Below are 288,358 nucleotides of genomic sequence, written 5' to 3'. Positions count from 1 at the left end.
GTAAGTTCTTTCAGCTATTTGTTGTACATTGGAAGGGAGGATGTAGTTCTCCGACTGGTTTTGAGGGCTGAATATTTTTGAGTTGCGAAATGCTCCAACAACACTACAGTGACTGTAGTTACATCGGAACGCATGTGGAAACTTATTCCGCATTTCATCTGTGATGGCCATGCTAGTGAAACCACTGAAGCCTGAGGGTAAACTAAAAGAGAAACTTTCTGAGCCTTAAAACCAAAACAATGAGCTGAAAGAAGCTAAAACGATGATGAGATGAGAGCTGAGGCAAAATTCAATGGAAAGCAAAATGTAAAAATGTTGATTGCAGCCACTTAAAAGTCATTCTGGGATATTTTAGTAGCTGCTGTGTAGTTAAGGGTTTGCAGCTCTGTAAACTATAGCCTTAGTTTATTCCTTATTGAGCAGATGAGCAGTGAAAGGTGTCTGACTTTTCTAAGATGTGTTGATTTGAAAGGGAGAGAAAGGATGGCTCATAATTAATGAAACAACAAGCACAGATGTTTGGATTATAGTTTTATTTAAAGAGGAAATTTAAGGAAGAAGAAGGTGAAAGCAGGTAAAAAGCCACACCTTAGAAAAGATGACATAAAGGAAGACTGAGTAATCCTGAAACATGCCTCGCAGCTGTTCTTAGAACGTGGGTCTTTTAAAATCCAAAGAACCTGAAAAATATAGCCATAAATACACAACTGGGAAACTGGTGCACAACATGTTTTTCAAAAACACAGAACTCATGACGTGCTTTGCTGTAAACAACATAACCAGTGGGCATGTTGTTGTGTATTAATGTAGCAACAGAGCAAATTCTTTGGTATGATGAGAAAGAGGCAGTGCACAAGTCCATTAATCACACTGAACTGCTGAGGATCTCTTCGTGTGTGTGTGTGTGTGTGTGTGTGTGTGTGTGTGTGTGTGTGTGTGTGTGTGTGTGTGTGTGTGTGTGTGTGTGTGTGTGTGTGTGTGTGTAAAGCAAGTCCAAATGATGCAAATCATTACGTAGAGACTTGTTTTAAGGTTAGGCCCAGGCAAGTTGTGGCTTTGTGGCTGGGCGGTAAGGAAAGTATATCTCTGCAGGAAATGACTTTAAGTCAGTCTGTCTTCCTGTAAAAACAAAATTTAAAAGAAAGAAACTGTGTGTGTTTTTTTGGTATACATAATGTATACATAATATACATTATGTATATAATGTATATTTTGTATAGCATGTAGGGGATGGGGTGGGCTGAAGTCATCGCAGTCATGGTACACCCGGAAAGGTCACAACTCCATCACGTGGCTAGTGTCATTGGACCTGTTTTAAATGTGGGTTAGAAATAAACTCTGGCTTGAATTGGAGTAATTCAGTGAGGAGTCATCACTGTGTGATTGTTCCAGTTTCACAGACAGAAGGCAGGTCACAGTTAAGGTCATAATGAAAGTACATTTAAGATAACGCTTCATTCATCTTGGTGAAGTTCTCTTTAGAAAGAAGAGCTGTATTAAAAGTCCAAATATCCCAACCTTCCAGAGGATGACCAAAAATCGGTTTACCCCCCCACACACACACACACACACAAAGAAAAACCAAACAAAAAATAACAGAAACAAGCCAAGCCATCTGATGCCTTATTCCAAGATTCCTTCCCAGCTGTGACAGATTTCTTCCCCCTTGCATTCTTGAACTCTCTGAATCATTCATTCACTTGGCTTTTAATTATGTCTTCAGACCCTAATCTTCCTAAAGTCTGGGCTTATATTTCTGAAAACAATTATTCTTCAAAGACATGCCCTATTGTCAGAGATTGATGGTGTTCCCTCTTGGATTTAAGTCAGGAATGTGTTATTTCTTATGTGTAGTACCATATATTTGGCAGTATATCTCTGTTCTTGAAGAGCAGCAATAACATCTCCATGCAGAATAGTTTGTTGTCAGTTGGCTGTCAGCTGATGTGATCTGGAAATAAGATCATGTGATCTGCTAGGAATGCTGGCTAAGCTTGACTTCTTAACCTGCACCAAACAGACTAAAGCTGCTTTCAGCTCATCCCTTTCCAAACGGGGTTGCCACAGCAGGTAGCTCCACATGTTTGATGAGGTAGAATTTTATGCACGAATTGAGCCAGCAACCTTTCACTTCCTAAGCAAACATGTTTAGCACCGCACCAATGGAGGTACAAACTAGAGTAGATGGGCAAAAGCACTGCAAGAGCTGCTTGGCCATGGAAGCAAGAGCTGGTGCACAGTTTTTGTGCTGATGTTAATGCCAGAGGAGTTTTCAAGCTCAGCAGTTATTGAGTCAGCATCGGCCCCTTTTTACGTACAGTGTGCATCAGAACTCTGCAACCTGCTCTGCATCCTATCATAGTACCATGCTTGAATTCGGTGGTCTCTTTAGAATGAGCGATGCTTTCACAAATGTGTATAAAGGTAAACTGCATGGCTAGGTGCTTGATTTTATACGCCTGTAGCAATAGGATTGAAAAGACCTGAATTCAAAGATCAGCACGTTTAGTGTTAGAAGGTGGATGTTGTTTCTTTTTATTTAATATTTATTTGGGGGTTTTTTTTAGTCATTCATTTTTTCTGATAATACAATTTTGTTTGAAGTCTTTTTCTCTTTAGTCAACATTAGCACCCCATTTAATGTTACAGGAAACTATGGATGCACCTTGCTGGCTTCCGAGCTCTATCCTTACTGCAGCCTTCACAGTTGCTATGTCCATGTTTCATACTAAGCCCATGAATTTTGCTTGTCCTGTGATCGCTTTGAACAAGGTCTACTTTGGTATTTTGTTAAATTCAAGGTTAAATAAGCTGTAGACTTGTGAAGAAGTTCTTGTAACTACTTAACTGTATTTAAAGTACAAAAAATATCTCGGCTTCACTTAACAACCAGTAAAATGGTGCGACCACGCTTAAAAATTTGATAACGTCATAAATCAGTCATGGGTGTAGAACAGGTGCTGTTTGTTTTTGCAAGTTCACATAAGCATAAAACTGCTCTGAACACCAGCGCAAGGTAAACAATGTCAACGAGATTTGTTTACAGGAACTTCTATCTCAGGCCTGATGACTCAGGCGCTGTCAAGCGATGTCTTGACACATTAATCCCCAGCAACACAGCTTAAAACGGAAACTAACCCCAAAATGCCTCAGAATAACCAGTGGCATTTTGTGGTTAGCTAAATATGTCAAGTGACAGCAACATAAAACCAGTCGTGCAAGGTTACAGCTGTTTGAAGTTATGCACGTTTACCTGGCTGTGTTTGTTTCCAATGAATCTACTTCTCAAGAACACACAAACACAGTTCCTGCTGGGGTTGTCTTCCCTGAAGAAGAAGAATGAACAAAATGTAACACAACTCCAATGAGAAACACAAAGCAGCAGCCCCAGCGCCGCATGAGGATGCTTTATTTATTTCAGCCGTGTCACAAACTGTGGCGCTCGCGTTCACTCCCATGAGTCTCACGATCAAGATTCCTCGGCAGACACAAAGAAGCTGATTACACAAAGACTGGCTTGTCTTCCTCCTTAACACCCTGTTTGTATAAAAACAGAAGGACTGAAAAGGTCAGGAGGTGTTCAGGATCTGTTCCAGCAAGTAATACCAAACCGTTCCTTCTCCTCCTTCTCCTCATCAGCTGAATAGAAACACTTTTTTTGCAATTATATCCAATAATTGATCTAAATAGTTTACTATAAGCAAACACTGCTCCCGAGCCATGAGCCACAGTGATTTAATCCTTTTGCTTGAACTGGTAAAACATATGTTTTGGACTTCTTTTAAAAATTAAATGGCTTCATATTAGAAATGCACTTTATCACTGAATGAGACATGATACAATATGTTTACAGACAGGATTTAAAACTAGCTTTTGTGCTTTACAGCTTGTAACAGATCTAAGGAAACATGATAAATGTGTTTTTCTAAAATATGGTAGTGTTTTTAAATGTAGACTACTTTTTACTTCTAGCTTTGGTTCACTGGAGACCCCATGAGTTACAGCAATGCAACATCCATTTTCCCCTTTATCGACTAAATTTCTCTTTTGGTCTTTTGTCGGAACAATCCAGAGGTGCACTGATTTACATATTCTTTGTTTTTATGTTAGGTATAGTTTGGGTCTTATGGAAACTTTTAGATTGCACTTTGTACATTTCATGGCAAATATTAACATTTTTTTAACCCACAGGTCTTATTCTGTTATTGCTCTAAAATTAGTTCAGTACCTAATTTGTATTTTACACCTGCTTGTACAGCAGCTAAACCTTGGTCTCTTTTTGTTTCCCTTCCTGTTAAGCTGCATGTCAAGTTATAATGTAAAGTGTGAGAGTGATTCGTGACAAGCCCACAGACAATCACCATTTAACTCATCACTTTCAGCAGCACTGGTTTCAGGCGTTTTGGGAAAACCCAGTGTACTTTGTCTCTCAAACACCAAACAGCAAATAGACAAGTTAGTAAGCCGCAGCTTATGAACGCAACATAAAGTGAAGCCATAATATGTGCAGTCTAAGCATCTCACTTCAATTTAGGTCCTTTAGGATAAACTGGGACACAATCAGAGTTCTTCCAAAATGAAGAAATGGTTTAAAGAAAGCAGGAATTTCTCCCACAAAACTACCCGTTTGTACATGTAGACACAACGGCCATTTCAACAAGTCCTGGAAACATTTCTCTGAGATTTTGGTCCATAAATGATAGCATCAGGCGGTTGCAGCAGATTTGTCGACTGCACATCAGTGAAGTGAATCCTGCATTTCAAAGGTGCTTGATTTGATTGAGATCTCTTAACTGTGGAGGCCATCAGAGAAACCAGTTTGAGAGTTTTGATTTTAACTGAAAGTGCTTAAAATTATCCAGATAACCATGACCAACAGGAGTGTGTGGTCTCCAGCACACTGAATGTACATATAGGATCAGTGAGTCAGCTTGTTGCTTTCTGCCTTAGGGAACTAGATGTATGTGGGACATTGGCTGCCTCTGGGTCTGGTTGGAAAAACCTCTCACCCTCAAGACCTTTCCACAGTGCTCTCCACTGCCAAATACATACACACACACACACACACACACACACACACACACACACACACACACACACACACACACACACACACACACACACACGATTGCACTGAATTCTATCTAAAGCATCCCCAAGCACGTGGTTGTGCTTGTGTGTGTGTCCATCTGTGTCAGCCTGACCACACAACGATGCAGTGAGTCGTGTGGCTGGCGTCATTCTGTGGTAAATTAGTAGTCATGTTATAAACAGATGATTTTAGTCTCTGATTACGAGCGCACCAAATGATGGCTTAGCCTAAACACCCCGAGACTCTGCCTAAAAGTTCCCTCTTTGATTACACAGAAGAGTTTTTGACAATAATTATTGTACTAAAGATAGTTGGAGAAAATTATTACTAAAGGGGAAAACTTACACCACTGGATCGCCTCAGAATACAATGGAAAGACTCGTCATGAGGCTGGAGGAGGGTGTTACATCTGCGATTGATGGACAGTCATTGAAATAAAAGCCATGTCAGTCAACTGGATTTAGTCCATTAACACAATATAATATCTGAGTCATAACATGCTTGAGATGTGATAGTTTCATAATAATTTCATTGCAGAAACCCTTTTATCTTCTGTTTGACTGTCAAAAACACACTTGATCTGGACCAGTTCTTAAACACGCAATAATACATTACTTATAATATATTCTAGTATACACACTATATCTGTGAAATGGGGCATTTGCTTGCCGAGTTACAATTTTCAGCACAATTTATGGACTGTTGGTTGTAGATGTATTAGTACTTTTACTTTTTATTGAAGGATCTGACTGCTTAAACAGTGTAGCTAAGTCTTTCTCAATTTTCCTTCTCTTTCTCCCTCCGGATGTAGCCGTTCCATCTGCATACAGCCAGGAAGTGAAGTGAAGTGAAGAGAAGATAATGCTCCTATCTTCCATACCATGCAGCAACAGAATAACAGACCGTCCACTTTAGCTTTTGTTTCTTTTCTAGCTTGTCCACCAGCACAATTCACCGCTGCATTCATCACAGGGAAAAGAGTGGAGAGTGAACTACAACCTCCTCTCTATCATAAACGTGCACATGCACAATTTTCTCTCTGCGGCCAGATTAAACCATATCATTTCAGGAAAACCAACCAAGCTGGGTGTTGTCTCTTCTAGTTAAAAAAAAAACATGCCACACAGCTGGTTAGAGAGGTGGGTGGAGAAATGGGTTAACAGAAACTATGACTATTTGTGTTAGTCAGATAGAATTAAGTAGGAAAAGGCCTCTCCTAAATCTGCATGTATGTGTATGTGTGTGTCTGTGTGTTTGGTTATCCACACCCACTCTTGCAGGTTTGTCTAAAAAAAAAAAAAAATTAAAAAAAAAATCAAATTTTGATAATAAATAAAAGAGTGAAAGCAAAAGCAGACATGAAAGAGGCTGCGACATTAGGCAGGCCAGGACTCTCATGCTGACCTCTAACACTGACCTTTAACTTGTTCAACAGATGATCCACAACACTGCACTAGAGGAATGTAAGCCATGTTGTTCTCGTGACAGACAGATCCTTAAAGTAATCCCAGTGAATTTAGGATAACCTTAAGGATAACTATTTAAGGATAAAATTGTCCTAAATGGTCTAGAAAGTATCAATTTTCATGCCAGCTAATGTACTGTCCACAAAGGATGCAGTTAATTGTAAAAACATGTCTTTTTGTCAAAGCTTCATTCTTGTTTGCTGACAGAATAAAGGAAAACAGGATTAGCAGACTGCACACTGAAGTTTTCTTAAATACATTTTTAACCACAAGTTTAATTTTCAGTCCCTTTCAGGTATTTTTAAACATCAATAAGAGCCAGTTACTGGATACAGTTGTCATAATTAACTTTGACTTATCTTTAGTCACTGCTGGTTAGCAGGTAGTGTTAATGATATGTAATGAAATGAACTATTTTATAAATAGAATATTATCTCAATCTGAGTCTGTGGTTTGTTTTAAACAACCACTGAAAATGTATTTCTATAGGTTAGCTTTCCTTAACCTTTTGTCCATTATTTGTCACCTTGTAATTTTACAGTTACTCACAAAACAAGAAGTCAAAACACTAACAACTGCAATTAATGGCATTTAACAGTGAGATGCACTGTCTTGGTTGCCTCGAGGCCATCTCTCTGGCAGGATGATATGTTTATACTAGTCTCAGTGTCTCTTTTCCATTGCCCTGTCTGCCAAGCTCAACAGTTGATCAGCTCTCAGTGCAACACATACACAACATGACTTAGCTACTAAGGCCAAATGGGAATGTAAATTATATTTGGGGAAAATTAGAAATAAGATGTTCAAGCACTCTGATTTAAGGAAAGGCCTTAAATACAAAAAACTAAGTCAAACAATCTCAAAGTCCGAGTTATCTCCACACTTTTTTTTAGAGCTAGAACTTTTTTAGAGTAGTCAAATATAACTACATTAATTCTTGTGTTTGTCAAGGCACTGTCCTATCTGAAGCAAATCTAGTGGCCAAATTTCATGATAACAAAGATTTCCTGGAACTCTAGTAACAGCAATTCATTGTCACAACCATCACTCTTTGAGGGATGCATGCCATAATCCAGTAATCAGTGTTCCCTTTCACTTCAGCAACCAGCTTTTATCAGACCAAAGATGACCTCAAACAGCTTTAACTACGCTGCTTTTGTGTCAGTGTGTGCGAGGATGCGCTGTGGGAAAATCACCAATCTTTTACACCTAGTGAAAAAATATGGCCCTCGGTGTTAAAATCACAGCCAAGTCCCAACAGAAGCACTCAAAAGCTGGCAGTCAAGGGCACTCTGAATTCATTTCCGCACTTCCTCAGCTCAGTCTTGATTGACACAAACATGTTTATGATAAGCCCTTGATTGTAATCCTGCCTTAAAAAAAGAAAAAAAACATGCACCAATATTTCTCAACATAATTAAAACTTAGCTGTGTAATCAGCTTCATTTCAAGTTACATCTTTTAAGAGTAACTTAATTTCCTTTTTCCCATACACTCTAATTTCCTGTGCTGCTTCAGACAGACACTTAGATTAATCAAGCCTGACTTGAGCGGTCGTCGTGCTGAGGGGGAAAGCTCCTCTTGACTCTGTTCGTGTTTGAGGATAATTGGTACTGATTACCACCTCTTAGTGTGTGTGCTCACTGCTCACCGAAGAGGAATGGCTTAAACACAAATATGTGCATATTACACAAAGCGTGTTTGCGAGCCAAAAGGCGTGCATGCAGATATGCCGAGTTTCACCCATTATCTCCCACAGTACATACCTGCAAGCAGAGGAAGTTTGTTTATTTGAGCCATTTTTACCTCTTAAAGACATTCCAGAGGGGTTTTCCCACGCTGTGGGTAGTGCTGGTAGCTGTTAAGGCTGGAGTTTGATGGGCTTAGGGCCTTAGACCTTTTGGACTGTGTGTTGTCGAACTGCTGAAAATATCTTTTCTATCTGCTGTGAGACATAACGCACATTCCTCTGAGATATGTCCAGACATGTTATTAAAGACCATGGCGGGACGGACACACGTACTCACACACTCTCTCACAGATTGGGTTGTTTAGAAAGGAAATGGGTTTTGTGTGAGTGAGTGTGTGAGAGAAAGGATATTTGGATGAGAGGATTTAATGGTGCACTGTTACCACTGTATTTTTATTGTTGTGTCTAAACTCAACATGCTGCCGCTCGATACAAAGGCTAAAAGAGTGGCGGCAGTTTTACAAAGAGGGCAGCAACATGCGTTAAAAAAGGGGGCTGGATAAATGGCTATCATTAGAGACGCCATTTAAACCAAAATCACAAGCGTGGAGCGCTGCCCTGAACTGTGTGGCTGCAAAATAGATGTTATCAATGTGGCTCCTGTTGCCAGACGAGTAGTGACGGAAGACAACGGTTTGCTCTGTGTGTTGATGCGTAACACACACACATGCACAGGCACCGTTCGGCCCTCTGCCGCATCTCCAATGCTCCCACTGTCAGCTTATATCAGAAGTGTTTTTTCTGAGGGGTGGGGGGGCTGAAACCAGACACCCCAGACATTGGAGTGCCAAAGAAGCAGAGCAGGAGAAGAAGGACCCATCCCCTCCCTTTCTTTCTCAGCACCAGCTGCCAGAGAGGGGCAGCTCTGTGCCCTGGGAAACTGATTTATACCCTGCAGGTGTCTGGCATATTCACGTGCATGCATGCATGCAAGTCCATGCACGTGTAATGTCAGCGCAAACTTCTTCAGTGTATTTAGCATCGAGTTTAGACTGTGGAGTGAAAAACACTGAGATGAATGCATCACACTTTGAGCCCAGCCAATTAATTCTGCACTGTAAAAGAGCCTCTTTCTGTGCCGTAACAGCATTTTGATTTAGTATGTGCCCGGTGACTCTTTACAGAGCACGTGATAAATTTTGTTAGAGGCCACACAGCAGTAGACATCTATGGTCGTATTTCAAAATAAAGGACTTTATTATATTTTCTCATAAAAAGATATAAATATACAGTCCACAGCCACAGAGTTTATGATTGTAGTATCAGTAACAATTGACTCTGAAGTCTATAAATGACAACTGCAGACACTTATTTTTAAAGTGCAGAGGCATCTGCCTATCCAAGCACAGTACCAGCATAATTTCAAGGTAAAACGTGAAATTGTTTAAAAAAATAAAAACAAAATAGGCTTCCTAACACAGTATGTTAAGACGTGTGGCCACAAAGACTCCTCTGTAGGGCTGAGACAACCAAGAAAACAGAGCCTTGATAATCCTTGAAACCCATTTTGATCTTAAGTGTACTGGACTGGTGAAACTGTGCTTTCTGTAAGTGAAAGCATATTAATTTAATTAATTGCACATTTAGCCCCAGAGATGTCTAAATATAAGAAAAATGTGCCCAAAATGTGCCATTCTAATAAGAGATGCAGAATAAATGCATGTACAGACTATTACATAACAAGAGTATACCCAGCCATCAAGTTTTTAATGAAAAAAACAAAACCCTTGAAATACTCGATTTGAAAAAAGCACAATCTCCTGTGCATCAGTTGCTCATTTCAGTTCCAAAAATGTTGCAATCATCAGTAAAACTTTCACACATCAGCGAGTCATACTATTGCTCTAGGTGACGTGTCCCTTTTATATTTTTATGACCCACTTTCCAACATTCAGTAATGGACTAATGTGTTTACAGACGGGAAATATTGGCGCGCGAGCCTGCCGTCGGCTCTGGCCTGTTATTGATGTGAAAATGCCAGGAAGTGTTTTAAAGTGCCACAAAAGCATTTCGGTCAGACAGCTCACATTTGAAATAATCGATTTGTTACAGCAACACCACATGGGTTTGGGTTTAGCGCTCGTAACCTCAATACATACTGAAATTTGCAGTGATGAGTAAAGATTCCCCTGGAGCCTACAGGTGGATGTTGGAGAGGGTTGCAGGGATATCTGGGAAGTTAGCGTGCATGAATAGTTTACACTGCATACATTCCTTTATTGTCCAAAACTGCAGCAATAGGATGCAGCCAGAACAAACTAAAACAGAGAATGTTTTGCCAGCATGTCTGTGAGGTTCACAGGATGCACAGATTGCATGCTGTGGGTCTGCTGATATGCATGTGTGGATAGATGCACACAAACTTTTCCCTGGAAGGCAGATTATGATCAAATTCAGATAACACAGTAAGCGATGAGGCAGTTTTTGCACTTCTGTAAATATACAGGAAAGATTTTATTAATTTTATTATTTTCTTGTGTTTTGGGGCTTTTTTTTTTCTTTTTGTAGTTGTAGTTTTTGTAGTTTTCTTCTGGTCTCTATCAATCTCTGTTCCTGCGTAACCCCCCATCTCACGCCACACCACCACCGAGCCCTACTCTTGTTTCATGTTCCCAGACTGATAGGCTCGATAAAGGGAATACTATTAGACGAGATAGTGGGAAAAAGGATGGGATGATAAGAAAGAATGGCGGTGGAGTGTGTAGCAGGGTATTGAGGGTGGTCAGGTCACTTGCAGTGTGCTGAATCAGCTCTTACCAGAAAGATCTATTCCAGAGTTTCCCCAGGGAGCAGTTATGTTCTCATGGCTGCACTCTTTATATAACGGCAATATTCATAGGACTGTACAGCACTTAGTGACAGGGATCACATTACTAGAATGGTACAGAGGCTCCACATAACTGCACACATGTCCAACAATGAATCGAAATTTAAAAACAAAGCTAATTTGATTAGAAATGTAAACATAGGGCCTCAGGTGTTGTTTTTAGCTGTGTCACCATGTGGCGTTTTTTTCTGTCCAAAGAGGATATACATAAAGTCAAATAGACTTAGAAAAAAAGTCTTTCCACATCTGTCAAAACAGTACTGTTTGTCCTCGATTCGCTCTTCCTCACACTACTTCCCACATTCAGCCAACTCAGTGCATCTAAACAATAGAGAGAAGCATAGAGTAGGTCAAGGTTGTCAACCGTGTCACTTAAAAAGCAGCTGGACCAGACCGGCCAGAAACTTAGACGTACGCTTCTAATTGGCTGTCAGGAAGGAAGTCAATGAATACCAGGAAGTGAGGTTCATTGAAAAGACCCAATATGGCCTTGCTTGCTAGCTGTGCGAACCATGAAAAATTTCCTGAGTTTGCTCAAGTCTGGGTGCTGTTGCTTAGCAACACTGATTAAGTGTAATTACAGAGGGACTTTTATCTGTTTATCTATTTTATCTGTTTGTGACAGTAAAGTGTGTCCTGCCCTTCAGAGAGGTCACCCCAGATAATCCGAGTGTATCTGAGCATCGCCAAACCAATTAACTATTCGGCTCTGGCATTTCTAATCAGTGAGCCAGTTTATTGGAGAAAATCTTTCAAGTTGGAGTGCTGGAAGGAGTCCAGAGGTGCACAAGGTAACAGCCTTCAAGGTGGTAGTAAGCAAATTTGAAATAGGTTCCCGCGTGGCTCCTCAGCATATTCATCATTCGGTTGTATATACAGTTTCAGTTTTGGTTTTTGATTTTAACTCTTAACTTCATAACTGTATCTTTTAAAAAGGCTTTTAGGGTAAGTATGCATAACCTCTGCTTGGCCACTATATGTGTTAGTGTTTATATAATCCATTCATTACTATTGTATTTTTTACTTTGGAAAAATTACAAAAGGGTCAACAACATTAAAATTCTTTAATCTTACTGCAGCTCCATAAACAACTCTTTATTGTGATCGAAAATGTAACTAGCTGGAGGGGTTATGCTTGCTAGCCAGTGGCTCACTTATACTAGTAGAGTAAAAAATAGGAAGGCAACCTTCTTGTGGCTAGAAAATTTGGTGATCACACTGAATTTTTATTTATTTATTTTGCAGTCACAAAAAGTAGAAAAGTCGATTACAGAGCGCGTATGTCATTCTAGAGTCAAATCATCATCCTGCAGCAACTATGTCACTCTTTATATTTGTGAACTATTTCAAATCTCGGAGGTTCTGAATGAAAGTGATCCCAATTAATCATTGTAGTACCACATCCATCCATCCATCCATCCATTTTCTTCCACTTATCCGGAGCTGGGTCGCAGGGGCAGCAGCCCAAGCAGAGAAGCCCAGACCTCCCTCTCCCCAGCCACCTTCTCCAGCTTATCCGGGGGAACACCAAGACGTTCCCAGGCCAGCCGAGAGATATAATCTCTCTAGCGTGTCCTGGGTCTTCCCCGTGGCCTCCTCCCAGTGAGACATGCCCGGAAAACCTCACCCAGGAGGCGCCCAGGAGGCATCCTTGTCAGATGCGCGAACCACCTCAAATGGCTCCTTTCGATGTGGAGGAGCAGCGGCTCTACTCTGAGCCCCTCCCAAATGGCCGAACTCCTCACCCTGTCTCTAAGGGAGAGGCCAGCCACCCTTCGGAGGAAACCCATTTCCGCCACTTGTATTCACGATCTCGTTCTTTCGGTCACTACCCACAGCTCGTGACCATAGGTGAGGGTAGGGGTGTAGATCGACCGGTAAATTGAGAGCTTCGCTTTTACGCTCAGCTCTCTCTTCACCACAACAGACCGGTACAGCGTCCGCATCGCTGCAGCCGCTGCACCAATCCGTCTGTCAATCTCCCGCTCCCTTCTCCCATCACTCGTGAACAAGACCCCGAGATACTTAAACTCCTACCACAAACATATTGCATGTAATTGCCAACTCGACTCCATTCGATTGCAGACTGACAGCAGATAGCGGCCTGACTCCATCTTATTGCCATTTTATTGCAGTCATGATGCACCAAAGTCACTTTGAAGATGGGGACTGACTGCAGGGTCTTCATCCTCAAAGCAACCAAAGGCAATGAGATTGCAAGTTCATTGCCCACATCGGCAATAATTTTAGTCACGTGGCAGTCTCCAACTGCTGTTTTCCCTAATAGGACTCTGGTATAATCTTTGTTAACTATTTCTCCATTCACAGAGGTATTATAGAAATAGAGAGATCCAGTTTTGTGCAGATTTGCAGTTCCCAAAGAATATCAATAGACCAATCCACTGTTAAAGTTGGTGCACAGAGCATATGAAGTCAGTGCAGAAAAGTACACTGACTGCTTCTGCCCCTGTTGGTGATGTTTTCATTATCCATTTATCAAAAACACAATTATTTAGACTGTCTGTTTCTCCACAGCACATTCCACACGATCAGCACTCTACCTTCTTTTATTCCCCACTCTGCCTTTATCTGCACACTTTCCTCTCGATCTCCTATTCTGTCTGCTCTTTCTCTGCATCTCCTTGAACATTCCTCTCTCACTTCTCTGCCTCTGTCTGTGCTTGAATGGAAACAACAGGTAAACCTCTCTCCTTCAATATTTGCTGGCTTTGCAAGGTCAAAGACAGGAGGGAGCGGGAGCGGGCTGTGTTGTTATTTCAGATGCAATAAATAATTTAGTCTAGACATGAAATCTGATCATTTTGTATTTCTGTATCGATTTCTCTGGGGTCGATGCAAAAGTGAAGCAACAAAAAACATGTAGGGAATAAAAAACAATCAACAAATCTAAAAAATAAATAAATAAAAAAATCGCCAAATCATTTTTACTTGATGAGATTGGTGACATGAGTATGTTATTCCATATTCTGATGTTGAATCTCAGTAGTGTCAAAGCACTCTGTAACACCAAGCACATCTTCATCTTCTTTCAGCTCTATGCCATCTAAAAGATGTTTTCTTATCTAGCAGCACCTTAAAGCAACACAACAACATGTGGCAGTAGGACTTCCTGTTTCTTTGTTGACAACACAGACAGCACGCACAGATGTATGTAAGCACTTTGTGCCACAGGACAGAAAGAGGCAGCTAACAAAACCACAGAGGTTATTAATCAAACCACTGATATGAGGAGACAGATGGCAGGATGTGTGTGTCTAAGACAGCTGTGGCTGTCATACTGGTTTGACGTAAACTTTTACCAGGTGTTGCCTCCTGGGCTTTGCTGAGGACGGCTCAGTGGGCGCTGCATTTTTCTGTGCATGTTTGTGTAGATGTGCGCTTGTCTCAGGGGAAACCATTGCTTTCATGAGTGCGTGTATGGGGTTTTTTCACTCGGGTTTCAGTGGTGGTTTACTGCACAAGTATACGTGTCAAGTCATGCCTTCATCCAGGAGAGTGTTAGCTGTAAATCTCATGCTGTGCCTTAAAGTCGCTGGTATGAAGAAAGACAAAAGTGATTTTCCTCACGTGTGCATTCTTCTCCTGTCAAAGCCCAGCCAACACCTAGATTAAATAAAGTAAAAATATATTTTAGTTACTGCACAGTGGTTCACAAAGTTACAATTAGAAGAGAGGTAGATAAGCTTACTGCTATATATTCAACATTCAAAGAATACCAACCAAGCAAAGGGCTGAAAGCCACCTTATTACACTATCAAGTGCAATCCACGTTATTCTTTTACCATTTATCATGCAATTTACCACAATTTGAAATCATTCATACATATTGAAACCAATCATATGGCCACTATGAATGCTGGTGGGTGCAGTGTGGAACACTGGGAAGAACTACAACCATGAGCATGCTTGTAGTTCTTCTTATCTTGCTTGGTCTTCTTCTTCTTACGTGCACAACATAACTTCAAGAGAGTATATCCACTCAGCCAAAATAAATAAAAGTTTACCATTTTTATATATTGATCCAGTGCTAATTACACCTACTAATGTGAACTTAGATGTGCGTCTGTTAAAACTGATGGGTAGAATGAAGCACTATTAAGTGGTACCATTAAGATCCCAATATACTTTTATACCAACCACTTGGGTGGCCTCAGAATCTCATCTCTGCTTTTCACGGATGATGTGGTTCTGTTGGCTTCATCAAGTGATGGCCTCCAGTTTACTTTGGAACAGTTTGCAGCTGAGTGTGAAGCGGTGGGAATGAGAATCAGCACCTCCAAATCTGAGGCCATGGTCCTCAGCCGGAAAAGGATGGAGTGCCGACTCCGGGTCAGGGATGAGTTCTTTCCCCAAGCGGAGGAGTTTAAGTATCTCGGGGTCTTGCTCATGACTGATGGGAGAAGGCAGTGGGAGATCGACAGACAGATTGGTGCTGCAGTTGCAGGATGCTGTACCGGTCTGTTGTGGTGAAGAGAGAGATGAGTGTGAAAGCGAAGCTCTCAATTTACCGGCCGATCTACGTCCCTACCCTCACCTATGGTCACGAACTGTAGGTAGTGACCGAAAGAACGAGATTGCGAATACAAGCTGCAGAAATGGGCTTCCTCCGAAGGGTGGCTGGCCTCGCCCTTAGAGATAGGGTGAGAAGTTCGGCCATCCAGGAGGGGCTCAGAGTAGAGCCGCTGCTCCTCCACATCGAAAGGAGCCAGTTGAGCTTGTTCGGGCATCTGACAAGGATGCCTCCTGGGTGAGGTTTTCCGGGCATGTCCCACCGGGAGAAGGCCACGCTGGAGAGATTATATCTCTCAGCTGGCCTGGGAACGCCTTAGTGTTCCCCCGGATAAGCTGGAAGAGGTGGCTGGGGAGAGGGAGGTCTGGGCTTCTCTGCTTGGGCTACTGTTCCCGTGACCCGGCCCCAGATAAGCGGAAGAAGATGGGTGGATGGATATATTTTTATATAACCACTAAAACAAAAAAATTAACCAAAGTAATCAGGAATAAATTGACGAAATCATTAACATTGTAGTGACAGAATAAGGAGATATACTGTAGATCATAGGTGTCAAACTCTGGCCCGCGGGCCAAATTTGGCCCACAGCCTAATTACATTTGGCCCGCCAAGCCATACCAAATTACTATTAGAGCTGGCCTACTGGTATTATACAGCTAATATATATATTGTTTAGTATTAAGCTTTGCTTGTTCCATATTCAGTTTTCCAGCAAAACTTATTTGAGTCAATAAGAAAAGATTCATTCTTATATCTGGAGGAAGATTTTTTTTTTCAATAAATATTAATGTTAGCCCGCGACTTTGTTCCAGTTTTGAATTTTGGTCCACTGTGTATTTGAGTTTGACACCCCTGCCATAAGTCATTGTTGATTTTGTCTTCACTCTCCATCCCCTGCAAAGCTGCACCTGTGATTCTGCGGCTGCTCGCTGATGAGCTGACAGATAAGATCTTTTCTTATCCTCTGCATCCTTACCCTATCACCTCTGCCTCCCACAGGGCGCCAGCCTGCCCTGTTGAAACACTATTTTTTTTCAGTGTTTCAGCTGAAAAAATAGAATGCCATTGATCCAAAGTAGAATGCCTTTGATCCCTTGTGATGTCATCATCTTGCTGAGAGAAAAAATCCTTAAGTAGGAGCTTTGCTCTGTTAAACTTTGCTGCTCAACGGACCTTGACCTGACAGTAAGCAAACCCTTTTGGAGAGTTTTGAGAGAATTTTGCGTTACTTAGCAATTCACTGACCAAGCCGACACATTTCACCATGTCAGCTAACCCATCCTTCCGCTCAAATGAGCTTGGAATAGTTAAAGGGAGCATTTTGGGAAACCACTACAAGGTAGAGGCTTTCCTTGGAGAAGGGGGCTTTGGTATTGTAGCCAAATGCCGCGATACCAAAACCAACCAAGCTGTGGCTATTAAGGTGAACAAGAGCCGCCCTGATATTCTGCAACAGGCAAAACTGGAAATTTTCATCCTGGAGCAGCTGAGAAGGTTGGATCCAGATGCCGCCAACATTGTTAAATGGAACGGCTTTTTACACGACGGAGAGCGGGTTTGCTTAAAGTTCGAACTCCTTGATCAATCCCTGTGGGACTATATAGGGGACCTGAAAAACCAGGGTCTCCCCATAAGCGAAGTCAGGCCGATTTTAGGTCAGCTCACAAATGCTCTGTCCCACCTGGGTTCTGTGGGAATAGTGCACGCTGACCTCAAACCTGGAAACATCATGGTTGTAAACCGCCATGAGTCTCCCATCAAAGTCAAACTTATAGACTTTGGCCTCGCATGTCCTGCATCTGCAGTGATGCCTGGTGACCGTGTGGGGACGGTTGGTTATAGTGCACCTGAAGTTATGCTTGGCCTTCCTTACAATGAAGCAAGTGACATGTGGTCTCTGGGGCTGGTAGCTGTGGAGCTTGTTACAGGGGTGCCACTCTACCCTGGAAATGAAGACTATGATGTTTTGAAATACATCATAGAGACTCAGGGTCAGCCACCAGATTATGTTCTAGACTCTGGCGTGTACACTGAAGACTATTTCATTGAAGACAACGACAACCAACAGCGCTGGACATTTAAGACTGACCAACAATTTCAGTACGAGACAGGATATGAGTCCCTGGAGACAAGATACATAAAACTGACGCGTCTCGATGACCTCGAACAAGTAATGATGTTTAGAAGAGGACCTGAAAATGGCCAACGTTTGTTTGTAAGCTTAATTAAACAGATGTTGGCCTTGGATGCAAACCAGCGCATAACACCGTCAGAGGTTCTCCGGCATCCCTTTTTCAACCCTAAGAGTTCCCCTTGCATTGACATGAGTGCTGAAAGACCACAAAACCCTGTGGTCTTTCAGCACCCTTCAAACTTGAAATGCAAGAGATCCGAGAAAATCAAATGCAGTTTTCAAAACTCGGTTGAATTTTCTCAGCAAGTATTCGTCCACACGTCAGCCAGCCCATCCTTCCGCTCAGATGAGCTTGAAATAGTTGAAGGGAGCATTTTGGGGAACCACTACAAGGTAGAGGCTTTCCTCGGAGAAGGGGGCTTTGGTATTGTAGCCAAATGCCGCGATACCAAAACCAACCAAGCTGTGGCTATTAAGGTGAACAAGAGCCGCCCTGATATTCTGCAACAGGCAAAACTGGAAATTTTCATCCTGGAGCAGCTGCGAAGATTGGATCCAGATGCCACCAACATTGTTCAATGGAACGGCTTTTTCCTTGACAGAGAGCGGGTTTGCCTGAAATTTGAACTCCTAGATCAATGCCTGTGGGACTACATACGGGACCCGAATAACCGGCGTCTCCCCATAAGCGAAGTCAGGCCAATTTTAGGTCAACTCACAAATGCTCTGTCCCACCTGGGTTCTTTGGGAATAGTGCACGCTGACCTCAAACCTGGAAACATCATGGTTGTAAATCGCTATGAGTCTCCAGTCAAAGTCAGACTTATAGACTTTGGCCTCGCATGTCCTGCGTCTGCAGTGATGCCTGGTGACCGTGTGGGGACAGTTGGTTATAGTGCACCTGAGGTTATGCTTGGCCTTCCTTATAACGAAGCATGTGACATGTGGTCTCTGGGGCTGGTGGCTGTGGAGCTTGTTACAGGGGTGCCACTCTACCCTGGAAAAAAATATTATGATATTTTGAAATTCATCATAGAGGCTCAGGGTCAGCCACCAGATCATGTTCTCAATCCTGGCGTGTACACTGAAGACTATTTCACAAAAGACAACTACAACTACAACCAACAACGCTGGACATTTAAGACCGCCCAACGATTTAAATACGAGACAGGATATGAATCTTTGGAGACAAGATACATAAAACTTAAACGTCTGGATGACCTCGAACAAATAATGATGTTTAGACGAGGACCAGAAGATGGCCAACGCTTATTTGTCAGCCTAATTAAAGAGATGTTGGCCTTGGATGCACACCAGCGGATAACACCCTCTCAGGTTCTACGGCATCCCTTTTTCAACCCTGGCCTCTCCAACAGGTTCCCAAGTATCAACATTGAAAAACCATACAGAGTCAATCTCCAGCATGGCATCTTCCACCCTGGACAAAAGTGATAAAAACACAAACTGGGGTTGGAAAGGATATTAACAGCAAATTACACTGGAAATATTAATTAAGCTGCTCCAATAATTATCACTTTGGCTTTTTTTTTTTTTTTTTTTAATTTTCACTCCCCCCACCCCAACCAGTCGCGGCAGATGACTGTCCCTTCCTGAGCCTGGTTCTGTCGAAGGTTTCTTCCTTTTTAAAGGGAGTTTTTCCTTCCCACTGTCGCTAAATGCTTGCTCATAGGGAATCTTCTGATTGCTGGGGTGGCCAAAACTCTAGGGGAACTAGCAATTCTTGTGAAAATTTAAAAAAAAAAAAAAAAGAGCCTACCAATATTCAAAGCAGAGCAGCGGACACCTTACCATCACATCAGTCCTTTAATCCGACCTAAAACACCATGTTTACAGAAATAAATTCCATACAAATTAGAAATAAATTGTTGTTTTTGATTGTTTATAAATATATAGTGCTACCCTTCAGCCTCCTAGTAGACATACCTGTGTTATAAATGTGAAACTCCTCCAATTTTCAGAAAAGTTGACCTCTGACCTTGAAGTCAAGGTCACTGAGATTTAAGCTTCACAGAGATTTTCAGTAGATACAACATTGGTATTGATTTGAAAAATCTACACAATCACAAACTTGGATGTCCACAGCGCCTTGCCATATACCAAAGATTAAGAGGTGGTTTTTTCTAGGTTTTAATAAAGATTACAAAACACAAATAACAAAAATGCCAACGCTATTGTCATGTTTGACAATGCTATTTTGATGTTGTCTAATGTAGTGCAAAAAAACAAAACAAACTCAAAATTTAATAAATAAAGTAAATAAGGTATATACTACATAGTATACAAAATTTTAGTGGTCCACAATGGGGTCAATGAACAGAATGAAGGAAGTAAATCTTTTATATGACAATGGTGTGAAAAAGCATTTTAATAATAATAATAATAATAATACATTTTATTTGAGGGCGCCTTTCAGAAACCCAAGGTCACCTTACAAAAAACACAATTAATAAAAGGAACAGTAGTCATAAAATACATAAAATAAGTTAAAATTACAAAACAGAGCGTGACAACAGATAAAATCAGCATTAAAGCGAATAAGCCAGTCTAAACAGGTGTGTTTTGAGCTGTGTCTTAAATACGGAAAGGGTGTCAATATTTCTTAGTGCAGGAGGAAGAGAATTCCAGAGCCGGGGAGCAGAGCGACTGAAAGCTCTGTTCCCCATAGTGATAAGGTGTGAGGACGGAACGGTAAGATGAGTAGCAGATGATGATCGGAGAGGGCGGGAAACAGTGGTGATATGGAGCAGGTCACACAAATATGAAGGAGCAGATTTATGGATACATTTGAACGTGAGAAGTAAGATTTTAAAGTTTATCCTGGCTTCTATGGGCAACCAGTGAAGCTGCTGAAGAACTGGGGTAATATGAGCACTTAACGGAGTACGGGTTATGATCCGAGCTGCAGAATTTTGAAGAAGTTGGAGTTTATGAAGGGACTTTTTAGGGAGACCAAATAGGAGGGAATTACAGTAATCAATACGGGATGTAATAAGACTATGGACAAGGATGGCAGCAGCATGGGGAGTAAGGAAGGGACGTAGTCGGTTAATATTACATAAGTGGAAGTAAGCAGACCGGGTTATGTAATTAATGTGAGACTGGAATGAGAGAGTATTATCAAGTATGACACCCAAACTCTTAACCTGAGGGGAGGGAAGGGTGGGAGAATTTTCAATGTTAATGGAAAAGCTGTAGGATTTGGTTAAGATAGATGGTGTGCCAACAAGTAAAACTTCAGTTTTATTACTGTTGAGTTTGAGGAAATTGGAGGAGAACCAGGATCTAATCTCAATAAGACAGTCTGAGAGGGAGGTAGGTGGGAGGGATGAATTGGGTTTAGAAGAAAGGTAGAGCTGGGTGTCATCGGCATAACAGTGAAAGTTTATATTATATTTTCGGAATATATAACCAAGAGGAAGCATATAAATAATGAATAAAAGAGGCCCCAATACTGAACCCTGGGGCACACCAGCAGAAACAGGATAGAGAGTTGAAGAATGGGATTTAAGTTGGATAAACTGAGTGCGGTCTGAGAGATAGGAGGTAAACCAGGCAAGGGGGGTGTGATTAATACCAATGGAAGCTAACCGGTTCAGGAGAATATTGTGAGAAATCGTATCAAACGCCGCACTAAGATCAAGAAGGATGAGGATGGATAGGAGACCAGAATCAGCTGCCATCAGAAGGTCATTGGTAATTCTTAACAGAGCAGTTTCTGTGCTATGATTGGGACAGAAACCAGATTGAAATTGTTCATAGAGATTATGGTCATTGAGATGTAAATGAAGCTGGGCGGCGACAACTTTTTCAAGAATTTTTGAAATAAAGGGGAGATTTGATATAGGGCGAAGATTATCAAAGTTATTGGGGTCTGCACCAGGCTTTTTGAGAATTGGGATAACAGAAGCCTTTTTCAGTGCTTCAGGAACAATTCCAGTGTTCAGGGAGGAATGAATAATATTGGTTATGAGAGGTGCTAACGAGGGAAGACAGGCTTTAACTCACACAGTGGGGAGAGGGTCAAGTTGACAGGGTTTTTTTTCCTATTTATTTGTATGTTTGTCACACTTAAACATTTCAGATCATCAAACATCATATTTTTTCTGTAAAAAGAAAAATCCTTTAACTGTCCAGTTTTCTTGATGTTATGATGCTTCTACCACTGGTTTGTCATTAATAAATCAGACTTTGGCTGCTGCAGCAGAAAAAGACAAAGAGAAAATGTAATCACACAAATCAGAGGTGCAGATTTACACTTTACCTGAAACAGAGCCAAAGTGCTTTTTAAATAGGTTAATGAATATTAAGTAATATAGGCTAGATGCCTGGACATTACTAGTTTCATTTGGGCCTTCTGGGCCATTAGTCCTCTGGCTTATTGCCAGTTACCAGCCAAATAGCTTGTGTATTTTATTATCTTAGTGTGTTAAAGATTCTAGTTCTTATTCTGGTCAAACTGTGCTTCATTATTTGTTTACAGCACAGCTACAGTTCCAGGTGACTTCAAGTCAAAAGGATACTACATGTCAATGGCCAGCAGCCTGTATTCAGTTTGAATATTGCAGTAAATGTACCTGGATCTGTTTCTATTGGGTTGTGAATTTGGTCTCACTGTTACATCCAACTTTTAGAGTGGGATAAAGACAAAAAGAAACAAGAGAGAATGGATTTGTAGTTAGAAATCGAAAGTTGCTTCTGTTTTGCCCACACACATTGATGATGATTTCACATCAATTCAATTCAATTCAATTCAATTCAATTTTATTTATATAGCGCCAAATCACAACAAATGTCGCCTCAAGGCGGTTATCAAATGTGGACAGAATATTAGCAGAATCTTATAATTCTCATAAGATTCTGTTTTTGTGTCATTCAATACAATGTGTTTATGTGTGACATACTGATATGAATCATAGTATCTTATGGAATTCCAAAAATGGCTGCCAGGACAGCTGCCACCGCACTGATGTGACACACTACAAATCAACTCTTTGATGCTCTGTGCTGAGTCTGCACAATAACCTGCACTTAAACATTCATTCAATATCACATACACATATATACATACTGTCCCTCAAGAAGACACTGAGAAAAAATAAAGAATAACATTGAGACTGTAACTTTGCCAGATGGTCACCAAACATGCTGTATTGCAAAAATGACTTTTTGTTCATTTGACTTTAGCTGATCTGACTTCGATTACACCATCGGGCCGGAGTCTTTCTGTCTGGAGTTTGTGTGTTCTTCCCGTGTTTGCGTGGGTTATCTCCTGGCACTCTGGCGCCTTCCCATAGTCCAAAGACATGCAGTTAGTGAGGTTCGGTTAACTGATTATTCCAAATTGCCCATAGCTGTGAATGTCAGTGCAAATGGTTGTCTGTCTCCATGTGTTAGCCCTGCAACAGACTGGTGACCTGTTCAGGGTGTACAAGGCCTCTCACCCAAAGACAGCTGGGATAGGCTCCAGCTCCCATGTGACCCTGAACTGTATAAGCGGAAGAGGATGGATGGACTTTTGCTGACATTGCATTAGCTCAAAATGCATCATTTTTTTTTCATCTGACCTCTTAATCATTGTCTGTGCATCTTTCTGCTGACTCTGAGTCTTGCAACAATCTCCTTTTAATCGCTAGATTTACAGATTCTTTTCTGACTGCATTCATTTGAGTGCATAAATTGACAATCAACATACTAAGTGACATTTTTTTTTATTTTAGGGTGTTTTCCTTCTGAGATTAATGTACCTGGGAATATTTTTCACAGTAATTTGCTGTAAATGTGATTACTCATATACAGTATAAGTCATGAGTAACACTGAAGAAAAAAGTCAGTATTCATGTGAATCAGCTCATACACAATAGACTTTTATGGCTTTATGTCTTGCGGTGAGTCTGCTTTGTCAGTCATTTGCCTTCTTATCACTTCCACATTCCTGTAAAGCATTGATCACTGGCACCACATCACTGGTAAACTCTTAAACAGTGAGGGAAGTGTGTGACTTCAGATCGTGATGTGGCTCGACCTGAGAGAGAAGTAGCTGTCACCTGCCGGAGTCACATGGACAGGAAGTTGGTCACTTACTGATTTTGTTTCACTTCCCACTGCCAACTCAAAAGCAGGAAGTCAGACCGATAAGCAAGAGTGACCACAGACAAGGACCAACTGTAAAATACAATACCACAAAATTAGTGCATGGTCACAGGCCTATATGCATCAGTTGACTGACCTGAGAGTGAGTTGATGATTGCGAAACATGATTCATGACCAAAGAAGTGCTTGCTTTGTTTCCCTTTGTGTGCACCACTCTAAATGAGCTTATTGTTTCACTATCTGCAGAAAAAGACTTGGCAGTTTCCCCCCGCTATGACCAAAATTCATCACATTTCCCACAAAAAGTTTTTTCATCAAAAAAAAGAAAAAGGCCTGATGGAAACAAAGGACTGCGCTCTGAGCTCGCAAATGGAATCAGCAAGTGCAGCGTCGCAGTTTGGAAATAATAATGCACACAGGCACACATTCAGATAATTCAAAGATTAATCAGTACCAGGAAAAGTGCTACACTGTGTGTCTGTGTGAATTAGAGAAAGAATTAATCACATGCGGCAGGCTGGCTGCTGTCCAAGCAATGAGAAACTCTGCGTGTTTCGGTTCTGTGAGTTCATCAGTGAAGGGACCTGCAGACTCGCAGTTAAGGATGTCCTGCTGGTAGTGATGCTTCCTTAAGGAAAAGAGACGGAAAGGCTGTCACACAGTGGTATTTTTGTCATCCGGACATGAGGATTTGTGTGTGTGTGGGTGTGTGTGTGAGAGATGTTCTAGATGCCACGCTGAATGAGGTTAAAAGTAACTGATGATTAGCATAACCCTTTTTTTCTACACAGTAATTATACACTCACTACAGCAGCAAACAGAACCTGAAGTAGCAGATCTGTCATGCTCAAGTTTGCGTGTAGAGTTAAACAAATGCACATTTCAACATTTACTGTGTTAGGACTTAGACACACGAGGATAGTTAGGGGTATAGTAGCAGTAGGTTTTTAAACTGTCTATTTTTTTTTACTGTCTATTTTTACATCCACAGCATTACCCTCAAGAGCATATGATTATATATCCTGGGTTACATGTTGTTGTTTTTTTGTGTGCTGTTTAACATAAAAAAAAAGTCATTTTTCATAACTAGCACGTCCACTGTGTAGTCTTACAATTAGAGATAGAATAGTGTGTAACGTCACCAGTTCTGTATTTGTTTGAAGCATTAAGGCAGAGAAACCTCAGCCAGTGTAGTTTGCAAAACTGTTCTTCATCACTTTTCCTAATCATGATTATGCATAGAGCTAACCTCAGCTGATTTTTTATTTGCATGTTGTTTACACAGAGTATACAATGATGATGTTGACTCTTTCACTGGAATATCGTTCAGCACATTAGGCCTCAATCACACAGGCCTTGAGATTGATCATTGACCCACTGGTAAAATCCACTCACGAGGGAGAAATGCTTTGGTGAATAGTTGCTGGAGGTTCCTGGGTCTCACCAGATGGTTCTCCTAAAAACCTTATTGTGAGTTGTTAGGTTGCTAGCAGATGCTGGCCAGAGTACCCATGCGGACATAAGGAGAACATGCAAACACAGAAAGGCCTCAGACTGGATACGAATCCAGGACCTTCTTGCTGTGAGTCAGCGGTGGCAGCCACTGCACCACTGTGCCGTACATTACCCCAAATTTTGATGGTAAAATCCACATTAATGTTTGAATAATTTGTTTGTGAAGACATTTGTGTGCAAAAAGTTGTCTGCTCCTGAATAAAGGACATCTTGGTTGTTAAAATATTCCTGACCAGCATACAGCATTGTTTACATGTCTAATCTCTAATCCGATGCACATCCTTTACCCCCATTCAAACACACAGACACACACACAGACACATTTCCCTCAATACCACAAACAGAGCATAGCCAATTAAGTAAGATGACCAGCAAAGCTTGGGGTTACTGGAAGCACACAAAAGGCTTTTGTATAGCTGCCTCAAAGTGACACACACTGGTTGAATGTATGGGAAAAGATTAACCATGCGTGCTTTACAATGTGGCCAGCAAGCATCAACAAGTGTGATTCACACGCATTGCACTTTTCTATATCTTCACAATACATCACATTAAAATCTATTTGGAGAACTGTTTGGAGAACTGCAGCTTGTAAAAAGACATTCATCATACATCCTGAAGGTTTTCATGTGTATTCGAGCAATGCTTTAGACAAATCTGACATTTCTATCATTTAAAACAAAGGGAAAAATGGAAACATTGAAAACTGTGGCCAGAAATGGAGGAAAATACACTGTAGTGGGGAGAAAGCCGATCGTGAAAGAGAAAAAGAGAGAAAAAATGCAGGAGATTGAGTGGCGTGGGGGGAAACTGGTGGGACAAAGACTGACCCTTCAGCAAAAAAGAAGAGAAAAATAATCATTGTTCAGGCACAAAAAGAATCACTACGAAATGAGACAAAGAAAAGGAAAACAGTAAGAAAAGAGAGCCGGGACAGAGAAGTGGGCACGTCTTGGCTCATTTAGACAGACAATAGTTGAATGATACAGTGTCTACACTGATAATAATTTGCCATATTTTGCACTGTTGTTAAGGAAACACAGAAAAGACAAGCGTGAAGTGCATAGCTTTATAAATTCATATCTTGTGGGAGTTCTTGTATATAAAGTATAGCACAGGAATTATCTTCTGAGTATAGCAGCAGCAGAAATTGTAGCAAATGTACATTTACTGCATTATAGGGCATTTCACCTTTTCCTTTTTCCTTTCCCTTTTTATGTTTGATTTCTAAGTTATGTTGGCCCAGAGATGTCAGTGTGCCTCAGCAAAAACAAAGCACCACTGAATAAAGAGCACACCTTCACTAATCTGACAACGCAGATGGCACTTAGACAAAATGCTGCAAATACAGAATTAAGCTGAAAACAGATGCAGTGTGCAGAGCCCTAAGAGCCACTCGGTGAACACCTGCCAGCTCACAAAATCCATACATAGAAGACAGCACGCATGCAAACAGAGACACTGACAAGCATACAAATGAAGACACTTGTTTTGATTCCATTACACCCACTGCTCCAAAATGATCTATACATGTCCTCATAGAACTGAATAATTCATCTTCACACACACAGGCACAAACACACACAACTAGTACATTCACCGGTGTTGCCCTCCAAAAGCATTCAGGGTCAAACCTGTGAGATTTAAAAGTCTGAACTGCATGACTATATAAGAGCTGTGAGATGGTTCAGAAGGTTGTTCGTCTTTCAAGCAATAAAGATGTTATTTTTTCTGGATATTAGCAAAGCTCATACAACTATCTGTTAAAAAGGGAAACAAAAATCTTGGCTTAGCAAACCAGAATTTCTGCTCACCCTTTCTGACCTTTGAGATATGCTAAGCTAACCATATTTTGCCTCTTGTGGTCATCTTCTCTCTCATGTGACTCTACAAAGTGAATAAAAACATCTGGCAAATGCTGAGGCGTGCGTTTGTTCAAGCGATCACATGATCATGTTATGTGGATCGCATGTAAAGCTCAAAAACCGGAGATGTCCTGATTCTTGTTTTTCATGCGAGATGGACGGGGGTGGGGGGGGGGGGGGGGGTGGTGATGCATCTGTTTCCTCCCTGTTCAGAGCAGGATCAAGGAACAAAGGTTACAACCCTTAAGGACTCGCTGGATTGATGTGTCTCTCCTCTTTGATGGTGACGGCATCAATAAGGAATGTGGGTCTCATCGTTCCCACTGAAGGAAATGGTCCACGACAAAGTAGTCATTACACTTTCCATTTAGACACAGAGAAAGGGAGAGTGTGCTGCCCCACCGTCTGACAGATAGCTTGCTACACAGAGCTATCTGCAAAGAAAAGGGTAGTTTATGGCATGTGTCTTACAAGGTGTTTTTGCATGTGTAGGATAACTCCACTTGCCAGAATTCAATACCTGATGAGCTAGTAAACAGTGACGACGACGTTTGATAGGTGCTCTCCATGTAATATAGCCTCCGGCAACTGGGCAAACACTGATCTGTGGGTGATTAGATGAATGCCAGATTTCAGCATTTGAAATAAGCTATGCAATCACTGGACCTGTCTTTAATAGCTTGCATTGCATCATGTTGAATGGCCTTTAATTGCACAAAGGAGTGTAGTCTTTATACCAGTGAGGACTGGGTGATCAGAATGTAAATTAATACTACCAGAAAGGATTGCACAACAGGTTCTGTGCACACATCCCATTAAGTATTTCATCCTGAAAATCTGTCCATAAAAGAAAAAAATAGCAGTCAGCGACGGTCACTGCTAAATCAACAGCTCTGAACTCCTTCTTGTCACATTATAACTTTATCTCTTCAGCATATTTTTCCAGTATGTGAGGTACTTCCAAGTAAAATTTGTGAATTTGATGGAAAACAACAAGAGTCAGGGTGTGAACTGTGTGATATGACTTCTATGAACTACTTTGTTAAGTTTAGAAACTACATCCTTGGAGTTTGGGGGTTACAAAGCTAACATTTCCCATCTGCAACAAAGCTTCTCTTCCATTTCCTTGGTTGCCATAATAATGTGTCCCACAACATTGACAACACAAAAATGGCACATTTTTTAAGGGATACACTGTGACGCCTAAGGGTCCGAATCAAGCATGTGAAAAATCGGAACTGAAAACATGTCGAGGCAGGCGATTGTGACGCTAATGATGGATTTGTGAGTGAGACCATACAGCTTGTGTGAGTGGCAGGCTTCCTCTCAAAGCTTGCTAAAGTCCAAATTGTATTTATTTATTTTACATTTTTATGCTTCCTAAAACTTTTTTAGGAATTTATAGATTAATATGCAAAAACACATTGTATGATATGCCTTTTTTTCTACCTTAAGATATCAAACTGTGTCCATTGTAAACACCAGAACATTTGCCAATGTGAATTTCTACTATAACTGATTGCTTAAAATTCTTTTTAGTACAAAGTCCCATTAATATACCTAAGCACCTTGTCTCTAAATTTGGGGAAACCAGCAGGGATAATTCAGCATGCAAACTAATGTAGCAGGGGCTCAAACTTCTGGCTCTCTAATTGGTAGTCGACCTGCTCTACCGCCTTAGCTACAGCCACCCTGTTTCTTAATTTAATTTAATGTAGCAACCATGAAAATAGATAAAGATATAATTTTCTAATTAAAAACTGCATTAAGCTGACAAGAAACCAGCAACCAATCACAATCCACATACCAAAGACAGAAAAGCCGCCAACATCACTAAGCCTCGATTATCCTCTGTTATGGACACGGACAGCTGGAGACACCATGGCCGAGTAGTCATTCCTGTTATACTTCTTTGTTGTGCAGTACTTGAACGATGTAACAACCCTTTTGGGTTATAGCACCACTAGGGGGGGTTGCCCTATTATTGTAGTAGTTGTGGGAGTCTCCTAGTGGGTGTTGTTGTTGTTAGCAGCGGCCATTTCATGCTGTACATGTTCAATTCTACGAGGAAGTACCTTAATGTTGTAACGACCTGGCACCGGCGACTACCGAACCCCGGACATGTATGTACGGACAGAGTAGAGCCGTGGAGACCTGGCTCGTATGGTCTTACGTTGCTGATAAGAAATAAAGGTCTGTTGTTTAACTTAACCGACTGGCTTCGAGTTATCCGGCTAACCTCCACACCACATGCCCACTGGACCTGCTAGCCGCTCCTTCCTCGCCAGACTGCTGTTACAAAGTGGCGCCCGAACATTGTTCTCTGGATCTTCATCGTCATCCGGACCGACAGACGGTGGGCTCGGATATATTTCCCATGTTTTTCAACGATCGACACTTCGGCTGAGGTGGCGTGTTTTTTTTTTCTCTTCGTTTGGCTGTATTGGCCGGGCCGATAGGACCCCGTGAAGGAGCTGACTCCCCGCGATTTCAACGATATTTGCAGGCGTGGAAGACCACCGACCCATCGCTTGACACGCTCGCCTGCCGAGGGAGAGTACTCCGTGAGTAACTGTGCGGTCCGTCGGACCACTAACTCAGTGCTATTGGACCGTTACGACATCGGCGGTGCTAAAGCTAAGGCTAACGCTACAGTGACTTTGACTCAGTGTTCATTCAGAGGGACGTGTTGTTTTGTGTGAAGCATCGAAGCATCAGAGTGTGCACGGACGCTTTCTGTCTGACGGATATTAACGCTTAGGTACTGTGTGTGAACGCTCTTTCACTTTGCCATAACTTTTGTGGGAGAGGGTGGTTTCGGCCATACTTTTGAAATGGCGTCCCACCCAGACACAGGGAGCGAGGGAGACGGCTGCGACTCGGATGCTGAAGCTCCCAGCCTGACAAAGTACATCATCCCTCCCGCTACCCCTCATGACCTCAATCTTAAGGTGGAAAGCTTGCAGGAAGAGGTGGAGAAACTGCGAGTCTGCTTGCACGATTCGCTGGAGCTACAAAAGAGCCTTCTGAAACACTTGGATGGTGGCGCGAGAGGGGAACCAGGGGAGCAAACATCTCCTCAGAGAACCCCCAACCCAGTGGCTTTCTCCACACCATTCACACAGAAAGGGATTAATGCAGAGCCCCCTTCGCTTCTCCAGCGTCAGTCGGCAGAACTCTGCAATACATCGAGGATGATCGCCGCAGCGCTGCACCAGGCCAAGCTGGAGCCGCCAGTGTTCGCTGGTGACAGCAGAGTGTCACCGGAGGAATGGCTCCAATCAGTGGACAGCTACAGATCGTCGCTGCGCCTAACCGACTCGCAGGTTCTGAGTGAGCTCCCTCACTTCCTCAAGGGAGAACCCAGTAAATGGTTTAGGGCCCTCAGCTCTCACATTACTACATGGGCACATTTTTACCAACTTTTTGAATCAGTGTTTGTGTCAGCTGATAACCAAGAGCACGTTTGGCGGGGCATCCTTGATCGCGTCCAATCATCGGAGGAGCCCCTCCCAACGTTTGTAGCTCACATGCTCGGCGAGTTTAATAAGCTAAGATGCCCGCCGCCGGAGCATGAACAGATCGTGCTCATATGTAAACATTCATTGGAGAAGTATCGGGTTGCGTTGTACGGTACGCCGGTCCCATCGGTTATGGACCTACTGCTTCGCGCGCACGAGCTCCACACAGCCTTAGGGCCAGTTGACCGCTCAACCCCTACTTCATCCCCTAGTGTTGCAAGCGCGAGAGAACCACATTGTTTTAAATGCTCCCGCCCAGGGTTTACCACACGCACGTGCCCAAGTTGCACCTGGGTTGCCCCAAAAGAACGAGGTGCTACCAGACCCAGGGCAACCTCCCACCGACCTCTCCCAGGCCCACCGCCGGGCCTGGAACTGGTCGATGATGAGGGGCTGGATTCACTGCCGACAGCTCGTGCGGCCAGTCAGCAGTCGGGAAACCCCCGGGGGGGGAGGACATTTCAATGAGGCAGCCCTCCCCCCATTCGCAAAGTATGCCTCGCCCGCATGATGCCCACCAGATTGTGCAAGGCATTGTGGGGCACATGGAAGATGTAGAGTCTGGAGCACACTGGAATACTCCACTGAAAGCCAAAATTAACTTCAACTCGGTGGCAGTAGACGCTACGCTAGATACGGGGGCATCCCTGTCTGCTGTGCGGGCTGAACTCATTTTGGAGAACAACTTGTCTCCCAACAGAACCCACCAGTGGATGGGTCCACCGGTGAGCCTAGTAGACGGTGCTCGCTGTCTCCCGGAGAGTGTTACATGGCTGCCCATAGGGTTCCTGAACAAAAGGTTTTACCACCGGTTTGCTGTCATCCGCAACTTGTCGTCCCCCTTTGTCTTAGGGATGGACTTTATGAGCAGGGCCTCTTTGACAATCCACATCCCCTCAAGAACCGTAGTTATGGGCGACATTCCATGCCCAGGCGCGGATGAAGAGGAGGGTTGCTCAGTTGATATGTTGAGCGATGATAATGTCATTATGACGCTTGACATGGTAGAGCCCTCGCTGGAGACCAAAGCTCTGGAGGCAAACCTAACAGATAGTCAGAGAGAACTATTAGTTGTCCTCCTTGAACAATTTAGCAGTATGTTTGATGGACATTTGGGTCGCACGTCTTTAACTGAACATGTGATCGACACGGGAGACGCGAGGCCTATTAACCTCCCCCCGTACCGCACCTCCCCTGCAAAGAAACAACTCATTGAAGATCAGGTCCAGAAAATGCTGGAAGATGGCATAATTGAACCGTCCATGAGCCCATGGGCCGCACCTGTCGTGATTGTTAACAGGTTGGGCGCTGACCCACGGTTCTGTGTGGACTTTAGGGGGCTGAACCAGGTGACTCAGAAGGACTCGTACCCCTTACCGCGGGTCGATGAGTCTCTCGACTTCCTAGCGAGAGGTCGATTCATTTCAACATTGGACCTAGCGAGGGGTTACTGGCAGGTGCCGGTCTCAGGGGACTCACGCCCTAAAACAGCCTTTGTTTCCCATTGTGGGCTGTTTCAGTTTCGCGTGCTCCCTTTCGGACTCTGCAACGCACCAGCCACCTTTCAGAGGCTGATGCACAACGTCCTCAGCGGCCTTGTTTACAAGACATGTGCTGTATACTTGGACGACATCGTGATTGTGTCCCCTACCCTCGAACAGCATTTGTCGGACCTGCGGGAGGTCCTCGAGAGACTTAGGTCTGCGGGCCTCTCGTTGAAGCTCAAGAAATGCCAGTTCTGCCTGAAGGAGCTCACCTTCCTAGGCTACCGGGTTACCCCGGATGGCATTAAACCGGACAGTGACAAAATCAAGGCTGTGATGCAGTTCAGAACTCCATCCTCAATGAAACAGGTGCGGCAGTTTCTCGGTCTGACGGGGTACTACCGCAGATTCGTAAAGGAATATGCTCGCCATGCAGAACCTCTGCACGCCCTGACAAGGAAGGATGTTACCTTCCAGTGGGAGGACAGGTGTCAGGAGTCCATGGACTTCCTGAAACAGAGCATTGCAACAGCGCCTGTCCTGTCACTCCCCGACTTTTCCCGGCCTTTCTTCATCCATACAGATGCATGTGACCTGGGCTTGGGGGCGGCCTTAATGCAGAAGGATGCAGAGGGTAGGGAAGTAGCGGTCGCTTACGCGAGTCGAGCTCTTCACAAGGCAGAGAAACCATACTCTACGCCAGAAAAGGAGTGTCTGGCTGTGATTTGGGCTTTAGAACACTTTCGTCCCTATGTGGAAGGGCTTCACGTGACGGTCTTGACTGACCACAACAGCCTTAAGTGGCTGATGTCACGTCCAAACCCCACCGGCCGGTTGGCGCGGTGGTCCCTGCGCTTGCAGGACTTTGACTTTACCATCGTACATAAGGCGGGGGTGCACAACAGGGTGCCAGACGCTCTGTCTCGCAACCCACTACCTGCACCAGAGGGTCCTCCTATTGAAATCTTGCCAGAGCATGCTGTCATCTGGGGCATGGATCTTCGTGCCCAGCCTCCCCTTTTGTTAGAGGACCGAACTCAACTAAGGCAGCTGCAGTTGGATGACCCAGGTGCAGGTCCAAAGCTCCGAGACCTGGAGTGTTCCCCCGATCTGGGTTCGGACGTCAGTCCTTCACCGTCCTTGGTGGTCAATGACGGCCTACTCTATTACCGAGGCCCGAAACATAAGCGCAATCTTCGGCCCCAGGAGGAGCTGAAGCTGTATGCTCCTACGGCTCTCCGGGGTACCCTGTGCGGTTATTATCATGACCACCCTACAGCAGGTCACCTGGGGATTGCTAAGACACTAGCAAGAATTCAGTCTAGGTTTTATTGGCCCAAGTTGGCATCTGAAGTTAAACGCTACGTCTTGTCGTGCCCAGTATGTCAACTCACAAAACCCAGTCAAAGAAAGCCAGCGGGCTTCATGGTCCCCATTACGCCCCAGCGACCCTGGGAATACGCAGGGGTCGATTTTGTTGGACCACTACCTCGCACCGCTTCGGGGAACTCGTACATACTGGTCTTCGTGGACTACTTCTCCAAGTGGATCGAAGTGTGTGCGGTTCGGGATGCGACCGCTCGAGTGGCGGCCAGTAAGTTCATTAACGAGGTGTTTGCTAGGCATGGGGCCCCTAGATACCTTATTTCGGACAGGGGCTCACCTTTTGTCAGTGAGCTGTTTGATTCTGTTCTCTCCACTCTTGGGTCCACCCACCGCCTCACGACGGCGTATCATCCGCAAACTAATGCGACCGAAAGAGTGAACAGAACTCTCAAAACAGCCATCCGCGCCTACGTGGGCGATAAGCACGCGTCATGGGATAAGTTCATGTCCCAAATCTGTTTCGCGCTGCGCTCAGCCCCCCATGAGAGTACAGGACTCAGCCCTGCTATGATGTTGTATGGTAGGGAGCTGGAGACTCCCCTTGACTTGCTTACTAAGCCGTCTGGAGAGAGCGAGGAGTCATCCATGCCCTATCCGGAGACCCTTAAAGCGTCGCTTCAGGAGGCCCACGATCGTGCCAGGGAGACACTGGCTCGCAGCCACGCTAGGCAGAAACGCTACTACGACCTGAGACGCCGACCGATGACCTATGCAGTCGGAGACTTGGTGAAAGTCAAAGCTCATCATCGATCGGACGCTCAATCTTCCTTCGCAGCCAAGCTGGCACCCTTGTTTACAGGCCCCCTCCAGGTTACTCAGAAGCTTGGGGAGGTCAACTACAGATTAGCCAAGATTGACACTGGTGAAGACGCAGGAGTCTTCCATGTCGTGAACGTTCAGCCATTTTACTCCTGGGACTCCACATCTCCTTCAGGGCACCGGACTTCGGCTCAGGAGAGCCTGGATGAGACTGAAACGTGGGAACAGCCCTCATCCCCGAGTTCAGGGGGTATCGAAGCAGGCGGGCACCCCGCTGAGGGCGCCGCTGAGTCGCCACCGGCTGAGGGGGAACACTATCGTTTGAGACCCCGCCGGTGCCCCAGAATCACTGAGGGTTGGACTGCTACCAGGTGGACTAACCGTCATCATACGGACAGACTCAATGTTGGCTGAGGATTGGTTTCATACATGTGCAGGCTGTAATTGTTCTGTTCATAAGGGGTGATTACTTGTTCTGTTCCACTGAGCCCTCGTCATCGTGGCCCGTGAGAGCCTTTGTTTGGTTTTCTGTTGTACCGATTTGAGTGACCGGTTGTGTTGTATGTCTGACTGTTTCCCTTGTCTATGACCATCTCTGGAAGATGGATTGGCAGTAATACTGCATGTTCTGTATTGTTTGCTTCAAACACTAAGTTTGTTTATTGACTGTACCCATGCTGTAAGGTAAGGATGTCTAACAATTCCTCCACAACCTGCTTACTACCTAATGTAACTATGTATAGTGAAAAAGGGTAGCGGGAGGAGGGTTACCTGGGTCCGGCTGAGGACAGCCTGCTAATTGCCGGGGGGGTGATGTAACAACCCTTTTGGGTTATAGCACCACTAGGGGGGGTTGCCCTATTATTGTAGTAGTTGTGGGAGTCTCCTAGTGGGTGTTGTTGTTGTTAGCAGCGGCCATTTCATGCTGTACATGTTCAATTCTACGAGGAAGTACCTTAATGTTGTAACGACCTGGCACCGGCGACTACCGAACCCCGGACATGTATGTACGGACAGAGTAGAGCCGTGGAGACCTGGCTCGTATGGTCTTACGTTGCTGATAAGAAATAAAGGTCTGTTGTTTAACTTAACCGACTGGCTTCGAGTTATCCGGCTAACCTCCACACCACATGCCCACTGGACCTGCTAGCCGCTCCTTCCTCGCCAGACTGCTGTTACAAAGGGTCACAAAAAGTGAGCGGGAGTGTTTTCCCTCATAAGCCCCGAGGTTTGCTGGAAGAGGATCCAGAGCAAAGTAGTGCGTTTTTCTCTGCTGTTTCGCATATCAGAAAATGATCAGTAAACTAAATTTTTGGCAACAGTTTTGAGTGATATTGCAGACAATAAAGCTCAGATAGCAATACTGCATTCGACTGCATGATTGCTTGGGTGCTTTACTGAGCTGTCAGGACTCTTTGTCTGTTTCTGTGGATTGCTTTCCCCATGCTGTGTCACAAATACTAAAAAGCAGCTTTAAGTTATGTTTTTGCCAAACTCACGAATGCTAGCGTTAGCTTACCCTTCCATCTGAGTGTTTAGTCTGAGGTGCACTGTGCATATGTCAAGCCTTTCGCTGCCAAGGATTCTGAACTTGGTGTTAATCAAGTTTATTACTTTGTAATGCATCAAAATGTTTATGATACAAAGTCCACGCTGCTCTGAGACTGAATTTTTAAGCAATTAAAACACTCTTGGCCTCGTGTGCATTAGAGGAAACTTTGCTTTACTGCAGCCCATTAAGTTGCTGCTCTAAAGTGTGAAGATGAGGTTGTCAAGTATAAAAGAGGACTGCAGACCAAACAGAACAACCCCAGAAGGGCTGAATGAAATAATAATAAACACTGACACAGATGCAGCATGCAGTGCTGGCATCAAGATCGCACTTTTCAGCAGAACCTCAGACTTAAGTGCTGAAATTCAAAGCATTTGTTTAATATAATTAATTATAAATAAACAAAGAACAAGGATCACATCTGTTCAGCCATTTAGAGGGTCATTCACATGCTGCTACTAAATAAAGTAAAGCCTTGTTTAGAAATAAATAGTGACAACATCAGCGTATTTCCTTATCCACGACGTGTAAAATCAACTAAGGAGATATTTTTTGCTCCTCTCTTCCCAGTGGCAGAGTCAGTCTCTGAGTCTTCATATCATCTATTACTGCTGGAGGCCAGCGTAATTGCACAGAGCCCATTTTCTGATTCAGCGTTTCTCCGGTTTTAGAACAGCAATCAGAACTGTCCCACGGCGATCCAGTTTATCGCTGCGCTCACTTCGTCTTATTTCAGATGATGTGAAGTGAAACACGGAACGATGGGCGGTTATGCTCCAAGGCCGCATCAGGGACAAGTTTTTCTCCATCTTGCCTAATCATGCTGTCTGCAGCCCACGGGGGTCATCTTCCTCCTCCTCATCCGCTGCTGAGGTTTGCACAATAGGAAGATTTTGTCTCTTGTCTCATCACTCAGGATCGTCTCTTATTTGAAACAATAAAGATCCCATTAATCACCCTCAACCGGATTTTTTGCATTTATTAGAATGGAATTGGACATGTATTCCATCATATTTGCATCTTATATCTTATATCATGGTTTCTTTACTTTTTAAAAAATAATAATCATTTCTAAAACATTAGCACACATGCGGCCATTTGCCCATTTATTTATTTTAAGTCCAAAGCCAAAGCAGATTGATTGGAAGGTTTTGCATAAAGGCCCATTTGTAATGGCTCTGTGGGCGAGCTGATGAACCGCTGTAGCATTTCGATTAACTTCTAACACACCACAGTCGCATCGCTTGATTAAAACTACTTTCTCAATTTGGGAAATGGACTTTGATCTTGTAAGACGGAGAATAAATGCATTCAAACATATAAATGTAAGTTTACTCTCTGTTTTTAATTTTCTAACGTTTGAAGATGGAAATGCTAATCATCCAGTGATGAATGAGCATAACTCCAAACCAGTAACCACCAGTGGTGGGCTCGTTGTGCAGAATATCAGCCCAATTATGACCCAGTCCTGTGTAATATAAAAGAAAACCAACAGTGCATCTGGGATGCCTCACAAAATCCCCACAGAAAGATTGCTGTGTTTCTTCAACATGACGCTGCCAAACCCAAAGTTGCCATTTGTCCATATATTAAATTCCTGAATCATCCCACAAATGAGTGTGAGGAAATGAGCTGAAGACTGAAGACAGAAAGAGATGACTTGACTGCAGTCACTGGTTAGACTCAAGGTCCAAATCCTCTGAAAAGAGCCCCCTCTGAAAAGAGTAATAGAGCAGGAAAAACCTGCACCTGTGGCTGTTACATCAACAAATGACAAGTAATCAGTGATCCCTGTTGTGACGGGGCTTACCAGACACACAAAAACCAGACAGGAATTTCTGGTCTCTCTAAGACAGGTGCTTAGCAAGACAGCAAAGCCCTTCTTTCTTATCCTTTTCGTGGCCTACTTAACTGAGGTCAAGAGCCTGAATGTGAGAAAAAATGCAACACAGAGAGTGAGATGGAGATATTATCCAGGCCACCCACCGTCCTCAGGACCGATGCCTTGTTTTTCGTTCTTCCGAGTAACTAAAAGTGGGACAATGTGCCAAATTCCCCTCCACAGTTTGTCAGCTGTTTGTTCTGTGTTCTGAGCTCTGTTTAGGATAAATAAGCAACGATTTTCTATTTACTAGATTAATGCAGATAAAACCTGGGCTTTGTCAGTTTCCTGGGAACCTGTTTTGGAATTCCCAGACAGACAGGAAATCCATATAATTAATAAAGCTATTGAAAACAGATTAGAGACTTGTTTTGTTACTATGTGCCCTCTCTCTCCTTATTTATAAGGCGTTATAAAACCTCTGTTTTGTCACTGTTTTGTTTTTCATGAGCGGGCGTCTCCCATTCTCGGTGATAGTGACTCTGGACGATCGTCAGTTCTGCTGAGCGTGGCACTCTGAAGCGAGCTCTGCTTTTAATATTCTCGCGCTTGTTGTGGTTTTTCTAACCCTGCTCTTAATCTGGAAGTTGTTTGATATGTGATGCCAAAGCGCTCCAGGGTTTCTTGTGGTGAGTATGGATGTAGAGTGGTATGTTCTTTATGAATCAAGGATCGGCTAGATGGTGTGGGAGCTGGGACAGCATTTCCTGTGTGGGTTGATGGGAACTTTGTGGTCAAGCTGTTTTGTTTTTTTCCATCTCTTTATATGAGCAGCAGACATTGGTGCAGTGATGGATCGGACATGACAGCTGCCCAAACTGTAGACCACTTTTTGCATTTTTCATGTGTCTGTTGCATTACTTGTGGGCGGGCACTACTTTATGACTCTCCTTCAGAAGAAAGTTTGAGTGACTTTAAAGACCTCATTAAGCTTGGTTGGATGGTTACTGTAACTCATTAATTCCTACTTTGGCATGGGTCAGTGCATGTGTATGGAATCAGAAAACTAGTGTGAAAGCTATGAACACGATTAAGGAAGTGAGTAAAGTTTACAGTGTCAAGTATAACTGTATGACAGGCAAGGCTGGACCCGAACGCAGGACTCAGACACAAAAGGATAAAGTGAAAGAAACAGTGTTATTTTTGTGACTACTTAAACATAAAAGCACTAACAAACCAAAACTCAGAAACAAGAAACTAGGAGCAAAAAACTTGAAATAAACAGGAATTTACCACTAGGACTTAACAAGGGAGACGAGGGAAACACGAAAACACAGGAAACGGGGACAACACGCAGAGGGAGACTGAGGACTTACTCACACAGGATAACAAGAGGATGGGCAGCAGGAGGAACAAATCAGGCATAACGAGACTAGCGAAGCAAAACTGAACACAATGCACGTGAGACACAGACTACCAAAATAAAACAGGAAACACAACACAGAGACACAAAGCTATGGAAAACACAGACAAGACCAAGAATGCCGGGATACGAAAGGGAACCGACTAAATGAACAAGTAACTAAGAGCTAGAAATACAAATGAATAAACTAGGAAGCTAGAAAAGCTAGATACACGCAACTAGAAAGAAAATACATAATAAACCTAGAAAAAAACCCAAATCACAAAGACCAAACAACAGATCGACCTTCAAAAGAAAAAAAATAGTTAATGAACAGGAATTGTAGCATTCCTTGTACAATGGTAATGTTAACATGCAAACGAATGGTGTGTAGTGTTAGTATCTCAGTTTCTGTCCTCACAAATGCGGCAGAAACAAAGTGCAGCAGCTACAAATATACATCCTGATAGTTCCATAACAAAATTCAGAGTTAGTATAGTATAGAGTTAATATAATTCACCCTATAAGCACTACGAACATTATCAAATGTTATAGCATGCAGTTATTTTCACATCACTATATTCTGTAGCATCATATTTAACACACATGAGAATAATATCCCTCCCAGCTCTCAGCAGGAATGCAAAAGCACTCCTAACAAACATATACTTACACCATGGAGGGTTCACTCACTCATCATTACAAGGGGAGAAAATTGATGCTGTTTTGGTAGCTGCAGTCATTAGAGAATGTAAGACTGTAATGATTTATATCCTCCAATCTGCTGTCAGAGCTTCATCTCACTCTCTTCCTCCATCAGCACACGTAATTATTAATCATCACATTTTAATTTAGCATCATAAACACTGACCTCCACTCAGTGTCTGATAATAGCTATAAAGGGGAGCAGGTGCTCTCATCGTCTTAATGCAGTAATGCGATCTCTCGGAGAGACAGGTTTTAAGCGAGCGGTTTCCCACTGTCATCTCTTCAAATCCCACGGGGCAAAAGTTACGCTCAGCTGAATTATTAAAATGGACATAAGTCTGAATGATTTATCATCAGGGGATTTTTTGTATTTGTCACCTTAGATCACATGTCTTGCGTTTTGTTTTCCTAGGTGTTGTTTGCAGAATTCGTCTTCCTGATGTTTTGCATTTCTAACGTGCTATGTAAAACCACAGTGTAAAAGACCTGCTCTGTTTCTCGAGGCTGAGATAGAACGTGGCATACGTGACAGGGAAGTGTCTTGTCAGTTAGTCCCCAAGTGTGCAAAGTCATCCGTGTGGTCAACCATCAGCCATATAGCCCTGAGTGCCAGATGTGGCCTGATACATTATAGATGACAACAGTGTCAGAAAACATGATTGTCTGCTGCACATTGTCCCTTCTTTGCCCAACTCTAAAATCATTTAGCACCTTATTTTGTTTGGTTTTTAAAGTATTACCAAGTATTTACTGATGTTTTGTAGTTTCAGTCTAGAGTTTGGCAACTCTTGGGAAAACACATTTTTAATTTAATAAGAGCTTCAACAGATCTTTGCTTTGGCATGGCTCTCAGTTAGTGGTTTCTATTTTTAAATCATATTTTCCCCAACTAACAGAGCTGACATAACTTCTGGTCTCTCTCATTTCTTGTAGAGAACATTTGTAGAGGCCTATTTAAGGGTAAGTTACAAATAGATCACTCCATATTAAATCAAACGATTTCTAGAATAGTTTCTGCTGGATCATCTCCAATTTGTGTAAAGACTTTATGGCACAAAGTTTGAACATATATAAGGAGTGCTGTGATATTTTAGCTTCATATATCAAATGCTTTTCGAGATTTTTTAATAGTTCAGAGGATTTTTTTTGCACATTGAAATCTGAAAAACTGATAAAGATGAAAGTCTGACATTTTCACAGGTCTGTGGCAGGACCTGGATCTGTAATGCACTCCCAAAAATGGCATGAACGCGTGTCAATAGAAGGTTATTCCAAAAAATGTATCTGGAAAACTTTTTGGTATATGAAGGTAAAATTTCACAGCAATCATTATATATGTTCAAACTTTGTGCCATAGCATTTTTATGCAAATTGGAGATGGTCAAGCAGAAGGTCAGTGTGGATTTGAGACAGAATGATCCAAATACGATATGGAGGCAGTGTGATCTGAAGCAACACTCTTTTTCTTCTTTTCTGTGTCTGAAAACAAGTGCTAAAGGGAGTAAGGCATACATAAAACAGATCAGAACATTCTCAAAATAAATAAATAAACACAAAATGAACGCAAGTTGTCTATATATGTTGCAGCTTTGTCTGAGTGTGTCTTAAACTCCTAAGACTATTCGTTCTTCCCCCTTTTTCTTCTCTTTCAGCTTGTAATTGGTGGGCAGGTGTTTGGGTGCAGCAAAAGCTAATGCATCATTCTCCCATCTCCTCTGAGACCTGTGCACACAGTCATGTTTAATGCCATTAAAGAGTAATTGTGATTAATGCATACACACACTCACCGGCATCATGTTCATTTAATTAAAGCAGGACTGTATATCTTCTCTCAGAGCGCCTCATATGGCTTTCAAAGTATGGTCTTATTATATTATACATTTTAAATCACAATATAACCAAGTAATTACTCCGTCCCTTTTATTCCGAGATCACACTGGCTCATCGGCATAATGCTAACGTCCACACTTTACTTCGCATAGCTTCCATTTTTCTTCCTGCTTAGAAGATGGGAGATTTAATCAAGACTGTTGTGTCATATAAAGAGACCCTATTAGTCATTACTACAAGCAGTTTATTATAGCCGATAGTTACGTTTGATTAAAGGGTGACTGGGGGTGTATGTGTTCAGAGAGCTGGGCTGTATTCAGCCCCCAACAGAACCTAAGAAAACATTTACTTAAAAGTGCAGAAGACAACACATTCAAAATGTCAAAAAAAAGTATATACTTGCACTTTCACAGCCATCCTTCTTTATCAGTAGATCTGCACATTCTTATAGGCATTTATTAACTGTTTTATGTCAATATGATGATAAAGGAGTAGTTCTGGGGGGGTTTTTCTGTCGTTTATTGTAATTTTATAATTGTCACAAAACAGGTCTGAAGTAAAAGGTGGTGAAGGTGATTAGCAGATTTTAGAGGAAGTCATTGGATGCAGCAGAAGAAAAATAACAGAATCAGAGAGAATATTAGATAAAAAGTGAGACTGTAATGAAGGACTGGATAGGAGGGATAAAGACAGGAGCTTCCACTTTATATATATATATATATATATATATATATATATATATATATATATATTGTTGGCCAACAATATGAGAACAGCACCACCAAGGCTGGAGACGGAACAATACTGGAAGAGCATATGGGAGAAGGACGCAACCTATAACGGCAATGCTCAGTGGCTTGTGGATCTGAGGGCAGACCACAGCGACCTCCCCGAACAGGGTCCAGTAACCATCACAGTGGCAGATATCCAAGAAAGGGTCTATCACACCAGGCAAGACCCCAGGTGCAGGCTGTGTAAAGATGCTCCAGAGACAATCCAGCACATAACAGCAGGGTGCAAGATGCTAGCAGGCAAGGCATACATGGAACGCCATAACCAAGTGGCCGGCATAGTGTACAGAAACATCTGTGCCAAATATGGCCTGGAAGTCCCGAGGTCAAAATGGGAAAAACCCCCAAGGGTGGTGGAGAATGACCGAGCTAAGATCCTGTGGGACTTCCAGATACAGACGGACAAAATGGTGGTGGCTAACCAACCGGACATGGTGGTGGTAGACAAACAGAAGAAGACGGCCGTAGTGATCGATGTAGCGGTCCTGAATGACAGCAACATCAGAAAGAAGGAACACGAGAAGCTCGAGAAATACCAAGGGCTCAGAGAAGAGCTCGAGAGGATGTGGAGGATGAAGGTGACGGTGGTCCCAGTGGTAATCGGAGCACTAGGTGCGGTGACTCCCAAACTAGGCGAGTGGCTCCAGCAGATCCCGGGAACAACATCGGAGATCTCTGTCCAGCTAAGATACTGCACAGGACCCCCAAGCTCCCAGGCCTCTGGTAGAGGACCCGAGCTTGAAGGATAAACCGCCCGCAGGGGCGAGTGGGGAATTTATATATATATGTGTGTGTGTGTGTGTGTGTGTGTGTGTGTGTGTGTGTGTGTGTGTGTGTGTGTGTGTGTGTGTGTGTGTGTGTAATGAAAGATGTGTGAGGAAAAAGTGGTAAAAAGTGGGATAAAATGTGGAGAGAAAAGTGTTGGAAAAGGAGTATAGAAGAGAGAATATTCCTCTTCCTCTGTTCTTCCCCTCAATCTCGTCTTCTTTTCAGCTTTCCTTTTTGCCTTTTGTTCCTTGCCTTTTTCATTCTTGTAAAGTCGGGCAAAAACCTGACACCCCCCCCCCCCCCCCCCCCCAAAAACAAAAAAACAAAGAGCAAACATGCACTGATTAATTAGTCTGTCTGTGACACAAGAACAAGCTGTTAATTCACCGAGTCGCCTCCCCAGTAAATTGCAAAGTCTGTATGTGTCTGTGTCCATCTGCTCTTTCTCTTTCTCTGTGACCATTCATCCAATCGGCTTCAAACTTGGCAGGTGTACTGCTGCGGTGCCAAATTTGAGGCTGTTTGGATGAAGGCTAATGACCAATGGCGGCACAGAATTAGAAGTGGGGCAGTTAGCGGAGCGATCAAGAAGGTCAAGATCAATGAACAGAACAGAACTGCCTGAGAAAGTACGATTTTACAATCAGGACAGCGACTGTAGTGTTTTACTGCATGAGTCGGCAAACTGATGAGCTGAAGGATGGACCTGAATTCTCCTGTTTTCTTGTGTCAGGAGCCTCATTTCTTCCTCCATTTTTTTTTTTGCTACAGCAGTTCCTGTGCTCTCTGCCAGCTTTTTAATGCACCCATGATAGAGCCACCATGTCTGCATGAGGAGGACCTGGAAAGGTTAATCATAACATGAATAACAAACGATGACAAATATCTTGTATTTGCTACAGTAATTTGACCTCTCTCTACTTCTGTATAACGTGTTTTGTGCCTTTTGGGCCAAAGTACACCTGTCCACCCGTCACAGGTAAAATGCTTCATGGACAAAGGACCTACATGGTTGCTGCAGGACATTTAAGCAAACCCTTGGGAAATATAAACATCTGCCAGAAGTATGATTACTACCTGGGTGTTGTCAGTCAGTATGGTGATTGGGGTAAATTGTTGTGTGGCTAAAAGCTTCCCATGACCGCCACAGCTTACCACACTGCTTAAACACTGATTTGATATCTGACTCACTGTGTTTATGAAGGGTAGAGGACGGACAATATTTAAAGGAAATTGGTGTTTTTTGCAGAGTGCAGTATATACATTCCAGAGATCTAGTTAATTTCAAATAAAAGCGTTATATTCAGTGTTGACAGTTTCTCTTAAGGTGGTATGATTACCATTGCATTCATGATTCGGTGTATCACAGCTGCTGACATGCACAATGCAAGAAGAGGCACTGACTGTTGCGAATGCAGATGAGGCATCCTACCGAGGGAGAAGGAATGTTTATAGATGCCTCTCTCTGTGTGAAACTTGGAAATGTAAAACAGGTTTATCTTCAGGGGCTTACCAGGAGGAAACACACTGCACATTTCTTTCATCTGACACCATATTCTGCGTTACACTGCGGAAATGTTTGTTTTGTTTTGTCACTGCTCAAAAATATTTATTGTGACACGTTTCTGTACTCTAATAACCCTCACACAACTAGCTCTGAATTCAGCTGGTGTGTTTCCCTTTTGCTTTTAGTAGTCATTAACAAGCTGGCTGGATATTTGACCACCCTTTTTTGGCAGAATTGGCTAATTTCCCAGCACTGATCTGGCTTTTAAGCTTAAACCACAGATTTTCAATAGCTTTAAGGCCGGGGCTTTGAAAAGGCCATTTTAGAGGCTTAATTATAGCCTGCTATATCCATTCCAAAACCAGTTTTGAGTTGTGTTTGGGATCATTGTCCTGTTGGTGCACCCAACTGTGTCTAAGTTTTAACCATCTAACTGTAAAATGGTGGGAGGTTGAATTTGACTCGAGTTATTCCATCCACACAGTGGATGGAATAACCAGCATCACAGGCAGCAAAAACAGCCCCAGAGCATGATGTTACCACCACCATGCTTTACAGCATATACAGTGTCCAGTCATACCACTCGTAGCTCAATCTTTGTCTCATCTGACAATAAAACCTTTCTCCAGAAAGCATTTGGCTCTGACATGTGGGCAGATAAAAAATTTCAGTAAAGCTTGAAGGTGTTGATTTTGAGACAGTCGTCTTTCTGGGTGAGCGCCCTCTCACCCCATGGCGATGTAAAGCTTATGGACAATGATGCTGGTGTTTCAACATACTCAGCAGGAGCACACGTTTTACTCACATTTTAAGAATTCTATCTTTAGCAGAACCGACTCTTGAGAATCTGCAAATTGTTTCCTGTGAAACTGCACCTAGTTTCCCGGTTTCAACACTAATGTCAAGCAACATGTAAACAAATAATCATGGAGCCTTATGCAGTCTCTGTTAGGGTACCTAGGTTTATTTATTAGGTGCTCTGTGTATTTTATATTTCCTAATCCAGTATGCTTGTACACGTGGGTTTATTCTGGATTTCTAGTCTTGGTCTCGCCTCTGTGCATCCTCCCCTGTTAGGTCAGTCTTGTCTTCATGCGCATCTGTCTGTTCCACTAGTCAGTCTGCGTCTCGGTGTACTTCCTGTTTTACTTTGATAGTCTCCCGTCAGTGTTCGTCATGTTCTGTTTTGCTCTCCCCCGTCTCGTCTGTCTTTCCCAGGTGTTTCCTCTTTGCCCTGTTCCCCTTTTGTATTTAGTTTCTGCGTCTTCCTCTGCTCATCATCACATTCCCCCTCATACCTCACTGTGTGTTCTGTCTGCAAGCCTCCCTGTTTGTTTAGTTTATTTGTGTTCCCAGTTTAGTTAGCGACAGTCTTCCAGGTGTTCAGCAATAAAGCTGTTTTTTGAGATTACCTTTTGCCTGCATTTTGGGTCCTCCATTCCTGCCTGCCGCACACAGCCCGTGACTGTCACGGTTTGCCAGGGCAAGCCGTGGGGAATGTTGGAGAAAGGACCCAAACGCTGGACTTAGTGCAATGAACAGTGCATTTATTTACAGTGGGGGTAAATATACACCACACGATAAGTCTCCCGAGTGCTCCCTCAACTCCTGTGTCGTGCCTTCTCCCAAGTGCTGGTATTCCGTGCTCTCTGCTCCTGTGCCTACGCACACCCCGTGCGTCCTGCAGTCCCGTGTTCCGCTCTCCTGAGGAAAAACCAACAGACGCAGCCGTTATGGCACCACTCCAGCAGGCATACACTTAACAGAACTTGCGACACTGACATGGAGTCTAACTCAACGATCCTGCGCCGGAGGAAGCTCCATCGCTCTGTTAAGTAGCTCCCCCGACGAGCCTGATCAGAAGCAGGTGTGTGGGAACCTAGGCGTGACCAGCAGCTGGCAGGGCCACACCCATCAGGCCTGCAGGTGGCTGTCCTTCATCCTCCAGCCACACCCGCAGACACACGTACACACACACACACACACACACACACACACCAGCATGGAACACAAGAGCACAGTGCAGCAAACATACACGCAATAATAATGATAACAATAACAATAAAAGGTTCACACCGTTCACGGACCCCGAGTCCCAGGAACCGGGTCCGTGACAGTACCCCCCCTCTAAGGGTCGACTCCCGACGACCCCAAAACAAAAACACCAAAACCAAAAACCACAGTACAACCAACCCAGGGCGGGCGGTGGGGGGCCCAGGACGGAGGGCCCCAAAACCTCTCCGCCAAACAGCCACCACAAAGCAACAAAAGAAAAACACAGTTCAACAGTCCAATCCCCCGGTCCGGTGGCAGCAAACACAGTTCTGGCGGCCGACCCGTAGGACGGCAAAACAAGCGGGACCTGCTGTGGGTTAGGCAGTGGCGGCAAAACAGTTCAGGTGGCCTACCTCTAACCCCTTGATGGAAACGCAGCAGCTCCGGCGGCCTGCCACAGGTCCGGTGGCGGCGGCGAAACGGTTCTGGTGGCCTGCCATGGATTTGGCAGGGGCGACGCCGCAACTCCGACGGGCGGCCACGGATCTGGCGGCGGTGTGACAGCTCCGGCGGCCTGCCCCGGGTCCGGTGGCGGCAACGGCGCCGCTCCTCCGGCGGCCTGCCCCGGGTCCGGTGGCGGCAACGGCGCCGCTCCTCCGGCGGCCTGCCCCGGGTCCGGTGGCGGCAACGGCGCCGCTCCTCCGGCGGCCTGCCCCGGGTCCGGTGGCGGCAACGGCGCCGCTCCTCCGGCGGCCTGCCCCGGGTCCGGTGGCGGCAACGGCGCCGCTCCTCCGGCGGCCTGCCCCGGGTCCGGTGGCGGCAACGGCGCCGCTCCTCCGGCGGCCTGCCCCGGGTCCGGTGGCGGCAGCGTGGCAGCTGCGACGGGCGGCCACGGGTCCGGTAGCGGCGGCGTGGCAGCAGCGGCGGGCGGCCACGGGTCCGGTAGCGGCGGCGTAGCTCCGACGAGCAACCGCGAGGTGTGGCACCTGATCTACGACGTGCTGGTTGCGGTCGTGCGGGTCGCGGACGTGCTGAGCCCTCCGGCTCTCCAAGGTCTTGCGTGGGCAGCACGGGTTCCTCCTGCCCGCTGAGCTCCTCCGGTGGCGGCGCGGGCTCCACAGGCTTGCTGAGCTCCAGCTCAGGCTGCGGCGCGGGTTGCTCCGGCTCGTCCCACTCCCTCCGCTCGCTGAGCTCCAGCTCGGCCCCCTCCGGCTTGCCGCGCTCCTCAGCTAGCGGCGCTGGCACCACCGGCTCGCTGAGCTGCTCCTCCGGCGGCTTGCCCCGGGCCCGGTGGCGCTGCTCCGGTGAGCAACAGCGAGATGTGGTACATGGCTGATGACGCGCTGGTCGCTGACGTGGACGCGCTGGATGTGGACGGCGGGGAGGGCGCGCTAGACGTGGAGGTCCCTCCGGCAGCGGCGCTGGCTCCACCGGCTCGCTGAGCTGCACCTCGGCTGGCAGCACGAGCTCCTCCGGCTCCTGCCCGCTGAGCTGCTCCTCGGCTGGCAGCACGAGCTCCTCCGGCTCCTGCCCGCTGAGCTGCTCCTCGGCTGGCAGCACGAGCTCCTCCGGCTCCTGCCCGCTGAGCTGCTCCTCGGCTGGCAGCACGAGCTCCTCCGGCTCCTGCCCGCTGAGCTGCTCCTCGGCTGGCAGCACGAGCACCTCCGGCTCCTGCCCGCTGAGCTGCTCCTCGGCTGGCAGCACGAGCTCCTCCGGCTCGGGCCGAGCAGGTCCGGGTGGCGTCGTAGCAGGTGGCACTGCTACAGATGGTGAAGAGCTGAGCGGTGTGGAGATCGCTGAACGAGGAGACGCTAGCTGCACTGTTGGCTGGCTTACAGCAGCGTCGGCGGTGTCACCATCCACTAAAAACAAAGAAGCAACCGGCTCCTCCCGCTCGCTGAGCTCCAGCGGCTGCGGCGCGGGCTCCTCCCGCTCGCTGAGCTCCAGCGGCTGCGCTGCAGCTACAGATGGTTGATCCGGAGGCGAAGATGGTGATACAGCAGCTGCAGGCGGTGGAGACGATGGTAGATCAGGTGATGTGGATGGTGAAGCCGAGAGTGCTGTGATGGTTGCAGACTGATGGGACGCTGGTGGAGTGGGTGCAGCCGGTGAATCGACCTCCGACTGAGGATGTAGATGAGAGTCTGATGCGGCTCTTTGTGCGGCTAGTCCAGAGTCAGCTGGTTCTTCTGAAACCACAGGAGTGAGGTGAGCTTCGGTTTGGCGAAGATGACGCCGGCGCCGTCTCTTTCGTGATGGCGGGGCAAAGGACTCTGTCCCCTGTTCATCTGTGACTGGATTAATTGAAATGACAGGGTCCGGTTTACTCACTGTGGTGACCAGCACTGCCGACACAGAGGCCATTGAAGGAGTGAGAGGACTTGGAGTAGGGCGCAGTCTTCCTTGCGGTGGAGGGTCCAATAGGTGAGCAGCAAGCGGCGGTGGGAAAACTCTCCGCCTATTAAGAAAAAACCAGGCAGCAAGGGCTGCCAGGGAGGCAGCCGCATCATCCTTGCCCGGACAGCCCAAACCAAACAGTTCAAAACTAGAGCTTGCCCTCAGCACGGTTACAATCTGAATTAGTTTTGCAATGTCCGGAAAGCTAATAGAGAAGGTAGTGGAGGAGAGGTAATTGTCAAAAAACACTACCTGTATGTGTCTTTTGTGTGGATCAACAGCCTGGATTACGCTTCGGCAGTAACCCCAGAGCTGTGTGAGCGATCCCTCCTCCATGGCGACTCCCGAGTCCGCTGGGTCCATGGTGGTTGGTGGGATTATTCTGTCACCTCCCTCCTGAACCTCTCCGAAAAGTCCGCTGGGTCCATCTGGCAGGATCGTTCTGTCACGGTTTGCCAGGGCAAGCCGTGGGGAATGTTGGAGAAAGGACCCAAACGCTGGACTTAGTGCAATGAACAGTGCATTTATTTACAGTGGGGGTAAATATACACCACACGATAAGTCTCCCGAGTGCTCCCTCAACTCCTGTGTCGTGCCTTCTCCCAAGTGCTGGTATTCCGTGCTCTCTGCTCCTGTGCCTACGCACACCCCGTGCGTCCTGCAGTCCCGTGTTCCGCTCTCCTGAGGAAAAACCAACAGACGCAGCCGTTATGGCACCACTCCAGCAGGCATACACTTAACAGAACTTGCGACACTGACATGGAGTCTAACTCAACGATCCTGCGCCGGAGGAAGCTCCATTGCTCTGTTAAGTAGCTCCCCCGACGAGCCTGATCAGAAGCAGGTGTGTGGGAACCTAGGCGTGACCAGCAGCTGGCAGGGCCACACCCATCAGGCCTGCAGGTGGCTGTCCTTCATCCTCCAGCCACACCCGCAGACACACGTACACACACACACACACACACACACCAGCATGGAACACAAGAGCACAGTGCAGCAAACATACACGCAATAATAATGATAACAATAACAATAAAAGGTTCACACCGTTCACGGACCCCGAGTCCCAGGAACCGGGTCCGTGACAGTGACAGACTCCACTAAACCCAAAGCTTATTGTTTCTGGTTATGATTCTATGCAAAAAAAATGTCAGAATCAGTGGACTCAAAGGCTTTCTGCAACTTCATCTGACTTTTGCTAACCTTTCAAGGTTTTGTGATCAAGTTGGATTTGAGAGACTGACAGAATTTGAAATGATGTACATTGTTTTAAAAACATTTTCTCAGAAGCAGAGTATAGAGAGGTCTACTGGGCTCAAGCTACAGTTTTCCATGGACCAACCCAAAGTATTTTTAATTGCTAAGAAATGACTACATCATATAGGGTGCTGAATGTTCGCATAGATGCTTATGACTAAGTGCTCATCACAAATAGTTGCTGAAACATGGTTTCCTTTTGTTTTGCACAGTTGACCACATCTACGCGAATGTGCAAGCAAGTTTACTGGAGGTGCAGAAAAAACAGGCTTCAGGGTGAAAAACCTCATCTAAACTTAGAATAACCTCTGCCACACTCACTTCATACTAGCGTAGATACAAAGTTGCAATAAACCACAGCCTCCAAATAAAATGAAAAGTAAAGCCATTTCATTTTTGTTACCAAGACGGACAAAAACTATTTCTGAGAACACTATCGGCTATTTTTACATGCTGGAAATGTCACCTTCGTGTTTGTCGTTTCTCTGACCCGCTTCACTCGTCTGTCTTCTCTGTATCCCACTCAGTCTGTGCTTAAAACCACAAATTTAACAAGCAAAAATTAAGACTCAAGTGAATCACACCCAGAGTCTGACTCTTTAAGAAATGTGTTTTCCTCATCTGCTCCTGTAATTTCATAGCAGTCTGCATCTACTCTGACTAAATTGCCCCCTTGTATTCTTGCTCTTTGTGATAAGCATGCTTTGCTATTTTCATATTCCCATATTTGTTTTCAAGCTCTCAAATTCATAAGGGGTCAAACGAAATCTTGACATATCTCAGTACTGTAGCAAACAAACTGTTTGCATATACATGGAGAAATTAGCTTGTTAGAGCTAACTGTGCAATGGCTGTTGAGAAATAGACAGAATTGTGTCTTCTAATACAATTCTCATTTTATGCAAATAAACCAGTTAATACATGGATCTGTTTTCCTTTGAAACCTTCTAGCATAAAATAAATGGTCTGCTCTGTAACATTCTTTGGTCAATACTTTTTTTATCTGTAAATGTTTTTGTATTTGGAAATATTTATTGCAGGTAAACCATGTTCAGAGCAACAGTATCTCTGGGTGAAAGAAAGCAGCATCTCACTTGAAAGGATCGGTCTGGCGATGCAGCAGCGGTGCGATGTCGGGCCCACTGGCAAAACAACTCCAGGCTCTCGATGAAAATGTTTGAAGCAGGCATAACCTTTGCTGTCTCACAACTTGATCCCGTTAAATATGTGCAAACGCACATTGGTGCCAGATTTGTTTTAACATGATTGTTGTGTTAATCTTTGTAATCTTTGTGCTCAAAGATGAATTGTAACTTTTTGAAATGAGGCCTTAAGGTATATGATACCAAAATATTGATAAATAATAATAAGGGATTGCATTTATATAGCGCTTTTCGGGACCCTCAAAGCACTTTACAATACCACTATTCATTCACTCTCACATTCATATACTGGTGGAGGCAAGCTACAGTTGTAGCCACAGCTGCCCTGGGGCAGACTGACAGAAGCGAGGCTGCCATATCGCGCCATCGGCCCCTCCGGCCAACACCAGTAGGTGAAGTGTCTTGCCCAAGGACACAATGACCGAGACTGTCCGAGCCAGGGCTCGAACCGGCAACCTTCCGATTACAAGACGAACACCCAACTCTTGAGCCACGATCGCCCCATGAATAGGATATTTTAGGCAAGTCCAGCTTTGAGGAAAAACAGCCATTCAAGCACAAAAGCTTAGTAAAGTGTAGCAGAATGTAGCAGAAAATACATTAAAAAAAACACATAAAAGAACCGGTCAGCACTGACAGAATGCACTGCATGTATCGGACACACGAAGGCTGGTTACAACTGTTTTTATGTGCAGCTTTGGTGTTTGACATGATATAAAGACAAGTTGACCTCTAGGAGAGAGATGAGCCACAGAGGAGGGGGGAGGTGAAGTCTGGAGCAAGCATGCGTCTGGGAACCAAGTGTGATTCACACGCTACTCATCCCCATACAACTCTGTTCTATAAAGAGCCTGAGGCACTTCACTAAGAGGGGGGCTTTGTTTGGAGTCCTCTGAGTATTTGTGAGTGAGAGTTTTAAAAAAAAAAAAGACCTCCCGTGAAACAAATGTACGCTTCATTTGTTTCCACCTGACTGATCAAGGGTTCATCATTTATTCATTTTCTTTGTTTTACTGACTCAAAACGCCCTGGAGGAAGAAGTCAGAGATATTATCTGTTTCACCAGGAATTGAGCACAAGACAACGCTACATTCTTAATAATGAACAAAGCACTCATTTTGTTTTGTTTTTTAACCTGAGTGTGCTCCTTGTGTACAGGTTGTAGGAGGCATGACACAAGGGAGCCATGAGACTATTACCATCAGTACAAATCACACCACCAGACATGATATTGCATTAGATGGCTGACAATGAAAGTCTGACATTCACATGCTCATATGCACCTCCTTCAGATAATAGCTCGGGAAAGTTAAGGGCTGCAGTGCATGGGTGAAGGGGAAAAGTGTTGACCTCTGATGTTTCACCACAAGTGGAGAAGTGTAACAATTTGAAGAGGGGTATTATATAATACACCTGCTCTTGCCTTCTGTTGGGCACCTAAAAATGACAGACAGCTCCATGTAAATTGCCTCACTGGCACTTCTAAATTTATTTCAGGCAAGCCTGTTTTTCAACAACCACCGTTAAATTAATCTGGAAATACTTAAATTAAAAAAAATTACAAGAGGAGCATGCTAGCATCCTGAGTGACCACGCCCATTGACCTTCATTCACAGAACCATGGTTACCTCGGTAACCCTCTGCTCTCATCACTGGGCAGTTACTGGAAGGTGAGTTTACATGTTCCTTCTTTGATATGACTTATTTGATTCACAAGCTGAAAAAAAATGTTTACTTCATCTTTACCCATCATCACTAGTGTCAAGTAACAGATTATTACTACGATATATACTATTCGTATTAAAACGGCTAATCAAACAGGTGCATTATATAAGCTCTTCAATTTTGTCTGAATGCATGCTCAATCATCCAGGTAAGTAAATCTCCCAAAGTTGATTCTGTTCATCTGGACAGCGGGAGACATCCAGATGAACAGAATCAACTTTTGGAGAAGCTCTTCAATTATTTGTATAATTATTTGTATTTGTATTCGTATGGCTGAAAATTCATCAAACTTAAAAAAACTGGAAAAAAGGCAAATGCATCAAACAGACAAAAGAAATCATGGAAGGTAACAGTCTTTAGAGCAGGGCAATATGACCAAAAATATTTATCACAATATACATTTGAAAATTTGCGATAATGATATAACTGACAATATAATTGACACTAGACACAGACACAGAACTCCACAACTTTATTAGTGCAAAAAAACACCATCGATGTAGTTTCACTTAAACAAGCAGCTGTTTTTTATGTGCATTAAAGTTATATAAAAATTTAACAGCACAAATGCAAATTCCTTGCTGACAGTTTAACCAAAAAGGCATTTCCAGTGGAAATTGGCTGACATATCATCAGCATAACCATGTATAATATCCACAAAACTTAAAAAGAGGTCATACACACACAATATGGTAATATTATGTTGAAGCACAGTACGTATCACTCCGCGAGGCTCCTGCCTACGATAGCAATAATGCTCCGACAATCCATCAAGCGGTGCAGCTGCGTAGCTTAGCAAAGTCATACTGAAACATTTGACAGATTTTTGAGCGCCGTTTAGCACACAAAATCATTTCGAGGTCAGTAAACACAACCAGAATTTATACATAAGGCACACGGGATTATAAGGGGCACTGTCGATTGTCAGAAAAATCAAAGGATTGATTTTAAGTGTAATAATGACGGCCCGCTAGCATGCTCTACCAAAAATAGTGCCTTGTTGTGTATCTGACAGACAAAAGCTAAACCAGTTCCACACCACTAAAGCTGGAGTATTTTTACAAACCAATTCTGGTTCATCCGTTTCATTGAACGATCCGCTTTAGCTCTTCTCATTTTCCGTCGCAGCTGTCATACTTTTTCCGCCATGTGCGTATGAAAACAAAGGCACTGCGCATGCGCGTTTTACCCATATTCTATCGCGATATTTCATTTTCTTATTGTTGCCCATTATTATACCGGTATTACCGTGAACCCTAACAGTCTTTGTCCCACTGTAACATATTGGAGTATTTATACACATCAAACTGACTTCAGTGACCAATTTTTAGAGGCTTTGAACTCCCTCCTTTTCTGGGTATAACATCAGTTACAAGCTGTGAAACCCGCAATGTTCACGGCACTGTGGTCAAAAGACTGGAGCATTTTCAGTTGCAAAGTGCAAGTGTTACTCCTCATTAACATAACAGTCACTAAACCGAATGCTTGTTCTTAAATAACAGGCTACTGCATGGATTTAGTGCAATGTTTAAAGGAGAGCTAAAAAGATAGGCCACCCCTGCCTACTTGTTTACCCACTGCCTTATCTATGTGAATGATAAGAAGTGATATCATGGTAAGACTGACAAAGAGAGAGTGCAAATCCAGTCACTCAGACAGACAGACTGTGAGACTGTCAGAGTTTCACTTAGACGGTGATCAATCTTCTGGAAAACCAGAGGCAGACAGAAGGAGGAGCCTTTAGATGAAATCATCTAAATTATCGGACGATTTAACAATATTTGTGGTAATTTCAAATTTAAAAACAGCTATGAAAGTCTCAGCTGGAAAATATGTGAAAGCATCCCTGATTTAAAAAAACAACAACATTGTATTTGCACTTTGAAACAGGCCGATCACAGTTGTTTACTGCACGGAATTAGGGCAGTTCCCACTGAGACTAATCATTTTCTTTAGTAATTATATGTTCACTCTCTTGAATAGTAGTAATGTGGAATAAATAAACCTGCAGATTGGATTTAACTCATAGTGGTTTAATGAAGTGTATCTATCATGCTAATGCCCATTTTAATGGTATGTCACATCACCTCTAGTAGCCTACATGACTCGCTCTCAGCAGCCCTAGAGGGATATCCAATTACCTTGTGATCTGTGGTTTCTCTCTCTCTTTTGTTTTCTCTTGTGCTTTTTTTCAGTCTCTTACCTCAGTTGGTTTCTGACTGCTGGTTATTACTCGCTGGTCCTGTCAGTGCACACTTGTACAGTCATTTCAGACAAGGTTCTGTCGTGAAACCGTACACGTAAACCAAACTAGATGTATAAAGCATCTCACTGGCTCTTTTTTACTAATTACGGGGCTGTATGACTTCACATTTGTTGAGGGAGACAGAAAAGACGTGGAACAAGTCTAACCATGAAATCTGAGTCAGTTTTGAAGCAGATGTTTTAGAAACTTGTAGCATGAAAAAGAAACAGATACAGTCAGTGAAGCAGAACAAGCAAAGTCCATTTGTCAGTACATCTTAAAAATGACATATAATAGAGAACTTATAACCTGTAAGTATTTTACAGACTCAGTTCTTAGTTGGGTCGACTTTAACAGGAATTCCTGCATCATTGCAGCGTGGTATGGACATCAGCCAGTGCTGAGCTGTTACTGAAGCCCACATCGTTTTTATAACAACAGATATATATGGTATATGGTATATTTCCCCATTCATTACATTTGATAGTTATTTTTAACTTTAAAGACCATAATCCATTATTTTTTATGTGCAATATTGCATCAGGATTTTGTACACTTTCTTGAATTTTTTTCACCGTGTGTGTCTCTGATCTGTGCTTAAAGTCCAAGTAATAGATTCAGTCTCTGATTTTGACACAAAACTCAGAGTGGGTGTTAAACCTCTAAAAATCCAGCTGCATAAATGTTAATACGATTAAATAAAAAAAATTCAAAGTGTTCCTACATGATCAAAGCCCCCCTGTGAACCCATGAACTCACACATGCTGCTACGGTAGTTGATCCTGCTCTGACCTGAGCATCTGTAGACCACTAATGCCTCTGGCAGATGGTTTGTGTGTGTGTGTTTGTGTTTGTGCACATCTGTGAAAACTATATTAACATTCATGTTTGTGTTTATTTGTGTTAGTTATTCAAGCAGAACAGCGCCCCAGGACAAACAGGTCAATAGTGGTGTGTCTGTGAGTCAAATCAAAAACTAAACTGCTGATATGCCTGACTGCAGAAATCTATCAGCTTTCAGTGAGACTGAAAGTAAATAGACACTTTCTCTGAATAACCATATAAGATTTTAAAGGCTTCTTGTTAGTGTTCCATGTACATTTATCATGCAAATTATGCAATATTATAGGATGATTTCTGATTAGCAAGCAAGTGCAAAATTGATTTTAATCAAACTGGGACGCCTCAAATATAGACCAAGAGCAAAGCAGCAGGACTTGCAATACTTTGATTTAAATTACCATATTACCATACGGTTTTATTAAAATGTCATGCTATGAAAAACACTGACTCAAATTTTGGTCAGTCTATCCCTTTAAATCCCACAAATCCCACAATTATCTACCAATCACAGCTGCTGCAAAAGCAAAACTTAGCAGGAAACCATATCAGTATTTATAGTAACCATTTTCTTCTAAATTTTGCAGTCTGCCTATATATTTTTAGTTTATCCATTTGTATGGCTCTTGACACATTCATGTCAACTAGCTCACAAGTTGAAGAAAATCACCGTCATGCTTATAAGAAAATACACCCTGTTTTAATTCTAAGGTTTTTCACATCAGGACATTAAATCAATCTGGTGCTTACCAGGTTATGTGTCATGTGCCATGTATTGTAGTACAGCTGTGGTTGCAGGTATGCAGATTTCTTAAACAAAATGTAACCTATATTGAGGTGAAGGAAATAATTATACATTATAAACTCCACGGAAGAAAGAAACTACACTGAGATCACATACAGAAGAAGAAATACATAAAACAGTATGACTCAGCAAAAAAGCTAAGACAAACTGAGGCTTTAAGCATACACGCGAGGTAAATCAAGGGAAGTGGACGAAGGAGGGTGATAAGACACAACTAAAATGAATTGAACACAAGGAAGACAAGGAAGCAAAAGTAATTGCAGGGTACAAGAGACAAATTACCATTACAGTAAATCAGGAAGAGGATAACTGAAAACAGTGAATATGGAGAACTCAACACAGGAAGGGGAACAAAATCTCATAGGAAACAAACAGTAACCAAAAATCGAACTAATGGGAAGTGAGAACACAGAATACAAGAAAACACATTAAAAAACAAATCAGCATCTGAAACCATGAAACCCTAATGAATAAAAGTAAATCGACCCCTGAAGAACAATTAAACTCAACTACAAATTGCCGGACGCCCTTCCTGATGCAACCAGTAGGGCTTTGCAAAATGGGGATCTTTCACTTGTCAGGCAAGTGTGTAAACCACTACATTACAGGCCAGCTAGCTTCCTCTGTGACAGTTATCTGATAATGTTTAACCTTTTGCAACAAGCGTGTGCTCCCCTGCTTCTTTTTTTTCTTTCTTTTAACTTTGAGCTATGCTTTGTGTAGAAAATCACAAGTTTTGATCTGTCTCATCAGCAGTCTTTTGAATCTAAGGTCACAGATTGTCCTGGATTACATAAGTGCCATTGTAAAGGCTTGGCCACGCTATAGGCTACAGTATATCTTCTGACTAAATTGCATTGAGATTATGTAAGAAATTCCCCCCATCTCTATCAACAAATGATGTGTTCTGAAATGTCTCAGTGTTTAATTTGTTTCATAATCAGATAGTCAGCCTGTAAGGGCAGGTATAGGAATGCTTCAGAGGACACAGCGAGAAATATGACTGCGTAGCTGATAGAAGAGTTTACAGAGTGGGTTTGTGCATATCGTTTTCATCTGTGTGTAACGTATGTGTGTGTTTGTGTGTGAGGTGTGGCTCTGCCTTGCATTACCTTTGCATTCCAAACTACACCAGCTCAACTGCACGAATGCTATGGCAACTCACAAGGCACTATAAATCAGACACCCACCTCTCCTTTGAACACGCTATTAATTCCTGCTGCCTGGGTCTCAGAGGCATACGGTTACACAAGGGGGATACCTTTGAATGCTCAGGTTTTAAGAGGGACAACCCGTAGAGAATAAAGCGAGTCCTGAGGGACCGGGTCCCCCTCTCGCTCTGTGTAGTGTTTCCGACAAGCAGTAAACAGACTGACTGCAAACAGAGGTTTCTCCATTCTTTCATTATTTCTTTCAAGCACCTGTTGAAAATGTTCCAATTTCACTTTTCTTTATGTAATTTTATTGTCAGCTGAGGGAAGTATTGAGTTTCAAATGAAAAGTTGGGATGGCTTAAAGAGTAATCTTCGCATGCAGGCCAAATGCAAACAAAGACCTTTTGGCGTTGTGACAGGATATCTTTTTATGGGGCCTCCTGTGGTAATGGGAAGTGACACTCAGGAACAGACAGAAACCTGAGCAGCACAGTACCTGGTTTGTGAATTAGCCCAAACAAACTGAGTGAGAGGGCAAACGCTCTGAACCTCTCCTTCTGGCTAGGGTATTTGTGTAATGTGAAGAGGCTTCACAATTAGCAAAAAACAGTGCCTGCTCACGTGTACTGAATGGCATGGGAAATGACCAAAACAGCATTTCATTAAGTTCTTGTAGGTGCCATTTTACAAACAGGACCATCAATAATTGAAAAAGCGGGGCATTGGAGAGCACTTCTTGTACCAAGAAAAACGGAATACAAACACATTAACTTTTAGAACATGTACCAGTTGAATGTACGGCTGAATGATTAAATTGCAGGTCATACAATTCTACAATGAAAAGGATAATGAGAACATAATACCAACGCTTTACTATCTATGGGTCTGAAAATCTTCCCAACTTAAATGTCTGCATGTGCCTTACATATTTACATCAAACAACCAACCCCACACTGATATACACTCAAAACCTGTTTATTACTGAAAACATACTGATACAGCCTATGTGTCTATACAAACAGTGCTCCTTATTCTACACAGAGTTACTCACTGCACTACAGTACATGCTTAAAGGGATGCTGTAAGTCAACATTTTAACAACCGGCCTGAAGATAGACTTTAAAAGAAGCGCTGATGTGTTTTTTGGTATTTTTTGTTTTTGTTTTTCTCACTTTTTTTTTAAAGAGCAGGAAATGTGGTTTTGATATTTTAAAAACAATTCTGTATTAAGTAAGACAATTATGATGAGGAAATGCACAGTGCTGTGCAAGTCTTGAGTTACCCTCTTCATTTTTTACATGTGGTTAAAAGTGCTCAAAGTGCTCTGAAGCAATAGTTCTCGAGGCTTTCTGAATGACTTTCAAAGTTTTTCTTTGGACATTAGCTGCCTTTCCACTCTCATTTCCAGTCCCAGCCTTGTACCAGATCATTTCCAGAGTGATTTTTTGTTTGTTTGATTCGTAAACCACTAAACACCGACCGCTGAAGCACCCAAGTATAAAAAGGACACCTAACACCTAACTAATTTCTTCCCATTTCTTTAGTTGAAGTTATGAAAAATTACAGCAATAACACAGTTTGACAGTCCAAGTATTTTGGACCAACGAGGTAATTGCCTAATATGCTATTAGCAGACAATTTGGCATATCTCAGTATACTGTGCAGTGTGTCCTTAAAAACATGACCTGACATGACCAGGCCTGAAAAGACAGTAGATGAACAATACCTAAACATCATGCACCATTTCTGGTGCAAATCATCATCGGTGTGTATGGAGGTAGTCAGAATAGAGGTACAACCGTGAGTTTCTGTAGCCATCTGTAAACCAATCTAGAGACTCTGTCATGGTTCGAGGCTACATTACGGCCAGTGGTGTTCGGGATATTGTAAAAATTTAAAAGTGCTCCACTGGAAAGCATCTGATTGGCAAAATCTTCATTTTTCAGCATGAAGACCTCAACATTATTGAAGTAGTGTGGGATCATGTGAAGCAGCCAACATCCAAAGAAGAGCTTTGAATGCTCTTCAAGAACTCTGGAGATTATTCCTGAAGACTACTTACAGAAATGAGAGGAAAGCTTGGCTCAGAATAAAGGTGTTCAGACTAAATATTGACTTTCAAGCTCCTTAGTTTCCAAAAAACGACTGCACCTATTTCCCATTTTCCTTGGCACCGTACATACATGTGTGTCTATGTATTAAAAGAAGAAAACCTAATAGCAAGACATATATTTTATTGAATATTCAATTTGAACTGTCTTTATAGCTGAATAATAGGAACAGTTTTCACATTATTTCTTTCATTTTACAGCCCAGTAATTCACTCTGCAGCGCATTAATGTAAAACTGCGAGCTTCTTAGCTGTATAGTCTACTTTATTATCACTCTACTTATCAGGACTGACAGTAGCCCACCACTGTGCTGTTTCTGTCTGACCTCAGTAATGTCTTTAATTACCAGAGGACTATTTCTTCTATTTCCTTCTATCTCTTGCTACTTTGCATTAAAACCCACTTATCTTCTCTGTGAATTTAATTTTAAAGGATTGCCCCTTTAGTAATTCACAGGGAAGCGAGAGCGGGTAGAGTGGTGTTATTTCCAGCAGCAGATTGGACACATAGATGTGGGTGTTTAAAGCCTAAATCCGTCTTTCCCTGCGTCTAAAAATGCACTAACATTAGCGTTACAGAGTCATTTTAATTAATTTATTCTGTACTTGTGTGGAAGTGATGATGGTGTAGAAGTAAAGGGACATCAGGAGGGAAAACAACATACATCATACAGAGGTGTCAAGGCCATGCTCATATTTCACTATCCTCGTGTTGTATCTGTGGCTGGGACCTGGGCAACGTGTGACTGGCTCTTTTCCAACAGCATCCTCATGTCGCAGCGTACAGGGACGTTACCTCCATCTGAGTCTCCTGAGCTGCATACACAAACTCAGTGCAGCCTGCAGCATGCCAACAAACTGCTAATTCAACAGTGTTGATAGTATGGCAGAGGTCCTTCATACCAGCCAAATTACCATTCACTGGCTTTGGCTTTCTTCCTAATTTATAGCATCATTGTAAAAGTTAAGCAGCTAAAAATGCTTTATAGTGCATACTGTACTCAATCCCAACAACAACCTCATAGCACATTTCGGTTATCAGTCATAAGGAATTTATTGTACATTTCATTAGTATACTAGACAGTATAGTATAGTAGACATGGTGTATTTAGTGGAAATAACAGAAGACTCTATACAGTCATGCAAAGAAAATGCTTTATACAGACGAAGGTCACTCATATCCTGTTTCTACAGGAATTAAGAAGGTAAGTCACAGCCAGGTGCTGCTAATAAATACACTTAACTGATTATCAGCTGGTGTAGGCACCTCTGTAAGAGCAGAGGTTTTGGCAGTTTGCTAGTCTGAAGGTTTCAGGAGTGTGTAAACACAATGCTACAATATCCCTAGAAGTGGATGTCCCAGCAAATTTACCTCAAGGTAAGAGAATGCAATTATCAGAGAAACAAGAAAAAAAAATCTCAGGTATTAGTTATCATGTTAAACTTTGAAGTTCACAACAGCACAATTAGAAAAAAGCCTGAACAAGTTTGACAAGTTTGGAAGAATTGCCAGGAGCAAGTTTCTCTAAAAAGAGCGTTGCAGCACATCATAGGTTTACAAAGCTGCATCGGAACAAACTTGGCTGAAACTGGGTCACACAGCAGGACAATGATCCCAGCGCATCGGCAGGTGTTGCAATGGCCCAGTCAAAGTCCTGACTCCAAACTGGTTGAAATGCTGTGGCCAGGCCTCGAATAAAAGCCCTTAAACTTATTATAAACTGATGCAATTTTGGAAATAGCGAGCCAAAATTCCTCCGCAGCGATGTGAGAGACTGATAAAGTCACACAGACAACAATTGCTTCAAGCTGCCTCAAGCTCCTGAGTCATGATGTGTACTGTTTTTCACTGGGCACCCTGCTACTCAAGGAGCCACACCCCTTAGTAATGCTTATCATTAAAACGTAATAAGTTAGTGAGTTATAAGTAAATGAACCCCTAACAAAGGGGATAAATTGCTGTAGAAACCAACACTTTTTTGTAGCAGGCTGCAAACATGTTAATTCCTGTTGTAAAGTTGGGCATTTTAACACAGTAGTCTCAGGGAGAATGACTTGCTTTTGGGACCCGCCTCATGTGGTGATTAAAGGAACTCCAATTATCCTCATCCTTTTTTTGGTACATCTGCTTGACTTTTAAGAGGTTTCTGCTTGGATATAACATGAATTAGGAAGAATTGAGTGAAATCACATTTCCCCACACACTTGTTATTCAGACATTTTGTGTGGAAAACTTCTTGTAGTAATGCAGTGTTTCTGAGCGGTCCTATCCGTCTGCTGTGTTCCTCTCATTTGGATGTTCCCACAGTATCTCAGTTTTATATGACAGCCTTTCCTCCTGTGACTTTGCAAAATGACACTGCATGAAGCTAATGAAGATTCTCAGCACAGATACACTTCAGTACAGGAACAACACGTACCACCTCCTGTACGAATTTCATATAACACAAGAAAAAACCTATACATTTTTCGTGCAATGCGTTGTTGCCTGGGCTATTTCGAATAGCTGAATGTGCCTAGAAGCTTCTCACACATCATCCAGCGCTCTTATGCAACGCACCAATCTGAATTACCCCATTAGCAGAATTATTACATGTGCTGTGCTGCCAAAAATAGATGAAATGCAACAAACTCTTAATCCTCTTGAGAGGATTGCAACTCTTTCCAAATTCAACAGGTGGTCTTGTAAAAGATATCCCTTTTCCTGGATCCAGTCTCCGCTCTGCCACTTATGCTGATTGTCTTAGCTCTGCTATAAATCTTTGGTGAGTTTCAGGATACTGCGAGGGTCTGTGTCCAATCAATTCATATTCATGGATGTGTCCTTCACAGGCAATAGATCAGATCAATGGGATCCTTGGATTTGAGGCTTGACAGATTGAGTACTGTTTTTTCTTAGATTTTTCAAGGAGTCATCAGAGTCTGTCTCCTTTGCTGTATTTATGTCCTACTACAGAAAACCAACATTAAATCGTCAAAAAACTAATTCTGGTGTTGTTTTAAACAGTACTTTCTTTTTAAACTAGTCAGGAGACAAGTGTTATTACTCGTTTCAATGTCATTTCTTGATAAGATGTTAGAGGACACACTCAGTTAAAAGGTTAATCTCTATGGATGACTGAGTCCATCCACACTGACTGTGTTTGTCAGTCCCTGAGCTATGCTGCCAGTAATGGAAATCAGCAGGGGTCCAGCCAGGCTCAGTAGCAGCAGCAGTGTGTTCTTCTATTACTCTGTCACCGTGATGAACAGAAGCAGGCACAGTCCTGGGGGTAGCAGAGGGAAAGAGGGGGGGCAACAGAACCCCAGAGAACCTTGTGTTGATCCACACTCTCTTTGCTTCAAAGGATCTCTTGATCCAGTCTCAGGGCTTTCAGAATAAACTTGCACAAGCCAGTGGCCCTTGGAGCCATGAAGTAGTGACCATTATTTGTAGCCTGAAGCTTAAAGTTTAAGATTAGGGAAAGTTGGGCTGTGTATTTTTAATAAATAAAACGTATATCTATGTGTGTATTCTGTAAGCCAGCAGGAGTGTGGCCACTGGGCCGACTGCATGGCAGACAGGCAGGCAGCAGGCAGGCTGGTTGGTTAGGAGCTCCTCCCACCTCCTTGTGCTCTCCCCCACGTTGCTGCAGAGGGCTGCGCTCCAGCACTCCACCTCTGCACAGTGCAACAGCAGCAGCAGCAGCATGCTTGGCTGGAGCCTAAAACAGCCCGCAGCAGCGCTCAGTCTCCTGCGTCTTTAACCTGTCGGTGGTGGAATACTTGAAGACACACGGATATCGACATCTGTGGGAATCACGAGAACATTTGCACTTGTGTTCATTATTTTAGGTCTTTTTTTTTTAACGCTTTCGTGTTACCAGGCAGGACGAAGTCCGAGCAGGTAAGCAGTCGGCGGATAACCTTGGCTACTTCAGCATGGTTTCATTGTAGGTGCCATTTATTTCCTCCCTCCCTTTATTTCCTTTGCATAGGCGACACCTGCTTCATCTGCTGAACAAAGTTGTTTCACTTGAATTTTCTATAGGCGTGCGCGTTGTATTATTCATTCAGGTAATAGATTTTTTTTTCTAAATAACGCTGTGTTTTTATGGCATCGTTTTTCTTTTACATTTAATCTACAACAACCCATCGCCGACCAAATTTGGCATGGCGACAGCAACGTTTACCCAAATCTTCACGCACCTCATCTAAAAACAGAATCTCAGACCGAAACACGTGGGGTGTTTACCGCAAGTCGAGCGGATGTTAAAGCTGATGCTCGCAAAATAGACCAATAATCTATCTAAGATGGGGGTTTAGAAGAAAGTTCACAAGTTATTTTAGGGTGGTGGGGTTGGAAATACCCCCCTCGTGACTGTGGAGAAACCTGGTTGCGCCCCCAGAATGAATGAACGGGGCCGTGTGAGTGAGCAGGCGTGACAAATGTTGCCCGAAAAGGGATTTGTATTCAAAGTGAGGGACTACACACTGAAGTGACCTGCTTATCAGACTGTGACGTGAACTAGAGGTTGTCCAGTTATTTTGATTATGTACGAGTGGATGTGTTTTGTTTTTGTTTTGTGTGTGTTTTCCCCTGTTTTGTGGGCCTGTCATCCAATTAAGTGTGCGTTTGCTCGCACGGCACAGAGCAGCTCCTTAAAAAGCAGTCAGTAGGACAAGTCGGTGGATTACAGTAACCCTACACTCGAGTAATAACTATCAGATGACCTACACTTCATAGCGACTGTCTCTGCGCTTGTTTGCTTACGCGTACATGTGCGCGCGCGTGTGTCTGTCGGGTTATGAGGTGGGGTTGGGGGGGGGGGGGGTGTCTCGTGTGTCTGTAGGTGGTTGACTCCTTGGTTATGCGCTGCTGCGTAAAGATTCAGCATTCAGACAAAGTGCATTCTCACACCCATCAAAGGGAAAAGAACCAATTTTAGGTTCAGCGGTTGGTTATAATGTTTAGAATCTTTGAGATTACCTTTGGATGTGTTTGAAATATCAGTGTGTGTGTGTGTGTGTGTGTGTGTGTGTGTGTGTGTGTGTTTACAAAGGTCGAAAGAAATGAGGGCAGAGGCTTGTCAAGGTTTACACAGTCTATATGAGGTGGTGGCTCAAAACTGTAAATTCCACATCCATCCTCAAGTCATTTTTCTAGCCCCCAACTTCTCACACGCTCCTGAGATATTCTTCATAGTCTGTGTCTTATATCGAAGGTACTGCTTCACTTTTCAACTTCTTGTTGCCGCGTGTGAGAGCTTTTTTTTACTTTTTTACTTTTAGCAAGGGGAAGTGAGAGAAATTGAACGGTGAACTTGAGAAGGTGTGGGGAATGTAGACCACAGGGTCTATCTCTGTTAAAACAAGTAGCTCTGACCATGCCAACAAGAGCCAAAATAACCAAAACCGTGTGCAGCTTCATTTGTGTCCCAGTGTTGCTGTGCAAATGCAGACAAGAGTGCCAGAAGTGGTCTCAGGTGAAAATCCTGCATGGACGATTGCGACTCTCTGTCGAGAAAGCAGAGACTAAAGTTGACTGGCAGCAGGTCTGCGCACTCGAGAACCAGTGGCCCAATGATCCCTTGCGCCTCTGATCAGTCATCTATCCGCATGACTCATGCACGAGGCTGTAAGATGTTGGCCAATCTGCAGTTTCCTCTGTTGTCGCAGGAACGGTAAAACAAACAGTGAGCTAGCGGATGCCTTCCTGCATGAACCGAGTCAGACAGAACAAAGAAAAATGTAAACATGCATCTTATCTTTGCCAGCGGGACCACTCGTCATACCCTGTGGCATTATTGGGTCATAAAGCAAGAATTAACTGGAGTCTTAATAGGCCTAACCTCTATTAAGTATTTTTCGATCCATGGCTACGTTAATGCTTGATGTCGCTCTGATGTTTCTCTGTGATGAGTCGCAAGTTAGCTGAGAACTTTCCTCAGTCATAAGAGGAATTGTGGATCCTCCTGCCTCTTACGACTGTTTTCCAGCTGGTGCATCTTAAATAGCGAGCTAATGTGGCCGTATGTCACTGCATCACCTTGTTGAAAGGCAATTAAAGCTGTGTCAGGAGCATAAATAGAGACACACACCCCCACCCCGCTCCCGGCTGCGAGGAAACAAATGATCTCTCTGAAAAGGTGTTGATCTTCTCTCTGTCGGCCCAGTTAAACGGGGCTCAGCGAGGGAGAGGAAGGAGGTGCGTGGTTCAGTTGTGTTTGTGAGAGGTGGAGGACGCACATGTTGTTTGTGTGTTCATGTGTAGAAGAGAGAAGGGGGGTGGGGGGTCATCGTGGGTGTGAGATTCACCCTGGTGAGACTTGCGCCTTTAGACATTCCTGACATTCCGACCTCCGGGATGCTTGAGGCTCCTCCGTCTTCTGGTAGCACGCTGGGGGCTGCAGAGGGCTCCGGACGGCTTTTATGTTGCCAGGCTCACACCGGCAAAACCCTTTGGTTGAACAGAAACCACATACCCTCTAATTTAAGAGGGCATGGGAACATGCAGTGCACGCAGACATCAGGTCTTCTCAAGTTACATCCATGAATGACACTTGAGTCTTAACAAGTCTTCTATGGAGTCAGAGACACTTGTCAGCCTGGGCCTCCTTGTCTTTGAGTTTTTAAATAGATGTTTGAACTTTTCACTGTTTTTTTTTTTTTTTAAATATCTGTTAGGATTTATGGCAGAAGATCATGCATATGTTAGTTTAAAGGCAAAATGAATAAAAATAGTCTGATACCTTTTCTCCGGGCACTGCAAAAGAGATATGAGCTGTCAGACAAGAACTTAAAGGCTGGGTGAGATTTTTACATCTGTTTTTTTTGTTTTTTGGGGGGGTTTTTGGAGACAAAGACATGTGGAATTATTATTATGACTTAATGTAATCACTTTTAGGCCATATGTCTAACTCAAAAACTTGTGCTGCATTCTTCTCTCTGCCTTTTACATGCTGCCCTACGACCGACACCCCCGTGTCGTAAAATCAGCCATGACAGGTTATCCTGCATCTACCAGATACTTCCAGAGCCACCTCTGACCAAACTGGATTTAGCGAACCCAAGATGTCAGCGTGCAACGACTTTGCAGAACACGTGTGGAAACCCGGCTCTTGTAAGAACTGCTTCCACCCGTTCAGCGCACACAAGACCGTTGGCTTCCCGGATGGCGGCGCACCAGCTGCGTGTTTGAAGAGCAGCCCGGGAGGTGATGAGGAAGCTTTAGTGACTGCGCCTTCACCCTACAGCAAGCCGACGATAGCTGTGAAACCTACTATGATGAGCCTCGACACCAGCGATGCTGCAGATGTCAACATGAACATTGAGCAGGTGAGCCTCTCAAATGTTTCCATTTTTTTATTCATTTTTTTGTCAGCTGGATGTCTGTTTGGTAACGTGTGTTCATGTTTGTTTGTAGGAGGAAAACACAAAGAGCCCAACTGAGAGGCTGCGCCTCAAGCAGCTCTTAGACCTGTCGTCTCTTTACATTGATAACAGCGGCTGCAATAAGGCCCACAGAGACGCAGTTCTTCAGAGTGCCGACACCAAGAAAGACTGCAACAACGGCTTCTCTTTGACTCCCTTGTCCCCCACTATCCTGCCCACTGACTCTAAGATCATCAGCAATATCTATGTTACCCAGGAGGAGGGTCGAGGTTCTCAGAGTTTAAAGAAAAATGCCAATGAAGACTCCTGCAGGCAGCAGAATAGTACATCCGCTCTCCGAACCAAAAGCACTTTTAATGGAAATGTTGTGACTACCAGGTCGAATTATCAAGAATGTCATCAGGCAGCTGTGGAGATTCCCTTTTCACTGGATATTGTCCCTACTAGCCCTGCCACAGTCCACAGCAATGGTATGAGCAGTGGGAGTGCGACGGGTGTTACCATAAAGACATCCAGCACTTCTACCACTTCCTGTGTGGATGTTGCTAGCCCTAAATCTCTTTGTCCCATCCTGTCCAAACAGAGCAACCTATCAGACTCCTCTTATTCTTATCGTAGCAGCACAGATTCACTTCCTGGACCGGAAGGCTCAGGAGCAAGAAAAGACAGCTCGAGGAGCCCCCAAAGCCCACCATCTATGGGTAGCCCACAGTCAACTCCCACCTTTTTCAGTGGACAGAAAAGCTCAGAGCCAATTTATGCTGAGAGCACTAAGAAAAAGCGCAAGCAGCAAGAAAACGGACTGCAATCTCAACCGGAGTCCCCAAACCAGACTGAGGAGTCCCTAAGCTCTGAGCATGACCTCTCAGGAGACAGTCAGCGGGCCACCATCACTGTAATGGCTGCTCACATGGAGGAGAACAACAGGACTTTCTACTTGAGCAGCCCGGATTCGGCTGTTAGTACCCAGTGCCACTTCAGCCCCACGGCTCGTAAAGACCAGAGCAGTCCTGCTTTCCGTTGGCCCAGCCCCAGCCACAGCACAGGCTCTCTTGCTACAGAAGTAGGCTGTGCCCCTACTCTGCACCCCAAGCCCCAGTCCAGCCCACCAATTCCTCCAAAGAGGAACACCCGCTCCCCAAAACTGGGCACCTCTAGCCTCTCATCGTCCATGTCTTCTCCAGTCCCACTTCCTGAACTTCCCAGACTACTGACCTCCAGCCTCTCTCCGTCTGTTTCATCTCCCGTCCCTCTCACTGAACTCCCCATGCTTTTCTTCGTCTCTACTAAAGAGGTCACTGCTGAGAACCAGAGCCCAGCACCCGAGCGATGGCACAAGCCCCACCACCACAGCTCTGGCTGGAACTGCCGCATTGAGGAAGAGGAGGAGGAGGAAGAAAGAGACCGGAAAGAGACTGAAAAGAAAAAGTTAGCCGCCAGTGCTGAGGCAACCTCTCGGGTGACAGGCGTAGTCAATGGTGCTGCTGTCTGGAAGGAGGCCAGGGACTCGAAGGCCCACAGCGGCCCCCCTCCGCTGACAGAGCCAGGCACGGCCCCCCCAGCTGCCACTAACAATGGTGCCTATCAGGGGGAAACTAAGGGCAACGGCGCAGAGGCGGAGGGCAAGCATAACGGGAGCATGCCGGCAAAGCAACCGTTGCATGGTGGCTCATCAGAGCCGCTGGCACCAGGGAAGGGAGCTACCAGCCATGACCCCAATCCACCGCCTCCCCCACCCAAGAAACTGCACAGGTAAGAATAGCAAAGCACTGTTTTTGTTTTACAGTCACACATTTGGTTGAACCTTGAACAGGACAGAGCGGCAATGCAGCAGATCTCAGAAGATCTATGACTTTTTTTATATTACTAAATCTGCTTTTTCAGTTAATCATGTTGTCAAAAGAATAGCAGAATAGCAGCTAGATGGTTGAGCCTAACTGAGGCAACGACACTGCTCCATCACTCATGTTGACCAACAAACACAAAATATCTCAGAAAGTGTTCACTAACTTTGTTCAGAGTAGCTGGAAAACATCACAGGCACAAAATCCTTTTATCTGATCATCTAATATCCAAACATGTAACCACTGAAATTCTCTTGGTTTTTGCATAAGAATATAACACACATAGATGCTCTTAAAGAAATAGTAAATGGTGAGAAAACCCAGCAAATGCACTTGGCTTAAGGACAGGGGAACTGAAATATTGTTTATTCAAAGGCAGCAGTGAAAAAGTGTGATAGATACTGAATTATATGGAGGTGAGCTGTTGACATACTGTAATACAGTTTTACTGTAACACAGGTTTATCACTTGTGAATTGCCTGTTGTAGCAAATACTTGTTCTATTGTTTTGTCTCAGTGACTTGCATTAAGATTTTTGGGACTGTGGTTTGATTATATTATTTAATTTAGCACTTATAACATCCACTTAGGCCTAATGTAATGCTCTCCACAAAGGCAGTTATGATGCATTTATGTCATGCAAGTCACTATTCGGTGTCTGTGACCATACATATGTGCGGATACAGTATCTAACTGCAGTCATTAGTGTGAAACTCGCAGTGCCTTCTCCTTTCATAGCATCATTATTCAGCCTCCATTCTAATGCCTTGTGATCATTCAGACTCTTGCAGAATATTCCTTAATGCACGCCTTGTTCTATTCATGCTAGCAGCGTGACCTTTTTCAATTGTAATTAATGCACAAAGTGTGTCTGTTAAGTAGCCCGCTGCTATGTCAAGTTACTGTAAATTTGTTTTGGCTGCACCATTGTAGACGATGAATGCAAAAGGCATTTGTAGTACTGTGGAAAACTCTTGAGTAGCCCTTCCTTTCTTTAGATTTTAATAGAAAATTGGGAGAAATCTTTAAACATGCATGAAAATACAGTGTACACAGCAAAAACGAGCCTTATATAAAAGATTTCTAACAAGCGTGAAAGCCAATATTTATTCATTAACACAGCCTGAACCCTCTTAGGTACGAAAGTAGTCTTCAGGAATAGTTCTCTGGACTTCCTGGAAGACTGTCCAAGGCTCGCAAAATTTCAAAATCTCTGGTAGCCCTTCGGGCAGGCATTCTTCAGTTTTTGGTAGCCCAAAATAAATTTAAGTAGCCCGAATAAAAAAGAAAGCTATTTTTTAATGTTTTGTTTCCTTTACAATATTATACATTAAAGTATAATATTGTAACGGAAACAAAAATTAATCAAAAAAAATTGTTAAAATACAAATCACAACAACTGTATAAAAATTACAACCATCAACTCAAATACTTGGTTCAAATTGAACAGAAATTTCTATGAACTTGTAAGAACTGTGTAGGACATGAATCAGTCTGTGTCAGATCCTGAATCTGAAATTTCCACTGAAGTCACAGGTAAGAGGCAAGTGGAACCAAGATCTAGGCCATTTGCTTTTTGAAGTTTGCAAAGACTGCTAAATTTTGCCAATATAGTTCACTCTTATAGCACGCTGTTCTAAACACTTTTTAAAAACTTTTTTTTGTGCTTGGTTTGTTTTTAGTATGTTTTTTTGCAATTGCTGTTTGTTCTAGGAACGATACTGCAGACTGAGCAATAATGCATTTCTTGCATTTCTCATGGGTTCTGATGGGTTCTTTCTTAAAATTACTGGTCCCAGTAACAAAGGCACTTGTCGACTCAGAAATCAAATGAAACTCACAACACACCTGGCAGAACATCATGTTATTTAGCTCGTCATATTCCAGCCACAGAAATTCTTTTGTCCATGAAACCAAAAAAGCTGCGCTTTCTTTTTGCCTCATAGTCTGATTTGTCATAACTTTTCCGTTTTGTGGTAAGCTTTTCTTTGGCTGCCCCTTCTTCACCCTGACCTGTCTTATTTGGCTGAGCAGAACTAAAATACCAGCGTAAATCCTGCTGCTTTTACACACGTACTTACATAATGGTCAGCGATTCTTTGCGCACTCAACCTCTCACATGTTTAAGCTTGCTGCGAGAGATTTCACTTGTCGAGTTTGAATAGTAAGCCAATGAGTGATAAGACGATGTCAGAGGAATTGGTGCGCAATTAATCGTCACTCACCAATCAGTACTGCTGCTCCCTACACACCGTTCGCGCGATCGCAAAATGAAAGTGAAAGCAAAACACAAGCGCAAATTCAAACGCGATTTCAATATGTCACATATTGACAGTGGCTCATCGATGCCAATGACATAATTACTCAGCTACATTGGCGAAAGAATGCAAAAGCATAGACATATATTTTCCTTCCTACGATAGCCCGACGGGCAGGGCTGAGTTAGATTTTGGTAGCCCGACTGGAAAAATCGCTAGCCCCGGGATGTCGGGCTAGCGATTTTGCGAGCCCTGCTGTCGAAGCTCTTCTTTGGATGTTGGTGGCATTTTACTGTATTGTGGTTGGGATCTTTGTCAGTCAGATGCTAGTGGGTCCAAATCTGATGGCATTTTTCTGTGTTCATAATTCCATCAGTGTTGACAAGATCTACAACACCCCTGGCTGAAATGCATCCTCGAACCATGACAGAGCCTCGAACCATGTTTTTACAGATGACTGTAGCCACTCACTGTTCTGCATCTCTCCTTATGTCCTTGGTACACATTGACAGTGGTTTGAATCAGAATTTTCACATTTGGATTAGTCGCTCCAAGACCTGATTTTCAGTCAAATTCTTATGTAAAGTGACATACCTCCACCTTTTCCCCCAATTTCCTTCTGCATGAATGGCTTCTTGACAGCCACCTGTCCACTAAAATTATTTCTGATGAGGCTTTAGTGAACAGTACTTTGGATCAACTAAAGGCTCAAATACATCTCTCAGCTCCTTTTCCAGGACCTTAATAGATTTTTCCCACTTTTTAAAGACATGACTTTCAGGTGCTGTTCAGATATTTTAAGGACACACTGCACCGAATGCTGAGAAGTGCCCAATTCAAGCTGATAGCTCTCTGGGAATCACTTTGTTGGTGCAAAAAATACTATTGTATGTCTGTCAAAATGTGTTATTTTTGTGAGTTTCATAGATTCAATCAGCTAAAGGAATGGAAACAAATTATGTCTGTAACAAAGATCCAATTTAAAATGGGCCCTCTGGTCAGTTTTCTCTTATATGTAAAAACAACACTGCTTCACATCCTGTGAGTTAAGAGCCTTTTTCATCCTTCAGTGATTCATAGGTCAGTGTTAAGAGGTTCAATAAACAAAACCAAAAAAAAGCATTACTCAGAAAATGGGCAGATGCAAGGACTAGACTAAATATGTTTGTTTTTTTTAAAGCTGCCACTATCCAAAGAAAAACTTTGAAAAACTTCAGAAAGCCCAGAGAACTATTGCTCAAGACCACTTAAAAAACATTCCAAGAAAATCTGACTTCTTTGAAGAAAAATATAAAGAAATGAGACCAGAGGTGAAATTTTCACAGTACTGTGTGTTTGTTTGTGTGTATGATATTTCTGCTGAAGTCCACTTGCTGGTCATTTGTGTGGCTCGGTAATTACGTTTTATTACATCATGTGCTATATATGCAAAATGATGACTGCTCCTCTTTGCACACTCCTGGTTTTACCAGTCATATGTAAGCTATAAAAAAATGCACAGTTGCCTTAAACTGAAGCTGCGTGAGTCTAAGAATACATTGTGCTGTCTGAGTCAGTTTTCCAAACAAGAAAAAGAGAAGAGGCTCTGTGTTGAAGTTATTAGAGCATCAAATGAACGCCCTCCCCCCTTAAAATAAACTTTGCTTTGTCTATAACAGTGCAATGAGGTGCAAGCCACACACACACAATGTGACTTCCCCTACGCAAGCACGCGTTTTCTCATCTTGAGCTAGATTCGGCCAAAGCTCAGACGACACAGACCGCTGATCACATTTCAGTGGGGCTTCATGTTTGCGGTAATTCTAGGAAGGAACCGCTTTTGCTGTTATGACATTGCCAACATTCTGCGCTGATAAAAAAAAAAACCTTGTTGGGACACATGTGGGAAGACGCCTTTACCCAGCCAGTGACAGCTCTCGCTTTGTGGCATTCCAAGTTTATCAGTGGGTTTAATTTGTTTAAGCAGTAAGCGACCCTGGTCACCACTGGAGACACAGTACCGGAGAGTAGTTCCACATTCCCGACTCAAAGACATGAGTACACGTCCCATTTGAAGGAGCATTTTAAAGTTCTGAATCATTTAAAATCCACAGATGGTTTAAAAAAATCTGGCTCTCAGAGCCTTTGATCATGACATAAAACAGCAGATTTTGCTCTTTCAATTCCATGTAACAGGTCATCCAATGGATTATATGTCGGGTCGGGCCTAGGAGGTGTTCGCTTTTGTGCATGTGCCTACGTCATGGATGAGTGTGCATGATTAAGTAGCCTACTCCTTAACAAGGAAGGCGTGTCAACTGGTGTGTAAATGTTGCCAAAGAGGGAGGGGCTTTAGTGAACAGATTGCTGCCCCCCGGGGCAACTCCCAAACTGTTCCAGCCTGGCGATCAGTTGCCACAGATAGAAGTAGATTTTATAGATCAGCATTGTGGACTCAACTTGACTTGGGTTTGAATTGGCTTCGCTCTGTGATCTGCTATTCCAAGATTTGCTGCCCCTCCCTGCACAAAGCCTTCCTGATCCCCTTTCTGCTGCACAACAGATAGCATCTTGTTGCAGTCTGGCAGACTTGAAGGCTTTTCTAAAGTGAACTCGTAGGTGAATGAAATTAGAAATGTGGGCGCTTTAACTCCCCGCATCTAATGGATGCTGTTGCTTTTCTTGTGAGACACTTTAAATACACACATTACTCGTGTGGCACCAGGGTTGTGTTACCTACACACGCCGTGGCTCTAGGGAGCCGCTAGCATGATCCAGGGGCATTTTGTACCAACCGGCCCAGCAAGGACCTCAGCATGAGGTAGGCACCTGACGACAAATTATTCTCCTGCATCACCAGTGAGACACAAAATCTGACTCCTATGTCATTAGGCTGGTGAAGAGTTTGTGTTTCAGGTTGCTTCTTAGATTTGCTTTTCTCTCTCTTTTTTCCCCCCCACATCTCCATCAGATGCCAAAATTTAGATGTAGCATTGCATGCGGTCAAATTTGTTTCCTTCCTCTTTTACAAACTGCCATTTGCTCTTCTTCTAATCTCATGTAATGTTTTTTCACTTTCTTGATCTAATTCTCTGTTTTAACAAGTCTCGCTGGTACAGTAGAAAGAAGTGGTAAGATGAAAAGCTTGATAGTTCTAATAGATTTTACATTCTTAGACAGGAGGAGCGACAGAGTAACATTTCAAAGATTGTTTTGGGGTGAGCTGAGCGGCGGTGAATAAGAAAAGGGGGGGAAAGGCTGACAAATGATGACAAGGTAGGCCTGTAGCAATCTGCAAGTGATAGCAAGGATTTGTGTCAAACATTAATGGATCTTTGGTTTATAAAACTGTACAGCCTTGGTAACTGTCCTACAGTCTTTGGAGGCAAACAATGTGTCTCTTTATTCTCTGTTGGAACATGTAGAGGTTGCACAACAGGCGGGAGAAAATATAACCCTGTGTAACAGAAATGCAATATACAGCTTTTTACCCCCTGTGAGTCTTTATATTAAAGGAGGACATGAGATATTTATGTTGTCCATAATATCACAGAGATAGAGTTCAATCCGTTCCTCTCTGGCAGAGACTCATAAAAACTAACACTGCAAGCTTTGCGGGGATTGTGTTCATTGCGTGGTGTGTCTGCTACCACCTCTGCTTCCTGCAGCATACATAAAGGAAGGACGGTGTATTATGAATTAATCGGGTGTATTCTTAATACTCTTTAACCAGCTAAGCCCGTGACTAAAAGATTACATCTCTACATGAAATAGCCCTGAAAATCCAAGTATGTTTGTACATGGGTGAGCATGTGACCTTTTGCACGTAAACATACAAAGCGCATGCATGCTTTCCTCCCACTGCATCATTATGTGTTTACCGCAAAGAACGTCCTAAGTAAGAGTCGGGAAGTGAAATCATTTCAATTAGCCTAACCTACAACAACAACAACACTGCTGCAGTTTGGTTTATGTCTCATTTTACACTGTTACACTGCTATCTCTAGCTAGTTAGCTGCAACGCCAGTCCGATTCACTGGGGCAATAAGAGAATCTCAAGTAAGCTTTGTTTTTTGCTGGAAAGCTGATCAGATCTACTCAGAGGAAATGAGAAACCAAGGTTATTAATAGATGTTTAGTCTAAAATCAGACATTCTAGTCACAGTGATCTTGGAAAAAATGTTGTCTTTTGGTGCATAATGTGCATTTTATACAACACTGTATAAAGTGTGTGTGTGTGTGTGTGTGTGTGGGGGGGGGGGTTAAATTAAATTAAATTTAAACTGCAGATACCAAGTGTTCACAGCAATAAAAATCTTCACTTGAAACATTTATGTGCATTTAATGGAACAAACAATAATGAGGACAAATATTGTACCACCCTAAACGCTTGTATCTCCTTCCTTGCGTGCCTCTCCTAAAGAAGCTTGCTCATCCATGCTCATCCTCCAGTATAAATCAGTGCCATTATTTTTTTTTCACATAGGAAAATCTCATGTTTTGGATACAAATCGGAGAGATCTAGACCGAGACATGCACGGGCGCAGACATGCACATTCGCTCATAATCCCTGCGCCCATTACCATTTCTCCTGCGCCTCAGCATTTCCACTGCCTTTCATCACGGCCTCTTTTGTTTGTAAAATGATAGCGAATCCTTTAGCTAACTACCAACAGAGAATACCTAACCCTTTGTCTCCCCCCTGTGCTTCTCTCCTCTGCTCGTCTGTTTGTTCTGCTGATTTATGGTGGAACTGAAGTCAGGGGCCGGCAAATAAACGGATAGAGGAGTCATTTTGTGACGGAGGAGAGGACAGAGAGGGGCAGATGAAGGGGAGGGATGGGACCCTGCTTCCCTGAGCCATTAGCAGCTGTAATGAGAAGAGCGAATAGCTGTCAGTCACCCTAATTGGTCAACTTTATTAGAAAGTGTTCATGAACAGTTTTCACTAACATTATAAGACGCAGTCACGATGGTTAGATGGTCAGGTAATCAGGCAAATGGACAGGAGGAACTTTGGTTGTACTTTGTGCTTAAATTTGTAGCCTTTAGTTGAAGCTACATTTGGGAACCATAGTGCAGTTTTAAAAAAGATTATAAAAAACCAGAGAGGTCCTCGCATTTATTCTTCTTTTACAGATTTTAGTCGTTAATGTAACTCTGAGTCCCTAGCCACAAGCATAAATTAGGAAAATGCAACTAAATCCAGTTTGCACCTATGCTCTTATTGCCACTTGTGGACACAGAGGGGCTAACGCTCAGCAGCAGTTGCTCAGTCTCACTTTTAGATTCCGATGTGATTGGCAGTACATTTTTCATCGAGGCGTGTTTATTGCAATTATGAGGCAACGTTGAATCAGGAAGCATAGCACTCCTAACAAAGAAGTGAAACTTGACATGACTTATTCATCATTTCAGATGAAACTATGTCGTCCTTCCCGCAGGTTTATTAATTGCATAGTGCAGATGTAAAACAAGCAAGAGGAAGAGGAATGGTTCCACATTTACAAACGGGCATGCAAGAAAAATGCCCATTTCTGCTGCAGATCAGCAGATTGACTGCCTCGAGACACTGCACCGGGTCCTGTTGTAGAAAAGTAAATGGTAAAAAATCAAGTTGTGTAACATTATCCCTGCTTTTTTGTTTTCTCCATGACAGAGTGGGTAGGATGAGTGGCAGCAACATGGAGATGGACCGCTGTGGCCAACATGGGTCGGTAGAGAGCCCTACCTCGTCTCTACGGGGCCTGAGAAATTCCAGCCTCCCAATGGCCTCCACTGACAACCTGGCTGCAACTGACACTGGTAAGCAGCTCATACTGAATCGGTTAATAAAAATAATAATAGCAGTAATAAACATTCGTGTAATCCAACTGAAACGAGCATGACATATCTACGTGGCAATGTCAGTGAATTTTCTGACATGTACACTTGGGTATGCATGGAAGTTGTTTTGCTCTTTTATGACTGCGAACCATAAAGGTGCACTTTGTTCAGAGTTAACCTGAGCAGCAACATCAAAACAAGGAAAGGAAGCTCTGCAGGGATTTACAGTTAGTGGCTGTCAGCTTGTCCCTGGTTCCTTTTTTCACATGCAGTGCACATGCAGTTTGTTGTAACGGGTTCATTAGTTCACGTTTTTCGCGGTCTTCTAGCCTGAGACGTGGCTCAGAATGAGAGGCATCTGTCCTCGCTTTGGAAATTGTCGTCATCCTTCACGTATCAGCTTTAAACCTCGGTGGCACACACTTGTAATTGCTGCAACTTCCTGAGCAATGTTGTTTGAAGAGATAATTATGGACTCTGATAACGAGGGGAAAAAGGGCTTGGCTCATCCTAGTGCCACCCCCCACCCACCTTTACTATCCACCCCCGCCCCCCCCCCCCCCCCCCCCCCCCACCCTTGCGAAAGCAGTTCTTGAAGACTGCACCGCACAATTATCTAAATATCTTCAGTCTTCTCTGGTGTAATGTCAGGTTCCAAGTTTGAGTCTTTAATTGACAAATGGTTCATAACTGGGTGGAAGATGTTTTGACTGTCACCATGGACCCTGGATTGTGGAAAATTTCCAGTTCTTCTGTAGAAAAAAGGTATGACTTTATATTATAGCCGAGCAGTGCACAGTGACATAAGGGGCGTAGTAGATAAATCAGATTTGCAGCTGTCACCTGGGAATATTCTGTCAGGGAATCCTGTTAAGGAAAATTAACTTAGAAGGACGCACAGACACAAAGGTTACACTGTGTGAATCCACAAAGGCAGGAAAACGAAAGTCTGCCAAGAGACATTTCTCTCTGTTTGTGTCTGTATTACTTTGTGTGCATGTGGAAGCCTGTAATTCCCAAGTTGACACAGTTTGTGTTTCATTGGTTATGTCTGTGAGTTTGGTTTTAATTTAATTGGTAGACCTGCTAACGTCTTTTTTTCTTCTTCCATAGGTTCTCAGGATGCTACACGAATGTCTTGTTCTTCTCCGTTTCTTAGAAGCCCGGTGACTTCAGCTCCAGGTTCTCCTAATCCTCCCTCCATTACCAGCCCGAGTAAGCAGCCGCCTCCACTCCCAGAGAAAAAAATGGCCAGCCGCACCGTGTCCGCTCCCGACGGAAACGGAAAGCCTTTCGTTCGAGCGTACCCGCGCCTCCCGTTTACCGGCTCAGAGAGCAACGTGTGCCGGACCGCTGATGCCAGCTCCCGTTCCAGTTTGCCATCCAGCCCCATCGATCCACGGCCCATTTTCTCCTCCAGTGAGTCTCTAGAACATTGTCACGCCCCCCTGGGACGAGCCTTGAGGTCCAGGACGCTGGACGAGCCAGTCAAGACTCATGGTCGGCTGGGCGTGCACTGCCGAAGCAGCATCACTTGCTCATCTTCTCCTCAGCTCAGCGTGCCATTCTCAGCTGCAGAACCAGGTTCAGCGCCAAACTTCGGCTCGAGCCTGCAGCTGCAGACCCTTCTGAGCAACATCGACAGTAGAGAAGGAGTGTACTCCAAACTGGGCGGGCTTTATGCTGAGTCTCTGCGGCGGCTGGCTCTAAAATGTGAAGATCACTTCACTCGCTCACAGAAGAACCCGCTGAGGTTTGAAGAGAGCAACTGGTCTCTGTTCAGGCTCACGTCTAGCAAGCCGAGCTGCAATGCAGGAGACGCTGTGTACTACTCTGCCGCCTGTGCCTTAGACCCCAGCAGCTCCTATGCTGTAAAGGTAATCCCTAAATACTGAGCTTCATTTGCAAGTGAGAGATGTTTTACTTTCCAGGCACGCAACACACTCTGTGAGCACTTTATCAGAATTAACCCAAAAGGCAACCGAATGAACAACTAGCATTTGTTTGTTGTTGTGAGCACCCAAGCACTTTTTCTGCAAAACAGGGAAAGGGTGGCAGGTGTGCAACCTGTTATGCTTCCTGTCACTACTTCAAAATAAAAGCCTCAGTGCCGTTTTCTACACACCTAACATGAAGAAGCAGTAGTTCAGTTAGATTGTCAGTAACTGAACACAGCTTTGATGCACTGTTTGGAGAGTAAACGATAAATAGGGAGGTACGAAAAAATAAAAATGTAAATAACAGTTACCTCTGACTTCTTTTGAAGTGGATTCTCATTAAAATGGGATTGTAGGATCATCAATACAGTACAGTTTACAGTATTCATATTATTAATAATATCCTACATAGTTTAAACAAGTGGTTGCCAGTCTTTTTCATTGGATCCCCTAACATACTTCGAAACTATTTTAATATAACATGTTTTATCCTTATATATATATTCAGCAGAATTCACTTCAAACTGGTTTGGGCTACTTTTGGATGCCCCCAACCGGTCAAGGCAGATGGCTTCTAAAACTGGTTCTCCTGGAGGTTTCTTCCTGGAGGTTTCTTCCTGTTTTTACCTTCTAGCTGTTGCCAAGTGCTTACTCATAGGTGGTCGTTTGATTGTTGGGGGTTTGCAATAGGCTAATAGTAAAGTTTATCTTACAGTATAAAGCACCTTGAGGGGGACTGTTGTTGTGATACTTTTAGCAGCACTCTATTTATCAAATATTAATATCAAAGGATGGTGTCACCAACTCTACCCATTTATCCAGTATATGCCCTGTTAACACTTTCAACTTTACCTAGCTAGTCAGCTACTAATCCATATTGCTAGCTAACGATTCACTGCTAGCCATATTTCAGAACAACAGTTTGCAAATGTATTCATAAAACAGTTTGATTTGAAATATTAACTAGTAGTTTCAACTCGTGGCCAAACATTAGCAAGCTGTATCTTTATCACTTGGATAGTTACTCATTCATTTTAATCACTTACACATTTTTGGCTGCCATTTTTTACTGCTTATCCATTACGTTTAGCGAAGTGTAAACTTTGACCGCCTATTGTAGTTGTATTCTTGGTTTTCATATAATGTACTTGGATTTGCAAGGCTAACATTTAAATTAAATGGAAAATTTTAAGGAAAGCATTTGTTGTTAAAACTGTGTGCAGAAGATAACCTGTAAGTGTATAGTAACAGAGTGGGGGACCCTGCTTGCTCATAACTGTCTGTTCCAGTTGAGAGAAGTGAAAACTTACAGTTGTCTGAGGTACAGTTGACCTAGTGGGTGTTGAACTTTTAAGCAGGTACTTGACAGTTTGAGGACAGGATGAGGAGATTAAAACTGGGCAGCAGTCTTATTTGTTCTAAGGCTGCAGATGGGATAGCCCCACTACAGCGCAAACCTTAAAGGCATGTAATGCAAATAATGACGAAGGAGGGTGTGGGTGATCTGATCTTTGCCCGAAAGTCATTAGTGCTGTACAATGTAGCAGCTGTTTGTATTGTGTGTTTTGCCACAGCCTGGGTGCCCAGACTCTTGCTTAATATCTCTGGGCTGATTAATCTTTACATTCCAGGCAGGATTTACAGCCCAGACAAACCCTTTCTGTTGTCCACAGCCAAGACAAACTTACTTAGAAGACACTCATCCCTGTGCTAACGATAATTTTGTACATTTAAGCAAAGTCAGTACAAAAAGTCAGCATGCTTTTTTACATGTAATACTGTTTACTGTATTGCCACCTAAACCTTTTCACTAAGACGAGATCATTATTTTTGAAAAAAAAAAACAGTCCCATCAAAGACTTAAAATTAATTTAATTTAATGGGAGGTGTCGTTTAAAAAATTTGATGTAATATTTCACACAGACCAGTTTGAGAATGGACACTGGAGGGCTGTAGTAGTTTATTTTCATCCCAACAGAATCTGGTACTGCTATCAACTTGCCAAACTGTGGTATAAAAAGTATTTTTGAGAAAGCTTTTCAGCTGAGGCTTGAGCTTACATGTCCATCAGGGGTGCTGATTTCACATGAATAGGAACAGGAACTGAATTAGCACTGACCTTGGAACTTAACTAACAAGAATTCCTTTCTTATGTTTCTTGGCTCCACTCCCTTCCCGTCTCTCTGGAATTTTCCCTCCCTCCCTCTTTGTCCCTTTCTTCTTTTCTGCTTCACCCGTTTCTCCCTTCCTTTGTGTACATACCTCTGCAGATCTGCAAGAGTTCAAGCATTGAAGCCAAACAGGGCCATCTCTACGGCCTGTCAGTGCAGCAGAGCATGCCTCCTCACTTCAACCTTCAGCAGGACTGTGGTCACTTCCTCGCCTGTGTCCCCCAGAGCATGTTGCCTTCTGATGAAGTCTCCCAGCCAACCACACCTGCTTCGCCACTGCCTCAGTCTGTGCAGGGCCAGCCGGAAGACAGAGAGCGAGTGGTGGTCATTACACCTGAGATCCCTCAGCAGACGGCAGCTGACTTTGTTCGGGAGTGGGAGGCATTCCACAAAGCTCAGCCAGAGGTCTACGAGCGTCGCATATGCTTCCTCCTCCTACAACTCTGCAATGGCCTGGAGCACTTGAAAGAGCACGGGGTCACGCACCGTGACCTCTGCCTAGAAAATTTGTTGTTGGTACCTCATCAGCGCAGGCCCGCTCTGTTCGCGCCACAGACTGAAAACACCTCCAGTAATGGTTCAAGCGGTGCGGAGGCTCAGCGTCACCTTCCCCGGCTCCTGATCAGTAACTACGCAAAGGCCAAGCGTCGCTCCTCGGAGGATGCCGTGTCAACCAACGTGGACCCTCGCATCAAACGTGACCACGCCAGGCTGGCGCCTGAGATCCTCTCAGCAGCCCAGTACCGCAAATTTGATGAGTTCCAGACGGGCATCCTGATCTATGAGCTCCTCCACCAGCCAAACCCGTTCGAGGTCAGTCCAGCACTGAAGGAACAAGACTACCGCTGTGAGGACTTGCCTCCAATCCCCTCTGTCTCCCTCTATTCAGCTGGCCTCCAGAGGCTGGCCCAGCTCCTTCTCCAACCTGACCCCATCAAACGCATCCACATCCAGGAGGCCAAGCGTATATTGCAGAGCTTGCTCTGGGGACCGAGGAAGGACCTCATGGATCAGCAGTGGGAGAGACAAGGACAAGGGGGAAACTTTGTCGATGGATCCCGACACGAGGGTCTCCTTAATTGGCTCGACGTGAAAAGGGCGCTGCTGATGATGAAGTTTGCCGAGCGCTCGCTGGAGCCAGAAAGGAACGCAGAGCTGGAGGACTGGCTGTGCTGTCAGTACTTCTCCTCAGCTCACCCTCTGTCCCTCTGCCATACAGCTGAACTGCTCTACTCACTAAAGTGAAAGCTCACCTTAAGGGTTTAAAATCCATGTGGGCGAAAGCATAGTTATATGCGACTGTAGGTGCGAGAGAGACCAACGATGTCAAAGAATGGGATAAGGAGGCGCAATCCTCTGGAGAAAACCCGCACCCGTGTATTCGATCTACTTCATGCATGAGATCCATGCGTCAAACTAGCCGTCCAGTCTGAACTTTTTTTTTAATTTATACCAACAGTATCCCGCGACAGTGAGCTTAGTATAAAAAAAGACCTGTGAACACACCACTGATTTTGTAATAATCAGAAAGATTCTCATGACAACTAGAATCTGTTTTTATTTTCTCTTGCGATCCCGGTGGATGCATCAGGGGGGAAAAAGAACATGGACAGTATTCATAATAATACACTTACCAAAGTTCATGTTTGGCACTGTGTTTTGTGTATTTATTAAATGTCAGTGGAGACATTTATACGCGATGACGACAGGATAGCAATTCATAACCTAATTCTGTGTCAGTAATGCTGTGTCGCACATACATGTGCAGCTAACTTTGTCTACATGTAACCTGTACGGCTAATTTCTCTGCTAATGGAAATGTGAGGTCACCTGCAGGCTTTACCGTATTGCACCTTTTACTCTCATGTTTTTTGTCATGGGCACATAGTGCTGTATTGCAGAATTACTGCAGGATTATGCTTTTTTTTCTTTTTATTCTGTGTATACTTGGAAATGATCAACACAGCCTTTTGGAAAAAAATACTACTACTGTTCTACTACACGCAGTTTTTTCCCTCCTTTGCTCAATTTTATTATATATTTAAATGTTTGTTGACATTTGTCTCAGTGCCTTTTGTTCTTTTGTATTTGTTACAGTGACTCGAGCCTAATGTAAATACTCCCCACCATTTGTCCTTTGTGAAACTGGCCTTTCACAGGAACAATGTTTTCTTTTCTTTTCTTTTTTGGTTTTGTACAGTGATTTGTAGATGATAATAGAAGTGAATGGGCCCAAGCAGGTCTTAAAAAGCCATGAATATGAGCAGTAGTTAAAAAAACAAGATGATATTTATGATTTAAGTTGTTATCTTGTAGTAGTCACTGGAATTTCTGTTTATTTCCATGATATTCAGCAGCAGCTGGGCTTTTTTATGTGTCATGAAAGCTTCAAGTTATAAATTATATTCAAACAAAAAGTGTGGCAACACATTAACAGCCTGCACGCAGGTTTTTATTCAAGACCGACTGTTTCTAATGTGGAAGAAAAGTAAAACACGCCCTGAACTCACGACTAATGCATTATTGATTGGAATTATTTCGTGTGTGTGCCTCTTATTTGCATCTATCAATAAACATGCATATATTTTCTCACTGCAGGATGTGGTGTGTTGAGGTAGTTTTTTTTCTTTGTTTTGTTGTACTTATCCATTTTAATGATTGGGCTATTAGCAGGTGCCGCTAATGAATATCTGCAAGCTGTTTGTGACAACTGATAAATACATTCCTTGGACTTTTATTAGTTGTATCAGTGGTTCTGCACACTGGATTACTTTGTACCAAGTGATCATTGTTTAAACACAGTCTACCTGAGTATTGTTTCTGTTCATGACCACAGTGTGCCCATCTTCTAATGGCAGCTTACAACAGTATAACGCTCAAACATGGACCATGACTGTGAGCTGAAGAAATGGTCTCCTCAGTCCAACAGAGCACCTTTGGGATGTGTTAGAAAGGGAGTTTTGCATCAAGCAAGCAGATCTGAAGGCAAAAAGGTGTCCAGTCCTTTAGTAGGTGATGATAAACCACATTTACACAATTTGCTTCATTTTTATGTGTGTTTTTATGTGTGACGTGATAGTAGAGCTGTTCAGAAAGAGCGCCTTGATTGGATGTCACACAGGAAGTAGAGGGTGTTTTTGATGAACAGGAGAAAACACCAGCCTTTTGTTATGTTGCTCAGTGTGTTTTGTGGACCCTATTACTCCAAAGTATGCTATGTAAGACTGTGTGAAACGCATGCAAATTAACTAATTAACTCCGTACTGAAAAAAAATCCACAGCAGTAAACGATGTTGCAGATACCTGCTCCTATTGGTCCTAGCCTTTCTGTTGCTTGGCTGAGAGACTGCATAAACATAATAGGGAATTAACTTCTGTTGATTCTATTCAGAATCATTTCTCTATGTCTTGTAAACTATTTTTCGTGCAGGGACTAAAGCGTGAGCAAATTAAAACTAGATTGATTTATTTTTTTGAAAAAGTAAAATAAGTACAGGATGAAAGGAGCCAAAAACTCCTGTCAGACAAAAGAGAAAAACATTTGCTGCTGTGGAAGACAACAGGTTGGTCATGTGGTGGAATCTCAATTTCAGTTTGGAGCCTCAGGCCAAAACAGACCCCAGACCCCCTCCTTCCCCAAACACCCCCCAAACTCAATACCTCCCACCTGCTCCCCCCACACAGTGTAGCCTTCTGCTTCACATCACTCCTTCAAAACCACTGGCTGCTGCCTTGTCATAGGTGGAACTATGTTGCTATGGTGTTTTGACCAATGGAATGGCATTTCCAGGAAAGCAGTCAGTCTCTGTCTTCCTCTCCCTTTCAGTAGCTCACCAGTCCACACACACACACACACACACACACACACACTGAAGCAGCCTGTTGAGCAAGAATCTAAATAACCCCCTGGTAACAACAGCAAGGCCCCTTCTTTGTTTGTGCCGTGAACACCGGTCAAGAGGTTGCATTCTTTATTTAAGAGAAAAAAGGAATGCCAGCAAACTGTCTTTAGCAGAAGACATAAGAGAGTACAAAGCGGCTCAGCTCAGCTAAAATATGATTAAGGTAAAGATCTAGCTATAGTTAGGGGGAAATTATTTATATGAATATTTAATTGACTTTAAAAAACTAAACAAACGCTAATTTACCAGTTATTGCTCATTTAACTCTAGAATGATTGTTTTGTTGGGGCCTTGACTAAAAGTTAAAACTAAAATCTGGCTATGCAGACTTTATTATCTCTTTCTGGTCTTTATACCTTAAGAAAGACAGAAAACCCATTCATAATGTTATATATCAGAGTGCTTACTGTATGAAGCTGCCCATTAAAAAAATGCTCTTTTAACACTGAGGAGGATTGTTACATGCAGCTCAGTGGAAATGTGGGGCACATCTAGCATGGCCTTAGTTCCATTTCCCTATAGCCAAGAATCAGCCTCAGGTCAACAGGCCCACAGGGCTTTTTCACAGGACACATCTGACATACCACAAAGAAAGAAAAATAATAAAAGTTATATATATTATTAACATGTGTTACATGTACTACAACTTTAATTGAACAGAATTGTTATTATTAACATCACGAGTGAAAATACTTGCTATGAAAAAGGCCCATTCAGTATCTAATAAGTAGTAGTAATTCTAATCTCTGTACTATTCTAGGGTCTTTAACCTGAAATAGTCAACACCTTTAGGTGATGGCTGTGGTGTTTTGGCGCTATATAAATAAAACTGAATTAAATAATGACAGTCACTGACATGACATTGGTCTTTAATTAATCACAACAATATCAGCAACACTTCATGTCACCCAGCTTTCCCATCTATCCCAAACCAGTGATGCACACAGCTGCAGCTTCCTTCAGGTGTTTCCTGCGGAGCAGTTGAAGGACTTGCAGCCTGCTGTTGGAGCTAAATAGGAAGTCGGAGTAATATTCGTCCTTCCCCACTTTAAGTTCTCACACTGACGAGCTCCTCGGTCCTTCACCCTTGAACGTGTTTTGTCCCACTTGCACTTCCTCTTCCATTATGCCCTGCTGCTCTGCAACAATTCTATGAATCATTAATAAGAACATAAGGCAGCCTTTATGGCAATAAAGAATATTCCTTAAATCAGTAAGTCATTGTGAAAAGGGGGGCACTATGAAGAAATGTAAATTGCTGCTTCATCAAGGTCAATCTTTGGAAGTTAGAAGGTGTCGTCTCAATTTTAGGATGTGTTTAAATTTGACTTGCTTTTACAGACTTCAAAATGCAAAAATCTATGAATTTTTTGCAGTATTCTGACATCTAGTGGCTGAATTCTGTCATTACTTTTGTATTCAATACTATAGTATTTTCTAACAAAATAATTTAGGCAGCCTTTTAACCTCCTGAGATCCGAGTAAAACTAAAGTATCTTTCAGTTTGACTTTGTCTACTACAGAGGAAATACAGTTTGGGCTTCATCTCTGGAGGATGTGTTTGAAGAATACAAACACTAGCTCTAGAGCAAACACCAACTCTTGGAGTATGGAATGCCTTGTGACAGAGGTATAGCATGACGAAGATACAACACTCCAAGGATCCTGAATGGAAATCTTTGGCAGATACCCATTACAAAGGCGCCAGACTTTAAAAGCTTTTGTATTTTTCAAAGATTTGGCTGGTGATTCCTTACATGTTTTTTGTGTCTTCATGCCCACTGAACCTAAAGTTTAACTTGGAAATTATGTGTACAAAACTTTCCAAATAAGCGCCCTGGGACATTTCAAAGATTGCTGCCAAAATTTACCTGAAGTAGTTACTGAAGTGTTACTGGGATAAACATAGTTTTTAAAAGACTATATATTATCTGTATCTATATACATCTCACTGGTTTTGTTAAGACATTCTGTGCCACACTAGCTTTAAAGTCACACAAAGAATAATTCATGAACTGCCAAACTTTATTTATAGATCAAAACAACGCACAGCATTAAAACATTTCAACACTGTAATGACATCCACCCACTGTCTGAAGAGAGTGAAAAGATGCAATCAAGCACTTCTGGTTTAACATCATGCTCAGAATTAACATTAGTCTGAAGATGAAAAATAATTCACCTTTTTTTTAAAAAAAAGAAAAAGAAAAGAAAAATCTGACTTTTATTGTGTCAAAGCCCAAGCAGACGTAGGTGAAAGAACTTCACTGAACATTTTTTGTGATGCTTTAAAAAGCATTCAATCATTCATTTTTTGTGGTGTTCGAGAGTGTTTCAGATGACTTGTTAGTATGCAGCCTGCATTGCAGTGAAGCACCAGGTCCTATGACAGGACACAGGTGGGATCAGCCCAGAAAGAGGATCGGATGGGAGGGGAAAGGAACGTTTTTAAGGGTTCTAAGAGGTGGGAGGGAGATTCAGGATTCAGTTACAGATAACAGGAGGGGTTGGGGAGGGCTGATTTCGAGGCTTTGTGTTCATTTCTTTTTGGTTTTTGGCTCCAGGGGTTGGCCAATATCCTTCCCACGTAGCTTCAGTCCTGTTCATGGTCGAAGGTAAAAACATGTGGGTCATACAGCCGAGAAAATAACAAAATTCAACATTTTGTTTTGGAAAAATTTAAAGTAACACACTTACCGATTGCTCTTTCTATTTTCCCCATGACCTGGTTGTTGGGAATGGCTCTCCCGCACTCATAGTCAGCGATGATTTGAGGCTTCTCGTTAATTTTCTGAGGAAAAAGTGTGGAATACATAATTTAGAACTCGTAGGTAGCACATTTCACATAACTGCAGGGTTATAATAAACACTGATTGTAAGGTTTGCACTGGAAAATTACTTTGCTAGCAAATACTTAAAAACAACAGCCAAAGTACAGTCATGGCTAAGATTGTAATATTTTTCAACAACTTTACTTTCCTTTTGTTTGCCTTGTAGAACAGTGCATGATCATGCACACATCACCCCCAAATTGCTCTGGGATTGCTTGAAGAAGTTGATAACACTCTTAACATGGTCAATCCTTTAACCCTTTAAGACCTACCATAGAACCAAGTCCGCCAGAGCTTACTTTATATTTTTACATGCTGTGGAGCCATTTTTGGGAGCATTTCAAGTTGCTATACATCAATACAACCATTACAGCCTAGATTTTAATAATATGTATGAATTAAGTGCATAGTAATTACATAAATTGCAAAAAAGTGCAATAAACTACAAAAAAATTGAAAATCGTTTTTGTTTTTTTAACATATATTTCTAGTTAGAGAAATTTAAGAGGCTTATCCCTCAAAACTGTAAATACAAAAAAGTTGCACAAAATAGTTTCCCACCACAGGAAATTTATTTTGAGTGCCTTCATAGTTTTATTTTTGAAATACACCAATTTTTATACACTGCAGGAAAAACGAAAATAAATATTATGATGCAAATTTGCAAAAAAGCAGCATATGCATCAAAATAAACTATTTCCAGCAGTGCAATATGAGTCCTAAGCATCCCAGAAACGACACAAAAAGTCATAAAGTCAAACATAACTTTTAAAAACACCAGTATAGGCTCATTGAGGCCTGGACGGTAAAAAACTACATTTCCGCGAAAATGACGTCACTTCCGGTTTCGGCCAGGTCATGGCGGACATGCGATAGTTCGCGCTGACGTCTAATCCAACGTAGGAAGTGTTACAAACAGCTGATCGGATCGGCAAAGCGTGTTTCTGGAATATTATGTTTTTGTTGCTGCAAGTGCTTTTTATGCAGTTTTTGCAAAGCTATATGTGGAAGGAAACTGTGACCGAGGACAAGCTGATGGCATAAGATGTAAGTACAACTCCTCCGGTTTCATATGCAAAAAAAATTATTGCGCTAGCTCACGTGGTTGCAGTGCTACCGGGATTTAAAAATAGTTACGCAAAACAGAGCCTGCCCGCTCCGACCGGTTTTAAAGGGTTAAAAAGCAAGTGGAACCAAGCAGAAGACTACAAACTTTACTCGACTTTGAGTCCTGATAAGATGGGAACGGAGAGCTATCAGTCAGGATTTGGCCTTGAAGCACACCTCGTTGCATAAATTATTTTATTTATTATTTGACAATAAAACTCTGAAACTTTTGAAAGGCCTAGAGCTGGGCGATAGAACGATAACGATATGTATTGCGAAATAACCTTTTCTCGATAGAAAAATTAAACTATTGCGATAGACCTCATCTCTCTTGCTCTCTTAAAAAAAAAAAAGAAGAAGAAGAAGAAGAAGAAGAACAGCCAACCCAAATTAAGTAGCGCAGAGCCGAACCAATCACAGCCGCAGCGTCACGTCATGTGACTTGTTACACACAGCACAAGTGCCAAGCCGCACATGTGTATTTGTTTGGGAAGCAGCCAGCCGCCGTGCCGCCCGGGTAATGGAGGAAATGAGTGTGCCGACTAGAGAAAAATCAACCGAGAGCGTGACCGAAGGTTACCGAAGAGAAAACAGATGATGGTTCCAATGCCGGAGAGACTGTCGGACGGAAGAGCCATAGAAGTTCCGTAGTGTGAAGGCATTTCGGCTATTTCAAGTCTGACAAAAAACAGAGTAGCGCGCACTGTAAATTGTGCCGAAAGCAAGTCTGGAAATACAATAAACCTTTTTTATCACCTGAAGCAGTGCCACCCACTAGAGCATGCTCAATCTCTGACTGAAAGCGCTAATTCGTCATTTGTCCGACTAAAGTTTTTTGTTTGTTTTTTTTATAGATAGATGGAGTTGCACCTTGGATGTGCACCTAGGATTTGAAGAATGTTCTGTTAGCATCTTTATTTTAAAACTGTTCGAAAAGCTAAGCTATACAACAAGGAGAGATTAAGGATTTCCTTTTAGTTCTCAGTTTATTTCATATTGACAAAAGTTAGTCAATTTTGTCTGTTCTTCTGTAACACAAACTAAGATTTATTTTTAGAATTAATATTTTGTTTCTAAGTGGAATTGACTATTTAGTAGTCTGTTTTGTTTGTTCTATTTTGAAACTTAAACTCTTTAGCGGCTGCCTTTTGTGTAGTTTGCAATATTTGCCTTTATTTATCTGAAAAAGTCTCATGTTCCTTAAGTACATCTACCCTGTTGAACTTATTATGGGAAATAAATATTTAAATCAAAACAAGCTGCTGATTAGTTCACATTTTACTTGTGAGCAACGGCACATTTAAATCTGACAAATACAGTTATTTGGCTTATATCGTGATATATATTGTTATCGCCTGAAATGAAAAAACAAAACAAAAACATATCGTGATATGAAAAAAATCTTATATCGCCCAGCTTAGGAAAGGCCTATCATTGTTCTTCACTATACCCCAGAAACATGTAAAAACTCTGTGAAACTGCTGAAACCTTTGCCCATGACTGTGATCATGTTAAGAACATGGACCATATTGATCTCGCAACAACGTTCAAACAATTCGTCACTGACTTGGTTTGGTTTATCTTACTAACTACTACTTTTTCTTTCGATACATGTAGACTGCTTTCTGAGGTGCTTTATAAAACCAGACATGGCACATTTTCCAGCAGTCTGTGCACTGTTTATACAAGCATAATACATTTGTTTACTCACAGTGGCTAGATCTTTCTGGGTCAGGCCTTTTTCCTGTCTGCCTTGTTGAATGACCTTGCCCACCTCCAGAGGAACCCTATCATGGTGCAGCTCCTCTGTCTCCCTGTCCAGTTTGGCTGTATTTTTTGTCACAAGGTGCTGTTTGTTCTGCCCTGCAGCCCCTGCATGACAAGCCGTGGATAAAATCAAAGCAATGCGAAAGATGCCGGGCATGTACAGACTGTAGTAATCATAACACAGGTGAGTAAGTGGACTTCGTTCTTATAGTGTAAAACCAACTACTGGGAATTTACATTTCTTGGATGTTTGAACTTCCTCCCCACGTCGCTGAGCAGTTGTGATTGCCTGGGAAAAAACAAAACAAAAAAATAGGACAAGTACAGGTCATAACATTGCAGCAGATTGCCCAGCTCTTGATACACACTCTTTAGCCTTATGCCATTTAGTTAATAAGTAACCAATCTGTTTATCAAAGCATATTGACTGAATTTAAGACCGTTCACCTTAGTACACAAACTGAACCTGAATACAAACAATATTTCAGATTTCTCAAGATGGAATAAGCGTTCACACACAGAAATGTGACATTTAAGTCACATTTAAGAAAGGTGTCCTAAGGATTTATAACACCACAGCCAACCCATATGAGCCCAAAATGACATCTTGAACCCTCCTTTCAATACACGTTTAAAACAGCAACAACAAAATGTCAAAATGGTGTCACAATCAGTTCTTAAACTTCAAAAATTAATTATTTAGCGAGTCATTTTAATGATTGCATTTAAAGTACTACTTTAAGTTACAGTTAAATTATACTTGTGGCATTTAAAGACGTTCGCTACGTGCCTGCTGATGAGCATTCCCACCATTCGTATAAATAAACACCAAAGTGAGTGTGCCAGTAGTGGGCCATCCACTACTGATAATATAGAGGCTACCCCGGCATTAGTGTGATCATTATCCGTGTAAAGTTTGTTTTGTTGAAGGTACCATATGCTACTAGAAACTGTGGCATAAAGAAAAATACACTTCAAGTTAGTGCAGGAAGGTTAGCTAGCTAGCCCTCCTTCGAAGACAGCTAGCACTTGCTTGGTTAAAAACACTCAAACAGACGGTTTAAATGTCTCCAATACGACCGTTCACCTAGAGGCGGTTCATCTTGCTAGCTAACATTAACGGAAACGGGCGTTCATATCTGTTGTTATTGAAGTAAACCAGAAGGATGTGCGATGGTTCTTAGCGCTTCAACTAACGACCACGTGCACAAAGAGCTTTTACCAACATATTACACACGATTAATTCACTCAGTGAGGTAGATATCCGAAAATGTTGTTAGCCAGCAAAAGTACGGAAGCACAAACGAAATAAGGCGTTCGCACTAACCTGCTTGGATTTGGCCTGGGCAGCAGTCGGCCCCTTCTTCCTCAAGACAGTTACGGTGTCCCAGTCGCTTTCTGCCATGTTTGTCGGTTGTTCACACAATACCCGTAACGTTGAATATATATATATAAAAAAATAAGTTTAGCTGACAGTTTTCCTTCGGGGAAAGGTGTTTCTACTTTAACTAACCAGGCGCACCTTCCAGAATTATCGACCACGCGTTCTGCCAAAACTTTATTTACAACAGTGTGGTTAACAATGACATAATGCTGGCCTGTCAGCAGCGACCTCTGCCGGTCAAAGCGTGCGGTGATTTCACGGTTAAAGAGCACCTTGCATCAGACACGGACACAAACCCAAGTGCCCCTATATTGTTGTTACGAGATTTGTGTGAAGTCACCACACAACCCAGTATACCATTATTTCCGGCCCCAAAGCCCGAAAAATAAATTAAAATAATAATAATAATAATAAAACCTAATCAAACATGTGAATCAAAGAGAACAAGATTTCCATTAAGAATTAAAGTCAGTAGAAGACAGAATATATGAGTGAATAATAAGTAGACAAGTTGTGGTTGTGGAATGACATAGGATGTTTGAGATGGAAGTAGCTGACCCCTAAAGAGGGCAGCCGAAACAAGAGTGAAGTCATCGCACTATTTACAGTTTTTGAAACATAACTTATAAACTTAGTAAAGTAACAAATTTCCTACTTTGCAATATATCAAAAATGTTTAGAGAGTTTAACTGACTATGTAAAAATGTTCAAGTTGCTAAAAGACAGAGCTGAGAAGAGAGAATCTTTCACAATAAAAATCAAAAGCCATGGTTTTATTAACAATACAGGGTGTTCAGTAACATAGTACACAGCAGAAGAAAACCACAGTAAAGTATTAAATGCATGAAAACTGTAGCTATAACAAAATGTGAAACATTGTCATGTTATTTAGAAACCTCAGCTGACATATTGAGCTGGTTACACGGTCACCAATTACAGGACATTTCAGAGGCCGCATCGCTGCCACGTCGTGTGCGAATGGGGGACCAGCCACACTCTGACAGAGCATCATCTGCTTGGTGGAGACGACCCCAGCGGTACCCATATTTGGAACTCTGTTTTCCTGCCCATGCACGAGGTTTTGGATTCATCTGGAAAACATACAAAGAATTTTCATGGTTATTTTCCAATTCATGAGTAAACTACCCTAACAATCATTGCAACTGTTCCTAAATCTTTTTGCCATCACAGGTTTTGGTGTTTACTTTCAGGTCTTCCTACCAGTGCCCAAGCGAACCCTACTGACATCATTTTTTTAAAAGTGGAAGGGAGTCCTGTCTTCACTGCTGAAGTGACAGTTTTTTGACTGATAATGCCGGAAAATGACAGTTATAAGAAAAAGACAGACATTTCATTACATCCCCTCAGACAACCCATCCCGTTCCCACCTGAATAAAAACAGTTGTGTTCATGTGAAGAGTCTCAACTCGCTCAGACAGGTGATTCAGCCACTCCAAATGGTCACTGATAGACTGGCTTAGATCACTGTTGCTCTTAATTTAATAAAACAAAACAAAAAACAGAAAGATTTCTTTATAATACAATTTTATTAAACAATTGTTTATATGATAGATAAGCATTTTAATGAAAGTACCCCAGACAAGTTATCCTTCAGTTCAACAGCAGCAAGACGAACATGCTCCAGTTTGTCAATCTGCTCTTTCAGGCGGTCATCAAGCTCCTGCATCATCATCAGGCCTTCATCGGGCCTGACAGCACTTTTGGCGGTCATCCTGGATCAGAGAAGCAGACCTGTTATGCACAGATGTTTCAGCTTATAGTACCACCCTATAGGAATGTATTGGCATCAACCGAGAGCATGTTATGCCTAATGTCATTTGTTTGTTTGTGAACATGGAAACAGTTCGATATGTTAGCTGAGGTTTTGCTTTTGCTTTTTGATATTTGTTTTAATCTTTTTGAATACACTGTTTTTGTTTGTTTTGTTTACTGGGCAGGTTTTTAACATTTTCTGTATTTCTGGGGTTGAAATCTGAGAAACTGATGTTTATTAACAAACCACCAGGGGGCGACACAGTTCTTATTCCACACAGATTTTCTGCAGAGTGGCCTTCTGTGATGCAAAGGAACACATCTAGCTTCCTGTTGATCTGAATTCACATACACACACATAATGGTCTCACTGGAAGAGTGGCTGTCAAGAAAACATTTTTAAGGAAGGGAAACAGGGGGAAATTAAAATTAAACTGGACTGAAAGTCTGTGGCAAAAGTTCTGACTGAGTGAGGAATCCAAATCATCATCAATGCATAGGAGGCCAGAAAAAAGGTAAGACTGTGGGTGTCTAAAGCCACCTTTAAAACACAGTGCAGGCTATTTCATGATTTGGAGCTCCATTTTAACCAGTGGTACTGGAAAGCTTGTCAAAATTAACAGAATTATGAACACAGAAAAAAAAACTAAAGTCACATCTTAGGAAGCATGCATTGAAAATGGCTTAATTTTTCAGCATGAAAATGATCCCAAGGATCCCTGAATAGATAAAACACACAATCTGATGCTATCAGCCATGGATTGGCCTCCCTAGAGCCCGGTTTGACATTATTGAATGAAGTAATTCTTTAAGAGGCTTGGAGAATCATTCCTGGAGACTACTTAAATAAATTACGAGAAAACTTGCCTCAGAGTGTGAAGAATAAAGGTGCTCATACCAATATAGATACCATATATGCCAGCAATATAAAGCACCTTGAGCTGCATTGCAACAATTTCAGCATTGTTGCAATGCACTGATTAAGAGTGACTTCCGATCTTGCGTCTCTTTACAAAAATAAAAAAATGATGAACCGAGAGCTGGCAGTTCTCAGGTGTGTGGAGCAAACACACCTTCTCTATCTTTAGTGTTAAGTAACAAAACTCTACCAAACAGCTTTTTTCCCCTCTTTTTTTGCCAGCTCTTTGTTTATTACATTGTTGTTCATTTTTAGAAGGCTAAAAATGAACAACAATGTAGAATTTTCCTTTGTTTTGAACAGGCACAGAAATGTGTTAATTATTCATTTTCTTTATCTATTCTGAATCAGTTAAGACACAGTTAAGACACACTATACAACAAACAACTAGACCATCTGAATATTAACAGCATAAATAACATTGCGTTGTCTTCAAATGCAAGCTGAATATGTGAGTGCAAATAAACTTAGCAATCAAAATCAGTCGACAGTCATCTATTAATTGAAAATGACAATATAATAATACGAACATAAATGTTCTATTTTTTATTTTCATAAATCAGTTGAAGAGTTAACTTTATGCGGCAAAGATGGCTGCCGTATGTTCTGTTAAGGAGCGATATGGATTTTTTTTTTCTTTTTTTCTTTTTAAGCAACTCTTCTGTGAACTGCTAACGGGGTCTGACGAATATTAAATAATAAAAAAGTCCTATTAACGAGGATCGTCTGTGTGAACAGTCAGTAATGAGGAAAAACAGGCATCTTTTTCCAAGAGCCATTTTCCCCTGCTTGGATTGTGTTTGTAGTAGAAAATGCCGAAAAAAGAAAATTAACTAATTAAAAATTTTTTTTTAAAAAATGTAAGTTTTCAGATAAATTCAGAGCGAGGCGGTACTTTTTCGCTGTTTATCGTTACCGTCACAAGTGCAGCACAAGAAAAACGTCGAAGAAGATGGTGCATCTTTCTGTCCTCAGACAGCGAAGAAGAAGAAGAAAGAAAAGTTACCTTAGCTATCTGGCTAAGAAACACTCCAAAAGCTTCGTGGAAAGCCGCGCGGTGAGGTATGCAAACTCCCGTTCCGCACTCAGGAAGGAAGGAGAAACTTTCTTCGTCCAGACTCGCCTCCTTTGTTTTTTTTACGCCGCAAAAATCTCCGGAATTTCTGACCGAGTGACGTCACCGTGCCTGAACTACACAGGTGCGTTGTTGCCGTGTTACTACGGAAGTTATTAATACATGTGGACGTTTACTAAAGGTAACTTTGTGATTACAGTTAAACAATGTACAGCACAAAAGAAATAAAGCAGCAAAGGCGTTGCCCCCAAGACACAAAAACCTGCATTGTGTGTCCACTGCTGACCGAATAATAGAGTGGGTGTAAAAAAAAATCTGAAGAGAGTAGAGTGGGGTTTTTTTTAGAGTGGAGGAAAAAAAGGCAGAAAAATACGTGGAGCTTTTTCAGTTTTCTTTTTGTGCCTCCTCAGTTTTCGTGACCCTTACATTTATTTTGTGGGCCTTGGGGAATTTACCAGAATTTCTAATCAGAGTGCTTGCTGATCATACAAAAGATATCAAAAACCATTATTTAGATGCCACAGCCTACCTATGTATTGTTGCTTACTATATCCATCCCTTTATGTCCACAGTTTGCGCTTCTTCGAGACAGCGTGCCATGTCACAAAACTCAGACTACCTCAAACTGCTTTCTTGGACATTGGAATGAATACACAGCCAATCTCAGTCCATTAGAGCGCCTTTGGGATGTGCTGGAACAGGAGTTTCGCATCCTGATGTGCAGTCAACAAATGGAACCAAAATCTCTGGGGAATGTTTCCAGCAACTTGTTGAATTCATGCAACAAAAAAAAGTTTACCTGAGGGCAAAAGACTGAGTCCAACCCAGTCTTGCCTTTCTGGTGTCTGGTAAGTGTATTTCCTGCATGGATTTCATGGGGTATGTCCAAGTTGATCTTAAGTGGGCCAGACCAAATGAAATTCTCTTTTCTGTCAGCACAAAGAAGTTTAACTACACATTAAATCCTTAAGATATCATTGTATAAGAAAAAACAAGTATAATTCCAACAGTATGTCTCATTTTTTTCTACATGATAAAGAAGTGTTGCTGTAACAAAGAAAGAAATCTGCCAACATGACTCTCAGGGCTTAAACTGTAAGAAATAAATATATAATAAACATATTTCTCTAATAAATAAAATGTCCTAATGAAAAAATGATGGTAGCTTATTGGCCAGGCTGTCCTACAATACTAAAATAAAGGTTTTGTTTATTCTTTTTTTTTTTTAAACTGTTGAGCCAAAAAGTTCTCATATTCTCTTAATTTAATGTTCATCTATTACTTCATTGCCTTAGGATAGTATGAATGGCATGGAAGTCGTTATCAGTAGGAAAAGCTGTAAAACCTATAAAAATACACTGAGGAGCACAAAATCCATGTTCCCCTTCACATCTTTCAGTGGGCCAGATTTGATTAAGAGTGACTTCCAATCTTGCGTCTCCTTACAAAAAAAAAAAAAAAAAAAAAAAGGGATGAACCGAGAGCTGGCAGTCCTCAGGTGTGTGGCGCAAACACCTCAGACTGAACTTGTCTATCTTCAGTGTTAAAAACAAACATGGTTAGCAGAGCCTAAAACTTTTTTTTGAAACTCACATATTTAGTACACAGTTAACCTTACTGCCAATCAAGGACACCACACATTCAACAAACTGCAAACTATTCATCCCGATGCCATCAGAAGAATCTGAGGTACGAGAGTGAGAGTACAGAAACAACAGTGCATTTAAGAAATCACAACTGCTTTATTTATTTTCTCTCAATAAGCTCTTTTTCTTTAACAAGGGAGAGTAATGACCAAATACCTGAAAGGATAAAGGTCAGAGAGGATAAATAGAATGCTGGATCAGCTGTAGAAAGCACTGGTCCTCTGACAAAAACTGAAATATGCATCTTAAAAGTAAAAAAAAAAACCGAAAAAAAAACAAACAACCTCAAAATGGGCAACATTGCGGTGCAGGTACAATGATGAGAAGCGCCAAGATCCTTTCAAGAAAGGGGTAAGAGGCCAAAAAAACCAACAACAAAAAAACCCCACACTCCAAGCCCGATAAACCTAACAGGTGAAAGCAGTCCGTTCTGAGAACACAGTGACCTTTTTTTTTTTTTTTTTTTTTTTAAAACATCGAATCCTTTATAGTGCCACAATATCTAAAATGAAATGCAAGTTTAAGCCTCCCTTTGCTCACAAGGCTCAACTGTACAGTTAAGTATGCGTATACACATATAGCAGTGAAACACTGTTGTAAAGATAAACATTTGTAGTGTCATGGAGCATTATAGTAAGCAGTAACAGTTATGGCAGGGGCGTCGTGAGTTTCGAATTGAGCGCCCGTTATAAAAACAGAAGATGAACAAAAATAAATGATTCCATCAGCTTCACATTTTCAAACAGAACATTTTTTTTGTTTTTTTGTTTGTTTGTTTTAAAGTCCTTCGTAGTCTGCTGGAACTGCTGTGCTCGCACAAAAAAAGAAAGAAAAAAAAAAAAAGGTGGATTTCAGTTTAACAAGCAAACACCCCTCGTTATGTGATCATTAGCTTCTAACGGAGGAAAACAAATTAATTGGACCCTGATTGTGATTATAGTTAGGCTGCATTTATTGCTAGTGCCACCTCAGAAACCAGATTTTGAATTATCAAATAGTGATGAGATTTTTTTTTTTTTCAATAACTCCCCTCGGTGATTCTGAAATGGGATCTGAACAATATGAAAGTCTTTCAGGAGCCCTAAAGAAAAAGAAAACAAACACTAATGGATGTTAAAGAAGGAAAAAAGAAAAATCGCTTACATCACATGTTCATTAACACAGTTTGATTTCATTACAGCCCAAAGCAAAGCGATAAGAAAGCAAACATTTCAATCAGCTGAGGGTCCTTTTACAGCAACTGTGAATGCCCACCTCTCAGCCCTCCAAAACTTCACAATGAACCCACAAATGTTTTCAGCGTGGTCAATCCAAATCCACACACACACCCCCGCACGCACACAGTCTTTGTGAAATGTTGCTAGCTTCTACGTAGATGTCCTGCAAGTTTACACACATTCAACACATCACATGCACACGCCGCCGATGCCAGTGAACTTTCCATGGAAGCAACATAATTTTGGTAAAACCTCCATCTCTTTTTTTTCTCCTTTCAATTTACATACAGAGTGAGCCACAGAATCTAAAAGCAAAGAACGGTTTAAAGAGAAAAAAAAAGGTTTCTAAGAATCTAAGCAGTTTTTACGCAGTTCATGTGTTGGGTTAAGTAGCCCAAAAAAGATGAATTTCTGAGGTGATCCACTTGACTTCTGCTATGTTTGACATGCATGATGCCCAACAATTGTGTTTTATTTTTTTCCTGGGTTAATGAAACAAGTCTTTTAGCATTAGTATGGATGTCTGGGTCGTGACTTTATTTACCAGAAAAAATACCAAAGAAAAACAAAAAGTGCCCCACACTGCATTTCAAATTTGCTTAATAAAAAAAAAAAGTTAACAGACTTTGTTTCTCAGTTGTATGAAGTTTCTGTCGGGTCTTTAAGGGATGCAGTCCATAAACAGGGAGTAATTACAGTTTGGCAAAACAGTATGGAAAATGAACCGTGTGAGCTGGCCATTTTCCTCTTCCCCCACTTCAGAGAAAACGCACACACAAAAACAAAATGTCTTTTCTCCTTACCAATATCCCCTTAAAAGTGACTAATAATAAATTAAAGAGGACCTTGAAGAGATCTGTTTAAAAGACTGTGTTTATGCATATATTTATATATATTTATATATCTCTATACGTGATGGGAAATAACAGTGTCCAGTTCTGAAAGTTCAAGAGGGGGCATTTCATTATGTTGTCTGCCTGCAGGCCCCGGGCCTTGGAGCCTTGGGGGTAAGGTGGGTTTTAAAAAGGCTGACAGTGGTCAATGAGCTTTGTGTTGGCAGGCTTGGTGGTGATGAGGATTTTAAGGTCCATTATTACGCCTTGCCCTCTTCTACTTTGACAGCCTGGGGTTTGATGGCTCCAGTGCGTGCTGGTTTGGCTTGGCCTGTGGAAGGTAGGGGCTCCTGGAGTTTGCTGGTCATGCCCCCGGACGGTGTTTTGCCCTCTCCCACCGCCTTGCGTACATCTCTTATTGTTTTATTCTGTACAAAAAAGACAGAGGACTTATTAAAGAGACAGCAGTGCCTGGTAAGCCGTACATATATGCACCAACAAGTGTTTTATGTAACACCATAAAAGTCTCACATTACTGAAAATGAATTCAACACTTTTTTTTTTTTTTACATTTTTAAGTCAAATCACACAACAGTGAACATGAAAAGCATTTCAAAATAAGAGAAAGATAAAATGGATTAAATTAAATTACCTATATTTACAGTGGGTGGCTCACCTTCATGCCATCCTCTTGCCCTTTAACTGGGGGCTCGGAAGCTGAAGGAGGGGTGGAGTGGGGAGGGTCACGGCCAGGATTGGGGTAAGGGGGGGAACGGATGATGACGGGCTTATTGACCTGCATAACAGGTCTCTGAATAGGGTTGGGGAAGGGGCCTGTGGTGGGGGGCCGCATGTGCATCACCATGCTGCCCTGAGCAGGAGGGACCTGTTGGTCACACAGGAAACAACAGGAGGAAAAGCAGGTGAAGGGTTGGGAAATAAATGAAATGCAAATAATTAGCAAGTGCTGAATTCCTTAACACATTTTTAGACTTGACTTTTAGATTCCAAATACTGATGTTCAGGCTAAAGGATGTAGCGATGCTATATTAGGATATGATATTGGCAGCAGTATGCATCAAAGACTCACACTGAGCAGAAAAGAGACCAGTAACAAATACCCTTTTAAAAAATAAAAAACATCTTGGTCCTCCTGTTATTTATTTAAAATAATAAACCCCAAGCGAGTAAGTGCATATTCTTGTATTTGTATTTACCTGTGACAGTTTACTTGAATAACGTTCAAATCCAAGTCTGATACTGGCTTAGACATAAAATACCGGGGGGCTGCCAGTGCTACCCCTCAGCCTCCTAGTAAATACACATACGGTATGAATTTCAAACTCCTATGACTTTGAAATTCATACCGTATGTAAAAACAAAAATGATTCCCCGTCTCTTCTTTAAAGTAAAGTGTAGAGCTTACTCGTACTTAGTGCTCTGTATGAGCAGAAACCAAGGTAATGGTTAAGTCCTGGAAAGGTTTTTTTTTTGTTTGTTTTTTTACAGTATACTATATTCTAATTGCATAATGGTGCATTTAACTAATTATGTCTAGAAAATAAAACATACATATAGGAATATATTGTGCGGCCCACTTTTAAAACAATGGTCGTATAAAAACAAAAAAAATATGGTGATATTTTAAGGTGAAAAATCCATACCTGCTGAGCAAAATGTGTAGGCAGAGGGCCTACAGGTCCTCCAGGACCAGAGGGCTTCCCGCCAGGGCTAGCAGAGCCAGGTCTGATATAAAAATAATAATAATACAAATGAATTAGCCAACTGTGCACTGTTACAAAGTGGAGCACATCTGAAGTGATAAAAAGATCTACATAACTAATTTCTACTACCTTCCTCAAATTATTTCCACTCACCTGTAAGAACCTCCAGATATGCCTGGGGAATGATTGGGCTTCTCAGAGAACTGAAAACCTTTCATTTCCATCTGTGAGCCCTGACAGTGGAGAGACACACAGAGGTACATTGTCAGACAACTGTAGTGGAATTTCAGTATCGGTCAGGGGTGTAACAGGTAAAAATGGCACACCAGTGCTGAGATATCTGATGGATGGAAAGTTGAGTAACATGAAGCCAGTAAGGCTCACCTCTCTGCTGCCAGTCATGACAGCTGCCTGCGACCCTGGTGGTAGCATTCGGCGTGGGGCTCCCACTGACAAGTTCTGTCCCTGCTGCAGCTGGATGGACTGTGGGAGGATGAGGTGTTGTTGAGCTGAACCATAACGCAGCTGAGAGCCAGGCAGGGGCATAGTGACCTGGCGAGAATGAAGAATTGACAACAGTCCAATTATGCCATTTATATGATGGCTTATATTTGTTAGGCTAAAACAAACACTATGAAAAATTTTAAAATCCTCTTATATGTCAAAATGGATATTTTAGTCCTGAGCAGCAACAGCCCACACACCTGAATGAGCTGAGAGTCCATTAACTGTGAAGAGCCCATGCCAGGCCCTTGGTTCATCTGACTATCATAGACTAGCTGCTGGCTGCCATTCATAGGCTGGTAGTGTGAGCCTGACTGGGGTTTAACCATGTCTGATGGCTGCATGCCAGGGAAAGCTGAGTATGGGCCCTTGAGAGGGGCTCCACCTGACAGTACCATGGGGCTGGGCTGTGACAAGTTGGGGTGCATGTAAACCTGGGACCTGAAAAAGGAAGGAAAAGAAAAGGAGAGTGACACAATGAGCGAAAGGAAAAAGTATTTTTTTAAAAACTCTCAAAAAGATTTTATCTGCTTTCTAAATAAATGAAGTGAAGCAATATGCAAATTCTTTAAGCAAGCAGTACCTGAAGGGGGGGATGGAGCTGAACATCTCTTGGGACTGAGAAACAGGCAGACCTCCCCGAAGCCCCAACTGGGCCTGAGCCTGAAGAGACGTGTGTAAAGAAATGGGAATCTGCTGGGCTGCAGCCGCCTGAATGAGTGAGCACATGCAGCATCATGACAATTTGCTGGTACACAAGCAAGCCTGTGTGTGTGTGTGTGTGTGTGTGTGTGTGTGTTACCTGTTGGTAAGTCTGCTGCTGGGTCATGGTAGGCGGTACAAGGCGTGGCTGGCTTGGAAAGACGTGACCATCCAGATACAGCGGGGGAATATGATTACCTGCATCAGGGACAAAACCCAAACAAGCTTTCATTTAGTCCTCTAAGATAAATCCTTCATCAAACTCAAGAAACAAAATGTAGTTTTACCTTGCATGGACATGGAAGGTGCTACCGATGCAACGGGCATTGGTGGCATGGAAACGCCTCCAAACGAGCTGTAACTGACACCAGTGGATGAGCCAGCACTGCAGGGAGGCTGAGCACCTGAAGCGCTGCCACCAGGAGAGCCCTGCTCAGGAAGAGACTGGGAGTTCTCCCACGCCTTACGTGCTGACTCCATCTGCAGAGACACAAACATTTATAACTGAGCTGCACATTTCAGATCAGAGTTTTTCTAATGTTTCCTACTAAAAGCACCACAAATCAACAGGAGTACCATTCTTTCTAAGTTATATATTAAAAAAAAAACTATCTGACATTGGGTTGTGATTTAAATACCTTGAGGGTGAGATCAGCACTGGGAAAGGAGATGGGGTTGAGGTTGATGCCAGGCTGCAGGTGGTTGGAGCGCAGAATGGGGATACTCTGATTCAAAGCCGTCTGTTTGAGGACAAAGAAGATTATAAATACTTACAAATCAACATATCTTATTTTCAAATAAGACACTATTCCATTAATTAAGTTTCAGATGTATTACAGCTAGTTTCATTGATTTCTATAAAGTACAATAAGTCACTTACGTCCTGAAGCTTGTTCACAGGATTCGACACGGGTACTGGGGTAGAACCCGGCGGCAGGCTGAAATCTGAATCTTTGGCACTGACACCAAACTCAATGGGTGGGACAGGCAGCACAGTGTCCACATGGAGGTCCACACCATTGACTGGTGTGATAGGGCCACCTTCCAGCCTATCGACACCTTCTGAGCCCTTCCGGTGTTTCAGGGAGCGTTCATTTCCGATGGGCCCTGGTTTGTGCTGCTCTTTGTTTTGTTCTGGGCCCGCATCAGAGTCCTGTCCCAAAACATGCAATGTTACGAGTCTGTCTATGTTTTTGAAAGCAATACTACAACAACTGAAACTAATGTGAAAAAGAAAGTTAAAATGAGACTAAAAACAAAACAAACAAACAAAAAACATGCAGTTTAGTAGCAGCTGCATCACACTACCTCAGAGTTGGGCTCACTCCCAGTGTAAGACACCTGTTTGGTCCATGAGTCTCCCCCTGAAGACTGCACTGAAAGAGCTTAAACAGATACACAAACCTCACTGTTATTAATGAAAAATGCAATCATTTGAAAAACAAAATGTTCACAAAAAACTCAAGCTTTCATATTATGCATATTCATATTACAACATCTGTTCTTTATGGACTTTGCCATAAATACTGGGAATAATACTGCAATGCTCTTGTTCTATATGTAGGTTAGATTATATGATTAATCTCTCATGGAGTAACGAGTGCCCAGGCTTCACCACAAGCTATGAAAGGACTTGTCAGTTAATTTCAGTTAATTTTGAGTCCCAGGAAAAAGGAGAGTAAAATTACTTTAAGTTGGTGCAAAACATTTTGTTAAAGCCCTAAAATTAAATATAGAAGTCTGCACTTAAAGCATGCCTTCATTGTTTAAGTTCACTGTGATGGTGAACAAAGGCAACCTTTCAAAAAATGTAATTGCCCAAAAATTCATGGGGCCTGACTGTATGTGCCGTCAGTGTGTATTGAGGCTAAAGGTTTATGTTTAATATAACAAATGAAGCACTGACCAAAAATTAAATAAATAACAATACCTGAGCTGTTGGTCTCCCAGATTTCAGTTCCCAGATTGTTAGAAGAAATTCCTTCCTCGGGTTGTTCAATGCTCATGCTTCCCTGCTTTTTGGCAAAGCGTGGTGGCATCTTGGAAGTGACCGCCCTGTTTTTCACTGGTACCTAAGATGGTTAAAAGAAAAAGCTTGAAGGTTCGCTGCGTAAAAATGGCAAGCAACTAAATGGAACGAACACTTTGGTGTAAACATAATGTGATATATTCTAGAAAATACTGCCGGCCTCCAGTGCTACCCCCCTCAGCTTCCTTGTATACTTGAGTTATAAATGTGAAAATCCTAGATCACTTCCTTGAGTTATCGCTGAAATTTTAACTTGTCCCAGAGTTTTGGTAAATGTACCTATGGTACACATGTGAAATTCCTATGCCATCACTTTTTTACGCTTGAGGGATAAAAAAATAAATAAATTACACATTCCCTCTCTTCTTCACATGCCGATGTGCTTGCAAAGTCTGATGTAATGAGTTAATTACAGTGTAATTAAGTTAGGACTGTTCGATAGAACGATATATATCGGATGACGATATAAAAACGTCTATCGGTTCATTTTACGCTATCGTTTGTTTCGTGGTGTCGCAAAATAAACTGTAGTGGCTATATTAATTTCTTAAAGTTCTCTCTTTCTCTTATATTTTATATAACCACACTACGGACGGACAAGCGCCTGTTTTTATGCATTGTGGTTAGCAACAACGACGGTAACAGCATCACATGTCTGCTTGTTTATTTTCCACATAAACCTTTCACAATAAAGCTCAAGATCCTGTTGAGACTTTAGAAAATAAACTGAATCACGTGAAAGAGCAGATTATTTACGGATGAGAATTAAAAAAGAGCCGCCAGGTGCTAAAAAATAAACCTTAGACTCAAACGTTAGAACAGGTTTTTCCCCGCAGCACGCCGTGTAATAAATACTCACAAAGAAAAAGGCGGCCGTTACAACTTATGTCTAATAATGTATAGTTTCATGCATCAGTTAAAACACTCGACTCCAGCTACATGACGCGCAGCTGGAAACACTTCCCGCAAGATGAGCTGCCCGAGATTCACAGAATTTACAGAAAATGTTACATTTTTGTGATTTATATCGTTATCGGACGATAGAATTCTTATATCGGGATATGAGATTTTGGTCATATCGCACAGCCCTAATTAAGTGAGTGTAATTAAGGGAACAGTGCAGCCACCTTCCCAGAGATCAGTGTCCAGGCATCACAGCCAGCACTTACTAAACTAGGTATCATCTGTGTAATACAAAAAGAGTAGCACTGCCATGTATTTGTGCCTGTTTGTTTTGTTTGGACATGTTAAAGTAAGGGTTGAATTATTCTCAAATTTAGCACATGTTCAGCAGTCAGTCAGGCAGAGACAATTATATGGAAGAAAAGACGCAACAAAAACTGACAGCATGGCAGCCAACAAAGCATCTTAAATAAAACAACATTAAACATGAAGTTGCTGTGTGATTTAAGTCAGAAGGTCATGATAGAGGGGTTAATCGCTATCCCATAATTCTCCTTGGCCCATCTGGGAGTCATCCTTTCTCAGAGAGGACAGAGTGCACACTCTCAGTTTTTAAACTCAAATATCTAATATACTTCCATTACTAATCTAATAGTAACAGAAAAAACAAGCTGTGCATATGTAGAATGACAACTGAATCGCTTTTCAGGACTCACATCTTGTAGAGAAACAAATGAGCGGTGCTGCAGAAAGCTGGAAAGACAAGGAGGCTTTGCCAATGCAGAAGGAGCTTGGACTCAAACAGTATTATCAGAAGGTCATTGCTGTATCACTTAACAATTAAGTAAGCTTGCAGCTCTCTCCAACTCCAACAATGCATGAATGTGACGATTAGTTTGTAGCATTTTTTAGCAAAGTTGTTTGAAAGCGGGAGGCGAGCCAATTTACAAGCAAGGGTTTAGCGAATTGCTGAACTGATATGCTCAAGTAAACCCTGTCAAGACTGTATTATACCATTCTAGGTAGATAAGATCACATCGGTCAGCTAACCCTTGGCGACCAGTCGCCTGGGGAAAAAGGTATATTTCTCAGTGGAGTGTGAAGTAGCTTTAACTGGCTGCTGCCAGGTAAAATATGTGGCAAAAAAAATCAGCTTGCCCAAAAACCTCCTTGTGAATTCACAGGGAGATTGCCATGGTCAGCAGTATTTTGCATAGTAGACAGTGACTTTCCTGAAAACATCTGCCAACTGCTCGCTGATTGGTGACTGAGTACTAAAGAGCATTAACAACCAACCACTGCAGGACTCATAAAGGGAGCAATAGGGCACTTATAGGACTGCAGTTCACATATTGGGCCAACAGTGTCATAACAACAACTTTCCGAATTAAACACATTTTAGAGGGCCATTTTTATTAAAAAACAAACTAATAATATTTTTTGAGTATTTAGAATTTGGTGTATGTTAAACTTACAGCTGCCCCTTGTTCTTTCCTCCTCCTGTCATCTTCCTGTGGGCGTCTTTGCTTTTTGGACAAGGCATCCTGGTATCCATCTGCATTTGAACCTGGTCCCCCTGCGTCTCCCTCAACTACAAAACAAAGTTTTTGTCAGAGGAAAAATCAAGAGTGCTCAAGTAAAAGCTGCAGTGCTGAATCGCATCTGTACCTGTGTAAAATGCTCCATTAATACATTTTAACCTGAATTAAATTACCCCACCTAAAATGTAAACCTGCTAAAGACTTTCTCCCAGTTAAAACCTAAAATATGAGACCTTTCAATTAATTTTACTATTTAAAAATTATTAATGGTATTCTCACTGCACCTAGAAAAAAAAAAATCATAGTTATTCTGCTGTCTGAAAACAAGAAAGGAGGTCACCAAGACTCAAGCTTTTTTGTTTTACGAGACACACCTATGGTATCAATTTCAAAATCCTGTGTTTCCTTGTTCTCAAGTTATCGCTTTCAGAAACTTGTGTCCTCACCCCCTACACCAGCATGGTAATGGCGCCTTTTACGGCTGAGGGGTAGAAATGTGTATATAAAATATAGCATATGTGAGCACAGAGAGTGAGAGAGAAAAGAACACACGTCAATTGCAAACAGGAAGCCAGCTGGGTTTAGCTTGCACTGAAGTGAGATAAAAAAAAAGAAAGTAGCCCACACCAGAACTTCTTTATTGCTTGCAAATCTGTTTCCACCACCCATGGTTATCCCTCAGCATTAAATTTTCCCCATAGCTTTGGCCTGTGGGCATGACATCAAAGTTAATCATCATGTTAGCCACGTTAGCTGGGTTGCGTGCTAACAGGATTGTCCTACTGCTGTGGGGACACTGCCATAAAAAGTTATTTACTGGCTTTTCAGCTTGTCAGGGGACAAGAGCACATTAGAGAACTATTTGTAGGCCTCACACCTCTAACACGTTATCTGAGTGTTTAGTTCTCAATCTATATTAACATGACATGAACTTCACCTTGCAGAACACAGGAGTTGCTGTTCTGCAGCTGTGCAATTTTTAAACAAGTTAGTCTGATTCCACACATGTTAAGAAAAACAAAATCACATAACAAGATTCAAGGGGATTAGAGGAATGAATGAAAGCAAATGTGTTTACAGTATTTTTAACACTAAAAATACACTATTGCCAACACTTCATTTCCATCAGAGTGCATTCCCTATGCATTCCATAAAGATGTGAAAGAAAGTTGGACTCACTTGGGTAGCTGCTGAGCTCATATGGGGACAGTGGTTCAGTGATGTCTGTTTTGACAGGTCCTGGCTTCAGCTCCTTGTCTAATTTCTTCCCAGCGGGCTCAATGGGCTCCCTCTCTTCTGGCAGCTGCTCTATGCTGTATACAGAGCCTGACTCATCTGGACTCCTGCTGTGAACAGGACATAGAAAAAGTGCTTAAATTGTGTGTTTTTTCAAAATAAACCAAATTGAGTAACTGAAAATGGTGTCCTTGTAATCAAAATTATAGTCATCATCATACAAATAACAAAGTGTTGTTGGTTTCTAAGTAGCTATAACAGACGACTGGTCAGTAAGTAATTTGCCTCACCTTTTACAAGAAGTGCCTCCGTTCTGCCAGCTGTCACTCCTGTTCGATGAGGAGGTGGGGGGATTATCAGGTGCACGCACCATCTTGCTTGCGTCCAGCAGTGATGGTTCTCCTTTCCTGTTCTGCCGTTCCACCAATGGTCTCTGACTAGAGAAGCTTCTCTTAGAAAGCTCCCTCTTCTCACTGGAGCCTGGCTCCTGGCCAGAGTCTGAGGGAATATCGCCATGGCCCTGTGTAGCAATGCCTCCACCTCCACTCCGTTTCTCTCTCCAGTCACCAAAGTCGCTGTTGTCTGAACCAGTCTCCCATTCCTCTGTCTGGCCATGCTGGCTAGAACGTCCAGAGTAGTGGCCACTGGGCCAGTTATCATCACCAGTGCTTTTAGAATGACCTGGCCAGGGATTTGCAAAGTCTCCGTTTATGTACTCATCACTTGTCCACTGATTTGAGCCAGGTTCACGCTCTTGTCGTAGACGACGGAAGCGCGGAGGCTTGTCTTGACGTGGAGGACGCCTTCTCCTTAAAATCTGTCTGTCAGGGTTCTCACTGTCAAAGTAGTATTCTCCTTCACGCTCCTCTGTTCCATTTTCCATGAAGGAGCCAGTAAATTTAGGAGTGTACTTGAGAGCGTCACGCTCAACTGGGGGTCTGCGGGAGTAAGCAGTCTCTGCTCCAGGACCATAACCATTTTCTTGCATCGAGCCACTACTGCTGCCACTAAATTGAGGCCCACGGCCCCTCCATGTAGAAATATCTCTAGATCCTCCAAAGCTTCGACTGTAACTACCAGTGGTGTTCAGTCGTGGAGGCAGCACCCGATTTCCAAAGCCTCTGGTGACCTTGGTCTTTTCTCTGGAATCTGGGGCAGTCTGATCATCTGTGTACACCTTGTTGGATCTCCAAGAGTCTCTATCAGCTTTACGGACATCCCCAGACTCTGTATACCCTTCTCCATTTTCAGATCCTTTCTGGCGACGCCTCTTGGGAAGTTCCTCATACTCTGAGGCTTCACTCAATGTTTCACTGACATTTCGCCTACGGGGTTTGCCCCTCTGAAACTCCTCGACCTTGATTAGATCCCTGGGTGGTGCTCGACCTCTGCCTGCTCGCTGAGTGCTGCTGCCACTGCTGTTGTTATTGTTGTTATAAACACCTCTGAGATTATCTCCACCGCGGCCACCACGGGTTCCACCTCTGGAGTTAAATTCCCGGAAGCCTCGACTGCGGCCTCTACCCGTCCCCCTCACTGCACCAAAGGCCTGTTCTTCATCAATAAAGATCCAGTTATTGCGCCGTGGTGCCTGGGGTTCTCGGTTCTCCTGACTATCTCTAAGTGACTGGCTCTTAGCACTGCTCCAAGTGTTCTCCTTGGGAGAGTCATCGCTGTGGGTGCTCAGAGGTCTGTCCATTTTACTGGGAGCTGGAGACTGGCGCTGCCTCTCTTCAGGTTGTTTTTCAACCACAGGTGATGCAGAACGCCTATTGTTGGCAGGCTGGTTGTCTTTCTTCAAGTCATAAACGTTAGTAAGGACTTCTTTCTCCAGGCGGTAGGGGACAGGCTTCTCCTCAGGCTCAGGTTTAGGCTTTTCATTCTCCTTGTCTTCCACTTTGAGAGCCTTAAGAACTGGTTTCTTGATGGGACCAGTTCTGCGTATCAAGGTGCGTCCACTAGCCTCAGATGGCTGGTTGATACTACTTGAACTGGAACTGGCTTCAGACCACTGGTTTTGGGCACTGTTAACCCCTCCGTCTTGTTTCTGGCTACCATCTCTTTTCCAGTTGTCTGTGGAGCCATCTAAGGCCTCGTCGTGGGATTCAAGGCCATCTTTCAGATGCTTGTCTCTCGACTCTTGCTTTGGGTATTCACTATCTGAATAATTCTGAGAGAGGTTCTGAGCTGTGGTGAGCAAGCCTTGGTCATGTTGTTCTCTGTCTGGACCTCTGCTCTGATAACTGTGATGGGGAAGATCATCTTGAGTGTGGGACAAACAATCACTGGCCCTCTCTTCATAGGAGTCCTGTTGGGAAGAGGCCATATCACCTCTGTGGATACGAGGAGACAAAAAAAAGATTAGGAATGACAAAACCAGACAGAAGCCCATTAACAGAGCCTCTTGCCCTTAACAACATAGATTCCATTAAAAAAAAAAACATGGACTTTACAGCGTTGATAAGAAAATCCTCTCTATATACTTAAAAATAATGTCAGCATATCCTTTATTTCAGTAATCACTCAATTCAGAAGACTTAAAGGAATTATTAAAATGCTCAGTTTCGCAGATTAAAACACAAGAGGGCCTCATGCCTTAATTTAAGGACTGCAGAATTCGAACAAAATAAACTTACCTGTCATCTGGATGTCCGCTTTCCGAGCTTTCACGCTGTCTCTGGTAAGGTGGAGTAAAGCTACGCAAGGGATAGCCATCTTGATTCCACACTGGGTAAGGCTCAGTGGAAGGCGCTCGTCTCTCCTGAGGCAAGTTTGGATGGCATCCCTCATCAGAACCGGGACTGTTCAAGTGATCTTGGTGCATCATAGGTTTTACCATTCCTGCTGAAAATCAATCAATCACATATTAATCATGTTAAACATGGTGTGTCTGTCCTTCCGTTAGACTGTATAGTCTGTCTACACCGAAACAAAATGTGTCTGGCCAAACCACTTGTTATTTGTTTAAATTTAATACATATAAGTATATACAGATTTAGTGATTACCAGGGTAGTAGTCAACAGGAGACCGTCCCTGGGTCATGCGGGGATCCATGAAAGGTGGCATCATCATCCAGCGCGGATCAAAACCGAGGACATGTGGAGGGTAGTAGCCCCGCTGAGTGTGGCTTGACCCTGATGGATTAGGGTGACCTGACTGCTGCCAATGCTGCATCTTGAACATTTGTTCCTTTAAAATCCACACAATAGACATTCAATAAATGGGCAAAATTGACACCGTCTGTTCTGTGTAAAATGAGACAAACTAATTGAAGACATTTCCAGGCTAAGCTAACAAAGTCAGCAGGATATTGTTCACCATTTAGCATTCATAACAAAAAAATCAAAGTACATTTATTCTCACATATTTTAGAATGAACCAAGAAGATGCTGGAGATTCTCTTCTCAAGAAATTAGACCTAACTTTCTAAATATCCCAGTTTCACTTCTCTAGCACAACCCCATCATGGTCAATATCAAAGAGGCTGTTCTTTATGAAGGTGACCAGTTCCAACACACAAGCTGTACTTGCCTGGGCTGCCCAGGTGTATTAGTGGCCTAATGCCGCATAATAAGGTCAGCAAGTAAGCCATCTCTAAGAGATCCTGAATGCAGTAACACTAGAAGTTCCAGATGGCTAATTTGTGCCTCTGTAAAGCTGCGGGGAGTTTATGGTTTTCACCCGAATATACACCAAAGGCTACTGTCACACATTTGTTACATTATTTATAGATGTTTTAGTGCAGCTCCTCATTTCCTAAATCTCTACAACCAAGGTGGACAGTGCAATGTTAACATGACCATGGGCCACATTATTAAGAACAGTGCAATGAAACCAGAATTTTCATTAATTTGGAGTTGAAGCTATTGGCATCAGCTGGTGCTCACCTGCTGCTGGTGGTGTTGTGGTTGCTTTTGAAAGCGGGGTGGCACTGGTTTGATTGGCTGACGCCCACTGTAGTCTCCTGATGGTGAGGAGGGCTCTGGGCCATCGTCTTCACTGCCACGGTAGGTAGAGAAGCCAGACTCTTCACGGTAACTATGGCCAGGGGAATTGTCCGAGGGACACTCACTTCCATCTGGAAATCGTGATAAAACACGCTTGAATAGTTGCATTTGTGCATTTTTAAAACTATATTTTATATAAAATAAAAAGGACTAAGGACTCTTTTTTTACCTTTTGTGCTGTAGTGCCAGTTATCATGGTGGCCTCGACTCTGTTCCCGACTTGGGGACAGTGGAACTTCTTTTCCCTCTACCTCCTTCTGGCTGTCATCCGTCCTTGATGTCTGCCTTTCAGTCTTCCCAAATTTTTCATCCAGTTTTTTGAGCTTTTCAGCACATGCTGCCAGACGTTCCTCACGAGCACGCCTCTCTTCCTCCTCCCGCCGTCTTCGGGCTCTCTCAACAGCCTCAGACAGCTCAGGCGACACATACTTGGCCCTAGCTGGTGCCTGAGACTGCCGCTGGTGATCATCCTGGTCAGCAAGTGGGTCTCCTTGGTTTCTCTGTTGGACCTAAAGGAGTTAAAGGGGAGGAACTTGAGTGATGAAGATTATCCCTTACTTTTTTTTTTTTAAGGAGGCCCATTAGATTTTATTTCACTCTAAATTTATTTTGGGGAAAAAAAGGACTAGCAACTATTTCTCCCAGATTAGTTGCTACTCAAACTCGCTGTTACCCGTAGGTCATAGGACACTTGTCCTGTTTCTTAAATTGCATATCCTATAGTATCTCTTGCTAAAATAAACAATCACCCTGGGAACAGATAAAAGCTTTGTTTTTATTGTAAGACATATTTTAATATTGTGGTATCTTTAGCTTATTTTAAATAAGTGGTTTGACAAATTTTCTACAATGAATTGCAACTAACAAACACCAAACGGCAAATGAAAAGTGCTTAGACATATCACTATGGTTACCGCAAGGTCATATCTCCTAATTCGCAATGACAGACTCACTTCAGGGTATGTAAAGGCAGACAGCTATTCATATGCTCTATAGTGGTGTCTCTATAACGTTCCACCGTCACAAAGAAATTAAAGAAAACGGTGTGTTTTGACTGTGATCATCATAATAATCTGATCTTAGGTAAGTAATCTCAAAAGAGGAGGGCTGAAATGGAAAAACACTGCCTTGTGCATGGTTACCTGGGTGTCTGTGGAGAGATATTTGCCGTTGGTCTTCCTGGGAGGCTCGTGGTGGTGATGCTGGAAAGAGTAACTCTCTTCTGGACCCTCTTGTGGGTAAGATGCCTCCCCCGAGCTAAGGGAGGAATGGCAGTCCCGCTGGTTATCTCTCTCCCTCTCCCAGTCAGCCCTATGAAGAAAAATAAAGCCAGAAACATTTTTAAATAAAGACAAAATTGGAGTGTTTAGAGTAATAAGCAGCCTTTAGGGACGCGCTCTCACCAGATCTTGTTTTTGTCACTGGAAGAGTGTTCTTCTTCATCATCACTAAATTTGAGCTTCTCACTATAATCAACCTCCTCATGAAGTCCTGTGGGCAGGGGGAAAACAAAACAGTCAGTCACAGTGGTGAATCAGGGTGAGGTCTAAACTATACTGTTCTGGCTGTATTTATAGTCAGGTAACACTAGCTGTGAGGTTGAGCAGACAAACAGTTTGTTCTCCTGGGTCGTATTTGTATTGTGAAGAACAGTCACCCTGTTCTTTTGAATCACAATTTAAAGCAACTCTTTTCCCCCCATTTATCTGTCAGACTGTGGTGAATAAGTCACTTGACTTGCTCTAAACAGGTAGGCCGACATCCCATTTATTTAACAACAGTCAACCAGAAAACTGTTATTAAAAAGCCACAGTTGGAACTGGATCTCATCAGCAATTGCCAAATTATACCGAGCTGGTATTTGGTTTTCTTAGTACATACAAAGCCCATCTGATTGCGTCCTCTGTGGCTTTGCTTTGAGAAATATACACATGACCGTTCGCAGTGTGTGTGAGGAAGATTAGCATTACCCTAAAGTACACAGGCTGCACCACTGAGGATATGACAAGATAAAGAGAAAGCACCACTCCAAGCCTTTAACTGGAATCTCTTGATCATGTTACACATTCAATAAAGTAACATTAACATTTTTTTTCTTACTTATAAGCCACAGACATATCATGTATCCCCAGGGTTTTTCCTCCATATAAGAAATTTTAATGGCCACTAATGAGATTGTGACCCTCTCCCAAAGGAAAAAGATCACTGTGACTGCAATTTAAAGCTTGCAGTCACAGTGAAATCTACCGTGAAATATATTTCTTGTTAAAATGGTCAAAAATGATGGGAAATACTCATCACCTTCTGTAAGATAAATTAACAGACTGATCATGTATAAGTCTATGGCCAACCACAAAAGGCCCAAACAATGAATACTAGAAAGTGATAAATACAGCATTCCACACATAAAAATATAATGGTGAAAGATATTCACAAGCTATAGAAGAATCTCACAGTGAGAAAGTGTCTGGGACCATTAAACATGTCTAAGATATACTGACCAGCCCATCCATCTTCACAATCATTGTCAAGCTCATCCAGATCCTTCAAATCCTCTGGATTAATAATGGCTGGGCGAACTGGTCTGTCAGTAGGTCTACGGATAGGCTGCGAAGAAAGTCGAGGCGCAGCACGGACAAAGCGATTCTCTCTCCTTACGTCACCACTGCAATGAGATTGTGGCAAATTAACAACTGCCAAGTATCCCAGATCTCTATGTCAAACTGCTGAAAAATGGATAACTACTTGGATATTTAAAATGAACTTACTTTACAAGCTCAGGTTTGGCATAGCTCTGCCTAAAAGTAGGTTTGCTGTCAAAACGGGCGGGGGCTGCTACGGTGGTGGGAACATGGTCTGTACCCGTAGCTTCACGTGTCTCTTTAGAGCACATCTGAAAACAGCAGCACCACACGGGACGATCATATCAGGCATGCAAATGCCAAACACTCTGTTTTAGATTGTATCTAAAAGTAGGCCATGTTGTTTTCTTCCACAATGACCTGTAAGTCATACAGTACTTACAAAGGCAGGCAACATGTCATGGTAGACAGCAGTTGAAGTGTGATGAAGCTGGTACTGCAATGCAGTAGGGACGGCTGTTCTGCGGACAGGCTGAGCAGGTCGAAGGGAAGGCTCCTTGGGGTCAGGGCCTGGTGACGGAGCCGTCACCGTACTAGATGAGGTGGTGACTGTGGCGGAGGAGGGGTGAGACGAGGCTGGAGGGGTGCCAGTCTCAGCCAGGGCAGTGGCTTTACCCTCAGGATCTGCTGGCAGGCTGAGGGTCAGGGATGAGGGCTGAAGGTTCCTGCCACCACCTTCCCTCCAGCTTGTCACATCTAGAAGTAAAAAAAGAAAAGGGGGGGGAAAATTAGAGGACCAGACCAAGCTAAACTAATAAAATGTCTAAGGCCCTGTGAAATTAGGAACTGCACTGAATTTCAAATAGCAATAGGTAACAACTTTCATTGAAAACAAGCAATGACTATAAATTAAAAACATCCACTGACCATGTTGTTTCATCTCATCTCAATGTGGTAATTTCAAGAACTAATTACAAGCGAATTTGTTTCATACTTTTTTTTTATCAGAAATATTTAATCGAGTTCCCAAACTGCATAGACAGATCATGGCCAAATGTGAGGGTGGGTGGTGTGAGCCAGTTATCGTTAGTAAGAAAGTTGTCAGATTGCTGCTCTGAAAGACAACTTGTTTGGAAACTATGCAAGTAAATGACATCAAGAAGCATGAAATGCAGGTTAGAGGAACCGAAAAAACAGCCCTCTTTCCTTTATTTCTTAAATAAAGTAATGTCTGCCAGTTTAATACTTTGCCTTCCAGGAGGTGTTACCTTATCTGTGAGACTGCCAATTTCTAAAGAAGGTGAAGCACAAAACATAACTTACTCTGGGGGCGGAGGCTTGGTCCGGGCCCATACGACGGATCGAAGCCGCTTCTTTCCTTGCCAGCCCTGTCCTGTTCTCCAGCTGCCTTCAGTGTGGGAAATTCCTCGTGAGAGAAGGGCTGAAGTCGGTTTGAGGCCCTTGAACCTGATGTAGACATTGAAAGACACCGCATAAAGAGAGATGCTTGTCTGAGCTGAGCAAACAGAAAGCCATTTTCTCATCTGGGGTTTGAAATCTGAACAGCATACTGAACACCAACTGCGTGACATTTCATTTTAAACAGACTTTATTCTGAATTAATGAATGACTCACCATCTTGCTCTACTGCCTTTCCATTTAGCTGGGCCCATTGCTTTGGTCCACTTGTGTTTGTGTTCTGTGAAAATTAAGAAACCAAAGTCACCATCCCCACAGACCTAATGGATGTTTCTCTACCTTTGAGGCACAAATGAGAAATTATCTTAATTCACAACCTTTCTTGTTCTACTTGGTAGTGTGAGCTTTCCTCCATAAAGAAGGTATAATTCTTTGCTCTTCTGCCATTATTAGTCTTCATTAGAATATCTACTAGACACTCATTTGTATATGAGTAGCTCTCAATTAGCAAATAACCGAAAACACTTAAACACAATCAATGTGTTAATGAAAATCAGCAATAAATATATGACTGAAGCAGATTTATAAGCATACATATACTCATACACACCTCCTGGTTGGCTACCGGTGAGGACTTCTGAAGATTGGAGACAGATTTCTGCAAAGCCAGCGGCGGCTGCAACTCCGGCAGCTGTGGTGTTGATGCAACAGAACTACGAAAAATAAAAAGACAACTGTGAGAAATCAACCCTCAAAAGCCTCTAGACTGCTTCTCTTTCTTCCTGGTGAACAGCTGACTTCTATCAAGATCAAAGCTTTAACTTATTTTATCCTGACACTGATCCCTGAAAAATATGTGAGTTTAATGTCAATGTTGATACTTCAGGAAGGACATTTCCATTTCAGCCACTGTAATCAACTAAAAAGGGTGTCTGACTCCCAGTGCTGATACTAAGTGAAAATATAAAAAATTATAGCATAATTAATTTACTTGACATATCATTTAAAAAAAAAATTTAAATCGGAGAAAGTGGGTCTATAAAACACGCCTTACTTCTTTTGATCGGGTTGTTCCTGCTTGTTCGCCCATCCTGTACCGTCTTTGGGCACTATAATCACGTTGGGATCGTTTCCTTTGTTTTCAGACTTCAAGCTCGGCAGATGAGCTGGTGGGGGCATACGCCGGGCTGTGGCCACTTTACCAAGACTCTGCAAGCCATGTCGCGGAACTACTGGGAGACAAAACATGTAGATAAAGAAGTAGGACCAACATTAGTAAAGGGGCTTAAACTAGATAACAGATGAAGAAAAAGTAGAAGAAACAAAATGAGCCTTACCTGTGTTTTTCTGAGTTTCTATTGATTTTCCCTTGTACTTATCAAATAGGCTGAGTGAGGAATACTTGCTTTTTCCATCCTTGGACTTGGTTATTTGCCCCAAACGATCGGACATTGCGATGTAATGTCATCTAGTATGGAAATTTTTCTTTGCGCCTCTTCCCAGTGCCTTCTGATTCTAAAAAGAGGAAATGAAATATCCACCTTAGTACAGAAGTCACCCAAGGAAAAACCAAACCTCAAGAATAAACATTCAGTGTTAATCTGCCAATATAGACCAAACCAATAACTATACAACACAGCACACTGTAACTGAGATATTCTACATGGAATACTGGTTTACAAAATACCCATGTAAATAAAAAAGATAAATGTTCACAGGAATAATACACATGAGTAAACAATATACAAGTTAATATAATATAAATATTATATATCATTAATATCAGTTAATGCACTCCAAGTAAGCCAATAGGGCATGTAAGCAAAGTGTGAAACCAAAACAGCCATTAAGTCGCTTAGAAACAATTTTACAAGTCCCTGAAACTGCTTTATCTCCAGAAGAGATTCACATGTGTGACATTTTGATGGTGTTTGATGGTGGAGAGAGCATCAAACACATGTCCCAAAATCTTCAGTTGGTTCAAGACCCGCTGACAGGATATGATCAAAACACTTTAGTGATATCACATCCTCTCTGGATCGGTCCACGGCTCCCTACAGAAATGTTTCATCAACTCTTCCACTGAATTACACTGACCATTCACACTGAGGGAAAAAGAAACCCAAAGCATGGCAGCAAAAATGCCTCCGACATCATAATGAAACAAGGTCACCAGATTCCCTCAGTGTGGGTGCCAGGGGTCAGGGTTTTATTTTAATGCGTCTCTTTACCACATGTATAGGAGTTTCATAACCTAAAACCTACCAAGAACCAAAAGACCAACGTATTTTGGTGTGAATTGTGCTTTTAATATATCAATAAATAATGAGGCCAAAAAGTATTCCACAATACCCATATGGTGAACTGTGTTAACCAACACGAAACAGCTACAAATGGCAATTCATTTATTTAAGTGTTAAAAGTAATTTTATACTGTCCAGCTAGACTCAACAAAGATGGCAATGCTTCTGCAAAGGTATAATTAACCACATAAAAACACATTTTGTGTAGCGTAAACTTTATCTAAATACAATTATTTTGAAACCACTACTGCTATTCTTTCTTTGAAGCAAATATCCCCTGTACATTACCATCTATTGTGGACATTCACTTCAACTTGAGTTTCGTTTTTCCCTTCTATCTGACCTCTGAACATTGTCAGCAATGTCTCTGAGGCAGGGACAACAACAGTTATTTACTGAAATTGTTGTACAAATAAATTTAACTGCACCTCAGAAGCAATGGAGGAGATGAGCTCTAAAATCCTTGGAAACAAGTTGTTCACTGCAAATTTCAATCCAATATATATTGTACTGTCAAATTTAAAGATGCTCCCTTCAGACACCACATGTGTTACAAAGCAGGGCTTTGTAACACATGTGGTGTTCTCAGCCCCGCCCGTTGGGTTATCACATAGCCCGACGGGCGGGGCTGAGATAGATTCTGGTTGCCCGACTGGAGATATTGCTAGCTCCGGGATGTCGGGCTAGCGATTTTGCGAGCCCTGCAAAGAACATGTCTTTGGGTGACAGGAAATACTTGAACAACTGTCCTATTGGGATCATTTTCTTAAGATATTATCTCAAGTAGAGCAGGGCGATATGACCAAAAATATTTATCACGATATACATTTGAAAATTTGCGATATAACGATATAATTGACACTAGACAAAATACTTTACAGCTCCACAACTTTATTAGCGCCAAAAAAAACCCCCCCAAAAAATATCAATGTAGTTTCACTTAAACAAGCAGCTGTTTTTATATGCATTAAAGTTATATAAAAATTTAACAGTGCAAATGCAAATTCCTTGCTGAGAGTTTAACCAAAAGGCATTTCCAGTGGAAACTGGCCGACATATCCTCAGTATAACCATGTATAATATCCACAAAACTTAAAAAGAGGTTATGATAGCCGTAATGCTGCGGCAATCCATCAAGCAGTCCGGGTTCATAGCTTAGCAAAGTCGTACTAAAACATTTGACAGATTTTCGAGCGCCGTGTACAACATAAAATCATTTCGAGGTCAGTAAACACAACCAGAATTCATACATAAGGCACACTGGATTATAAGGGGGCACTGTCGATTTTCAGCAAAATCAAAGGATTGATTTTAAGTGTGCCGTATTTTCCAAAAAACACGGTAATAACGACGGCCCGCTAGCATGCTCTACCAAAAATAGTGCTTTGTTGTGTATCTGACAGACGAAAGCTAAACCAGTTCCACACCACTGAAGTTGCAGCATTTTTACAAACCACTTCTGGTTCATCCGTTTCATTCAGCGATCCACTTTCGCTCTTCTTATTCTCCATCATACTTTTTCCGCCATGTGCATATGAAAACAAAGGCACTGCGCATGCGCGTTTTACCCATATTCTATCGCGATATTTCATTTTCTTATCGTTGCCCAACATTATACCGGTATTACCGTGAACGGTATGATATGGCCCAGCCCTAATTTCAAGTCAACATTATTCAAGTGGTTTATCACATAAACCTGAACCACAATACAGCCATCTATTCTGAAAGACCAAGAGAAGACAAATCCCTGGGTAATAGCTGCATATGTGGATCCATCTGCTGTGGTGACCCCTTGTGAATAAGGGAACTGCTGAAAGAAGCTTCTATATGAATCATGAAACAAGGTAATACAAGAAATCAATGTGTGTAGCTTTTACTGTGATACACTAAATTTCTTCTGAAGCAATCCAAAACTGCTTTGTAACTCAACGTGTTGTTTCACATGATTTTACACATTTTTTTCCTGGTGAATTTCTGCACATTTTTTAAATTGCCATTTCTCATTTCGCTAGTCTATAGCAGGAAAATGTATTGAGGATATGGTTTAAAAGAGATTTAACACCCCCCCAAAAAAGAAAATTTACACTATCAACGCATAGACCTTATGTTTTAGTACGCATGCATAGAACATCTTTATGCAGTCTTCAAATATCCTCTACAGGTAAACATCAGCCAACAAAACATTACGGGGTGACTAACCGTGAGATACAAAACACTATAAACTTTAAAAACAGCAATTACTCTCACAATATTTGAGCTAAAAAAAATGCAGAGCTTAAGACAGTCTCTAAATGAATATCTGATATTGTGTCCAGGTCGATGTCTAGTGCTAAAACCAAACAATGTCACCAACTTTGAAGAAATTATCAATAACAATGTCATCCTATGTTAAGCCCAGTTTTCTCCTACCATTTCAAGAAACACTGATCGGGAAAAAAAAATAATCCCACCTCACACCAATTATTAAGGACAACCCTATGTTTTTTTTCTTTTATGCACTTAGGCCTACATTGCCACTTTACCACAGTAAGGTCCTGACATGGATGATGGCTGCAGGTTTAAATGTAAGCATGAAGAATGGTTATCTGTCTTTAATATGTTCGCCTGATGTTAAACCGGCAACCTGTACAGGGTGTACCGGGGCTTTCACTCAGTGACAGCTGGGATGTGCTCAACCACTATCCCCACAACCCTGAAATGGACCAGCAGCTAGGAAAATGGATGGATTTTTATGATTAATAGGAAACAGTTAACACTGAAAACAGTAAGCCAGTATGATTATTACAGCTAGGAACCTTGCTTTTGGTATGCAACACCTTGCTTTCAAAAATTTTTCAATATATAAAAATACATGTGGCACTGTGTCCCAATATCTCAGTAGCAGTTGTCTTGATACCTAATTATAATTGCCAGTATTGCTAAATATCTCTTTGGGTAACAGAAAAAATGTTTTATACAATCCAACCTGAGAAAAATAATGTGACATGTTAAATTCAAATAACACTCAAGCATGTCCATATTGACAGGAAGCAAATGTCACAATGTTGCAATGCCAAGAATTCCTTCTCTTTCCTGGCTAGTTCAAACTCCATTTCCATCTATTCTTTATTCAGTGTTGAACTATTCTGAACAAATGATGGAGGTTTGCAGAAACTATCTGAATTTACAGGATACTTTAGTGAGAAACATCAAGTTAAGCTGACAGAAGCCATAGCATGAAAAAAAACTAGAGATGGCTTCTCAACCCCACATGTAAACAAATAGTATTATGGTGACTTACTTTTTCGGTGTGATTAAGCAATACACAACCTTGGTAACACAGTTACAAATGTCTTCATTTAAACAGTTTCATGTATTCACACAAACTCTTTTTTTCCAGAGTTAAAATTATTGTTGTTGTGCTTGGTCAAGCGTCTTTTTTCATGATGGCTACATGAGCAGATTTTTCAGTGTCTTAGATAACACAGTATCAAAACAAAATACATCTTGATATAATAGGACACAAGCACTAGTGTATACTGGGAGTATTTTCATGTGTGAATGAAATTAAGCAGGTTTCAACCATCAGTGGATAGTTGATTATCGTATTTGCAAATCTAAATAATAGTAAATATAATTTGAAGCTAACACCCGTCAATCCATAGCACAGTTGAGGCCGCTCGGTTGAAAGCTCCGCATAGGCGTTTTACAAAGACTTGTAGCCATACATATGTCCATCAAGCTAAATTTAGTTATGCAATACACTGTTATGGTCGCTCGCACTACTCCAAAAAAAACATAAAATCTACCAACCTCTCCAAACACAATCAATTTTTAAAATACATTGAGATGTGTAAGCTAACGCCTTGACGGCTAACGCTAGCTCCGCCTTGACTTTGTGTGAATTTCAAAAGGGTACATCCACCAGAAAACCCAAAGAAAACACCACAAGCAACAAAGAGGGCATTATGTAATCTAGAACAAAAATTTGGACTGGATTTTAGTTTCACCCCGAGTGACTGTTCTTATTTTTTTAAGCTAGCATACATGCTAAGCTCTCCAGCACAAAACTGACATCAGCGAGTGCTGCACAAAAACAAGAAAGTCAAAGGCTAATGCAATCGTTTAGACTACAAATCGATCGTCTCTGGTCTGTTTAACACACTTATCAAGACGGGCTAACTCTCTGTTAAATTGAAAGAGATTCACACAAACGTTACCAAAGATCTAAGATGTAGCGGCTACTACTCGGCGACAAAATATGCTAACTGCTGGCTATGGTTATGTATATAGCAAATGGTCGTAGTGAGGATCCTGTAGAGTCATCTAACTTCACAGTTAAACGACGAAGACACACACACAAAATGTAAACTGCTACTTTTCTGTTTTCTTTTTCCCCTAACAACGGCTCTAACTTAGCTTCAGCTAACAGCCTTGACTCTGGCAGCTTGTTGGAAAATTAGCAAAACGCCAATCCCGTAAAACTTCCAGTGGAGGATGACAAATTACAACCGGTGTTTTTTTCAGTGCTTCTACAGTGGTGCTTTTATTACTGGGGATATACAGGCTTTTCTGTGGAAATTCTCTATAAAATACTCTGACCTGTGCTTATTTTTTTCCCAATCCCGCTTGGCTTTTTGAACGGCCTGAACACAGCGATGGGAATGTAGGACAAGACGATTAAAAATGGCTGCTGCCAGGAACAAAGCAACAATAAAACTGGGCAGCGGAGAAGACGAGCGAACCGGGAGCTCCCATGGAGCTATCTGCACATATAACTCACCGATTCAACAACTTGGAGTGTCTTCTGATCAGTGACGGTGAGAAATTTCCACAAAATGTTGTCTACTCAAAGGATGGCTTGCGATTGTACAGCCGAATCTTCTTTAGGTTTAACCGATTGCAATGTTGTTGCTGGGGTTCTACCCGGCCTGAGAATGAACAAGGCAGAGTGGAGGCTGGATCGGCTCGGCTCACTACGTCCTACGTCACCGAGGGACGTCGCCAGCACAATATCGCCTCCTGTCGTTTAATTTCAGAAATCACAAAAACACTTCCCTTGATATTTCTAGGCCCTTAACTCCCCATTTGTCTCACACCTGTAATTTTATGATGGGGGCATTGATTCATCATAAATTGAGTGTAACAGCAGGCTAATGGTTCCTCTAGGTGTCTTCAAAAATGGATTTACTCCTCTTTATGCTCTGAAGAAATACAGAACTTCTTTTCTGGATCACTGCTCCACCTCACCCTAGCATTCTTTTGTCACACCAACCCTCTGCATGTCCTGTTTCACTACATCCATGTGATCTTCTTCTTTTCCTTTAACCAAAATATGAAATCTCTCTTTACATTAATCAACTTCTTTCAGAACTTTTGTTACACAAATACCAACGTGTTTTACCACAGGGATGTCAAAGAGTACACTGTGTGCACGTTTATGAACAGAGAAAAGTTTATGTTTTCGGATACAGAGGCCTTTGAAAAAATTCCATTGTCTTGAATCATCATCTGAAGTTCATCCTTGAGCTGCCTTCTGCAGTCTGGCTTGTTACAAGCTCTGTTTTCTTTTTATTATTATTCTCACAGTTCTTTAAAAAAATGAAATAGCCAGCAGCATTAAAGCAATTTTGGCTGCTTAAATGAATAGTCCTTGATGGAAACACTAAGAAACCTTTCTTTAAAATGCTGATTACAGACCAGATTAACTTCAAAGTGAAATAAATCACAGACCTGAAAGCCTACTAAGGAAGGCCGGGTATTTGACAAACGTGTTATTAAGCGAGCATTGTCAAAAACATAAGAGATAAGGTCTTTATTGTCATTGCACAGTCATACAAAGTACAACAGTACAATTAAATTGGAAAACTGTCCCACGTCGGCACTACGTACAATACAACACAACACAGTAACTTAAGTAATAAAAAGAATAATAAGTGTATGTTTATTGCACATTGTTATTATTGCACCATGTTATTAATATTATTATTGTTATTGTTGTCCCCCCCACCAAAAAAAAAAAAAAAAAATAGTCCAGGGAGGTAGAATTCAATGGCGCAGCAGTAGAAGACGATCAGCACCTCCTTCTTCAGGTCCATTTTTCTGAGGATTCTCAGAAAATGGAGATGCTGTTGGGCCTTCTTTACAACTGCCGAGGTATTTGAGCTCCATTGGATTTCTGTGTCTACGTGCACACCCAGGAACTTGAAAATTTACACGCTTTCTACACACTCCCCGTTGATGCAGCCTGTCAGCATCAACGGGGGCCTTCTTTCTTCTGAAGCCGACTACCAGCTCTTTTGTCTTGGTGATATTGAGATCCAGGTTGTTATCTACACAACAATTTGACAGCCTCTTAACCTCAGCTCTGTATGCCGTTTCGTCTCCCCCAGAGATGATCTGCGAACTTAATGACTGCATTGTCTGGGTGGGAACTGAGGAAAGATAAGGCCCCACTCTAACTCTGTGTATATGGTCTGAGAGGAAGTCTCTGATCCAGCGGCAGGTGGTAGAAGGAAGTCCAATATCCAGCAGTTTTACTTTTAGTCTGTCCAGGCGTATCATATGAAAAGCAGAGCAAAAGTCAACAAAGAGCAGCCTGGCGTAACGCTCCTGTTGTTCCGGGTGAGAGATGGTGGTGTGGAGCATTGTAGCAATGGCTTCTTCAGTTGATCTGTTAGCTCTGTATGCGAACTGGAGCTGGTCGAGTGTGGGTGGCAGGCAAGACATGATGTGACGTCAGACCAGTTTCTCGAAGCACTTCATTATAACAGGTGTTAGAGCAACTGGTCAGTAGTCGTTGAGGCTGCAAATGTTGGTACGCTTTGGCTGTGGGACAATTTTGGCCAACTTTAGGCATGGCAGGATGCAGGACTGGGACAGTGAAGCGTTGAAGATTTTAGTGAAGATCCCAGCCAGCTGGTCTGCACATTCTTTTGGAAACCTTCCGGTCATCCCATCTGGACCGACGGCCTTCCTGGGGTTCACCGCCCTCACTGTGCGCCTCACGTCATGTTCCTGCACCATGAGGCTTGGGCTGTTGCTGCCGTCTGATCTTTTAGCTGCTGCTGCCTCTAGTCCCTACACCTCAAAGCGTGCTTCAGCTCCTCCGCAAGCACCGCGTTGCCCTCAGTCAATGTGGTATCTCCAGGTTTGTAGTTGATTAGTTCTGAACTCCCTGTCATACCTGTCGTGAGTTGTTGCTGAAGTGGTCTTCAATCCGCCTCTTGTACGCTGCCTTGGCCTCTCTGATACCTCTTTTCAGCTCAGATCTGGCTGTACTGTAATGCAATAACATCACCGGATCTGAAAGTGGCGTCACGTTGCTTCAGCAGGACCTGGACTTCTTTAGTCATCCAAGGTTTCTGGTTGGAATACACCCGGAGACGTGTCACAGTAACACTGTTGATACAGAAGTTAATATATGAGAGCACTGATGTTGTGTGCTGTTCGAGGTCCTGGTGTTCAAACACACAGTGCTTTCAAAACAGTCCTGCAGCTGATGTGATGCACCTTCTGGCCACCTTCACAGTCTTTCTGCCTGGGGGACTCTCCTCCTAAAAGGAGTATATGCAGAGATCAGCAGCATGGACATGTGGTCTGACAAACCTAGATGTGGTTGAGGGGTTGCTCTGTAGCCTTTTTGAATGTTGCTGTAGGCTTTATCCAGTGTGTTTTCCCCCCTTGTTGCACATTTAACATGCTGTTCAAATCTGGGGAATACTGACCTTAAGTCAGCATGGTTGAAGTCCCCAGCTATAATGTGCACTGCATCGGGATGGGAGTTCTGCTGACTGCTTATTGCCTTGTCCAGCTCCTCCAAGGCCGAGTTAGCGTTAGCATCGGGTGGTACGTACATGGCCGTTACCATGACGACAGTAAACTCGCGAAGTATGTAGAATGGTCTGCATTTCACAGTGAAATATTCCAAATCCGGGGAACAGTGGCGGTCTACAGTCTTTGTGTTTTTGCACCAGCTGCCATTAATGTAGATGTATAAACCCCCTCCTTGGTTCTTACCGGAATGGCCGTTCCTGTCGTGATGGTGGACCGTGCGGCTTGCTAACTCAATAGCCGAGTCTCTGTGAGTAGTAGGATGCTGTTGTCCCGTACACACTCGCTGACTACGTCGGAGAGGAGATACTCAGCGGTGGCTTAAATGGTTGTTTCTTTAGCCGTGCGAGCGGGCCCGCCCTGCAGCCACGCTTTTGCCTCCTCTGTTTACGTTTCCTCTTTGGCTTGCCGCTGGGAAGAACCACCCACGGAGACCCTGGAGTTCTTATTATGTCCTCCGGAATCCCGTGGAATTGGTGATAGTCTGACGTAATGTTCCTTGCACAGCGTAATACCAAACTCAGAAGGTCCTGACGATTGTAAGTAGACTCTACTCGATGTAGAGTAGTAAAAACACATATACACGTAGAAAATATAAAAAATAAAGCACCGAACATGAGGCGCAGTGAGCGTCTGTGCCCGTCACCATATTTAAAAGAACATGGAGAGACACGGCAATGAAACTCCTGACTAAAAATCTAAAAAGACTTCCGGGGCTTTTTCGAATCTTACTTTGGGATAGAGTCTGCAAACTGTGTTTTATGATGGGTGCTGAATGATAAGACTTGCTTCTAGACAGATTGTTGGCGATTACTGTTAAAACAACAACAACAACAATAATAACATAAAAAATTCTCTTATTCAACACTTTAACACGATGACTTTCAATATTAGCATTGTGTTCATATGTAATTTCTCACGTATTCTCTCGAAGACCTCTGTAAAGTCTGGTATTGATGGGGTGCTGCTGGAAACTCTAAAGTTTGAGAGACTTTTGCCTCCCCTTTGCTTTTTTTTTTTTTTTTTGCTTTTGCTTTTTCCTCTTCATCAGCATTTTCCTTTGGTGGGAATTGGGTATCATTGTGCTCCCGTTGGTCTCCTCCAAAAAAAAAGCCCACACAGCAACCTACGTTTGTCCACAGCCCGACATTCACACACAAGCCCCAATATATGCCCCATCACTTTGCACTGCCACACTGACTAGCCATAGATGTAGCCATCTGATGGCTCTGTCAACACTGACCTGTAGCATCAGGGCTAACCCCATCTCAGACATGCATGGAGATATTTTTCTGACATTTTCAGCGGCAGATTACCCGTATCTCCTCCTCCTTTTTTCCTGCCATGCTCACGAGTTTGTCATGGATTCTGATATATAATGCAGAACCTCTGTGCTGTCAGCATCCCAGATAACAATATTTCCTTTTGCTGAATGCAATAAGTACTCCGGATTCAGGCACATTCGTAATAGCAAATGTCATATAATAATTAAAAGTCAAAAACAATTGTCAAATAGTCAAACAGTCACTTGTTTCCTGAAGCAAACAATCTAGTGATTGAGCTCTTTTCCATATTAAAGTTACCCCCTTCTGAGAAACTGTGCTTCAGAAACACAGGATGCTGGAGGGATGCTGAACTGCATGGTGTTAAGGTATCCCACATGGTGATCACGCCATTTTATCAAATGGAGGCAACTTGCTTAAAAATGCTGCAACAGAGTGCACACACAGGTGCTTATTATGGGATCTTTTTCTTCCTCGTAGACAGGAATAACTCATTGTTTGAGTTGTAACAGACTGTGGACCCAGATCCAGTCACCCTTAGACCAGAAAAGTAAATTCAAACTGCAGAATGAAATCACAGAAGTTTGATCAGTGCAACTGTGTATGATGTGGGTGATGAGTTTATGGTGTCCCTCTAACTTATATTTCCAGGATGTTGTTTGGATGCCACAAAAGCAGTGATATATGTGATCCACCAGTCACCAACCTCGGAAATGATGAGGATTTTTCAACACATGTGCAACACTCTTAAAAGAACCATTTCTTACAGACTGTTTTAGATATGCTGGGTTTGGTGAACACAGGTGAGAACAGCGAAGATCGAGCAAACAATTGAATCATGCTGCACACACTGATGAAGATGAGAATCCTAATGTACAAAAAAAAAGACTTAAGAAAGATTCTTTAAGAGTGTTAAAGGATATGTGCCTCTGTATGATGGGAGATGAGCACAGACAAAAATTATTTTGAATCACCAAAGGAAATAAAAATCCCTTTGAGGCCACTGGATCAGCAGTGCATGATCACCACTGGGCTGTCCTGCTTGATAATGCAGTACTTTAATTCAAACCGTTGAGGGAACTCATTCCACATGCACAATATTGGGTCTCTGTCATCACACCATAACTTTGTTATGCCATATCATCATCATCATCATCATCATTTATTTATATAGCACTTTAAAAACACACCTGATAGACCAAAGTGCTGTACAATACAAATATGCATATAATAATAAGATAGCAGAAACCAGACATAGCAATAAAATAAATAAAAAAAAGTCAGTTACCCACAGAGTTAAAAGCCAGGGAATAAAAATAGGTTTTTAATAAAGACTTAAAAACTGGCACTGATGTAGCCTGTCTAATATGGAGAGGAAGGTTATTCCAAAGCATCGGCGCTGCAACAGAGAACGCTCGGTCTCCTCTAAGTTTCAGCCGTGACTTTGGGACCGAAAGCAGCAACAGCTCAGCTGACCGAAGGGAACGAGTGGGGACGTGGGGCTTCAACAAGTCAGACAAATAAACAGGTGACAGACCATTTAGAGATTTAAAAACCAATAAAAGAACTTTAAAACAGATTCTAAATTCAATTGGAAGCCAGTGTAGAGAGGCCAAAATCGGAGTGATGTTATCAAATTTCCTTCTCCCAGTTAAAAATCGTGCCGCAGCATTTTGCATATGGAGTGATACACACATCTCTGACTCTTTCTGGGATGTTTTGAATTTTTGGAGTTGCTATTTGAACTCCTGCCAAGAAGCTGGTTCTCATGGATCGCGGATATTCATTGATGAGTTCTTCTTCCAGCAGAAGGCAGTTTCTGAAACTCAGAAATTCGAATGAGATCCATATCAAACATAAATCTATAAAATTGAATTCAAATTTAAAATATGGTATAAAGCAGACTAAAGACAGCCGTGGCCCATGTACGCTGAAAATCTCCCTCCAAACTTCACTGAGGAGCCCTTTCTATGTGGCAGGTTTCCTCTGCATGCTCTGTTCTCCTCCTGCAGTCCAGAGACATGTTAGGTTAACTGATGACTCAGAGGTGGCAATATGTGCAGATATGAGCTCGATAAAGCTATGAGTGAGCAGTAAACCTATAAAAAATGCAAGCCCAAGTGTGTGAATTAATATTATAAATACATAAAAAAGCTAACATAGCATTAGGGTTCAGGATAGGTGTGTGGGGTACAAGCCACAAAGATAATAAGTACACCTTCACCAGGTTGTCCTTGCATGACACAATGTGGTAAAACTCCTGGGATCAAATCTGAGATGCACTTTTTGTATCCATCTGTCCGCACAGTCGTGTTCAGCAAAGTCAGATTCTCTGAGCACCACAGTTCTCTTTTCCTAAGCCCTTTAAATCGTTTCTCCTGACCTTTCCCATCACAGTCAAATAAAGGTGATTAGGAAAAGGTTGGACTATATTCCACCACAGCCCACTGTGTATTTGGATATGAAGTCCTGGAGTGTAGTCAAGAAGAGTCCTCTAGAGGGAGCACCTGTCTAACCTGTTACTTTTTATTAAAGCTGCATAAAGCTGCAAATGACCCCATAGCTTCTTTTCATTGCCTTGCAGTATTATTTTTATGGCCTATTGCACCGCAGTTGTTTTTAGTCCCCATGCTCATGCTTCAGTGTATAACATTCACAGTCACACACTGAAGCATGACAGCATTTTACCCATGATCAACATATATGTCCAAGAAACTATTTCTGTCTCTTCTGCACAACACTTACTGTCTTAAACTCTCTGTTAAATATTCAAATAGCACATATAGTTTCACAATAGATCCTCAGTTCCAAAAACATTAAGGTGAGAATCTGATTGATTTTGAAATCAGTTTTCATTCCTGCTTTTGGTTTCACAGCGCACTCCTTTGCATTGGTGCAGTTTCCTATAAAAATCCTCTGAGGTAAGAACAGTGTGACAGGAGAGCTATAAGAGTATGAAGTATTAACAATAGTCTTAATCGGCACATTAAAGTGTGCTTTCTGGATAAAAACTCTGTCGAGTAAGCGTAATCTTGGATATTCCTGTCTATTTTTGGTCCCATTTAATTTGTGTAAATTAAAATATTAATTTATGTTCCATATTCAGTCGTGCAATTTAATTTTATGGCTTTGCGTGATTGAGTTTATTATACTATTAAATACTTCATTAATATTTAAAGGCAGACTGTGGCCTGCCATACACCCAGAGCATTTTAATCTATAATTGTAATAATACAGGAAAAATTAATTTAAAAATTAAATCTCTTTTTCATCAAGTAATTTTAGGTTGATGGGAGGCTGTAGTGCCCATGTTATGCACACTCATCAGCCACACCTTGCTAGTATTGGAATGCACCCCCTCTTTCAGCCTTCAGAACTGCTTTAATTCTTCATGCTATAGATTCAGCAAGGTGTTGGAAACAGTTCTCAGAGTTACGTCCATATCGACATGACAGTGTCACACACTTGCTCCAGATTTGTTGGCTGCATATCCTTGACGTGAATCTCTTGTCCCACCAGATCGCAAAGGTGCTCTATTGGATTGGAGACTGTGGAGGCCATTGGAGTACAGTGAACTCACTGTCATGTTCAAGAAACCGTTTTAAGAAGCTTGAGCTTTGTGACGTTGTCACGAACGGGCGGACTACGCACGGTAATTCGGCGTGCCTGTGTGGCGTGCTGGTTAGACCCAAACGCGGGGAAGGCTAGCGATGGGTAGGAACAGACACGCAGTTAATCTAGTAACGGTCAGTGCACGAAGCGTGGCTTCGGACTGGCGTTACAGAAAAAGAATCGAGAGGAAAAACACTCACGGTTGCTGAATCAGAAGGACACTGACGTCGGCAAAGAGTTGGAGCTTCTGACATGAGGAGAACGATGTCTGAGCGGCGAACAGGTGGGTGGCGTCTCCCTTTTAAACCCGGCCCCGTGATCAGCTGGCGATCAGCTGATCACCGGCTGACAGACGTGGTGCGTCATCAGCAGAACTCAAGACTCATCCGATCAAGGAAGTTTTTTTTGTTTATGTTTTGTTTCTCCAGCCTCCTACTGTCTGATTTCGTGAGTCTGTGTACCAGTTTCTGTTCTAAGCTGACGGGAGTGGCAGCCGGTGTGGTCTACTGCTACTGTACCCCAGCTGCCTCAGGGTTTGGCGTGTTGTGCGTTCCAAGATGCTCTTCTGTGGTGAGTGGTTGAGTCATTTTGTCTTCCTATCAGCTCAAAGCAGTCTGACCATTCTCCTCTGTCTTGAACTGGCGCTAACTGGATATCATCTGTTTTTCAAGCCATCCTCTGTAAACCATAGAGCTGGCTGTGTAGGAAAATCCCCGTAGAGCAACAGTTCTGAAATGCTGAGACCAGCGTGACTAGCACCAACAACCATGCCATGTTTAAAGTCACTTAAATTCTGATGCTCAGTTTGAATGTCAGTAGGTTGTCTTGACTATCTCCATCTCATCTGTTGTGGATGGAGGCAGTGTGTAAAATGTGTGGTGTAACTGCTGGCCAGAGGGGCAGCTATGGCAGCCTCGCTTCTGTCAGTCTGCCCCGGGGCGGCTGTGGCTACAACTGTAGCTTGCCTCTACCAGTGTGTCAATGTGAGAGTGGATGAATAGTGGAATTGTAAAGCGCTTTGGGTGCCTAGAAAAGTGCTATATAAATGCAATCCATTATTATTATTATTAACTGGTCTGTGAGCCCCTCATGCTTTTGCTGTTGTTTATCCATTGGCAAGTCACAGAGAAGAGTAAAGTTATAACATGTAAAGAGCTGAGGTTGAAAAAGAGTGAAACGTGTCCACTGCACCCACTATATATGTATATATATAGTGGATGCTACCCACTATATATATATATATATATATATATATATATATATATATATATATAGTGGGTGCAAACACCCCATCTGGAAAGAAATGGTGTAAAATGGCTTTCCAAATAAATAGCCCTCTCTGTATGACATCTCTATGGAAATCCATAACTTAATTTTCTTGAGCTGTGGGGCATTTTACAATCCTTGTGAAGTCTGAAGTAATTAAAACTACTTTTTTTTTGGAAAGTTGTCTTAAGAGCAGACAAATAAGCTACTGGTAAACAGAAAACAGCATTTATCCTATTAATTGTAATAAATATTTTTTCCCCACATTCTGCTTGTGACAGATCTGCCCAAATCTTTAATCACAGACAGAATAGAGCAGCAATCCCAAACACCCACAGGCACATATACATGAAAACAACAAATTTGGACTGCTAGTGGCATCCTCTTACCAAAACTAAATAAAACACATTTACATTTTCCTAACGGTTCATTTCATTTTATTGAGATAGAACAACATAGTAAAAACATCATATACAGATCCCTGTACAGCACATACTCGTGTACACTAAACTGTTTAATCATACTAAACCAATGAAATGATGGCAGAGTTCATTCAAAGCCATAAAAAAAGGCATAACATGTCCACAGCTGATATTTCAAACCAATGTTTGCTTCTGCTTCGTATGCATATGTTCCCACACACATGCACTTGTTTTTAGTGAGGCATAGAATCAATTTCACTGACATAAACAGTTTATGATCAGCTGATTTAGAGATTTCATTAAAGACCTTTAATGAAAGTGCTGTGGAGAAATATTAGCTTTAAAAAAGATTTAAACTCATTAAATCACAAATGGCACATTGATAGAAATTATACTTGAAAGGGTAAGAAAAAAATTTTCTGGGTGATAATCGTACATAAACAGCTTAATTAAAAAAAACTTCAAATATGATAAACATATGAGCAAAAGAAATACACAAATGTAACAGAACAGTCATGCCACTTATAAAAAAAAATGTAGACTATCCAAACTGCCTTACTTTCATATATACTTGAATGTTACATCCAACAATATAACTCCAAATTTCAGTGTTCAGCTGTGGCTTCTGTGTTTAACTCTCCTAAGATAAAAGAGAGAAAAAATGAGATCGAATGGAGTTTGGTGTCCTTGATAGAAGTTAAATAATAAATGAATATGAATGAAAGTCATTTTGAAAAAATCCAAACCACTTTTCCTTCATATACACTTTCAAGAAAACCTGTAGCCAGTCTGCAGATATTTTATTTTGCTTGTGGCTGTTAGTGTTTCGTTAAAACTATGAAGCAGTGTCATACTAGAACTTGTAAAGCATTATGAAGGTCTTGCGAGCTTCCTGGTTTAGGAATTGCATGCAAGTCAGCATCTGGATCCGAATATTAGTGGGTTCTTGCTCGCAGCCTGCAACGAAAACCTGCTTTGCAACTTTAACCAACGCAGAGGTGACAATTTAAAGGAAAACCCCAAAGACTTGAGCCTTCATCATGAACAGAAGAATACAAGTCTTGTTGAAACAAAGCCGAGGTGCATTAAGGCTGTTCTGGCAGCAAGTGTTTCCTTTAATTTGTCACCCGTCTGTGTGTTTGATATTGCAAGGTTAAACAAGCCATGTGTGCTAGTAAAAAGCTTAGAAAAAGGGGCTCCAGCTCAGCGTGCTTATGGAAATAAGAGTCTGACAGGTGTTTGATGAGAGCCACACCGTCTCCATTAGGCTAAAATGAAGCATGCCAAGCGCAAAGCCGCACACCATATCTGTTAGGTGGTGCTTGCCCAAGAGCACCCGGGACATGCCCACTAGGAAGGCCCACAGCACCAACAGGATGCGAAGCGGCACAGCCAGCACCAAGTGGGACAGCAAGAACTTGGACACCATGGCAGCTCGGCTGGCGTGGGCAGCGGGGAAAGAGTACACGTCCATGGCGATGCAGTCCAGGAAGCTCGGTGTCATCTCCCAGGGTCCTCTCCGTTTCACCAATCTCTGGACTCCAGCCACGGTCATCACGTCAAGGATGAGGGCTATCATGAAATAAAGAAAGCAGACAGTTAGTATGAATATGCAGTGAAAGTCAAAGAAAATAGTTAAAGGAGTACCTGACTTGCATCACGGTACAAGTAAAAGATCATCGTTTGAAACCATATTCAGAGAAGTATAGAGGTGTTACTGGTGATATGTACATTGATTTTAAAGTAAAAGTGATTATTTTGCGGAAAAACAACCACTGTGAGTGGTTTTACTTTGTCTCCCCTAACTGGACATCTCTAAGGTGTGAGATGATTAATGGGGATGGATGTAGCTTTAAAAATCTTCAAATAAAAGTAAAATCAAATGGACATCAACTCAATAATCAGTTTTATAAAACTATTGGTCCATTTGGTAGTCTTCACATAAAACAGAACAACTGCAGTAAATGTGTAAGTAGATATTTCGGTGACTAGTACTAACCAACGAGTAACATTTGCTTCACATACCAGACATTCGGAGACGCCTTTTATAACTCCACAGCACTCCCCAAAAATATTTCTACTCTGACCATCAATAAAGCCATTTAAAGCCATCTTCACACTCACTAAACCAAGCCTACGCTAAATAACTGTCAAGTGTCTGAGGTACTAGTTATACTGCTCTAATACTTGCTATCCTAAAGGGGCCGTTCTCTCAAAATCAATCTCAGCTCATTAAAGGCAATACAATGTGTCCATGCATATAAAATCAACTAAATCTGAAAAAGTTCTCTCAGAATCAGCCGAATTGTTCTGCACAGTGAATTTAGTCTGTTTAGATTTTACACTCATGCAGTGAATTTTTTCCCAGTTACAAGCCCTACAGGGTCTCACACGGTCTATTTGCAGTTTGTGGCTTCATTGCTTTTTGGGCTTGTTACAGATGTGTTTTGGCGTAAAATAACAGGTCTCTTTTACTGAATTTTCTAAACTTTAGATGGGGGAATTCCAGTTGCTAGGACCTCGTCTGCTGGCTCATCCACTGACTAAAGATGTTTGATCAGTGTGATGATTCCCAGCTCTTACACAGAACACCAACAATGAGTGTTAAAATATGACAGAAAATCATTTGACAGACCGAAGATGAGCCTGGAATCAAAACGCAGATAAAAAAAAGAGGAGACCTTTCATAAGCAGCCGCACTAAAACATCCACAGTACCAATGCTTGATTCTATGTCACAGACATCAAATTGGTGTCATCATTTTGTTAATGAAGCAATAATATATCCCACAATACTGACGCTTAGTGTTGGTTATAGAGAAAAAAAAAAAGTACCTCAAAGGCCTACAACTTGGAAATATCACCAATTGGGAGATAAAATTTTGTTATAGTTCAAATAAAATGAGGCATAAGATGCCAACTGATATTGAGTAGAGGTGCAATGGAAGGACATTTGGGGTCTTTGCTGCACGGCCCCATTGTGCCATCTCAGCAGACGGGGACGGTGCTTGCAGCCAAACAGTGACGCATCGTATCGGCTGTAAGCACAAGTCTCTTTGCGACTGAGGTTCTCTAAGGTTTGCTGTCACTGCAGACAAACTAAGATTTTCTCTGTGCTCCTGCCGTGAAAGATTGTCTGCAAACCTGCGGTCAGCATTGTGGTTCGTTTTCAGAAGTACGTCATCTAAGATTTGAGGTGATAAACTTAGATTTGCCGTTTGATGGTGGAAACTCCGATTCTAGGAAATGTAGCAGGCGTGAGCAGACAGTAGGTCAGGCTGCTACGCGCTGCTGAGAAACAGAAGGAGTAGTCAGTCTGTCGCGTATTCTAACATACACACTGTGGTTAGTCAGCTCACATGCACTTATAGTCCTGCTCTATATACTCTACATCAGTGGTTCTTAACCTGGGTTCGATCGAACCCTAGGGGTTCGGTGAGTCGGTCTCAGGGGTTCGGCAGAGCCTCCGCCATGACATGCATGGCTCATTTTGTGCACCAGTAAAGAACATATCTATGTCTTGAATTTGAAAAAGAATCATATTTTATTTTTCACTAAAGAGGGGTTCAGTGAATGCGCATATGAAACTGGTGGGGTTCGGTACCTCCAACAAGGTTAAGAACCATTGCTCTACATAGATGTAAAACACAGTAATGACCACAGCAAGCCATGTTTCTATGTTTGCTATTGTTCACATTTACTTTTCAACAAGGGAGGTTACATGTATTTATATAAGGTTTTTTGTATTGGAGGGGGCGGCATGGAGGCACAATGTTTTTTGTGCTATTTTTGCCATTATTGGAAGGTACAATGGGAGAAAGACACGAAATACAAGAACAAAGGAGCAGGAGGGTGACATATAGTGAAAGTTGAGCTGGTAATCAAACTAAGAGCTTTGGGGAATCCACCTAAACAGCTAAAAGTGGAAAGACTGTTGAAATGTCCGTTGTGAAAACCAGCGATATCTCATACTCATCTCAAACAGACATCCCCTGCGCTGCAACACTGAGATACTTCACAAATGCTTTGTCTATATGTGTTTAACATCAAAAAACACCACTCATTTATTGCTTCTCAAAAGATAAAAAGAAGGGAAGGAGGGCTACACAGGTAAGCCCCTTGAAACATAAAGCTAAATACTGAGCTATCTGTTCCATCAAGCATGATGAAAAATTAATTAGAGACAACAGCTGGGTGAGCATGACCTAATCCTGTCTGTCTGTTACTGTCACCCTGCACACAGGCCTCCGCCTCGGCACAGAGAGATGGTTATTCAGAGCACACCGGACTCTCTCTCATTCATCCTTGTAATAGCGGTGAAATGGATACTTACAATAATGTTGCAATCTTACCTGCATGCTTTACAGAACCATATAGATGATAATGTAACATGAAATAAACTTGAGTACTTTAAAAGGAGAAACAAAGCCACACACACACAAACCACACCTGATAAAAATAGGAACATCCCCTCCACAGCTAAGACACGCTTTTTGGCGTGTCTGACATGTTTAATAGTCTTTGGGAAGGTCCCAGGTTGCGTGCGAGTAAAACAACTTAAAACCTAAAGGAGAAACATTTCTACGCTGCACAGTACCGCGTGTTTGCAACAGTGGGCTGAATCAAACTAATCCCGACAGACCAGTCATGGCTGATTAGTTTCCCCGATAGATAAAAACAAAATATACTTTCAGCAAGTATTTAACATTAATTCTTCTGCCCACTGTTGACCATGTTGGGATATTTTCTCCCGGCAGACTTCAACAGACCAGAAATTATCCTGCAACCAACATATATTGAGCAAAAAAAAAAAAAAAGTCCCAAACACAATTCAACAGTGTCCCAAATCCAGAGATTTAATAGCTCCCACTCAGAGCTCAATGCAGCTACAGCTACACAAGATTTGTGTTTCTGTTTGGTCTTTAATCTGTGTTTGGGACTGTGTTTATGTGTGCATGCCTGCACACGAACAAGCATACACACAGGTCCCCCAGACTTTCAGAAAATTCTGATCTGATGTAGTGAGTTCTAAATTTTGCTGCAGGATAATATTAAATGTGCTGTAGTAAAGCTTTATGTAGTTACTGATGGAAACAATAACCCAGTACTGAGTCAGTAACAGGACTTGTAAGAGCAACGGGTGAACCCATTCTTAGGAATCTGGGCCTTTGTATTGTTTGCACATACTGTTCCACTGTACCATGGCAACCCTGATTGGAAACATTGATAAACTGCTCATGAACACAAATAAAAACTTCAAAAGAGGATATTTGAAGGGTCTCGAATTGAAAAAAACTTAATGTGAAGGACTCACTGTTGTCCAGCTTCATAGATGTGACGCATGGTCAAACTAAAAAAGTCTGCTTCACTCAATGCAGCCAGCCACTGCGCTGTGGGACACTGTCACCGGTCCTCAGCCCTCCTCCTGCTCGACACCTACCCATCAGTCGTCCCGAGCTGAAGTGATGGTCCATAGCTGCCTGAGGGATCAGAGTGCTGCTGTTTCTCCACCCAGCCTGAACCTCTCCAGCTGCTATACAGCAATGCCTGATGACAACTTACTCCATGTGGACGGCCAAGCGGGTGTGGACCCAGAAACAATGCCTGCTAACACTGCAGCTTTTCCACCACTGGTGGCTGATGACACCAGAGCGGCCGGCCACCCCACCATGAAGCCAAATAAACGGACCTCATCCCAGCGTAGGATGCTACAGTTACAGCATTCTCCTTTCCGGGCACAAAGTAAGGACTATGCACTTCTATTGCGTAAGAACACACAGCCTTAATCTGTCCTGCCAAAAACTGATTTTCCCCTATTTGGGGAAAAAAAAGAAAAGAAAAGAAAAGGAAAGAAAAGTATTTAAATTGTTGTAAATGACTTGTTGGTATATAATCTGTCTAAAATATAAAGTTATTTTGGGTCACAGAGCAAATTCCTGTCACAAGACAGAAGCTGCAATCAGTTTTTGGCAAAGTGACTTTTTTCTAACCTGCATTTATCCGGGTTAAAAGTTTCACTGGCGTTAGAAATGTCCCTTTCAAGAGTGAGCCGGCCAAGAGGGCAACAGAAATGGCAACAAATATAAGATAATAGTTCCATAAAGATTTTCTAATTAGCCAAAAAGGACTGGATAGATTATAATGTCATGTCAGAATCATAAAGACGCTTTCAAAACAGGCAGTTTTTTAATTTTATATATAACCTCTTTCTTAATCTTGTTCACTACAGCCTATTTGCCATTATAAACAACAATATTACACATGAAAAACACAGAAACAGCAGAAATCACTTTTTGGCACGACAGCAGCTAGTCTGGTAATGATTAGTTGTGTTTTATTTAGCAGCTCCCCTTTCAGGCCTCACCAACTGAGTACGCCGGATTGCCCTCCTGTGTTCATAACGCTGTCACCAGCTCCTCTAATGCCTTATGTTCAGTCGTACTCAATGCCCATTATCCGTTTTAAAAAACCAAGATCACAATTTAAAACAAAAAGACCCAGTTATAGTATTTCACCAACCTCATATTTCACTGATGCTGCCGTTTTTTTAACCAATCCCTGTAATTATAAAGGCACAGAAGCAAACCGTCTCATTTTCATCAAATTTCTACTTCCGGACTTAATCATCTAATTCCTTTGCCCTCTAAATCACAGCCCTCAAAGCCTCTAAGTTCAGCAGTTACTGCCCTTCTTAACTGCAGATCTTTAATCTTCTGCCCATTATCTGTGACCTTCTGTTCTGCTAACATGTGTGTATGTAGGAATGAATGAAAGCCTGTGGGCTTGACTCTGTGTTTGCATGTGTAACCATTTAGACTTTTTTTTTAAGTGTTTTTATCCAAATTGTGAAGCACTTTGTAACTGTTTGTTTAAAAAAGTGCTATACATATAAAGTTGTTATTGTTATGTATGACTGCTGATTTTGCCTTTGGGGGCATGGGTCAATTTGTCCAGGCTTTCAGTACAACAAGAACTTCCTGTCTACTTCCTGTTCCAACGAATGCAGACAGATCAAAGAAAGGAAGTTTCCAGGTTGAGTTTCAGAAGATGAAGTCTCTCTTTTGCTCTTGCCACATACAGTTTATCTCTATATGCAATCAGAGGCACCTCAGACGTGGTTGGTCAGTTGATTAGTCTACTCGAACTACAAACAGACTACAAATAGAAACCAGAAAACCTGTGGTGGAAAGAATCTTGCCCACAGATTTCAGATTCATATGTTTTAATAAAGACGGTTCAGAAGGTTCTGAGTAATCGCTGAGTAATGCAATTTGACAGAAACGTACTGCAAAAGACAACTTTTGCTTGAATGATTGAATGATTGACTGCTTTGACTGCAGAAGTATTAGATTGTGCTGTGTTACCAGTTTGATTCGAATATACTGTTAAGTTAAATCCAAACTGGAAAACTGAAGATTTACTAGATGAGAAATAAAGGTTAAAAGATAAAGGTTACATTGCCTGCATAGGAACCTCAATACGCAGTTGTGACTTCACTAAAAAAAAAAAAAACTGAGACTAGGTGATATTTTGTCTTTTTCTTTCTGAATTTGCAGGTTTTCCTCTCTGTTGCTTTTTGACAACTGGGAAAAGGTATCAAATGTTGAGATTCTCCTTGCTCTACTATAAAAGCAGCAGTTCAAGTAATATTAAGCACATGAGATACGGTCTATAAACACTTGTGAAATGTGCCTTCAGAAAATGTCACCCACACTTGTTTGTCAATAAACCCCTGCACTGGGAGGCCGAATACACTAAAACTCATTTGGCAAGCTCATTTTTGGCACAGCTGGCTGGTTTCAAGTGTGAGAAGGACAGAAGCGACAAAGACACTGTGTCACTGTGGGTGCCAGGTATGGCTGCGTGGTGCATTTTGGGTACTGAACGACAGAGGTTGGTGAGTGTGGTGTGGCATTTACCCAGCAGCAGGTTGACTAGGACCTCCTGTCCAGCCAGGGTATTACTCCGTGTGAGACACACGATAGTGCCAATGATCCACGTGATGCCATGCCCCGTGAGAGCCAACAGGGCAACCATGGAGCGGCAGCCTCCCCAGGAGGACGACGTGTAGGCGCACACCCCCATGCGCTTGGACAGGCAGATGTCAATGGCAAGCAGAGAGTTCATTGCTATTCCTTTGAAGGAAGGGTTCAGCTGCATGCAGTCTTCCTCTGGCATTTTGGTGGACTCTCTTCTGTCCCTGCTGCCTCTGTCGGTAGGTTCTTCACTCTGCTGACTTGTTTGGTGCTTGATTTGACCCAGTCGCCTTGAGCTGCCTCGGCTCTCAGCGGGGCCCCCGCCGCTACAGAGGGGCTGATGGTTGAGGGACATAAACTCAGGTCTGCTCAGGACGCTGTTTCTCTCCCGCGCCCTTGATCTCACACTGGAGGGCATACTGGGGGTGGTGGGGCCAAGTTTTCTTCTGTGGCTATAATAACCGATTGCCAATCTCCAGAAGATAATGCAAGTGGTGCGAGACAGTGAAATGTCCCAGGATAAACCCCCCTCCCCTCCCCTGCCTACACCACTCCTCCCCCACCTCCTGTGGCCTTAATAGATATATTTAGACACGCTGGAATGCACGTTGTCTGTGGTGTTTATGCCATGCGGGGAGGAAGAGTGTATTGAATAGCATCTGCTCCGTCCAATCCAGAGAAACACGATCTAAAGCACGGAGATAAAAATTACAACATGAGCATTTCGTTACGCACCGATACACCACTAACAGGTGCCTCACTGCGCGTGCTTTTGGTGGAAATCAAGCTCAGTGCAAATTTAAAACAAAAGAAGAAAGAAAAACACTGTGTAAAGAGACTACGAAAGACACGGCGTTGTCATCTTACCGAGCGAAGAAGGGAGAGCACGGGAGCGCGCACATCTCTCTAAATCCTCTCCGATATACAGAGAGGACGTTCACGTATATAAAGCGATCCGCGCAAAATCAGAGGAAAGTTGACAATCACCAAACCGTCGACAAGAAAAGGGAAAAGACAAGGCAGCGCAGCGCAGGCAGTGCAGCGTTTGCTTGTTCCTGGCGGATTTGACGTAGCTTACGCACGATTCCCGATTCAGCCTCAGCGCTGCGCTCCAGCGCGGACAGCGGAGTTCTCCAAGGTGCTTAAACAGACAGCGCCAGGAAGCACAGAAACCCCGCATTCGGCTTTATTACACACAAAGACAGGGGGCAGGGCTTATGGAGGGCCACGGAAACAATTTCAAATGGTCAGAAATGGTAAAAAAGAAAAGAAAAAGCGATGAGCACACAACCTACATTTTTACAGAATTTATCACACCGATCAGACCATTTGTTGTCTGCTAGTGCCACACTACAGCAAAATACATAAATAAATCAACATTTATCAATCATTTATAATGTATTTAAAGCTGACTGTGATCCACTGATTAGTCAGTGGAAAGACATTTCCAAAAACCCCACAAAGATGATTTCATTTGTCTGTGTCCAAATTTTCAATAACACCCAAAGAGAGCGGACACGCGTCCTTGGGTGTTCCTGTGGGGGCTCTTTTAGGCTCTCAAAAATCACTTACTAATTATATGTTATCAGTTATAATTATAACCTTCTCAAAATGAGGGACCTTTAGCCTCCATTTCCCAGCATGCTTGCAACACTCGCAGAGCGGAAGTGTCGTCAGGAAGACTACTAAAAGCTGCTTCCCAGGCAGCTCAGATAGACCAATGCGTGTCGGGGTGAACCTGCTGAGGCAGAGATGGGACGAGCGCGGAGAAATGACAGCTTGTGCAGGAATTTAGGCTGAACTGCATCCCATCTCTCGGAGCACTGCAGCTGTCCGCTCGATCGAACTATGTAACAGTTGGAATTCCTCCTATCAGAGCTGCATTATACATATTTTGTATCTATATATTATTATTTTTTTATTCAGTTTGACACCTGATCCCGTGGAATGGTCGCAAAAGTTGACCCGGCGCCGTCCTTTTGGATGTTGCGGTGCTCAGTCTCAAACTCGACCAGACTGTCAGCGCTCGGAGAAATGCTACCTCTGTTAACGGGACGCTGAAATTGTTTGCAGTTGGAAGGAAAAGGGAGAGAAGGGGACGAAGAAATAAATAACGGGATCGGTTGTGGAAGGAGATAACGGAATTACCTCTGTGACCGGAGAACTGTGCGAGCCGCCGTTTACGCTGAATTTCTCCAGGATTTCGCCCCAAACAATTCACTGGAGACTTTCCAGTGAATTGTTTTATAGGTAGACTTTTTTTTTCTTCTTTTTTTTTTTTTTGCATGTTGCTTTGTCGGCTTTAAAAACGGGAAAGAAAAAACAGACCTCAGTTCGTAATTGCACTGCGAGAACCTCTGTTCCGCAGATGTAGCGTTCAACGGTACACTTTTCCTTATGAGAAACTGAAGCCAATATTTTAAGTTTGGTAGAACATTTTACGCTTTTGTTAAACGGACTTTCGGCTGCTCCGCGTTACACTAGAGGCATTTTAAACTGTGGGCGTCCACTCTTGAAAACCTCCAATATTTGTGATTAGGATTCTCGTCACCAGCTGGACGCAGTCACAGGGATATATCTTTTGAGTGCACACGCAAAGGAGAATCTGATGCCAAGCTGTAACACAAGTAGTTTTTTTTTTTTTTTGCGTGTGTTAATTATTTAGCTCATATATGCCACGAACCTTTCCAAATGGACCCACTTTGCCCAAAGGCCAGAACTTTGTGTGGCAGTGTCTTGTAACTTTGACAGCATGAAAACATCTGCGCTCGGATAAGAACATTTCTGGTGCCAGAGCCGGTTTTGGTGAAGCTGCCGTTCAAGCACCGGGAAGCATGCGCTCTGTTGCGAAGATTTTCTAGGCCTGCTTTCTTTTGTAGTTTTGGATAAAAGAAAAAGAATGCATGGCTTTTCGTGAGAAACATTGCTTCATATAAATACTTTGTGCTGATAAACCATTTTTTCTTCTCTCTGTTGGGGAAACATGATGTGGAGCCAACTGTGGTGACTGTTTTGCTTGTTTCCATGCGTCTTTCCTCTCCTCCAGACTGCTGGACGTTCTTGTGGACTGTGTTGCTATTTAATGCAATGGGCTGCATCCAGAGTATCAGATGTAAGCCCAAGAGTTTCCGAGACAGCATCGTCATCCTGGAGCTGAACGCTACCATCGACTCCAACCCCACCAGCATCGACGAGACATCCGGCGTGGTCTTGCGCTACCGGACGCCGCACTTTCGAGCGAACGCCCGAATACTGGTGCCACCAGTAGCAGCTAAGGAGACATGGACCATCGGCTGGATCCAAGCCTGCAACCACATGGAGTTCTTTAACACGTATGGGGACAAAGGAATGTGAGTATCCTTGGTCTTGTTGTTGCTTGGTCAGGTGTAAGGAATGACAGCGCATTGAACACACGAGGATGAGATTCAAATATGAAAAAAACAAAAATCACCTTTGACATCATTCCAGCTGATGAATAAATATGCCATTTGAGTTAGTTTGCAAGTGGCATTTTTGCTATTGACACTTTTGGTCAATATCGGCTCTTCTACTTTTAATTAAATGAATTTTATTCCAGTTAGCCAACTGTGAGCTTGGTTTCCAAAAAACTATTCAGATTATTTTGCCATTCTATTAGATTTAATCCACGACAAACCACAAAGAAAGTATCTAATGCTCACAAATGTTAGGGAACTAAATGTGGTTTCTAATGTACGAAATGACCCCAACACAGGGAAACAATCACAGCTTCACACTTGTCTTATTTTTGTCTGAGCAAAAGCTCAGAACTTGAAACTATTTAGCTTACAGATGTGACAAAGAGAAGTTAAAATTTAAGAGGCTTAAAGCTGACACTGTTATAACACAACTTTTTGGGAGTGCTTACATCTTGAAAATGTGAAGAGTCCAAGTAGGAAGACTTTAATTGGATCAAAAAATCTGCCAGGAACAGTTACTGAAAGGACGTCTAGGTAAAAGGTTTAACCAGTTTAACATAAGCAAATGAGCTTGAGTTCTTTAAGTACGGGCAAAGACGAGTAGCAGAAAGAGTCAGTGCCAGCCACCCAACAGAGCCAGAACCTTAGTTCCTGTGTAATTTATGGTTTAAATTGTAAGAATATCTCAGTTTCTGTTTTATATTGCAAATAATGCTAAAATTACTCCTTAGAGAAAATATTTCACAGTAGTGAAACTAGCCTACGGTTGCATGTGGTTCTCCCAGTTCAGCAAGGGCACAAGTGTGCGTCCTGCAAGCAGAACGTCACATATTAGCATCAGTTTTAAAGAATTTAAAAGATAACTGTGAGTGTGTTTTAATAATCGATAGCTCGACTGTCCCCACAACACATGGGCTTTAAGCATATGCTTGCAGGCTGCAAACGCCTTCAAGAGCTTACACATGTATGTGTGGGACACTGTGATGAGAAATAATAGTTGCTGTAACCTTTCTGATGCCCCCTCCTTGGAGTGGAGTTATTTTTCCATCAGTTGTTATTAATAAAGCAAACATGAACAAATGCTGTTTTTAACTGTGCTCATCTCACCCAGGGACTATAAAAAGGTCTCGCTCGCTCTTTAATTTCCTTTATTTCTCAGAACGAGTGTTTACATACGCAGGGTTTGTCTTGTATCATGTGATAGGCAAACGCAAGTCGATCCGTGTGCTTTATCTGTTGACACTGCAGCAGAGGATGTTTGGGTGCTGCACGACTAAGATTAGAGTCTCCTCCCGGACACCCCACACCCCAGTATGGGCCTGTATGACACAGAGAGAGGGACAGAGCCCAATTACTTTCTGAAACTCAGTCTCACTGGGTCTTATTGGCCCTTTTATCTGGCTAGATTTTACACTTTCCATCTTTTGTCAAGATCTTTTTTTTAGATAATGGTATACAAATACATGCTGAGAAGAAAACCCACATTCAAAACCATGCATGCATTTAAAAATGCTGAACTTGAAAAAGACGTTTTTCGCAATATACCAGTAATGAGAATGGCTGCGGTAGTTTGAAACATAGATGAAATGCAAATACATGTATGATCATTTAAACTAGCACCTGTAACTATCTGGTTACGCAGCATATACGTGGTGGTATTGTACCCCTGCGTTTGTCACCTCCCACCATAAAAAGACAAAAACATAGTCACTATAAGCTCGCTGTCACCAACACCAAAAACAAAATAAATGACGCTGATGGCATTATGCTTTTCTCAAATTTTCCATAGCTGTTGAGATAATATAATTTTGGTAAATTTTGTTTTTGACATTACTGGTAATGAATGTCTGATATCATGACTATATATAATTCCACTTACCACATTTTTTAGTCTTCTCAGAAACCACGTAAGTGTACACTCACAACCATTTCATTAGTTCTACTATGCTAGTACCAGCTTGGACGCATTTTGCCTTCAGGATTGGATTGAATTCCAATTCTGACCCTCCCACCCAAATGTTGCAAAGAAATCGAGGCTCATCAGTTCAGGCAATGTTTCTCCAATCTTCTATCGTCCAGTTTTGGTGAGCCTCAGTTAGAAGTTAACAGGAATGGCACCTGGTGTGGTCTTGGCTGCTGTAACCCATTGCTGTCCATGTTCAACCTGTTGTGCATTAAGAAATGCTCTTCTGCAAACCATGATTGTATCAAGTGGTTATCTCAGTTACTATGGCCTTCCTATCAGCTCAAAGCAGTCTGGCTATTCTTCCAAACTCTGGAATCAAAGAGACAAGTTCACTCACTGCTTTTTCCTTTTTTTCTCAGACCATTATCAATAAATCCTCAGACCAGCCCATCTGGCACCAACAACCATGCCATGTTTAAAGTCTTCAAAGTGTCTTAAATCACTTTTCTTCCTCTTTCTGATGCCCACTTTGAACTTTAGCAGATTGTGTTGACCATGTCTACGCACCTAAAACACAGAGTTGGTTCTGTGTGGTTAACTGTTAGATATTTGCGTTAATGATCAGTTGAACTGGTGTACCTGATGAAGTGGCCAGTGAGCGTATAGTAAATGCACTCTTGACTTGAATTACCCTACATGACTGTAACAGATATGGTATATGTATATATAGCACTGTGCTGTATATAGGGGTGTTAGAATGTGCGCACCCAGATGTACAGCAGTGTTTACAGAGGGAAAATCCTTGAATCTCATGCATTCGAACATTGACTTTAAATCATTGTCCAGTGTCAGGAACGCTAAGCATTTATTTCCTGCAAAGACAAACAATGAAAGAAAAGGCTGCCTATTCCTTATGTACATTTTTAAAGGCACACTTAGGTTGTAAGAGATGAGTCTGCTACCGCTGCTGAGACTCTCATACTAAGTAGCTCCTTTGATGCTAATAGAACTTCAGTGTACTGTAATTGGACAGAACAGCCGAGGATGGTAATGCTGCTGATTTCTCTGCCGGCTTTGGATGATGTGCTCGGGATTCTGTTTGCGTCCATCACTTCTTCTTCCCCGTGCACCCATGAGCTTTTAACGAGGCACAGTTTATCGAGTTTGAACAGTTTGTGTGTATTTAGAAAAAAGCATAACAGACATGCACAAAGAAAACAAAACAAAAATCCAATTTGTTATAGCTACGTCTTGAAAGAAATCGTATCCCTGTTGCATATGGAACATAACAGTCATGGGAGGAACATTTACTTCCACAGAAAACGGTGAAGCTCAATGATGATGCAATTATCTTGTTGATTGCTCTGACACCCTGTTGTCTTTACTTTTGTTCCTAGTCTTCAGTCTCCGTGGGCGAGGGGGGTAAAAGAAGCATTTCCTGGGTGTCTTTATCATTTCTTTCTTTCTTTTTTAAAAAAATCAAACAGACTGCTTTCCAAACTATTTGCCCGCAACATGCAAACGAGTGTGAGAGCAAAGGTGCAAAAACAGGAAATAAGCAATTTCACTGCTTGCTTTTGTTCGCAGTTGTGATGAGACCTTTTCAGTGCATGGACAAATCCTCAAAAAAAGCTTATTTAAAATCCTTTCTTTCGGCATAAAGCTTTAACTTTTCATATATAATTCAGTTTTAAATAGATTCTTATTTCGAACACATTTTGGTAGGTAGCTTTCAGTTTTGACATGCAGCGTACGAGGCCTAAGACCGGAAGAATTCTAGGTGACAGGGAATTACAACTATCTTTATGACAGCAGTGGTTTACAGGTTTTTTTTAAGACTTGCCACATGAGCTAAACTACCTCTTCTGTAACATCACACAATTCATTCATTAGAAGTGAATAAACCAGATGTCATTTACTGCATACTCAAAGTGAGGTTTTTTGCAAAGAATTTGTCATATAGTTAAACTCAGTATCTTGGTCAAGTTGCTCAATTTTCCACTGATCCATTTCTTTAAACTTTTTTTTTTTTTATTGCCTATCTATCACCACGTATTCAGTATTTCTGTAATACTTTTAGCCATTTACACCTTTTTAGCCATTTTCTCAGAGATGGATTAGGCCTAAGGCTACACTGAACATTTAAATCCAGCGAGCTTCTCCTTTGAAACAAAGTTTTTAGTCTAACACTCATCTCAATCTATGTCTGGGAAACAGAGACTGTCTTTATTCACGCTAACTCTGAGAGTTACATGTTAAAACTCTTCTGCTTTCCAAATATAGATGATAATTTAGATATTTGCATCTATGGTCTTGCACACGTAACATTATACAGAAACTGACATGCTCACAAGTCACGGTGTAAAAAACGGCCTAGCAGCTCTTTAAAAAAAGAACGAAGAAAAAAAAAAAGTGGGTGAATCATTTTAGTGTGTCTGTGGTTGTGTCACAAACACGACCTATGGGAGGCCATTTGCTTGTGACAAAGCAGGCAGTGAAGGCGCAAACAGGAAGTAAGCCCTATCTCTGCAGTGCTTTCCCCAGGCGTGATCAAAGTTCCTCAGTGTGTAGATGAGCCCGCAGTTCTAGGTTAATCCTCCTCTGATACATGTGCTTTTTTACACTCAATGAAATGAAACACAAGCTTGAGGTTTACCGTAAATCATGCAGTCATAAATGATGAATTGGAAGAATTTTCAACAGAAGGTGTCAAATAATTTGAATTGAGGAAATGTGTGAGTTCATGACAAAATGGAGAGTTGCTGCAAAATGTTTGGGAGGCATCGTATTAGCGGATGAAGGGATCCTTCAGAACAGGAATGCACATTTGCACACAGACACACACGGGCCTGCTATTAGCATGCCTGACATGCTAATCTCACCAACCCCCCTGGGTGAATTCATAAATCACAATGTGAGGCCAGGCGTAGCAGGCTAGTAAGTCATGCGGGCTGGTGATCGCACTGTTATCTCTGTTCTGCTGAGCCTCGGTTTCTTTGAACGAAAGGTAATCTTTTTCCTGCTGCGGGCGGAAAATCGATAGGTGGACAGAGCAGAGATGCAGGGTCGCTTAAGTCGTTCGGTGTCGCCCGCTGTGCATGTCAAAATATTTCATCACTGTATTGGGTTCCAGCTCAGCAGGATGTTACTGCTGGAAGCATCCAGCTGTGAGACTTTGATCCAATTTATTGTTCCTGTCCTGCGTTTGGTAGATAGACAGAAAAATCTATCAACTGAGGAGAAGGCCACACTTGTGGTTCCATTTATTGTGTATTTACTGTTCATCATTTTTGTCAGTGTTTTAAAGGGGTCAAATGACCTAAGATAAAAGGTCAGATTACTGTGCTGCGTCTTTCATACCCTGTTAAGCATTATTATATAACATTTTACATGTGCTTACATCCAGTTTTCCCTTCAAAAACAAATGATTTTAAATAAAGGATCAGTGTCTGTGAATCCTCATCTATGCCTCCTTTCAACTTCCAGGTCAAGTTGGGAACTCCCTGATCTGCGTGACGGCAAGATCCAGGCCATCAGTGACTCAGACGGCGTCAACTACCCGTGGTACGGAAACACTACTGAAACCTGCACCGTCATAGGCCCCACCAAGAAGGACAGCAAATTCGTAGTCAGTATGAATGACAATTTTTACCCCAGCGTGACCTGGGGAGTGCCCGTCAGCGACAGCAATGTGCCTCAGCTCAGCAGCATCTTCCGCGACCAGAGCTTCACGACTTGGCTCGTGGCCATCAATCAGGCCACCTCAGAGACGCTGGTCCTGCAGACGATCCGCTGGAGGATGCGGCTTGACATAAAAGTGGACCCGGAGAAGCCACTGGGTCAAAGGGCCGTTCTGAAAGAGCCCGTGGCCCAGGTACAGCCACAGATTCTGGGAAAGAATGAGCCCATCCCCCCCAACGCCATGATCAAGCCCAATGCCAACGACGCCCAGGTGCTGATGTGGCGGCCAAAGACTGGTGACCCTGTGGTGGTCATCCCACCTAAATACTGACCTGTTTTCCCTCTGACTTTCACTGACTGGCCTTGGATACCTTAACAGTATCATCATCTTTGGTTTCTTTCTTTTACTCCTGCTCCTCACCAGCTCTCACTGCTTTAACTCTTCTTTTTTTCTGTCTCTATATTCTCTCATGTTTGAAAATGAAACCAGCTCTCAGAAAACAAAACAAAAGACCAGCTGTTGCTTTGAGGTACGAGCTTGAACACTTTCTAAAGGCACTTTTGAAACCGGAGAAAATGCAACTATTCTACCTTCAGACTTGGTCGGGTCTCACTGTGCTAAACTGCAAAAACGAAAGAGAGCATTTTGTTTTGTTTTTTTACAGTACTGTATAATTGTTTGAGCCAACCGACGTAGGGTTTGGGAGTCCAGGGCGGATTGAAGTTTTTCTATGACCGTGCGTGTGCAGGTGGATATGCACAAAGGTCATGAACAAGCATCAGTTGTGTTTTGTTTTTTTAATTTATGGACTGGAAGAGAAGCGTATTTAATTGTATTTGATGTTATTGCTGTGTTCTCTACATGACAAATTGCATTGGGTGACATACTAGATTTTAGTACTTTTTAAAGAAAAAAAAACATGCAAGACATTCAATCCATGCTGCCTTACATTACATTGCTTTCCACTGCGAACTTCTTAGCCTTAAACAAAGTGCAATGCAGTATGTGGTAAACTCATGCCCGTTCCTTCCAGACTGTTGGCGCTGGCACGTGTGGGTTTAGGACAGGAACCACAGCACTGAGGAAAAACTCGGGTCTCAGATCTTGGCTTGTGGGTTTCATTTACCTGCTGAATCTATTGTCTTAACAAACGCAACTGGCATTATGCACAGACACAGTTACACAACTGAGCTAACTAGCTGAGCTGTGTTTCAAGTGCTTTATGCAAGAGAGGAGATGCTCTGTGCAGATGGACATACAGAGAGGCGAGTCTCATCAGCAGCCCTCAGCACACACACAAAAACATGCAATAACAACTTGAGCATAAAAAACTCCACAGCTGACCTCATTTCACTTATTTTACTCAAACCTTTACTATTTTAGCAAAGTAGCAGAAAACAAGTTCTCTTTTCTCGATATTACGCCATGTCAGGGCCCCTTGTTACTTCCTTCCCTTCTCAAATCTTTTTTTTCCACCCATCCTGTCTCGCCTCCTCCTTATCACATTGCTCACATTGAGCAATCGATATCTGTTATAAATAAGAAGGGAAACATTTTTTAATAAGTGGTCAATGAAAACAGCAGTCTGTCTTTTGTTTTTTTCTCCTGCAATCTTTTTGTCATCTCACGGGTATCGCGTTTTTATTGCTGCTGCCATTAATTTGCCTTCCATCTAATTTAATCCAATCATTTGTCTTCTATGTTAACAGACTTTTCTGTTTGTTTCCCCGCCGTCCCTCACCCTCAATCACTTCTAATCTTTATCTACCACCAGTGCTCCTCCTCCCACTCGCTCACTTGTTCACTTCCTCTCTGCCTCTTTTATTTATTTTTTTCATCTGCTGTCGAGGCTGCAAAAGCAGAGCAGGAGGCATGCGAGTTTGATGCTCAGTTGGCATATAGATGACCCACTTCTCCTTAGCTCTTGCTGCAGAAATGTGGGGCCCGTCTTTTTTTATTTCACCGCTGGCGCACGAACCCCCCTCCCCCCCCCACCACACACACATAAGGAACGGGCTCTGGTCAGCTAAAGATCAACGGTCGATGAAACGATGCGTATTTAAGTGCTAATCTTTGAGAAGGGCTTTGGTGGTGAACTGAAACTGCTTGCAAAAGCGTGAAGAAACAGGCTAAATTTGGCAATAAGGGAGGAGGGGGACAGGGGTCATTTACTTATCAATGGTATCCCAAAAAACTATGGGTTGTGTAGACAGTTTTTCACTTCCAGTTGTTCGAAGCATCTTGCAATTTCCTTCTGCCCCCTCCCCAGTCTCTGTGTGTTCAGCGCCAACTAAAGAAATCATCTGCATTCAAGTCTGATCTGCTCGTGCATTTCACAAAGGTCACTGGGCTGCTGTTTCAGAGTCCAAGCATCATACGCTGTATACCACCAGACTTGGTCCGGTCCTTCAGTGGCCCCACATCAGCCACTTTCACGTGAGAAAGCAGGCAAACACAAATGTAAATAATCACGATCTGTTCCACATAGGAGCGGAGTTTAACTAAGGTGACGGGTAACATCTGCGTTTACCTCGAGCAAAGAGCAGGCGGCTGGGTGGAGGGGTGGGGAGCGGGGCATGCTGAATGTGAAGGTGACAACAAACCGGATCCAACTTAGATCTTTGCAGCAGCTTAAAAATAACACTGGCATTTTCAGAGAACTTGGATGTCAAGTTGCTTCAGCTTGTAGTGAAGGTGATGCCGCTCATGCTGCGAACCCACCGACCTCTCTCGGGCAATAAGCGGCCCGTCTGCGCCGCGGAAAGCCTCGCGATGACCGATGGACACCGTGGATCGTACTCAAGTTGGACCACATGTAATGTAATTAAGTGCTGACACGCAGTCACTGACTTTCAGTGTGTGCGTGTGCTTTAATTCCCGCTGGGAGGATTTAGGCAAGATGAGGAGTTTCACTCATGTGCTTATGCTGTTGTTGAGTCATGACCCTCCCTCTGTCTTTCTCTCTCTATTCACCCTCATTCACACACATATAAGCAGAGTGCAGGGAAGGTTGTGTCCTTGTCATAAAATGAGCTTGCCCTCACAAACACACAAAATCACCCCGAGGCGAAGGGACCAGCCTGGCTTGGTATCTGTTTGTCACAGCAGTGTCACATTGGCAGTGAGAACTCATTTATCAGCACGTGGACCGTCTGAACACATGCACAAGCCATATTCAGCAGCACGCCTGTTTACTAGAAAACAGGAAATGCTTCGCAGCATGTAAACATTGTATTGTAATTGTATTGTATTAAGATCAGAGAGAATTAAAGTACCGGGTTCACCGAGTGGGTGCCTGCCAGCTATCAACAGCATTTATGTAATACTGAAGGCAAAGGGCACCAATTGTCTTCTGTGTGTGTCTCAATCTTTTGAGCTTTGTGTAGATGAAAATGTGTGTTTTGTGTTTGTGCGGAAACTTCAAAAATGCTGTATGTGCTTCCTTGACTAAGCCACAGAAAAACAAAACCACAATGTTGTACTTTTGCTGTACAAATGGTGAAAAAACAAAGGTGCCAAAATTGGACAAAGCCAAAACTATGCATTGTTTTTAGAGCAAAAAGCTCTTGGCACTTAGTGACAGACCTGTTTCTTTGGTTGTTTTTTATTGAATGCACGTTTGTATTTCCAGAGAAACATTACGAATATAGCCATGCTAGTAGGGCTGTGCCAAGTGAGTGTTTCCTCTCCTAAACCCACACCCTTTACAGTTCCTGTGAGGACTGCTAGCTTTGTTTCATTTCCTTATTTAGTTATCTAGTGAACTAAATTCAAATAGAGTTCACACTCAGGACCACCTGCCTTCATTTTCCGGCTTTTACTTTTGGCCATACCCCACGAAAGTTAGTATTCCACAGGTGCTGCTCCATTGTGCTGTTCTCCTCGTGTCAGCGATTATAAGTCGTCTTTTAATGTAGCCCAAAAGATAATAGGAGCAACTAAGTGTGTCCCTCCTTTCTTTTTGGTTTGTTTTCTGGAAATACAGCACTGAAACAGTTCAGGCCGAATGTGTTTTTTGGGAATTTTTTTCTGTTCCGCTTTGACTTTTACACCAATACTTGAAAATGGGTCAGTTCTGGTAAAATATTTAAAACTGTGAAAATGCACACCACTGGGGAAACAAACCCTCAGGAAAAAAATAAATATATATATAATATAAAGAGGTCTTTTTCATGCCTAATAAAATGTAGAAATATTATGCACAGTCTGGCTTTTTTTTTTTTTTTTACACGTGCTATTCGTTACCTGAAGATGTTGAAAACTTATTTGCAAATTATAACCTTTATATACATTTCAATTCAGTGAGGAATCCTATATAGTCACGGTAAAAAGAAAGGACACCTTAAGGTTTGATATATAAGAAATTAATAAAGGATTATCTGGTCCTTACCAGGTCTTACGATAAGGTAAATACAACCTGAGATGAACAACACACATCACACAATGTCACTTTTCTTAATTTAATTGCAATTTCTTAAACATTTCAATCAGGTTGAGATCTGGACTTTTTTAAGCCACCCTGTTGTAGTTTTGCGGTTCGGGATTCTTGTTCTGCTGTAATTTAGCCAAGCTTTAGCTGCCAGACAGATGGCCTCACATTTGACTCTAGAATACTTTGGTTTACGGAGTTTATGGTCAACTCAGTGACTGCAAGGTGCCCAAATCATCACCCCTCCACCACCATGCTTTATAGCTGGTTTTTGCGCTGATATGCTGGGTTTGTTTTTGTGTCAAACATGGTGCTGTGGATTAAGACCAGACATTTCCACGTTGGCCTCACTTGTTCAGAGAACAATGTTCCAGAAGTCTTGTAGCTTATTTGATGCAACTTTGCAAACATAAGCTGTAAGCTGGGTTTTTCTGGAGGAACGAATCATTTCCTGGCAACCCTTCCAAACAAAAGGAAAAATGTATTCAGTCTTTTTCTAATTGTCATGAATTTCGGACATTTAAGATGCTAACTGAGGCCTGTAGCGCCTGAGGCCTGTATCTCTTGGGAAATTTGGTGTCTTGAATATTTCCCACTTGTGAATAATCTTCCTCATTATAGAATGATGGACATCGAACTGTTTGGAAATGGTCTTACAACCCTTCCAAGATTGATGGGCACCAATAACTATTTCTTCAAGATCATTGCTGATGTTTTTCCTCCTTGGTATTGTGTTAACACACTCCTGAATACTCCAAAGTCCCCAAAATTCTGCTTTTACAGAGATGCATACACTGGTTCAGTTAATCAAGTGCATTTGATTTGCAGCACCTGGCCCCTACTATGAAAGTAACGCAATGCTTCTGCAGGATTTATTTTGTTAAATAAGTAATGACACATAAGTTTTGTAGTTAATCTCAGGTTGCATTTCCATAATCATAAGACCTGCTAGTATTATTCTTATTCAGTCCTCACATGTAAAAATCTTCACTTCAAAGAGGGTGTAGTTTCTTGTACTTTTTACCATGAAAGAAAAAAGAAGCTGATTATTCCCACTGATAAATGTATTGATTTTATTAGTAGACCACTGAGCTGATGGTTCCTTGCTGCCCAGCATACATTCATCCATATGTGTCACTTCGGGGTGTTTTTCTCTATGATGGATGGTGTTTTCTTTCAATGTGTACAAATCAAAGGACCAAGCATGCTCTGAACCAGAACAAAGACAGGCAGAATTTAAGAGCTGAACTGAAAAAATCTTGAAAGCCTGCATGCATACGCACAAATCCCCCAGGCTTCACATACACAGCAGAGCACACAGTAGATTCTCGTAACACTGGTATGAATATTACTACTTTATGTGTGCAATTATGTCACATTTTGCTGATGGCAGTAAAGCAAAATAAATATGGGACATTAAAAAAAGGACAAGAAGGGATTTAAAAAGATAAAGTCCAAGAATGCAGTAAAATATGGCATGGGCTTGTGTGCTCAGACAGTATATCATTTTCACTTGAATTTGATTTAACAAAGCAGCAAACGCAAATGTTTTCTGTAGATTCTTTGCAGTCAGTAGAGCTGGAACTACTGAACACCTGGGGCCAGATGTATAGACAGACACAAATACACACAAAAACCAGTGTACGCCTTTTTCCACACATATATTGGTATTTAGAGGAAAAAGTGGGTCGAAAATGTTCTTAACTACCTCACAGATACTTGTGTACACAGAATCATCCATATTAATATGCTGAATTTTACAAATCACAAACTGCATTGTAAATAATTGAGTGTGTACTAAATTCTCTCAAGCCATTTTGTATTTTACTGTTGTTTAGTGCATGAAACTCATGCTTTTTCTTTTTTTAACCTCTAGCAGGGAACTTTGTTCTCAGCCTGCAGAGTTGAGAGCTCTTTCTACAAATTGCTCTATGTATCCTATAGAAAAGTCTGTGTGCATATTTCTAACTTTTTGTATGCACAATATTAGCTTAAAAATAATTTTGGAAAGACTCCAAAACTGCACAAAATGATAGGAACATTTTCACATGAATGGTGTGCAGGGGCATACGTCGTACTTATTCCCATTGCAGATCAAAAGCTCTCCGATGCAGACTGTTTGGATTTGGAGACCACAGCTGTACATGGATTTAGAAATCTGAGATGCAAAATGAATGAATAAACTCACTTTTTAAATATTTTCAATTATAAAATATTAAGCTGGGAATATCTGTGTTTTTCATTTTGTCAGTCAATGCCATCTCTTAATTCTTTTTTTTTTTTTTTTTACTTTTCTCCTGTCTGCGTCACACAAATCTTTAAAAATGGGTCACTGTCAAATAGTTGCATTTGTATAAGTAAGAACAGCTAGGAACCTTTTTTTTTTTTTTTAAAAAGATGTTATTTAAATAGGAGAAAAACAAGTGCACTGGTTAGGGACTACTTTTGGTTGCTTATTAATGCATATTTGGTGCATTTGAGGATTTTGCAGGTAAAAGTTACTACTGGTTTCTTTCTTTCTTTTTTGTGTCAATCAGACAAATTTTGTCTTCACTCTTACTCATCTATGTGTTCTGTCATCCAAACTGGAGGTATATATGCATAGACATAACCCAAATTCCAAAGGATTTCATCTTCAAAGCATATGAAACAGTTAACAGAGAAATAATCAACTTAAATTCTGACATTCAAAACTCTCATTGGATTTGGAATTATTTTTCTATCCCATGAGCACAAAATGTGTGAGTTTAGTCAAGTAATTTGTATGCAAGAGGACACATATGCTGAACAGTATGGATTTTTCCCCATCTCACCTCCGCCACGAGTCTCACAGGACGTCTCACAGCCCTTTGTTGGGTTCTTTTAATTTTCCGTTCATCGCTTGTGACCCCATATCTCAGAGAACCACCTCTGCAATGGAGGACACTGACTGTCCAGCTTTAAAATAACAAAATATGTCCATTTACGAAACAAAATCTTACACGCGGTCGCGGGAGACTAAAGAAACGCCAGAGTGACGGGTGGAAGGCCATGTGTAAAAAAAGGGTTTTGTCCAGCAGCCTCTGTGTGTGTTCAGTTACTTGAGTCAGTTTGAGCCTCGACTGTCAATGCTATCCCGGTCGCATTCCTGAACTGCACATTCACAGCTATATTTACACAGCTCAGAGTCTCTGTGAGGGTGCTGCAGTATCCACCTGTCCCTATTTGTAATACCAAATAATCACAGCATCGCTTTATCTTTGGAACCAGACATTTCTATTAATAGTCCCACGATGCCAGCGTTTAAGTATGGAGAGATTGTCAAGTCGACCTGACGATTTTCAAACTGACTATCAGAATGGAGAAGAAAGGTGATTAATACAATTCTGAATGTGGCATGGTTGTCGTTGCCAGATGGGCTGATCTGAGTATTTCCGAAACTGCTGATTTAGTGCGACGTCCCTGCACAAACACATGGAAGTACTCTTGATGAAAATGCCTTGTTGATGCCAGAGGTCAGAGCAGAAAGGCCAGACTGCTTTGAGCCGATAGAAAGGTAACAATAACTCAAACAATGCTTTATTAAAACCAAGATATGCAGAAGAGCATCATCACCACAGCCACCAGATCTCAAACAAATAGAGCAACTCTGGGATGAGGTGAAATGAAAGATTCACATCATTGATATACAGTTGTGTGATGCCGTTGTGTTAATATGGACCAAAGTCTTTGACAAATGTTTCCAGCACCTTGCAAATCTGTGGCACAAAGAATTATAGCAGTTCTGAAGGCTAAAGAGGATCAAAGCCAGTCCTAGCTTGGTGTACATATTTATAACAACTGCACCATGTTGATTCTCATGGTTTGGACACACTAAATGCTTTTCTACTCTACTGGAACACTCAAACATGTCCCATTCACACAAAGCAATTTTTTCTACACCCAAGTGCTTTCTATTTAACATTCACAAACAGATAAAAACATCAAAGAGCAACTTTGGGTTCGGTATCTTGCCCAAAAGGCACTGGGGCAGCCAGGAATGGAACAACCTACCTTTCAATTAGTGGATGGCCTGAGCTACAACCTAGTGTAATCTGTGAATGGGATATAGAAATGGTTTTCAAACACTGGGGACATGAAGGATTTCCCACAGCATTTTTAACTGTGGGACTGTTATTTGTGGGACAGTGGGTTTAACAACCCGTTATCTTTTACAATTAAAAAAAATGCCTGATTCCAGTATTACTAGGCTTTATCTAAGGAAAAACAACTACAGATTTAATATATAATAAAAGAAAAATACAAATAAAAACAAATGTTATATGTTACTTGGGATTTTTTTCACAAAGCTACGTCTTTACACAACAAAGGGCAACGGTTGGAGATGTACCTAATATTTAAAAAAGCTCCAGGGCGAGGAGCTGAGACACAACAAGGTCCCAGATATGCCAAGAAATCTAAGCTGTGTTTGTGAGCATCAATTAATACTGGCTCATTTTTAATCTATCACTTTAAGATGCGGGGTCTGCTAGCTGCTACTAGCAACATCAAAGCATATAGCTGACCCTTATGGAGGAAGCTTAATCTAGTACTTTTTAAGACTTTTCAGTGCCTGCAGGAACCATCCAGAAAATATTACGTAACATCTATTTAAAAACAAAATGCTGCAACAAAGCAGATAAATCACTGCTAAGCTTTAGCCCTGACAAACACACTGCATCCCCTACAATTATGTAAGAGATTGATTTATAAACATGTACATCTGGGCTGTCCAGCTGAGCCTTGAATGAGGACAATTACTGCTTAGCATACACCATTGTGGAATTTTCCATTTAAATTAATGATGCTGTTTGAGTGCTGAACATCGCATAAAATAAACTGGGGCAGGGATACATAAGTACAGGGCAAGCTTTAACTGTCTACTGTGTAATTACAGCATGTGACAGACCCCACACCTCCAACATGTTGTAGTAAACTTGAGCAGGGAATGCATCCAGATCCTTTGTGCAATTATGAGTTCAACTACCAAACACCTCATCAGACATGTCCATCATTAACTTCTGTTAATATTAAAACCTTTAGATCACATTAATAAAACACGAGACTCGCTCCGCTTTGATGTCATAATTTTTCTCCTCACGGTAGCACAACTTCATTGACCTCACAGAAGGCCTGGAAATCCAGTAGGCAGGTGATATAAACAACTATAAACGACAGCACATTGTGAGTGGCCTGGGTTTTTTCTACCTTGTTGTGATCACATTAAAATGTTCTAATGAAAAATTCAACTGATGAAACATTCATTTTTAAATTAATTTAAAATTTGCAGTTAATAAATAGACGATGCACCACAAGATAAATGGTCAACTGATTGAACCGCTCAGAGGAATGACTCTCAGTCTGGAGAGGTCTTATTATACGATTGCTCATTTATAACCAGTAAATTAATAATGCATTATTTAATAACAGAAACAATCATTTATATAATAATATATAGGACTTGTACAGTTTATTATAGTACTTATAAAAGTGAATCTTGATAACATTGTGAGAAATACAAAAGGTGAATAGGGCTTTCAAAGTTTTCTTTGCACATTGGATAGCAGAGACTATTTTAAATGTTATCTTTAAGCATTTTGTTACTAGCAGCCTGTTGCAAAAACACATGATTTGGTCCCACTCTTCAGTTTAATCTGTGAAACATGACAAATGTAACACATTTGGAGAGGCAAAGACCCAAAACAGGACTTGAGAGATGCATCTGGCTCTTCAGTTGAGCCATCTACAATGAAGCCTCATCAGCTGTGTAAAGGGGGCTGTCAAAAAGCCATCCTTAGGGAAACGAAACAGGATGAAAGGGCAGAGGAATCCCAACTCACACAAGAACTGGAATGAAAATTGGTGGCAACAGATCATATGGAGCAATGAATCCAAATATATGACTTCTGGTTTAAACTGTCAGCGAAACGTGTGTTGTTTGGGGTTGAATTTTAGCCAGTGGACTATTGTCAAAACTGAACAAATTATGTGAAAAGTGTACAGATTTTGATCCACCATGCAGGACCATGTGGAAAACGACGGCATAATTTTCATAGCACCACTGCCAGTCAGACATGGCAATGATCCTAAACACACCGTCAATGCAGTAACAGCAAAGCTAGATTGAAATACACACGGTGGAGCACTATTAGACATTGACTGGTCACCCCAGAGCCATCAACATTATTGAGGCTGTGTGAGATCCTTGAGACAGAAAACAGACAAAAGACATCCAAACAAGAGCTTTGAATATAATTCAAGAAGCCTGGAAAACTATTCCTGAAGACTTTTTAAAGAAATTACAAGAAAGCTTGCCTGAGAGAGTTTTATTGTGAATAAAATATGGGTTTATAAGATCTGCAAATCATTGCATTCTGTTTTTATGTGTATTTTACACAACATTCAATCTTTTTTAGAGCCGATTTTGAATGACTTGTGTGTCCTCTCTTTGTTTAGTATTTACTGGCAATAATTCAGAATTACAACATATGATACCATTATTACACCAGCTGGAACAACACAACACCTTATACATTAGAGGGAATATTATTTCCTCAAGCATAAAGTTCTGATGAAACCAAAAAGCTCTGTTTTGGTCTCATCTGCTCAAGAACGATTCCCCAACAGCCTTCTGGTTTGTATGAATGACAGACGTTTAGTGTTGTCTTTATGATTGCCCCAAAGCTGTAGGCCTCTCTTAAAACATTTGGTGTTTTAAGAGAGGCCTACAGCTTTTTACAATTAACCCTGGTTTTCTTTGAGATCTACACACCTTCCTCTTGAAGTGGGTGTGTCAAACATAAGATCCATGAGCCGGTATTGGCCCGGCAAAGACTAATCTCGGTTATTGGGTGGCTTTAGACAAAGGGGAAGGAAAACATAATCTTTTGACTTTTAACTGTATTTTCACAGGTTTTACAGCTTTTCCTGCTGATAAGGACCTCCCCCATGTCCATTCACAATAAACCAAAGTCATTAAATTATTGATTTCGATAATTTTACACATTTATGTCTTACAATTTAAGCCCAAAGAGTCATGCTGACAGGTTTCTTTCATCTGATACAAAAGAATTTCTTTATCATGTAGAAAAACGGAGACATGCTGCTGAAATTGCTCTTAGATGAAGATCTCTCACTGACTAAATGTGTAGTTAAGCTTTTCACATAAAAGTAAATGTGTATAAGTAAAGATGTAAAGTGATTAACATTGTCTTGAAGTAATCTTGTAAGTAATTTTGGGTGCCCAGGGAGAGTAACAATGGTCTTTAGGTTTCTTTTTTTGGATCTCTGACTGTGAAATGGTAACCTCTAGACTCTTCGGAGATGAATTTGTAATGTCTGCTGATCTGATGAGGATCCAGTTCACCATAAAATCTCCTTTCTTCATGTGATACACTTCAGTAAAGGTGGTCATATTTTGATAGAACCATGCATATCCTCCAAATAAAAATTCCTTTAACACCAGATCACTTGCAGTGGCTCCTCAAAATATCTTAAGATTCTATTTAGGATTTTTAAAAAGAGGGTGAGAAAGACCCAAAAATAAAGAATACTTTTTGGTGGATATTTCTAAAACATTCATATATTAAAACCAGTGAGGTCAAAATGATGTTTAAAGGGGAACAGCAGAAAGCAAGCAAGCAAGCAACAGCAGAAACTGCAGCAGCTGTCATAAGTAGCCGTTACAAGCCTTTTGGCCTTTCTGAAAAACCTGAGTGCCTCTAACATCTGATGCAACACTGGACATCCACGATCATGTCTATTAGGTAAGAGCTTAAAGCCTTTCCTCACTAATCCACTCACATGCAGTGTAAGTGTTGAAATTGTGGTTTCACATGTTACTGATCTTTTCGGCTAAGGCGCTGGCCTGAATACTTTGCATGCACTTGGAAGACTAAGTGAAATTTGCATGAATCTAGAACTTGGAGAATTTAAAAAAAAAAAGGAAAAAAAATCCTTTGAAGTATCAAGATAAGCGATTAAGCGATGACACAGGCCTTGCATAATCCCTGCAAATGAGTTAAAGACAGAGAGGGGGAAAAAGGAGAGGAGATTTGGAGCTGAAGTAGGGAAGTAATAAAAACAAAAAGAGATAAACCCTGAGAGGTTGGGGGGGCTCAGATATTGTTTATCACTCATTCTGTTCATCGGTGTGCTGCTACAGTGCTCAAAGCTGTTGGTAGTATTTAAGAAATAGGCATAAAGCGACCATTGCATTCAGCCGCAACTGCAGGACAAAAACAGCTGGAGGTGATGAGAGTGAAACAAAGAGTAGAGTGTTCAGTGGTGTAGAAGTTGGCTCTACACACCGACGCTTCAAACAATTTAACTGTGACAACAATCAAGAAAAAATGAAAATATCTAATATAATCAGAGTATGAAGTAAAAGCTGAGCCTGTACCAGTGAGATGTTTTTTTTAAAAAAAAAACAAAAAAAACAAAAAAAAACAAAAAAAACGCTTAATCATTCTTGCAGTCTACATCAGTGACTGCAAAAGTTATTTAGGTAAAGAATAAGACAACCTTCAGCTATAAGCAGAAAAAGCTGCTAAACAAGACCAAGAGCCTACAGTCACGCTGGCAGCTTTGAGAGTTTGCACTTTTCAACAAGTTTTAGTGCTTATATACACCAACTTATTTCGCTAGTGGGAGAATTCTGGCTTTAGGCATCTCTGACAGAATGCTGTCTTTTCTTCAGTTTTTAGTCACAGGTTGATTTGATTTCAGAAAAAGTCTTTATTTTGATTTTACAAAGTCCCTTTTCAGTAACATTAACCATGTCCTGTTGAGTCCGTCTGGCTTCAAGACTTAAATGAAAAATTGTTACATGTACAAATATAATTGTATCACCTTCAGACATTTAGTCACAAACTAAGGCATCAGGATGTGACATTTTTAACTAATAACTTGCAAAGTTTAAGGTTTTATAGAATCACAGGCCATTTCTTTAGGTACATCTTCCTATTATTTTTTTTCCCCAGATATTTTTATTAAATTTTCTGCATCCATTTTTACAAAAGACAAATTGAACAATATGCCGTTTTCTTTTTGAAGAACATAAGACAATATGGAACATACACTCCCACCTCATAAGTATAAGAGTACCAGTGGGTGTACACAAAAAAAGAAAAAGAAAAAGAAAGGATCCAATCTAATAATACAAATAGTAAACCCTGGAGTACAAGATAGTAGTTCCTGAGTGTACAAGAGAGATGTGCAGAGTTTCAGAACCCACACCCCTACACAGACTACATCTTCCTATTATTGGGTTGGGCTCCATTTTGCCTTTATATCTGCCTCAATTCTTTAAGGCACAGATTAAACAAGGTGCCGGGAACATTTCTTGGGATTTGGATCCATACTGGCGCGATAACATCATGCAGATTTGTCAGGTAAATATCCATGATCCGAATCTATCCAATTCACCACATCCCAAAGGTGCTCTGTTGAATTGAGATCAGGTTATTGTCGAGACCATTTGAGTACAGCGAACTTACTATCTACACAAAGCTACTTTGAAATTATTTGAGCTTTGTGCTTAAAGCAGCCATCAGAAGATAGGCACACTGTGTCTGTAAAAGAATGGGCATGGTCAGCAGCATTACTCACATAGGCTGAAGCACTTAAATAATGATGAACTGGTACTAATGTTTCATGTTGTTTACACCAAATTCTGAACTGACCATCTGAATGTTCCAGCAGAAAGAAGTCTGGGCATTCTTTTCTGATCTCTGGCATCAATAAGGCAGTTTTATGCAATGTTGTTGGTTTTTGGATATTTCATCTTTTTAAAACCAGTCTGTAAACCCTGCAGATTGCTACTCTACTGGCATTTTCACACACAACAACTTCTGAAGTAGTCAGACCCATGGCACCAATCATTTCAAGTCACATTCAAAGTGACTTTAATCACTTTTCTTCAACCTGTCTGATGCAGTTTGAACTTAGGCACACTACCCTTGACCATGTCTACATGCCTAAAATGCATTTTTATAAAAAGAAAATATCCAATAGTTATTATAAGATTTCATTTAAATTGATTTCTCTTGAAATCCTACATGTCTGTAAAATATTTGGCACTGATCTATGGATGAAAACGTTTATGTCACTGCTGGCACAGGAGAAAATACCAAGGAATCACCAGAGATTGGAATTGATTGAATCCCTTCAAAGTACTATCGATATCTGCGCCCCACTTCACGGCTGTTCATTGGATAGCTGTCGAGATATTTCAGTGTGGAACAAAATGGCAGACTAACACACCAACACTGCGAACCGTTGATGACAGCCGTTACAGACAGATCCCCTTTAATGTAACATAATGAATATGGTCCAAGTGGTCTGTTTTTGATCGTTTCCCTGTTACTGTTAAATACTGAAAAATTTCACAATTTCACAAAAGCATAGTTAAGGAGTAAATCCATTGTGCACCACAAAGTCAGCAAGCATGCAGAAGGCAGGAGAAATAGGAAGTGAGGTCTCTGTTGTCTGTTAGTGGATTATTGGATTATCTGCAGAAACACAATTACCCATTAGGGCATATTGTGCATTCTCCTTCAGTAGAGATGCTGCTCACAAAAGCCTTGGTTAACCCTAACCTTGCAAAACAGGGACTCAAAACAGGCTAGCTGCTAAAATATTCACAACTTGGGCTGCTTTAGTGACCAAAATCAGCAGCATTTACTGTAGAAATAGCACTCTGTTCATAGATATGCCTAAAGACTCGAACGAGCACACACCGAGGCTCATGCAACAATGATGAATATGTGCTCAGGAGCTGCTAATCATCACTGAATGGGGGGTTGGGCTGGGAGACAACCGAGAATGAGGGTGGGGCTGGGGGAGGGATGGGTGGGTGTTTGGTTTGGACTAAACTATTTTTATCCGGATTCCATGAAGACAGCTGCCAACCTCCCGAGTGTGAGACTCTCCTGCCCTCCTTATCCCCAGGAACAATGACATTAGACACCAGAAGACACATCACCTCTGAGTATTTCGGTTAGGCATGTGGTAAAATAATATTAATTACAATAAAGGCTCCTCTTTTAATGCTTTCATTGAGGCCAGTTGTGGAGTGGGTGCTGAAAATCTCATAAGCTCATCCGGTTTAGCTGAAAGCATTACAGACTTCAGGCTCTGCAACAGCCCGTGTGCTGCTGTAATCTGCCATCGTGTCCAACTATCAATCTTTACCTGAGATGTCAAAAAGGTTTCAGTGCGATCATGTATGTAATGCTGATAATCGGATTCTTCTTCAAAATAAAATTGAAATCGCTGAATATTTTCTTTGGATCTTCATTGTTCAATTGTTCATTAACCAATTATTTGCATATAAAATCCATTTATAGCCACTTATTTTTCACTTGTGGATGCCAAAGCCATCAAAGGCTCCAGCCTGCTCTTTTTATCTATTGAGGACAGAATGTGGGCTTTTCTTTTTTAGCAGGTGTCTATTACAGGCCACATGCCATGACCCTGACATTCCCATGCCACTTCAGGCCCACCAGGACGTCTGCCATCCGTTTGCAGAGAGATGCAAGATAAGGGCTGACAGAGTGACAGTGACATCCTCCACAGCCATAAGCTAACAATGTAACTCTGCTTCCTGGGGCCACATGCCACAAACATCAGGGCTCTGATACAAGCCACGGACCTCCCTCAACATTTGCCCACAGCCACCTTCACATCCTTCCAGAAGCAAAGAAGAAAATAAGGTACATATCATGGTTCACTAATTAATGTTGTTCTTCATGCCACCCACTCGTGTTAAAGTGTAGCTTTATGTTTTCTCCTCACAATTATATTGTGGTCAGTGTATTTCAATGAACGTCACTGAGCAGAGAGACTGATGTTCAGACGATGCCTGTTTTTATACTCCTGGCATGAGAGTGGAAAGTTTCTCTCAGCTATAATCATATTACAATTTGTAGACAAGTAATGGGCCACCTGTACATTATTCCTACAGAAGATGCTCATCCATGGAAACACATGCCATTAAGCTATTGGTGCAGTTTTTGTGCCGATGTTAATGTCAGAAGATTGAGTCAGCAAATCGCTGCATCTTTTAGATATTCTGTGACTCTAATCAGTAAGTTTATGTAGTCTGCCACTTCATGGTTGGGTTCTGTAGCTCCTTAACGATTCTACTTTGTAATAATAGTACTTGAAGTTTAATATCGCGGAATATCAAGGAGGGCCTAAAATAAAGGAATCCTATTACAGCACCACGCTCTTAAGAGCCACACATTCTTTCACAAATCCTTGTAAAAGGCAGGCTGCATGGACCGGTGCTCGATTTTACACACCTTTAGCAATGGCACTGAAAGCACCTTACATCAAAGATTTCTATCCAGGCAGCTACAGTTATTTTCATGGGAAAACAGAGCAAGACAAATTATTACCAGTGCTCACATTAAGCGTAGACAAAAAAACTTGAAATATTTGATTTATTCTTAGTTTTCCATGTAAAAATACACATCCGAGGGATGGATTTAGTGGTGGGAAAAACAAAACAAAAAACAATTTTTTAACGTCTTATTTCAACAAGTCAAAATTTAAAATCAGTTTTTGCTATTAAATACACACCTCCAAGTTTTGCATTTTTCACACATACCTAATCTGTCAAAGTCTGCATTGGCAGCAATGTAAAAGTAGACTGGATGTTGTTTTAACAGCTTTACAAAGTTAAAGAGTGAAAGGTTTAAAAGTAAAGCTCAGGGTTTTTTTTTTTAAGTCATGTTTTCAAAGTGCAAAAATTGTACTTGTAAGGCAACAACCCTGGATGTGTGTATATTGTGACAATGAAGACAACCATACACTCTTTACTTGTAAACATGTCAAAACTTGATTCAACTGTGTCCAAGAAAAATATTAAGATCACAAGAAGTTATAACATGTGTCTGCTCTATGAGCAGCCAACCCAAACGCAATGCAGCCTTGCGCTTCTCCCAATGTATGGCCCAGAGAGCTTTAAGTGAAGAAGAAGAAATGTCGCAGTGGCATCTACAGTAGCTCAAGGTGGTTTAAAAGACAAAAACTAGCTTCTCCAACTGGAAAATGTTTGAGAATTTGATCTGTAAAAAGAGATCAGAGAGAGAGAGGGAGAGACATTACTGAGAAAGAGTTTTGAATGTTTAAAAAGTCAGCAGCAGGACTATTAAAATGACCTCTAACGAGCAAATCAAAACACAGACACCATGACATCTTGTCCACCCACGCACCCACCCAGTGTTCTTATAGATTTGACATCATGTCGTCCTAATTGCTTTCCGCAGCATTTTTCCAGGCTGGTTGTGAAATAAATCAAATGAAAAACGCGTTAAATTCAGTGAAAGTGTCTGATTTTGTAGTCCTGCATTTGCCTTTTGTCTTGGCAGCAATGACAAGTGTACATGATGAATGGTTTTTACATTGGAGAGAGCTGCTGTTAAGAGCACTGATATGCCATATTTTATTGTAGGATTTTGATTTATTGTTAGCAATGATTACGTTTTTCAAAACTGGTTTTAGAGTTGTCAATGGAGATGTTTAGTTTTTCACAGCACAGGGTAATAAAAACAGTGGACTCTTTCTGTTCGTTCTTTTTAAGGTTTAAACACAAATCAAAGGTTCCTACAAATAATTTCTTGATAATCACGAATGGATTTCGTTTTAATTCAGTCTTTTTCCCCAGTGTCATTGTAGTAGAGGGTTTTTTGTTAATATTATTAAATCAAAAATTATAACGCTTGTAGATTTGAGAAATAAAAGTAAAGGCAATTTTGACTTGGCAACAATCCTGTCTATACAAAGAATGTAATATGCATACAGTTTTGAAGGCAAACACAAGAGAAAAGCAGAAAAGACTGAAAGAGAAGGATTATTAACAGAATGTGAATGTGTCCAATAGACTAAGCCTTGTCTTCACACACTCCTGCACACTTCAGAGTGCATTCCACTGGAACACACCCCGGGGAAACACTGGCTGCCATGTGACACATGGAAAATGAAGCGAGAAGCAGTATAAAAAAGGTAGAAAGTGAAACTGAAGGATGACAGGAAAGAAAAGGAGATAGAGAAGAGGGGAAGGAAAAAATAATCACTTTAATTAGTTTTAGGTTTAATTAGTAAGAAAGCTCTGCTTGAACATTTAAACCATGCACAGCCAAGTAAGGAGCACCAGCTTCACAGGGGCTGAGAATGAAAAGCCACACCCACACACCCTTCATGTGCTATAGATTTAGCAAGTGCAGCATTGGGTAGTTTTTTGAATATCTTCTAAATATGACTAAAAACAATATTTTCCTATAATAATTGCTTTCAAAATTTACTGTAAGATAATGCAGTGAAATAATGGTGAATATGAGCGACTATGAGGAACAGAGGAAAGAAAGAAGATGGAAAAGAGGAAAGAAATGAGGTTAGATGAGGTGGTATTAAATCTGAAAGGTTCTATAGGGAGCACTGCGGTGCAAGATGGAAGCTTCAGCAGAGTTCAAATACCACAGGCACAATGCAGTGCTGCCAGCGAGGAATAGAGAAATGTGGGTCTGTCTACTTATCAGTTCACATTAACACACACAAGAAGAAAAAAAAAAAACACAAAAAGACTAATTAAAACTAGATGGATGGACCACACTTACTGGTTTGCAGACCCAAAGGTGTTTCCAGAGAATCCTAAAAATATAAAAAATAAATACATGATTAACTTGGTAATTGTTACTGCAAGTGGGAAAAAAGACTAATGGAAGTCTCACTTCACAGCATGAGTCACATGATCTGTGTGCCTATGTGTTGGAAGTGGGTTAGTGGACAGTCCTATGTACAGTATGCATATTGTGTATAGTGTGCATCCACAATACCATTAAAACTTCAGAAAAAAAATAAAGCAGAGGACTGAAACAAAGGAGAGAAAAATCAAAGAAATGAGTGCATGGAAAAATAATTTGGATCTTGCATGCATGAAAACTCAGAGGAATGCACACCAGTCATCTCTGCAAAGAAACCTGTAACAGCTGTAATGCAGTGAAAGTTTATAGATGTGCAGGACAGGCAAATTCACCATACAGTGTGTTACAGTGAACCCCTTTCTGTCTCATTAGCCCATGAAACATAAAATGGCTGTGAAATGCAACCAAGCTGAACTGATCATGTTTGAGAGGGAAGTACTCCTTGGATATGTTTCGCACAAACTTGCATTGTGTTGCCAAATGAGGAAATTTTAACACTTTTTAAAATCTTCATCTGATGCACAATCTACCCTAAAAGTGTAATTAACACAACAAAACACTTGTTTGGTAGCAATACCAAATTTCTATTGCACAACAATAAAGCCATCTTCCTTTTTCAAGTTTGAAAGACAGTTAAAGTAAAGAAACTTGTGATAAACACTGTACAATGGCAAAAATTGTACAGTTGCTGGAAGAATGGCGCTGTTGAGTGACTCACTGTACTATGTAACTAGAGTGATAGCAGGCAAGATGGCAGCTGAAGATGATGAGGAAGGGGGAAAAATAAAAACAAAAATAATTCAGGTAAAGTAGTAGTCTCACCTCCTGGCTGTGGCTGTTGTCCAAAACCTGAGAAGCTGCTGGGCTGACTTCCAAACCCAGGTCCCTGCTGGGCCAGGCTCCCGAATGATGGAGCGCTCTGACCGGCTAGCGCACCAAAGGACGGTGTGCTAGGAGGTGGGGCAAACCTGAAAACCGGAGCAGGTGCTGAGGTTGTGATACTGTAAAATGCAAAAGTTACAACTGAAAAAAAGACAGCCACACCTGAATGGGGCTGGTAAGACAAAATGCTTGACAATATTAGGTTACTGGGCTGATAGTCATAAATTCATAATTATACACACATACATGTGGGCAAATAGTTTGTTCAAGATGTTTTCATTGGTTAGTTAAACATGTAAACAAAGCAGAACATTCAAGATAGTGAATGTGAATTTGTTTAGCTTTATTTTATTTTTTTTTACTCGTTTGGCATGTGAGGATTGACAGGCTGGGATTTATACATTAATCCTTTCTACAGGACCCAACGCCCGCTCACTCCCAAGGGAGAGAAAAAAGAATAAGCAAAACAGGGAAAGAGAGAGAGAGTGAAAGAGAGAGAGAGTGAAAGAGAGAGAGCATGTTGTCAGTTTAATCTGCAGGCTTCATGACCCCAGATTGAGATTATCTGGAGGGAATAATCTAGTCTGGCACAGAGCTGGGTTTGTTTTGTGCTGGCAACCATGGTTGCTGGTATCAAAACACATGCACATGTGAACACACCAGAGGTTAATGCAAATCATTAGAGTACAAATGATAAGGAGGAGGGGAGGATTAAAATAATAATAATCAGAAAATCCTGCCTGAAGTCAGAACTGCTGGAATTAGATTAGATAGAAATGTGTGTGTTTAAAAGTAATAAAATTAAGCCTCACTTCCCAAATGTGCCTCGTATAACTCTATAGACCAATAAAAATGTTTTGTTTTTCTACACTTAAATGTTAATGGGGTTTTTAATAGTGTTTTTAAATGCTGCTTTCAGCTGGTTTGTCTTGTAGTGCTGAGCACACTGAAAGGTGCCTATTATGACAATAATAGCCTGATGACAATGACATTTTCAAATACTCATTGTCTGCAACAGTGGGATGAGAAAAAAACAGTTCTTTGTTACACTACTTTGTCAATAAGAGGTTGTTCTACTGAAAATATTTGCCGCTTTAAACCTTGAATATCAGAGCAGGCACAGAAAATAGATTACAGACAAACTAGATGTAGATAGAAGTTCTGTAAACAAAGTTCAGCTAAAGGTTCAGCCACCCTGAATCAAAGTGGCTGAACCTTTAGGTTGCTCTAAAGTCAGCTTTAATTACATAACGATGGATTTTTTTTCCATATCAAACCTTTCAAAAAAGACTTCGTCTTGCTTACCCAAATCCTCCCATGTTGGCAGCCGCTGTGCCCTCTCCGAACACTTTGCCAGCCGATGATCCAATGGGGCTGCTGAATGAAGGGCTTGAGCCAAAAGATGCTCCAGCACCAAATGCTGGGGAACCCCCAAAAGAAGGAGGACTCCCAAACACCGGAGCACTGCCAAAGCCACCTGTAGGAAGGAAATAGGATAACAGAGCAGGACATTACTTGATTTCCAGCGTTCTTTCTACACAGAAAATACAAAAGAAATGTGAGTCATGAAGCGATTTCTGTAACTTTTATAATATTATATGCTAAGTGGCTTATTTACATCAGGCATTACATCCATGTAGATGTTTTTCCCTTTAACAAAGCTACTGCAAACACTAAAATTTAATCTAGAGTTCTTCTTGGACTCATATGAAGAATCATACATTGAATTTAGTGCTGGCACTTCCAAAAGGAAAATAAATTCACAGGTAAAGACAGAAAAAGTATTTTAGCTATGTTTTAAATTAAAAAAAATTGCATATCCCCCTATTGTATCTCATCAGAAGCTACCTGAGTACACGTGTGGGCATTTACAGTATTGTTGTGCACAGCCTCTGGAGCAGTAAACTATTATAAGCACGATGAGTACTTCACACCAATTCAAAGCCTCTGATTGGCAGGAGAGAAAGAGTGTACTGAAATTACAGCCTGGCTAGCAGCATGCCCCAGTAAATAATTGATTGAGCTAATGTAACAAGATTACATTCCCCCTGCATGGCCAGTGATGGAGAATTAGTGTGCTGAGGGTTACCAATATCCCAGAGGCTCTGAGGTACAGCTTGAATAGCTGCTACTACTATGACTACTCATGGCCACGAGCAGCAAAGTATCAGCATATCGGTTTTTAAATTTACATGATGTTTTCAGACAAACTACAATGTGATGTAGACAGGGTTTCTCCTGGTTTAAAACAGGCCTCTAAGGGTGAATTTAACTACGCCTGCACTGGTTTTTATCCATAGCGCCCAAGCTCTATTCAGAAGTGATTTACACAATAAAGACCACTTTTAAATGTATAATAATGAGTTCTCCAAGAATTGACTGAAAATAATCAGCGCATCATCTTGATAGATTAAGAAAAATATGGTGGGGTTCACCAATGTGTTGAACCATTTAAAATGTTTCTCAAAGTAAGACTGCAAAGAATATGAGGAATTCAACTTTTACAGGAAATTACATTATATATCCAAGACATGTATGAGTTTAAGTTAGTTGGTGTTTCTAAATTTGAAAGTAGGTGTGAAAGTGAGTGTGAGTGGTTGTCTCTTTGTGTTAACACTGTAACAGATTCAGGCCCTCAGGCAGTGCAGCATGGAAAATGCACATTTCTGGGGTGGAAATCAGGAACCCTTTGAATGCTGTGATCAGTCACCAATTTTTGATGCTTCATCCACAAATTCGAGTTAAAAAGCTACAATGCAAAGACAAAACCATATCTAAACGAGGGTCGAATGCAGTGCTGCCTGTTAGAAGCTGAGCTTAATTTAAGATGCATTGAGCAGAAGTGGAAAACTATCCCATGGTCATGGTTCTTGACTAAAATGCTTTACAGGTTCATCCAGTGAGAACAAAACACAAGGATTAATAGATAAAATACGCTAAAATAAAAATAGAATAAAAATAGGAATGCACTGATATGTCTGTACTCAACTCGAGCTAAAAGCCAGGAATACCTGGTGAGTAAAGACTTGAAGGTCTCTGCACTACAAACAGATCTGATGTTTTGGGGTTGGCACAAGACAGGGCCTAGAACCAAAAAGGCCTTGTCTTGGGAACATCCAGAATCATTTGATTAGAAGACCTTAGTGCCCTAAGTGGAGCGTGGATACTTAAAAGCTCAGCTAAATGGTGGGGAGGTGGGGGTGCAAGGCCATACAAAAACTTAAAAATAAGGAATAGCATCTTAAAATCAATTCTAAAAAAGGGACAGGGAGCCAATGAAGACAGGATAAAACTGGTGCAATGTGCTCTCACATTTTTGCCCCTGTAAGATGTCAACCAGCTGCATTTTGAACTAACTGTAAACTTCAGATAGCAGAGTGACCCAGGCCTGCAAAAAGGGAGTTACAATAGTTGGGGCAAATACAATTAAAAGCATGGATAACTCTCTCAAGGTAGATAGGGCTTGATTTTGGCCAACTGTCCGAGTTGATAAAACCCTGCTTTGACCACAGAGCTAATCTGTCCGTCGAATTTGAAACCACTGTCAAAAATAAGATCCTGGTAAAAGGTTAACTGTTAAAACCCTAAAGTGCCAAAAGTGCGAGTGAATTACTGAGCTGTTTGGGGCGACCATAAGCAACCACCTCAGTCTTCTCCTCATTTAGAAATGGAAAGTTTTTAGGTAATGTACGCAGTTAAGCAGTGGTTTAAATGACTCTTTGTTGTTTGCTTTGATCGAGAGACAGATTTGAAAAAGAAAATTTGAATTTCTTTTTCAAAGTCCTACTCATCGTGTACCCAGGTTAAAGAGTATAAGAAACCATCTAACTTTTGAAATCAGCACTCTGCAAAGGCAATCATCCATGATGGTATAGGGATGGATTAGTTCATTTGTTATAGGAAAATTTTCGCCCATAACAAATTTCTATTTATACAAAAAGCTTATTCACACGTGCTATTGTCTTTACTTAACAGACGTGATGTCACTGACACATCTTCCTCCTATGGGAGAGAGAAACCTCAGTGTCCAGACACTGGGAAAAATGGTCTGTTTGTGAAGAGGCAGTTGTTAAAGAGATATGAAAGGTTACTATATATAGTTGCTTTTGAGTGATCAAAAGGGATGTCAGATGCAGAAGCTGAGATTGGATACACTACCATGAAAAAAGAAGACATTGAGAAAGTACCCCTGCAGTCATTTCATTATAAATAAATAGTTGTAGATTAAACGCATCATTTGTGTCGTAAATGTGAATCAATTCAAATAAACATCAGATCTTTGAGGTCATACACTGTGACTTGGCAATGGAGAAGACTGGCACTGCATAATATTCTGCGGGGAACAATGGAGCTTTTGACAACCTCACAGTTTATTCTGTCCTCAGGGGTGAGGAGATAAGAGCTCAGATGATAAAAGGTGAGAGCAATGTCAAGAACTGGCTGCCAAGTATTAAAACTGTTTCTACCACAGTCATCCAACTATCACTGAACTATCACATCAATGAACCAGAGCCCTTAAGCCAGGGCCTGGAAAGAAATGCGAAAGAACTAATCACAGTTTCATGCTTACTCCCCCCGCCCAACGTTTGCAGCAGTAGAATTAGTAGCTCTCTTCTCTTGTCCACATAATCGTGCATCGTGTGGTTTCACACGGCTTCAGTTGCATGGTTATATGTCAGTTTCCTTTGACACAGCCGACATACGGTGACTGACTTTCTACATCAAAGTTTCAGACATGCACTGGTTTGCACTTTTGTCATCTACATAGTTTCCACCTCACTTGTTTACAAATTCCCATCACAGAAAAAGATGGGCTACGGCTTTGAACAAACAGCTAACTGTTGTTTTACAAAATGAAATCATTATTGTTATGCATTATTTAGCTTAACAACTGGTATGTCTGGCGTGACTAACAAATGTAGAAACATTTAAATCAATTAATTGATGATATACATAATGTAGACATGTCCTTTTCTTTCAGCTGCTCCCTTTACGGATCATCTGCCTCCATCTTCTCACACTATCCCCAGCATCCACCTCTGTCACTTCAACCCTCTGCATGTCCTCCTTCACTAATTCCATTAATCTTCTCTGTGGTTTTCCTGGTTCCTGGATCTTTTCCTCCCATCTGGCAGCTGCAAATTCAACATCTTTTGTACAGTATACCCACCATCCCTCTACTACACATGTTCAAACCAACTCAGTCTTTCCTCTCTGACTTTGTCAACCACCGGCTCAACCTCACCTGTCCCTCTGATATACAAATTTCTAGTCCTGTTCCTCCTTGTCACTCCCAAGCAAAATCTTAGCATCTTCAGCTCTGCTACCTCCAGGTCTGCCTTCTGTCCTTTTGCCTGTGCCACCGTCTCCAAACCAGGGATCATAGAAGGTCTCACTACTGTCTTTTAAACCTTCCCTTTTACTCATGTACAAATACAGCCACCAGCAGGAGAGCACCAAATGACACTTGATCTAGTTTAGAAAGACCACTGAATGATTTAGTCTATCCTTAATAAGTGGTTAGATATTACTTGAACAGGAAAAAAAATACATGATGTCTTCATTGTTGTCTCTCTTTTGCCTACATTGTGTGTGTGTCTGACAGAAGGGATCCTTCTATTGTCGATGTTTGTACTTTTACAAGAACTCCTAAATATGTCAAAGTTTGCACATATGTATTTTAGCTGCAAATCCAAAATGAAATATTGACAGTTTTTAAACTCTGCTTTCAAGCCCTGTGTTCATGTCTATAATATCTATTTAAATTAACATAACTCAAAAATTCTCAGTTTTCACCAAAAGTACGCTCTTTCCAAAGCAATGAGGAACAGCACACAGAAACAAGTCTTGTTTTAAAATCTCAGCAGCAATAAATCTTATAAAACGTTACCTGTGAATTACAACTAGCTAGGCACAACTTTCAAAACGTGTGAAAATATATCAAGACTAAAAAGCAGGGAGTGAAGAACAAATGCATTAAAATTACAAGGAAAGCTGTACCTGGTTTTGATGGTGTAGAGAATGAGCCAAAGCCCTGGGATGCCACACTTCCAGCACCAGTGCTGAAGGTCCCTGTAGGTTTCTGCTCCCCAAAGGAGGACTGTCCAAAGTTGAAGGTCTTGGCACCACTATTACCGAAGAGACTGTTGGTACCTAGAAGACAGACAGGTAAATGTAATTACACAACAATAAAATGATCTGGGTTTATTTGGTTTGTTCTTTGACAAAGTAGTTACTGCTGACTCAGAACAAAGTCTTAAACAAAAATGATGAAAATATTTCTGAATCTGACATAAATCGGCAACTACTGTTCAAATTTTCTAATTAATCTGCAGTTTTATCACATCTTACTAGGGGTGGGTGTTATAAACGATATACGATAGAAACGATATAAATTTGGCCAACGATAGAGATTTTGACTATATCGCTCTATCGCGATAGCGCATGTTGATGATGTCATCAAGCTGCACCTGTTTTGGTCGAAAGCATCGCAGCAGCTAAAACCATTATCATCTGCAAATTATGGCGGGCGACAGCCATAGCAAAGAGATGAAGCACTTTTGAAATATGGGGAAAGCCAAAAACAGCGCTTCCTCCACTTCCGTAACATTGATTCATTAATGTTGAATTCTCTGCAGCTGTTCTGTTCCCATGTTGTTGCAGTATATTAATAACTAACCTTGTATTGTGGATGAATAATCTCAGTTGTTCTCCTGACTGAAGTTTGGCCCGTGTATAGCATCCTGCTATGCGATTGCATTTGTCCCTGACCACCAGAATCCCTCACGTTAACTTTTATAGAGTGGAAGAAAAGTTGGCGTTCATCCTCCAGCTTCACTGTGCTAATGTTATGTTAACATAGCTGTGTCGCTAGCAATCACGTAGCACAACATTATATACCAGGTAGTCCAACTTCAGTAACCCTGCAAACGCCACTGCTGTTTAGTTTTCTGTCTTCATTTATGTTGGAAGTGGTAGCAGAGCTGTACATTTTAATTAGTTTCAAAAATCTCTCAGTCAGAACATGGTATGAAATGTTTAGGTGGAAACTAGCGAGCTAACTTCCTGTTAACTTCTAACACCGTTAAATTTAATAACTTCTGTTTTCATGGATGCATGGATGTTAAACTTAATTGTTACACCTGGTAAAGCAGCAACGCTGATGATTTTATTAAAGATGAAAGAATTTAGACCGTTTTTAACTCTCAGTGTTCGTTTGACTTTGGGACCTGAATAGACAAAGTTTTGGACCCAGATTACTCCGCAAAGCTCCTCACTACGGCAGCCGTAATGCTCTGACAATCCATCATGCAGTGCGGCTTACCAAAGTTGTACTAAAACATTTTTAACAGATTTCTGCACGCCAAAATCGTTTCAAGGTCAGTAAGCACAACCAGAATTCATACATAAGGCACACTCTCGCTTTTTGAGAAAATTAAAGGATTTTAAAGTGTGCCTTATAGTGTGGAAAATGCGTTATACAGAAGAAAATAATATATCGCACATGCTTCAAATTCGAATTTTTCAGTCTCAGAAGACATTTTTATAGAACTGAGTTAGCCTACCTGTCTGACTAGACTGTCCAAACACTCCAGTGGAGGAAGTGGTGCCAAATGGATTCTTGTTGGCAGCGTCCTCGCTTGGTTTGCCTCCTAGGCCGCTGAAAAATCCTCCACCACCAGATGAGACTGCTGTATTGGCTGAACTTGAACCAAAGAGACTCCCAGATGAGACTGCTGCATTGGCTGAACTGGAACCAAAGAGACTCCCAGATGACGGCTGCTGCTGGGAGATAAACATTAATTCAAAAAATTTGTCTAGAAGAAAGGGAATTCAAGAAATTTCCCAAAGTTGGTTAAAAAAAAAAAAAAAAAAAAGTGGGTCATACCTGTCCAAATCCACTGCCACTGCTAGACTGCTGGCCGAACACAGGGTTGGCAGAAGAGCAGCCAAAACCTGTTTGAGAACAAAAGACAAATTCAATTAACACAGACAAGATCAGATTACTGGATTTGGCCCATTTTATAGTCATCACTACAGAGTAAAAAGTGGGACCACCCCCCATAAAGTATGGAATCAGGAATGCCAAGCTGGGACTAACTGCTGAGTTAATGCACTGACATCAGCTGTGGCATTCTCATACTGCTCTGAGAATTTATAGAAGCTTTGGGAACGGCACAACACCCGCCATCCCACTCAGGCTGACAGTACACCACAAATCTTTCCTGCAAGATGATACCATTTCAAACACAAGTGCCACATTTACCACAACATGTGGAGGTCAGCCAGAGCGAGTGTAAAACTTTGCACATCCTCCACTGCCCACTAACCTTACAGACATCACAGTTCATAAGCTGTCAGACAGTGTTAGTATAATCACTGTCAAATGTGACTGAACAGCATGCAGCCGAGAAGCTCTGGTTATTGATCATTTCACCATGTCGGTGACACAGTGTGGTCTCTGTTAGGTGGGTGCAAAAAGAGAGAATTTTCAATACCAATTTCTTTCTGACATTCGGTGTCATTTTCCCAATTTATAAAAAGCCACGGAACTTACAGGAGTTTTAAATAAAGATGCCAATGATTTCTTTAAAAGCTCTGAACATCATATTGGAGTTGATCCAATCAAGTCCAGAATCAGACTCACCTGACGGTTGTCCAAAGCTGAATCCTGAAGATGAGGATGTGGTGGTGTTACTCCCAAACACAGATCCCTGTCCAAATCCAGAGCTTTGGCCAAAAACCTGGTTTGTGCTTTGTGCAAACAGCCCAGTGCCAGTGCTGCTTACTGTGTTAGCACCGCTCGTCCCGAAGGAGAAAGAACTTGCATTGGTAGCAGTAGAAGCACCGAAAAGACTTCCGCCAGTAGTTGCACTACTAGAAGTCGCTCCAAATGCAGACTGTCCAAAAGTAAATCCACTCGATGTTCCAGTGTTGCTTGCAGGCTGGCCGAAGCCACTAACCTGGCCAAACACAGATTTGCCAAAACCAGTTGATGTACCAAACCCGGCTGAGCTGAATCCTGTTGATGCTGGCACCGAGGAAGCTGGAGGTGCAGCAGGTTGCCCAAACACGTTATTCACAGCAGTCACTGTTGCACTACTAACAATGGTAGAGGTTTGAGTAGCTGCAGCTGGGGCAGCTGTGTTGATAACTGGTGTGACTCCGACAGAACTACTGTCTGTAGTTGCAGGAGCGGGCTGAGTAAAAATGGAGCCTGGCTTGTCAGACGTGGGGATCTGGAATGCTGGTGGAGCTGCCTGAGATACAGGTGCTGCCTGAGATACAGGTGCTGCGGTGGCAGCAGTTGAAGAGGGTAGAGTAGCAGTGGTAGATGGCTCTGGGGTGGTTTCTGTTGTGGACAGGGCACTGGATGGTGCTGGAGGGTTTACTTCTTTTGGTGCAGTGAAAGTCGAGGGAGGGTCTGGGGTAGGGGCAGGTGTGGCCAAAGCAGGAGCAGGTGTTGACACTGCAGGGGTCTGGGTGGTTGCAGGTGCTGCAGGTTCAGGTATCACAGGACGACTGGTGGTCTCTACTTCAGGTTCACTGGTGGGAGGTTCTTTTATAGGGGGCGAAGCAGGTACTGAAGACTGAGGAACAGCTTTTGGTTCTTCTTGTGTCTCTGGTGCGGCTGCAAGAAGACTACTGAAAGATGAGGGGAAAGCTGAGCTGGCGGAGCCAGACTGTGGAACGGAGAAGGCTGGCTTGGCGTTTGATTCAGGAGGCTTAAACAGACTGCCTGACGGGGTCCCTTCGGACAAGTCTGGTGCTGAAGAATCTTCTCCAGGTTTTGGAAGACCTGTTCCAAAACTAAACTGTGTCGCTCCCTTGCCCTTGCCAAGTCCAGTGTCCGCAAATGTAAATGGTGCCACAGCAGGTTTGGTGGAGGAATCTTTAGCTTCTTCTCCTTGGCCCACCCTTAGTCCAGAAAAAATGCCCAGAGTCTCGCCACCAGCTGTCTTTGGAGGCTGTGGCTCTATCCTCAGAGCGGCTGTGGTCGAGGTGGGTTTAGCACCTTCAACTGTTGCGTTTGGAGCCAAAGTGGGAGACCCAGTGCCAAGACCAGGGGAGGTGGACTTTGAGGTAAAGGAGAATGACTCTTCTCCAGCCTGGCCAAAAACCATCTTACCATTTCCACCAAAAGAGAATTTACTTGCATCTTTCACTGGAGAAACAGGAGAAAGAAAAACAGAAATAATGTGCATCAGTAATCTCACAGCTCCTACATCTATCCTAACAAGCTGCTATATCATTTGTACCTTGTGGCATTCCAGCTCCTGGTGTAACTGAAGCAAAACTGAAGCTTGAGGACCTGAAAAAAAACACCATTTAAGTTTAAATGCAACAACAGTGAGATGCTCATTATATTTTGTAACAAGACATATTTACGTGTGAAAAATGCTGGATTAACAAGACAATCTCAGCAATACAGTCATGTAAACACTTGCTCACCCCTACCTACAGTTTCTTCTCCTATTAGGCTAGATTTGGACTACATTAGAGAACTCTTTCAGTACACAACTTGTGATTTTTCTCCAGGAGCTATTACCACCCAGTCAAGCATAGTTGTAAGCTGATGGAAAGCTTTAGTAAGCTGGCCCAAATCCTTTGTGAGAGGATGCATTTCATATACACCCCCGAGTGCAGGTTACAAAATAATTTGGCCTTTAGAGGAATGTGTTTTAAAACATTTTCTATTATAGTGTGTTTTTATGACAAAAATAATCACAAACAGTGTATAATCTATAAAATACTGCTGGGCCATTAAAAATATATTATATTTATAAACATCAACTCACACTGAATTGAAAGAAAAACCCTTGCTGCTGGTTTGCTCAGCTGAGCTAGGAGGAGCAACAGAAGCATCAGTTTTGGACGGCTGACCTGAAAGAAAAAGTTTATAGTCAATGTCAGGATTTTACAGTGTGTGTGTGTGTGTGTGTGTGTGTGTGTGTGTGTGTGTGTGTGTGTGTGTGTGTGTGTGTGTGTGTGTGTGTGTGTGTGTGTGTGTGTGTTTGCGCGTAACAGTGCTTACCAAAAACAAAACTGCTCTGTGGGATGGTTGTAGTCTCTGCAGGCATTTTTTGGACACCCTGGACAGGATTCTGCCGAGACAGTTTTAAATACATGTATGAAATTAATATTACAGCTTAACTGTTAACCTTACAGAAAAACAACACTACTATGATGCATTCACGATTTAAAAAAAATATAACACACAGGATTGTTTCAGGTGAAAGCTCAAGTCTACTAAGACATGAACTTAAGGCAGATATAGAGAAAAAAACAAAACAAATGTCTATAGGTAGTCGTGCAGCACATGAACTTGGGGCTACACAAGAACAGGATTTCTGCGAGGAGTACCCCTGTCACCCAACTGTAATTTGTAACATCAACATGGGTGGGAGGTGGGACATTTCTCACCCATCTTGATAATGGTCTTCACAGGAAAAACTGTCAGCAAACTGTGAATTCTCACATGCTGAATGTTCTTGAAAGTTGTGAGAAGACGAACATAAAGCTATGAATATACCTAACTTTTACTATTTAGAACGTGGACACATCAAAATAAACGGAAGACATTTGTTTGTGCTGGCACTCCTTAGAAAAGTACACTATTTTTACATGATTTTTTTTTTTCAATTTAAAGTTTTTATTTATTCCTTAAAATATAGATAAAAACTGTTTCAAATATTTCAGATGCAAGTCAACTGAGATTTGTGTTGTAAAGATTATTTAATTTGAATTAATATGTCACCCAAGTAACAGTAATGAGAAAGTCAAAGACAAAATGACAGGTCGGAGAGTGATGGATGTAAAATACTCACCCGTTTGGCTTGACTGGAAGAAACTGTTGCAAAGACCTGAGATCCTGGATCTGGTACCGAGGAGCTGGGAACATCAGCACAACCATAAGAGGGCACAGTTTTCACATGGCACAAAAATATAATCAAATTTACATTATTTAGTGGTATGTTTATGGCAAGGGTCCAAGTGGGCTTGAGCCTGGACCCTCGCAGCAGCCTTTACCATATCTCTTGCCTGGTCACCCCGTTAAGCTATAGTATCACCCCCATATTACTGACTATGTTAGTGATTATTAAAATAAGAATACATCAAAAATGTTTCAACTACATGTTGATCAAGTACATCCAAGTGTCCCACACCTATGTCTAAATATCTGCTAATCTTTAAGGAATTGGTTATTAACTGATTTTCCAACTGATTCTTTTTAATAGCTACAAATAATAAGTCTTAGGTAATGCCAGTAATCTTGTTCACAGTTATACAGAGGAATAGTTTGTAACACTGACCAAAAATAAAAACAAATAGACTTCTACTTGGGGTTTACTATCTTATTTGGAAGCTATAGTCTTGCCGTATTTGTAGTTTACCCTTGACACATTTTATCTGCTTTCCCTCAATTGCCTTTAAAGGAGTGGGGGTGAGAAGTGACCTTCGTTTTAGGTTTTACCTGATGTTGGAAGGAACCACCACAGGAGTCCCCTTGTCCTTGAACTCCTGAACATTGACCACCTGAGGAACAGTCTTCAAGGTGGACTCTGTCAGTGAAGTATTGATCACAGCTGGAATATAAACACATGCATATTAGAGCAATTCACAGCTGGAAAAAAGGTACCAGATGAGACAGTAGCAATCAAACTGAATGTCTCCAGGTTTATTTAAGCCTGCTCTGTTTACATGGAAACATTTTAGCAAATTACTCTTAGGCAGGATGGGGTAATGAGCTAACAGTTACAAATTATTTGTTCTCTAAGTCTTTGTCTCCCCCTGGTGAATTACTGAGGGAATAACAAAATAATATTTAAAAGATGCCCAAATGCCCACTGTAGCTAAAAACAAATGTGCACAGCTTCCTCATTGTTTAAAAACAAATAAATACATTTTTGACTGCTGCACAATGTTACTTACCCAACTGACTGGCCATCTGCCTGCGTAAAGCAGCAGTGGCTGCAGCCTGCTGGGCAGAGATGGTGATGGGTGCGGTCCTCTCGGTTGGTGGAGCTCCATGCTTGACTGTCTTTGTGGCGAGAGCTGTGCTCTCAGCCCCGCTGAGGTTGATCTTATTTGTTGGAACTGGAATATTAATGCAGTAATCAATATCTATAAAAAAATATCCACATCTAAGACTAGCGACATTACTTTACATTATTTTCAGTAAAATATGTCATTATAACATGAAGTCATTTATTATTTATGAATGCGTCCTCGTAATTTTTTATGAACAGCAACAGTTGGTATAATTTACTTACTGGGGCTGGCAATAGGGCTGAGTCCAAAGCCCATACCCTGTCCTGACTGAATTTTAGATAAAGGGGTGGACTGGATGGCTCCGAAGCCCGGCTGGATAGAGGGGGTCCTCACAACGGTAGGGTGGCGGGGGGTGGACAATGTTGGAGGTATGGAGGACATGGGAGGGGGCCGTGTCTGCAGCTCCTCTTCTTCTTGCTCTAAGTTAGGTGGGTGAGGCTCCAGGGACTGGGACAGGGAAGATGTTGAACTCGCGTCATCCAAGTCCTCGTAGTATTTAGGTGAAAGGAAGGCTGAGCGAGATAGGTTGGCTGAAACAGAAAAATGAAGAAATACATTTCGATTCCAATATGTGAGGTGCTGCTGCATTACACCGTATGAGCATCAGCATAGGGATTTCAATATTAATATCACTCAAATGAAGCGGGTGTTGAATTTGGTATTTGCAGTTGTGAGGAAAAAGCGCCTGTCGACATGAAATTAGCACTCAGATTTACTATGATTTATTATGAAACACACTAAGAGGGCTTGATTAACATCCCTTTACTTTAAAATCAGGCTTGCTGTATACTTTTTCAAAAGGCGAAATCCACAATCATTTGAACATTTAGGATAAAACTTTCATGTAACCATAAATTTGTAGTACCTGGTGCAGTTGAGCGGACAGGAGGCATCTGTCCCTTTGAGAGAAAGTTGCGCAGCTGGGACTGTTTAACTGGTGATATCTTGACGGCTGCAGAGACATCATACATACTGAAATATACTGAAAAATATACTGAAATAATTAAATATATCCTGTGCTGTTTTTATGCAGACTGTAGGGGGGAAAAAAATCAATACCTGGAGATATAGTCTTAGAAGGGGTAGGGTCCAGCCTGGTTTTCAGGAGAGCATCTCTTAAAGTCTCAAGGTCATTTTCCAAACTAAGAACAACACAAAAACATGGTGTTTTTATCCAAAAGGAGCAAATGGAAGCGTGTGAACATCCATACAGTATAAGGAATGCTGCTTGGAACCATTCTTTACCATACAAGATGTTTAAGCTGACTAAAACCCTTTTTAATAACTTAAAAACTGACGTATAAACCATAGATAATGGTTAACTTAAAACTTAAGTCTTTCCTTAAACTACCCCACATAACTAACTCCTAATCTCCTCTTAAATCTCTGTTTTTTTCCCCCACATTCTGCAGCCAGGCCTTACCTAGCTGTCGTTGCTGTCACAGGACTTATAGCAGGAGTGGTTGTTTTGCTGTAGAGGCGTAGTGAATTGAGCTCCTTAACCAGCTGGTCCAGTCTGTTCTTCTGCTGGTTGATGATGTACAGATTGTTGGACAGTGTAGTGAACAGACCCTCACGTCCAGGCACAACCATGTGTCTGTAAAGAGATTTATTTAATAACAAATTATACTCAATCCCATTTTTTATTCTCTCTTTCTATACAACACAAACTGCTGGTGGGATTATCTGCCATTTTCTCACTTCTGCTTTTTCTTCTTCTCCAAGTGTTTCTCCCATTCCACATCCAAGACATCATTAACATCCTCCACAGTGAACATAACATACTGGTATAGCCTTCGAATCTCCTGAATTAAAAAAAAAAAATGAAGAAAAGATCAAATATACATGATGAAGGAGATTATTTTTATAAGAATATGTAAAACCTTAAAACTGTCAATTCATGCAAACAATTTTGGGGTAATCTGTCCTTTTATTTCTCACCTTGAGCTGTTCCTCACTGCGTGGGTCCAGAGGCTTTTTGTAAAGTAGCTGTCTGTAATTTCTGTCTTTGCTCAGTTCACTCTGGGTCTTGGCTTCTTCTGCCCCAGCAAAGCCTTCCAGTAGCGAAGTTTTCAGTGTGCCAATGTCACCATGGAGTGACTAAAGATTACAGACACACACACAAAAAGGTTTGAGAGGAGGTTTTAAATGATTTATCAACCTAGAGTGACACCATCTTCCAAACACTACTTCAGACAGGACTCTAAAGTCACAGTGGTTGAAGTCTTATGGTTGCAGAATTTAGGGTTGTTCGAAATGATTTTTACTGGCTTTCTCAACATCAAATGTTAAAAGGAAGAAGAGCAGTCTGTGGACAGGACTCAGTGTTTCAATCATTGTCTTACCTCTGTAGTTTCCTTGATTTCCAGGGTGAAAATATGGAGGTCTTCTGACTCTTTCCTCAACTCCTTCATTTCCTCATCAGCACCAACCTTAAAGTCAGCTTTTGCACTTCGTGCCTTAAGGTCATCCAATTCCTTCTGGAAGTGCGCGATCTGATGGCAAGTCAGAGACGTGTTTAGTAATGTTCTGCCAGACACCACATGTGGTGTCCTGAAGAAAGTCTACTACCTTTTCGTAAATCCTACAACTTTGTATGTTAAGTCTTTGGAACTAGTTACTAACTAGACACCTGCACCATTAAATCTGGTGATATAACTTTTCAACTAATGTACCTATGCCTATTGCTCTATTTATCTAAACACATTATTGCACATAATTAATCGGATGCATCCTTATAAAATAATGACATTAAATGTACTTGTTTGTTATCTTTTGTCCCTCCATATAACATTAATGTGAATAATAAGAAGGTACTTTATTGATCCCAAATGTTGGGAAATTACTGTGTTATAGCACCCAAAACACAAGAAACAACTTGGCTCAATTAAACAAATAATGTATTCATTTCTTCTTCTTTTTCTTCAAGCTGCTTTACAGGTTCATACAGCAGATGATCTGCCTCCATTTAACCCTGTCCCTAGCATGTGACTCTGTCCCACCAACGCTCTGGATGCCCTGGATCTAGGGCTGTGCGATATGACCGAAATCTCATATCCCGGTATAAGAATTCTATCGTCCGATAACGATATAAATCACAAAAATGTAACATTTTCTGTAAATTCTGTGAATCTCGGGCAGCTCGTCTTGCGGGAAGTGTTTCCAGCTGCGCGTCATGTAGCTGGAGTCGAGTGTTTTAACCGATGCATGAAACGATACATTTTTAGACATAAGTTGTAACAGCCGCCGTTTTCTTTGTGAGTATTTATTACACGGCGTGCTGCGGGGAAAAGCCTGTTCAAACATTTGAGTCTAAGGTTTATTTTTTAGCACCTTGCGGCTCTTTTTTACTTCTCATCCGTAAATAATCTGCTCTTTCACGTGATTCAGTTTATTTTGAAAAGTCTCAACAGGATCTTGAGCTTTATTGTGAAAGGTTTATGTGGAACATAAACAAGCGGACACGCGATGCTGTTACCGGCATAAAAACAGGCGCTTGTCCGTCCGTAGTGTGGTTATATTAACCCTTAAGGACCCACAGTGACACTGGTGTCACTGCCTCTTTACACTTAGAGACTTGGTTATATATGATTCATTTGATATAAGACCCCCGTAATTTTCATGAAAGTAGAAATAGGTCTGGGCTCTTAAGGGTTAAATATAAGAGAAAGAGAGAACTTTAAGAAATTAATATAGTCACTACAGTGACCATCAAAACCATGAAAAAATATTGCCGTAAACAGTTTATTTTGCAACACCATGAAACAAACGATAGCGTAAAATGAAACGATAGACGTTTTTATATCGTCATCCGATATATCGTTATATCGAACAGCCCTACCTGGATCTATAATTCTCCTCTGAGGACTTTTCCTCCTGCCTGGCAGCTCTGTCTTCAACATCCTTTGAGATGCTTTGGACATGTGCAGAGGTGAGATAGTGGATATACTGGACAGTTTTGTCAGTAACACATTCAACCTGAATTGTCCCCCCTAGCACTCATTTCTAATCCTCTTCCTCCTGGTTACTCCCAGTGAAAATTGTAGCACCTTCAGCTCTGCTACCTCCAGCTCAGTCGCATTTATTTATTATGTATTTGGTATAAGTATTATATGTTCTCTATATAATTTATTTGTTAGTTTATATAATTAAAAAGCATTCTGATTGAGTTCCACACTTGATATGGTGCATTTCATTTTATCACTTTCTTTTCTCTACAGGCTCAAGAACCCATATATTAGAGATTTAAAGCATTCACGCGACAAAACCAGCATTTCTTCCCCCACAAACCACTGCTACATGGCACTACAGTACATGATATGTCTCACCTCCTCCAATATGCCAGCCATGATGGGATCAGAGTCTTTCCTTTGCTGCAGCTGTTTCTCCAGGGCTTTCACACTGACACCGGCCTGCTTTTTCATGAAAAGTATATCAAAAGTTACTTTTCACTGTTAGCAACAAACACAAAAAAACAGTCTGAACTAAAAAAAAAATATCAAAATCCCTGTCATCTGATATTACTTTTAATCTGTCAGTTTCACTTTGTTTTAGTTGAAGTCTGTTGCCAGTAGCAACCAGTTACTGCACAGTTAAACAGAAGTTTGTTTTGTGTTACTTTATTTAGGATTTGTGAATATATTTTTTGCTGCAATTAGTTAATTGCTTACGTATCCAGGGCTCTATCTGACAACACCTCCTTTGGGAGTGACCAAATTTAACACCAATCATCATCATCATCATTTTGTGTCATTGGTGAATTGTGACTAAAAGGTTTTTTTTTTTTTAATCTATCGAAAAAGTCTACCACATCACTGAAAGAAACCTATTTGATATAAGAACAGTAAACTTTCTTCGTAGCAAAGAGATCAGACCTGTGGAGCCTGGGTACGGGTCTGGACAGCAGGAGAAGGTTTCTGGACAACTGCTGGAGAGACACTGGTTTGAACTGGATGCACTGGAGCTGATACACATTTGGAACAACAGACAACATGCATTTGCAATTAAAATTCCAAGAGGACCTTTGTAAGAAAAACTACAACATAAATTTACATACATTAAATACAACAACTTTCTTACCTAAAATAGCTGCTGGTTTGCTGGCTAAAGAAGGAGGGGCATTTAAACTACTGGAAGTCGTGGCAACCGTTTTGGACAGTGGGGAGTTAAAGGAGAAAGGAGGTTGTGTAGTCTCCACTGTTGAAAATCTTTGGAAAAAGCAGACCAATTTTTAAACATATAGGCAAAAATCGACATCTTAGGACTAATACTGTGAAAAACAAACACGTGATAGTTCAGTACCTGTCATTTAGATTCAGTTTCACTGCAGACTGGGACGCAGGGGTGGCAAGAGTCTGAGGAGTTAGACCTGGTGCTGCTGATGGTTTAGCAAGACTCTGAGGAGTTAGACCTGGTGCTGCAGATGGTTTAGCAAGACTCTGAGGAGTTAGACCTGGTGCTGCTGATGGTTTGACAGAAAGGTTGTTGAAAGAAAAAGCTGAAGGTGCAGAGGGAGTGTCAGAGGGAGGTTTTGAAGCAAAAGAGAAGCCGGATGACCCTGAGCCAAAAGGTGCAGAACCCCCCAGGGAGAAAGCTGAAGGGCCTGAAGTGGAGCAGGTAGTTGGGATGGAGAAAGTGAAGCCTGATGCTGCCGATGACACAGGAGCTTTTGGAACAATGCTGAATGGTGCAGCGGCAGAAGAAGTAGCAGGGGATGGAGAACTGGAAGCAGCTGCTGGAGTAAGACCAAGGCTTGGAAATGCTGCTGGGGCAGATGGGATTGAGGCAGCAATTTTGGGTGGTTGGGTTGCTAAAGAGCCTGTGAAAGAACAAAAACAAACAAACAAAGATTACTTTTATTTGATCTCATCACATTTTAAGCAGAGTTTTGTCTACAAGCACAAGCTTCTACTAGTAAAAAAAAAAGTGGAAAGGTAAAAAAACATTTTTAAAATCACATTTCTGACAGTTTTTAAAGGTATCTGCAGAAATGACCCCTTTACGAGTGATCCAGACTGAACCAAAAAAAAAAAAAGCTGTTCATAGAATAGAAGGCACTTGAGAATGAAGTAAAAGCTCACTGCATGGTAAAAACAGTTGGTCACATTTAACAAATGTCAGTGAACATCATGTGGAAAACAACCAAAAAAAATTAGAGAAATAAACTCTTTACTAAATATTACTAGAACCAACAATACACTACACAGCTGCTATATTAGGTACAGCCTGCTAATCCAGGGTAGGACCTTTTTTGCCTTTAAAATTACTTTTTTTTTTTTTAATTTTTTTTTTAGAAAAGGATGCCAGAAAAATTCCTCAGATTTTGGCCCATATTATTAAAATGACAAAAATCACGCAGTTGCAGCAGATTTGTCAAATCATGATGCAAACCCTCCACATCCCAATGGTAAAATACTGGACCGAGTCTCTCCTGGTGACTGTAAATTCCATTTGAGTACATAAACTCAAGAGATCAGATGAAATCAGGTGGAGATTATCTGAGCTTTGTCACATGGAACTTTGTTTGCTGGAAGCAGCCAGCAGATGATGGCTGTACTGTGGTAATAAAGAGATGAACTGGGTTGAGAACTACTCAAATTCCAACACTCCCATCTGAATATTGGAGCAAAACTTAAGACTAAGACAACATTTTTTCCGATCTTTTATTGTCCTATTTTGGCGAGTCTGTGTGAATTGTAGGCTCAGTATCTCAGCTGACAGGGGTGGCAAGCGCCATGACCTTCTGCTGCTGTAGTCTATCTGCGTCAAGGTTCAACATGTGCATTCAGAGATGCTCTTCTGCATATTTTTGGTTATAATAAGCAGTTATTGCTGCTTTCCTATCAGCTCGCAGTAGTTTAGCCATTCTCCTCCAACCTCTGGCATCAACAAGGCATTTTCACCCAGACAACTGCTGCTCATTTTGCCTTTTTTTTGCATCATCTGAGAGACGGTTGTGTGTCAAAATCCCAGTAGAACAGGAGTTTCTGAAAAACTCAGACCAGCCCAACACGCATCAACAACCATGCCCTGTTCAAAGTCACTGAAATCACTTTTTCTTCCTCATTCTGATGCTCAATATGTCTACATGCCTAAATGCACTGAGTTGCTGCCATGTGATGACTTGTGTTCAGTTGCTTTTTAAGTGGTTGTATGAACACAGTTTAAGGCTATCAAACATTTAAAGACATAAAAAAGACATCAGAATTAACAAGAGGGATATATTCAGAAAATTTGCTTCCTTAAAGATTATTTAACATAAAAAAGAATGCTGTACTCACAAATGTACATTGATTAGTGTGTAATTATGTCTTCCAACAAACGGGTGCATTCTCATAAACTTCAAATTAATCCATCAAAATACGTAGGAGCGGGCACTGGTTTGTGGAAGTCTGTGTTCCCTGACATTTTGGCAGAGCTGTGCATAGAGACAAATCTATGTGCATTTCAGCCACATACACAGTATGTTATAAGTTACTTTAATAAAAAAAAAACAAAAAAAAACAGCACAAATAGTCACTTCAAATCCCCAAAGGAGGAGCTGTAACAATTCAAACACTATGCAATCAACACATTATCTATTAGGACATTGAGGAAATATTTTAGGCAAACATCGTTCCAATTCACAGGTTTTCTTACCAGGTTTGGGAAGTCTTTCCCCTTCCAAGGCCAGGTTAGAAGGAGCCACGACTAGCTGCTTAACCCCTGGATTGAGGTTGAGTAGAGCAAATGGACAAAGTAATCCCTCTGTGGAAAGCATTAGCATTGTGGGCGCTGGGGGCAAGGTCTTCTCATCAGCTTTATGGGAGTGGAAAGATTGGATATAAACAAAGTCAGACATTGAGCAGTTTTCCACACAATATATTTAAAAGTTTTAAGAACATTTGAGTATTAAGACAGTAGGTTCGCGCTATAGTTATCTGACTGAAGTTGGAGCTTTACGCCCTCTAGTGGTTAAAAAAAAGTATCTAGTCTTCATTTCAAAAAGATACTCCAGTCAGTTCCAGAGACGACTGTCCTAAGATTCGTAATTCTGTAAAAGACTAAGATGCCTTTCTCTTCTCGCCAAACCCTCACACCCACTTTCTTGCCCTTTCCAAAGCCTTGCAGTATGCTGTGGGCTGCAGAGAAAATGGCAAATCATGTCTAAACCACCATTCAAATAACGAAACTGACTATTCACGACACAAATTAAAGATGCATTAGTCAGAGTTGATACTAGTCATTTCAGAAATGCCAAAAAAGTACACTGAACACACAGTCCTCTTTGTTTTCTCTATGACCACGTTTTATATCTAAAAATACTGTGTTTATCAAGTATAACCGTTCATGAGTGCATGAAAAGGGTTACTTTTTCTGACTGTGTTATTAATATCCACCGACTTTGCACCTATTTGACCCATGAGCTACATGCATGATAATCAGTGTCAATATACACACACAAATACACACCCACACTGACAAATAAAATGCCAAGAAATACACTTGAAGAAGCGGTGCGATTTAAAGTTTTAGACAAAAAGAAAGCATACACCCCCACCCCACCCCAAAAAACTGTATCTAATGCTTTTCTGTTATGAAACTAAAGTTTGAAAGCTTTAGAGATGCAAGCAGAGAGGGGGTGAGAGGGAGCGAACAGACGGGAGAGGCACACGGTAAACCTCATCAGCATTCTGCAACAGGATTGTCTGGGCTTTGTTGTTTGTTATGGTCCTCTAGCTTGTGTGAGCCATTTTAATGAGTGCATTTTTCCCTACAGATAACTCCCTCCTACTCTCCCTTTGCTTTTCCAACCTAATGTCTAACTTTAGATCAAGGTTTTGATCAGACTACAATCATGTCATAATGTTGCTCAAATTGCAGGGTTTTTTTCCCCCGTAATGGGGAGGGAGGGAATCGTAGAGCGAACAGGAAGAGATGTGACTAGACAGCAACAGCAGCTCTACGTGAATGTCTGGCAGACTGGGCCAGTTAAGATAAAACAGTGTACTGAGACGATAGCTTATCACTATTCTTTACACATGCTGCAATACAGCACTGCGGTGAATGCTGTATGCACACAGAAACCTGACGGATTTAAGCTTCACTGGCTCATTAGGGGACTTCTCACCAGAAAACATTTTAAAGTTGAAACAAAGGCAAGGGAATGCGCTACAAGAGATAACACCGACTAAATTAAATTAAACTAAACTTAAAAATGACCAAATTAACTTTTGTCTGGTGGCAGAGGAGACGTGCACCGTCGCCTATCTTTAGAGCGTGGTAAGAGGGCTGAATGATGTTTTTCCCACTGCAGCTGTCTGATTCTTTAACAAGAGACTGTCACTATGTGTCTTGGTGAAGAAGAAAAAAAGAATTAGAAACTATGCGCCCACCACAGTCAACCAAATATAATGCGCCTGTCTCTGCTAAAAGAAATTCACTCGACACTAACACGAGCCTCTGTGTTTTGCTGACTTATGGTGCGATCAAGTCATTAATTCCTCTTCCATCTATTTCCACAGTTTTCTGCTGACACACAAGTTAGAAGACAGCTCACTACTGATCACCAGATTCACAGCGTAAACACAATAAATCCATGGTGAGCACTAACACTGCACTGCTTCGCCAGTGTTCAAAATGCTGCATTACTTTTCCCACACAATCCACACGTTTTTCCAACAGTGTCGATCCAAATTCTTAGAAGCTTTGACTACCATGATAGAAAATGTCAAAATCGTGATCCATGATTATTCACTAAACTTATCCTTAATGATATTTATAAATCTCACTGTGTTGGGTCTCATTTCTAGCACCAGCACTGTGAAAGGTGTACATCTACGTGGCAAGGTGCCAGATGAGGTCAAGGTTTTGTTTTTTCAAAGTGACTTTAAGCAGAGACAACAACATTGTAACAATTTTTTTTTTTTTTAATTTACTCATTTTTTTTAAAACCCTGCTTTGTTTTTTGGGATTCCATTGAGTCAGGCATTACAGTTGTTATGTCTGTTAACATTTGCTCAATCAAATGACAGCAGTATTTCTGTCAACAACTGTAGCACAGACAGATCACCTTTATTGTACTGTACGCAGACTGGTCATGCTTATTTGACACAGTCAAAAAGTCTGATATATTCTGAAATAACATGAATCATAACCCAAGTCCTTATGAAGGTAATGCCACAAAAAGAGAAACAAACAAACAAAAACAAGGCAAAACAACAACAACAGTTATAATCTTTATATATATGAAATTAACTTCTGCTCAGACAAGTGAAGCAACTAAATACATAAAAAGTCATATTCACTTACTTATGTGGATTTCCTGCTGGCTGGTGTAGTCTATAGCTAAGCCAAGGGGCAAAGTGTCTTCATTTGTTTCAGTCACTGGAAGCTCAGCCCTGCTCGAATCTTCTAGTTGCCAAATTTCCCACATCTAAAAGGGGTAAAAATAAGGCATGGTCATCACCATTTACAGAGAGTAAGTATTCAAACAAAATCCAAGGAAAATTAATAGATTTGGGGGGGCGGGGGGTATTTACAGTTTCTAAAAGCATCAAGTCTAATTCACTAAAACGCTGAAGCACTCAGATAAAACTATTGGTTTACCTAATTGATAAAAATTCAGCAAAAGCACAAGCTTGCTCAACTGTCACCAAAAAAGTCAGGTAAGCATTGGATATTTGCCCTGGTGGGAGCTTAGCTAATCTAAATTATTTAGAAGGAAAGTGTTGTGACTGAGTAGAAGCTGCTGTAACACTTATACAACCCTCCTCAATTTTTTGGAAGCATTTTATTTTAACCGAGTAAAACAAACAGATGTAAAGACAAAGTAGAAAAATGACAATACATTCAAGACCACTTTCATTTATCTCTACATTTAGACAAACCTAAAACGTTTTCACACATTTTAGCGTTTACCTTATCGTCTTGTCTGGCAATGACGCTGACCTCAATAGAAGCTGCTGATGCTGCAAACACAAGGTCCCTGGATGAAAGAAAAAAAATAAAATCAATGAGACAAAGCTTCAATTTACCATGACCTTAACATTAAACAAAGCGCAAAACTTTCAGGGCATAAACAATGCATTTTAGTTTATAAGTAATCAGGCTTTCGGGTCACTGTTGGAGCAAATCTGTCAGTTGGGATCAGTCTTACCAGTCCTCTACGTGACTGAGGAAGTAGTGGTGCTGACGCTCCGTACAGCTTCCAAAAACAAATTCACCAAAGTTCAGAAACTTTGGCTCCACTTTCTCATCCTTCTTCTGTAAAATAAATAAATAAATGAATGAATAAATCTAGAGTAGAGAAGTGGCATACTTCAGTAGCACTGTAATTTATGTCAAAAATTACAGAAAAAGAACCCCAATATGCATACAGTAATTTATGTGCATTAACCTGTCAGCCAGTGACATCAAACTGTGTCTCAGGGTTGGGTTTTTTTGTGCTAAATCTGCTTTCTGTTAAACAAATTTAAGGGGGATGAGTGGGCCTCAAGAGTCTTGGTATACAGACTGTAAAGCTGTCTGACACACATACAAGTCTGAGCTTTATAAATAAAACTGATTGGACATTAACACTGTTAAAATGCTTTTAGCTACCCATGCAAAACAGGTGCAGCAATTTATTGGAACATCTGCAAACAGAAATGGAAATACAGCATATAACACACTTTGTACAATTTTAACAAGCTTGAAGGTTTACAGTTTGGTATTACCACCTTTATTCTTCATCACAGCCTGAACTCTCTGATGTAGTCTTTCTTGTAATTTCTTTAACCTCCTAGGACCTGGCGTCCATAAATATGGACATCACATTTTGGGTTGTCTAGACCAAAATACTACATTTTGCTCTACAAGGGCCTGATATCCACTTACGAGGACATTATACTGCCACTGTTCTACTGAAATTTTAAACAAATATGCTCATATGTGGATCTCATTTTCTCAGAAACAAAAATTAAGTAAAAAAAAAAAATCTGGTAATTCTTTGTTTTTACATTCATCAGGTGCTAATCAGTCCAAATATCAAAGAGAAATTAAAAATGCATGCCATGGAAGAGTTCGGGTCTTAGGAGGTTAAGTAGTCGCTTAAAGGCCATTTAAAGCTCTTCTTTGGATGTTGGTTGCATTTTGTTAAATTGTCTGTTAAGATGATCCCACACTGTTAATGAGCACTGAGGAGGTCAATCCATGACTGATACAGTGTTGCCTTTTTCAATTTACACACAAACACATTCCTCTGAAAATGGTCAGATACAAGGACTGGACAGGAAAAAACAAAATAGCGGAAAAGCAGCCAATGTCCAAAGAAAAACCTTGAAATACCTTCAGAGAGCCTGCATAGCGCTTTCTCTATCATTAAAAAAAAACTACAAGTGTAGCTGACTGGAAGCAAAATATGAAGAAATGACTGGTGACTCAAGACTTTTGCACAGTAGTGTAAATATGAAAAGAAAGCACAAAAGGCCAATTATGGTCAAAGCACTGGTCACTGCATGCACAGCTGTGATGACATCAGAGCACCAGAACTACATGCACTGAAACCTAAGGGAAGCCTAAGAAATAGATAAATAAATATATCACAGATTCATAGGAATAAGCAAGTTTTTTGTTTTAAATCTTTGTTTCTACCATCTGGAAATCTATGTTCCTTCACAGATGTTTCATAGAAATGTCTCCACTGACTGACCCACTTGCACTCACATGCCTCCAGACTAGTTGTGCCAGGCATACAGGGATACTGTATGCAAAAATGCTGTGAAGTTTCTTTTGGTAATCATGGCTGCCAATGGCAACCATTGAAAACAATCGACACTGTTATTCTTTGCTTTTCTTCTGTGGTCATTTTCTCTGCACTGAAACATTTCTGTATTAATCCCTGTTTAATTATTAAAACCTGTATAAAGCTCTGGAGGCATAAAACACTAATGATGAACAATCAGATGTTCTGATGATCAGTTTGCTGGATCATTCCTGCTCTCTTTCACTTCATGTGTGGATGATGTGAATATTTCTGAATAAAGATGACTGTGATCAAACGACTTGTAGATTTTCAGACTTAAAAGCAGCTCTAATGAATTCCTAACCATAATCTAAATGTATTTACATCAAGCATAAATACACAAATGTGGTTGTAAACAATGTTTAAAAACTGCTGTGCATTTATATTTTAAGTATAAACTGAACTGTTACAGTTTGAACCTGGATTATCTTTTTCACACACTTCACAGATCAATAACTAATCTGCTAGATACACGTGTTTAACTCTGTTACTTACATTGTTATCACTGTCAAGTTACTGATAAATAAATAAATTTTAAAATTTACGTGATAAAACTTAGAAACGCAAGCAAGGAAAATTCAAGTTTGGTAAAAGATGAAAATGTGGATAATAAATTTAACTCTCCATAACTGAGCTGCAGTGATGATTTTTTTTCCCCCGATACCCATGAATGGTCTTAACTGAGCTTCATACTCTGATCAGCAGTTCGACCGTAGAACCAGTCTGTTAAACCTGATAAACCCAGATAAAAATCTATCTAAAAAACGATGCCTGGCATACTTACAGGGAGTGAGATCAACACTAGCTCAGGGGGGGTCTCAAGTGAGCCATCTCCAGCAGCATATGCTACTGCAAACACATAGGTTTTCAGCCACAGCACATCCACAGCTGTGAGAGACAAATAGGAAAGAGAGACAAGACAGTGGAACATCAACAAAACAGCAAGACTCAGCTCCTCCTTTTCCTATACAACTTGAAATATTTTATGGAATCACTGCAATCTATTACTAATCTATCACCACCAAGATAAAAACCTTAGTGTATGGACCATTTTCATAGTTTAATTTTATATACATAGGTATGGCTACCTTACCTTTTACAGTTTCGCCAGGGGTGAAGAACTGTGGACATGGGATAACTTTCTTTTCCTCCAGTCCCTTTAGAACAGAGGAAAAAAATCTGTTCCTGTAGCTTCCAAAGACTGTTAAGCAATTTGCTTTTAATTCAAAATTCTTATTATTATAACTTACTGGTGTATATTGTGTGACTGTACCATCCAATTTTCCAGCTGCAACTTGCTTTCCCTTTGGACTCCAGCAAACTGTGGTAAACAAAGCAAGTAAACAACTACTGAACCACATCAGCGATATGGACTACAGATAAATTTAGCAATTATGTCAAGAGTGTCACTCACTGCAGGTAATTCCACTTGAAGAAGGCAGCCTGGCCTGCACATTGACACTGTCAGTAACATCCAAAATCATTATAGTGCCATCAGAGAGGCAGACAGCCAACACAGACACCTGCGCAGGATTCCACTTCAGGTCCTGCACTAAGACGTCAGGTGCTACAGCTGGCTGGTGGGATGCAAATGGTAGCTTCTGTAGTTTTCCCTGGAAAAGCAAGGAATGCAAATTAAAACAAATATCAGACAACATGATTACATTTAACAGACAAGGTGAAATCTGGCAACAGGTGTTCGACTGTGTTAGCACATTAGGTAGACAGACTGAAATAACTACCTTGTTCATGAACGTGCGGACATCATAGAATGTGAGCGACAAGCCAGCTTCCTCAGACATGCCACACACGGACAGTGTGAGCTCATCACAACTGAGAGCCACGTGGTGCAAAATTAGTTCCACGGTCACTTCAGTCAGTGCTGGTATTCCTTTGACTAAAATAGGGAGGAAGATGTTAGTGGACAGTGAAACAGCAAAAATTATTAATGACATGAAACATGTGGTGTATCAGTCATGACAACATTGTGTTTTTAACCTGTCATTATTGCACTATTTAAAACGGCAGTGTATTCATACCTATTTCGTTGGAGTTGCCATCACCTTTATCAGCAGCCAGAATATCTCGAGTTAGGTACACCTTGAGAGTTCTGTCAAGCCCCACAAAAGTTAAGCCATATTTATTTGAGATGGCAAGGAGGCTGGATCTGTCTTTTGGCAAATCTTCGGTGGGGTCAAACACTCTGACTTTCTTCATCTGACGAAACTGAAAATCCTAAAACGAAAGGCAAACACTTTCATTTCATGGTGACCTATTATGAACTGTTAACAACTGTGGGCCCACTTCGGTAAATGCAAACGCAGCGTCTTCGAGACAGAATAATACACACTTTAAATAAACATTGTTTACAAGATAGCTGGTGAGCCTGAAGGGTGATCTCAAAGCCAAATGTTTGTAATGCCTCTCAATTAGAACTATGCTAACACGTTACCATATCGTGTTAGCTATCGGTGCAAGGCTTGTTGTAATGTTACAGCAATATATAAAACTTCAACAAAAAATGCAATGTGTGTTAGAACACGTTATTTTACAAATGGATTAATTTAATAGGACGAATCCACCCAACACAGCGGCGTTTAGCTTTACAAGCGCAACATCACACCGGCTACGGTGCTAACCCTAAGTAGCGGGCTAAAATATGGCATGAATAAAACTGCAGTAACTACTTTTAATTGAAACGCTTTTAAACCGCTGTGAAAGTCTTTAATGTTTTATCGTATCAAAGTAGTCATTACAGTTCAGTAAATATCGTGAGGATAAGGATACCTAAACCAGAAAACATACCCACGACAAGTGGCTTGTTTAGCTAACCAGCTAGCTAAACTAGCCACTACATTAAGGATGAACTGACACGGTAACTTACACATGCTAACCTGTCAAGTCAACTTTAACAGAGACATACCTTCATTTCCCTCTCGGGAGGGGAGTCCGCATCGTCACTCATTGTGAAATTTTGAGGGTTTTTCTTCCAAAAGACCTGCTGTGTTCGTTTATTTCTTGCTAGTATGTACCACAGAAAGTTTTGGTTAGCTACATCAGGACAACTAAACACACGCCGCGGGATTTTTCCGTAGAAAAAACAAAAACCAGCTAGGATGACGAGTAGATACCAGAGCAGCTTGAGAGAACACGAGCTCATACAGTCGAGTATGTTTAAGAGTTGCAATTAAAGGGTGATTTATCTAGATATAATTATAGGTATATATTTTACCCTTTTAATAGTAAGTAAAAAAATGCATAAAAGTTATGTTTGTGTGTGTTTATACAAAAACATAACTTTTATGCATTTTTTTACTTACTAGTAAAAAGGTCACACTTTTTACAGTAATAGAATAGCATTTTTTCCACCAACAAAGTGATTTCCATGAGCGATTAACCAAAACTTATAAGTGTTGGCTAATAGTTAATCTATAATTCTACTGTTCGAAGCTTCAGCATAAATTATCTAAATGGACTGGTGGCTATCAGGGAATGGAATAAAAGCCAGCAAAGGAGAGCTCTGATTGTCCTTTAAGGATCCTGGAGAGCTATCCTTGAAGACTAGTTCAAGAATTTACAAGAGTTCAGGCTGTGTTCGAGGATAAAAGTAGTCATACCAAATACTGACTTTCAATCTTGTTAGAGTTGAACACATTCAGTCCACATACCATATAATCATGCGTGTTTCAATAAACTGCTGCATCTTCAGTCTTTCTCATTTTCATAGCAAAATAAATTTTAAAAAATTGAAAGAATGAGGGGTAGTTTAATAAGAGCCCCCCCCCCATACATATAAATATTTATATATCATAGATGAAATGCCTAGGTTAATATGGTTGATTTGGATCAATCCAGTGTTGTCTGCAATTCTAAACCTGTGCCTTCATGAAATAAAACTGGCTGTATACTGTATGTTACATTCATCTTTGAAGGAACTCCAGTGACTCATCCAGCAAAATTTAACACCATTTTAATGACACAAGAATTTCACAGCTCTGTGGCACAGACAGTGAGAATTATTATTGTCACTAATTTGTCTTCTTTCTGCTGGAATCTCATTACTTACATGTTTGAAGCCATGCAGATCTACAATAAATCGCAACTTCCAGAGAAAAATATATTTCAAGTGCATCCTTTTGTAGGTACTTTGCCAAATGCAAAGAGAGACAAAAGACAGTATATGGTGAAGTAAGGACTTTTATTAGAAAGCAGATTTTTCTGTATTGCATTTAAAGAAATTGGGTACTCTTGGACTATACAACTTAAAACTGGTGATGGCAAATATGATGGGAATGAAAGGTAGATTACATCAAAAGTGGCAACTTGCATTTCTGTTGTATATATTATTGATGCTTGAGTCAGAAGGCGCATAAACATCTTTTTCATTTGAAACATAAAGCGGCATCAACACTGAAATTGTCCCATCCCAGTTTGCCTGATCCAAACCCAGCTGATAGTGAAGAACATTACCATGATCGGTGTAGGGTTGTTGTCCATCAAAGGGGGTTATCAACAAAACCTGGGCTCAGGACCACGTCCAGAACATGCTTACCAGAGCATGACAGATATGGTCCGTGTCCAGCTCTGTTTGCAAAGCACCAAGGTTTGACTCAGTCCTGGTTTTAAAGACACACTTATAACCAAGAAGGCTGGAGATAACATCACCATGTCCCTCCACTCTGGAAAGGAAGCTAACACAGACCGAAGCAAGCTGAAGAAAGACAAAGCAAACAGCAAGAGCACATAGCAAGTCATACCATATGTCCCATAGTGCACTTTGGGTCTCGTTCCTATTCTGATTGTCAGCGCTCTGAACACATGGCTTTAAAAGTTGCATTTACTCCTCATTTGCCTAACACCCGGTTGCTCTCAGTGTTTTTCCTTTCACCTTTCCAAGTAGTTCTAAAGTGCTGGCATTATGTACAAGGACACGTAAATACACAAACAAACCTTCAGTGCATTTTCTTCTGAGTGTGCTGAGCTTGAACACACTGAACTGTGTACTTAGTCTCTGTATTCCACTCTTTGTCACTACTTTGCTGTAATACAAGAAATTCAGCTTTATGCAAACATTCAGCGAAAGGCCAGGTTGTATAATAAAAAAATCCAGCCCTGCTCACCACAGGACACCTCGATCTTTGTTTACTAACAGTGACAAGAGTTATTCAGCATAAAATACATGGTGCATAAAGATCAGAGGTTTCATTGGGTTGCGGTGAGTGTGCGAATGGCATGCATTTTATGGTACAAGTGTCTCTTTGCATATAAATGTATTGTTTTTCATGATGAGCCAGTCACTGGAACAAAAAACTACAGTGTCCGTGTGGGGGTGAGCAGAGCCCGATGCAAAGTGAGGAAGAAGTTATTTGCAACAAAATACCCTCTATTCAATAACCATCCAAGAAAAACAAAAAGTTTGATATAAATGAGAAACACGTCCGATACATAACATACATGTAACTGGACTTTTCTCTTTTGGCCACTTCAATCTTCCCAAGGGTTAGCCATGACATTCTCCGTTTATAGTGCAACATCGTTCATTTACCCTGCACAAGAAAAGGATCAAACCCCAAGCGGTCTTAAAGGATTATTGTTCTGTTTTGGGTTTTTTTGATGGCTTCGTTTTGCAGCGGGGCAGAAAAAGTGAATGAGCTGGTCAAAGCCGGCGCGTGATAAGGAAATCGTGTATAAAAAAAAAATAATAACCCCCCCCAAAACAACAACAACAAAAGCCCGCCACACCTTAAATGTGACTAACTGATGAACAGGTTTGACTATACTTGACTATACTACGAATGAGATTTCATTTGAATTTCTTCCAAGGGTGTTCAACCAGATTCCTTAAGAGCTGTGCTGTAAATATGTAATACTGGGCTGGTGAGCCAACATGATGGAAAACATAAAACAAGAATGTAAGGTGAATAAATGACTATGTTATTAATATCATTTATTAGAATAAAAGATTACTAGTTTTTAATTTTAAACTCGAAAATGGCCAAAAAAAAAAGTGTTATCTGGCTATATTTAGTAGATCCTTGGTCCTGTTTGCTTCTGAACACAAAGTAATGGCACGCATCCACACCCACACATTCACAGTCTAAGGCACTGCTCCACACCCCTTTAATACTACAGTGGAACATATCCATGTTTCCCACCCATTATTATTTACTGCTTTATTTTAATTGCAGCTGATTTCATATTCCTCATGTATTTAGTATCTCTGCGAAAGTCCTCCTATTCAAAAAGATCAAAATCAAAGATTTATTTTACACAAAAACACACAGAGAGAAATATTAAATACAAAGAATATCACAATCATTGTCCAGTTTACTAACTGAGTAGAAAGGTTTCTCTCACTCTCTCTTTTTTCCTGAAGCTATAACAGCTACTTTCTATATTTTCCAAAATAAAGGCTACACATATTCATTTCTCAAGTCTGTTACTCTGACTGGCATAACCAGAAGTGATCAGACATTTAAGTGGCTCAAATAGACAACTGAATATTGTTTTCTTTTTTTACTGCGAGAAAAACCTGTAAGAATCATAAACATATGATATGAAGGTACAATTTGCAAAATCTCTGTGTTAAAAAAACGTCAAACAGAGGGGAAAAAAAGCCTGCACTGCATGTGAACCTTGCTCAGTTTTGCACATAACGATGTTCACTACACTGGAAGACCTGTTCGCAGTTTGAAAAAAAAAAAAATCACTATATCAATAAAGCTTTAGGTTTAAACACCACCCAGCCTCACAGTCGGTATTAATTTTATATTATGGCATATTTTGAAGAATTTACTATACTCAAATCAAAGCTTGGACCCTCACCACAGCAGTGCTACAGATTACATTCATCCATCATCCCAGCCATCGTGTCACAGTCTTGTTTTATCTACGGCTGATCGCACTTATTCCCAAAGAAAATAAACGCGCTATAAACCTTTTTGTTACTACCTAGTGCAATCGTAACCCTGTGTTTCTTGTGCAGGGCCATCTTAAAACTTCCCCTAACAGACGCTGAAACAAGAGCAGAAACAGAGACTACTCTGGCCCCGCTCATGAAGTGGCACAGCATATATTTTGAGAATAGTATTAGTACTAAGCCTGGCAGTTCTTAAATTAACCTATCACAACCCACTTTCCCCCAAATGTTGGTGGCTTCTCTTTTACTTAAATGAACGGTCTTTTCTGTGCTTTCGTTTGCTGATAGGGGGAAAAAAAAGATACAGGGAAGATCTATGCATTGCACAATATAGAAAGGCTGTGTGGCAAAAAACAGATATCAAAAGAAGAAATCAGGTATGACGAATGCAGGTTTAAAGTCCCTGTTGGACATTGCTTTGCTCCCCCCACCCCCCTTCCAAAACGTAGAAACAGTCATTGTCAGAGAGACTCGTTTCAGGTGTTGTCGTTACAGCCTCTCAGTTAAAAAGGTCCACGTTACCTCCCTCAGCGTCTCGGCTCTTTACCTTCTTTTGAGTGCAAATGCAATAAGCCAGCATAAATTGCTCGTATAAGTTTGATTCAATAATTTACCCACCCACCCAAAGAAAAAAATGAACAAACAATAAAACAAACAAACAGCCAGGTAGGAAGCAGGATTGCGTAGTATCGGTGCATATCACACCACCACCACTACATCACCGAGGTGGAACAGTGCTTCTCTCTAACATTCGTTCTTCTACCGCCCAGTGTAGTGCACTTCTTTACTACTCCATATATCCAGTCTCCTCTGCTCATGGGCACAGCACACTCTTTAGTTTAAAAAAACAAACAAACAAAAAACAAATAAAACAACAACAACAAGAAATTCCAACTGTTACTGTGTAAATCCTGGGTCACAGCCGGATCAGTTCTAACATGCGTCAGACTGCGGTCAGGTCCAGCGGGAAACGGAGAGAGTCCTCTTTGAGCATTAACAGCGTATCTCGAGGCAACGGCAGCTGTTATCTTATTTCAATGCAGGTTTGTGGCTTTGTTGGTGGTTTTTTTTTTCCCGAGAATTCTTTGTTTCTTTCCACTGTTTGTATGAATGCATGCAAGCTCGGATTTTTTCCTTTCTCTCTCTCTCTTTTTTTTAGTGCATGTTCATGTTCAAGTCTCTCTCTGTATCTCCACAAGAGAATGATTTTTACCCAGAGTTAAAAAGCACTGTTTTTCTAGATAATGTATTCTGAATACATTGGCGCAGATATTCAAGGCTATTATCCACGGGTTAGGAAATATGTCTTATCGGTATGCATGTGTGGTTGGGGAGGAGTGGTCTGGAGCAGACACAGGCATCACATTGACAACCTAATTCAACATGTCATGGGCAAATATGCGCGAATAAACAACTCCATGTGATAGAGTTGTTTTTAGACTGTGGACTATCGACATGACTGCTTAAAAAAATGTGATCATAGAAATGATGGGCCTATTTAATAGGGAGAAAACCGTTTTGTTTAATGGAGCTACCACAGTACATGGCCTTAAATTGCAAAACTGTTGTTGTTATACATTCAAACACGTTCAAAATACAGTAAAGTAACATAAAGCGGTCAACATTGCTCTTTCCACATCTGTTTTTCCCCAAGGTTACACGGGTTAGTTTCTGATGCAGCTTTCCAAGAAAATGGAATCATTTTACAAATCAGTGTACCACACCGGCAAAGCAGCTGTTGCTTTTGTATTGCACTTGAATGATGAATCATTACAGCCATTTGTTCTGCTACCAGGCCTTTGTAATAATGCTGCGGATGCCAAAACACTGAGTACATACTGAGTGTACCAAGAAACGGGCGGAGCAGAAAGAGTCGACTTTCTCAAAGTGCTAATGCCATGCCTGTGTCTACTTCTAAGAACAGTGTTCTGCTTCCACTAGCGGCAATTATGGGAGCACGCAAGCACACGTGTGCGCATGCATGTGCGACAGATTCCTGTATAGTAAGATCAGTGAGTGCGGCTCAGCGAAATTCCCGTTGAGGAAGCACAGAGGAGGAGAAAGAGTGGCGGACGAGCTGTTGTAAAAGAGCAAGCAAAGAGAAGAGGCTGTCTCTCACAATGTAAGAGACAGCCTAAAAAGGACATTCACTGTCCGTTCACCCTCGCACCTTGTCCAAAATTTTCTGCTTCCTGCTCAGCCGGCGTGTCGCCACAGTTGCCCGCCTCGGCTCCTGGGAGTGATCTGTCTACACCCTCTAACCTAGCTTCATCCTCGTCTTCCTCCTGTTCCTCTTGGACTGCTCCTTCGCCTTCATCTTCAGCTTCTGCTCCAGCCGCCCCAGACCCGGGGCTGCCTTCTGTCAGGGGTGGGTGAGTCCTGAGAGGGTCCTTACGATCAGGATACAACCTTTGCTCTAAGGTCTTGAAGTCGGCCTCAAAAGTGAGGGGTAACCCTGACTGAGGGGCACCCAGCGTCAGACCCAGACCTATAGCAGCGCTCATGCCCATTCCTGCACGGTACACATCCATGCCATCGGGCAGCATGGACTTAATCTTGGGCAACCATCGCTTGCGGACCCGCCTCGCGTTTGTGCACATGTCAGCAGCAATCACATTCATTTCACTCTCCTTGAAGTTAGGGTTGAAATTTTGACAGTAGACTGTAAAAAAAGAAAGAAAGAATACAGCAAAAGTCAGCGTGGCACAAACTGCCCCCCTTTGAAACTTCCATTACTTCTATCAAGTATGAGATGGTTTTGACAATAAACCTACGTTTGACAGCGTTGAGGACCCTGCTGTCCAGGGGTTTCCTGCTGGGATCACTAGTAGAAGAGCGAATGCCCGTCCCACAGCTATTGGCTAAAGTGTTTCTGCAGGGATGCAAAATCAACACCAGGGGGCAGAGTCAGCAACAGGCACATACAGTAGATAAACATGGGAGCACACATAACAAACCGCATTGCACAACATGGCCACAGATGGAGTGTGAAAGTTGGTTTGTGACAACAGCAGTAGTGTTGGAGTCATACACAGAAGTCAAGCCTAAGAGTCAAAATACTTAAACAGTTTGTTCATTATTTGCACATTTTTCTGCTCACCTGTCAAAGAATGTGGCTAAGAGACGGCGGAGCAAGACTTTGTGTTTGATGCCGGCACACAGATGACAATTCATCAGCTGGCCTCGAGTCATGAACACTTGTGTACCTGTGTGGGAAACAAAGAAAAAAAAAGAAAAAAAATGCTGACATTACAGCTTTTTCCTTTATCTTTGAAGGCCCTCCTCTCTTTGCTCCTTTTACCGATCCACTTTGTAGCCTTTTTCTACATTTGAAGTCGAAGTTTAAGGAGATCTTTAATGGACTTAAACAAAATGGAGTCAGAAATTAGAGAAGAGGAACAGACGGTGACAAAAGCAGCACACTATTAAATTACTCAGTTTTGCTTTCTTTCCAGCGTCATCCCTTCCTCAGCAGTGCATGAGCCCTTACACCAATCGAGTTTGGGATTATTCACCACGACTTGCGCATTATTGTGCTCAGCTCTCTGTGAATTACGCTGGGAAGTACTCAGATGTCGTTCTTTTGTCTGGAGAGATTCGGCACCGAATCGATTTAAGGTTTTCTGTCACGTTTCTTTGTGGAAGCTGTATTACCTACACGGTGAGTTGTACCTGTTCTCTTTGAAGTGCCAAGAGCGCGATGTGGGAGCCAGACCAAAGAGTTCAATTTTTGTCTCATTGTACCAAAAAAAATAAATAAATAAAAGAACTTTTCCCTCATACTCTCAGAGCTCTGTAAGGACCATTTGGCAAACTCCCGGCAGGCAGTCATATGCTTTTTACTCCAGAGTGACTTCTGTCTAGCTACTCTTCCATAAAGACTGATGATATCTGCAGAGATGGTTGGATGGGTGCAGAGATGGTCCTTCTGTCTCAGCCTTAAATCTCTGCAAAGAAACTTGCAGCTTTATTTTAGCACTTTCAGTCTGACAGACAGAGACGTGGCGCCGGCTTCCTGACCCTTGCCTGATTCGTGGATTAACATGGGTCAGACAATGTTTTTCCAAACAGCCTTTTAATTAGGAATATGAATTCAATTAAACGGCACTGAGTTGGAAACATAATTTAACTAAACAGTCTTAATCAAATTTTTTTAGCACTTATGCATAGTCAAGTTGCTGTGAATGAGCAGTAATTCTCTGGTAGGAGTCTCATATTGGACGAAGAGGGCTGACTACATGCAGTTGACCCTTACATTCACTATGAATGAAGGTCACAGGGCTGTGGGTAAATTCTCTAATGGATGGTGCTCTTTGCCCAAGCCTCATTAAAAAGATTTCGGTAACTTTAAACTCTGACAATGAGCTCTCTATCCTCCTGAATTTATGACTTTAAATTCATTTAGTTAAATTCATTTTTAAATCCAATTTCGATATCTTCCAAACTCACTTGGTGTGTAAGCGAATCCTGGGAAATTCTGCAGGGGTAAAATGTTAGCATCTAAATGTGCTGTGAGTGACTCGTGATTGCTTTGTGCGTGCTTACCCGCCACCAGCTCCAGCTTCTCTCCAGGGTCCCCCTCAGTATAGAGCTTAGGATGGCAGCGGTAGCCTATCTGGCTTATGAGGCTTGCAGGCAGCGCCACAAGGTCCCTGCGGATCAGCACGCAGTTGCGGTTCTCCAAGGACAAGGGCATCGACGCCATCTCCGGCTTGTCTTGGACTAAAAAAAGAAAGAGACAAAGAAGCGAAATGCAAACTTTATTTAAAATCTCACATCATAAAAACACATTGGTATCCGTCACTTTACTGGAATAAAAACACCCTAAATAAAGTTGTTTTCCACGCCTACCCCTGTTTATATACACCAAAATAGAAGCTATAAAATTTAATTAGTAAAGCAGGTTGGGGTAATCTCATATAAGTTTGTTGTGTTTCATGAATGTTTTAGAGCATTGCAGATGCATCCTAGACAAGTCACTGTGCAGCATCAGCATCTTTAGTTTTTGAGGGGGGGGACATATCCAGAGCTGAGTGTTGGGTTCTTATTCAAAAACTCTTTTTTTCACCCCAAAACCTCTAAGACAGCTTGTGAGTGTATACACATGCATACTCGTCCTGCACGCACACAGACACGAAACAAAAATAAATTAATCCAATAACTGCCACACGCATGCACATAGCAAAATGTGTAGATTAATCAATTTGTATGTGCAGACATCTGCGCGTGTGCACACACACACACACACACACACACACACACAGGAAAGATGTGCATGGTTCTCAAATATCCTACAATGTCACCCTGGGGTGCTCTGACTGATTGCAGATAGAATGGATTTCATAAATATGTGAAACCCTAGAATTTGACAAACCTCCCTTTGAGCTGCAGGATGTGAAGAATGAAGGAGAGCGGAATCTGTGTGTATGTGTACTCATGTGTGATTTTTCACTATCCATAGGTACCCCGTCGGTGTGTTTATGTGAATGCAAACCATTTACACCTGCATGTATTGAAAAAATCTACACCAGTGTAAAAAATGTGGCAGAAAGCCATAATGAAAAGCGGTACGGTCCGGCTGTTGTAGCTGCGATAAGGAAGATGTTGTTGGTCACGAAGCACTTCAATCATAACTCCATAAAGCTATCTTTAAGCTGAAAGAACCCCCCCACACACACATGCACACACACAAACACACACACTGGAAGTACAACAACCTGCTTTTCAAAAATGCTCAGGACACACGATGCATAAAGGATTAAATAAGGTAATTGGGATGAAATGAATGTGCATCAGGTTCTAGTTTTTTTGTTTTGTTTTTTTAATTTTTTGCACAATGCGTAACAGATAAGAGGTCTGGATAAACCCCACATTTATAGTTTCTCCAAGTCCTCTCGGGTTTTACTTTGAGATCGCTCTGTTATCAAATTAATTTCCTCCATATGAGCCGAGGGCAGCTGAAAAAGTAATGCACCAAATCAGACTTGACATGACTACAAATTTAAAGTTGCCATTGAGACTTTATCAGAGTCCTGGACTTTGATAGTATGTGCTTTAAGGATCGAAGTGCTGTAAAATCAAGGGGTGTGTTGTAAGCACAGCTCCTTATGGCATGCCACTCTTGTTTCATATACTAATAAGCACTGTTAAGGACTTTAGAAACATCTAACACAATACTCACTCCCGTAGGGATTGGCTGAACGTCCATAAAGATGACTGTAGGTCTCCTCGGTGATCCCATCGTAGGGCTCCTCCTCAAACTCCTCATCCTCGTTCTGGTAGGACGTGGGACTGTCGGTTGTGGGCAGACTGGAAGCTCCGGGGCTGGACCTGTCACCGCCGGCTGCTCCTCCTCCTCCAGCTCCACTGCCACTAGTCCCCTGGAGGCTGAAAGCAGGCATACCAGGGATAGGGGTCCCTCCAGCTGTTGTGTAGAACAGCGGCCCGGCCCTCCCCAGTCTACTTCCAAGCTCTGAAGGCGAAGTCTTACTTGGCGTTGAAGGTACAGTCAGGGGCAAGGGCTCACCTCCTTCAATTTTAATCTTACGCTGCGGTATGAGCAGAGTCGAAGACCATCCCGGGGTCCCTAGAAGGGCAGCCACTGCCAGGCCGTTGCTATTATTACAAGGACTCTGTGGCTCAGATACCGTTTCTTCTAAGGACCCCATTGTCTGCGAGTCACAGTGAGGTGAGTTTGCCTTAAACATTAGGTCCATGCCTTTTTCAACTATATGCTGAATTTGGAGGTAGCCAGCTGTGTACATGACCACCAGCTGTTCACTAGCTGCCATTGTTAGCTTCCCTGTGTAGCAGAAAGTGAGGATCTGCTCAAAGCAAGCAGGTGTGACTGAGGAAGGCAACTCAAACTGGGTCTTGGTGGAGCTGCTGAAGAGGTCACGAAAGTAGAGGCTGCTGGCGGCCAAAACAGCCCGGTGGGCTTTGAAAGCCTGGCCTGGTTGAGGGAAAAAGAAGTTGAGAACATTGACGAAGACAGTTAGCACTTTGTACAAGTTAATCTGTGATTAACAGAGCAACATTAAGATTTTTCTGCCAACTGACCTTTAACCAGTATGGATACATCACAGTAGTGTCCCAGCAAGCGCTGCTCATTAAGGGAACCCAGAACCGTAGCTCCAAAGTTTGGGATCTCCACATGGAGCAGCTGGGACATGATGGCCACAGAGTGGAAGGAAGATGGGGCTTCAGATATTCACTGCAGACTCTGCCGCCGAGAGAGGCATCTGTAATAACAAAGCGGAAGGAATCCAAAAAAAAAGGTATGGTAAATGCGTTGGAGAGGAGAAACGCACTGACAAATGAAGGAGCAAAAAGCAAACGCGTGAAAGATGAAAAGACATGCCAGAGGGAGGCAGAGGGGCGAGAAGAGAGAGATAGATCCTCTCAGGTTGTTTCTCTCTCTTAGAAAAAGCAAAGAGTAAGAATGAAAATAGAGTTGAGATGAAGTGAGAACACGCATACAGTTGAGGGAGAAGTGAGAGGTGTGCGAAAGAAAGATGGATATGCAGAGATAGTGGGTGAGAGAGTCGAGGCAGGAGAGAGAAAGGAGGAGTCACTCCACAGAGAGAGAAAAAACAAAAAACACGAACACAATGCTGCGCCTACTGTGCATAGAAGGTTGTGAAATACCTTTAGGCTATGTTGTTTTACATTACTTAAATTCCAAGAACCTTGCACTCCTTCCATGTATTGCTCTTAATGCATCCAGAACAATTTACCCACAGCATGGACTTTGACAGCCTGTACGCCTTAACTTTTCTCAGAAATAAACCCCACACTGAATGCAACCTGTTTTTCATGTCATCGATTTTCCTGGATTTCGCTGACACCGTGGCAGTTGTCCTCTTTCTCAGATCTAGCTAGACAACAATCCAAAGAAAGACAACTTTAAAAAACAAAACAAATAAAAAGTCCTTTTCAGTAACACTCTCCAGATATATTTGCACCTTCATTCCAGCCCTGAACCTTTTATAATTGCCTTTGTCTTCCCACCAACCCACACATACGTACATATACGCACTAGTTTCATTATTGAGCAATGCTGCAGAACAGTTTCCAGGAATACAAACTGAAAAAGATGTCACCGCCTCTCTCTCTCTCACACACACACACACTCTCCCACTTCATGCACTCCATACAGAAAGGCATGCACTGTGGCTTACTTACATAAAAGCCTGCATGCATGAAGACACACACGCACATGCAGTAAAAGCTGCATAGGGAAATTACTGTGTACTCTGGCACGCAAGCACTCACCTGGAGAAACAAGAACATGCCTTTTCCTCTGCTAACAGTCTCTCACACATGCACAAATGCACAAAAAGAGTGCTCACTCTGTTATCCCAGACAGTTCTGACCTGAGTAAGCCAGTCTTCTGGTTAAAGACACGCACACACACACAAAACACGCCAGCAGCAGTCAGGACCAGGACAGAAGAGGAGCAGTTAAGAGACGGAGGGAGAGCACTCAGATGTACTCCGTCTGGTCGACTCTCTCTCTCTCACTTAAAGTGTCATTCCTAGTGTCTCAAAGATGATTCTTTCTGCTGACTGACTTTTCTCTGTCCGTTTTCTCTCGGCCTATCTACAATCTCTATACCCTCCAAAGCCCTATTCTCCCTGCTAACTGTCTGCTCTAGCTCTGTCTCAAAGCCTCCCTCTGCCTCCTTGTCATTATCTCGCTCTCTCTGTGTTTCTCTCCCCCTCTCCCTGTTCTCCAAGGGTTGAATTCAACAAGTGCCGCTGTAGATAGGGGGAGTGTGTGAGTGAGAGAGAGAGAGAGAAGGGGGGGGAGGGGGGGGGGGGAGAGAGTGAGAAAGACAATGGGGGGGAGAGAAAGAGAGGCCAGAGCAGAGCAGAACAGAGCAGAGCAGAGCGAATCAATGATGAAAGGAGTGGGAGGCTCAGTGTGTGCGCGAGCGCACGCCCGTGCATGTGTCTGCGCGCGTGTGTCTGATCAATGCAGTATCTATACGTCGCAGGGAGTGGGAGGGAGAGAAAAACACAGGCTACAGTTACAGACGGAGACAGAGACTGGGCAGAGCTAAAGAGAATCAAGGGAGGGAGGGCGGGAGGGGAGAGTTGAGACAGAGAGAAAGTCATTTGAGGACAGTACGAGTAGAGAAAGACAATTAGGTTGAAGCAACTTCTGCTACTTGGACACAGACATGTATATACAGTCTAACAGAATGAGGGGGAGAATGACTAAGACGAAAAAAAAGAGAAACGAGAAGCACATACAGGGGTCATATCCACCATTAATTAAGGAGACATCGAATAGCGAAACTTGTGAGCGCCCAGTTTGACGCAAGTCTGGAAAGAATGCGTCACATCTCAGTAAAGCAGAGCTTTATTAAACTCGAACTATAGCGTGCACAATGCAGTGAATCCTTAAATCCTTCTAAATGTAGAACTGAAAAGATTGATCGAAAAACAATCACCAGTGTCAGGGTATTTCCCATTATTCGTATCATCTTTGTAAGACAATAGCTAAAAAAAAGGAAAAGAAAAGAGAGGCTTTACTTTTGAGCAAGTGTTGTGTATTTTCTCTGAATCATGCAAGGACATCTCTGCCAAACACCTACACATAAACAGAGAGAAGGGCTGTCTTCACGCAAGACTATTTTGTATTTCTACATGAATTGATGAATTAAATGATTAATTTACGCCTCCGCTTCGGTGGCTCGGCTTGTTCAGGTGACATTTCTCTGCTTTCTCTTGGGTACTTTTTTTGGCCAGCCCATAGAACGCTTCCCTAAATGTTACTTGATCTGGATGAAGGAGGACAGGAGCCAGATGTCGCTGCCTGCGACAGGACAACCGCTAAAAGAAGGACAACAGCTACCAGAGAGGATAAGTTCCAGAAAGATGTGTGTGGGAGGGTATAAATGCATAACGGATGAGTAGGAAAATGTTTTTTTTTTTTACAGTATGTGTGCGCATATAAACACACGCACACGAACGAATGCTGTGTAATTTTTACATGTCAGAGTAAAAAATTATACAAACAACAAATAACACTAAGGAGACAGCTTTCTCGGAGTGCTGTGTTATAGGTGACGAGACATCCTTTCAGCGCATGTCGCTTATCTTAAAAAAAACAAAACAAAAAAAACATCAAGCTGATGCTGAGGTTTTCTGAAAGTGAGCACGTCTCTCCCCCCCCCCCCTACAAAAACTATCAAGGCACATTGTGCTCAATTCTTTGCCAAAGAAACCTCAAGTGGAGAAAGTTGCGCTAAACTGAGCAAACTTTTACTCTTCAGTTGCAGCGGAAATATGAAAGGGAGGATATCACAAAGCGTTGAATGCAGTGAGTCAGACTTTGGTTTACAGAGCTTTGGCCCAGCAGTGCGATATCTGCACGGCACATATAGGCACACATGAGTGAGCACACACAAAAAAAGCACAGTGAAACGCAGGAGAAACAAATCTGCAAACACTCTCCTGCTTTCTTACACACACATACACACACACACACACACAGGTAATCTCCCTGTGCACACTCAGCAATAGACATTCTGTTTGTTTGTCTGTCTGTCCCTCTGTGAACCTGCCAGACTGCTTGTCCACCGGCCCATCCATCCACCGGTTATTGTAACTACTGTGTCCTTACATCGCCTCTTGCGTCCCCCCCCCCACATCCCCACCCCCCTTCTTTCTCTTCTCTATCCTTCCCGCCCTGCATACCACGTACCCACTGTCTCTCTGCCAATTAATGCACACAGGGCTGCATTGCAGTGAGGTTGGCGCGTGCCACGGCAGCAAGCACAGTACAGAGTCTACAGACATGCATGTACGTGCCAGCCAGGCAGAGCGGGATGGAGAGGAGGGGGTGAGAGTGAGGGAAAAGAGGAAGAGGGAGGGCGGGTAAGTGGGTGGGTGAGTATGGGGAGGGGGGGCGAGAGAGTGAGCGGAGAATATGTTGAGTCAGGCAGACAGGACGGTGGAGTGCCACACTGCACATATACACAGCCGCATGTCTGTGAAAATGTATGCACGAATGAATATGAAACAAAAGGCACACATACATGTGCATCATGACAGCCCAAAAGTATGCAGAAATGCAAATGCACACACACATACACTCGCACACAAACATGCATGCAAATTCCAACCTCCTTATGGCTGCTTTATATATAGACTTTGCACATCACTGATGAAAAAATATAAGGCACCGACTCCCTCAACTTGTTTGCCAAACGAGTCACTGTGTGTGTGTGTGTGTGTGTGTGTGTGTTTCTCCGTACATGTCCTCATTTGCTACCGTGTGTTTGCATTTCCATGTCAAAGTTTCCTGCATACCAAGGCGTGTTTTTATAATCATCATAATATATCCGACTGTGACTTTTGGCACTTCATACCAGGCGCATGTGTGTGTCTGTGTGTGTGCGTGTGAGGCACAGTTTGTGAGTTTAGATATGAGATTCGAATGCTGTTCTGATGGCGCTTGTCTGTTTTTTGTTGGAATGTGTTACATCCATTTTAATCAAGAATTCATACCTACGCACAGTGTTATTAACTGTAGCAGCAGGTCCAGGCATATTTGAATAATATGAAGAAATGAGACGATTCGCCAGATGGCAAACAAACACACACACATGCCGATTTTAACTACTACTTATACTAGAGCTGTCTACCAAATGACAATGCTGTAACATTCAAACCTAAAACCATCAAAGTCACAAACAACCCTGAATGCACTAACCGTTTATTACTTTGTGGAACAGTTTAAGCTTAAAGTGAAGTTGGTTCACATGATGCAAGTCACAAAAATCCTCACTTAAATACGTTAGCCGACATCATCGTCAAGGCACAGAAAAGTAATACCATTGCTAAACATGTTTTTTGAAGTAAAGAAATTCATTTAAAAAAAAAAAAAAAAAGGAAACTCAAATCAAAAATTTGACACGAGCCGAGGAGGAGCACATCCGTCCTCCATTGCTTATGTTGCCACTATACAATCTCAATATGAACAGTCCCCTCGTTATAAATATTCAGATCCTGCAGTTGTTCTCATGTTTAAAGTGTACCAGACAACAGATTCTATCCACGTTGAGACAGCAACGCTCCCTGGCAACAGTTCTACCAATCGGGAATGAGCGGGTGTCTGCCTGAGTCTGTCTGAGTATCATTATGGGATGTCGAGAGAAATAGAGAGAGGAAGAGAGAGGCTGCTTATCACTGCTTATAATGCAACATCATTCTCTGTGTACAGACCCCGCTGGGTGAAGTTGTCTGCACATAGTCAGGATCAAAATCATCTTTTCTTAAAAAGAAGAAAAAAAACATCTCCCCATGATTCATGTAGTTACGTAACAAAGAGACAAATATGAAATGATTTGTTGTGGGCTGAATATTGTCTGGTATCTTTCCACTTGTACTCACTCAATATGCACTAATAACGTAACTTGTGGTCTGACGAAGGAGAAAATAGCAGTGAATTCCAGTTTTTAACTGCAATGTTGTCTGCACAGAAATGATAGTGTGAAGCAAAAAGTCCCACAGAACAAGCCATATGAGGGTGGGATGATGTAACCAAATATAAACATAACATATCACAATTGTTTGGTCAAATTAAATATTAAAAAGTACTTTTTAATAATCATTGTTTTGTTTTTTGGTTGGATGATTTTGTATTCAAAGTAAAGTCCCTTTTACACTGGATTTGCTGAACACTACCATGACGGGAAGAATTTGAAGTATACACACATCTTGTCACTTACAGTAAAGATGCACTAATGTGTCTAAAAAGAGAAAAATAAATCTAATAACTGTTAACATTATTAGATTTAGTGACAGACAGACTATTCATTTGGTCCCCTCTCCCTACTCACAGCATTGCTTTGACAACATTTTTTTTTGGTTTGCTAAAGGCCTAGAGACCAGTTGGAAACCATCTGCCAACTGGTCATGAGGGAGATATGTGTACTCTCCAACCAGTTGGTGAGTGGTTGCTGGAATTTGATGGTAGTTGCTCTGAAACTTATTGCTAAAGCCCCAGTGATGCCAAGAGATATGTCACTGGGAACAATGTGTATTTCTTGACCAGCGGTGGAACAGTTGCTGGTTGTTGTGGTACATGGTGCTGCTTATAATTATTTTATTTGCTAGCACACTGCTGCGGTTGCCAGTGAAAGATGCCAACGTGTCTGTAAACACTCTGCAACTACTCTCCAAGTGGCAAAGAAACATTTTCCTTCAAATTAAAAGTTGTGCCTTTCAAAAATCCACATCTCACTTTAAAGTTGCACTGCTGCTCATCTAGTAGTTAGCAAGTGTCTGCAGACAAGTCGATGTCTTCCATGCAAACGGCAATCTGCTAGTGATCTTAGCAGTCAAAACCAGGTCTTTGGTCCAGCACCCTGTTTTCGATTTCATCTAGCAACAGCCAGCAACTTTCAGCAACTGGTTGGTACATTTTACACATTTTTCCCCAGCACCTGGAGGCTGCCAGAGAGTTGCCAATCAGTCTCTAAGCCTGCGCAAGTGAGGCCTTAATTAGCTAAAATCTTTCTGCCATCTTTCCACCACAATGCAGACATTTAATGTGATGGTAGAGACCAAATTCAAAGCAAAAAGGTGAGACTATTCTGAATCTTCTGGGGTTTTGGAAACACAAATATATGCTGACAACTGCTGTCAAAAAGATCAGAGCCAATGCAAAGCAGCTGGAGCTGTACTGAACAACAGGAGTTCTAGGTAATGAGGTGTGTTCAAAATTGTTCACATATGGCTCTAACTGTCAGTTGTTTAGACTAGAGGTTTTAGAAAAAAACATACTGCCCAAAGGATTGTTGTGGCTAGCATTTGTTGAAAAATTAAGTACGGGTAAAATCTGTAAGAGAGACAAAATGAAAGCATCTACGGATCAAGCCTGCCAACTGCATTCCCGGCTCCTACTGTATTTAGTAGATACTGTTTACTCTCTTCCAGAGTCTAACAGCTAAAGGGTCAATTATGATAAGTACAACTCCATCCATTATAATCGACTCTCATCAAGGGAGGTAAACACGAACACGGACACACCTTCGCAGAAATGTACATATCTTAATCATGTGCACCGCTTCAGGGGATGATGCCAGCGATGAATGAAGTTAATGCTTACACTTCCCAGTGTTTGAGCACAGTATTAAGGAAAAAGCTTTGACAAATAACTCCTGTAACGGGGGGGGGGGGGATACCTGTAAGTGTAGCCTGTAGTCGCTGTGATAACCAGACAGACTGAGGGAAAGAAAGACAGAGAGAGCATATACAGTATCTGTGTGTGTGTGTGTGTGTGTGTGTAATCCTCCTGAGGCAAAGGCATTGCTAATGGACTCCAAGTGGCTGTGGGAGGTAAACAAACAAACAGTAGCAGTGGCTACTACATCACACCAAACTCTGGTGACTAGCACACTAGACCGGCTGTGTATACCAAACATCAACCCACATACCCTTGAATATACATGACTGCATTGACTGCTTATAGATATATAAAGGAGTGCTCGAAAGATAGATATGGCAGACTGACGGGTACGTAACAGCGTTTTAGATTAAGAGATGATAAAAGGCCAGGGGATGGGGGGGATAAATGAATAAAAGGGGAGAGGAAAGAGAGAGAAAGGGAGAGATAGAGCGAGTGTGTGAAAGATGCAAATAGAAAAGAACAAGAGAGAAGTTGACAAAGCACAGTCACAGGGAAAGAGAGGAATAGGGAAATGAGCTAAACTGACAGAAATGTAAAGCTCGAAAAGAGAATGTGTTCGAGTTGACAAGAAAACTGCAGAATACCCGAAAAGGCATACGAAAAGTTAAAAGTTGGAAAAAAACCCAGCAGACTTGATCAACTGTAATATTAATATTCCCATTTAAACTGTGATAGCCATAAAGCACACTTAGCATATTGTGTAATCTCATTTCATGCATTTTGGTCCCCGATTTTTCCAAGCAGGGCAACAGACAAAGCCAGGCCATATGGATAAACTGTCACTTTGTTCCAATCCAAAGAGATCTGACCTCCGCTCAACATTACTCACTCTAAAATGTTAGCTTCACGGTATAAGCTTCCCAGACTGTCATTTTCTAGCAAGGTAAATCCTTAGATGACAAAGAAAGGGAAGAAAAACAGGCAGGTCGGATTTTTTTTCAGTCAGAATAAACTCATATTAGAGAACCACAGGAGCCCGCGGGCCGTTCCAGTTTAGAGCAACATATAAGTGTGACGTTAGTGTGCTAAGGTAACTATATTCACGCAAGACGGAGATATTTTGACCAAATAATGACACAAGAACAAAAATTCCCCCAATTTCCAAGTTAAAAGGAAGCTACGTAAGCAGCAGAGAAAGAAAGTAGGGAAGAGAGAGAGACAGCGAGGGCGCGACAAAGCAAGATATGATTCAGTGTGAGATTGTTAAGTCACAACACTTGAATGCGTAAACGCTAGGATAGAGTATACTGCGCTTATGACTATCATGTGATATCTCTGTCTTTGGGATAGAAACCCTTTACATTGGGAGTGGTTTGCAGCTGCAGTGTGTGACTGTTGGGACTGTTTTCTATGAGCCCGAGGGACGTCATTTCACACTGGCACAGACTGATCTCCTGCCAACAAAGTGTCTGTTTTGATGGGCTCAGGCAGATTTTTTTTTTCCTTCTCCTGTCTTGTTTGGTGATTTCATCGATTGCCAAGACGTTGCAGGAAAAATGTCAATGGACAGAGAACAAAGTGACTTTGGTGTCAACCGTGGAATGCAAATCATCTCCAATTACAGCTTAAAAACGCCATTAGAGATAATCGGACAATTACTGCTCAGAAAAACAGAGTTTTTTTCTTTGATTGAAGGAAGGGTAATCTGACTTTTTGGGGAAGCAATAAGTCTAAGTTTATAAAGTTATAACTCTAAAGTTAGTTTTCACATGAAGGGAGGACCTGTTGCCGGGCAGCTACAACCCCGAGGTCCACAAAGGTCTAGGAGTGAGTAAAAACACAATTACTTTTAGCTAAGTATTCCTAAAACTTGCAATATCTGTGGATGGCTTAGTCTGGCTTTATCAGTGAAGCAGCAGATTGAAAAATAAATTTTTTCTTCAGCGTATCAAGGTAGATGCGTGTGTTGCTGCTCAAGCTCACAGAAGTGAATACCAAATAAAAGAAACACAATTTGTCCTTGGCCTCGCAATAGGGATGTTGTTGCCCTGCCATGTGACTCTGCTTTGACAAGGACATCAGTTCACTCTCGGGACAAGCGTTTGTGGCATCTCTAATGTGCTCATTTACAAACTATAACTGTGCCATGGCAGGGAGTGTACTGGCTGAAGGAGCTAATTGGTTTTACAGCTGATTCCTGCATCGAGAGCGCTTTGATACCGTAATTTATTCTTACAAATGCAATTACAAATCAGGTTTGCCACCGTTGCTGTGCTAGCACTTCTGGCTACAAGGCACCAGATAATTGAGTACACTGGATTTATGCAATTGCCCTTAAGTTAGTTAAAAACGGCAGCACCATCCCCCTCCGGAGCATGTGAGGTTATTGAGTTTTTTCTTTTGTTGTCAAGCTGACCAAAAGACTTGTGGTTATTGACATACTGCCTGAGGATAGCTTCGGTATTTCCTCATATATCCCGAAATCCCGAAAGTTCTACTTTAGAGGTGACATGGGAACAATTTTTATAGGCCAACACACATTTAGTATTCAATCATCAATATCAAACATATCTCATTTCAAAATCACAAATGTTAATATATTTGTTTTCTCCTATCAGTTCTTAATATTAAGGACATCTTCAGGACTTTTTAGAGGGAATCTATTATGCCAGCTTGTATATAAGAAGCAGCATAATTCACTTTTGCCCACCTGGCCAGCTGTCTTGCCTTAGATACTCTTTGGATATTCTCTTTAGCTTGACCATTGTCTGGGGATACACTGGCCATAAGATGTCCTGCTGAGTGTCACCATCTGTCACACAAGCTCTATTATTAGGTTAGATTTCACAGGAAGTCGTTGTGGTTGTGAGTGTATGCCTATCTTGCCTATGCATTTGTTCCAGGGCATGATTTGATTTCCATACTGAAATGAAAACAGCAGGACATGAAAGATCATGACTGGAGATCCTGAACATTTTGAAAAAGATCCTGAATGAAGGGATGAGAGATATTATTTTTATTTCCGGTTTGTTTCCACATTTTGTAATAAAGGTAATGATGCTAATTTTTTTCTTTTTTCTTTGCTCAATAATGCTTTATAAAAAAAAAGTATCTGTAGCTAAAAAAGTATCTCTTAGATGACTGATTGGTACTCTTTTACTCACCGCATATACTGCAAACAAAATTAGCATACATGTGCAACTCTGATGTACACACACTGGCCACTTTATTAGGTACGCTATTTTAACTGCTCATTAACACAAATATTTATTCGGCCAGTCACGTGGCAGCAACTCAGTGCATTAGACATGGTTAAGACAACCTGCTGAAGATCAAACTGAGCATCAGAGTGGGAAAGAAAGGTCATTTATGTGACACGGTTGTTCTTACAATTCATTTCAGAGAGAAATTTTGACAAAAAAGTCACAACAAAAGTCACCTCAAGACCTTGTTGCAGTTAGAAACTGCAACAAATAGACGATCGTTCTACACAAGGTGATCAAAGGAAGTTTCTTCCTGCTAAAAGGAAGAAATTTCCAGCGGAACAAGGCTGAGGGAGCGGCAGCTATCTGCTGCAACCGGTTGCAGGTGAGGGTAAACAAAAAACAAAAAGCAAAACCATAGGGAGACGGGACAGAAGACACAACAGTTTATAAGGTTTAAATAGAATTACCCCACATTACCTCCACAGTCACCAGATCTCAATCCAATAGAGCACTTTTGGGATGTGACATAAAAAAACGAACAAAAACAACAACAACGATTCACAGGAAGTAAAGCTGATAAATCTGAAGTAACTGTGTGATGCTTTCATGTCAACACAGACCAAAATCTCAGAGGAATGTTTCCAGCACCTTGCTGAAACTATGATACAAAGAATTAAGGTTGTTCTGTAGACAAAAAAGGTGGGGAGGTGGTGGTGGTGGGGTGTCCAACCTATTATTAGGAGTTAGTGTGTACCTAATAAAGTGGCCGGTGAGGGTACATCACTTGCAGATGTTATTTTTTGGTGTCTGTTCATATTCAATCTGTAGGCGTTTATCTTGTTTTCTAACAGTAATTCTTGATAAAAGTCAACATCTCACTGAAAGAACTGACTAAATAAATAAAAAAAAAACCCACATATATTATTATCATCTTTGTCTCCAAATATTCTTAGTCAGCAAAGCCAAATGGTTTTAAAAAGGAGTTGTATTTGTTGTTTTAGTTCAAGGAACTCCTTTTGGTTCTACTGACTATGATCCTTTTTTTTGGCCTTCAGCGTAGTAACAGATACAAATACAGTGTTTGAACTGATGCAACAGAATCAATGAATCTTTGATCCAAGCATTGCTGAACACCGAGATCATCTGAAGATAAATGAGAAGCAATGTGGACATATTTAGGGTCTACTATCGACATTACAACTTGCTATCCAGACTCTAATTTAAGGGTTGAGGACCAGTTCCAGATTTCACATATGAACTTGTCTGCAAGGGTCTAAATAAATGTTCTTTTCAGAGGTTATAGCAGGCTGGTTTTTAACTTGCTGGAAACAAGCGACATATTGCATAAGACAATTTCAGTGAAAAGGTTCTGCACATATTAAGAAAAAAAAACTGTGGATAACAGCTGCGTCAAGGGTGTCAATCAAACAGGGGCATGCAAAGTGAGAGAAATTTAAAACACACGCGATCAGGTCTCTGGAAGGCTCTTCACACCTTTAAGTGTAAAAGCGGTTGTTTTTTAAAAAACGAAAAAACCTCCTACCTAGTAAAACCACCACTTTTTTAAAACAATTACATAAAAAAATTGTAATCTACGAGGGATCTTCGATAGCAGAAAAAAAGAAAAAAGTTCCCAGCAAACCAGCGAGTCACAGAGCGACAGGAAAAGAGTGACACAAAGGTAGACAGAGGGTTGGAGAAAAAAAAAAAACAACAACAACAAAAAAACCCAAAACACAGCGTCTTGATCACACTGCTCTGCTGTGTCTGAGCTGACTGACTACAGTGACACATGTGTGACATCAGAGAAGCCCAACATGGCTGCCAGAGCAGCCCAGTGCAATGCAAAAATGAGGACGCATCTTTCAGCATCAGTGCCCCACTGTCTACACACAGGAGTATACAAACTCACACATGCACACGCAAACACACCCACGCAGACAAAGGCATACAGAGAAAGCAGTCCCTCCAACGAGTGAGTGCCCCAAGTACATTTTTCAATTAGAGCAGACCAAATGATAACTTTAAAAAAAAAAAACAACAACCAAAAAACAAACAAGAGGCAAAAATAAATATATGAAGCAGCAGGGGACTGAAATGCATTTGATAACAGAATCAGGAAAGCCAAGCACAGGCCACAGGTCATGCCAAAAAAAAAAAAGTGTATCACAAAAGATGGTTTAGTCTAGCAGCAGCAGCACACGTTTATTTTGAGATCTTATACGCAACCCCCTCCCCATCCACCCTTTCCCCAACCAAACATCTCTCTCTCTCTCTCTCACACACACACACACTTTCCTGTGACCTAAGAACCTTCCAGTGAGCACCATACCAAGCCTAGCACACATGTGCTCAAATAGCATGTAACCTTGGGTAACCTCATCGCACTGGTAAAGCACTGAAGTGGGCTGTGGCTGATCCTACGCTTGTTTATCTCTGTCTCAGGCAAGAAATGAGTAAAGAACGTTCAAATAACCATCTCGCATCATGAAAATCCCCTGGAGTTTACATAATGTGTGTAGAAGCATAGGTGTTGGCCACGCAGATATAGGAAATGCGCTTACATCATGTAAGGTTTCCAGGAACCGATCAGTTTGATCTGCATTTTGATGCATGGGTCCTTTGCCATGCTGTTATATAATTCCTCGAGACAGCGTTAAGAAAAAGAAAAATCACATCTGGAATTTTTTTCTTCAAAATACTTTTCTCTGTCTGCCAGGTTATTCACAATGTTAATGGACATGAGGCTTGTTAATGAGTAGAGAGTGTTTCTCCTCCTTAGATCAGCCTTTCTCAAACTTCACAATCCTGCAGCCCAGTTAGAAATCTCAATAAACCCACCAGACTAGTTGCGTTTTAGCAGTTTTAGTTTGATCTTTAACTGACTTGCTTGTCGAGAGCGATTCTTCGTTAGCATCTTTCCTCTCCCCTTATTATAGCCCCCATTTTTAGCTCTTTCCCTGTCAATGCTCACAAAATACACACACACACACACACACTTGTAGATCACACAAGAGCAATGACGGATAATGTGTAACTAAAAACCCCAGGCCTTTGTTTTATTAGTTCTGAAAGTAACAACTGTATCTGTTATATTTGATTGTAACTTTTATCTTAAACCGTTTTATCCATTTGCAGCAAATGATGTCTTGCAGCCAACCTGCAGCAGCTTTAAGAGAGCACGCTGTGAGAACCAATGGGCTTAGAGCATTTGCTTTTTGCTGAGGTTTAGATAACAATCAGTGAAACCACTCTGGTAGGTCGAGGCTATACATGCCAGAGTCTTGCTTGGTAAGGCCAAAGATGAGGAAATAGTCACCTTGACTCAATGAACTTTTGAAAAAAGAAAAAAGTCAAGCTCTTATACACATCTCAGCTAATGTGCTGGATGATGGCCCCATATTTTGTATGAACAGAAAACAAGCTAAACATAATGATGATTGGCCTTTACGGATTCAAAGGGATGGACTTTTCTTTTGGACTTTTAAAATGAAGCCGGCTATTTCTAACACTCCGTTTCCCAACACTGGCTAATCGTTACAGTCATTGCAAGCACAAGCCAAGAGGAATTCCTAGAATTGACACAATCCTCCTCTCACCCTCAACCAGTCCCAGCAGATGCCTGCCCCTCCTTAAGCCTGGTTCTGCTGGAGGTTTCTTCCTGTTAAAAGGGAGTTTTTCCTTCCTACTGTCTCCCAGTGCTTGCTCAAAGGGGGTAATTTGATTATTAGGGTTTTCTCTGTACTACTGTAGCATCTTTACTTTATAATATTAAGCACTTTGAGGTGACTGCGTTTTCGATTTGGTGCTACATAAATACAATTGAACTGAATTGAGCTGAAACCCTAAAAAAAAAGGTCAAGAAATCAAAGTGGGTTTCTACATCTTGCCCAATGTCGTGAAATCATCAGGTAAGTCAAGTTGTGATTTAGCAGTAATTGCTAGCACATGTTATCTTTGGAAAAGGGGGGGAGTGAGGGTGGGCTGTGTTGTGAAAACGACCCGCCTCGGATTGCTGTCTTTTTCCACTGGCCCCTCCCAGGATTCGGTCCCGACTGTTAAGACATGAAGAGCACATGCAGGACAGGTCATCACTACAGAGGAGGGGGGTGCTTTCCCCCTCGCTTATTACCTTGCGCTCTAATTAGCAAGCTTTGTTTACAGGCAGTCTTGAGAGAGGCTTGAAGTTTGCAGCAATTTAATTATGCGCAGCACACAGTGAAAGAGCATGGAAAATTGTGTGTGTGTGTGTGTGTGTGTGTGTGTGTGTGCAGGGTGGGGGGGCTGCGAGGATAAATGCCATCCACGGTGCTCTCTCGCTGGCTCTCCCTCTCTCAGTCTGGTCTACTCCTGTGCGAGTATGTGATTCTGCTGGGTTTATGCATGCAACTGTGCGCGCGCACGTCACCCTCTGAATTACAGGTTCAACTTTCACAGCAAGTCTAATGTACCCTCAGTGGGAGTCTGAGAATCTGACAAAATTGCTCTAATCCTTTTCAATCCTTTTTTTTGCTACTGTCTCCAGTTATAATGAAGCACTTTCAAAGAGAATTTAGTGTTGGAGTTTTTCGCGGTGGTGGTGGTGGTGGGGTGGCTCAAAAAAGTTCGAGATACTGTAAGCGAAAACATACAAGTGGTCTCGGCACACAAGCCTCCCTACAAGGCTACGCAGCTTTAATGAATTTTGAACGGCCCAGCGCCACAAGTGAAGTGAAAAAGTGCATCCACTATAAAGTACCATCAAGGAAAAAAAAATCAGATTCTCCATCCTGTTTGAGCATGTGATCCCATGACCGTTTCAGAAACACATCCTCGTCATACTTCTTGGTACTCCGTAATTCTCTGCCATGGCTACGTGCTTCTATTCATGCTGAAAATACTTGGAACAATCAAATGTGCACATGCTCCCTTTCGTTTTTTTTCTCTACTCAAGAACAAATGCACACACACATGCACAGTCTCTCTCTCACACACACACAGACACACACATATACACAACACAAGCACGACATTCATGCCATGTGATCTTGCTAGGCATTATGCCAACGGCCAAACATGTCACTTACAAGAAATCTCTGAGACACAGAGAGAGGGAGAGAGGGAGAAATTGTGCACATTTGTCAGTTTGTGAGAGCTCCTTGTCAAGTGTAAGTACAGTGCATACACAGGGAGCAGGAGATTTAGCTGCTACAGTTATCTGCAAGTGTAGTGCGGTGTGGGGGCAGTCGATTCTGAGAAAAAACCAGACACGTGATCTCTGAGATCTAATGTGGAATTGTTCTAAGGAACATGCCATGTTTACTGTTCATTGTCTAAATTCTTGGAAGGCTTCCTGAAAAGCAGTTAGTGAGCCAGAGCAGCCCAAATCACTAACATTTCAAGATTCCTAATGGCTTTCGCTGATCCTCTCTCCCTCTCATTTGGTCCCGCATTATTTCGCCGTGTGCGAACATGCATGTTGTGTAATTTCACAGGAAATGACAATAGGTGTGGAAAAATGTTCTCAGCTGCATTATTACTTCTGTGTGTGCTTTGAAAATAACAAAATAAAATTAGTACAGTAATAGAGCACAAAAGAAAAACAAAAGAAAGAAAAACGCCCCACATACCTCCAGAAGATATATATTATCCGTCAATCTGTTTTCCTCGAGAGAGGCAAGAAGGCTGCCAGACCTACTGGTGTTTTCCAAGAAAAAAACTTGGCCTCATTACATATGAAATGAGCAGGAGATTCGAGGAACTGCCCAACCCTGTTTAGTGGGTTTGGCAAATACCTTTTGTGCTGCAAACGTGTGGCACTCTAATAGTTGAGCTGTAAAACAGCAGCGGTGAAGCAAGACAAGAAATGTGAACCTTCTTGTGCCCACTTTAGCATGAAGTCTAAAGGTCTTCACGTGCACTGGGAGCGAACATAACGAGTAAAACAACGTAAGCAAACACCTTTTGTAGCTAACAGCAAACACACCATAATGTATGAAACTCCCAACTTCACTCTCTCCCCGATGAGGAAGTATGCGGACAAAGCCCGGTCACTGGGGCCAACAAATTTGCTTAGCATTTACCTGCTTTTTGTGAACTCGGAATGTATACTTCTAGTGTTTATTTGTGCCATTCGAGTCTGCGCTGACTGTGACGGCACGTTTTACTCTCACTATCTGCGCTAGTTGCGCACGTTACATAAACCCTGGCTCCATCGCCTTGCTGCCATTCTGTTAAATCCCTAAAAGAGAACATAACCCGCTTTCTTTTTAGCAAAAATAAGTTGTCACATACACATGTGTTTACATACCCACAAGCTATGAAGGAGAAAAAAAATCCTGTCCCTCGTGCTTCTTTCCTTTAAATTAGGAGTGCCTGTGAATGAGCCGTGTTGTTTTCCAGCCGGTCGTGATGTCAAAACGGGCTAGGCTGTTACACGTCTTTGATGGAAGTTTCACATCTTATGGTGTCATCTGATCCAGAGTGGCAATACAATCAGTGCATTTGGCTGATCGCACCGGCGTGTCTGAACAAAGTTCACACTGCGTATACACGTAGCTTTAAAAACCATACATGCCCTGCCTGTATTTTTAGAATTTCCACGTCTTTCCCCAATTCCTGTTTTTACAGGCTTACTTTTATTATTTGCTTTTACTTAATCACCCATGCGGCTTTTGACAGCTGTATCAGGGCAGAGCTAAAAACCAGAGGGATGGCACACTGAATGAGCGAGTTACCATGTGGCAGTTGCCTGTGCAGAAGTCAGCGAATACTAAGTTTCCTCTACTGTATTTAAATTGTTTAGCCGTACAGCACATTTTATGCCGTCATCCTAGCTGAGGTATAATTTGCATTTGGAGTGTGCAACGTTAATTGAGGCTTTACATTTGAAAGCAGGAGCCTGCTAAGGTCCGGCAGCATCAAGGGTGAAATCTTAAGTCAGACAATGAGGAAGGGGTGGAGTCTAACATAAGATGCATCTAACTACCAACAATTTTACAGGCGATTCCTTTCCTGAGCAAGTATGGATAAAACTTACCAAACAGATAGAGAATCTGAACAAAAACCAAAGAAGGGGGGGATTAACCGGCCCCTAAATAGACCACTGCTTTCCCTTACTGAATCAGTGTGAGGCACTGCTTATTTTAAAGCACTTACTATTAGCATAAGGACATTATTTTCCTCACTTACCCTCTACATGCACATCTAGTTGGCAAGAAACACCAAAGTCAATTTTACAGTGTTAGCAGTACTGGGTTAGGGAGGAAGGAGTCATTTTACTCCAGTATTCTTTAGAAACACCACAAAAAGGAGAAACTACATGGCAAAAACATTTGCATGTTCCCCAGAAAGATCCAAATACACGCATGAATGTTAAAGTCTGAGCACGAACAAGCTTACCTCCACATTTAATTCATGTCACCATGTGCTGGTGTATGTAGATAAATTCAGCTAAAGGAAAAATTTATATGTATTATATATTCCCAGAATTCCTGAACGCTTACTAGAAATGCCATGTCTTCACAGTTACCCTTAACTGTTTAAACCTCAGTTCCATGAACAGCAGCCTACATGCCTGAACATACCAGTAGGAGCAGGTTTTTTTCGTCCATCAGGGTTTAACTCGAACAAGTAGCATGTGTGTTACCAAGAAAGCACAGAAGTAACCTATGAGAATACAATGTATGACTGTTGGTATCGCATACCATCAGCAATGACTCATGCTTGTCTCAGGAAAGGAAAATCATAGACACATAAACACACTCCCCACACAAGTTTACACGCATAAGAGGAAAGTGCGCCAAGCATGAGGGTGAACACGCGCACGCGCACACAGTAAATGAAGCAGCACTAGAGATGGTTGCTGATTGTTCATGTAGTCGACAGTGCCCTTGTATAGTTTTTCTTTAATAAAGCCAGGGTACAAATCTGCAGTTAAGATGATCTTTAAAGCCAGCAGCTGCAGAGTTTGATAACCAGCGTGCTACTGTAAATTACATTTGGGATTAACCCTACTTAAATATTTGCTGTGTAAGAAATAACAGGGGAAATCACCTCCAGGTGGCTTTCTACGACTGCTTTACACACTGATCAAGTGATGAAGTTAACGCCACCCCCAAATCTCTTGCAAATCTACAGAAGAATTTACTGGGAACGTCTACTTTCCTGCAGAGGACCTTTTAATTTAAAGGTCTGACAAGCGATGAGGAAACAATCTCACCGTTTCCCCTCTCCTTCAGCCTTTTCTCTGCCAGCGTGTCCACATCAGTTTTATTTATTGAATCTCTCTCGCTGTCTCCTTGACACTCCCTACCCGCACAGCCCCCGGCCCCCTTGTGGAATGCTGTATAGAGAGAGGCCTATGGAGGAAGGGCATCCCGGGACACAGCTAGAGCACACACAGAGGCACACACATACATACACTAACCCACTCAATGACACATGCAAAAATACATACACACTCTCTCTCTCTCACACACACGCATGCACACATACACACACACACAGACAAATACAGCTGTTGAGAGCCATCAGAACCCTTTGGCAGATGCCCAAATCAAAGACCACTGGTGTCGGAGGGCCTCCGTTCACAGAGAAATAGAGAACGAGGGGGAAAAAAAGGCTCCCATTTTCCATGTATGTTATCTTAAAGGCTGGACATAAAAACTTGGCAGTGTGAGCTAACATTACTGTGAACCGATTTCCTCGTAATGAAGGGAGGGTATGATGAACTGCCCTCATAAAAATCTGTCTCTGTGTTGTCTTAGGGCAACCAGGTACACCTATGGATGCATAATGATTTAAAAGGGCAGCTTAAAATTAGTGCAATGCACCTTCACACCTTCTTATACCCACAGGGTATATATTTATATATACACAGAAACAGATGGGTGTTAAAACATAAAGTTACACTGCAGTTTGAAAGGGTTCATTCACCTAATAACCCTACCTGAGTGTCACCTGTTGAGGACATGGAAGCTTAATATGAAGTAGGCTGCATTGCTTAACTTGTTGCCACGTTACCATAAAAGCAAAATAAAATGTATCTAAGATTTTTTAAAAGAAGCAAAAAGCATTTTGTCTTCTTAAGAAACAAACAATTGACTCACCAGTGGACTAGACAATAATAATTACAGCGACAGAGAGAAAGTGTGTGTACTGGGGGAGGAAAAGTGACAGGAAATGAAGAAAACTACCACAAGCTACATGCCGGGTAGCCACACACTGCACCCATGTGAGAGAGAAGAGGGGGTGTTGTTGTTTTGTATGTATAGCCAGATGGCTCCTTCTGGGGGTTCAAGTAAGGTAAATGGAACCACGGCTGACAGATTTGATTCAACAGCATGCACAAATAACATATAAACATATATTTTTTTCCAATCCATATATGCCAAACATAAACTTCAGAGCCCCCTCATCCCCACCTTTTTTAACAGCCATGTACTTTTCTAAGCTAGCCAGTCAGTCAGCCAAAGAGGCCAAGTGTTAAAACCAGACTGTACCCGAAAAATAAACCCCCAAAAAGAAAACGTCGAAACAACAGTCATGGAAATGTAAGCTGATATTTTATAGATTTTTTTCTTTAGCGACTACAACCAATAAAATCACGTCTGCAACATCAGTACCTCGATCCGTCCTGTGCTCCTCAAATCTATAGCATTACAATAGATGCATTATGGGTGGAGATTTATCTTTTTTCCTTTTTTTACCTCATCGTGACGCAAGACCGATAATAGCTTGCCACTTTCACCACTCAGTACAGTTGAAACTAATGACAACACCAGTTCCTGTGGTTAAAAGCAATGGCCAACATTATCATTAGACTGCAAATTTTGGGTGGTTTTTTTGGGGGGAGGGGGGTGTAGAAGAGGTTAGGGTGAAAAACTACAACTACTATCAACCTGATTAAATTCTTTCAGAGGCGCGTGGTACGGTTACACGTTTTCCGACTGAAGTTTAAGGCACTAACTTAGTTTTAGGTGGCCGAAATAACTGAAATTCCGACTGGCAAAAATAAATAGATAAAATATTTTTTAAATGTAGCTATGAAGAGAGAGGGGGAAACGAGGGAGTACTGCATGGTAAAACCTATGCGTCATACGAATCAGGCTCAGTAAATATAAAGCCGAGAGAGAGAGAGAGAGAGAGAGAGAGAGAGACATACACACACAGAAGGGGGGAGGGGGGGGGGGTATATTTACCCGATGTGTCGCTATTCCATAAAATCAGCTGGCCCAGATGTGGCAGGCTTTTTCTTCTTGTAGCCTATAAAGTTTGGAAGGCGTTTGTTTTTTGTTTTGTTTTTTAAAAAGAAGAAGAAGAAGAAGCAGGCCCCGGTTTCCTTTCGTCCGCTGGCTCACTCTTTCACTTTATCTCCGGCCGCTCGTTCCCCATCTCTATCCCACTCTCTCTTTCTCTGCCCGCTTCTGTCCCTTTGCAGGAAGTAAACGCAGCTCACATGAACAGTATACGGACTGCATTCAGCCTGACATCATGCAGCACTCGGCAAATAGTTCTTTTTAAAGACACAGACATTTTTGGACCCGCCAGGTTACTGTAGGTACTCTGTCCTACTGTAGTCTACGCGGCAAACGGGCAGTCGGCAGCAGCGGTCGGTCATATCGTGCGCCTTTACGGACACATGAACTCGCTGCACTCTGCGGGCTTTAAAGGTGTAGACTGCTGCGGAACACTTTTTAACGAGCTCACCGGACAGGTTCGCGCGCCTCCACCCCGCCACTAACGTGTTCCCGAAAAGACAACACACTTGGGAGCACATTTGGGGGGCTATAAGTAGGGCAGGGGAGGGTTGCACGGCTCAATGAGACCCCATTCGGTGTCGTCTACATGTGTGGTTACTTCACGTGTCATTATGCGATGACAGTCCGGGCTACATGATGCGCATGTGTGCCGTTCTGCTACATTATAAGCGCCAGCTGCTGGCGGTGTGACCTCAAGTCAACTTTTCTTTACTGCAGGCCTGTATCATGGTGTCACAGCACGATAAATCACTGCAGGAGCCTCCAGTCTACCACATGAAATCGCCATATTCGTTTATTTAGATTTTTTCCTCAATGTTATACTATATTTACCTTGTTGATTTAAGTTATTTTATGATCGTCCAATCACATTTTTACTTTTCACTTGTCAATTTACACACTGCAATAGCAATTAAAATCAGTGATTTTACCGGGCATTTTAGTGATTTTAACTGTAGTTTATACATACACACATATATCAGAGATGTCAAACATAAGGCACAGGGGCTAGAACTGGCCGGGCAAAGACTACAATCCGGCCCACTAGACCTCTTTAGAAAATGCAAAGGACTGCATAGATTTTGAACTTTTAACTGTATTTTCACAAGTTTTACAGCTTTTCCTAATGATAAAGCATAGACACAGGCCTGAAAAACACATGTGAGCCAAGCACATACCTATGGACGTATAAAGAGCTTCTATCTTTGGCCATGCAGGGTCAACATATAGTACTGTTTTTTGTAATAAAGCTGTTATTGTATGTGAGCATACATGACAGATTTATTTCTGTAATGGCACCAGCATCACTGGGAGAGTACAGGTCAGGAGGATCCTAGCAAAGAGGAGGCTCTCTGAGCATCAAAATGGGGAAGAAAGGTGATTTAAGAGACTCTGAACATGGCGTAGTTGTTGGCTAGTCTAAGTATTTCAGAAACTGCTGGGATTTTTCCATATGACCATTTCTAAGAGTTTACACAAATGTTCTGAAAAAGAGGAAATATCCAGCGAACGGCAGCTTTCTAGGTGAAAATGCCTTGTTGATGCCAGAGGTCAGATGAGAGTGGGACAGACTGCCTCGGGCTGAGGGAGCTGCAACAGGAACTCAAATAATCTCTTGTCACAACAAAGTTCTTCAGAGGAGCATCTCTGAATGCACAACACATCAGACCTTGAAGCACAGAGGCACAGACTAAACAGCAGAAAATTGAAAAATATCGCCTGGTCTGATGAGTCTCGATTTCGCTTTGTAATTTAGATGTAAGGGTCAGAATTTGACGTGAACGCATGGATCTATCCTATCATGTATCAATTGTGGTGGTTTAACAGGGCAGTGGTTATTTTCTTGGCAATCTTCCGACCACTTAGTAACCAGTTGAGCATGCTTTAAATGACGCACCCTGCACGAGTATTATTGGTCACCATGTCCACAGTGTATCCATTTTCTGCTGGAAGCAGCTTCCAGCGCTGTCAAAAGCTCAGATAATCTCAAACTGGTTTCTTCAACATGACAATGAGTTCACTGTACTCACTTTCATGAGTACAATAGAGCAGTAGTCATGACTGCTGTACTGTACTCATGACAGTTGGAGAAATGTTTCCAGCACCTTGTTGAATCTGTACTGCGAAGAATTACATTTTCTGGTGGCAAAACGAGGCCCAACCTAGCACTAGCAAGATTTAGCTAGTAAAGAGGACAGTTAGTGTAAGTATTTAAACGTATTTCAATTAGTTTCCTTAACAATCATTGCTACATATACTAACCTATTCCATGATGACAAATAACTCTAACTAGTCCTGTGTTATTTCAGCATAAGCGTATATACGTTTATATATGTTATAAAAGTCTGTGGTAGCACTTTAATATTCCTAAGGTTAGGGGTATAATGATCTTTTATTATTTAAGCACACACCTATTGTCATTCATTTTTACAAGGACTTTTGTTTTTCCAAGTTGTGGCTTACTGCCCAGCCAAACCAGTAAAAGCCCTAAGTGTACCCAAATTAAATGACAGCTTTTGCTGTTTGCTCCAGTAAACTATCATTTTACAAAGCTGAATGTTGAAACACGATATTTTACTTTCTGCACCAACAACAAAACCCGATCTTGTGTTTCGCACGCATTTCCATATGATCGTTTCTCACAAAGGCCGGGTTAAAAGTTCAAGATAAGAGCTGAAAAAATAGAAACAAATGCAAATGTCGGCGAAACTGAGAAGTCATTCAGTCTAAGCAAAAAAAAAAAAAAAATAAAAAATCAGCTTTTCATACAGAATGAAGAAATGAAACTGAACAGTGAATGACTTAATCATCAAGCCCACCTAAAGAGCTATGTTGGCATCACGGGACAATTCATATTCTCTAGTTCTCTGTGTAATTCGGGCTGTCACACTGACCTGGCTCTGAACATGAGGCATATGATGTGTTGATCCAATGAACAAAAGCTTATTGTTGCTCTGATTAGCCATTTATAGGCCTTGTGGGTCTGAAGCATGTCTCAGTCAGCCCACTAGCCACTGTGTTGAAAGTTCAAATCTAAAGTTGGCGCTCTGTACTTCCAGCCTCTTTTGCATGCTTTCCTAATCATGGCTATCCAACCTGATGCTTGTGCATGACAAGAACAAAAAATAGTTAAACTCTTCAAAGCAAACCCAGGTTTAGAATTAAAGTGCTCATTTCAGTGCCTTCATTAGTTCCAGTAAGGCATACTTCATGGCATGTGAAAATGAGGCTATATAAGGTGATTGGGGCACAGCCATCTCCATTGTTATGCTTGGCACAAACAGCAGGGTCTAGTTGTGGTTGGTGTTTGCGTGCTGGAGGAAGCTAAACAGAGAAGTCTGTCAGAGCAGCTCCGAGACCATGTGAAGAACGACTGATGGAACACTTGACCCAAAGCCGTTCTCAGTTTGAACTGTCACACACTCTTATGACACAGCTCGAGGCATGCCGTCATGAGTGTTAGACTACACAGTAAACACATTCATTTGGCCATGCATTGTAAAGCACAAACCAGTTCATGGACAAAAAGAATTTATTAAACAGCTTTAAAAAAAATGTTTGTGACTCAGGCTATACCCTTTGCCCTATTTTGCCTAAAACATATAAAAAACACAACAAAAACTTTCTGATGCAGCACTTTCAAGGCAAAAAACTCCTAAAACACCTTACCTGATTTTAATTTGGCCACTGCCATCTCCTTGTTCACCTCTCCATCACTTACAGGACTCCTGCTATTTTCAGATTGCTCTCTGGAAGTCCTACGTTTTAAACACTCGCCCCCTCCACGGGCTTTAAACTCGCGCAGACAGGGAACGTCAATACCTGTGTCATCATCTGTCATCTAGCTATGAGACCAAGTCTGAAGGCTGGTTGCAACTAGGAGCACAGGTGTTGGTTATTTCCTGTCGCTCACGAGGTTGTGCACCATCAGTTCGCCTCCTCTCCCCTCCCCCAGGAGTCAGACTGTCTAAGGGAGGACATTCAGCACAAGCGACCTCAAAGCTGGGTTTTTTTTTTTGGTCATACCAACACAGTTGTGGCTTTCCATCTGCCCTCCTCACCAGATTTGGATTTTTATTACTTTGAACACTTCCTTAAACTCTAACTCAGAGTAAAGCGTCACTGTTTTGACACAGTGAAGAAGACACAGTGCACATCCCAGATTCGGGCGGGAACAAGACTTCCAGGGAGCATTCTAAAAATCACAGGAGTGTGCAAAGGCTTCAAGCACCAAATCAACAGACAGTGGCCAAATTTGAATCCAGGGAAGTTTTTTTTTTTCTATTCATCAGGTGGAGTCATTTAACTTATTTTTTTTTAAAAACTGTGCTTTCTATTTTACATTGTATTTTTATTTATACACAACATCAGTTAAATGCACTGATTCATACACAGTATCATGACATCCTCTTTGTGCTCCAGCATGACTTTTTTGTGGCACAGATCACTGACCTGCATCCACAGTCACGATGCACATCAGTCATCTGTTAAGTCACTCCTCCATGCAACAGACTTTAAACAAACACATTCCTAGACGAGATGTCCTTTAAAGTCCATTAAGACGGTTTACAAATGGCACAAAATACAAGAATAACTTATATAAAGTCACAAGTCTCACTCTCATTTTTGACATTTCTAACTTCTCTGAAGTATGCAGGACTGACATTTTTTAAAAGAACAACTATTTAACTGTTTAAACCACGCAGGCTGGTTTAAAGATCGCATCAATGCTTCTGATGCTTCTTATTGGATTTTAACCTTAACTACAATAAACCAAATGAGATTTTGCGCCTTTCTGACTAGAGCCCAGTCAAATATAAAACAGAGTATTTGAGTGCAAAACATTCCCATCACATGCCACGTTTCTCATGACAGAGCTACATATCCACAAACACCATTAAGCACCAGCCGAGTCCCCCCACCAGAAACATGGTGATCTGCATGCTGTATATAATCAGGTCATTAAGCACACCCAAGTCCAGTCGCCGGTGCCCCAGCAAAAGCAGGATGACAGACAGCTTGTATTGCAGGCGCAGGAGCACACGCACGCTGATGTACTGCAGGAAGAAGAGCGCAGAAAGCGACACCCAGAGCAGAGAGGTCAGCAGGCTGCAGCCAAAGTAGAGGAGGAAGCGGAGGAAGCTGTACATGCAGCGTGAGCGCAGGTACAGGTCAAAGTTATTGTACTTAGTCCGCACTAGCTTGGAAGTGTGTGCCGACCCACAGGCCGAGTGCATGCAGGTGGTGTGGGGGCCATGGAAACTGCGCACCCGCCGTGGGATGGGGATCACAGGCATGGATGGGCTACAGGAGCCCAACAAAGTGCACTGGAGTCCTTGATCCAGATGTGAAAGTTGCTTCAGGGGAGGCAGTCAGCTTCATGGGGAGGGGATCCAGGATGCTCGCTTCCCTCTGCTGTCAGTCAGGGGTTCTCTTTAAAAATGGAACAAGGCTCTGTGGAGAAATTAAGATAGTTAACATGCTTTTAAATGCACATTCAAACGGCACACACACCTACAAGAAAGGCAAGCTTATGCAAACAATACCCATAGATATGCACGTTGAAAAAGACCTATGTATATTAATAAAACTTAAGCTAGTGATCATTTTTGGATGATTAAACCATAGCCACAGCATAGTATATGCAACCCCAAAGCATCCTTTCTTCATATTGTGGTCTAGAGCTAAGTAACAGTGCAGAATCTTACATGAAACACCGAGACGTCTTCCTCCACAACGAAACAAAATATCACGGCTGTTTGACTCGCATACGTCCAGAGGATTGCATCACATTATTTAAAATTTCCAGCAACATGCATACAAGCTTTATTTTCCTATTTTTTTCTTTCTCAAGATAAACCGTGAAGGCGGCAGCGAGCCGGCGCGTTTACGTCCTGTCGCAAAATATACGAGTCATCCTGCTGTGACGGCAGAAGCCGACTTAAAGGGGAAGTGCTCCTCAAGAAAAGGTGCTTGGTTTGGATTTGTGCTTGTTTGCTCGTATGTAATGTTCAGCTGCTTTGCAGTTATTTTAGCAACCACATATTAGGCAAGTATGACGTATGGTTTGCGCAATATGTCGACTGTAGATATGTGTGTAGGCCTACTACAACTCGAAGGCTATTAGTTTAAGCTAACTTCAAGGGTCAGAGTTTCACATCCATTTGGCCTTCAGACCACATTTCTTCAGCATGAATAACGTTTAGAAAAGCAGCACGCAGTTTCTGGATATGTTACAGTCCTTACAGTGTGCAAATAAGATCCAGGAAATATCACATTACCATTTTATTATGTTTTTCTTTCTTTCTTTTTTGTTGTTTTGCCTCTGTACACCATCTCAGTGGATTGTAAATTAGCAATGATAATATGTGATTGAAGTGCAGTGTTTTGCTTTTAATTCAAGGTGGTTTTTGTTTTTTTGTTTTTAAATTTTTTACATAAAATATATATATGGAGTGGCCAAGTTTAAAAAAAAATCTAGTACATCCTCAAGAAGTGGTCAGCAATGCCTAAAGGTGTGAAAGACCACGGAAGGTAACTACAGTGCATGATGACAGAATTCTTTCCATGGTTAAGGAAAACAACTGCACAAGTCAAGAACTCCTACAAGGAGGTAGGCGTATGATTTTCAATGCCTAAAGTCGAGAGATGCCTTCATGAATGGAAATACAAAGGGTTTGCAGCAAAGTGCAAACCACTGGTTAAACTCAAGACTAGGAAGGAAGTAGGTAAGATTGTATTTGTCGGAAACGTTGTCAGCACAGTTCTGAAGAACAAACAAACAAACTTTGGACAGATGAAACCCAGAGTAACTAACACCAAAATGATCATAAGAGATAAACATTGATGTGAGTTTGGCCGATTAAATTCGCGCATCAGAAAATGGAGGACTGTGTATAAAACTGGTAGCAGTTCTAAAAAGTTCATGCAGAATTTTGCATAAAACTCCTTGAATTAACACATAAATATATATATATATATATATATATATATATATATATATATATAAAATCACAATAACATCTGGTTGGTGTGTTGTTTACCACACCAAATGCAATAAAAGCTACCATTTAGGACTGTTGCATTAGACTGCATTAGTTTACCTTGACCTATTAAACCTACGTGTGTTAGAGAAGCCAGCAAATTGGAGTCCTGTAACTTGCGGCCGTTTTAGTGAAAAGACGCTGTAAAGGGCAGTCTGCAAACCAAACACACTGTTGCTATGCGTGTCCATTTGGACGTCCTCATAAGCTGTGTGCCACATAAACATGGTCAAGTCTCTCTGTATATCACGTAACCTTCACTGGGCAGATTTATTGGTCAGCCCAAGGATTACATCTCTGGTATCTGTCCGCAAGCCAGATGGCAGCAGGTGACCATAAGTCATAATAAATGCAGGGGTATTTTTTTAAATTTTTTCAAAGGCGTTTATTACAGTTGTTAATAGGGATCTGGGTCACTTTGCTAAGAATTTAAAGGTGTATTATGCAACATTAGAAAAACAAACCTATAATATTTTATCAAACAAACATAAAGCTGTCACCGAGGCTGAATATATGAATCTGTGTGCTTTTCTTTTGCATTATGATTGATTTTAGTAATGAAATCCATAGCATAATAATTTGAGTGGTAGCCAAAGTCTGAAGTCAGCTCTGACCTTACAAATTTAATGGCCGTATACTTATTAAAATGAGTATTTTCTGTGCTCACTGGCACAAAATGTTAGCGCTTTCCATTATAAGTTTGTAGTGGTTCTCTTCACTCCTTGAATCAAAAAATGTCTCTCGTCGATCTCCCTTTCCCCCCCAATTTATTTCTGTATTACTTAATAAATCTAAAACTGCACCATACACTTTATATATATATAAAGTTTGATAAAAGTTATATATTTGATAAAAGTTACACTGTAATTACAATAAAATCTGTTCTCATCAAAACCTGCATTTCAGTTGTTGTGTATAATCTCCGTCTGTATCACAACTGTGGTAAAAAGTGTGTGTGGCACTGGGCATAGATAAGTTAGTGCAGCCTTTAAACCCACTCATATTCTATATGTTGCAGACAGTATTGTTGTATTCTACAGATGCCTATATTGCTTCCTTCAGTGAGATATTTACCAAGAACGTTTTCTCTTAAAGAGCTCTTAAAAGCTCAGGGTCGACACTTTGAATGCTGCATTTCATCATCATTTGCTCATGTAATCATTAGCGCTAATGTATAAATGTGATCTTTGGCTTAGCGAGAGACGACTTCTGTCCAAGCTTCAGGTGAAAAACAAGGATAATTCTCATTTTTAATAGAAAAAAAATGTTACCCCCTGGAAATGTGAACCTTAAATCTGCATGTTATTCCCACTAGGGATAGAGGCTGAATCCACACTTTTCTTCATGGACAATTTTATCACAACCCAGTCATATAAAAGTATCCAATAGTTCGCTTTTAGCTGTACACGCTTTTTTTTAAAAAAAAAATTTATTTACCAAGCTTTGAAATGGGTCTTTGGATCTCTTTGGGGACAAAACCTGCAGCACAGGTTTTTGGACTGATTCCACTTGGTGAGAAACTTTCCTGCCTATCTTTCTCCGTAACTCCTCTTGAGACTTAAACTTTTAATGCGCTTTGGTTCTCTGGTTCTTGTTAAAAGATAAATTGTGAACATTTAGGGAAAAAAAAGGTCTTGAAAGCAAAGATACATATCCCGTTCTTGGGTATAAATAATACTGGCCCAGTAGAAAGGGACACGTGTGAAAACTAAAGAGCAGAATAAGATGAATATGGAAACAATAAAACTTTCATTAGTGGAAAACCAAGTTTACTGCATCTTAAACACATTCACTAGCTCTCAAAATCTTATTCAGCTCACTCTTATGCAATTTACATTTATTTTTAATTGCTATCAGTCACTTAAACTACAAATCAAACTAAACAGAGCAAGCAGAGTTTTAGTTTGGAAACCTTTTCTGATCATTTTACATAGATGTGTGTCACACTTTTCATTCCTTTACTTTTATTTTCTGAAACATTTATTCCTTGTTGGATGAGACTTTTCAGCTTGGATTTCAGCCGAAGAAGGAAAACATTTTAATTTACCACCACTGGAGGGAGCTATTTCTCCAGGTTTCCCCTCGCATGGCTGACTAAAGGGCACGGCACTTAGCTATCTCTTCTTTTCCTCCTTGAGGCTCTTCTGAACAAAATCCACCTGCTATGTTATTGCCTTCTTTCATAAATTAGTACATTTAGTGCCATTACAGCTGCAAATGTCACCCGCCAAATGGTGCCAAGTTCAGATGTTGGCTTCCCCCCGCATCTGGTTAATAACTTCCCATGTGCTGAGGAAGCTCCGATGTATCTTACCATTACCAAGAAAAATGATGTCAATAAAGTAGATGCTACTGATTTAGGACATCCAAAAGCCTCTGTAATGGATCTTTGCTGCATTATGGCAATGTTACTGACTCATATTTGTCTCTTCCAAACCATGAAGAAGAGGTAGAGCGCTGCCTCTTCTTCACGAGGGTGGAGGTTAGTCAGGGGTAATATTCTCTGCTTCCCCCCCTCTAAGTTTACAAGTACCTGAGGGATGGTGCTTTTAAAATGTCCTCGCTCTGGCTACTCCTTCATTCACTGACAAACTGCAGAAGGCCCAATCTACTCTGTAATTGCATCCTGGTGGAGTGGAAAAAATAATCCACAGCTGAAGCTATCCGCCCTCCACCTCCCACACTCAAAACCTTCCACCAATACACTGCCTCTATGACCCAAAGAGTGTCCAGAGTAAGCAAGATTAAAGGGGCAACATGTCAAAAATCCTCTTTGACTTCTTGGTCTAAATCAATTAATTCATTAACTAAGTAGAGGTCACAGCCAATAGTTTGGGCTAAGACAAATTAAATCAATTAGTCGGGCTTATAAGATGAGGAAGACTTTAATTAGTGAAAGTTTAATCAAAGCCATTTTTTTTGCACTGTGCTGTGTTATGAAGAAGCTCATTGGATCTTCTATAGAAAGATCTATTGGGCCTGTCAGATGAAAGTTTGGCCACATATTATAGAAAAAAATGTCTGTGCAGTTGTTCCTTGGTCTGAGGATGTGTTTATGTTGAGTAATCATTTAGTTCTAGAAAAATGCAAATCATAAATAAATAAATAAATGTAATGAATAAAAATGTGATAAAAGGCCCTAACAAACGACCGACTTCCAGGACAGTACAGGATGCCAAGCTTCAGCGAGAGAGAGAGAGAGAGAGAGAAAAAAGTAACTACCCAATTAAACCAATTAAAATAAAACATGACACACGCAGCTAGGTCACACGGCTGCTTCCAAGTTCCTTTGCTATATAAAGATGAATTATTACCATTAAGCAAGGAGCTACAAGCCTGTTCGGTGTTTCATCATCTCTTGTGCATGTGTTTCCCTTAAGTGCATGCATCCTTTGTGTCTTTCATAATCCTGTCAAACCATCTGTTAGCATTAAAACCTGCTCCTGTTGCGGTACAGATTTATTTGGCCAGATATTACTTTGAACTATTGTATCTCAAAGTTGTGTGAGTTGTGTTTCGTAACCACTGGAGCAAACATCCAAAACGCAACCACTAAAAAGTTAATGTGTCAGAAGCAGTGGTTTTGTTTAACTTTGACACCTCCATGTCTGTTCTGTTGTCCTGTCCTGCTCTCTGTCCTCAGACACATGTGGCTGGATTGGTCCAGGCTGGTGTTAATCCTTGGCATGTGTGTACTAGGCTGGATTATGAGCGGATGTGGAAACATCTGTATGGGTGACTGAGAGGGTCAGGAGGCTCAGACATAGAAAAAAAGGGCTCTCTTGCATGTATGATGACCTGCAAGGGGTATGGTGAAACAGCACCAGAAGTTAGGTCAGGTGTGTGTGGAGGGAAAGTGAGAGTCAGATTGTAGAATTGCTTCTGTTTTAATTAATTATTGGGACAAAAATGACAGCATGAATGAAAACTAATGTACCATGAGGAAGGAGTTGTTGATCACCACTACTGATAAAAATATAGCTGACTGCAAGGGCAAAGAACAGCAATTCCTTAAATAGCTACCTAAGGCTAGGTTCAGAGTCCATGTTATTGTAGCCGGTCTGGCCTTAAACTCTTATTGCCGATAGTTCTCTGCGTTGTGTTGTGCGAATGACCAGAGGAGTCAGCTCTCACTTTGCCAGCTGGATGGATTTATTCTCCCAGAACTGTTTAAAATAAAAACAAAACAGTACAGCACTTCACTTTACTGGACTTCTGCATGAACACCTCTCCTCAGTGGGGCCTCTAGGCGACTGAGGTGCAACATCACAATAAATCCAATTAACAAATAATACTGCTAAAATGTATTTATAATCATATATAACAAACGAAAATGTGTGAACATCGTGAACATATAGTGACAATTACCTCATCAACAAAATTATACTTTAGGGAGACTTCATTTACCAGTGGCAATTTTACATATTTTTTTAGTTACATATATCTAACAGCAAGTTGAAACAGTGAACATGAATCACAAACAAACAAAAGATATAACCAGTTCACATGACACAAAAATAAAAGAGGGAACTCACATACCTGTTTAAAATAAAAACAAAACAGTACAGCGACTTCACTTTACTGGACTTCTGCATGAACACCTTCAAGGGAGAGAGAAGGATAGCGGACCACATGAGAAGCCACGTGCATGCTCCTATGCTCTCATCAGAGATTGGCTAACTAGCATGTTACAATAAAGTGCTGTACTCGACAGAAAAACTAATTCACACTAAAATATCGAACAGAACTGTGAGACAAAATGCACAAAGAGAACGAGCAGTGTTTGAATTACTTTTAGTTACTTTAACTGTGTTCATTCGCTCTGTAACTGAGAACACTAGCGTACACTCGCCTCTCCTCAGCGGGGCCTCTAGGCGACTGAGGAAAATAGCGCGCAGCTACAGGAAGTGACTTCGTGGGAAGTCAAAGGTCACACAAACAAAATAAAAGCTCCCAAAATATAAATACAGAAAATAAACATATATAAATAAACACATATACATAACCAATACTGACAAAGCAAGATAACACTGCAGGATGGATCTTTGGTGAAATATAAATTATTTTTTAAAACACCCGTTACATCATTACTCATGCATCCATTTTCTAAATAGCAATAAACACGTCTACAACTGGCGCAAAAATGGATTTTGTCTCTATGAGTATTTCCCACCTTTGTAATAACAGTAGGGTTTAACTCACTACACACTGGCATTATTAGTCATGTAGTTGTTTTAGGTGGCTACTTTAAGCTAATAGCTGTTTGCTAGCCCATGCATGACTTCAGCTAATACAGATAAGTAGTCTGGACCACTCCACCATATTTGTGAAGTTGGTACCTTTTAGAAAATACAAATAACACATACAAGGAGGTGTGTTTTACAGTTTTGATGAGTATAATTCTTGCATTTTCTTATATTGTAACTTTGTAATGAACATGCTATCAATGGATGCATCTTGCTAACCAAATAAGATAGCATTAGCTGATAAATTAGCATCCTCAAGTCTAAAAATGGTCTTGATTGTCCTCCCACTGTTTCTATTTTGCATACTTGTTGTGGTTTTGTGTTAACAACACTTTGTCAATGCTTCTTACTCTAAAATAACTAGATGCCATTGCTCTAAAAGTAGGATCAAGGATTCTTGGTGTAGTAGTTGACATCACAGTGGCTACATTCATCCTTTATTTACAAGCTGAGAGTCTAACTGAAGGAAAAAAATCAATTTCACATACACAAATGCTTTAAAGTTTTAGTCAAGCTGTACAAGGTATAGTATAAATAATATTTGGTTCTAATGAAATGGCTGAAACAAAGGAATCGTTAGCTAACATAATGTTAATTGTTATCTCGTCATGAGATAAGCAGCTAGTTTAGATGACATTATGAAATAAATTTAGTGGTGTGGTAGCCCAGTGTTGATATGCTGAGTGAACTAACAGCTGCTGTGTGAACTAACATCTGCTGTGTGAACTAACAGATTTCTAGAAACATCGGGATAACTGTAAGAGCCAAAGTGAAAAAAAAAGGATGTTTTAATGTTGAAATTTTGCATATTACAAATCAAACTATATTACCAGTTTTCTACCATACACATCTATTTAAAAAAATCTGTTTTTGTCCTTGCTCATCACAAACCTTCAATGAGACCATGTCCTTGGGGTTTGTGTTTTGCATATAGAGACATTTCTATCTAGCTTGTGATGCACAGACATAAATATGCATGGGTGATTTAGAGAGCAGGGGAGACTGGGGGGATTAGGCCCGCTTCACTTCATACTGGGAGAGTTTGAGGAAGGAGGAGGTTTACATCAACAAGCCCTGATTTATGTTGGAGAACAGATGGCAGAGAAATTGCTCTGTTTGGAAAAGATGTGCAGTTCATTTCAGCTGATATGAGAGAGGGAGGGAGAGAGACAGAATTGATTGGCATGGACAGTGAGGGCTGAGATGCTGCTGCTCTAGAAATGGTAGGGTGAACTTTACTTTTACTTAAAAGCAAGTTAAACTGGGAGCTTTTCTTATCACAAGGCTTTTACATTCGCCACAATATCCACGATGATTTTGTGATGGGCATTATTTTACTGAAATGTATCTTATTTTTATAGCCAACAGTTGACTTGTAATGGTTGTGTGAACCCTCTTGGCTTCTGAAAGTGGACAAAGCACAAATAACATAAGAATGACTGGTTTAAATAAATGATTGGTAATTTTGAGCATATGTTGAGTCCCCTTGTTTACATCATAATTGATTTTTAGTCAGGAGAACAGTTTGAAACAAGAAAGAAATAGCGAAAAATTGTAAAATTAGCCATAAAACTGGTTGGATTCGATTTCACACTGTGTGTCTACCACACCCATCTTCAGCTTTTTTTTTTCGGGAAACACATGCTTAGAGTTGTATGGCTGAAGCTTGAAGGATGAAGCTTTACTGGCACCAGAATGGAAAGTAGAAGTGTCAGAAATAGTCATATGGTGGTGGTGAAGAGGTGACAGTCATTTTAAACTCTTGCTACAGGCCATCTATACTGACTCTTTAGAACTGTCTCCATTTGTTACCCTACTTGAATCAACAAGCTTGTCCACCACACATCGGCATCTCTGATGTACACACTGTTGTCAATTAAGAATCCATACACTATCATTACATCAAATAATTGGAAACCTGATACAGTGACCACATACTGGTTCAGATCAATACAGCTCCCACTTCCAGTCAGCACATTTGGACACACCCAGTCTAAGAATTTTACTATATAATTGATTTATGGAGATTTAGTCTACAGGGACATATCGATCCAGATGAGGTAGCTTGGATTGTATGTGGGGAGTCATTATTATTGTTATGATTAATATGAACAAACACCCATATGCCTGAGAATTCTTAAAAAGACCAAAAAACATTATGATTTCAAATCAGAGGAACAGTCTTTGGCCATAAAGCAAACTGCCATAAGGCTTCTTGATTTTAACAGGCTTGCAAACAGAAAAAGGTCAGCACTAACGAGAGCCCCTGAGTTAAGGATGTGTCGATACAGACAAACTGAGATGGGTTAGAAACCCAGGATGTGTGATCTGACTGGATGTCAGCCTGTGTTTGCATGTTTTTGTGTAAACAGACTCACAAATATATGGTTCAAGTGAAAGAAAACTAGTAAAGTAATGCTCGGACCACTAGCCACCATTAGCTTGATTGGCCTGAAAGGTCATCGGGGTCAATTGATGGGTCAATCACATTGTCGATTTGATGACCCAACCACATTGGCTTGGCAAACAGAGGGCTGGGTGCTGGATACACTTGCTCCTTCTCCCTTGGCTTGAGTTATTGTGCATGCCAAGGCTACGATACATTACTGCAGAAAAATCTATCCGATCACTTATGCTGATTTACGTTTGGACTGTGCTGCCTTGTCAAGCCTCTTGACCAGCTCGTGTAAACATTTTAATGCAAGAAGATTTATGCCGCAAATCATTTCACAGTGGAAAAAATATGAGTGCATGAGATGTGACATTGAAATGGCGTGTTTGTGCTGGATTTTTGAAACCAGGCTCAGTAAGTAAGAAATATTATATTTTATGTGTGAGCTTTCTAAGATAGGTTTAAAAAACAAAACAAAACATACAACTATCTCTAACCGTCTTCACTGATGTATCGGTTACTGCCAGGCCCACATGTGAATTGGACCAAAACTAAGCCTAGATAGAAAGGACAAGATAAACGCATCAGTTTTCTAAGCCCGTCTCCTAACCTGTAACAAAGTGCCAGGAGTCCTGCGTATCTTTATCTGCGGCCCATTAATGATACAGCAAGTACAAAAGTACCCCAGCTCAGATACCACTCTTCCTTTAACTGGCCAAACCCAGAAAGCCTGGGCTATCAGAAAGAAATACCTCCACCTTTTTCCCAGTGACATGATGCCAGGGTCAAAAAGTTAAGGGTCATGAAACCAGGTGACCTAACCCAAAGCTAACCTCAACCTAATACTGCAAAGTCTGATCTACATGTTGTCTACACCCATTCTTAAATATCTGGTTCACTGACTATAAAAAATCAGTTTCCTGTTTGGAGTTAGGCTTATAATATAGGTTTAGAGTAAAAATTACATGAACATAAAACAAATCTAGTGAGATAAAAAACATGCATGCAAGTATGGACTATGGCACCTTTACGTTCTTATAGGTTTAGCATTAAAAATCAAATGCTGCAGCTGCTTGTTAATATAGATGTTTATACTATATGTGTATACTAATCCTGCCACCTGGCTGGAACTGCTTATTTTCTTCTTAGCTGTCCACACCTCCCACCCATCTCCATCTTTTGCTCCAGATGTAAGCAGCACCTCATATTTCTTTAGTTGCTGACTCATAAAGTCAGTTGGTGTTTATGGGATTCCCGCAAACGTGTATGCCATTTATTGAAAGACGGGTACAGCGTTGCATTTTATTCCTTAGCATATGCTAAGGAATAAATTCTGACACATAGTAAAAGCAGTACTCACTGGTAATAAAACACACACAGACATAAAAAGTATAAATGAAACAAAAATCAGGTTAAGGATATCAGTCAACAAGTCTGCTGTTTTTACAATAGCTGTTCAGCAGCGCTGCAGATCAGGTGTCCAGCCTCACACACGGTGACCCCAGGTTTGCAGGTTTGCGGTTACCTCAAACTCCTCCAATATTAAACACAGACATCTATTATCTGTAACTGGTCTCCATTTACACAGGAACACATACATGCAAGATACACGTGCAAGTGCGCACACACAAGTATGTGTCTTCGCATGTGCACGTGCGCTCTCTTTGGTCATGCAATGTGCATGTGTGTAGGTGTGTACATGTGAACGAAAGACAATGAATGTGCTCAAAATAAAATATTTAGGGGAGAGAAACACATAGCCTGTAAAGTGCCTGCGGTAAACATCATCGGGAGGAAGAGGAGGAGGAAAAAAGACGAGGCAGGTAAAGTGGAATTTTGTGGTTATGCACGCTTAGGAGAGGAAAATAGGCAGCATTTATTTGTGAGAATTTCCACTTGACAGCAGCTTTTAACTACATGATTTATTAGTAAATAAATTTAGGCCTGATTGTGGATGACAGTGGTTTGAATTGTAGTGAATTCACACTGAACCTTTATTACATCTTTCAAATTCTGTGTTTCCTGTATACCACTCTTTTAGGACATTTTTGAACTTTTTTATAATTTTATAAAAAGGCCCATAGCTACTCACCATCATGGACACCTAAACTGGACAGCATGAGCAGCCAAACCAAACAGTCCATGCACGACTCCAGCAGTACACCCAGCAGCCTGACTCATCTTGCAGCTGACTCCTGCACAGCTCTCAGTATCTTCTGATTGTCTCAGTCTGACAGCATATGTGACGTCCTGTTTGATTTGGTTAAGCCTCTGAATTGTTTGGCCCACGCGGAAGCAGCTGAAACTAAAAGTAGGAAGTCGGAGAAGTCATCATCTTCCATGTTAATTTGTTAATTTGCTAAGCTGTTGATAGCCAGTTGTATGCAGTATTGGACTAGACTTCATTTAAGCCACACAGCAACCTCATATGCTAAAACAAATCCAATGCTGATTATTAGGGGCTCGAAGACTTTAGTGAAAGGTGGGATATACTCCATATGTTGTAATAAAGAAAAGACGAAGAATTTAAATGTTGAGGTTTTCTGGTTGGTTCATTTTTTTGAAGCCCTTTAAGCCTATAAATTATGAGTACACCTTGGTAATTCTGTCACGGTACTCCCTCATCCAAAATCTTCACCCGCTCCTTTGGGAAAATCTCTTGGTCTTTGGCTTCTAAATCACATTGTTCATAGCTAATTAGGTCTGTAACTGCTTGCATGCAATTAGGTTTTAGTTATTTATCCTAGAAAATACCAACTTGTTGCATCTAAAAACTGCTAAGATGCTATAATAGCTTGTGGAACCACCCTCAGCCTAACTTGAAGTAATTAATTTCTGTATGACAGTCTCTCAGGAGCCACCTTCTTAACAATGTTGCTTCGGTTCAATTCATTTTTATTCATATAGTGTCAAATCACAATTGCCTCAAATATACTACTAATATAAGTTCACTGAAGTTTGCAGGTTTTATTTATGCACAGCACTCTTAAGGGCCCTCAACAGCATTTTATTGAGGCTGAAATTTGGACTTGCCACACCTGGATTCTTTTTACACTACTCTGTTGTAGATTTGCAGTTGCTCTTGGGTTCATTGTTCTGTTGCATGGTCCAATTTGGACCAAGCTTTAGCTGCTGGACAGATGGCCACGTTTGACTGTACAATACTTTGGTATACAGAGAAGTTAATGGTTGACTCATTGACTGCAAGTGACCCAGGTCACATGGCTGTAAAACAAGCCCAAAGCATCACCCCTCCACCACCGTGCTTGGCATTTGGTATGAGATTTTGTGCTGATGTGCGGTGTTTGGTTTCCATCAAACACAGTGCTGTGGATAATGGCCAAGCATTTCTGCTTTGGTCTTGTCTGTCTGAATGAAATTGTTCCAGAAGTCTTGTGGTTTGTTCAGATGTAACATTGCAAACCTAAGCTCTGCTGCCATGTTCTTTTTACAGTGAAGAAAATTTATCCCGGCACCGCTTCTAAACAAACCAAGCTTTATCAGTCTTTTTCTAATTGTTCTGTCATGAACTTTAGCATTCGTTATGCTAACTGAGGCCTGGAGAGTGTGAGATGTAGCTGTTTGGGTTTTTTGCAGTTTCTCTGAGCATTACACAGTCTGACCTTGCTGGGATGACCACTCGTTGGAAGACTTTGGCATTGTGTTAACATATACTACAGCCAGCAAACTGCCAAAACGTCTGCTTCTATAGAGGCGCTCGCATTTGATTCACAGCTTCTTGCTGCTACGTACCTTCTTAATTCATTAGATTTTCTTTTCGCTATTTTTCGCAGGACTGGATCAAGTCTTGTGAAAACTGCTTTCTATTTTCTAGTTTAAGTTTTAAAATAGTATGCTGTTGTTTGGACTGTTTTGTTCTAATTAAGATATTGTAATATGAAAAGAACATCAATTTTCTCATTTTATTATTTTATCAGCTTGTACTTTTAGTTTCCTGAGCGTAGACAACTTAAAAAAACTCTCAGACTCCAGCTCTTTTTCTGTGATTAAAGGTTAGAGCTACACATTTTTTGCCTCCAGAAGCCACATTTTCAGAGCTGTTTACCAACATGACAATTAGGTCTTTCTCCTTGTATGTTTTCATGCAACTATAGTGCACTTCAGAGCTTGTTGTGACTTATCCTACCCAGGTGGGGTTTTGTCTCAGTCAGCTTGGTACAAAGAGCGTTTAGCCTCTCCTGAATAATGAGAGCATCCGGCAGATGGGGACCTAGGGATCGAAACCTGAGAGTGACATTCGACGCATGCACACACACACACACACACACAGAGGGGACCTGGGGACTAAATGTCTTCAGGTGGTTGGTGGCCGTGGCGTTTCTTCTGGACATGTCACCTAACCCACAACTCTCCCTGACCCCTGCTGGGTTTCCATGTTAAAGACTAAATGGAGCAGAAGTAGTGGTTGGTATATGCATATTCTCTCACCTGGCGTTGAAGCGAAAGTGTCTGCTCTGGTTTGAGACGTCTTGGTATTTTTCTTATGCAGTGTTTGATTTGTATTTGCAAATAAATAATAAGTAAATGCCAACAGACATCCAAAATTACTTCACGCAGCAAACTTAAAAAAAAGAGGCCTAATGAAATATACAATCAATGAATCCTCACGGGGAATTGCAAAATGAAACCTCCTTTTAACATTTTATACTTATTTTATAAGTATGCCATGCTGTGGTTCAGCATTCACACAAGTTCTTGTCCCAGCTGTCAAGCAATCAGAATTACTGTATATTTGTTGGCCACATCTACGACTCGCCCTGAATGCGGTGCTCAGTAACTTATTGCCCCGTCCCTAACCTTTCTGGGCAGAGGGAGCATCCATCATCTTAAAGTGCGATCTATTCCGGTCCACCTTCAGCCGAGGTGAAGGGGTGGGGACCGCTGAGCCAACATGTGTGCCGGCACAACTTATGGGCTGTCAGCACAAAGTGCAGAGCCTTGCCGGAAAGTGACAACCGCCGAATGACTGACAGTGACATTGCACCATCATCTCCGCTCTGCATATGAGTGTGTGCTTACGTTTGTGTGCTTGCTTTCCCATAATTAAAGTTATATTTCTGCCTTTGCCCCAGAGGATCTTTTTAATTTTTTTCCTGCAGTCTTCACAGAGCAAAGACTGCCACTCATCATTATGATGCCTTCATTACTGCCACCTGAAAATGTGACTGTGCCATATTAAACAAACCTTCACTGCTGCAGTGTTGACTCTCATCTTTTCTCAAGAGACCATTTTTATTTGTACGTTTCAGCGTGGCTCTATATTTTTAGATCTTATTCACCCAACCATGTTCATGTCTTTCCTGTTGATGCCTCAGAATTCTGTTGCTGTCTCGGTGCTATAACAGTCTGCCCCTGTCTTTTCTCAAATTTTCTCCTACGTGACTCCTCCTCCTCTTTTATTTCTCATTTTTTACCTCAGTTTTTCCTCACTTTTGTGTATTCTCGCCTCTCCTTTATGCCATGTGCTCTCTCACTGCACCCCTCCCCCTCCCCCCGCCGACTCTCCTCTTTCCCATCAGCACCCAGGGACTGATGAATGCGTGGCCTCCTATTGATCGCAATGGGTGATGGATGATGGCTGGGAGATGAGTGATGGGGTGCAGGCAAAGGTGCCAATAAGGGGGCAGCCAGAGGGTGGGGTCTCCCCTACTGGTGTTAATGGGAGAAGACTAGGAGAAACGGCCGCTGTAGCAGCCGCCCAGCTCCGCCTTTTCAGCCCCAGCTACAGCAAGGTGCTGTGTTTTTACTCTAGTTTGCATTTTCTTTTCATGCAGCATCTATGGGTCACACTTTTATGCGTATTGCACATAAATGCACCCCAAGCTCCTACATGTATGTTTTGTGCAACTGCCTGAATTTGCAGAAAGTGTGCTGAAATGTGTTCTGTTGGTAGATGGAGGGTAAGGCTGTTTAAGGGTGCATGTGTGTGGGTGGGGGGCGGCGTATAGGTGGGGTGGAGTGCCCAAGTGGTGGTTAGCACGAAAAGATGATGGATGGCAGGGCAGGAGGGGAAGACTGCTTTGCAGCTTCAAATTGATATCCCAGCAAATGTTTTTGTCTGCTGTGAAAAATGGTGCCGCAACTCTCATCTCCACTCCACTCCAAGCCCACCCCACCCCCAGCCACACACCCCACCCTCTTTGGTCTCTCTCTCTCTCTCGTTCTTCTGGGCTTCTCCCTCTGCAGTGAATCATGCCCCGCAATCCATTTCTAACACCCCGAGCTTCACTCCTCGTTTCCAAGTATTCTGACAGCACCTGATCACAGGCCTGGCTTCCCGGCTTTCCACTCGCATTGCCTACCTGGCCTTCATTTCCTTGTTGCCATAGAAACCCTGCCTCAGTTTATTGTTCAACACCTCTCATCCTTTATCCCTTTCTTTTGCTGTGCCCCTCCTGGCTCAGCATTAAGACCAACCGATCAGAGTGGGCTATCAGTTGTGAGCTATTGCTCCAGCTCCTGGGAGGGAATGAAAGAAAAAGTAAAAGTCCTCCAGAGAGACAGAGATTACTCTCTAATTGAGTTGGTAAAAGAACCACAGAGTTTGGGAAAGCAATGCTATACAGAATCCTTGAATACAAACTTCTTAAAATATGACTTAAAGCAATTGCTTTAGGTGGTTTGCAAATGTGACATTTTTGAATAAAGATAAAAAATAATAATAATGACAAGTGGTAGTCAGTAAAGTATGGGTTGAAATTTAATTATATGTAATCTATATCAACATACTGTGTGGACAAGACTTTATTTTTTTATTTCTTAAGGATTCAAAAAAAAATGGTAAAAACAAATTAAAACATTCCAACAGATGGTGGGCAATGTTTGAGAGTGCTCTAAACTTGGTAGTTATTTAGTAAAAAAAAAAAAAAAAAGTGTTCAGGATGAGGAATGAGAGTGTAATGTTGGGAGAAAGGGATGACGGAGTCGAGCGATAACGGGGGAATAACCGGAGAGATAGGGATGAGCTCACTTCTTTTTCTGTGCTTAAGGAGAGAACCATCTGCAGGAGAGATTGTAGCTCAGATTAGGAGTGAGGCGAGGCTTCGGTGGAGAGGATTACGGCGGCGGAACAGAAGCAGCACTAATAGAGGACAATCCAGCTGCCTGGGACGAGCTCTGCCACCCACCCGGGGAAAAACAGGGAAAAGACAGACAGATATTGGGAGATACAAGCTTCACACTAAAACATGCTTTAAAAGTAGTAGTTTCTAAATTGTTTTAAAGAATTTATTCTAAAATCTTTTGAGAGAAAGACACCATATTAGGAATGATATAAATCCGTTTTTGGTCATCTTACCTTAAGTAATGAATCACTGAAAACCATGAAAACAGAGTTTATTTGTGAAAATCAGAAAAGGACAAAACATATGTATATCATTTTTTGTTTTAAATCCAGTGACGTAAAGAATCACAGAACAGCTGAGGTTTACTTATATTTATATACCCTAAATCTGAGGTTAGAGTTCATCTATCTTTGGCTCCAAGATAACTCTAATCCTAGTTCACTAACTCGGCTGCCTAGTGAAGGGGCCAAGAAGCCTACTCCCATAAGACCAATCTCTCTGACATCTGGGCCTCTGCCTTTCCCTGGGCTCCAGACAGATGTTGGATGACTGTTAAGCTCCCAGGGTTCTTAGGAGAGGAGAAGCGAAAGCTGACTATGGTTTAGCGGTACTTAAGAAAATAGCTTTGTGCCAGTCAAACATGTAAGTATGACAAAAGGTTAGAAAGGCTAACAAAGCCTAATCAAATGTAAACTGAAGACATAAAGAAAAATGTTGATATTTCAGTATTTTGCGCCTACATAGCTTTTAGTTTTGGGGCGTTAGCATGCTAATGTTAGCTGTTATGTCAAAGGATAAGCATTACATCACATTCCCTGGACAAAAGTGATATAAGCATCTGTGTAAGGGGCAGAACAGAGAAGCAGAAAAACTGATAACATTATTTTTGTCTGCTTGGCTGTTTTTTAAACTACAGAATGACCTACTGTGTTAAAACATTTAGTTGATGTAAATGTGCTAACCCTATCAGGGATGTTTTCCTGCCTCTGCTAACTTTAGCACTCTTCTCCAGATTGTGGGGGTTTAGATGCCTTGGTATTCAAAGTCTGTACAGATTTACGATCAGTGTGTAATTAACAAATCACTGGGCACATGGCACATACAAACACAGACGCAAATTCCGCAGTAAGTTACACTTATGTGCTTATTAAGCGAAACACACACAGTCATACACCTGTGTATATGTTTACTGTAATTCTTTTACGGTATGCATTTAAACCTTTAAATGAAAAAACAAATTATTGTTTAATAATTTAATTATTGTGGAAAGTAAAAATCACAGTGTTTTAGTGCTCATTAAAAATTTAAGCTAAAGCTTCTCTTCCTTGCCACAAGGGGTCGCCACAGCAGGTAGATCCCTATGTTTCATCTGTTTTCATTCCCTGATCGTGTTCTGAAGGAATGCACACTAATAGTAGTGCTTGTATTCATATACATGTATTAGTAATAGTGCTTTTTTAACAATTACCTAATGAAATTTCTCTGCAGTAAATCTGCATGATCATAAACTCAGTTATCTGGCATTCATTGCATCTAAGATGAACATGTAATTATGTGACTGGTGGCTCCTTCCACCAATTTCAGGCCTTGCATCAAGCATGTCCTTTACTATTGGGTCTAAGCCTTGTAATCTTTTTTTCGGTATGTGCTCAGCAGTTTAGGTTGGAGATTTTAGCCTATAAACTTTAAAAAGTGTTTTATGAAAATACAACATTTAAGCCTAAATGTACTGTAAGTACTTTTATCTGCCCCAGCCCAGCATAACGTAGCAGGCTAAAAGATGTTGAAAGATCGCAAACCCACCCTGTTCACCCCATAATGTCCAGTTGTCTCTCTATAATGGCCATGATATAGTTTGATTGTTGGATTAAACACTTATCCCTCCCCTCAGTCTGCCTTATTGATTTTCCTTATCCCTCCACCCTCCCACACTTTCCTCTGCCCCCCTCTTAAAGGTGAAGTGGACCCGCGTCCTGATAAATGGCAGAGGATTGATTCGTATTTAATTAACAATTTGCAGGAGACTCTCTCTCCCTCCTTGCTTGACTCCCCATCCCTCCCCTCTCTTTTTCTCTCTATAAGGCCTCGGACGGCTTGTGAGACACGCAATGAGGAGAGGAGAGGTGATGCATGGATAATTTATACTCTGATCGATAAGTCCTGGCCTAACATCTCCACTACCTGGATATGAGGGCTGGAAGGGGTGTCAGGCTCCACAAATGGGGGAAAAAGGTGAATGCTCAAGAAAAAAATAAAAGGAAAGACTCCCAGACAAGAAGAACACGGCGAGAAGCAGTATAGACTTCTTTTTCAAAGACTAAAAGTATAAAGTAAATGACAATCCAATATATGTTGCAAAGGAGAAATAAAAATAGAGAAATAACAATCGCAAGCACTGACAGCTCAAGCGAAGTGTCTGGTGTATCAGAAAGGAAGTACCAAAAGAAAACTTGTTTGAATTTTAACATCCTGTTGATGGAAGAGATGTATTGATATGGCCAGGAGGCATCAAACAAAATCATTAATATTAATAAAGATAATCACTAATCTGCACATGAACATAAGAAGATATACTAGTAACTGCAAAAATTAAACACCAACCACATAGAAGTGTACTTAATTGTTATGATGGGGGAAGCTTTTGAGTCTGTATTTATAAAGAAGAGAAAAACACAAAAACTACAGGAGCAATGTATGATTATTTGCAAAGAAAGATTTAGAGAAAGATCTAATACACCAAATATATAACAGATTGTTTTAGTTAAGAGGTAAAAAAGTTCGAAATGAGTTAATCATAAAACGATTTCTAAGTCATCAACCTTTTATTTAGGTCCAGTTTGTTTTCATTCTTTATCTTTCGTGACAGCAGATTTGATATCTTTAGGTTTTGGTGCGTTGGGTAAATCTAAAAAGGTGCTCTATGGTGTCTCCAACAGTGTATTGTGATAATCTGATCTAATTTTTGTTGCCTCAATTTATCCACCCACTGAATAACTAAATTGTCCAAACAGCCTCCAGTCTATGCCAAATCCATGGGTGCTGTTGTTCCGTCACTCATCCATTAGGGGGTGGCGCTGAGTGCACATTCTTTTTTGTTTCTCATCAGCTCTCCATGCACAGTCCTGAAAAGAAAAAGGAAAAAAACAACAACATAACAAACCCTCCTTAAGCTAATTTTAAAAACCCATTGTTGTCATGAAACCTTCAGTATAAAGCACACAGACTAGTATGTGGCAGCATGGTTTGCATAACTCAGGAGAGGAAATAACATTATTTACAAAAAACACCCCCCAAAAAACCCACGACCAAGGTGAGAAAAAAGGCAATTAGTTAGTGCTGCTGCCCCCACGCTTAGGATAACTGGCTCTGGCACTGGACACCAACCCCTCTCCAGTCCAACACACACAAACGCACACTCACATACACACAGAAGCACAAGATGGGCCGCTGAGTGGGCACCATGTGTGATGAGACCACAGCATTTACAGCCCCCCACATAAAAATGTTTTATCACATATCTTGTAATGCAACACATTAAGGGCTGCTGTTGTTATTCCCAGCAAGGTCATTTTTATCTCCTTCCCCGCCCGCAACCCTCGATCTTTGCAGTCTATCTCCCTCTCTGTCCCCTTGTTGCTGTTCTTAACATGGTAACTGCGATGCACGGTGCTGTTATTATACCCATAAAGGTGTGAACATGGGGAAAATATACGCATGGAGCAATTGCAGAGGGTTGCACATTGACAAGGTTATCTGGAACAGTGGTTTAACTGGGCGCCCGTGTTTGTGTACTTGTCGGATTCTTCCCCCTTCCTCCTTTGGTTCAGCTGATATGTACAGCCCAGTGCTGGAGACACACACGCGACATGTGTGTGTGCAAAATCTGCACTCTCTGTGTGTGTAATCGTTGGTGGGTGCTGTCTTCTGTGTTGCTGCTGAACTGCTTTTGAGCTTATCTTTGGATTATTATTGTGCCAGACCTACTTTTACCTTCATCACTATTTTTGATCTTTCTTTTGTTCAGATTTTTCATACAGTCATCATCTTAATGAACGCGTATATGTATTTTTTTATTATTGTTATTACTATTCCCTCCCTTCCAAATTTAAGTCCGCTGGCTTTTCTGGTAATCCCATCAGTTCGGCCTCACCCCCCTAACCCAAAACTCTCCTTCAGCTTCAGCAGTAATAAAAGAAAAAGCATAATCCTGTGTTTAGAAATATGAGATTTACTTGTTGGAATCTGGCGAGCCATGTTGGATTAAGAAGGGCCTGGGCTGTGCCCCCCTGGTGATCATGCCTCTGGATGGATGGAGAGGCTAGTGTGGAAAGTGTAATAGTTATAGCTGGTGAGGTCTTCAAATTTAAAGTCTTTTAAATATTTCTTTAATATTAGTTCAACTCCTGTGGGCCAAAAAACGTGCAAATAATTTTGGCTAAAAAAATACAAATACATGTCATTAATAAAAGGAGACAGTCAACACACGCCAGACAGATGTGTCTTTGATTTCTTTCCTCGTGCACGCGTGTGTGTGTGTGTTTCTGTGTTGGTGTGTAAGTCTTTAAAAGAGAAAGTGTGCGTGTGTTCATGTTATTTATGGCTGTCTGGATTTGAGATGATAGAACTGGAAATTGGGTTGCTTTTTAATTTTTTTCCCCTTCTCCTTTTTTCCCCACCCGTTCTTTACTGCACACTGCTCATTTATTTAATACCCTCTAAAATGTAAATCCGTATGCACACATGCATCCCGGACAAAACCCCAGATGTGAATTTTATGTAAAACGTACCCATAACTCTCGCCTTCGATGTAACGTATGGCTCTGTGTAATTTCATTACGTAAAAGGGTTTTTTGTTTGTTGGAGAGCGGGATGTGTGTGTGTGTGTGTGTCTGCACGCATGTGGACGTGTGGATGAGGTTTAGGATTAGAAGAAGGAGTGATTATTAGCAACGCCGTATGTTTGTTTGCGCCCTGCCTGCGCATACTTTACAGGGTCGAGGGTGAATGTGTGTCAGCATCAAGATCTCGGAAATGCAAAGTGGACAGAGGCATTAAATAAAGAGGAGAGCTTTTCATTGGCATTGGAATAATCCAAGCAGGGTTTTGTTTGGAGAGTTTTGCCTTGCGCCCCATTTACATATGAGGCCAAAACATAAAGGTCAAACACCAATCATTTCTAATACTCTAAGTAATGTGAAATATGTGGTATGACCTCAGCTGTGATAAACCATCCGAGAAACATAAGTGAAGATTAGAAATGTGGTTTATTTTGTTAAGTACGTTTTGTTATGGGATTTAAAAATACCATTTCGAAATGCCGAGAACTGCATGCAATCAGAGTGTTGTGTGTTTTGTAGAATGACATATTTTTAGTCTTGTTTAACATGGCTGTGTTTACTTTAATAATGATTTCATACACCGCATACATGTGTTTTCTGTGTTTAATCCTCTGTATTTGTTTTTATTTGTCATGTACAGAACGTCACAGTGAAGCAAAGATGCAAATAGCATCCAAAGAAAAATGTGCTTTCAAGAAAGCTGCATGAAATTCAAGCTTTTGTAAGGTCATTAATAAAAATGAGGAAAACTTGTGTGTAGATGAGTTCGATTAATGAATCCTTCCGAATTTACCAGCGTGTGTTTATCATGCCTGCCCCTGTGGGTGCATGTTATTATCTCGTTATGCTATTCTGCTTCTCACACGCGGGTCTTTTATTCAATTAGTGGAATTAGAGTATGAAGGGAAAACAGCAATTTAACCCCTTCTTGCATTGTTAGATTAAAATGTTGTTAAAACCTGCTCATTTTGCATCTTTAAAAAAACACTCTGCTTTTTTCCCCTTTATGTTTCATTATGGCATTTAAAAATACCATTTCAATGTCAGCAGCTTGCCCAAGGACAAAACCCACAGCACAAACATCAGATCCGAACCTTTTCTTTTATTAATAAAAAGCCAATCTATAATGTGGAAATCATGGTCTGCTGGTATTGATCGAGGTTGCCGGGTTAGTGCGCTGTGTGACAGTGAGACCAAGAGTGTATTTGTACATAAATATTTGTGGGGTGTGTGTGTTTTATGCGTCTCTTACTGTGTGTGTAACCTGTACCAGACACTTCAGTCTATTGGATTGAGATTCATTTGCTATTTAAGGGTCAGGGTTTAGGCCGTGTGTGCGTTGCATGCCTCGCTGATCAATACTATTGCCACACATCCTGCCTGACCCTGGCATTTTGTCACAGTAAATCCCCAAGATCCCCTTTCTCCTGTTCACCCTGGCCTCTCCCCCCTCCTGCCTTTTTTTGCTTCTCAAGTCATTTAAAGAAGTGATGGACTCAAGGGGGAGCACTTTGAAAGATCTAAATACATTTAATGTAGCAGGGGATGGCTGTTTGATGGGTAACGCTCAAGATTCAACTGATGGCCTTCTCTCTAGAGGGATGCACGGCCGAAGAGATTTTTGAGTACGTCGTTTTGTGATGACTTGGTTTATTTGATGTGAAAGCTTGGCGGGTTGATGCTGGAATCAACTGCACAATGAGCATTATTTATTTATTTCTTTTAACGTGTTTTTACAAGAAGATTTTTAGTTTTTCAGCTGATATGCAAAAAAAATCCATGACTAAAATCACTAAAACCATTTCCTATAAAAATTCATCCATATCCTGGCCAAAGATTGACCAAAATGAACCAAATATAATTTTTTAAATAATGAAACCAGAGCTTTAAGTTTTATATACTACATACTGGTGTATAGATTTAAGAAAGTACTTTTTGTATTTTCACTTTTTTTTAAACCGGTGTATAAAACCATCATAGAAGTCTATGCAAATGTGGATATAGACAAACAAACACAAGCAAGTGTCCTTCAGACATCCTTAGGCATCCTTCTTATTCTATGCAAAATGCAAAGAAGATGCCCTTTCACCTCTCATCTCGCTGCTCTACATACTTTTCTCCTTCCATCTCCCTTTTCTTCCTTCCCTACACCCTACCTTGGTGGCAGCCGTCACACTGCACAGACGTGTGTGCCTGTCCGCTTTGATATAGTGGCATAAGGTTTTCCTGATGACCAAGGTCAGGGACAAACAATCTATTCAATCCACTCATTATTATTAGTGGTATAAATAAATTTGCTTGGAAGACTGCTCCTTGAACTTTGAACCCTTACCCTCGGCTGAAATTTATCTTTCCACCATTTTTCCCTGTTGCTTGGTGATGAAAGGTGTCTTTTCCTCAGCCTCTTTATCTCCCAGTCTTCTGCGGTCTCTGCTCCACATTGGCAACAAATCCATTAGCTGAATGAGATGAATACTGCAACTCTGCATATGCAATATTCAAAGGTAATGTTTTTAGACTAGATTAAAAAAATAAAAATAAATTATATATATATTCCCATAATTTACTCTAAATCTAAATAAGTTGACAGAACCTAAAAAATAAAGCTGTTTTTATTTGACTACGCTGATGAATCATAAATAAACAATTATCTCCAAAACATAAGTGTTTGGATTTTGTGCTAGATGTACTTTTTGACTTGTGTGTATTTATAGTATAACTAATAGCAATGTAACCTATATAACAGTGTAGGACTATAATTTCAATATTTGAGCAGCTATCACTTACCCAAAATAAATAATACAATTATCTGTTTCATTGTGTATTTGTTTTCTATGAAACTGCAGTATTCATCAACAATTCAGCAACCCACTGCACTCATGCTGCCACAATTATTTTAACATTTAGATTAACAACAACTTGGGCAACTTAACTGAACTCAACATAATAACTTATCATTTGCAGATGCAACACACTAGCTTTCCCAAAACACCTGCATATGAAACACTACAAAGTATTTTATCAAAAGGTTACAGGAATGGTCCTTTAAAATTAGGGAATTTTACTCTTTATAAATTTTTTTAATCTCATTTTCAGCATCTTCTCATGCACCTCTGTACCAGTTTCAGCATGGCTGCCATAGACCCCTTCATAACATGCATCCCCTTGTGCCTCTACTGCATGTGCTGAATCACCTTCAATGTGTTTAAAAGTCCGTCATAATATTATTATATTTTTCAGTCTCAGTAAATATAGAAAGTTAAGATTATGTTGGTGCAGCTAAAAAAAATAAATGTAATAAATGTAGCACAATCTCAGTCAGTTCTTATGAATTTTCTCCAACCCACAACTCAAGACATTATGAAAAAATGATGAGTGTGAGCCAATCTGGCTCATCATCTTATTTCCTGGATTTTTCCCCAGAAAGTAAAAACTGCTTGGTTACAGCCAGCGACCCAGCTCTCATCACGCCTGAAGATCCTTCATTCGGAACTGGGTTGAGTTTGAAAAAGAAGGCGATCTTTCCTCAATATGATGACCATTGTGAAATCACAGAGCAGCAGTGCAAGTACTGAGAACAGGATTTACAGAGAGCTTGCTGGAAGCTGTCTGAATTCGGCCAAGAGAATGACCGTGAAGGGGTGATCAGCTAACAGCCATCAGTGTGTCTGCTATAATCTGAATTTAAATTATAAAACACAACCCCCCAAATAATAATAAAAAAGAAAAACAACAGACTGTATAAAAAAGATGGCTGTAGCAGATGGTGCCTTAAACCTGCAATCATTCCTGTAACCGGCAGGAGGTTGCAATACTTAATGTGCCTAATTACTTTGAGCATTTGAATTTCCAGTTTTAATAAATGTTAATGAGTCTAATAACATCATACATTGACAAAACAAACAAACAAACAAAAACCTTATAGCTAAAACACCACAAACCCAAAACTTTTATAGTCTTCTTTAATGCCATTATAACACATATGATGTTCATATGTATAATAATCTAAGTCCTCCCAACATCGATATTATAGATGCGGTAAAATCTGCAATCTGTGAAGGTGGTTAATGTAACATTATAAGACAATATCTAACAACATAAAAGCTCCTTGCACTTATACTCTTCCGTAGTGTCTATAGCGCACATCCCTCACCATGCTTTTCATTACTTTCCAACTTTCACCCTGTAAAACAAAAAGCTATATGTTTCAGAAAGGACGGCATGAAGAGTTGTACACTATACTGTATCCTGCTCCTGTATTAACAATAGTTCTCCCTCTTGTCTTTGTCCCTGATCTCTCCCCTCCCTCCCTCCCTCCCTACCCCCAGAAACCAAATTATAAAATCATCGAGAGCATGATGAGATTGCTGCTCGGTTATTAATCTTCAATAAATACATCTTGACCCAAGGATTAAGTGTATGCCCTCTCCACCCCCTTGTCCTCTCCACCCACCCACCATCACCCCGCGCCACCCCCTCCACCCCAGCACACACCACCCTCACTCATCTCTCCAGAGATCCTTTGACATGAATTATGAAAAAAAAAGAACAGCCAAGGGCTGAGAGAGAGAGAGAGAGAGACAGGAGCTGGAACAAATGTTCCAACCTGGATTGACTATTGGGCGAATGATGGCAGCGACCTTGGAGGGGGTTGCCAGGCTCAAGTGGGATTACTTCTTCCCTCTGGGAAAGACAAATAGCATAGCTGGAGACGTGCTCAAATAGAAACCTTGGCACGTAATAAGTAAAATTTTCAGATGGTTACAACATATGTGCTATATGATATTAGAAATAAAAATGAGAACCTTACCTCTAATGTGTAAAACCACCACTAAACAGGATTTCTTTTTGCTAGAATGATTATGAACAACCTGTTATTGCTTTATCATGTGATGAATATTTCTAAGCAGTTAGGCTTAATGAGGGAAGACGCGACTCCTGCATTGCAATTCTGGCCACATTGATTACCTGATGCAGCACTTAACATAAATGGGCATGGTGAGTTAGGTGACTGTTAATTATAGTTAGGATTAGAAATTCTCTAAAAAAGTGAGAAAAATAACCGATTTAGCAAATTTGCTCTTTATTCACTCTGCAACTGTCAACTGCAGTGACATTAAAGGAACTCACTGGTCAAGACCAGTCTGTCTGTAGACGATAATAATGAAGGAATTAAGTTTTATTCATGCTGCAGGAAAAAATAAGAGATTAACAAAACAGGAGGCTGTCTCGAAATCAGAGTATAAACTAGAATATTGTGCAAAAGTCTTGAGCCACCCTTCAATTCTTTTCCAAGGAGCCAAACTTTTAAATCTTTTTGAAAGTGGTCTGGCGCAATTTTTTGTTTGGTAAGACACTTAAAACTAACCAGTGAATCATCCGAGCATAAAAAAGACATTGAACTCAAAAGGTGAATTTGTGCTGTCGACATTTAACAGATGACATGACCTGACATGGGACCTGAGAGATGCATCTGGCCCTTCATCCATCTACGTTAAGCATCATCAGAAATGATCTTAGTGGAAGGGTGGCTGTCAACAAGCTATTCATGAGGAGAGGAACAGGGAGAACAGGCTGAGGTATGTCAAATTTCTCAAGAACTGAAAAAACAGTAGCAACAGGTCTTATGGAGCAATGCATCCAGATTTTAAATATTTGGTTCAAATCATCATCAGCCTGTACGTGTATGATGAAATTATAAATTGGATTTTGATCCACCATGCGGTACCCAGTGGAAAGTATTTGGCTTCATTTTTGCACAAACACACTGTGAATGGAGTAAAGGCATACCTGAATAGAAAAACTCATACCTGAACACTATCAGTCACGGACTGGCCTACCCAGTACTCATACCTCAACATTATTGAAGCACCGTGGGAACCTTTTTGACAGAGAACAAAAAGAAAAAAAAGGAAGCCGACATGTACAGAAGAGCTTTGAATGTCCTTCAAAAAGCCTGGAGAATTATTCCTGAAGATTAAAGGTGGTTATACCAAATACTTTCAGGCTTGTTCGAAGTTCACAGACTTCTGTTTTTGCCTCATATACTGTGTTTTTGTGTATGTTTGCAGCAGGGTCAAGCTGTTTCTGTAGAATAGCTTTCCATATGTATAAACACATAAAGAGTGTAATTGGGAGTTACATGTTGCAGTATTTCTTTACATATTTTTTATACTTTGAGTGATATATGAATCAAATACATAATATAAAATCTTTATATTCTTCAGATAGAACCAGGCAGACACTTTCCCACGACCGAGGATCCATCTCCTGGCTGTAGCTTTAAGACAAGAAACTCATTTCTGTTTGAAACGCACAAGTGTATATTTTTATTTTTGGTAAAACAAATCATGATGTTTTTAATCTCTTTCCACCCCCCCCCCCCCCCACCCCCCCCTTGCTGCTCAATATTAAAACACTAAAGAGCAAACATTCAGGGCTTGCCCTCCTTGTCTCTTCACCCCTCCCTTCTTTTCATGCAGGCAACTAAAACTGTGTAAGACTTAAGTGGTTCAGCTACCCTCTCTTTCATTTGCCACTTTAAATGCTGGCTTCAAAATCAACAATTATACTGAGTGATTTGTCACCTTATACAGCGAGCGAGCAGACTCTAAAAACATCTGTACTGCCTCTGTCATGGCTGTTGTAGACACGTTGCGGCTGTTTTTCTGTCATCTTTGGGCTTTCCATGTTCTGGATGCAGGAATTGTATGTCTCCCATCCCTGGCTGGCTTCTCTCCTATCTGCAGTGCCACTAAGAGGTGACAGCTGAGCAATGGCCTTTCGCGGGCGAAGCAATAATTGAAAAGTGTGATGGCTGGCTGCTGGTGTAGCGACCATCTGCGAGTCTGAGTGGTTTTGGTGCGTGTTGCACTCGTGGGTGGGGAGGTCGAGGGTTATGCGAGAGCCAGACAGCCTCCCCGAGGGAGCTGTTAACACCTCATAGAAGCCAAAAGGCTCGGAGAATGCCCTTTGCAGAGCCAAGGCTCCTAATGAGAAAGAAGGTGATTATCCCACTGTGATAATCATATAAGCACGTGCCGCTATGAATCCTGACAACAGTACTAATGAGGCAAAAGCCAGCAGAAATATGGTTAAAGCATCACTATTTCCAGTTTGCAAACAAAGTTTTTCATGGGCTAAATTATCGCTGTTGAACTGGGGGAATCTGACTGGGATACTTGCAGATGGAAAATGTATTACCCAGGAAAACAATTAATGCTGAAATGATTACACAGCTGATGCACAGAAAATTAATTCCATCCATGTACGTTTGATAATTATTTATTTTTTCCATAAATCACAAACAGTTTGTTTGTCGTTTTTAAATACTTCAACTATTTCTTATTAATTCTGACTTCTTTGGTCCACTCTGAGCTGCAACTTAATACTTAATACTGAAAAACAAAAAGACCGACCTGTGATTCTATTCTGAAACGAGATGGCCTTTTATTGGTTGATGTTAAATATCACTGCATTCATATGCAGCTGTAAAACCGCCGTGAAGGATGATGCGTTAACAAACACAACACATGAAAATCAGTATGTGTCTCATGCACACGCTCCCGGGTTAATGCCTGTATGAAGTGCTTTGATGATTGCATTAAAGATGACAAATACCTATATGCCAGCACTGAGAGGAAGAGCTGAGTGATACATTAGCCAATACATTTCTAATATGAACGCTCCTGAATGCATTTCAGTCAGCCATTGCAGACAGATTACTAGATATTGCATTCCTGTCTAATAATAAAATGAAGAAATAATTATGCAGCTTGCGGGTAATGGGGAGGTGGAGCAGTGATGGATTTGATTAAAGTTGTCAGAGAAAACAGACGCTAATGACTGTGTTGATTAGTTACATTGCTCTAATGCTGCTGCTGGTGCCATTAATCTGCAGTATAAACAAAAGTATCATGCTGGTCCCTGCTGTGCTTGCAGTTTGTTTGCTTGTGTGTGTGTCTGCCATCATGGAGACACTTTCTATTTTTTTGTACTATCCAGTCAAACACAAAGTTTTTTTGTGTGCCTGTTATTTGGGGATAGTGCATATTTTAATTTGACAAATATAGCTAAAAAAATATTATTTTGAAAACAAAATTCATTTTTAACTTCACTCCATACCTACCATTTATTTCCCAGCACTTTTTCCTTTCCCATTTTCTGCCTCCTCAAAACTAAAAAGGCCTGCCCACTGCAGGACCTTATTCAATTAACACATTGCCTTAATTGATTGATATCTGTACCACAGATAATCCCCTATGCCCCCCTGAGATCCCAAAATGAAAAAGAGCACACTGCCTCTGGCATGCACACACACACACACACACACACACACACACACACACACACACACACACACACACACACACACACACACACACACACACTAAGCAGCCAGCCCTCCGTTGCTGCTCCATTAGGTCTGAATTGTAGTTGTGATGTGTGGGACCCAGGGGAGGTGTTATTGTCAGCCCTGATTTACTCAGCACCATCTGACATGGGGCTGGGGGGCCTGTGTGCATGTGTATGTGTGTGTGTGTGTGTGTGTGTGTGAGGCCATATATGAGAGACAACAGGCGTCCAGCCAGGCTTAGAGTCCTTTACAGAAAGGACTGTTAAAAGCAACAGTTTAACAGTAACCACAAAGTGATGGGCAGCCTTAAACCTCATCAGGATTTCATATTCTACACCTTGTAATTTATATTTTACGAGTGTTACGCTGCCAACACTGGTGGCTTCAAGAAAGAACGTATTATATTTATAAATGTATTTCTTCCTCCAATTAACAATCATTGGTGAAAAAAATGCCCCACTTTGTTTATTATATTTATTTGATTTGAGATAAAATAAATAAAAAGGTCCAAGATTGGGAGAAACATGGCTCATTCAATCGCAAATGGTTTTCATATTATATAATACTATATCCAACATTTTTGTTTGTTTGTTTTTTCACTGCAGTTAATATAAAAAAACGTTCACTCACTGATGATTTCTTATACTAGCCAAGTGTGATGTTCTCATTTAAAAAAACCCAATTTCCATTATAAGAATGTTGTGAACAATTTAATAAACTAAATGGTGAATGAAAAAAAAAGAAAAAAAGAGGGTAGTTTGTTGATATTTACTCCGGTAAGCGGAGGTGTGGTTGCAGTGCTTTAGAGAAAGAGCAACGCACAAATAATTTTTTCTTGTTTATGACTGTGAACTGGCAGTCATAAAAAGGTATCTAAATTTCATTTGTAAGCGTAATTATAACTCATTGTAACTGGAAAAAAAAAGTTCTGTAAAGCACTGAAAAAGCCATGATATGAAAATAACAATTATAATGTGCATTACGTTATAATGTAATTTACAGAATTAACTTAAGTCTTGGTTTTATAAATTTTATTTTACAGACATGATAAAAATATACATTATTAAAGGATTTGTTTGCTGTGATATCAGAAATTAGAAGAAAAGACTGAAGTATCATTGACAGTCTCATAAACTGAAGTTGGCTAACATAGCATAGTATAAAGGCTGTAAGCAGGAGAAACTGGTTAATCCACATCAAACAATAATTTGATGTTTTTACATTTTTTTGTATGATGATGAAAAAAACCTTAAACAAAAAAAACCCCATACATAACACTGCAATAATAAGCTTTAGATGCAGTGAATAGCAGATGTTTTTAAACCAACTGCACTGTTTCCTTTTGTTTTGTTTTCATTCTTTATGCTGGACTAGTTGTGTCCTGTTTGTAGCTTCATATGCAACAGCAGACAGAAATGAGAGGGGCATTTAACTTCTCATTGGATGCTCATCTTAAAAATTAAAACATTTAAGAAGAACTTTTAAAAAATGCTGATTATTTATATTGCATGCAGACTTTGAAATAAAATAATTTGTTATTTATGATGAGATTTTAACTGTTATAAAAGTGGGTTAAGATGCTTTTATTCCCCTCCCTATTTTTTTTCTCTTTTTTTGCACAAATGTTCCTGCTTTTTATAGAAATCCTGTGCACAAGTTAAGAATCATGCAATCTTCAACTGCTTTTAATTGTGTACAATACAACAACAATCCTACTGATTCACACAATTAAGTAAAGTTTGGTTTTCCTAATTCATTTTTGTTAATTTTGTTAATTAATTATTGTTCTTTCTGTCTCAGTCGTATTCTTCCTTAAATTGCGTGCAACCTTTGTACACTCCATATATCACATTACACTTTTCCCCACCTACTTCTATTTCCTCTGAATTTTCCCACCATTTACGTACGCGTTACGCTCTTCATTCAACTTAAGTTGTTGAATATGTTTTCCGTAGCAAGTCCTGTACAACCCATTTGACAAATTGTATAAACGACCCTAATCGAATTTTTCACTCAGAAAATAGTGGATTTCCAACTCAATCTGAAAGAGTGGGGTGACATAATCCCAGTTATTTGCTTAGAGGAGTTCACCCCATGGTCACCAAAATCTCACACCTGCAGAGTGACAGGCTATGTCCACACTAATGCGTTTTCGCATTAGTAATGAGAAGTGAAGGTAAAAGAAAGGGTGAAAATGTTAAAATGTGATGTGGCCGAGAAATTCAAAGAACTTCTTAGAGTGTAAATGCATGAAGCTTTAGCACAGGTGCCACGTTACTGCACTCATTAGCACCTTTCCTTTAAGCAAAGGAAAGCAACAAATAAGCCTTTCTAACCCAAATGCAAACAACCCGGTAAACTGACCGAGCCTTTGACTGTTCACTCTCACCCCCTTACTCTCTTTTTGCCAAACACTCTCTGGGTCAGGTTACACACCTGGGATGCAACAATGATACCTGCCTCTCAGCTGGAAGGATTCAGCTCTGGTGTTCCTTCCCTTGTTGTTGGAACCCGAGGAGCAGATCAGGCAGCCATTAGCGGCAGAGGAAGTTGGAGGTTACACTTCAAAACAAAAGAAGGGTATGAGGATAGCTGGCTGTTGTCCTCGTGCATGTCAAATTTTACAAATCTGCATACAAAAACGCACAACCATGCACAAGACTCAGATTCAGTCTCTCTGAATGCAGTAGTATTTACTTTGACTGCATTATCCAAAAATGGACAGATTGCAAATATTTTATATTCTGCTTAGTAATTTAACCTTTTTCACTGGATCTTTTAGTGTAGCGGAAAACAATATTTTAGCAAAAATTATGTAGCATAAAATGGAAAAAAAAAGTTTTCAAAGGTGTTCATAAGTATATTGCTTCCATCGTGGTTTATTGATCTACATATTTAGGATGCTTGAAGTGAAATTGAAACAGGTAAAGCAAAATGGCTTTACCCGCTAATGGCTTATAGATGGTGAGCACAAATATCAATACAAAAAGAAAGCACCCATTAAAAAAAACTACAGCAAGCATAAAGATTTAAAACTTGTATGATGCAAAGGTGTTTCCATGCGTATGTATCACAAGCCCTTATAGAAGAAAACACGTCAACAAACAACACACTCGCATGCACGCACACATTTACTGTTTAATCTATTTAATTGAATCTGACTTTGAATAACTAAACAAATGAGGAAATTCACAAGGGGCACTTGATCCCTTCTTGGATAATGGATTGGAGATTCCTTTCCCATAGGGACATTTGGGCAAACAAGACCCAGTAATCTCTGAATTGATGGGTTGACTGCATCAAATTTCTTCACTAAAGAGCTGTTGAACCCCTGATACAGTGTTGGTAGTTAGCCAGATACTCAATTTGCAGACACAGGCAGAACTGCAGGCTTGCTCTGGTTTCACAGTCAGTGTGGCGATATGTACTATAGAGATGCAAGATAAGAAAATGCTGCAGGTAAGACGAATAAAGGATGACTGCCTTGTTCGTTGGTTCTTGTTTCCCTGTTTTAACAATAATTTTTCAAGTGCTAAAAATAACCTAAAATGTAACAATAAAATTTCATCTTCAGTTTTCTGAATAACCGCTTCGAATACTTTACTCAATTACTTTTATGAGCGCTCATTACTCTCGTCATCTCATAAGGTATGATGCACTGTTTTGTACAGCAACCAAAAAGGACTGAATCCAATTTTGATTTAGGTGACAAATTTATTAAAGTCCTGCCATTTAATTAGGAATCATCATCATCATCATCATTACCAGACAGAATAAATAAGACATAAAACAGTTTTTTCCCCACATAAACAAACATATACATCAGACCCCGGGTACTACAGTTCTTCCTTGGGGTGGTTTCTGGTAGAATAAAACGAACAAGTTACATCTGAGAACACACAAATGCATAGAAGTAATTGGATCCCTAGGTACCATTTAAGACAACATCTACAATTTTTGCCTATATCCCTGTTCAAGAATGTACAAAGTCCTCATATGCGGGTTCTTATTCATGTCCAAGAAGGGGTTTGTATAAAAATAAAGTCTCCACAATGATAAACCATTATATATATTTATATAGACATTTGGCAACAACCAGACATTTAAAGACTTTGAATGTTGAACTGAGTTCTGCACCTACTACACTTTAGTTAACAAAGAGCAGTGGGCGGAGAGGGAGAGTTGGTAAAGCAAACAAAAGGTTGATGTCTAAACTTTCTGAGTGTGTGTGTGTGGTCTCTATATTGTTCTTAAAGAGCTTATAGTGGTGTCTGAAAATGGAGAATTTTTGAAAAACTCCTTACTTTGCATACAGTATTACTACTGAAGGATAATTGTTAGGCCAAGTCCTTAAAATGAGGAGCATTGTCTTCCTTACTTTCATTCAGATAACACACACCGAATGAACCTGTCAATCAGCTATTGATGTGATCCAGGGACATAAATCTGCTTCCTTTCCTTACACAATCACAGCCCTGTGAGACTATTTTCCAACTCTTAAAATCCAACAGAAGACACAAAAAATGCAGAAAAAAAGCTCAAACTTGTTATCGTTGACCAATCAAAACTGCCCATGGTCCACTTCATCTAACCAGGAGGCAGGACTGGCTGGAAAATCTGGGTATCCACCGCTGCTGCCGGTAGAGAGGTCTGAGCTGGGGCCGTTAGCTGCCCCCATGGAAACCCTCACAGCAGGGTTGATCCCAGGACCGCTGCCTTGGGCCATGATAGATAGGGCAGAGTCAGGGTAGACCAGGTTGGAGATGAGAGGCTGGTGTCTTGGTAGTGCCTGAAGTGACCCCGGTGACTGAGGAAGGCTGTAGGGGCTGTTGGAGCGCATGTCGTGGAACTGGTCTTGAGAGGGGAGGACGCCGTGCTCAAGGGGGAAAGAGTTGTGGTTGTTGCCCACTTGGCGGCCTCCCATAGCTGGAGAGGACTCGCTCAGGCTGCTGTAAATGCCATTAGTGTGGCCAAGCTCTGACATTGGTGGTTCATCTGTCAAACAAGGATAAAGATAAAGGAATAATTAAGATAATTAAGATTACAAGAGTAATAAAAAATAGCAGAAATGTTTGCAAAAAATGAACTTCAATAGAGCTGATGCAGTGTGTTCAAGTCAAGTAAAGCTGCACAAATGAGACTCTGCAAACCCATTTTCCTGATTCATGTAACTTCCTCACATTGTTAGCTTGGTGAACTAATTATTAACCCTTCCTTGAATATAATAATATACTAAACCCAGAGAAAAATATGAAACGAGAGAATATACTGTATGTCACACCTCAGCAAAAACCATGAGTGGCTTGGGGAGGTTATCAGAGCAGCTTGGGCTGCCAGCTTCCAGTTAGCTAATGTGTTTGTTCTCCAGTTACAACAATTCATCATAAAAATCCAGTCAACAAAGTACTTTCTGCAAGACAAAATTTTACTGCAGCACTTTGTGATGTGCCTGGAATATCAGACACTATATTCTTATTTGAATATCGTCACAGCTTCATGTATCGAAACATAAAAGGAAAGCAGATTTTTGCTGTAAGCAAGTAAGTAAAGTTTATTTAAAAAGTGCTTTTCACAGACACATAGTCACAAAGCAGAGCAAAATAATAATAAAAAAACGATGATAAAAATACTATTTTATTTTATCATCTGTTTTTTTGTAAATAGCATTTGCAAAAGAAAGCCAAGTTAAACAGAAATGTGTTCAACTTATTTTTAAAGGAGTCAGTTAAATGTAGCTGCAGTGGTAGATCTGGTGCCACTGTGTGAAAAGCTCTTCAATCTCATATGAGGAAAAATTCATTTGAGCCTGTCATCACTTTCCACTGCCTATCAATATTCCACAGTTCAACAATAATGATGGATCTATTCAGTTTCCCTGCTATATAAGATCATGTAAAAGATGGTTTAGCACTGGTATAAATAAATAGAATACATTATTATAAATATTACTCTTTACATACTTGCTCATGTGAAAACATATCATAGTAGGAAGGCAACAAGTGCATGTAATGAATTTAATTGTGAGCACGCTGGCTCACCTTTATGGCAGTTACACTTAAAGTGAAGGAGCCATCTTTATGTTAGTAGTAGCAGTTGTGCTTTTCTTAGGGCACATATAAAAGAAGCTGTCTCTTCTCTCAGTAATTGGATTGTTGACGCTACCTGTGAAGGACACCTCTGCATCACTGTCCATGCCCTCCTCCTGGATGCTGTCCTTGTCAGATTTGGAGCTACCCCGTGACCTCTTCATATTGCGAAAGTACTGCCCCCATCTTTGGCGCCCGGCATCTTTCTTCAGCCTTTTTTCTTTAGCTCGCCTGTTCTGAAACCACACCTGCAGGGTTAAAAAAGAAGAAGAAGAAGACATTTTTTTTTAGTCAAAGTTGTGATACTTGATGATAAATCATTAGATACAAATACAGTGTCAGACTGATTAAACTAATTAAATCATTTTCAGCTTGTTTTGTTTCAATAATTTATTTAATTTTCTCAGTATAAAAGACTTTGAACAAGTAGCTACTTTTTTTTTCATTGTTATGACTTCTAAAGAAGTCAAAGTCTCCTACATCTGATGTCCTCAGCTCCTTACGTGATGCACATACTGTGCTTTAAAGCATTAAAGCAAAATTAATGCTCAGAGACTGTCCGGACACCACTTCACGCCCACTTCAGCTCAAGTGAGAGACTTGAGCAGTGACACCGAACAGTAATCCTGTTTGGTGTCACTACTAGTGTCCCCTGCATCAGATTTATCATGCATTTAATTAACTTCATGACAGCTACAAGTTGTCCTCAACTTAGAGCAGACAGGTTATCTCGCCGGTGACTTCTAATATTTGAAATTTTGTGGCTTTGCTTTTGATCCGCTCAAACTCTGGCTCACAGACAGCAGTATATGTGCAGCTGGTAGTCTTAATTTGTCTGTAATCTCACTGCCTTCTGGTGTCTGTGAAGTCTGATACTAAATGCAAAAACTTCTTTTTTCTCATTCATTTTATTTTGCACACAAAATGTATTCATTTCAGTCACGAGCACAGAAAGCAGTTTTACATTCTTGTTAATGATATTCCGCCCTGAGTGAACCCTCTTCACCCCTTCGCTTTCACTGAATAATGAGGAGCATTTTAGTGGCTTCTGTCTCTACTTTTGTCCTTGCAAATAAAACAATATATATGACCACCACCCAGCAACCAGGAGGAGGCTCTTCAGCAGCAGACAATATGCGAGGGGCCCTCTTAGCATTGTTAACGAGCTTGCACTTAAACAGTGCTGACGTTCAGTCGGACTTCATTTTACTCCATCTAGCCGTAAATCCGCCCCCCCGCGCCACCCAGCAGGCACCCACACATACACGCACTTGGTCGTACAGTACACTTGTGCCAGGTCAGCTACAATTGTCCCTTGATAATGAAGTCAGGACACTAATGGAATAGCCTTTAATGGATAATAATGTACTCTACCTGCACAACCCGCATATCCAGACCCGTCTCTGATGACAGCTGCTCCCGCACATGGCGGGCTGGTTTTGGAGAGTTATTGTAAGCGTTCTTCAGTGTCTCTAACTGTTTCGCAGTGATGGTCGTTCGTGGCCTTTTTGCTGTAGAATCGGCCTCTGAAAGACAGATGGACAACATACAGTGTCAGCACTGGGCAGGTGTTTTTTTGAGATTCTATGTGGATCTGAAAAAGTAACAATATTTGCTACTAATATTTGTAAATGTGCAAAAATATTTAAAGACAAATTCAATATTTTTATAAGTGTACAACAGCTGTCAATCAATTTGCTATAAAGAAATAAGCTCCAGTCTAGTCCATCCAGCTAATTCTGTACAGACATCCTCAGTTGCCAACATTACAATCTCTGATAAATATACATACTTATTACAGCAACCAACAGCACACAACCTGCATAACATCCTGTCTCCTAATTTTACATAAATAGATAAATTCACTTCAGCTCATAAACCCTAAATCTGGATCCCTGTGCATAACTGCATCATGTCTGCACATCTGTTTGCCAGCACAGCAAAATACAAAGCCATCATCCAAATGGATGCTGCCCAAGTAATTGCACCCTGTCATTAGTAAAATAAACGTGTGTGTTTTTGGTGAAAACTTGTGTTCACTCACTGCATAAATCAGCACAGTAAATTCAAACAAACAGATGGGGAGATAAAAATCGGCCATGCCCACTCTGCCCTCTCACGAATGAGCCTGCTGGGACTCTCAATAATATGAGGTAAAGCAGAGCACTGATACAAAACGGAGTATCTGGTGAACGTATTTTAGGCCTCATATCATTTCAATGACTACAAGTCAGCTGTTCTTTTCAAACCAGTATAAACACTGCATCTAACACTAAAGCTCAAATTAATCAGTACCCCACAATGTAGAAAGGCCTATTAAACTATATGCCACGGTTAAAGCAATGTTTTTTTAACAGCTATAATTGCAAACTTTTACTCTGAAACAGCTTTAGTGGTCTTGAAGCATGTTTAATTTTAATTATGGACTTTTTTTTAAATCAAAAACTATCATGTAAGGGAATAATTTTATATTTATACACATGAATAAACGTTAGAAACTATTCCTACAAAAAATAATAAGTGGAATGTCAATTTGCAGCATTTGCAATGTAAAATTCATCCATGCAGACATGAATATATTGCAATGACTGTAGTGAGTAAGTGAGTAAGAGTTATTGAAAGCTGATCCTTTCAAGTGCAGAGTGCAGATGTAATCCTCCTGACCTGCGCTTTATGCAGTTTAGTATCGATCGGTTTGGAGGCAATGATGCAATTAACGCAGGTGGGTCAAAGTTTAAGGATGACGTCTGTCATGGCAGGTTGCTTAAAACAAGCAGACACACAAAGCATGCCGGAGCCTGGAGTCTGACAAGCTGATTTGCCGACCGTTTTCCGATCTGTTACACGTGAGGCAATCATATCTGCAGCTCACCTCTCTGCTTGGCGGTCTCGTAGTCGGCCTTGCAGACCAGCCTGCTGTCCTCCATCAGATAGTACTCGTCACCTGTCGCAAGTTGCCGCTTGCATACAATGCAGGCAAAGCAGTGCAGGTGGTAGACGAAGTCCTGCGCCCTCCTCACCACTTGTGTGGGCGGAATCCCCTGCTGACATGCTGCGCACTTGGTCCCGAATCTCCTTTTGGAAACAGAAGGTTGCCATCAGTATACATCTCATCCAGCAAGCCAAAAATAGAAATTGAAAATAAGTAATTTATAATCAATGTCTTATTTAGCACTGGTTTATTTTCTGAAAGCTGCTCACTTGAAGAAATCGTCTTTGCAGTAGACACTGTCACCCCTGGTGAAGCACTTGTCCGCCAGTTGTGCCTGGCAGTCGCTGCACTTCAGGCACTTGCTGTGCCAGTGGCGATCAAGCACTTTGAGAATAAAGCGATCGACGATGTGTTGATTGCAGCCTGCGCACATTGGGATTTCTGCGGGAGACAAGATGGAATCACAGCATTTTAGTCTTTTAAAAGGAGACGAGAAAAGAAAAAAAATCACGAAGGGAATCGGTGCGCAAAATGACAGCCGGGCATGCTTATTGTGCTTAATATAAAGAGACTCTGAATAATTATCTCCTAATGGACACAACTGTTTAATTATGCAAGACTCCCAATAAGAAAACGTCCCGCTTTATAGATAAAAGAAAGAGCCGGAGGGTCAAAACACTGTAAATATAATGATAGTAATTAGATTTTTCATTTCACCTGACCGATTCTTCGCTTTTTAGCCCTTTCATCTATTTGTGTGTGCGCGTGTTTTATAAAAGTATTGACACATTTTTTTTTTAATACCATCATTTATGTCCTGTTCATGCTTATGATCTAGGCCTAAAAACACTGGCAATCATTAATTTTATTTATGTATTTTTTTTTTGTTGTCGTATTAAATAACATAAAATTGAAGTCAGTTATTAGTTGTAAGCTAAAATTTAATTGGACAATTCATTTGGTAATTACGAGGATCAACTGTTGGCGTTTTACAGACGCCCTTTTTATCCTGTTCACTTTTTAAAAAAAAAAAATCATAGAAGTTACGGAAAAATAAAAATTGAGACTATAATTTTTCATGCATTAAGTAGTAAAATCGCATTTGAAACCGAACAATTAGGCACATTTAAAAACTGAATAATGAACGATTACATTAAAAGTGATGTGTTATAAGCTATAAAATGATAAGAAATCGGCTAAATATGAATGTTTTTAAACTGCTTTGTGAGGCACACGTTGACAGTTTGTAACAACATTCAGTCATTTAAGGTAAAACACACTAAAACTGAAGAAAAATAAATGTGCATGGATTGAGATGTGCATACACACTAACAGTGATTGCTGGTTTGCCTGTAAATTTCCCATGTTTGACCCCCCGGATAAAAGAGAGGCCTCACATGACCTGACACTAAAAAAAGTATTTTTTATAATGTTCCTTCAGTGCACTTCCCACTTATGAAGCTATAAAATGAATAGATTTTAGAGACGCTTTAAGCGTTTAGCATTAAAACTGCACAAAGGCAAAATAAGGACAGCTACAATGGCAGGTAAAACCTTACGAGTCCTCTTTATTATTAATTAAAAGAAGCTCAACCACTTCATATTCCATCCGTGCAAGGAATCGCATTCCTATTGTTCTGTTGCGGGCTGTTCATAAAATATGAACGAACCATTTCTTATGGTATCACCAGCAAGCTGTGCACAAGTGCGGTGGCAGCCACATCAAGAACAGGTGTATCCAGGTCATCATTAATTCAGAGAGCTCTGTAAAACTAGAAAGCTGCGGCCTGTAGTCTCACGGCACACACCAACATGGTGTCCAAGCAATTTGCTCACCTTGGAGGGCCCACTTCAAAATACTAAAATGATACACGAAGATCCCAGCTGAAATTACACGCATCACGTCAGCAATCTGATAACTGATCAAAATGAACGGTCATAAATATATAACCATGTTATAGTTCGTGCATTTAAAAACAAAAACAACAACTTATGAATGTTTACAAGAAAAATGCCCAGTTTATTTCTGACTGCAAAATATAGAAAACATAATTAGAGATTCGAACGGTGGATAAATCTGAGTTAAACCGGATTTACCCTCCACACAGAGCATCAAACGAAATTTGCAAGATAGTTCAGGCAGATCAAAAGTTAAAACCCGGTGCTTACGATTGCTCCTGCAGATATGTGGAGCAACACGAAATGACACGCTGTCAGTCCTGGAAGGTTTTATTTTCCAAAATAAAAGACTGCAGCTGTGGAACATCCATCATCCAGACACCAGTTATGATAGCACACGCTCAACTTACTGCAATCAGTCCCGTAGCCGTATATGACGGCCTTTTTAAAAGGTGTGTGTGAACACACACACACACACACACACACACACACACACACACATCCAAACGTATGTGCAAAACGAACAATGTGATTATATTTTGCCTTGGTTACCTTTTTGCAACTCCTCGCTGTGGGCCAGCAGAGCGAACAGCATCTCCGCGTTATTTGGTGCCTCTTTTGGAGAGTTGAGCTCAGCATGTCCATCCATTGCTCATGATTAACACTTACATTAAATCAAACCTACTTTGCTTGTGTCTATCCAAACACACATACACACACTCACACCGGACGTGTTGTCAAATTCGAGCTTGCAGGAGCCCGCGATTGAAACACAAACGCGCGAGAGTCCAGGAGAGCTCGCTTTTATGCTTCCCCGTGCTGAAGCCAGGGCTGGATTACGCTGCGCCGTTTCCTAGGCGACAGGGAGATGAATTAACATCACCTACTGAGTACCTTACCCCGGATCCGAATAAACAGGAGGTTAGGGGAGAAGCTAATAGCTCTTCTGTGCTCAGGGAAGCACTATAATGTTGTAGCTTATTACTTAACAAACACGAAGAGAAAAGATCGAAAAAAAGTACTTGTTTTTATTGAACTGAAATCTATTTGTCTATGTGATAGATAGTCATATATGTTTTCATGAAAAAATAATCATCCAACACAACACAATATTGTGGCGATAACGTTTGATTTATATGTCTTCTTTAAACGCTTAAATTTTTGTTTTAGGCATAAAAATACCGTAAATACCGAAACACCTGCAAACTTTTTTTCACTGGGTAATTGTAATGATTTAACTATTTCATTTGCTACAACTGCAAAAAAGCAAACATACAAAAACAACAACAACAACAACAAAAAACCCTGCATGTGCAACCTGATCACATACAACAACAATAGCGGAGCGTGCCTAGAAAAGGTAAGTATACTAAGTCTCAGCTTTTATTTTTTCAGTAATTTTTCTGTGTTTCTTCCAATTAATTAAATTTTGTAATGTAATTCATTTATTTATGTATTTATTGGTTCATGTTCTTCTAAAAAAAATAAATATTACTGTGATTAAAACTGCCACACGACTAAGTATACGCCTTAATTCAGATTCCAATGCATGCGTAAAAGAGAGAATAATAGCTTTTAACTAAAGCAATTCCATCTATTTAATAATAATAATAATAATAATAATAATAATAATAATAATAATAATAATAATAGAGTAAATCGTATGATTTCATGAATGCTTTCTTTTTGCATTCCTCCGCTCGGTCAGATTTTTACATTCATTTTAAATATCTTACTAACTCACGAACACATGCACTACTGAGCACGCATACGCAATCTCCATGTCATGTTGAGTGTCTGCTTGAAGACAAGTGTTTATTCAGGGGAGAGATTGGCTGTTCAATAACATGTTGATCGGGCCAGCACCCCAATGAATTTTATTGACACTGATCTTTGGCACAAAAGAGCGCCTGGGGAAATCTCGGGTAGTGCCACAACCGCCAGGACCCGCTGATGAATCTAAAATCAATGTCCCATTTGCCTGTATTTCAGAAGTATATGAACGACGTTTTGGAGAAAGGTGTGGGGTTCATGTGTGCCCCTCTTACTTTTCAGCTTTGTAATAATATTTATGTCATATTGATCGCTCACTTTTGAGGGGGTGAGCCGACAGTAATGTGGCAACAAAGCTATAAAATGACTAATAAAGGTTATCTTATCAGAGAAGTGGCCAGTCGGTTAGGAAAAAGGTTGCAACGTTGATAAAACATGTATTTTTTAAAAATCAAAATACAAATGTTTAAATCTGGTGAAAAATGTGGCGGAAATCGGATTGAAAAATATTTTAAGATTTGAATGATTCTTTATTTCAGATAACATAAGTGACTACTGCTACAAAATTGTTCCAGAATCTAGCGAAATGAAGAAGCATCGAACATGAGACTTTTCTGCACACTAAATAACATTTCTAGACTATAAACCACTAACAATTCAAAGCCTAAATTCCATTTTTTTTTCATAACCAGCCCCCAGTAGCGGCCTCAGGAGTCCCACCTGTCAGGGCAGGTGGGACACCTGTTGAGCATGTGTCGTGTTGCTGGGTCCGCTGGTGGGAGCGACTTCGTGCCTACTGGCAGTCTGTCGTGCGTCCTCACAGAGGCTGTTATTGCCACAGCGGGCCCAGTGCTGTCCCCATATCCGCTTCCTGCGCCATGAGCACGGGCGGTGTGAAATGACAACACGCGCATAACATCTGTTCCTGTGAGTCTCCAACAATGAAGACTCATTACGGATTCATAACGTCTCCCACACGCAGTGCAGAACAGGCGTCTCTAAACAGTCTATATGCACCACCGTGGGTTGCCCAGCAGTCTTCCTGCAACTTTTTTTTAATGCAGTAACATAAATGTTTTATTTATGTTAGGTATTTTTATTTAATTTTTTAAATCACCTATTTATATATTTAGCATTTTTCTGGAGTGCCTTTGCTTTCCTCGTTACAGCGACTGTTTCATGCTTGTTACAGCTCACTTAAATTAATTTTCAGTCCTGCTGTGCTGGACAGGATCGTGACGAATTCACGGACCCACGGCTCCCAATTAAACTGTATTTGATAGCTGTGTTTCTCCTAACCCTTTGCGTAATTTGCATCAGTTGTAAAAACAGGCAGGTTGTTTTCTTACCTTGGCCAGAATTGTACCGGGAGAAATTCCCGGTGTTTTGACAGCTTGATCCCGGGTGTTCAAGCAGCATTTTGAAGATGCTCCAAAACGAAGACTCACGTCTGTGATTCAGCAGCAACAACAACAACAAAAGCTCTAACGCGACACTGAGTATGTGGATTCAAAACCCCGCACTGTCCTGGAGACTTATCCTCTGGAGATGAAGCTGAGGTTTGTTCGACTCTGGATGAATTTCGGCAAAAAGTTAAAAAGAACTTCCGTGGACCTTTTCCCTTTCGACAGCCAGCAGGAATTGAAACTTTGAATATTCATCAAGTTGATCTTTAACGTTGTGTCGATACCATTGAAATGAGAGGTGGGAAAGTGAGCCTGCACCCTGCAAAACCTACTTCAATTGAAATAATCAGCGGTCAGCGCTGCCTCTGTCCAGGGTGCTGAAAGGGGAGTTTCCCTAAACAGGCTCGAGGGGTGTGTGGCGCTCAGATATCCCCAGAGGCTATCTTTAAGCGCGCTCACACACACACGCGCACGCACACTTGCCCGCCCCCCTCTCTCTCCCTCTCCTTATCTATGTTGTGTTGCACGTGTGTCTCTTTCAAGGCGCACAATGGGGCAATTGGGCAGTGCTCTTCTCCATTTTATTTGATTAAAAATAGACCGGCACTGCATTAGGTAGATGGAATGAAGATGCCATTATGTAAGCTTATTAAAGTAAACTCACTTTTAAAAAAAATGCTTGAATTAAACACATTTTTCCTTCTGGGACTAGTTTACTGAAATAAACATCAATCGCCTAAAAACAGAAAACAATACATAAAATAATTCAACATGTTTTAATAAGCTGTTTTTCTCCTCCAGTGTAAAGTGGTAAAAAGGGGCATCGCTAACATGTGAAATTTTTTGGCTGGTCTCGTGACACTGAACTGGTCCCATTAGCACCATATGAGACATAACTACACTGAGCAATTTCCTACAGCTTTGATTCAATTTTCCTCGCCCAGCACCCCAGCCCCATGAGTGGTGTAAGCCAATTAGACTCACTACGCTGTTCATTAGTCCACTTGAGGCAATTAGTCCACACATTAAAACATCCAAAGAAATCAACAAGTCCCCCCCCCCCCCACCCCCACCCCTCTCACATTCATCATAACTGAGCATAGCCACATCTCCTCTATAACCTCCTATAAACACTCACATTTATTATTGCATGACATTAAGCTCAAAACAATGCCTGCTGGATGCTTGTTTTCATGGGTGACTTTTTGTTGTTTTGTGGGCAGTAATCTCTGGTCAACAAGGCTGCATGGATCCCTGTACAGATTAAGGGAGAACTGTAAATCTGGAAGGAGCTGAACGCAGTAACTAGGCTCCTAAAGCCAGTGCAGCATCAAAGGAGCTTAAACCAGAAGCACAACAACAGGACTGCTTTCCTTTTGCTCTCATCAGCTGTCTTCTCTGATTGTGTTCTGCATTATAAAATTATGTAATTACATATTTATCACATAGGATATAAAACAGATCTGGGTTAGGAACAATTAATAATTGATTAACATCCCTATTAATTCTACAAGTCTATTATTTCCGTATACTATAAGTGCACAAATTCTCTATTTTTGGAGGAATGTGAAGGATACACTTATGAGCGATCAGAAATCCATATCTAAATTTGTGTCACTACAGCTTTTTCCATGGGCACTTTCTTTTCTTCTGCCAGTGTTTTTGTGTTATTCTATCCTCAGCTCCCTCACACGAGTATTATGATGATTATGAGCCAATCTTCCAAAAGATGCCGAGGCTCTTTTCCCTGTTTGTTTGGCTGCTGTGAAACCTCAAGTGTCATCACAGAAAATTGGTAAAGTGTAATACACCTGGGTCCTACTTAAGAAAGCAGCTGCAATCAGCTCCTAATGATTCCATATAAGACTCTGCCTTTTACGCCTATGAGAACTTTATTTTTTATTTTTTTTATACGTTGATCACGAGCTACTTCAGGAGGCTCACAAGTGCCACACAAATGAGGGATACTTCAAAGCACACACAGGGTGCTTCACATGAAACCTCTGTTGTCCTTCAAGTGGAGGCACTTTTCTGAACAAGCGAGCGTTTTGGTGAAGGACACAAATTTATACTCAGATCTGTTAGGTTTCAAACGTAATAGAAAATCAACTTCACTTATACTTGAATTATTTTCTCTAAAATGATTCCAGTTGGAGTGGAAAACCCACCTCGCTCCTCCTCTATCTATCTATCTATCTATCTATCTATCTATCTATCTATCTATCTATCTATCTATCTATCTATCTATCTATCTATCTATCTATCTATCTATCTATCTATCTATCTATCTATCTATCTATCTATCTGAGCTTGTTTCCCTGAATAAAGATGATAATAATAATGATACTACTACTACTACTACTACTAATAATAATAATATTAATAATAATAAAAAGAAGACACAGAGTTGAAGAGCTGACACTTTAGATGCGAAATTATCATAAACATGAAGATTCTGCTGTATGTTGTATCACATTATCACCAAGTCACAACATATTTCTATACATCAGTTTGTGCTGATTTAAACTTAATGTAATTTGTACTAAGCCCTTAATGGATATAGAAGGCAAAAAGTGCACTTTCTGATATAAAATTAGACTATTTTGATTAATTTGTGATCATGGATGTCGAGTAAGTTTAGCATCTACAGAAAGACAGCTGTAAAAGAGAGCTCCAGGGGAACTAGGAATCCTTTACCTCTTACTTACTTCTGAATTAGACAGAAGCATCACTGAATTTGTAAATTTTGCTTGTCCTACTAGTACTGCTATTACTACTCAACTACTCAAAAAATAGAAAATGGAATTTTAATTTTAATCAAACTATGTATATGATTTTAGGATGCTGTAAAGTTAAACAGAGATCAAGCCTGTTTGTTACATGGAGTAAATTTTGTTGCATCTCTTTCTTTTGTTTTGCTGTGTATAGTATTTTATCACAGTAACAAACATTTATTGCATCATTTCTTGGCAGGGTCTCAGAGAAGAGTCTACCAAAGACAGAGAGAATATGCTGGCCCTCCTCACTGGAGTGGTGACACTGCTGCATCTTCAGAAATGAAGGAAGGATGAACCACATTTATTAACAGGAACATCAACTGGAGAAGAAGTACGAAGAAAAAGGGGGGGGGGGGGGGGGGAGTAGTAGTATTTGAAACCCATGTCGGAAGAACCCTGTCTAGTAGCTTTTCTGTAAAAGACAGAAAACAAAAGAAACATGGATGATTATTTAATTGAGCATGAAAGTGAGAAGGCAGTCAAAAAGCAAAGATGAACATAATCAGGGACATGTGGAACTGATGCATAATGGGTTGTTGTGACTAAAATTTGCACTTTCTGTGGATTTCGGTGATTGCTAAAGCTTCCAGTATGTTTACATGCAAACAAGCAAACAAGCAAACAAACAAACAGTAACAAAGACAACATTCACAGAGCAGAGTTGATTATATTTCAGCCAATAAACTTAGTTGTAAACTTCACTTAGCAGAATTCTTCCCTCGGTCATTTATAACTTCAGTAAGATTTGAAGTTAACAATCCTTAAACGATATCACAGAAATGCCTTTTTGTAGTGATAGAACAAAGCTGTCATATATTTTCCATATATTTGTAACAATAAAATTCCGAGTAGTTTTCAACACCATGAAAATTGATAAATTAAAGTCCTTATTCTAACTTAAAAAATAGAGGTACAAAGAACTTAATATTTTAAAAATAAGTCTCTTTAATCTTCTACCATCTGCTGACAAAAGGCTTTTAAGGATTTCTCTGATATTTTTTGAAACTTTTGAGTTTAAAGAGGTACCAAAATATTCTCAGATGCCCTTATTGCAGCACACAATACTTCTATGATCCTCTATTCCATTTTACATCTTTGCATACATCCAGAAACGTTACTCTGTTTTCCTTCCTTGTGTCTATTTGTATAACTACTTATGCACAGCTGAGTTGGGGGGCTGAGTGTTGCTGCAGGGGGTCCGTGTGCACCAATGCCACCCCTCTGACACCAGTCTGCCATTGTGCTCCTGTCATGATCGATCATGTCCTCCAAAGACTGGCCTTGTCCTGGAGGGAGGAGACCAATCACACGCCTCATTACCCAGGCTTGGTTACTCCTATGCGAAGTAGTCCCAAGACACCCCAGCCTGTTGCTGTCTGGAGAGAAGTAGGAAGAGTCCAAATGTGTGTGAGGGGTATAGAAAAAGAGCGAGAAAGATAAAAGATTAGCAGGATGATGTCAGGGAAGGCAGCAGAATCGAACCTGAAATTGAAAAGTAAGCCTTTACAGCGAATAACCCAAAAAGTTTCCGATTGACCGAGTAGACCTAAGAGCATCTAAACATACTGAAAATAATAATTTAGTTAAAGTTACACTTTCTGTGCCCTCTGAGCAACCATCCTCTATTTTTCAACCACAGCCAGGAACTCTCATTGTTTTGAAATGGCTCCATCTGGCAAGGTTTCACTGACCAGGCGAGCTGAGGGTCGCTCCCCTAGCAGCTGGCTAAACTGCCCAACCGCTTTTCTGCTCGGCCCGGCGACTAACCGACACTCTCTGGTGGCTTTGCTGCTCAAACATACACAAACACGCACACACACAATGCTGCACAAGGCTAACTGTCCACTGGCCTGCCAGTCTTGAGGTCAGCTGGCTTGAGTTGAGTTTGGGGGGATGGGGGGGGGGGGGGGGATGCTTGAAGGGTGGTGTGGGGCAAGATGGGTGACACCATTTAGCCCTTTGTTATATGCCAAAGAGAAGGAGTGTTAAAAGTGTACTGCAAAGAATTTAAAATGATCATTGGGGAAAAAATGACAAGTGCTTTAAAGCTCTATGTTTTGATTGATTGTGATCATTCATTTATATGGTTAACTCAACAGCTGGCCCTTAAGAACTGAATGCAGGTTTCATTATTTGTGTGTGAGGGTCTACGCTGCGCTAAAAAGCCTGCCAGTGCCGCCAATCAACCCCTTTGAATATTGATATGCTAATGACGAACAACACAGGGAACAATGCTTGAATGCTACCACTGGAAAGCGGTACAATGGCACTCCAGTCAGGCTGTGACACTTTTACCACCCAACATGTGTCCCTAGTTTCATGCTCAGACAATAAAGGCCAACAACTGTCTGTCCATTTATACGGGGGATTCTGTTACTCAGTGCGGATGCACTGTCTGGGGGTCCTGACCGGTTACATTGTGTTTTAGCTGTCTTTGTCCAAGATGGGAAATATAAGCATTGTAGAGCAATGATAAGCCACCCCAGAGGCAGACATAACGCCTACGAAGTCAGAGGTCAAACCTTTCAAGCAGAGCCGAAGCTTGACCTTGCGTGTCATTCCAGATGTTGACCTGCCTCAGGGATCTATCTGGTTTGTAGGTGGCATTTTTTTGAAGCAAAATTAAGTAGAGGAAATCAGAAGTTTTAAAGAGCTTACCAGTTATCTAAGCTTTAAAAGGCCAGGTTATGCCCATCTAATCAGGTTTGTTAGCCCAGATGGGAAATTTCCAAACTATGCATATTGATATGTTTTGATCAAAAGAAGCATCCTTGCTGCCAAGCATACCATCTATAATCCAAGGGTCCTGTTGGTAGATTCTTCTTTTTTTCTATCAGAACATCAAATATATCATGTGTGTGATGTATGTGTGACTGAGATTTGGTATTTTGTGCAGGGACAGGAGAAGCTGAGGATGGAACCAGCTGATACAACACCTGAACCACATCCTTATAAACGTGAATAGAGTACCACTTTTAAAATCTCCTCACTCTATCACTGCCTTATCCTTTTATATTGCAATAACTAGATGGAAAGTAGAGAGTGAAACAGTGATTAGTGGCTATACGAGGCAACAGCGACCTTGGATGATGCTCGTAATCACTCTACTGCAAAACGAATGTATTTATTATTAGTAGTTTATTTGCTGATTAACTATACTCCATTTCAGAACATACCAAACAGCCATCCTGGCATTAGTATTGCAGGGGTCAGCTATTTTAAAGCTAGCATTTATCATTATGTCTCTGCGCTATTAGTTGCTATTATTACTGAGCTTGTAGGGACACAGTAAATGAGTAAACGAGAACCAATTAAACGAGCTGTTCAAATGATACATGATTTGCCACTCTTTCCTCAACCACTGCTTGTGTGTTTCTTCATATGGCAGAGGATTTGAAACTGAATTCAGAGTTGCCTCTGACTAACAAACTAATGGTTAAAGATGGATGTTTGTATACCTCTTGTCAGTGGAGGACATAATGTGTTTTTCTTTTTTTTGTCTTTCTTTTCCACTGAAGGGAGGGGGTGGGGTAGGTGCTTGTGGTCTAAACATTACGGATAAGGGCCCCGGCACACGCCTGCATGATGTTCGGTAATCCTACAGTCTCAGACTCATGACCCACTTTCTTGGAGAAACATGATGGAGCAGCAGCCTCCTCTTACCCATGAGGAGCCTCCAGACGCGGGGTGGAGGGGTGGAACAACCCCCCCTACTCTGTCAAGACAAAGGAAAAGGCAGACTCCTGTAAAGTCTCCCAAAAGCCAAATAAGAGGTTCAGGAACACTAATACCCAAACCTGATGCTCTTATTAGTTCAATCTGATGAATAATTCAGAGGATGTGCCACTTTGTTTTCAGTCCGGAAAAATAAAGGAAAAAAAATCTGTTAGTTGAGGACTTTATATATTTTTAGGTGGTTCTGCTGATACGCTTAAGATTCTTTGTCAATATCATGTTTTTTCAGTAAACCTTCGTAAAAATGTGCATTTATGCAGACGATGTTCTATTTTACTAGAAGATTTAAAATTTAAGTCGGTCAGTGGAACAAAGTGGCAAATACAGCCGCTGAGTGATCTTGGCCTTCATGTCAGATGGTTCTTCTTGAGAAGTTTCTTAACACTTCATGCTGATCTGCCAATTCAGTGTAGTTCTTTTGTTAACTACATCAGGAAATGGTAATACTTTAAAGCAAGGATCTCAGCCATTTCCTAATTAAACTACTGAATTAAGCAGAGATCATCCACTGATACAAAGGAAACGAAATGAAAAGAACAGCTTCTCCACTATTATGTCTCATCCCTTGAAAACATGCTGACCGACATCATGGCACGCGCTGAAGGCAAATAGGTCAACAAATGCTGCATTATGCATTAGATCATATCACCAGCATACTTCTTATTCTTTTTATTAACCACCACCACCACCCGCCCCTGCTCTTGCTTTTTTGTTGCTGAAAACACACAGCTCTTACTTCTCTCTTTATCTTAATCCCTGGCAGACTTTAAGTGTCTGGCATCGAGGCAAAATCCCAAACTGCAGAGGAGCGTGTTTGGAGACCTAATCCCCTTACCCATAGACTCGAGTTGCCCTCAATTCACCTCTCCCAAAGTAGGCCAAGAACAAGGAGCCACAACAGAGAGGCAAGCGGCTTCACGAGGCTCAGTATTATCACGCGTCCCGACAGACAGACATGAATGACACATACGTTGGCACATGCACACAGACGGATACATGGACTGATGGTGTATAAGCTGGTATACAGTACTATATAGACACATATGTGACAAGCTGACATACAGACACACCCAGATGCTAGCATGAATCATTAGACTTCTTCGACTTCTTTTATGTTCTTCAACAGTCAGATTTCAGTGTTTCAATCATCCAAATTGAATCATCTCCATATTCTCTGTTTCAGCTGATTAGATGATGACTTTCTGTGTACAGCTTACTGGGTTTTATTCTTAGAAGAACAGGAGGGGCTCAGTATTAACTGTTTACACAAATCAATAGTGTTCCAGATCATATCTTGCATGCAAGCGATGCTGTCCACATAGACAGTAGGTGTAAATACTGACATGTTTGCCTTGGACAGTTATTCTTTGTTATTCAGGTTATTATTGACTTAAACATATGCATAGAGGTCAATACAATACCTCAAAGTCCCTTAAAAAAGTAGATTTGTGACATCTTCTATTTTTTTCAAAACTTGTATACGTGGCTTTTTGCTATTTTATTCCACTTGTGGCCAGTGACACTGGGATTTGCAAATGGAAATATGATTTAAGTGATGGCAATAAAATAAACATTTAATGTTCTGTGAAATATGCACTTCTTTGTTCATGTAAATCAAATATATGGCAAATGTATGGAAGCTAATCCTTTAGCTGTCACTATCCTCAAGCTGCATGCCAGTACACAAATGTGATTCCTTTTTATTAGGCACAGGAAACCTGAAAGAAC

At 41.3% G+C, this 288,358-nt stretch overlaps 13 protein-coding genes across 30 annotated transcripts; 4 read left to right on the top strand and 9 right to left on the bottom strand.

Moving 5' to 3' along the window:
* The first annotated feature begins 17,350 nt into the window (after positions 1-17,350).
* LOC148102205 (homeodomain-interacting protein kinase 3-like) lies at positions 17,351-19,559 on the top strand. Its single transcript, XM_087844493.1, has one exon. The coding sequence runs from the start codon at positions 17,396-17,398 to the stop codon at positions 19,250-19,252; it is 1,857 nt and encodes a 618-aa protein (XP_087700619.1). The 5' UTR covers positions 17,351-17,395; the 3' UTR covers positions 19,253-19,559.
* A 10,566-nt stretch (positions 19,560-30,125) lies between these two features.
* On the top strand, positions 30,126-31,280 carry LOC148102204 (uncharacterized). The gene has a single exon (XM_087844492.1). It carries the CDS (start codon positions 30,126-30,128, stop codon positions 31,278-31,280), a length of 1,155 nt encoding a protein of 384 aa, XP_087700618.1.
* A 10,249-nt stretch (positions 31,281-41,529) lies between these two features.
* Positions 41,530-49,576, bottom strand: LOC148102203 (uncharacterized). Its single transcript, XM_087842708.1, has 5 exons — positions 48,704-49,576; positions 48,065-48,643; positions 47,015-47,692; positions 46,401-46,525; positions 41,530-41,647 (listed from the first exon to the last, which is right to left on the bottom strand). The coding sequence occupies exons 1-5, from the start codon at positions 49,574-49,576 to the stop codon at positions 41,530-41,532; spliced, it is 2,373 nt and encodes a 790-aa protein (XP_087698834.1).
* Positions 49,577-64,183: 14,607 nt separating this feature from the next.
* On the top strand, positions 64,184-84,491 carry prag1 (PEAK1 related, kinase-activating pseudokinase 1). The gene is made up of 6 exons (XM_087843763.1): positions 64,184-64,398; positions 67,491-67,829; positions 67,918-69,638; positions 77,627-77,772; positions 78,907-79,670; positions 82,001-84,491. The coding sequence occupies exons 2-6, from the start codon at positions 67,566-67,568 to the stop codon at positions 83,144-83,146; spliced, it is 4,041 nt and encodes a 1,346-aa protein (XP_087699889.1). The 5' UTR covers positions 64,184-64,398; positions 67,491-67,565; the 3' UTR covers positions 83,147-84,491.
* Positions 84,492-87,810: 3,319 nt separating this feature from the next.
* Positions 87,811-93,083, bottom strand: edf1 (endothelial differentiation-related factor 1). Its single transcript, XM_006810083.3, has 5 exons — positions 92,836-93,083; positions 91,746-91,797; positions 91,453-91,613; positions 88,501-88,594; positions 87,811-88,402 (listed from the first exon to the last, which is right to left on the bottom strand). The coding sequence occupies exons 1-5, from the start codon at positions 92,911-92,913 to the stop codon at positions 88,341-88,343; spliced, it is 447 nt and encodes a 148-aa protein (XP_006810146.1). The 5' UTR covers positions 92,914-93,083; the 3' UTR covers positions 87,811-88,340.
* Positions 93,084-93,650: 567 nt separating this feature from the next.
* Positions 93,651-96,780, bottom strand: LOC148102202 (uncharacterized). 2 transcript variants are annotated; one of them, XM_087844491.1, is made up of 4 exons: positions 96,591-96,780; positions 94,487-94,644; positions 94,281-94,385; positions 93,651-93,983 (listed from the first exon to the last, which is right to left on the bottom strand). In XM_087844491.1, the coding sequence occupies exons 2-4, from the start codon at positions 94,622-94,624 to the stop codon at positions 93,819-93,821; spliced, it is 408 nt and encodes a 135-aa protein (XP_087700617.1). In that variant the 5' UTR covers positions 94,625-94,644; positions 96,591-96,780; the 3' UTR covers positions 93,651-93,818. The 2 variants fall into 2 exon arrangements, with proteins under 2 accessions (XP_087700617.1, XP_087700616.1); XM_087844490.1 differs by having other exon boundaries at positions 94,487-94,625; positions 96,591-96,774.
* Positions 96,781-98,355: 1,575 nt separating this feature from the next.
* On the bottom strand, positions 98,356-124,245 carry prrc2b (proline-rich coiled-coil 2B). 4 transcript variants are annotated; one of them, XM_006789005.3, is made up of 31 exons: positions 124,069-124,245; positions 118,341-118,518; positions 118,058-118,235; positions 117,614-117,716; positions 117,220-117,283; positions 116,908-117,051; positions 116,027-116,340; positions 115,771-115,895; positions 115,504-115,667; positions 114,406-114,493; positions 114,145-114,313; positions 113,172-113,511; positions 112,883-113,073; positions 112,001-112,184; positions 111,631-111,838; positions 109,285-111,327; positions 108,938-109,104; positions 107,693-107,808; positions 105,216-105,357; positions 104,594-104,670; positions 104,166-104,438; positions 103,924-104,025; positions 103,573-103,765; positions 103,386-103,483; positions 103,167-103,294; positions 102,784-103,024; positions 102,464-102,631; positions 102,233-102,312; positions 102,020-102,101; positions 101,032-101,241; positions 98,356-100,783 (listed from the first exon to the last, which is right to left on the bottom strand). In XM_006789005.3, exons 2-31 carry the CDS (start codon positions 118,453-118,455, stop codon positions 100,616-100,618), a joined length of 6,675 nt encoding a protein of 2,224 aa, XP_006789068.2. In that variant the 5' UTR covers positions 118,456-118,518; positions 124,069-124,245; the 3' UTR covers positions 98,356-100,615. The 4 variants fall into 4 exon arrangements, with proteins under 4 accessions (XP_006789068.2, XP_035762757.2, XP_006789070.2 ...); XM_035906864.2 differs by having other exon boundaries at positions 108,938-109,101; XM_006789007.3 differs by having other exon boundaries at positions 111,631-111,835.
* A 9,434-nt stretch (positions 124,246-133,679) lies between these two features.
* LOC102795753 (inactive phospholipid phosphatase 7) lies at positions 133,680-142,937 on the bottom strand. Its single transcript, XM_006789001.3, has 3 exons — positions 142,544-142,937; positions 141,620-142,364; positions 133,680-135,273 (listed from the first exon to the last, which is right to left on the bottom strand). The coding sequence occupies exons 2-3, from the start codon at positions 142,092-142,094 to the stop codon at positions 134,885-134,887; spliced, it is 864 nt and encodes a 287-aa protein (XP_006789064.1). The 5' UTR covers positions 142,095-142,364; positions 142,544-142,937; the 3' UTR covers positions 133,680-134,884.
* A 468-nt stretch (positions 142,938-143,405) lies between these two features.
* On the top strand, positions 143,406-154,899 carry fam78ab (family with sequence similarity 78 member Ab). Its single transcript, XM_006789003.3, has 3 exons — positions 143,406-143,926; positions 144,723-145,026; positions 150,506-154,899. Exons 2-3 carry the CDS (start codon positions 144,764-144,766, stop codon positions 151,029-151,031), a joined length of 789 nt encoding a protein of 262 aa, XP_006789066.1. The 5' UTR covers positions 143,406-143,926; positions 144,723-144,763; the 3' UTR covers positions 151,032-154,899.
* Positions 154,900-167,431: 12,532 nt separating this feature from the next.
* nup214 (nucleoporin 214) lies at positions 167,432-199,721 on the bottom strand. Of its 6 annotated transcripts, XM_087843761.1 has the most exons (37): positions 199,478-199,721; positions 198,594-198,789; positions 198,297-198,451; positions 197,969-198,167; positions 197,805-197,875; positions 197,648-197,711; positions 197,339-197,442; positions 194,929-195,035; positions 194,691-194,757; positions 194,082-194,205; positions 191,430-191,588; positions 189,244-189,609; positions 189,093-189,159; positions 188,871-188,998; positions 188,666-188,754; positions 188,120-188,203; positions 186,137-186,286; positions 185,733-185,891; positions 185,493-185,596; positions 185,215-185,388; positions 184,851-184,933; positions 184,657-184,743; positions 184,013-184,321; positions 183,672-183,836; positions 183,214-183,325; positions 182,567-182,630; positions 181,774-181,843; positions 181,538-181,622; positions 180,998-181,050; positions 179,386-180,903; positions 178,627-178,694; positions 178,304-178,523; positions 176,739-176,891; positions 172,044-172,215; positions 170,679-170,824; positions 169,770-169,803; positions 167,432-168,221 (listed from the first exon to the last, which is right to left on the bottom strand). In XM_087843761.1, exons 1-37 carry the CDS (start codon positions 199,712-199,714, stop codon positions 168,185-168,187), a joined length of 6,180 nt encoding a protein of 2,059 aa, XP_087699887.1. In that variant the 5' UTR covers positions 199,715-199,721; the 3' UTR covers positions 167,432-168,184. The 6 variants fall into 6 exon arrangements, with proteins under 6 accessions (XP_087699887.1, XP_035762815.2, XP_035762819.2 ...); XM_035906922.2 differs by having other exon boundaries at positions 170,679-170,857; positions 188,120-188,206; positions 189,093-189,609; XM_035906926.2 differs by having other exon boundaries at positions 188,120-188,206; positions 189,093-189,609.
* Positions 199,722-200,741: 1,020 nt separating this feature from the next.
* Positions 200,742-231,556, bottom strand: nacc2 (NACC family member 2). Of its 8 annotated transcripts, none has more exons than XM_006788998.3 (7): positions 231,006-231,556; positions 210,533-210,714; positions 209,655-210,425; positions 208,019-208,195; positions 206,574-206,679; positions 206,248-206,345; positions 200,742-206,135 (listed from the first exon to the last, which is right to left on the bottom strand). In XM_006788998.3, the coding sequence occupies exons 2-7, from the start codon at positions 210,642-210,644 to the stop codon at positions 205,621-205,623; spliced, it is 1,779 nt and encodes a 592-aa protein (XP_006789061.1). In that variant the 5' UTR covers positions 210,645-210,714; positions 231,006-231,556; the 3' UTR covers positions 200,742-205,620. The 8 variants fall into 8 exon arrangements, with proteins under 8 accessions (XP_006789061.1, XP_087699884.1, XP_087699883.1 ...); XM_087843758.1 differs by lacking the exon at positions 231,006-231,556 and adding an exon at positions 228,205-228,226; XM_087843757.1 differs by lacking the exon at positions 231,006-231,556 and adding an exon at positions 227,114-227,303.
* Positions 231,557-234,599: 3,043 nt separating this feature from the next.
* tmem250 (transmembrane protein 250) lies at positions 234,600-236,967 on the bottom strand. Its single transcript, XM_006788994.3, has 2 exons — positions 236,771-236,967; positions 234,600-236,516 (listed from the first exon to the last, which is right to left on the bottom strand). Exon 2 carries the CDS (start codon positions 236,357-236,359, stop codon positions 235,940-235,942), a length of 420 nt encoding a protein of 139 aa, XP_006789057.1. The 5' UTR covers positions 236,360-236,516; positions 236,771-236,967; the 3' UTR covers positions 234,600-235,939.
* A 32,786-nt stretch (positions 236,968-269,753) lies between these two features.
* Positions 269,754-280,516, bottom strand: lhx3 (LIM homeobox 3). 2 transcript variants are annotated; one of them, XM_006788993.3, is made up of 6 exons: positions 280,062-280,516; positions 275,310-275,481; positions 274,981-275,183; positions 273,483-273,634; positions 272,185-272,356; positions 269,754-271,017 (listed from the first exon to the last, which is right to left on the bottom strand). In XM_006788993.3, exons 1-6 carry the CDS (start codon positions 280,129-280,131, stop codon positions 270,584-270,586), a joined length of 1,203 nt encoding a protein of 400 aa, XP_006789056.1. In that variant the 5' UTR covers positions 280,132-280,516; the 3' UTR covers positions 269,754-270,583. The 2 variants fall into 2 exon arrangements, with proteins under 2 accessions (XP_006789056.1, XP_006789055.1); XM_006788992.3 differs by lacking the exon at positions 280,062-280,516 and adding an exon at positions 277,492-278,004.
* Between the last annotated feature and the right edge of the window lie 7,842 nt (positions 280,517-288,358).

Source organism: Neolamprologus brichardi, chromosome 7, assembly GCF_056152115.1.
Source record: "Neolamprologus brichardi isolate AB-2024 chromosome 7, ASM5615211v1, whole genome shotgun sequence".
Taxonomy (NCBI): domain Eukaryota; kingdom Metazoa; phylum Chordata; class Actinopteri; order Cichliformes; family Cichlidae; genus Neolamprologus; species Neolamprologus brichardi.
The sequence above is the reverse complement of the archived record's forward strand: the minus strand, read 5'-3'. Positions and strand labels throughout refer to the sequence as shown.

What these genes read in the sequence shown, in the direction of transcription:
- LOC148102202 (XM_087844491.1), bottom strand. Translation starts at nt 94,624, where the DNA reads ATGACCGCCAAAAGTGCTGTCAGGCCCGATGAAGGCCTGATGATGATG. An exon ending in TGAAGGATAACTTGTCTGGG is followed by an intron (nt 94,386 to 94,486) that starts GTACTTTCATTA and finishes TATTAAATTAAG; the next exon opens with AGCAACAGTGATCTAAGCCA. An exon ending in ACACAACTGTTTTTATTCAG is followed by an intron (nt 93,984 to 94,280) that starts GTGGGAACGGGA and finishes TATGTTTTCCAG; the next exon opens with ATGAATCCAAAACCTCGTGC.
- prrc2b (XM_006789005.3), bottom strand. Translation starts at nt 118,455, where the DNA reads ATGTCCGATCGTTTGGGGCAAATAACCAAGTCCAAGGATGGAAAAAGC. An exon ending in CACCGGTAGCCAACCAGGAG is followed by an intron (nt 117,284 to 117,613) that starts GTGTGTATGAGT and finishes TAATTTTCACAG; the next exon opens with AACACAAACACAAGTGGACC. An exon ending in GGAGTGAGCCCAACTCTGAG is followed by an intron (nt 104,439 to 104,593) that starts GTAGTGTGATGC and finishes GTTTTGGGACAG; the next exon opens with GACTCTGATGCGGGCCCAGA.
- nacc2 (XM_006788998.3), bottom strand. Translation starts at nt 210,644, where the DNA reads ATGTCCCAGCTGCTCCATGTGGAGATCCCAAACTTTGGAGCTACGGTT. An exon ending in TTCAGCCAATCCCTACGGGA is followed by an intron (nt 208,196 to 209,654) that starts GTGAGTATTGTG and finishes TTCTTTTTTTAG; the next exon opens with TCCAAGACAAGCCGGAGATG. An exon ending in TTAGCCACATTCTTTGACAG is followed by an intron (nt 206,346 to 206,573) that starts GTGAGCAGAAAA and finishes GCATCCCTGCAG; the next exon opens with AAACACTTTAGCCAATAGCT.
- LOC148102204 (XM_087844492.1), top strand. Translation starts at nt 30,126, where the DNA reads ATGGCGTCCCACCCAGACACAGGGAGCGAGGGAGACGGCTGCGACTCG.
- LOC102795753 (XM_006789001.3), bottom strand. Translation starts at nt 142,094, where the DNA reads ATGCCCTCCAGTGTGAGATCAAGGGCGCGGGAGAGAAACAGCGTCCTG. An exon ending in CCTAGTCAACCTGCTGCTGG is followed by an intron (nt 135,274 to 141,619) that starts GTAAATGCCACA and finishes ATTTCATGATAG; the next exon opens with CCCTCATCCTTGACGTGATG.
- prag1 (XM_087843763.1), top strand. Translation starts at nt 67,566, where the DNA reads ATGTCAGCGTGCAACGACTTTGCAGAACACGTGTGGAAACCCGGCTCT. An exon ending in TCAACATGAACATTGAGCAG is followed by an intron (nt 67,830 to 67,917) that starts GTGAGCCTCTCA and finishes GTTTGTTTGTAG; the next exon opens with GAGGAAAACACAAAGAGCCC. An exon ending in GCAGCTCCTATGCTGTAAAG is followed by an intron (nt 79,671 to 82,000) that starts GTAATCCCTAAA and finishes ATACCTCTGCAG; the next exon opens with ATCTGCAAGAGTTCAAGCAT.
- lhx3 (XM_006788992.3), bottom strand. Translation starts at nt 277,588, where the DNA reads ATGGATGGACATGCTGAGCTCAACTCTCCAAAAGAGGCACCAAATAAC. An exon ending in CAGCGAGGAGTTGCAAAAAG is followed by an intron (nt 275,482 to 277,491) that starts GTAACCAAGGCA and finishes TGTCTCCCGCAG; the next exon opens with AAATCCCAATGTGCGCAGGC. An exon ending in TGCAGAGGTGTCCTTCACAG is followed by an intron (nt 271,018 to 272,184) that starts GTAGCGTCAACA and finishes CTTGTTTGACAG; the next exon opens with ATGAACCACCAATGTCAGAG.
- nup214 (XM_035906922.2), bottom strand. Translation starts at nt 199,714, where the DNA reads ATGAGCTCGTGTTCTCTCAAGCTGCTCTGGTATCTACTCGTCATCCTA. An exon ending in GCAGATGGCCAGTCAGTTGG is followed by an intron (nt 183,326 to 183,671) that starts GTAAGTAACATT and finishes TTTATATTCCAG; the next exon opens with CTGTGATCAATACTTCACTG. An exon ending in GTGGCAGTGGATTTGGACAG is followed by an intron (nt 178,524 to 178,626) that starts GTATGACCCACT and finishes TTTATCTCCCAG; the next exon opens with CAGCAGCCGTCATCTGGGAG.
- LOC148102203 (XM_087842708.1), bottom strand. Translation starts at nt 49,576, where the DNA reads ATGGACCCAGCGGACTCGGGAGTCGCCATGGAGGAGGGATCGCTCACA. An exon ending in TGGAGCTCAGCGAGCGGGAG is followed by an intron (nt 48,644 to 48,703) that starts GAGCCGGTTGCT and finishes GCTGTAAGCCAG; the next exon opens with CCAACAGTGCAGCTAGCGTC. An exon ending in CCCCCCACCGCCCGCCCTGG is followed by an intron (nt 46,526 to 47,014) that starts GTTGGTTGTACT and finishes GTTTTTCCTCAG; the next exon opens with GAGAGCGGAACACGGGACTG.
- fam78ab (XM_006789003.3), top strand. Translation starts at nt 144,764, where the DNA reads ATGGGCTGCATCCAGAGTATCAGATGTAAGCCCAAGAGTTTCCGAGAC. An exon ending in ACGTATGGGGACAAAGGAAT is followed by an intron (nt 145,027 to 150,505) that starts GTGAGTATCCTT and finishes TTCAACTTCCAG; the next exon opens with GTCAAGTTGGGAACTCCCTG.
- edf1 (XM_006810083.3), bottom strand. Translation starts at nt 92,913, where the DNA reads ATGGCAGAAAGCGACTGGGACACCGTAACTGTCTTGAGGAAGAAGGGG. An exon ending in AGTTCAAACATCCAAGAAAT is followed by an intron (nt 91,614 to 91,745) that starts GTAAATTCCCAG and finishes CTTGTCATGCAG; the next exon opens with GGGCTGCAGGGCAGAACAAA. An exon ending in GAAAATAGAAAGAGCAATCG is followed by an intron (nt 88,403 to 88,500) that starts GTAAGTGTGTTA and finishes GACCATGAACAG; the next exon opens with GACTGAAGCTACGTGGGAAG.
- LOC148102205 (XM_087844493.1), top strand. Translation starts at nt 17,396, where the DNA reads ATGGTTGTAAACCGCCATGAGTCTCCCATCAAAGTCAAACTTATAGAC.
- tmem250 (XM_006788994.3), bottom strand. Translation starts at nt 236,359, where the DNA reads ATGCCTGTGATCCCCATCCCACGGCGGGTGCGCAGTTTCCATGGCCCC.